Source organism: Rhineura floridana, chromosome 6, assembly GCF_030035675.1.
Source record: "Rhineura floridana isolate rRhiFlo1 chromosome 6, rRhiFlo1.hap2, whole genome shotgun sequence".
In the NCBI taxonomy this organism is placed as follows: domain Eukaryota; kingdom Metazoa; phylum Chordata; class Lepidosauria; order Squamata; family Rhineuridae; genus Rhineura; species Rhineura floridana.
In genome coordinates, this window is record NC_084485.1 from 60,010,156 (window position 1) to 60,231,242 (window position 221,087).

A 221,087-nucleotide genomic window follows, 5' to 3' on the forward strand; every position below is an offset into this window, starting at 1 on the left:
ATTGGAAGGGGAGGGTGGAGAGGAAAAGAAGGGGGAGGGGCAGGGGGATAGGGGGAGGAGCAGGAGAGGGTAGATTTGATTATTTCCATGCTTACTGAGTTCAATAGGATTTAATCAAGCTTAGAATAGGTGAAACTGACCTGGAGGAGGGGCAGGGATGGGGGAGAGCGATGGGGGGATGGGGGAGAGGGATGGGTAGGGTAGGGTAGGGAGAGGGGGAGGAGAAGATTGGGTGGGCAGGCTCTGGGCAGAGGAAAAGCCCATTTCTATTCCAAATGGAAAACATTGTTAACAATATCATCATTTTTCAGAGTTTTCCCCACCTTTTTATTCTTTAGCAGACACGTGTAGTCTCCCACTAACATTTAAACCAAAGCTGTCCCTAGCCACATTCACACCAGACATTTACTCCATTTTAAACAGTCATGGCTTCCCCCCCACAGTAAAATAATATTAAGTAGACTGCTTCTGTCCAGTCTAGTTCATAGGCATAAATATTCTGCAAATAAGGTCTAATGGGTAGAATTGTTTATCCCTGTGAACAATCATGAGAATAGGGCTGTGACCTTCTTTCTTGATAAACTCTGTGCATGGTCTAATATCCCTACCACTGCATCATTCTTGCTTGCCTGCTAAAGGCACAGTATGGGGGGGGATATAGCAATCTTACTTGGAAATCTTATGATCCTGACCATATTTACCTTTTGAGGATGCAGCACTGAAATATTGTTAGTGTGTATTCCAGCTGTATTCTTCAAGGTTTAGCTCCCTTTGTAGGATCTCTAGGAGACAAATCTGACTGGGGAGTGGATGCATCTTGTCCCTAGTGCACATGAAAACAAAGGTGCTGTGCAGTATATAGCCTGCTATTTGACACACTGTAAGGGACAATAAGACTGTTAGAAGCATGTCTGTTTTTTCTGTGGAATGTTTGAGGGTGTGTACTTGAAACATCCTTTTATGGGGGAAAAGCATTTGGGATTGATGAAGTAAGATATAAATGTGCAGCAGTGACCTCTTCAAGCCACTTCCTCATAGGCTCAGCAAAGTGTTGGGAAGGTTTGTTCAACCCAGTTAGGAGCCTAAGGATAAGAACTGCGTAAAAGGAATCTGGGCAACTTGCTTTCAAGTTACCAACTTGGGAGATACAAATGGGCCTACGCTAGTATCCGGAGAGCCTGCTTGGATACCTGTAATCTGTCTGCAGGACAGTAATTTTGTTTTGAAATTAATTTATGGGAAATAGTAGAATAGCATGGGAGGTATTTTCAACTTAACATGGCAGAAAGAGAAAAATCCATGCTGGCTATAATATACAGCCACACCTTGCTGTGTAGTTTTATAGGAACTGCACTTAGGATATTGATAATATTGCATTTAACTTTCCAAGAAAGTAAAATGTTTTAAAGCGATTCAAGTATGGTAGCAGCAACAGGACCTATTTGACTCAAGTCAGGTTTTAAACCCTCAAGGCTGACAAGCGTGAGTCAACTTATTGGAAGGGGGGCGTACTGGTTTGACTAGTTGAACGACACCAACTCTTTCCCATGGAAAACGAATGGAAATTTGTTTTTGGGGGGCGGGAGTTAGCTTTAAATATTCTACACCTTTTTACCTCAGATGTGGGAAAGGGGAGAAAAAGGCGAGATGGACGGCTGATGATTATGTAATAGTCGAAGAAAAGCACTCTGTACACGCACGAGACCACTTCCTTTATTAATACCGTTCACAATCCCAGAGTAGCTAAACCACATGGAATCTCTGCAAATAGCCCGCCTCTTTATCCTGCCCGTCTCACCCCAATCATTCCCCTCACCCTGCCTTTTGCCTCCTACTCTCCTGCTCCTTCCCGTCCGCACCTCTTTGGGGCTGGGGCCGCTTTCTTCCCTATGCAGCTCGGGGGGGCGGGGCTAACAACGACTCCGCCTGGCAGCACCTGGCGCAGGTGAGCAAGCGCCGGAGCAAAGCGGGGCCGCAGCCCAGGTGAACGAGCGCCAGAGCGGTGAGTGCTGTGGAAGCGGGCGAAAAGGCGGCGAAGGGCTGCTTCCCTCCCTCTCTCTGTCTCTCTCTCACACCCCCATCCCTTGGTAGCCGCAGCTTTCTCCGGTCCAACGTCTGATAGGGATTCCTGTCTCTTCTCCAAAACTGCCGGGGCCTTTGGCGGCTCCAGTTTCTTCCCACAGTCGTGCGCTTTGCTTATCCCCCTTCCTTCCGTCCATGTGTTCCCTCCTTGCTCTGTCCTCAGCCTCTCTGGGGTAATACCTTTTGCCCTTTTCACCCCACCCGTGCCCTCTTCAAAAGCGTTTCGTTTGTTTGTTTAGTCGCATTTTTGTTTGTTTTGTTGACTGTTTCTCTTTCCCAGAGTTCCCGTGGGTTTTACCGAGTTTCTCTCCCAAGTTCTTGCCGCAGAGCTTCAACTGCCCCGCCCCCTATCCAATCAAGGCTTTCCTGCAAGTGCGTTGTTGGGGGACGCGGTTCACCTTGTCCTTAGGGGTAACAATCCTGAGGGAAGGGGTCCTTTAACCAAAGCTAGGCCTTTGCCTTGAATCGGAGGAACACTGGCTGCGCTGAATTAACAAAAACGTGTCATACTATTGTATGACATGATCTCAGCATCTTTACTTGGCATTAAATTGGAAGGCAAACACCCTACATTAGATAATATTGAACTCAATAGGAGTTCCTCTTCCGTGTAGGTAGTTCCTGCTGTGGGATTGAATCTCATTCTTAAAATTCAACAGTGTTTATTTCTAAAAACAACACTGGAAGCTGCCTTCCATCCAGTCAGACTGTTGGCTCAGTATTGTCAACTACCAGTGGCTCCCCAACGTTTCAGACAGTGGGCTTTCTCACTCCTATCTGGAGATGCCAGGGATTGAACCTGGGGACTTCTACATACAAATCATACACTCTTATTACTGAGCTACAGTCCTCCCCAACTTGCAGATTTTCTGCATGTTGTAAAATACAATTGGAGTGGAATTGGCTGGGAATTTAACTTCTTGGTTACTCTGTGAATTGGTTTAGTTAAATGGAACTGAGAAGTAGTGAGCTCTTAGAAGACATGCTACCCTCAGCCTGTTTTTCCTATGGATGATTCAGTTAAATCAGGCCTTTTATAATGCTAACTGAAGTGTTTGATGCAGGTTGATTAATTTAGTTTGGCTTTGTTACTCAAACTAAACCAGTTTTAGATCTGAGATTAAGTCCCTATTCAACTGCACCAAAGAGGAGTTGTAAACATTTATGTTGTCTCATCAGGTGCATTTCTAGAATGACAACTTTCCTTGTGCTTCATCAAAGGTCTAGGCTTAGTATGATTTAATGTAAAGGCTTACCTTTGTGGTTTTTCGGCTAAATGGCCAGAAAGCCTAGTTAAAATGAAATGGGGAGTTTTACTTCTGTGAATTATATCTGGTGATGTTCAATTTTTATATGTGGAATAATACAGGTAAAATCAGAGAGTTCTATTGTTCATCCTACTACAAGTAGATCCATTGCAGTTAATAGACATTACTAATTTAAGTCGATTAATTTCAGTGGGTCTACTTTCAATAGAACCTAGTTGGATACAACCCTATGTGTTAAAGTATATGTGGAAGCCCTTCCCTTTTTTAATCATTCACATTCTAAAAAATAGTAATAGAGGTGTTACCATGTATGGCAAGGATCAGGAACCTCAGGCCTGGGGGCCAATTGTGGCTGTCTATGCCTTTCTATCTGGCCCTTGGGATTCTCCCCAGATCATACCCTTCCTCAGCCACACTTAGGCTCGCCAGGCTACACCCTTCACTGTCTCTTCTTCATAACCTCCTTGAGTGTTTCTGTCTGGCTGAAGCATTTCCTTGAACTCTGAAAATGCCTCTTGGTTGCTTGGATGGAGGATAGATAGAGGGGTGGGTGAGTGTGTGTAGAAACTAGCCTACTGTGCGAAGATAAAAGTTCTATTTGTTATCGCCCACTTTTGCCTCTGGCCCTGCCCGCCACTGTTATATGGCCTGGAAGGTTGCCCAGACAGAAATGTGTTCCTTGGTTTGAAAAATATTACCTGCTCCTGATGTTTAGAAAGATTTTAATTAATTTAGTAAATCTCTATCTCATCCTTCCTCCCAAAAGAGCTTATGGGGGGGGGCTCAGAGAGACACACTGAAAGCAGTACTATTAAAAAAAAATAAAACACTATTAAAAAACAATTAAAAACATCAAAAAAATTAAGATCCCCTCATAGCTAATAATTTCAAGGTTGCTAGGAACAGTTTATTTTAGCCATCATTTGCCTGGGTGAATAGGAATGTCTTTAAATGATAAAATAATAATATTAAGTAGACTGCTTCAGTCCAATCTAGTTCATAGGCATAAATATTCTGCAAATAAGGTCTAATGGGTAGAATTGTTTATCCCTGTGAACAATCATGAGAATAGGGCTGTGACCTTTTTCTTGATAAAGTCTGTGCATGGTCTAATATCCCTACCACTCCATCTTTGTGCTTGGAAATGCTGTACCTAATGAATTTCTGCCTGCCTGCTAAAGGCACAATATTGGAGGGGGTGGGAAATATAGCAGGCTTACTTGGAAATCTTATGATCCTGACCATATTTACCTTTTGAGGATGCAGCACTGAAATATTGTTAGTGTGTATTCCAGTTGTATTCTTCAAGGTTTAGCTCCCTTTGTAGGATCTCTAGGAGACAAATCTGACTGGGGAGTGGATGCATCTTGTCCCTAGTGCACATGAAAACAAAGGTGCTATGCACCTTGCCTGCTATTTGACACACTGTAGCGGAGAATAAGACTGTTAGAAGCATGTCTATTTTTTCTGTGGAATGTTTGAGGGTGTGTAGTTGAAGCATCCTTTTATGTGGGGAAAAGCATTTGGGATTGATGAAGTAAGATATACTTAATGTGCAGCAGTAACCTCTTCAAGCCACTTCCTCATAGGCTCAGCAAAGTGTTGGGAAGGTTTGTTCAACCCAGTTAGGAGCCTAATTGTTTTTAAAAGATGTATTTTAAATTGTATTTGTTTCTAGTTATTGTAAACTGCCCAGAGAGCTTCGGCTATGGGGCGGTATACAAGTTTAATAAATAAATAAAATAAATAAATAAGGATAAGAACTGTGTAAAAGGAATCTGAGCAGCTTGCTTTCAAGCTACCAACTGGGGAGATACAAATGGGCCTACGCTAGTATCCGGAGAGCCTGCTTGGATACCTGTAATCTGTCTGCAGGGTAGTAATGCAGGCACAGTACTGTACTGCGTTGCTTGGTTTTACAGGCTGGAGGTCTGTGATGAATGAGATGGATTTGTACCTATTTTTCCTAATTTGGTTGTGCCAGAGTCCTGCCTGATGTTGAGTAGCTGCAATACTTTGCATACTGTTCTACCGTACTTTCTTAGCTCTCATGAGGAAGTTTTTTTTAAAAAATTCTTTTAAGGTAGGGCTTGTGACCAGCTGTTGTTTTTCAGATAAATATGCTTCAGCATATATTTGGTTTCAATGTAATAACGGAAATCGCAATGTACAAATACTGGGGCAAATTTGTATTGTATTTTGTCAAGGTTGTGAAGTACAGTCTAGTATTAGAATACAATGTTATGCGTTATAACAGAAGTGCAGTCTAGAATAAAATTATTATGCATAGTAACAACAATTCTAACTGGTGGGGGGAAATGGATGCATAAATTTACTGCAGCACTGACAGCCCTGTTGGCCAGGATATTTTGCTTTGCCGGCTCCAAACTGGCATTACACAGGGTGTGAAATTGTGCTCTTCTCCAGGAACTGGACTTGCTTTGGATCCAGAGAGTTTATTACTGGCCTTGTTCTGCCCCTGAATGAACACTGCCTGTGGTAGTGTGTGCTCCACTTTTGGCAGGTGCCGCGGAGCCACCTCTGCACTATCAGAGCCTGGCACAGGGACCCTTCCACTGTATCCGCTGCAGGCTAAATGCTTTTTGAGAGAAAACTATTAATACTGTGTTCTGTGTTTATCTCAATTGATTTCAGATTGTTAGCATTACTGTAGCTGACTTGGTAGAATGTATTGTCCAGGCCTGACTGCTTCTAGAGCGTAGATGCTACATTTAGAGCTGTGAATAATGTCCATTTGTGAGGAATGTTAGAGATGGTATGGAACTTCAAAAACAGCAAACAAAACAAACCCCCTCAAGCATAAAGTTGTAACTCTCCTAATTGTAGACTAAGAAAATATTTGGGACAGGTGGGTAGTAAGGCTTGAGGCTTCATCTCCTTCATCCATTTTCCTCCTCCCCACCTTTCACAAATCCAACTTGTTTAATGCCTTTATCTCTGCCCTGTCCCCCCTCTTAGGCATTGTTTATTTGCTTGTTTATAAAAGTATTAATATACCACCCTCTTGCAAAATAACAGGATGGTGAACAGCAACATAAAATAATATAAAAACAATACAAAAAAACATTAAAATGTCTGGCTACTTTAAAAAAGGACATTTTAAACAGCTGCAAAGGCCTTTCAGCATAAAAAAAAGTCTTCCAGAGATGCCAGAAAGTCAAAAGCGGGGATGCCTGCAGAATCTTTGCTAGAAGAGTGCTCCACAACATGGGGCTAGTGACGCTAAATGCTTGACTTCTGTTTGAGGCCATTTGGACATGGGGGACAATTAACATCACTCCTCCAGATGATCTCAGTGATCGGGCTGGGATACAAGGTCTCTGGTATACCTTTAGGTGTCCTGGACCCAAGTTATTGAGGGCTTTGTATAACAACACAAACTTCTGTGCCTTCGCTAGACACTGCCCATATCTTTGAAACTACATTTTAGAAAGAAGAAACGTTTTAGAAAGAGAAAAGAAAAAATCTATGGCTGTTTAGGATTGCATGCTTATTCTGTTCGCATGGAATCTTGGGAAATTTGCAAACCACTTTTGTTGTTATGCGCCTTCAAGTTGATTACAACTTATGGCGACCCTATGAATCGGTGACCTCCAAGAGCATCTGTCATGAACCACCCTGTTCAGATCTTGTAAGTTCAGGTCTGTGGCTTCCTTTATGAAATCAATCCATCCCTTGTTTGGCCTTCCTCTTTTTCTGCTCCCTTCTGTTTTTCCCAGCATTATTGTCTTTTCTAGTGAATCAGGTCACCTCATGTTGTGTCCAAAGTATGATAACCTCAGTTTCATCATTTTAGCTTCTAGTGAGAGTTCTGGTTTAATTTGTTCTAACACCCAATTATTTGTCTTTTTCGCAGTCCATGGTATGCGCAAGGCTGTCCTCCAACACCACATTTCAAATGAGTTTATTTTTCTCTTATCCGCCTTTTTCACTGTCCAGCTTTCACATCCATACATAGAGATCGGGAATACCATGGTCTAAATGATCCTGATTTTGGTGTTCAGAGATCCACTTTAAGTATGCATTAATGTAGAAATGCAGCATAGAAATAAAAGAAGAAAAGAATACCAGTTTTTATATCTTTTGCATATATCAATCAATATATCACTATTTGAGTCAATTGACTGAGTCTGTTGATGAAGACAGTATACACAATAGCAGAATAATTGGAGCATTCTAAATTTGGGGTCATGAATTAGGGACTGGGTGAATAGAGCTATTCTGTAACAGACCTGCAATTACAGTGCATTAGTAGTTATATTTTTAAACTGTCCCCCAAGACATCCTAAGAAATGCCATTTTTACACTTTTTCTTGCATCTAATGAGCAGGCCAATGTATAGGTCTTTGGCTATATTATCCAGTTTGAGAAGAGCAGTTCTGTGGGGTCACCTTGAATACTGATAGGTTGCAGTGGTGAGAGACATTTGCTTGAAAAACTGGAGAGCTATTGCCAACCAGATAAGTTGGTAGTAGGATAGATAGTTCATGACATGGACATGGACTGCCTTCAAGTCAATCCCGACTTATGGCGACCCTGTGAATAGGGATTTCATGGTAAGCAGTGTTCAGAGGGGGTTTACCATTGCTTCCCTCTGAGGCTAGTCCTCCCCAGCTGGCTAGAGCCTGCTCAGCTTGCCACAGCTGCACAAGCCGGCCCCTTCTTTGTCTGCAACTGCCAGCTGGGGGGCAACTGGGCTCCTTGGGACTATGCAGCTTGCCCACGGCTACCCAGATGTTGAACTCCCAGCTCCTATCAGCCCCAGCCAGCTTGACCAATGGTCAAGAATGATGAGTGTTAAGAGTCCAGCAAATGTCGGAAGGGCACCATGTTGGCAACCTCTTGACTGTCTTTCACTTTGCCCTGCCCATTTCCTCTTGAGTCCCAGGTATCTGCCTCTCTGCAATGCAACAACTCTCTCTCGCAACACATAGCCCACATACCACACGACTACCAGGTTCTAACTTTGTGCAACACCATCTCGTGATGGACATGGTTAGTAACATCAGCTGGTAGAACAATTAGGGTGGGGAGGACTGTGGTTGTTGGAGGCTGCTTATTCTGCTTAATTCTGTTTTATTTATTCATTCATAAAAATGCTTATATACCACAATTTTTAAAATAAATTTTATTTGCTTTTGTGAAACATACAAATACAAAAACAAAACAACATATAACAGCTGCATATAAATAACATATGGTTAAGAGCTTTGGTTATATGTTGTATAGCATTTGTTCTTCATGTTATTGTTTGCTGTGTCATCTTACAGTTGCTCCAAAAATATCAGAGGTTTATAACAATTTCATATATAAAATAAAAAACACATAAAAACAAAAAAAACAGATCATTGGCTAACTATTACAGAAATATTTTTGTCTTAAAAAATTACTGTGCAGATGGTGCATTTGAGCAGGAGGGGATGCTTTTTATCTTCAGATGCTGTTATGCATAATATAAATGACATCCTTCATTACACTGTACTGACAAAACCTTTAAAAGGGAAATTCCAGCACACAGCTGTAGGAATTCATTTGCAAAATTGACACTATCAGATCTGGGTTCAAACGGGGACTGGGAGTGGCTAACTCCCTACAGAAAATTATTGACCCTATTTAAGTGACTATGCATGTGATTCATCTTTGCCAATTTATCAGCAGCTGAGAGTAAGACACACCTACTCTGATTTGGTCTCTTATTGCTTTAGCTGGATCACCTTTTCATTTGTGCTTTACATAGTAATCTTCTGCATTGTTTGGCTTCACATTCCTCTCTGCCCCCTTCTTTTTTTCCCTATGGTAAAGTGACACTGAAGTTACCATTTAACGCATCTTATGAAGTGGCTCATGAAAACTTTTGCTGAAGTGAATCTGCTAGCCTGTTTATAGCAAAAATGATAGAGTTGTGTGGTAATCTTCAAGACTAATAAGGTAATCCCTCTCTATTATGTCCTCTTGCTGTGTTCCTACAAGATGTTTGGCCCAGCATTGCCTGTAGATGTAGTATTTTGTGACTTGATCTGTAGTTAACTTGTGCACTCCATTTCATCTATATGTATATTTATTAACCTATTTATAAGCTGCACTTCCCATAGTGTTCATGAAGGTGGCTCATATAAACAAAGGCATAATAAAATTAAAAACAATGAAAACATAATTAAAAACAATAATAAAAGCATCAGTAATACTGTATTGCTTTGGGGGGTGGCAGGGAATTCACATTAAAAAGCCTGTCTAAAAAGGTCATTTTTCAAGAGATGCATGAAAGAAAGAACAGATGGTTCCTGCCAAATCTCTATTGATAGGGAGTTCACAGGGCAGGGCCTGCCACACTAAAGGCTCAGTCTCTGGTAGAGGCCATCCAAACCTCAGGGGCATAGGGACCACCAAAGGTAGGAGAAATGTAGTAGGGTAAACGATCTAGGATTGTATTTGTTGTCTGTGTAGGTCCATTGTAAAGGTTTGCAGTCACTTTCTTTAATACTTTTGTTTGTTTTTTGTAGTATTGGTCATTTTTGCTACCGTGACTTACAGAATAATAATGGCAGTCTGTCTGCTTATTTAAAATGTGTAAATTCTACCTTTTTGCAGACAGCAGGCCCAAAAGCTGGTGACATTAAGTGAAAATTAAAATAAACACAAGGTTCACTGTAAAGGCAGTGGTGGTTAATGAAGACTTGGAGTGGGAGAGATAATGGGAAAAAATCCACACACACACTCCTCCTTACTTACTGCTACTTGGTGTGACTCACCTGCTGCTTGTGACAATCCCACCTTTGGCTCCACCTGTCAGGTTCCCACCTGCTTGTGGCTACTGCCTTTCACTAAGCACCACCTCAGGACACCACCAGTCAGGGTCGTCATTTTTATTTTTTCTCACTCCGCTCTAGCACAGATCTCACAAGATCCCACTGCTAGGCAGCACCACCAGTCACTCCCTGTAAACAATACTGCTAGAGACTTTGCCTCAGTCTCTCTATAGCTTGTTACTTTGTGTCTGGGTGCCCTTGCTGTCCACAACCCCCCTGTATCTTTGTCTATAAAGCATACAGTCCTGGGTTGCTCTGGATACTTGAAGATGTTACAATATCTCCACCTCTGCCACCATTAGATACAGTCTCCCTTCAGCCTTGGTAATTACGCTGCCCTCCCTTCTGGTCTGTATATCCCCAGCCAAGGATCAAGCTTTTGGTAAACCAATAAAAGTATTTATTTGATAACACTAGGAAATAACAAGATTACTTTAGGAATGTTTAACAAGCGTATGGTTTCATATAGTGTCACTCTTATGTTTCCAGTTATATATATTCTGTCCAAATATCCCCCTAATAGAATCCAAACCTCCCTCAGAACTCTGTCAACTCAATCCCAACTGCCTCCCACTTCAACTCCTTTCCAATCACTCTCCTCTCAACTCCCCCCTACTCAACTGTCATCCTCTCATTTATACCTTCAGCCATTCAAAACACTCAGCCAATCATCATCCAACATTCTCCCGCATTCTAGCCCATGTACTCCCCCCTCTTAGTCAATTCACTTACCATATATCCCTATATAAACCCGCACTTACCATATTTACAGTTTTTAACGTACAAGGACATCACACTACTCTTCAAACATTCCATGTAGTTAGGACTATATTATGTGGGGTACTAGTCTTTACAGTGGTGAGGTTCTCACCAGTATTGTGTGCTTTGTCTTTGCACCATGGTTCGTAGCAGCAGAGCTGAAGTTTGCAGGGAGCATTTGTGGCCAGAGGCTTCAAGTGGGATACCCATGGGGAATCTGAGTGATGCAGCTGCCATTGTTTCTCTTCTGTACAGCTATTGCTCTTGGATGTTTCTACAAGGGCTTCCTTCTCTGCATTGTTGTACTTTATACCTTTTTGCCATTGCTCTTCATCACATGCTCTCATATATTTGCTGCTTGTTTGCTGTTGGCAGTGCTCTGTATCAGTTCTCATTCACTTTGTTTTGTTAGTGAGCAATGAGAGCATTGTCTTCCTTGTTGCTTTTTATGTGTGCTTTGCCTATGTCGCTTGTTGGTGCACAGTTGCAGCTGAAGGTTTCTGCACAGCACCACACTTGAGCAGTCGCAAGTGTTCCTTACAATGTGGCTGGGTGTCTGTGCACTGATTTCTTATGTCTTTCCGCTGGTGGATGATGTCTTTGCCTTGGAACCCAATTGCCATGTGATGGTGCATGGAGTCTGAATGCCCAATCACATTTTGATCGTAATATGCCCAATCATATTATGAGTGTAAGGCCCCATGTTTGTACTTGTGTATAAGGCATTGCTATTGGGGAGCTCTGTTTTCTATGTGGCACCTCTTCCTTGAAGATGTAATTGTTGACTTGTTGTGGATTATGGTTTCTTCCCCTGCAATGTGGTGTCATATTCTGGTGATTGATGCTTTAGTGGGCTGCATTGATGATTATTTAATATTATAACCAGCAATTCTGAAGAAAAAGGAAGTGGTTAAAAAAACTCCACAAACACCTTGGTTCATATTTGAAAAATCTTTTTTATCTGTGAGGAGCACTTCCAATTAATTGTTTAATGCCAATGTTTCAGCCTTGTGCACCAAATAATATTTATTTTAATGCATGAGAAGATGCAGTTGTGTGATGAAGTCTTTGACAGGAATTCCTGGCTATGCCTAAAGAGCAGATAGAACAATCCAAAGGGTTTTGGAAAGGAGGAGCAGAAAAGGCACAGGGGCATCTTAGAAAAGGAAGATTGAATGAGGATGTGTTCCAAAAAAGTGAAGGAAAGAGACTGAAGTCCAGGAAATGGGAGAGTGAGGAGGTTTCGCAGCAGCTTGAAATAACCAGCCTCATCTGTGGGTGCAGATCTCTAATACTGTGATATCACTCTGGTGATATTCTGTTGATTGTTTCTTTCATAGCTGAAAGTTAACTTAGTGCAAGTAAGCATGTTATCACAGTGGCCTGTGCTGCAGTTCCCTTTCTGAGTAATTTATTTTATTTCTAAACCACTTAATATATTTTAAAAAATCTTTAAGCACATACAAAAATCTAACATAAAACAATAAGAGTATCATAAAACTAGACACAAATATTAAAAACAGTATTATAAAAAACAAATTCAGTAAGAAGAAGATCACATCTTATGGGTCAAGGAAGCCTGGGCAAAAAGATATGCCTTGACAAGACTTCTGAAGCAACTGATGGATGATGTTTCGTGCATGGTAGAGAGAAGAGCATTTCAGAGTGCAGGGGCAATGGCAGAAAATGCCTTTCTATATGCAGCTTTTTAGGAATTCTCATTTATAATAGGTTAAATGTGTTGATTCATCTAGTTAGGTATATTTAATTATTTAAGTGTATGTCTTGAATAAATCCATAATGTTATTTGTTGCTGTTCTCTAACTAATTTGTGGAATGTTTTTGTCTGCAACAGGTTACATTTTTGTCTTGAAAGCTGTCATTTGTAGCAGGGATTGGAACGGATGATGATCATGTAATCTGTGTATACTAGAGATTAGTTCAGTGGGTCAAGCTTCTTGCAATCATAAGGTAATATAATGGCTCTTCTGCAGTGTGCTTGCAGGACTATTCTTCTGCACATATCATTTTCCTGACACTTGCCTTGCGTCTAGTCTTTTCACTTAATTCATTCTTTTTGTTCATTAAGCTTTAATACTTTCCTTTTCCCTTTAAAGATTCTGATTATTAACCATTTATGCTTATTTAATCTGTGACATATTTGCAAGGAATGTACAGATATATTAGGCTGTGTCCTTCCAGAAGTTGTTGGACTTCAATTCCTATCAGCCCTACCCAGCATGGTGAACGGTTGGGTTATGAAGCTGGCTTGTTTAACTAACAAAGTTTGTAAAGTGAGGGATTCCTAGTTCATACAACATGATAAGCTGACATTCTTTGAAACTGAAACTAATCTACACGAGAGGAGGGAAGTCCATGTGTGTTTGATGTTTTGTTCAGGCTTGTCCTTATAGCAGTAAATTATGGCTCAGCATGAATATATGGGCATGGGTAGTATAAAGCAGGTTTCTGTCTGTTGCTGCTATCTCCAAATGGCCTGGTTCTTCCATCCCCTCTAATGTTTAATACATGTCTCCACCAATGGCACCCAATGATGTGGACCAGAGACATGGCCTGTGCTGTGATGCTAGGATAAAAGTAAATTGTCCTAGATGTTACAGATATGGAATAAGAAGCAGACAACAAACTTTTTTTTTTGCAGGGGGGGTAGACACCTCAGAATGCTGCAATTTCTCATTCTGGTCTTAAAATTAAAAGCTGTATCATATCATCTAGTTTGTGCTATCCCATGTTAGAATTAGCATCCTCAGTTTATTAAAAATGGATAAAAGCTACTCTTGAGATTTTAAAATTGAACCCTCATTTATGTTTTTTGGACTGTGTTCACCTTAGCTCAGCTAGTCTTTCTAAGCTGATCTGGATGTTTAAGTGGGCTGGATTTGTTTTCCTCAAGATTTTCAACCAAACTGAGGGAGTTGGCATCAGAGTGTTGAAAACAGCTACAATTGGTTTCTATTGCTTCGTTATCTAGAAAATGAAAGTTCCTGCAAACTCTTGATGGTTTGTTTGCTATTTGCTTTTCTTCCCTCCAGATAATGGCTTTACATCCGCGCAGAGTTCGATTGAAACCCTGGCTAGTTGCTCAGGTAGACAGTGGTATGTATCCAGGTCTTCTTTGGCTTAACAGGGATGCAAAGCGATTTCAGATCCCTTGGAAGCATGCAACTCGGCACAGTCCTCAGCATGAAGAGGAGAACACCATATTTAAGGTAAGAAATAATGCCATTCCACTTTGGAGAGCCAGTGTGGTGTAGCAGATAGACGAGTAGACTTGGACTAGTGAGATCCAGATTCATTCTCAGCCATTAATTAATCTTGGCCAATCATTAAGAATTATTATGAGGATGAAATAGAAAAAAAGAAAAAACCTCACCCATATTTGTTTCTTATTTTATTTATATCCCACCTTTTCTCCCCATTTTTATCCTCACAACAACCCTGTGAGGTAGGTTGGGCTGAGAGACTGTGACTGAGACCAGTGAACTTAATGGCTGAATAGAAATTTGAACCCTAGTCTCCCAGATCCTAGTCCAGCACTCTAACCACGATGCCGCACTAGCCATCCTGAACTCCTTGGAAGAAGGGTAGGGTGCCAATGTAACAAATAGTATTAGAGGTGGCTTGCAAAAGCTGAGAGTGTTGTTTGCCAGCATTTTCTGCTTTTGTTGCCATGGGGATCACTGCTATGCTTCCCACTACTAGAAGAAATGAATTCGCATTTGCTTCCAGTTCTTCAGTTCTAGAAGGGTAATTCATTTATCAGTGGTTTTTGTTTACGCAATACAAATTGATTTAAACTTCGTTACTGAAAAGTTTTCTAGTACCATGGATTCAAATCAGTCAGTTGTGTTTTTAAAGCAGCTATGAATCTGGAGCTGGGAGGAAGAGATATGCAGTACTATAAATGTGTGACCAAATTCTCATGTGATTTGTACTGGGAAATACAGTGCATAAATACTGTGCCATTCACTCTACAATACTTCCAGAAGGTAGCACTAACCAAGTTTTGTTTCTGTTGAAACTGGTACCTCATTAAGCCACTTTTTCACAATATCCCTCATTTATGTTCAGAAAACGTCCTGCTATTTCCCTCATCCAGGCCCCACTATGCTCCTTTATTGTGTAGAGGGGTGCAACTCACTGCATATTTCTACCAAATCCTAAACCCCAAATCCCAAGGCAGAGAAGCATGCATATTTTGTTAATGTGTGTGAAGTTCAATACTGGAACAACCTGGGGGCAGAGCAATATGAAAGCCCTAATATAGTTCGAATAGTTCTCTCCTCCCAGTCAGATACTCTCTGCCTTATCTCTACTCTATTACTCTGTGCTCCTGCAGAACTAATTTTCCTGCCCTTTTATCTGGTTGTTGACTGTTCCTCTTTGAAGCTAGCTCTCTAGCAGCTTCCCTTCTGAGAATCTTCAGATTCAAGGTTCTAGTTACCTGCTTAACTCTTCACCTCTTCTCAAGTTTGGGTCCTATAGCATGTCACCATAGTTAGTCATCTTAAGCTGCAATCCATTACACATTTACTTATAGGAGTAATCCTCACTGAACTCTCTGGGGCTTGCTTTCAATAACCTCCATGGGATTGTGCTGCACAAGGCTCATCTGGCTTGTGCCTGTTGTATTTACTTGATTTTTTACCGTTGTTATTATTACTACTTATGACATTTATATCCTGCCCTTCCTCCCAGAAGGATCCCAGGGCGACAAATAGGAAATAAAACCCCAAAACCTATAAAACACCTTAAACAAAACATCTTAAAAAAAATAACGCAGATGCAGACTGGGATAAGGCCTCTACTTAAAAGGCTTGTTGAAAGAGGAAGGTCTTCAGTAGGCGTTGAATAGACAACAGACAGTGCCTGTCTAATATTTAAGGGAACGATTTTTAGTGGTTCTCAGACTGAACTAAAAAGACTAGTTTGCCATCGGGTTGACTTCCTTTGGACACAGCCAGGTTGTCCATATTGAAACAGTCTACCATACTGATACAGAAAAACAATGGTTTGCAAAATCCTAAAATGATTTATTTTGGTTTTGTCTCTTTGTATGGGGGAGGGGACAGGCAGTGGCAGCTAAGGCTGGCAGGCTAGCAAGAAGTATTTATTGCCTAGAATTATGTGATAAATGAGAGTGTTTAGTACACGATTCAACTGAAGCTGGCATGGTGACAGCACTTAACTGAGCATAATGTACTTTGCTCCCAGGCCTGGGCAGTGGAAACGGGAAAATATCAGGAAGGAGTTGATGATCCTGACCCTGCCAAATGGAAAGCTCAGCTCCGCTGTGCTCTCAACAAAAGCCGGGAATTCAACCTAATGTATGATGGCACCAAAGAGGTGCCGATGAATCCTATTAAAATTTATGAAGTGTGTGACATCCCACAATCCCAGGGAACAATAATTAATCCAGGTGAGTCACACAATGACTGTTGTTTTTAAGGAAGTCTATAACAGGAAGTGTCCTGTATTCAGCTGTCTTTTCCTCTGCTGGGTCACTCATTTTTAATTGAGTAAGCATTTCATGTTATCATTTGTGTAACTTAACTAAGACAAAGTGAAATTTAGGTCACTGTTCTGTCTGGTCGAGAATACATTCTATGCACTCACAAATTCATGGATGTTTAATCCTGAATTACTCAGCTTTTTATTTTGTTGTAAACCAAGCCTAAAAAAAGATTTCAGGGAAAGCTTTGAAGATGAGGCGCATCCTAGTAAAGGTCTGAAGCAAAAGGGAAAGGGGTGGGGGTTCTGGGTTCAGGGGGTTTCAGTTCTTCACATTCTTTCCCTTGCCTCCCTTTCTCCCAGCACCTCAGTCCTAGGCAAGCATTCTAATAAGTCTTTAAATTGTCATTATTCCTGAAATGAGTGTTTCATTGAATGAAAATCACTGGGGATTTCTCCTGCATTTTTGCCATTGACAGAAATGGGGCTTGCTGGGCGCGCATCTGTGTGTCTGGAAGAAACATTCTTGAGGTTAGCTGTTTGACCAGCAAATCCTGGGATCAGGTGAACAGTTTTCTTGCCCCCTGTGCACCTTCCTGCAAACTAGGCAGGTTGTGGTATTCTGGTTGGATTGTACAAAGTCAGGGAGAAATCTGCTTCATGCTAGTGGAAGTCTTCAAACAAAAGCTGAAAAGCGCAAAAAGCAAACCAGTATTTAGAATAAAAATTCCCAGGAAAACAATGATATGCTACACAGTGCTACTGGAAGAGTTATTCAGTGCTACTCCCCTATGGGTCACATACATGTCAATTTCACTTCTTTTTTCTGTTTTGTTGTTAGGCTTCCATATTGCTTGCTAATTCTCCAGCTCCTACCTTTCCTGCAGGTTCTACTGGTTCAGGTCCGTGGGATGAGAAAGACAATGATGTTGATGATGAAGATGAGGATGAACTAAACCAGTCTCACAATGTACCTATTCAGGATACTTTTCCATTTCTTAATATCAATGGTTAGTAGATAGAGCATGCACAGAGTTCATATTGAACTTAACACTACATTTTAAATAACATTTTTCTTTTTGTTAATATTTTATGAAGCAAAAGTTTGAAAATGCTTTCAGAAAGCTTTCTTTTTGATCATTTGATGCAGCTAAACTAGCAGTTACTTGACCAGTAAGCTATAGAAAATGACAAAAGGAGATGAGCAAAGTCTACACCACATGAGAAGTACAAGCTTTGATATTATTAGTCTGAAGTCTTCCCGTTGCTCTGTCTCAAGAGGTCCATAAACATGCTTGGTGTGGTCCAGCTGTCCTAAAGCAAGACTGATGGGAAGGGAAAGGCCGTTCCCTGTCAACTGTGCTGTTGGCATGGGTTGAACTGGGTCCTTGAGGGTCGTGTTGCTGACTGGGATGTGTGTGGGGAGAAATTTGTGCCTTTCCTGTTGGCTACAATTATACCATTCTAGTTTGCTGTGACCTCACAAGTCACTGTGATAATTACTCAACTGATGTTCTAACAGGGTAAATTCCCACAGTATAGCAAGAACAAACACACCTTTTTGCCCAACATGTAGCCTGGAATGATAGTACAGCTTTATTAGTCTGTTTCTTAGAGTTCCCCGGAGTTAGGTTCAGGTTTAACAGGTTTTAACATTGTCTCAGCAAACACATTTGCATTAATTTCCCATGCACCAGGCCTTGTTTAAAGTTATATTTTGTTGGCATTGCATTTTGAAAGTATCTTACCAACCTACAAATGGCCTTTATTGTGGTGTATTTCATAAACTTTTCAAATGTACCTTTTTAAAGGCTTATTTGCACTTGCAAGCTAGCTAATGGTCAGTCTGGCTCATCTCTACCAATATTAATTCTTTGACTTTACAATGGGGATCAAAATTTATTATCTAGCATAAATTGTTCACTTGTGATAAAGATGAAAGCACTTCTGTGCACCCTTGTCAGGCCTTTTAGGGGTTCCCATTGCAGCCTGTTGCACCCCTTCCATGCTCCACACATTATTAAATCATCTTCAAAACTGGGAATCTGATGTCTTTCTTAGGCAAAGGGTCTTACTCACTTGGAAATGCTGTAGGATGCCACATCAATCAGTGGAATCCAGCATTTGCATGAGTAGCTTTCTTAACTGGGGAGAAAGGAATGAAAGCAGGTGGTTCTCTCCAATTTAATTTATAACCTGAATTCCTGTACATCCTCACTACAATGTATAGATATCTGCACTACACTACAATGTACAGAAGTATGCATGCCCATCGGCATAAGCCATGGATCCCAGCCCTACCCCTTCTTGCCATAGCAGCTTACACAAACCTAAATGGACTGTCTCTAGACCATTGGTCTCCAACTTGTCAGTTGGGACCCACTATTGCAGCAGCACAGCCACCATTCAAATGTAAGGTTAAAAAAAAAGTGGGTCTCCAATCGCATGTGTGGGCTAAAGGTGGATCCTCGGTTGGAAAAGGTTGAAGTTTACTGGTCTAGATCATACCTTTTGAGCTGATATCCCTCTTATTACTGTGTTTGGATCTAGATAATGCAAGGTGAATAAAAAGGCTTGTCTTTTTAAGCCCCTGCTTACTGGGGGAAAAAAAGGTTGTATCCACTGGTGTTCTTATGCTGACCAAACACACTTTGATGCAGTGGAAACTTCTGGCAGCAGAGCTGAGAGGGAGGCAATTCCCAATTATTCTCTCCTCCCCCTTCATGCCCCCCCTCCACTTTAGAGGGTTGGGGGATCTTTTGCAACAGGGCAAGATGTGGTGCAGAGGGACGGTGGAATCGGCAAAAATCGTCTTCTCCCCCATTCAGCTGATGAAAGTGTCTGCTGGATCACAGAGCCTACAGTCACCAAGAGGGATTCCATTGGACACAACCTAGAGTATCAAAGGTTTCAGATTGCTCTTTGTCACACCAAATGAAAAGGAAGATAAATTACCAACTGTAGAAGGCTAAATACTTAATCACATAAGGTACCCTAGCTGCATTTGTCCCTCCAATATAAAGTGTCAGATTGACCTCTTGAGTAACATTAAAAAATGCTAGCAGTCACCAGGGATGAAATGCTTAAAGGCTTCTAAAATGTACTATTTCTGCTTAGATTCCCCAATGGCACCCGCTAGCGTGGAGACCTGCAGCCCTGAAGCTGTATGGCCAAAGAATGAACCTCAAGATATAGAGATGCCTATGCCTCCACCAATTCTGCAGCATGATATGTTCAGCTCTCCTGAGCTTTGGATTAGCTCTCTTCCAAGTAAGTCTTTTTGTTGCCTATGTTACTAGAATAAATGAGTTTTGAATACTGTGTACATCTTAAGTTCTGTGTGTCTATACATAGTGAGTAAACTCCATACTACATAAACAAGCTGAATGTGCATCATAGTTATTTTCATTCACTCATTTCTGCTTATATTGGTGTGGGCCAGGGAACCAAGGGTGTTTGAAAGTGTAATGTGGTCATTAGCGCTAACATCTGAGTAAAAGAAACCCAGCTGGAAACTGCTGTTGAACTTGAGGTAGTGTCAATGAGCCAGCTTGTGTATAACTGGAGGTGGCTGATAAGTTTGTGTTCACTGGTAAATGCTGCATTCACATGAAGAGCAAGTCTCTATGATAGCTTGAAAAAGAGATCTTGTTATTGCTGTTTGGTGTTACTGTATGATCAGCTGAATCTTATGAATTGGCCCTTGGTTTCCTTTGAAATTGTATTCCCCAGTTGTAAGAAGGACTGGTAGTTCTGTCTTATTCTATGCATATTTCATTTAGTAGGAGATATGGGGTATAGTGACAGTAAATGCAAGATATTGCATTTATGGCTCCTGTTACATTGCCTGATATTCTAATAATATATCTTTCTAATCAAGTGACAGATCTTGAAATCAAGTTTGAGTATCGAGGCAAAGAGTTTGGGCAGACAGCGACCGTGAGCAACCCTCAGGGCTGCAGACTTTTCTATGGAGAACTGGGTCCAATGCCAGATCAAGAAGAACTCTTTGGTCCTATTAATTTGGAGCAAGTAAAGTTTCCAGGACCAGAACAAATCACAAATGAAAAGCAAAAGCTCTTCACAACCCGTCTGCTTGATGTCATGGACAGAGGGCTGATCCTGGAAGTCAGTGGTCATGCTATTTATGCTATCAGGCTTTGCCAGTGCAAAGTGTATTGGTCTGGACCATGTGCACCTTCCTCCACCACACCAAACTTGATTGAAAGACAAAAGAAAGTCAAGCTCTTCTGTTTAGAAACATTCCTAAGTGGTGAGTAACTATAGTGCTCTTGGATCCCCATCACAGAGTAGCTAATATCTTTCTTTTTTAAAAAAACTGTAATATTTCTACACCCTGTTTTAGGTCTGTAGCCCTTTTGGATTTAGTCCCAACCTATAGTCCCAACTTTTAAATCACCTGGGGTTGTGTCTGGTGTTAGCAATAGCAATTTGTATAGAACTTGCTGGGTCCACAATGTTTGCATGCAAGCATTAGTGAATGGGGGTGTATTTGGAACATTATTATGCTCTGTTTTTGCTGGTTAAAGAAAAGCAATTCCCCCCTCCTCCCCACAATTCCCCCAGTCGCCATTTTCATCAGAAGGTGTGCGATTGCTCTTCTTGCATTGTGAGGAAAGAAAAGAAAAAACCCATAGTCAGTGAAATGGTTTTGGTAGTATTTGTTACAGTGCTGATCTGGAACAAGGTAGAAGAAAAAACAGCCTTGATAGCTAGTGCCATTTTGACAGCTATAGACAGAAAGAATACAGTAGGGCCCCGCTTTACAGCGCTTTGCTAATGTGGCGGCTTTCAATTAGGGAAAGTCCCCTCATTAAGGCGCTTGTTCCGCTTTTACTGTGTTTTTTTAATGTTGCGTGCCATTTTGACGTCATTTTCACACGATGCGCCCCATTATCATCAATGGGTTCCGCTTTACGGCGGCAGTCCAGAACGGAACCTGCCATATAAGCGGGGCCCGCCTGTATGGGAAAGAAGATAGAAAAGAGATTAGGAGAATTCTGAAACAAGCAAAGCATGGGTTTCATCTAGAAGGGGAATAAGTGGGAAATTGTTGCATCTAGAGGCATGTGTATCTCGCTGTATGTCAGCAAGCTTTGCTTTTCCTCCCACTCAGAACTGATTGCCCATCAGAAAGGACAGATGGGTAAACAACCACCATTTGAGATCTACTTTTGTTTTGGGGAAGAATGGCCGGATGGAAAATCTAAAGAGAGAAAACTTATTGTTGTTCAGGTAAGAGAACAATGAAACACAAAGACATGTTAACATTGCTTATTGTGATTGGTGTGATCAATGAATTTTCCAAAGAGTTACAATACTGGACCTCTTATTTTGTCTACTGAGCTATGTCAAACATTGTTTTCCATTGGTATGTTAGAAGCAGGGATTACATATGGTATGGACAGAATGATGTTTACCAAATGTTTGAAAGAAAAACGCAAAACTGTTAAATTTCAGTTGGTTAGGAAATTGTGGGAACAGCTAAGAATTATGAAGTTAACAGTGATGTTAATAAACAAGGAAACTATAGGGAAATTCAAAATAGTTGGAACACAGTTACATGTTTCATCAAGAGTTAGGAAATGATGGGCCAGGGATTGATTCAGCTATGTAGGTTTTCCATTCATTATTGAGTAGTTGAAAGAATGGTGGTGATGTTTATTAGATGTTAATATACTCTTATGAATGGATCTTTTATATGCAGTTTTATATGCAATTTTGTATTGTGCTATTTTCAGAATAGAAATAAATAAAAAATTATACAGATGCGTATCTCAATGCTCCGTGTAGGGACTGTGCCAATAGTTAGAAGCTGATATACTGAATGCTGAGATGCTAAAGTAATAAGGGCCTATTAAAAGGTAGTAGTCAAATTGTGGGTTCCCTGAGACATCCCCATGAGTTATTTGTAATGGTAGGCAATATTGGAACATCTGTTCTATCAGGACTTCTGTGATTCAGGGGAAATCTTACAATGCTCATGGAGCTTTTATATATATATGTGTGTGCCTATAGTAATATAAATGTAAGAAAATAAAATAATGCATATGTAGGCTAAGTGATCTGATTTAAATCATAAATCTGATGTACATAGAACAGCACACTGTGCTGTTCTTTACACCAGTGCTTGGAATGAATTAGTTCAATTGAAGAAAAAATATCTTAAATCTTTTTTTTGTTTGCTGTTTATGTTTACTGTTGGTAGGTTGATTTTATTGTGATATTCTGTATTTTAATCTTTTTGTACACCGCCCAGAGAGCCACTCGCTATGGGCGGTTTAAAAATGAAACAAATAAATAAAATAAATAAACATTTAGTTGAGTCCCAGCTAGAATAGAACCCTGGTTCTCACAATATAGAATTCTGTGCCGATTTATTATTGAAGATAATCCAGATTCAGCAATCTGTATAAATGAGCACATTTGTATGCGTTCTGCTACCAGCCATGGAAGATGCATAAAACAATGCATGGCACTAGAGCCCTAGCCACTTGAAATTCATTGTCTACAAGCATTATAAACTTAGAGGGGCTGGATATTTGAAAGCTGTGATTCTTATCATGCTGAATTCTCTGTCCAGTATCTATTTCAGCACGTGCATATTCAATCACAATATAGACACAGTTGAAATATTTGCAATATTTGTAAACCACCTTTCAAAATAAAACTGTGCACAAGGTTTTACAGCATGAAGTATAAATAAAACAATTCATACAAAAGTAAGGAAAATATAACTAAACTAATAACATTTTAAAACTACATAAAAGAGTGAGAATTTCCACTAATGTCCAGACACCCAATAAAATAAAAGGTGATCAGGGAAGAACCCACAGACTATCCTTGGGAGACTCACTCAGCAACTTGGGAGCCACTGTTTAAATAGCCTACTTCTCGTAGATGACTGGGGCAGGAGCTCACAGATCATAAGGTCCTATGGTGCATGTTTTCATGCATATGGGAGAAGGCACAGCTTGAGATGGTTCGGACCAGACTTACTTTAAAAGATCAAAGCTGGCACCTTTGAATTACACCCTGACAAAAGCAGTTGTTGCAGAATGGGTGCGATGTGTTCTTGTCAAACTATCCATGTCAACAGATGGGCACTGATATTCTGTATCAGCTGTAGTTTCTGAACAGTGGCCCACATGAGTGCACATTAGAATTCTCTAATTTGGAAGTCACCAAATGGATGATGATACCAGGTGCCGTATTAGAATAGTTGTGAACCAATGAAGGTATTCCTGACCATAGCTGCCACCTGAGAATCCAGGAGCAATGGCAGGTCCAGGAGCACCCCCAAGGTAGAACATGCCTATTAAGGGAGAGTGTGATTCTATCAGTGACAAGTTTTTATTTAACAGATCAGCTGTGTTCCCAACCACCATCAGAATGATTGACTAAGAGTGATGAGTTTGTACCATTTTTAAGCACCTAAAACTGACACAGTGGAGCATTCATACTACTGGATCCACTGTGCAAACCATACATTAGCATCATATCTGTCTGCACCAGGCATGTGTTAAACCAGAACCACAGTGTAGACCATATTATTCGAGGCCTAGATTTGATGATGTACCCTTGGAGATAACATCCTGAATTGGTAGGCATTTTAAAATAGTTATCAGTACATCTACTCCCACTCACGTTGTGAGAACATACTTTATTTTTATTTATTTTTCTTACATTTCTATCCTGCCTTTCTTCTATCATGATTAATAATGACTCAAAATGAAAATGCAAGCAAGAAAAGGTTTTTTTGGGGATGACTGATATACTTGAGCTTTTGGCTTACTCTAACTCTTCAGATAAGTTTGCTGCAATTGATAATCGCATCTGGACTAATGCTATGGAATTCCTTTTCAAACAGGTAATTCCAGTTGTAGCTCGGATGATCTATGAGATGTTCTCTGGTGACTTCACCCGCTCCTTTGACAGTGGCAGTGTAAGGCTTCAGATTTCTACCCCTGACATCAAGGACAACATTGTTGCTCAGCTGAAGCAACTCTACCGTCTGTTGCAGAATCATCAAGAAGGCTGGCCAATCCAGCCACCAAGCATTCAGATGACCCCACCTCTCACAGCACAGTGATGACCAAGTCTTGCCTAAATGACGAATTAGTAAAAGTAAATGGATTTATAAATCGTGTGTTTTTTTCAATTAATTTTTAAAGTATTTTGAGTAAGTGCAACTTAAACAAGAATCAGTTATGTATAATGTAATCTGTTTTAAATGTATACTTTGCAAAAATTGCTCTGGAATACTGCATGTAGACAAGAACATTTGTCCTTTCCCCCTTCAATTAATGTAAATATATCAAAAGATTTTTAATTTGTGCCTTGCTTACATGTAATACACAGTATTCTCCTTGAATGTGATCAGAGTTCAGGTGTTCTTTCTCCTTTAACTTTATCCCTAGTTTTTTTCTTACCCACTGGTTTGATAATACAGTCAAATTTATTACATATATTGCATGTTTCTATATACTTAGATTTTTTTAAAAAAAATCTAGTGCTTTTGGCACATATGTGAAATATTTAACTAATGCAAAGTATTTTTTAGTGGCCATAACTGTGTCAGTATTCTAACCCGACAATAAAAATTGCTTGGCCAAGTACTGATCTGAGACTGAGTAGTACTCTGGATTTTCCTTGAGTAAACCACTGCTATTTGATAGCATCTCCTGTCTTTGTACGGATGAATAGTGTGACGTTATGTTTAAGTCTGAAACTGCATAGTTTTTATTAAAGTGACAATTAGTTGAGCTGTTCAGATGATACTAAATTAAGTGGAAATCAAACAATTCCCTTTATTGCCCCATGTTGAATGCCATAGCTCAATACATCAACTGGTTATTGTATAATGTGGAAAATGATCAGCTACAATCAATGGTTTCCAGCCTGATAAGTTATGATGAGAGAGAAAGAACATAAGTGACATTTTCTGTTGGTCTAGTCCCTGGTCTTCAGACAGATTCAAACATCAGCTACACTCTGGTGTGTGTTACTATGCCAGGTTGCCAGAAGATAGGAAAGGGAACCAAAGCCCCCTCTGCTTGCTCTGTGCAGGAACTGTTTTATACAGATATAAGCAGATTGTGAACCCAGGAAATTTGAATATTGTTAGAGATGTAATCCAGCTAGCTGTAAGTATGACTGTGCTTTGAATGCTAAGCCACAGCTTTGTTCTGTACTGGTTAAGGGAAGCATTCTTGCATGTTTGCATCTTATGCTGGAAAATACATTTGAATGTATCACCATAAACTTTCTGTTAATCTATAATCATGTGTTCATCACTGTTTTACTAATGGTGGTTAAGCATATTGAACTTGCATATCCAAGATAGCTAACATTCAACTCTCTTCTAAGCAGTGTTTTATTTAGAACATCTCAATATGAAAGAGAAAATGGCTTATGGACTACAAATATTTTCATAGTTAATATTTGCCCTATTCAGGCATTATTCCCTCATGTATGGAGAAGGGATTAAGGCAGCTCATGCTGTCCCTATCCCAATGTTCCCATCCTTTCTGGCACCACTCCTGACCTTTTCATGTTGACAGCAAAGATCTTAAAGGAGAATTCTTTGTGTATTTGACTGAACACACTTATTTTTCTTCTTGTGATTGGGGTTTCCTGCATGGAATTCCTGGTCACCTACAATCACCAGGTGAGCTGCTAAATACGAAGCTGTATTGATAGTTTTGAAAGTATGATGAGTAATTTGCAGTGTCAAAAAATGCAAATAGATATGGTACTGTAGGAGTGTACAAACTTTCTTGAGTATGGAACACTAACTTTAAAGTTTCTGAACTTTGACATTAACAGTAGTTCCTTGAGATAGTATCTTATTTTTCATTATTTTTAAGACCTGCACCTATGTACCACAGTTGTTGTGTTGTTGTTGTTTTTTCCTCATTAAGGTTTTTAAGTTGACAAGTCATGCTACTTCTAAATCCAGAGTTAAGAGGGTTTCATTCTCTTTTCTTTAAAATGGGACCAGAAGTGGAACATTTTGTCTTCTGGGTCAAAGGAAGGAAGCCACGTGATGGAAGACTTTTCTCCCACACCTTCTATTGTTGATGAGGGTTCTCAAATTATTATTGTCAATCAAAAACAGTCTTGGTATGGGCTTCAGACTGGATGAGGAATAGCTAATCCTGTAGTCTCTGAGCCCTAGAGAAATATAAAGCCTCTTTAAAAAGAGCCTCCAGCACTATTAATCAATATTTATATAGTGCACACACTCTGCAGGAGGGGTGGGGAACCTGATGCCCTCCGTATGTTGCTGGATTACAGCTCCCATAGAATCATAGAACAGTAGAGTTGGAATGGGTCTGTAAGGCCATCAAGTCCAACCCCCTGCAATGGGTCTGTAAGGCCATCAAGTCCAACCCCCTGCTCAATGCAGGAATCTAAGTTAAAGCATACCTGACAGGTGGCTGTCCAGTTGCCTCATGAATGCCTTCAGTGTTGGAGAGCCCACTCACCACCTCCCTAGGTAATTGGTTCCTTTGTTGGACCACCCTAACAGTTAGGAAGCTTTTCCTGATGTTCAGCGAAATCTGGCTTCCTGTAACTTGAGCCCATTATTCTGTATCATGGACTCTGAGACAATGGAGAAGAGATCCCAGCCCTCTTCTGTGAGATAACCTTTCAAGTACTTGAAGAATGCTATCATATCTCCCCTCAGTCTTCTTTTCTCAAGGCTACACATGCCCAGTTCTTTCAGTCTCTCCTCATAAGGCTTTAAATCCGGGCAAATAAGAAAATGTTGTCTGAATGCTCAGACCATTTTTAACACTATTTTTTAACAATTTTAATGTGTGCAGTTTTGGATAAAATGTAATTTGTGGTGAATATAAGAGAATACAGAACTAAGAATATGCTATGCTAATTACTTTAGGAGAGAAAAAATTAAGGCATGTATTACCTATTTAAAAATAGTTTTGCTAGTATGATGTTAAAGCAACATGCTTAAGGCTATGCTTAAATGTTTGGTTTCAGCCCAGCAACCAGGTGGATGAATGGGGCAATGTCTGTAAATGACTTCAGAAACACTTGTTAACATTATAGTAGTGTTTCACTCTCCCACATACTTTAATAGCTACTGAATGACTTTATATTTGCTCTAGGTCAATTAAATGTATATTTTTAAATATGAGGGTCAAAGTATTTCTCTTATGTGATGGCAGTTTGAGGAAGTTGACTACGTTAAACGATGAAATGCCTTCAGATGCAATGTATCAAAAGAGTTACCTAAAACCCTGAAGAATTACTTACTATGCCATTTGTCCATGCTTCACTCCTGGCCCTAAGAGCCTGCTGGCATCTCCTTACCCTGGCATCGGATGCCTGAGACATGTATTCTTAGCACCTACCCTATTTGGGGATTTTAGGTTATTTTTTAATGTCATATTTTTAAATTGTTATAACCCACCCTGGGACCTTTGGGGGAAGGACAGGTAATAAATGATGATGATAATAAGAGCACCTTTGGTTGTGCATGTATTTCAAACACAATCTTTAAAATGACCTGGTCTGAAGGCACATAAAGCCAGCTCCCTGCTGAAGCTAAGCAAGGTCAGGTCTGGTCAGTGCTTGGATGGGAGACCGCCTCAGAACCATGTGTAAGCTGCCTTCAGTTTCCATGATGAAAATAAAGGCGGGGTATAAATTAAATAAATGAATGAATAAATTGCTGCATTGGTAATAATTATCTTTCTTACATTTATATCCTGACCATCATGGAACCCAAGGCAGTGTACATGTGGTTCCCAGGCAGTCACCAAGTACTGACCAAATCCAAACTGCTTAGCTTCAGCTAAGGGATGGCCTCATGTGCCTTCAGATCATACCTTAAACCAAAATGGTGAAAGTAACAGTCTGGCTCATTCCATGTGAACTGAAAAAATAAGCTTCAATGCATTTAGTGGGATTTGCTCCCAAGTAAGAATGCACAGGATTACAGCCTTAAGAGTGGTAAGGCAGATGGCCTTAGTTAAGCCACTATTATCTCCTGAGAGAGAATACTGGCCTACTTTATGGGCCTGTTGTAAGCAAGCTAATGTGAGTGAAAGGCTTTCAACAATCTCACATACTTTATGAATAGTACAGAATGGATGTAAAACCTAGGGAAAGCAGTATGTACATCTGATTTAAAAATCCTCTTCTGCATTTTATTCTGCAGTACTGACATTAAAGTCACATTAAACACAATCTGCAGGACTGTACTGTAAGTGTACATAAATGTGTATGATAGCAAAGTCCCACTGCGTCAGGCAGTATGTAATTTAATAAACAAAAGCTACTTTTCACTGTAGAAAAGATAATTCCACCCTGTGGGCTGAGAAGCAACCTTGCCACACTCAAGGAGGTCTGGATGTTTGTCTTCTATCTGCCAAGACAGGGGTGGAGAACCTGCAGCTCTCCGGGTGTTGCAGGACAACAGCTCCCATCAGCTCTGTCCATTGGTCATGGTAGCAGGGGCTGATGGCAGTTGTGAAACACCTGGAGGGCCACAACTTCCCCATCCATGCTCTACACCAGTGGTTCCCAACCTTTATAATAATAATAATAATAAATTTAATTTCTGTGTCGCCTATCTGGCCAAAGGCCACTCTAGGCGACGTACAAAACAGTTAAAACACAATGAGATATAATACAATAAAAAACAGTATGAGAATAATACAGCAGCAACAATATTAAAACAGGGTAGGAGGCATTTCAGTCACAGTAATTAACCCTCCCCGGAGATCCCAAAGGCCTGTTGAAAGAGCCAGGTCTTTAAGGCTTTACAGAATACATTTAGGGAAGAGGCGTGCCGGAGATCTTGTGGGAGGGAGTTCCAGAGAGTGGGGGCCGCCACTGAGAATGCCCTCTCTTGTACCCGCCAATCTAGCTGTTTTTGTCGGCGGGATTGAGAGAAGGCCTTGAGTGGCTGATCTTGTCGGGCGGCATAATTGGTGGTGTTGAAGGCACTACGTAAGATAAACTGGGCCGAGACCGTATAGGGATTTAAAGGTTAATACCAACACCTTGAATTGGGCCTGGAAAACAACTGGAAGTCAGTGTAGATCGAACAACACTGGTGTGATGTGATCCCGGCGGCGACTATTCGTAAGTAATCGAGCCGCCGCATTTTGTATAAGTTGTAATTTCCAGACCGTTTTCAAGGGTAACCCCACGTAGAGCGCATTACAGTAGTCTAAACGAGAGGTGACCAGGGCGTGAGCACGGGACCCCCTTTATAGGTTGAATTTTTTTGGTGACCCCCTCCCCCCAGGGAGGCAGGCTGGCTGCCAGGAAGGAAGAGGGAAAGCAGCCTTTCTTTGCAGGCTTGCTTCTTTTGCTTCACAAAAAGCCCTCTCCTCTTATTCTAAGTTTTTATTCAAGTCTGGAAGACGCTCTGACTTATTGTAACAGCGTCAGTAGGAACCGCTGCTAGTCAACTCCCACCCCAGGAGTGGAGCTTCCAACAAGACTGAGCAGAAACGCCTCCTGATTTTACCCAACTCCACATAGTCCAGTTAGGTTATTTTTGTTTGCTTTGCCGTCTTCTGACAGCAGCCCATCGACCTTGGCAGGTGCAAACCAGCCGCGCAGGGCAGCGCAAGCAGAACGGCGCTCTTCCCACGTGTCGCATCACACCCGTCGCCCTCAGAGATCCTGCCTCTTTAAAAGCTAGCGTAGTGGGACAGCCCATTTTTTCAAGCTCTAAACACGCCTCTTCTGCTTAGACGAGGGAAGCGGAAATGTAGCCCTGTCGCAAGTGGCAGTCAGTGCGCATGCTTCTGCGGGAACTGAAAGTGAGGTCAGTGGTTCGTGCAGAGGGGCTGGAGTCGGGGTGTTGGGTGGGCGCTAGGACTCTGGCAGTCGGTCTGTCGGTGACGCTTCATGTTTTGCTAGGTGCCTGCGCATCTGAACTCCGATCTCATTGTTTTGGGTTCCACAGGAGATGCAGCCATCCCGCTGCAAACACATAGTTTGTTACTTAATACACTACCCGCCCTCCCAGAAGGGGAGGGAGATGGTGGGTGCAGGAAAAAAACAGGGATGACCAGTTCTCAAATGACCCTGGTGTTTCAGAATTAAGAAGTCCCCTCATCTGGGTCACCATTTCTTACCAGCAACCTACAAATATAAATTTGTGTACCCTTTCCCCTTTGTCGCAGAACTTTATCTTTGAAGACCTGGTAGGAAGAGGCATGGCTGATGAAGGGATTTCTTAAGTGTGAAAGGCGTTTGGCATAATAAAACATTGTGGCTCTTTGAAACCTATCTGGCTTTCCCTGCTTAATATGCAGCAAGACTGAAAATGGACAGCCTTCAAGTCTATCCTGACTTATGGTGACCCTATGAATAGGGTTTTCATGGTAAGCGGTATTTAGAGGGGGGTTACCATTGCCTCCTTCTGAGGCTGGGAGGCAGTGACTGGCCCAACATCACCCAGTGAACTTCATGGTTGCGTGGGGATTTGAACGCTGGTCTCCCAGGTCATAATCCAGCACCTTAATGGCTTAACCACTACACCACACTGGCTCTCAGCAAGACTGAAGTGGTGCATTAAATGATTTGGTGGCTGCTAGTGCTAGGTCACTTATCTCTTATTGTTTGGCTTTTACCCTCCTCCCTGTTTTGATGCTGTTTTTCTTCAGCATCTTGGAGCTGCAAGCATGAAGAAAGACAATTAACTTTCAAACGGATTGAATGGAGCAGTACAGATGGAAACAGAATATATTTAAAAGAGTAAAAGATTGACTCAAAATGGATGTCACTGGTCCTGTTCTATGTGTACTAACCAACTTGCTTTGCCAAATTACTGAATAGGTGTAATTTCTATTTGTGTTTTCTGTAGCAATGTGGTATACAGTATCTCTTGCACAGCTGAGACTTCTTGCCTCACATATGTTAACAGTGCCTCTACCCTCATCTCATTTATCTCTGTCATGTGTGTATAATATATGCAGATTGAGGTTGACATTCAATGAAAGCTTAACTACCAAATTAAATTTGTTGCTCTTTAAGATTCCGCTAAATTTTTTGTAGGGGGAAAGTGAACCTAGAAAATTTCCTACTTGTGAAATGTCACGTTTTTAATGTTGAAATGTCTGTCCCAGTGGTTAATCTAACAATGTTACGATGATTTCTCCATCTCTTGTTTAAAGCTAAGCAAGCTGTTTTGCAAAGGTCCTGCAACTCCTTGATGCTCAAGTGGTGTTGAGAATCTGCTTAGGAACTGTGGTTAGAGTGACCAGAAACAGCTGTCACTTGTTCTTTTACTTCATATCTGAGAAGGGAGAAACTGACTGTGTGGAGTTTCTCCTTTTTCTATTCTAATTGTTGATTCATACATACACAAAGCATTACTTCGTTACTGTATGCTTGATGACTGACAATTGACTGGATGAACTCCATAAAAACACACATACATTGTTTGGAGTAGTGATATACAGAAGTTGTGTTGTGAATCTGTATCTACAATGTGCTATTTGCACATGGGAGGCATCACTTCATGTTGGAGTTCTCATGTAATGAACGTGCATGTGTGAGTTGGCACTTAGAGTACAGTCAGATCTAACAATTACTGTCACACTATACTTTCTGTATGAGAGGGCCTTGCCTCACTTTGTTCCATTCCATTATTTTTTGTCATTGTTGGCTCTTCCTCTTGCATTGCCTGATACGTTCGTGTGTGTGTGTACAAAAGCTTGCACCTCATCATTTAAAAGGTACATGTTTTTGCATAAGTGGTCTGGATAGAAATCTTGCCCAGCTCTCTTCCTGGCTGTTGGTCTGCTTGTCCTCTTATCAGATCACCTTTTTATGGTGATTTTACCTCATTATACCTATTCATCTAAATACCTTTTTAAATTTAATCTTCTACTTTATTTTAGTACAAGTTAATATGGATATTTCATAATCCTGTCTCAAGGTCCCATCCCTTTTCATCGAAATATATCAAATTAACAGAGAGGGGGGTGGCACATGGCTGTGATGTTTCTAAAGGTCACCACTTCTTAAGAACCCACATTTTGCAATTCTTGGTAGAGGAATTGTGTATAAAGGAAGTGGATGAAAAATAATATTGAGAAATTTTAAATGTACTAATTTACTAATAGCTGACTTGTAGCCATTTGTTTTTGTGCTTACATTTGCTTTAATCTATGTAACCTATGTAGATTGGAGCTGTCATTGTTTATGGGCCCTTATGACTTGATGACTGATAATTGGTATATTGTGTTATTTTCATTTGGTGTGGGCATCCCCCCTTTTTCTTACTGTCTCAATCAAAAGAGAAATAGCATAATCAGGCCATTTCATAACTCCAGATGAAATCCAGATTTAAGTTCTCCATCACTCTGTTTTACACCCGTTACACCAAGACTAGTTATTGATTTCTGTGTGTGTGTATGTGTAAAAAACACTACCTGTGCATACACATGAAACGTGACTCCTCTGGGTAGACATTGCATGTGTACAGAGACTGAGCTTTATCAGGGCTCCTACTTGGAATATTCTGGAGTTGGTCTGAGTGTTCTACACTCCATCTAGAATTCCAGATATAGGCCAAGCATTTACTCTGATTTCTGAAGTTGGTATGTGTAGAGTGTTTGAAGCTTGCAAGCTTTCCATTTTCCTCACACCATGAAAATCCTATACAACCTCCTTTTTCCCTTCATGACTGAGTTTTATTCATCAGATTTTTGTCCCTTACAGATAAAGAAATGCACTAGGTGTTGGTGTTTTAGCAATATTAGTTACTGTGATTTTATTGTTTCCTAGAACCTTGTCGAAGCAGCAGATGGCTAAGGGCCAGAGGGCAATGAGTTGATTCAGGAGTTTGCTGGGCCAACCCAGTCTAGGATTTCTAACCAGTGGATAAGAATGGCTGAGCCATTCCCTCGGCTGCTCATTGCTGCAGCCCGCCATCACCTTCGAATTGGCAAGAAGAAAGTCTTATCCCGCTCTGCCTCCTTGAACCTGGCTGGGGAGATACTGGCTGTAGCTGCTGGCTTGAAACCAGCTTTTCTGTACGATTACAATTCAGCTGGGACTTCTCAGATCTTGAGCTACGTTCAGCAGCTTCAGGCTATCAATCTGCTTGGATGCCGGCTACACATTCTGAGCATAGCTGAAAGTGTTCTGATTGTCAATTTAGGAAAGATGCTACTGTGGTTGGAGACAATCCTGCTTAAGGATAACGTCCCCTTCATTGACGTTTCTGCTTCCAGAACATGCCCTAGCCTTTGTGACTCAGAAGATGTGGGTCTCATAAAAGACCATCTATCAGAAATACTGAATCATATTAAAGCACAGACATCAGACACATCTCGGACGCTTTCCTCCAGTGTTGTCTTTTCTGTCAAATGGAATTTATGCACTCTCTTTGGTGTCTTGTTGGGTTATCCAGCAGCTTATAGTTTCCCTGCTCAGAAGAGTTTTGACAATTGTCTTTCTCTAACCCCACTGAGGGTATTCACTGTTCAAGCCACATTCTGTAAGATAAGCAGTGATTTCAAAGTCCAGTTTTATTCTTTCAGTATCCCAGAGCTCTTGTATCCTATCATGAAAATAGGTCTCGATGCATGGTGTGAAAATCTCAAGGATGCTTTTAAAGCGCAGAAAGATTTTGCAGATCTCTATATTACAAATGAGGTTGTTGCTCTAGCAGCAGTGGCCTTGTAAACATGAACTGTGATCCTGAGGCATGTCTCAGTTTTTCTTCATTGCATCCCACTAAACTTTTTGTTTTTTTGGAACTTGTTCAAATTCAAGGAGCATTTTGGGGAGTGTGACTCATAGCTAACCAAAAGAAGTGGGGGGTTGTGTAGTTTGCTTTTTTAGCATCTCTTAGACTACTGGAGCCAGGGGTAACCAATGTTGGATTTCAGCTCCTATCGTGACAGTGGACTCTCACCCCCAAATGTCTGGGGAGTCTATACCCAGGCTAGGCATATATGTAGGTGATACATATATATGGCTGCATTTTCAAAGCATCCAGTCTTTTCTGCTTATCCCAGCTGCAAATAATTCAGATTTTTTTTTTAATCGATCCTAGGTCAGGGATGGGGAAGTTGTGCTCTTCTGGTTATCGTTGAACTCCACTTCCCAACAGTCCTATAGTGAAGGATGATGGAAGATAAAGTTTAATAACATCTAGAGGCATTCAGGTTCCCCATCCCTGTCCTACATGATCAAACAGCACTTAACGGGAATATGGGATTTAAGGTTTCCAAAGCTGTAAATCAATTGTATGACATTCCCATGCAGAACCTTCTGGTATGTTGATGCATCAGGCAGCCACACTACTTTTTGTATCCTTGTCTTTAATTAAAAATAAAATGCAACAACCAAAGTAAGCAACACACAAAGTTAACCAGTCCAACAAACTCCTTTCGCTGTAAGAAAATTTTAAAATTCTGTAATTTAAAAGCATGTTTGATACAAAAATAGTTACTCTCTGTAGATAACTTAGATTGCCCAAGTACAATATCCGTAACAAGCAAAACTAGACAGAAGGCATATTCATGGTATAAAATTGATTAAATAAGATACCATAGCTGTTGCCATCACTACCATTAGGAGAGGGATCCAAGGATCATGCCGTCTCTGAAAGAAAGATGAAGCCTAATGAGATAAACAAACTATTATAGCATATCTTCATCATTACTTCCCTTGATTCAAATAGTGTTACACTAAGCCTCTCTTACTATTCCAACAAAGCCTATGTTTCTGTTTGATTACTGAAGAAATACTTGCATAGAAAGTGATTTTTGAGAGTGGAATATTTTCCCCACTTTGCAAAACCAACAAATGAGACTCGCGTAGATGCTGAATATAGATAAATGTGCTTGTCAGTATAATTTCTGTACATGGCGAGTGGCTTGGTAAAGTGAATTGTAATGTGGGATGTTTCATGGGCTGTACTACGATGAGTCTCTTTTGCAAGAGGTCTAAAGTACGCCCCCTTCTTTTCTACATCACTGAGGTGGGAGGGATGATGTTTAGAATCTCCCATACACCCCAACCTTTGGGTCCCTAAATGTTGCTGGACTACAGTTCCCATAATTCCTAATCATTGGCCATGCTGGGATGGGAGTTGTAGTCCAGCAACATCTGGGGATCCAAAGGTTGGGAAAGGCTGCATTACACTGTGAGCCAGTGTGTTGTAGGAGAATTTTGGACTAGGATCTGTCAGACCAGAGTTCAAAACCCTGCTCAGCCATGAAACTTGCTGGGTGACCTTGGGCCAGTTGCTGTCTCTCAGCCTAACCTATCTCACAGGGTTGTGAGGATAAAATGGAGAGGGGAAGAACCATGTATACCCCTTCAAGCTCATTGGAGGAAAGGCGGGATATAAATGTATTGACAAATAAATGAAATACTGGAGCTGTCCTAATACACCAATATAATGAACCTGAAAGAGCTGCACTTCCCTATAGCTCTCTTTGAACCAAGATGGTTGCCCTAACATTACTGTTTGAGTTTGTGCTGAAATCTTATAAGACCACTGATCAACTCATAATTTGACCTAATATGACATGGGCTCAGACATGCATGTTTGGAGCAGTTATATATTCAGCTGTGTGATGAACAGCAGTTGCCACTTGCTGAGTACTTGCGCAAGTAAAGCCTCACAAGAGGGCTGTAAGATCTGTACAACCATCCTTCCCTGTTCTCAGTTCAGTGCCATAATGCTGAGAACACACTCACTGCCTATTGTTGTTAATCATCATCATTATTATTTAGTTGTATTTCTTACCCACCCTTCATCAGAAGGTCCCAGGGTAGGTTTACGGCATATTTTTATATATTTAACAAACTTTATATACCACTTGTTTTTTTAAAACCTTTAAGCAGATTACAGTAAACATTAATATCATTAAAAACAAAAACAAGCACTTAAACACATAAAACATTTAAAACACTATTTAAAAGCAATAAACTAAAAAGAGATTAAAACACATCCACCTCTATGTGTCTGGATAGGCTTGCCTAAATAGAAAAAGAATACAGTAAAGGTGTCAATAGGCAGGGAATTCTAAAGTGTAGCTGCTACCACGCTAAAAGAACAATTTTTTACAAGTGCGGAACGAAGATTAAGTGGACCCTATAACAGTGCCAGTTCGCAGATCAAAGTGGTTGAGTGGCACACATAGGGTAAGGCAAACTGGTCCCAAGCTCTTAAGGGTTTTATATACCAATAGTAACACCCTGAACTTGAACAAAATCAGCAGTCTGTGCAGATCACTGAGCAGAGGTGTTACATGCTGACAGGGTCTCACTCCTGTAAGCAACAGTGCTGCAGCATTCTGCACCAACTGCAGTTTCCAAGTCAAACACAAGGGAAGTCCCACATAGAGTGCATTGCAGAAATCCAGTCTTAAAGTCATCTGTGCCTGAACTACTGTGGTCGTAGGTGCCGTACCCGAAGCACAGTTGCTAAAAGGCGCTTCTACTGAACTTAACAAGATCTGAACAGGGTGGTTCATGACAGATGCTGTTGGAGGTCACTGATTCATAGGGTCGCCATAAATCATAATCGATTTGAAGGCACATAACAACAAACCCACTGAGGCTACCTGGGCCTCCAGCAACAGCTGGGACTAGAAGCAGACACACACTCTTCCAGACTGCGTAACTGCTCCTTCAGAGGGAATACAACTCCATCCAGGGTAGGCAATTTCTCAGGCACAGGAACCACTCACCCATAGTGTCCTATCTTGCCAGGATTCAAGCTCAAGTTATAAAAACAATTTAAATAGCAAAGAACACAACTGCCCATAATGACTTTGGAACCCAATTGTTTAACTTAACAGCAGTTAAATATACTGCTGTTGTATATTTGGTCTCCGTTTTTACCATTTCATTGGGTTGGATCCAGATTTAGGCTGCAATCCAATACACACTTACCCAATGGGGCTTACTTCTGAGTAGACATGTATTGAATTGCAGCCTTAGAGTAGACCCACTAAAATCAATGGCACTTAAGGTAGTTATGCTTTCAATAGGGCTACTCTAAGCATGACTAAATCTGGATCTAATACATTACTGATTGTTCTAAATAACTGTCTAGTTGGTCCCATTAGGAATGGAAGGGCAGGATATAAATATTTTAATAAATAAATTAAAAGCTCAGTTGTGATCTCTAAGATCTTGGGCTCTGGAATTCTTAGGAAGCGATTCTCACGCTATTACCCAATGCACCAGTTGAGATCTTGGAGGTGACCCTGCTTTAGTTGCTTTCTATTATTGTTACTTAATTTATTCATTGCTTTCCACTAAAAAAAAGTCTTAAAGTGGCCTACAAAAATAAAATTCAGTACAAAATTTAAAAATGTGTATCACCATGTTAAACGTGATCCTATGCTAATTATAATAGGCAAATACTCTTTCCCCTCTGCAACATAAGCATGCTCACCCAAAAAAATTACTGAACTAAAACACCCACACATATAGCAGAGATGTTTACATTCAAATGACTGGGAGAAATGTGTTCACCTGTAGCTGAAAAGATGTCAAAGTCAGTGCTAGGCGAGCCTCCCTTGGAAGAGCATTCCAGAAATGGGAGGGCACCACTGAAAAGGCCTGTTCTCTTGTCACTACCCTCAGGACATCTGCTGGAGGGGGCACACACAGAAGATGATCTTAGGGTTCAGGTAAGTTTACATAGGAAAAAGCATTTCATAATGCATTGGGGTTCATAATGCAAGGCTTTATAAGTTAAAACCAGCACTCTGAATTGAGCTCACAAAAGAATTGGCAGCAAGTGCCCTGGGTCAGAACTGGTGCTAAAAGTTCAGACTATATGGTCCCTGGCAGCTGCATTTTGCAGCTGCAGTTTCTGAACCATCTTTACAGGCATCCCCATATAACACACTGTAGTAATTTAGCTGAGAAGCTACCAGAGTATAGACTATTGAAACCAGGTTGTTCCTGTCCAGCTAGGGGTGCAGCTGGGCCAACAGCTGAAGCTCATAGAAGGCACTCTGAACCACAGAGGCCGCTTGTGCCTCCAGTAACAATGATGGATCCAGGCACACCACTTACCTGGACCAATGAACCATCTACTATTGAAAGCTGCTAAGAGCATTAAGATTTTAAGATTCAGTTCAACGGTCCAGCAAAAAATATTTAAACTTCTGGATAATCAGGGACATAACATCCTTTGTTTGTTTGAGCCCTAACTATAATGATATTTGCAAGCCTTTATATCTCTGATTTATTGCCTTAATATCCCATGCAAGTAAAGTAATGCTCAAGATTCTACAACAAAGGCTCTTACCATATATGGAATGAGAAATGCCAGACGTCCAAGCTGGATTTAGAAAGGGAAGAGGAACCAGAGATCATATTGCAAACATGTTGGATAGTGGAACGGACCAAGGAATTTCAGAGGAAAATCACCCTGTGCTTTATAGATTACAGCAAAGCCTTTGACTGTGTAGATCATGAAAAACTATGGAATGCTTTAAAAGAAATGGGGGTGCCATAGCATCTGATTGTCCTGATGCGCAACCTATGCTCTGGACAAGAGGCTACTGTAAGGACAGAATATGGAGAAACCGATTGGTTCCCAATTGGAAAGGGTGTGAGACGGGTGTATTTTATCACTCTATTTAATTAATCTATATGCAGAACATATCTGGAGGATTTGACCAAGATGAAGGAGGTGTGAAAATTGGAGGGAGAAATATCAATAATTTAAGATATGCAGACAATACCATACTACTAGCAGAAACCAGTAATGATTTGAAACGAATGCTGATGAAAGTGAAAGAGGAAAGCACAAAAGCAGGACTACAGCTGAACGTCAAAAAGACTAAAGTAATGACAACAGAAGATTTATGTAACTTTAAAGATGATAATCAGGACATTGCACTTGTCAAGGATTATCAATACCTTTGCACAGTCATTAACCAAATGGAGACAATAGTTAAGAAATCAGAAGAAGGCTAGGACTGGGGAAGGCAACTATGAGAGAACTAGAAAAGGTCCTCAAATGCAAAGATGTATCACTGAACACTAAAGTCAGGATCATTCAGACCATGGTATTCCCAATCTCTATGTATGGATGTGACAGTTGGACAGTGAAAAAAGCTGGTAAGAGAAAAATCAACTCGTTTGAAATGTGGTGTTGGAGGAGAGCTTTGCGCATACCATGGACTGCGAAAAAGACAAATAATTGGGTGTTAGAACAAATTAAACCAGAACTCTCACTAGAAGCTAAAATGATGAAACTGAGGTTATCATACTTTGGACACAACATGAGAAGACATGATTCACTAGAAAAGACAATAATGCTGGGAAAACCAGAAGGGAGTAGAAAAAGAGGAAGGCCAAACAAGAGATGGATTGATTCCAGCCACAGACCTGAATTTACAAGATCTGAACAGGGTGGTTCATGACAGATGCTCTTGGAGGTCACTGATTCATAGGGTTGTCATAAGTCATAGTCAACTTGAAGGCACATAACAACATATCTTTGATTTACAAATGTCCAGGTTATGTTCCTCAAGTTAAGTAAAAAGTCCTTCTCTGCATTCAGACTAAGTAGTATTTTTAAAAATGCAGCCTGACATTCTTGTTCATGCCGTGGGGCTGTGTGCTTTTCATTTTGGGGCTCCCTCATTCAATGCACAGGTCTGAAAGGACTGGGGGGTTGAACTATGATGTCTTCGCAGACTATATCAATGGTACAGGGTAGCACAAAATGGGCATTCAAAGAGAACTCCTACTTGGGCCTGTTTGCTCTGAGGATGACTGATCTCATCTCGGCACTGCTGTAACTTGGCAAGGCAGCTGCGATACTCATCGCTCAGGACCTCTAGCTCACCACGGAGATCTGTGCACTGGGCAAGAAAGCAAATAGGTTAATAAAAAGGCTGTTCACTAGTTTTTTTCCAAGTAAGTTTTAGGGCAGCAATTGCCAATGGATTTAGTGTGGTGGCACCTGGAGCATCTCTATTCCCTTAATCCTGAAACAGGTTGGAGAATTCCTTACTTCATAGCTCCTGCCCTCAAAACATATCTAGGGCTTCCTTCCTCAATGACACTTAAAGATCTTTATTATTTCAAGCTATGAATAAAGTTAACATAGCATGCAATGTCAGAAAATGACATATCTAATTTCTAGTTCCTATAAATGTTGCTGTGAATAAAGTGTATTGGTACATGTCTTCCTCATCCTGTGAATAGACATGGAGCGGAATACAACCAAGTTATTGTACAAGTGGAACAACCTCTGCAAGTGGAACAGAACTTCCTCGTCTCCCTCTGCACACTCCCACACCCCGCCAGTCTGTTATGGGGGTTCTCCCAACCCTCCAGTGCGGATTTGGGGTGTGTATGTGCACAGGGGGAGGCTAGGGATGGGAAGTTCCATTGCACCGGTAGAACCTAATCTGCTCACACAATGATTTTGTTGAATTCAGAAGTGTTTGTTATCAGTTATGAATCATACAATTTCTTCCCAGAAAGAAATAGCATCCAGTTTCTCCTTCTGAGACTAAGGCCTACCAAACATTAATATTTGGACATGTATTCAGTGTGATGTCCAGTTTCTCATGTGAAGATGGTCCATACGCCAATGAGTGCATGGAGAGCTGGTTCAGAATACCATCCACACACACCTATTTCCTGAAACATTGGTTTGATATGTATCCAACCTCAAAATTGTATAGGCTGGAAAATCTTTCTACAGATATTGCAAAGTCTTTTTTTATTTTAATAGCCTGAGTCCCTCCATTGTTTGGTTTTTTTTCCTCTCAAGGCCAATTTATACAAGTGTTTAAGTAGTTACCAGAGAGCCACTCGAATGTCCTGCATGTGTCGTCTCCGTCCACAACCCAGCCACTCATGTGCAGCTGCCATCCTGGGCAATATTAACCGTTTTGCATACTGCTACAAATCCCGTTTTCCAGTCATATGCTCAACAGTTTAATTCTATACATGGTGATGCTGCAAAGGCCAGCTGGTGTGATGTGCAGGATTTTGAAATGGTTGCTAATGGTCATGTGAATCAGCATCAATGATTTGTTTTCTGCAGGCTGACATCATGTGTCCATACCAGGGCATGCTATTATCCAATCACAATTTGTAGGAGGTACATGTTTGTCCACTCATTTGTTTTGTTATTATTCTGTACGTGCCCAGGAGGACTCTGCTTCCAAAACTCAAAGAGGTCTTAAGCTGGTAAAATGCAGGTAATCTGAATGAGCTCTGACTGAAAGGAATTTTGCGATGAATATTCATTCCCAGAAAGCACAGAAGCAGCAAAAATCTACTAAAACATCCAAATCACCTTTCAAATGTCCCTTCTACTCTTCTCCTCATTAGCTGCTTGGGTGGCCTATAAAATTCTTTTGCATATCAGAAACCACTGTGTTCCAGGAGGAAACAATGATCTCATGAAGAAAATGTTCTGAAAATGTAAGGACTCTTGAGAATGACTCCTGGCAGGTTATGCCAACAACCATACAATCCAACAAAGGTTAGAATGTCCATTGATTCATATGCCTACAGCCTCCCAGCTTTTGCATGCCAGAGATTTACACTGGTGATAAAATATTTTATGATTGTGAACAGATCCATCTAAGGATGTTTTAATACAATTGTAAACTTGCATATTTTTGCTTCCTGGAATTATGATATGCAAAACTCAGGGTATGTACATTTACCAGAGGTGTGGGGAGCCTTTGGCTCTCCAGAAGTTGTTGAACTACAACTCCAATCATTCCAGGCCATTGGCCATGCTTGCTGGCGCTGATGTGAGTTGTAGTTCAGCATCTGGAGGGCGAAAGGTTCTGGAGGGCCAAAGATTCCCCACAGGTGCTTTACAAACTTACCTTGTGTTTAACTCTCTGCACAGTGCTTAGACCTAAACTGGACATGAGTGCAGTAGATCCATGTGCTTAAACCTGGGGTATGCAATCATAATGGCAAAAGGGGGATGGAGGCAAAAGGTGCTAAATCCTCCTGTACCTGCAGCTTAATCAGCCCTTCCCCTCCAAAAAATGCTTTTCTTTTCAACTAAGGTGAATTTGGCAAGCAGAGGGAGGGTTCTTACTCATAGCTTGGGTGCTTCTTTTGCTGCTAAACCCAGAACACCACTGCCTTCTTTCAACATGAAGGGGCAGGTTTCAGCACAGAGATCTGATACTGCCATATCCAGCTGTTAAGGATAAATTGAAACCCCCAGTGCTTGTAAAACTATAGTTCACTTGTCCTAACTAAACCAGCTTGAGCTTTATGGGAAATAGAACCAAAGTGGCCTTTATTTGACTTTTGATATAAAATGTCGGTTTATTTCCTTGTGACCTGACCCTTACCTACATTCCAGTGGCTCGCATAATAAAAGCCGGTTTAAGCTGGAACCTTCCCTACTATGCATTTCTGTATCTCATGTATGCTTGTGGCCTTGCTTATTGCTGCTAATGTGCCTTACATAGAAATGTCAAATGCTGTTCCATTGCCCCTCATATCCTTGAGTTGTATCACTCCCTTTTGATATGTAAGAAAGAATGATACCATGTCTGTGTTTGGTTTAGGGGGCGCCCGGTTGCAACTGGACCTCCTCTTCTCATCTGCCTTTGTCTGTTTCTGCATAGTGCTTATCTCAAGGACATGCGAAATATGCGGACAAAGAGTCTAAGAGATAGTCTTGATGTTTCCACTTTGTCCTTCCCCCTGTACCCCTTTACCTCCTTTTGGATATGCCCTAAAGCTATGGCAGTTAGCAATTGTTTCTTTATATTTTATGACGCGAACCCGATATTGTAAACTTCGGGGTAAGCCTATATAAACCCTTGACCACCAATAAACGAGGTTCCCATGCTGGCCTGCTTCGGCGAGTAAGTATTGGGTCCCCTTTGCAAAGGTTTTGTGTCGTGTTACTTGATCTCTGATAGTGGGTTCATTTGTACTCAGCTCCGCACTCTTCCCGGGTGTAATAAGCGAGTTGGGGTAGACAGGACAGCTTGCGTGTTGGGTTTGGACCTAACACAGCTCAAAAAGACTGGGAGAAACCTGAGGCCTGGGGGCCAAATTCGGCCCTCCAGGCCTCTTTATCTGGCCCTTTAAACTCTTCCCAAGCCACACCCCTCACTCATCCTATACATCCCCCAAGTGTTTTTGCCTAGTTGGAATGCCTCCTTGAACTCTGATGATGCCTCTGCTTCTTTGGATGGAGAAAAGAGAGAGGTGTGTGTATAGACACTAACCTTCTGTATAAAGGCAAAATTTACATTTATTGCTCTGTCTGTTTTTGCCTCTGGCCCTGCCCAGCACTGCCCCTTGGAAAGATACCCAGAAGGCAATGCAGCCTTCTGGCTGAAAAAAATCCCCCTCCCCTGAGTTCAATCCTTGGGGTGCTGCTTCCACATGGGACACTTACTTTGGAACAGCCATAATTTGTTCATTCATTTGTATGAGGCATCTGCATTATACCCTTCTCGTGTTTTCCCTGTTCAGTTTCCATTTCTTTCCACAGCTTAGAAAATTCTACTTTTAAAATTGAGTCCTTCCACACTGGTGGGTTTTTGTGGGTACATTCTGCAATACGTCAGAGACTCAATAATAGTGCATTATGATGCATCATTCTGCTTTATTACCTGTTCTGCGATGCTTCCCCAATATTACCACTTGGTGGGGTACTCTTTCACCATTGTGCAACAAAAACAGGACAGCCCCCTCCCCAGAACATTTGTGGTATGAAAAGGTACAGAATTTCAACACAGAGCTGCAGGACATGCACTGATTTGAAACAAAATGGTATGTCCGCTACTAACTTTTTGCAGGCACAAACAATATTGAAACTGGATCGTGTATAACCTCCCTGATACAGTAGGGCCCCGCTCAAATGGCAGGTTCCATTCCGGACCACCACCGTAAAGCGAAATCCACCGTAAAGCGGAACGCATTGACTAACATTGTCTAAAATGGTGCCTGACGCCCGAAAAACACCGTAAAAGTGGAACAAGCGCCGTAGGAGCAGGGCCTTCCTGCAATTGACAACCGCTGTGTCAGTGGAACGCTGCAAAGCAGAGCGCCGCAAAGCGGGCCCCTACTGTACCATCAAAAGTACAAATTGTCATGAATGCACAATGGAAAGGATGTCTGGAGGGGCCCTCAGAGCAGCTGCATAATTTCCTCAGGTGTAGATAGCCTATTGTGCTGCTGCCAGTTATGGATGGTGATTGCACTAACAATTTCCTAGATTATTCAAGCCATTTCCTTCTTTATGGTCTGTCTCTCCTCTCTAGGAGCCTCCTCTATCACTCTAACCCTTTCCTTTCAAAATTTCTGGGGAGAAGGCGGGTTGCTGGGGAGGGGCTGTAGCCTGGGGAGAGTCCTGAGGGTCAGACAGAGTGGCATGGAAGGGTGAATTTGGCCCCCAGGCCTGAAAGTCCCCCCTCCCTGTGCTAAACCATAGTTCACTGTAACCTCTGAATGCAGATGCAACCAATGAGCGTAGGTGTGAACAATTGGGAAAAAGTGTCTGGAAGTCACTTCAAAATTAAACACATTCAAATCAATGTGTTTAGAGTGTTTTGACAGTCTGACATCTGTTAAGCAAACTGAACAAATGTATATAGGAGATCGGACACTTAATGCCATCCAGAGTTTGCATATCTGCATTGGAAGGCTTTTGAAAATAGCAATTAATCTCCTAATGAGATCCTTTAATCTCCTGCCTGAGTCACCTCCTCACCTCTTTTTCCTTAGCTGCGAGCTGGGATGTCCACTTTTGTAGCTGGTCCTCCAGGCTGCTCTCTCTTCCACTTTCATGGTCTTTTGACTGGGCATTCTGTTTGGTTCTTCTGGCTGAGCTGACACCCTGCTCTAAAAAAGCAGGCAGACTTTTTATTAGAATAATGCCCTTTCATTTTAGCATCCTTGTCACCATGCAGGAAGGCTGTCATGCAGCTATTGCATTAATTAAAATCTGGTTTTCCTAGGACCAAAGCAACCCATTCGCCCTGAAAGTAAAGCTGACTGTGCTTTTAAAAGGTGTGATGGGATTATACAGGGAAGAGACTAACTGTGTAAAGAAACCAGATAGGTTGAACTGCATCCCACCATTTGAAAAGCTCCAGTTAGTATGATTTGTTAAGACAATTTGTCAAAACAGTCTGAAATTGAGCATGAAATATCTTATGCTTATAGTACCATAGTTTTGACTAAATTTCAGACAGATCCATTGAGGAATTACTGGAATACACCAGTTTTCTCCTAGAACAAACGTTTATGCTCTTGGAGATTCACATGGTCGCCATAAGTAGTAGTCAACTTGAAGGCACATAACAACAGCAACAAACATAGGAGCATAGGAAGCTGCCTTATACTGAGTCAAACATTGGTCCATCTAGCTCAGTATTGTCTACACTGACTGGCAGCGGCTCTCAAGGATTTCAGGCAGGAGTCTCTCCCAACCCTACCTGGAGATGCCGGAGATTGAACCTGGGACTGTCTGCATGCAAGGCAGATGCTCTTTCACTGAACTATGCCCCTTTCCCATGTTTCTTTCATTGTCCCTTTACATGCATCTAAAATTCAAGGAAATTGCTGAGGTCTTTCCCTGTTTCTTTTTGTGAAAATCTGTAGAATTTTTAGGAATATTTGAGCTTTTCAGTCCCCCATTTAAGTCAATGAGTTACTTAGGGGCAAATCACATTACAGTGCAGTCAGTTAGTGCTTCACTTGCACAATCACCACTAGATGAGAATACTACTAGGTGGCAAATAGATTGCATAGACTTAATGGTAAGACCAGAGGTGGACCACCTGTGGCCCTCTATATATTGTTGAGCTCCAACTCCAACTCCTAATGGCCAACGTTTAGGAATGATGGGAGTTGTAGTCTTGCAACAGCTGAAGAGCCACAGGTTTCCCGCCTCTGGGCTAGACTAAGGCAAAATAGGGGTTTTCAGAGCTGCCCATAGAAATCAATTGCGATATTTTGCATTTAAGGAAATTATTATTTATTATTATTTTATTAATTTATGAAGAGTGTGTGTGTGTGTGTGTGAGAGAGAGAGAGAGAGAGAGAGACTTGTGGATTTGTGAGGGACTTATGTGTGTGTGAAGTGTGTGAAACAGGTTAGCCCCTAGAGCAACCGGGTCTAGACCATTGTGGGGATCTTGATGGCTTAGTAAGGAACTGAACTTGGGCTACATCACTTCACATACTGATATACAGGAAATTATCACTGTGACAGTAAGTACTGTTTACTGTACTTAGTATATTCTGTTTTCCTCAATTTACACCCCTTCTGGTTGCTTCTCTCCCCCTTTCCCCCTGGTCACTCTCCACCTCCAAGACATAAAGAAGACGCGCACACGTGCACACACACACATACACACAGCTTTTTCCAAGAGTAAAAATCAGATCCAGCAGAATTAAAACTGGTCCCCTTGAAATTGCACGATATTACAAAAGGTCCCCAAACAAACCACCACGAAAGCAAAGCTTAAAGTAATAGACTGTTCAATAAAAGTGAGATTTGGTGCTTGCCAGAACCAGAAACACTTTGATCCAAGTCACATATCCTCATGGAACTTCAAGATTTTTATGTAGGATGACAAAACCACCAACCACAAAACACATCTGTAGCTAGACACATTGGTGACTTATGATTTGATGGTGTTTCGAGGGGATCCCCTGAAAAATAATGAGATCCATAAGGATCTCTGCCTTGGGTCCAATGTTTTGTGCCATGACAGTGCTGGAAAGAACTGAATCTGTGATTTTTGCAATTCTGTCAATGGAAACAGATGTGATCTGTGACTTGATAGTGGTTGTAGGGGGCACCACGAAAAAATTATAAAATTTCAAGACCATTGGTCATGCTGGCTGGGGCTGATGAGAGTTGTATTCCAAAACAACTGGAGGGCAACAGGCTGGGGAAAGACTCGTTTGACCAGCAGAGAGTTCCTCATTCCAAGGCACAGGATTCCAAATCAGAGGCTGGAAAGGTGACCCTCAGGAATCATCCATCCCAACCCCCATGTTCATAACAGTATTATACCCAGGGCCGGCGCCAAAGGGTGGCCAGGTTGGGCCCTGGCCAAGGCCCCTGTGACCTACAGGGGCCCCTGAAGGGCCCCTTGTTAGCGTGGGGGAGTAGCGCTCCCCTTCCGTGATCCTGCTGCGGATTGCAGGGAGGGAGCTTCCAGGCCGCCCACCGCTCGCACCATCTATCTTTCTCTCCTGTCTTCTGCTGCTGCGCGAGGTGAGCATGCAGGGCTGCCATCAACCAAGATGGTGGTGGAGGCTTCTTTAAGGGGCCGATGCACCTACCTCCATCTTGGTTGATGGCAGGAATGTGTGCGTGTGTGCGCATAGCATACCGCACATAGGTGTCATCAACCAAGATGGCAGCAGGGTATCAGCCCCTGGAGAAGCTTCCACCATCATATTGGTTGATGGCAGCCCTGCATGTGCAGCAGCAGGATGCAGGAGAGAGGTAGGTGGAACATGCAGGAGCTGCGTGCCCGGGGCAGACTGGTGCCCAAGGGCCCAATCATGCCTGGCTGTATGAGTGTGTGCAGGTACTGGGGCCCGGGTCAGGTTGGTACCCAAGGCCCCTGGCATGCCTGGTGCCGGCCCTGATTATACCACAAAGCACAATGTGTGAACACTGCATTTGTGGGCCTGAATGTTCATTGTCAAACTCTTTGAATCGCAAAGGTTTACTTACTGTGCAAATGCTTAATTGTTGCCTCCAGCAGTAGCTTCTGTCTTTCTTCACTTCGCAGCTTGCCTGAAATTAAAAAACAACTATTCAGGAACAACACAGTCAACTGTATGCATGGGACATTCCTTCTCCCTGAACAACAGCATTTGGCATCACAAGTGGGAGTTGTATTTAGGGAGGAAATCCCCTACTTTGAAATCAAGAGGTCAACACTATATTGTGGTTTTGAGCACTGCAATTTGCAAATGTTTTCCTTTTTCTGAGTCAAGATTGTGTTATCGCCACTGCCCAGATGGGGAAAACAGGCTGACACATTTGTTCAGTATTCCTTAAGCAGCTCACAGCACAAGCAGAAATAGGCCCACTCTTCTTGAGTTAATTTTTTTCTGAAGAAGTCAGTTCACCTTGACTTAAAATCACTTGCCCTTGACTTGTTGCCTGGATATGATTTATATGACAGGCGGTATATACATATTTTTAATAAAAACATTTTTTAAAAAAAATAAAGATCCAAATGTTTGGGGGGGCATGTGGTACAATCTTCCATGTGGGGGACAGCCACAGAACGTGCACAGGGAATTGGTGGCCCACAAGCACCTCCATCTCTGCATGCAGAAAACTAGCATATTTGGAAGAAGTCTTCTCAGTCTAGCTTGTGAGCTAGACACTGCAGTAATCTTTCAAACAAGCAATCCATTATGTTCATTCAGAGGAGGTGTAGTTGCAAATGAAGCCTGTGTCACTTGCTTTCCCACCAACATCTCCTTATCTCTACAGAAGAATTGATCAAAACCTAATAGATACCACATTGGAAACAGTAGATTAGGTGTCAGATTCATTTTTTTTAAAAAACCCTCAAACTTTTTCACATCCCTCCTTGCCCAAGACCCTGATCTGTCATTATCCAGTGTATAAATGTCTTACCTTCCACTACACCGAGACACTCAATTGTGAGCTTGTTGTCTTCTTGCAGGTTGTCAATTCTGGAATAGAGATGAGCACGTTCGGTTTCCAAGTTCTGCAGAGCTTCGTGGAGCTGAGAGTTCTGGGTGTCTGACCACTGCAGGTAGGAAACAGCCATGATAACAAAGAACTGGTTAGCAAAGAAGTAATGAAAAAGAGGTGCATGAAAACTCTTATGAAGTGTCTTTGGCCCTCACACACACTATAAGAACGAGGAAGGAGACCAGTCCCTGTACTAAAAAGACAGCTTATTCAATTTTTTTAGCAGATGGGAAGGGGGTGGAACAATAACGTAAAAATTGAGTGTGAAAGGAGAATAGGAAAAGAAATTACAGGAGCAGTTTATAAAAAACATATAGTGGGGAGGTTGTCACGATACCTCCAAAGCAAATGTCTGTGCTTAGCTTTAGGAAAGTCGAACTATGGAACTCCTTGCTGCAAGGAATATGCAGTCAAAAAGAATTTAGGTATTTCCAAAGATGGAAAAGACAGCAGTAGAAAATTACGTCAGTAACTGGCAGTCGATTGTGCTGAACTCTGCCTCCATAATTTTCAGCTGTCTTGTAGAATTACCAGATCTCTGGTTTTCGGCCGGAGGCTCCGACTTTGGGGGTGCTTTCTGGCTCCCCGGCCAGACCACACACCCTGTCCCTGGATCTCCGGTTTTTGGCATGGTGTGGCATGGCCACCCAGTAGGGCTGGCTGCAGGGCAGGAGATCCCAAGCCCCCCGCCATTCCCCCGCTTTACTTACCTTTCTCTTTGCTGTTTTTTGAAGAACGCACAGGTTTGCCATCAAACAAGATGGCAGCCGAGATTTCCCTAAGGGGCTGAAGCCTCTGCCACCATATTGGTTGATGGCATGCATGTGTGCTACACGCTCGTATTGCTGCCATCAACCAAGATGGCGGCAGAGGCTTCAGCCCCTTAGGGAAACCTCGGCCGCCATCTTAATTGATGGCAAACCTGCATGCGCTGCAAAAAACAGCAGAGAGAAAGGTATGTGAAACGGGAGAATCGTGGGCGGCTCTGAAGCTTCTGCTCTGCTATCCTGCCATAGATTGCGGAAGGGGAGTGCAGGGCCCCCGCAGCTGGTCAGTCACTGTGAGAAGAGGATGTGCTGGACTGGATGAGCCCACGGCCTGATCCAGCACTGCAGGGCTCTTCTTAGGTTCTTAACCCACCATCCTCCATGAGGACTAGAGAGCCACCCTTGATCCCTGGTGCTGCTCCCTCCCCAGCACTGATAGGGCGCTGCCTGGATTAACCACCCTCTAATAGTCTCCCGCCTGCTCCCGTCCCAAAAAACAAAACTGAACCAAACCCTCCTCACACACTTGGGTCAATGCAGGTGGGCACCCCCTCATGCCACACCTTGTTGCAGGTTGACTTCAGTTTGGGCTCCTGCCAAAAGAGCCCCCCTTCCCCCAGTTTCCCTTCTCCCTCAAACATGCCTTGAGCCACCCCAGCATCCTCTCCCCCCTCCGGAACTCCCCACACTCCCTGCAGAAGGACTGTGGCTGAGTGGGCAGAGCACCTGCTTTGCATGTAGAAGGTCCCAGGTTCATCTCCAGGTGGCGCTTGGGAAGACTCCCTGCCTGAAATGCAGGAGAGCTGCTGCCAGTCAGTGTTGGCAGTACAGAGATAGATGTACCCAATGGTTTGACTTGGTGGCAGGCAGCTCCCTATGCCCCCCCTTCATTGACTGCACCTCATACACTGAGGCTCAGGTACATGGCCCGTCCTTTTGCCTTAAGATGCCGCTGGTGATGTGCACGCACCATGCACTAATTAATGCATGGCATATCTATAATTTTTACAGGTTTGTAGATTCTGTGGAACAACTGCCCTGGTGTGCTTTCCGGTGCTAGACTAGAAGAGATGTGTTCCATACTTGGGTTTAGGCCTCTAGTGATTGGAGCACTCCAGGACAACACATTTTAAAATAAGAAGTATGTGTGGCAGAGTTAATAAACCTAGAAAATGTAAAAAATGGAGGGTTTTTTAAATGAGACTAACTAGTGCTTCCAGCATAAGGAAAATATATTTCAGAAGTTCTGTAATTAATCTATAATATATCATTTATAAAATGTAAAATTTTATAGGAGAGCTTTAGATTTTAACATCACAGGATTTAGAAAAATGTTATTGTCTTAAGCAGAGGGTAATGGGAATGTACAACGTGGTGTGTATAGTGGAAGAACTATTTCTCCTAAGGATTAATACCTAAAATAATTCCTGCAGTACTTTGATCTTCATCAAATATGACCTTCTAGGTATTTGTGCAAGAGATTGGATTTATTATCTGGATAGACCATATTTCATGCTCCTGCATTCCTCTAAGATGCAATGAGTGATTTAAATAATTCATTAATTTATATTATTTGGTGGAGCTAGTGTTAATGTTCATTTATTATTATTATTATTATTATTATATCCCACCCTTCCTCCCAGCAGGAGCCCAGGGCGGCAAGTAAACAGGATAGATCTGTCCTTGAGAGAACTTCTTTCTCTCTCTCTCTCCACACACCCCTCCCAATATCCCTAGGTGTCCATCTCTTGAAGTTTGCAAAGAATTTACTGGGTTCTTGCACAGAAGTCGACAGAAGGTGTTTTGGACAGGAAAGGCATTTTTTTTGTTTGAATGGTATGCTCCAAGCAACTGTGGTTGATAATGTATCATGCTTTATGACATCACTGGGGCCCACCCCATGACATCACTAGGGCCTGCCCCATGACATCTCAGGTTTTGGGATACTACTGACCTGGCAACCCTACTTAAGTGGGCCCTATGAGTAGAAGTCTGAGAACCAGTAGGGTGGGTATGTATGTAGGTGTATGTGTATATATATCATAAAATTTCCTTTTCAGCGAAAAGGAGTAGTGTTTGGGAATTTTTTAGCTAAAACCTTCTCTAGCTTAATTTAAGTACTTATGTTTTTTGGAAACAAATTAGTTCTTTATTTTGAAACTGATTTCAAAACCAGAAACTGGCTGTAACATATTTGTAGGAAAGACATTTTCCAACTACCTCTAAAAGTAAAACATTAATACAGAATTTCTAGATAGTGCACCTATAGCTGGCTTACCACAAAGGTAAGTAGTTTAATTTGGGCAGATCTCACACTCTGTATCCTAAAGTATCAATGAAAATTAAGGGAACTTAAACTTTTTGAGAGGGAATTTTCCTCACCTCTTTATTCCCTTCTAGGTTGACACAATGACCTTTGTGAGGCATAGCCTTGCTGTCCAACTAAAGCATTGGTGTTCCTGGGATTAGCATAAATCAGAGGTAGCCAACACAGTACCCTCCAGATGTTGCTGGACTACAATTACCATCATTCCTGACCATTCGCAATTCTGGCTGGGGCTGAAAGGAGGTGTAGTCCAGCAACATCTGGCATGCACCACAATGGCTATTTATCCCCTTGTATTGGCATGATGAGTCACTCTCATAGAAACATAGGAAGCTGCCTTATACGGAGTCAGACCACTGGTCCATCTATCTCAGTATTGTCTACACTGAATGGCAGCAGCTCACCAGGATTTTCAGGCAGGGACACTCCCAACGCTACCTGGAGATGCTGATGAATGAACCGTGGACCTTCTGCATGCAAAGCAGGTGCTCTACCACTGAGCTGTGGCCCTTCTCCTCAGCACAGCAGCTATCAACTGGACCATGAGGCTCAGGGTGAGGAACCATCTTGCCTGCTCCCTAAGATCAGAAGGAGAGGCCATTTTCTGTGTCCTACCTACGTGGAGGTATGGTTGATAACAACTAGAGATAAGGCTTTCCCATGACTGCTGCACTTACACTGTGGAATACCTTGCCCCATGGAGTGCAGATTATCTCTTCTCTGGCTATCTTATTAGGGTGGTCAAGACATTTTTATTCTGTCAAGCTTTTGCCTGCTAAGTATTGTTATGAGCATGGGGGGTTGGAATGGATGATTTCTGTGAGTCACTTTTCCAGCCTCTGATTTGGAATCCTATGCCCTGGGGGCTGGCTCCGCTAGCCAGATGAATCTCCTTTGTTTGTGGCTCCTGTAGGCACTTATTGGCTAGTGCTCTGTAGCATTACTGGATGCAAGAGTATGCAACACACATATCTGAGCATTCCTGGAGCAGCAAATGGAGTGGCCAGGTAAGATGATGGGCCGATCAGTTGCCTAGCAATGGTGAATGGCCTAGGAAGACCCCTTTTGTGATTGAAACTCTTCTGGAGGAGAGTCTCTCCCCCGACTCCTGGGAGCTGGCAGAAGTATGTTTAGAGTTTTTAGTGTGTGCTAGAGAATGGCTGGGGCTGCAGGCATGCAGAGAGGCTATTCCTCTGCATCATGGCTATAGGATGCCCCTGCACCCAGATGGAAAAGCTGGATAATGGACTGCTGATGCATTGAACCCCTCCATTCTGAAGCTCAGGTTGGAATGCGTGTAAATAAATAAATCATATTTCATAAAGACACCACAGTCTCCGCTGACCTTCTTCCCAAAGGAAACCAAACCCTGGAGAGGCGCAGGGACCCCTGAAATCTCACCGCTCGGAGATTGGGGGAGGCGCGCAACAGTATTATCTGTGAAGGTCATTTTTATCTGGGATCTCTGCCACTGTTGCCTAAGTTTGTTTTTATGTAATTTCATGTATTTTATGTAATTTTATTGTTGCTGTTTTTGGACTGTAATCTATTTTTATTGTATTGTGATTTTAATTGTGATTAAATTGTATTGTGATTTGATTGTGATTGTTTTAAGCTGCGCACCACCCCATTCTCTGAGTGGTGAGAGATCTCCAGGGGTCCCTGCGCTTGCCCAGGGTTTGGGTTTCCTTCGAAAGAAGGTCAGCGGAGACTGTGGTGTATTTTAGGTAATATGATTTTTATTTACACGCATTCCAACCTGAGCTTAAGATGGAGGGGTTCAAAGCATTAGCAGTCCAATAGATCTTGCTGTTCCATCAGGCTTATAGGAGGCAACTTAAAGCCATGTTGCAGGGACATAGCCTCTCTGCATGTCTCCAGTTCTCACCCGTTCCTCAAACTCAACTAAAAACACAAGCCTCTCTTTTGCACCAGGAGGGGGGGGGGCTCATCTGAAGAGTTTCAATAACAATAGGATCTCCTTGGCCCATTCGCCAGTTAATGGGCACTTGACAGACCCATTAGCCCACCTGGCCACTCTATTAGATTAACTAAGGAGACTCATCTGACCAGCAGAGCAGGTTTCTCAGCTTCAAAATCCAGGTGCAGGATTCCAGATCAGAGGCTGGAAGAGGACTCATAGAAATCATCTATCTCAACCCCCAAACCCATTAACAGTATGTATATGTATAAATGTGTGGGCATGAGTGTGTGGGTGTGAGCGCACATGTGTATATAACTGTGATTAACAAAACAGAAGGAGATTTTTCTAGCAAAACATTTTGGCTTCCACCTTCACCAGCTGAAACATTTTGCTAGAAAAATAAAAATGCTCTGTTTTGTAAGTCACATGTATATTTTTAAGTCATTAATGGATTCCTTATAGGAATCCATAGCAAGCTTGGGTTAAGTTCTGTTTGTTGCTTTTAATTGTCCACATTTCCCAGTCAATATACATAATCTTGAAAGGCCTTGGAGAATGTGCATTTATTGGCTGATTTTTGTACATTTTCCAGCCAATATGCACAATCCCCAATAGGTTTGGGGAATGTGCATCTCTCAGCTGCATTTTGTACCTTCTCTGGCCACTGTTCATCCTCTCAACAGTTCTGTGATGTTAGTCACTATTATTTCTATTCTAAATTCTAACTTTGGGAACTGAATACCTGACTCGCTGGTGTGAAAGGAAAGGTAGCTGCAGAGAGAGACAAAGACATTACCTGAAATTTGTTCTCCAGGACATGAAGTTTGTTTTCTAGTTCAATGTGCTTGTCAGTCAGCTGGCTCCAGTCTTTTTTTAATGTGTTGTAGTGTTCTTTCCAGAGGGTACCGTCTTCTTCTGCAACAGTTAGGGCTCTCTAGGAAGAACAAGATTACATGTAAGTGTGACAGTTAAGAAACATACCTTCTTTACAGAGACAAGCAACAGAGGGGGTGAACAATTAATTGTAGACAGAACTATTTAATTATTTCTCCTTCTACGACCAGGACAGGAACTCAGGAGACAGTTGCTCCAGAGGGCAGGACTAGAACCAATGAGTGGAAATTGCAGGGGAATGAAACATTAGGAGAAACTTCCCAAGAGTAGGAGTTGCTTAACAGTGGAACAGAATGCCTTGGGAGGTGGTGGGCTGCCTCTTGTTGGGAACATCTAAGCAGAGGCTGGGAAGCTCTCAGCGCTAGCTAAACTTTTATTTTTGGCCCAAGGACCGCATTGTTTCATTGCAGCCCTTCCAGAGGCCACAGTCCAGTGGTGAATGTGGCCACAAGAGGCCAACTCACAGTCTTGTACATACATGCAGACATCAGAGCACATAGGCACCACACAGAGACAGACACAAAATATCCCCCACCCCTTTGGCTGAACCATACAGATCGACAGAGGAGCAGGGGCATATTTTCCTTCCCTCTCTGTTGAAACCTCTCTGCCCTGCCCAGCACTGCACCCGCTGCAGATTCTGACGCTGCAGACAAAATTGTCAGATGTACTGGGGGGAGGAGCAGATCAGGATCATGGGCCTCCTGTTAAGCATCCCTACTATAGAGGTGTGGCAAGCAGGGATTTGACCTCAATGATTCTACGGTTCAACCTGTACAGATTAAAAATACTGCATTCATGATAATATACCTAAATGGCATAACTTTCTTTCCTGTACCTAATACTAGGGAGTTGTATCCAAGTAAATAACTGAGTGAGCAAAACAGCTTCCACTTGCACAGCAGAACTTCCCTTCCTTCTCTTTTCCTTTTGTGCCCCCTACAGCCCCTCCGTCAAAATCTGCTCTCGGAGTTTCCCAAGAGGAAGGTGAAGTTCTGATTCAATCCAAATGTCATGGGCCCCAAGGGGAATCTCTGGCAAGGTTGGGAGAATGGAAAGGGATTACTGATATTGGGGAGGACACTGCCAGCACTGATGAAGGAAAAGAGGGGGTTACAGAGGATGTGTCTCCAGAAGCCTCGAAGCTGGCTGCTGGAGTTACTGAGCAAGGCTCAGACAGCCTTTCTTTGTCTCAGCTGGCTGGTGGTGAGGACTCTCCTGAGGCACCAAGGCAAAGTGTAACGGCAAAAGAGATAAGTACTAACAAAAACATTGGAACTTTTCAGGCAGAGGAAAATGAAAGCGACTCAGCAGATTCAGATACTGGCCTGTCTCCAAGGTCATGGAGGACAGAGAAGAGAAGGTTACAATTTCATCCACCACCCACACTGTAGCCCCCGTCTTGCAACTTGTGCTGATAGGGTATAGACACACTGTTCTATCGATTCCAGTTTGTCTCCACCTCTCTTTTCTGAAAACGGGGGGACATGACACTAGTCAAATCCCACCCCTTTTTACTGTAAAATGTGGTGGGAGCTGCATGAGTGCATTTTTTTTAAAAAAAATCGCTTTAAAGAGATTTTGCAATTGATCGTTCCCCCTCCAGGTGCGGCCAATGGAAATGCTTTGCTGTAGGTGACTAGTGTGCTCACAACCATAGTGCTAAGAGTGTCCTCCCCTTTTTTGTATAGACGAAGTAGCACCGCCTCTATTTGCTGTTGTAGCAATTTGTCTGCTGTTGCTTCCAACATCTAGTATGCCTGTTCCTGTTTGAATCCCAGTTTAGGCCTAGCATGAGATGCTACATCCCTGTTCTCATTTCTGGAATAAAGCTTTATGCAGAAAAAAACTCTCCGAGTCCTGAGTCTGCTCCTATGGTTGGGAGCAAGGACACCATATTTTTTCTCTTCTAGCATTTGCCTGGTTGTGCCAAAATATCCGGTCGGTCTCTGAGATTCATCAATATACTGTCTTAGACTGACCTGAATCCTTCCCTTCCCTCTCCTTCAAGAAGCATGCTGCTAAAAAGAGCTTCCGGCATTTGCTATTTTCAAATTTACTTCCAGAAGTACTCTCTGATAGCCTCTGAAGGAGCAAAGGGACTCATCATATTCTCCCATTATTCTGTGACAAAGTAACAGTTGATATTTCTGCCTGAAGAAGAGTTGGATGGAACAAAAATTCAAAACATTCTCTCAAGCAGAACTTGCTTCACTCGAAATCTTTGATTTTATGCTATATAGCTGTCCATCTGGTGCCATCTGGTGGAGAAATGAAGGAACAGGCTGTTGTAGGGCCAAAATATGACTGCATTTATGTATCTCTCATTTTTTAAAAAAATAGAACCAGCAGGGGCTCCAATTTAGATCAGGACAGTACAGGGGGAGGAAGTTAACTCTTCCCCAATACCAGGGTGCCAATGTGGTGCCCTCCAGATGGTTGAACTACAACTCCCATCAGTCCCAGCCAGCATGGGCAACAGTAGAGGAAGATGGGAGATGTAGTGCAAAACATCTGGAGGGCACCACGCTGGCTACCACTGCCCTATACAATGTTTTTCCAATGAAAAATTGCCCTCTGAACCTGCTATAGCAAATGGCTGCTTTGCAGGGAAGGAGGAATGTGGTTGTTATCCTTGGTAAGATAGCACAAGAGGAATAGGTTAACCCCTCTTCCCCTTGTGGCTGCTGGATTGTTCAAAAGATGGTGCAAGCACTTTTCAAAGTCATAAAATAAATGCAAATGGTTTGCAAGATGGCTAGTTACTCTGCAGATGTGAGTGCATTATTTACTCTGTGGGATTCTATTTGGGAGCTGTAGAATGCTGAAGAGTTTGCTGAAAATTAATTCAAATGATCAAAATACATTATCCATTAATTGGGCTTTTCTCTCTGCTGTATACTGCTGACAGCATAATTACAAACAAGATGCCTTGCTGGGGTTTGAGGCTGAGGAAAAATGGCAGAGGTAAGATCTGGACCAGAAACTGCCATCTTTTAGCCACTGAACTGCATCAGCTTAATACTTTCTGTAAGTACATTTCCCTCCACCATAGATACCTCTGGGGCTGCTTTTTAGTGTTGTGGCACTTCTCTGTGTGCTACTTTAAACAACTCCTTTGTACACAGGGTGGGGTAATAATATGTTTAGGGAAACACCTGTGAATGTTGGTATGCTACTGGCAGGCGTAATCCCCATCCCACCCTTTCAATGAGCAACATGGTTAAGATTATGCTTCAAGCAGGAGTAGCCACCATGATGCATCCAAGTGGTATTCATTATCAGTCTGAAAATGCACCTCTTGCACTGCTTTGGAGATTCCACCTTGCAGGTCACTTAATGTGCAACAAAATTCCTGTTTGCAAGATACTAGCTACTGGAGTATGCTGTGTTAATCCTGCCCAATCATATCCTTGTCCCAGGTGGAAATGCCATGCCTACCTGGGCATTCTGGAGTTGGCTTTCCACTTGCAGTTTCTCCTCAAGCAGCTTCTGAAGTGACTCTTTCACTTTCTGCTCATAGTTCTGCTTTTGATCTTCCATTTCCAGGAGAATCCTCTTTAAGCTCTGCTTTGAGTAACTCTAAAACAAATCAACTGAGAGCTGAAGAATGATTCCTCATTTAAAAATATTATAACCAATAGGATCCATAGTTCACCAAGGTAAACAAAATGTCCTGGAGAATTTTCACAGTGGGCAATGAACTAAACCAACGTTACTCCACAATTCCCATTAACTGAATGATCTTCATTCAATTCATTCAGACAACTCCAAGATATGAAGGACAATAATTTTTTTTAAAAAAATACCTGGCTCAAAATTGCATTTATTCCGATACAGGCTGGGGTTGGACAGTCTTTTTTTAAAAAATCAACAATACAATAGATCCAGCCTAAAATAATAATTAAAAAAATGAAATTTGCTCATATTATTTGTAAGGAACACAAGTAATGAGCCTTCATATTGATTTGATTTAAATGTTAATGTATTGCTATCTCCTACCTATCTGGAAAGGCAAAGAACTATTGATGGCCTCACGATGCAATTTTTCAACAATGACCCTATCATCTGAACTCACGAGATCTATTTGTGCAAAGTAGTGGAGGAAAGAAGGGACACCACCAAATGCAAGAACGGAAAGGGGGGGGAGATTCCAAATGTGCTCAGGAGATAATGTATTGCTCAGTTCTTATTAATTTATGCATCACCTTTTACATTAGCCCCAAGGCGATTTACAAGCATACCATAAAAACAACTAAAATAGATTTAAAAACAGTACAATAAACAACTAAAGATGGTTTTAAAAACTAGTCAAAATGAACACCTATGGCACAGACCTTTTTATCCAGCTGAAAAAGCTTGTCAAAACAGAAAATGTCTTCAATTGTTTTGAAAAAAGTACAGATTGTGGGTGCCTGTTGTATCTCAACAGGGATGCTACTCTACAAAACAGGGACAGCCATTTTAAACCTTTAATCAGAGTTACAGCAGAGTGGGCTTCTGATATTTTTTGGACTTTAAGGGGAATCTCTCCTGCAGAATGCAGTGACCTACCAGAAAAGTAAGAGATAAGGTGGTCTCTCAAGTAACCTGATCCTAAGCTGTATAGAGCCTGGTAGCCATTTGGCAGCCAACACAAATCCTGTAACAAGGTATACTGGCATCATTCTGCACTGGTTTCAGCCTCCGACCAACCTCATAAGCCTCGGAAAACAAGTTATAATACTCAAAATCTGATGTTCAATTCACCATTTTCTGAGCATCTTTGTAATCTCCTCCCCTTTAGCCCATACCTGTGAAGTGATTCCTGTGAATCTAGACCATGCTAACATTATAACACAATTCGAATCTCCATGAGGGAGCCAAGAAGGTCATAGCCAAGTATTAGACTCTGAAGAAGAACAGGGCACTCAAAGAATACAGAGGATGGCTATTTCCAATATAGTTTTCAAAAGTGTTGAAGCTGTAAGAAACAGGCCTTCTGTTTCTGAGCCCAAGACGTTACCTGGGTGCAGGTTTGCAGTTGATTCTCCAGTGCACCCAGTCTGCACTTGAGTTTGTCTTCATTTAACTGACCCTAACAGAAAGAGAGGGAAGAAAAGATTGGGGATTTTAAATAATCAGCTTGTGAAGATTTGTCAAAAAACAAAGCAAAAGACTCCCCCACCCCAAATAAACTGCTTCTGGGCCCTGGTGCACTCAAATTTGGAGTTTCTTTTCAGAATACAATTCAGGTGAAATCAGCCCCACCTTTGGTATCATACTGTAGCAGACTTGATGCCATTCAGTGATACTTTACAATTCTAAGCCTACAAGGACATCACATTCTCAGAGTCATTTCACCCTGTGGCACTTTAGTGGTTCTAGCTCCTGATTAGCTTTGATTGCTAGATAACCAGGCAGGCAGACATAATGTTCAAGGTGAATAGCATTTGTGCTGGGTGGGGAGGGGCCTGTGTGCTCATTTTATCAAGATTTTAAATTTTAGGTGTTGGGAATTCTAGGGTTGGAGATGGGAATTCATTCTGTTCAGTAAAAAAATGTTTCCAAAAATAGGGAACTGACCTTTACCTAGCAGGCAATTGCTGTATAGAGGAATGGCTAACTTAGCACTGTTTTTTTCCCTTTGTTAAACGATAGAATTCATTCCCACAAGATGACAGATTAATGGAGGATAACGCTATCAATGGCTACTAGCCACAATGGCTATGTTCTACCTCCACTTTCAGAGGCAGGATGCCTCCGAATACCAGTTACTGGGAACTGCAGGGGGGAGTATATATATATATATTTGCCTTACTTAAGAAAAACTAAAAATATATTTTACAATATTTGCTGCTCCAGGAATGCTCAGATATGTGTGTTGCATACTCTTGCATCCAGTAATGCTACAGAGCACTAGCCAATAAGTGCCTACAGGAGCCACACACATATCTTTCTACCCAGCCTCATTTCCATTCTGAAAGGAGGGAATCGGGTTTTCATGACTTCAATGAAAATCTGCTTTCCTCCCATTGCCAGTATCAGGTATGTGGGGTTGTGTGAGTATAATCAGGGATATTCGACATAGTGCCCTCCAGATATTGTTGGGCTCCAAATCCCATTTTGCCAGTCTGGTTGGGGATGATAGGGAGCTGGAGTCCAACAACATCTCGAGGGCGCCCTATTGGCTACCCTGGTGTATATGATTCCAGTTGTGGGTTCACAGTAGGGATGGGTGAGAATTTTGATCCAGTTCGCATTTCAAGCCGAATCTATCAAATCTGCACTTTCAAAAACAGTATGAGAACCAAAACACAGCCATCCGTCGACATTCACACTTGTTCAAATATTGCGAAGCAGTTTGCTAACCAATGTGTATAAAAATGGATATGTTAGGAGAAAGTGTGCATAAAAATGAATGTATGAGTGAAACTAACATGCACAAATGCATTATATGACAAGAAATGGCTTATCAAATGTGTACATTGGTCAAAACTGCCTTCAAAAATGTATTTATCAGAAGAAATTTGCACTAAAATCCTGGAGAATTTTCATGAGGATATTTAAAAAAATCACAGATTGCTGCAGAAATGTGGAAAACTGAATTTACGATGGGAAAAATGAGAACCTGAGAGAACCAAAATGGACAGATCTTTCCATCTCTAGTCTGCCGTAGGAGCAAAGGGTTTAAAGCTTAATTTCACCCACAAGTCATGATTCTGACCCGATGCTAGCTGCTTATTTCTTTAAAAATCAAGCACTACATGATAGATGTTACATCTGGTTTGCTCCACTTTGAGACACTGAAAATATTAGATGTTATCTGTGGTTTTAAAGAGGTTCTTTTTAAAAAAATAATTCCTCTCTCTTCCCACTTATGCAGTGCCAAATCTCAAAACTTTCAATCTGTATTTTGTTTTGAAATACCAGCAGAAGATTATTTGTTCCTCTGTAGAGGTAAGCTAAAAGCAAAGACTGCAGTGGATTTTTTTTTCTAGAACAGCAACGTTCAGAGATGAAGTGCACACCCACCTGTTGCTAAGCTGAGGTTTCACCGAGACTTCCTGCCAGCGAGGGTGTCAAGCTATTTCCCGCAGCCCCCACCCCCACTCCTCTTGCAGTTTGACAGAGGAAGTCTCAAACCACAAAGCATCAAACAGTGCATGTTCTGTAGCGTTTCTCTTCTGACAGAGCTCTTGCTGATCTTATTTTTCAGCTTTTTGGCAAACTATTTTGCATTGCCTTTTTTCTACCTGAAGCATTTTCTTAAGGGCTAACTTTCAACACTGCCTACCTGTCTGATTTTGAAAAGCTACTTAAGCTAAAGAGAAATGCTTTGAGCTGGTTGCATCATTAGTCACAGCACTATTTGTGCTTGTCTGTTGTTCTTCCTCAGTAATTTAAAATCTTGATAAAATGAGCACAAAGGTTCTCATGCCCTCCACCCCACATGAAGCCTTTCCACCTTGGGAGCAAGGCTCCCATTCCATTTCATTATGTCTGTCTGGTTATCTAGTGATCAAAGCTAAATTGGAGCTGGAGCCACCAAAGTACTGCTGGGCAAAATCCCTCTGAGAAGGTCAAGTCTCACCAAAAGGCCCAAAGTCTACTACAACCTCCTTTTTTGTAAGTGTTGTTTCCTCATTTTGGACAAACGCAGCGGCACAGGAGCACTTGTGCAGACGTACTTTAAATAGTTCAAGTACCTAAAATCCAATTTCTCTCTTTTTTTTCAGGATGCTACTCCAACACCATCTCCATTCATTGTGAGCTTTGGGTTTTTTTAAAATTAAGTTTTTTCAAACAAAATAAAAGCATACAATCAACAAAAAAGAAGGGAGGAAGGGCAGGAGAAAGGAAGGAGGAGGAAAAGGTGGGAGATAGGAGGGAATAAACAAGGAATCCAATATTCTGTCAGTTTGAACCAAGCATATAGTTTCTAAGTCTGTAGCTTTTATCCAAAATGCCTAATGATTTCAACCTTTGTTCTATGGAAAGCAGGTATGCTGTTTTTGCACATAGGATCAAGCTGAGCATTGGCACAGGACACTGCCTGATCAGCCTAGGGAATCTGAGCACAGTGTACATGTCTATTTCTCTAAGAGTGCAGTCTTAAGCATAATTACTAGGAAATGTTCCACTCCGGCTTGGAGTGCAGTACTTTCCTAGTACCTGTTGTAGATGCCTAGAAGAGGAGATTCTGGCAGGTACACCTAGTCAGAATGGAGCACTGCATTGGTGAGGAAAGCTCCACCTATTGAAATGTTCTCTACTACACAAGAGAAGCCTTCTGCCAAACTACGAAAGGTCCAGGAGCCATGTTCTCCTATGCATCTGGTCACTCCCAATAAGACAGTGATAAAAGGTGTTGGTGCCTCACCCCTCTACCTCCTGGTAAGCAGCAGCAATGTGTCCCTCCACACCATCTGCCACTGGTAATCTCAGCATGACCATACAATACCTTCCAAGACTTTTCAGCTGCTTGCAGCAATGTGGAGAGAAGCTCCTGTAAAATCATCATCTTCTGCTTTAGCCCGAGCTCCCGGTGGAGTGCCTCCTGAAAAATGAAAAGGAGAAATCACACTCAGTGGAGTGTACAAAAGGTACAAAAGCATAAGAAAATTGGTGCCAGGTTGGTTCAGAACAACTTGACTGCTTCACACAGAGAAGCTCCCTGCATCTGCCAATCCCTTTATGGGGTTTGGAGACTGCAAATATTCTCGGACCCACTTCCCCTGAAGTGCTATCAATCTGCATTTGCTGATCCTGTTTCTCACAAAGGAATATCTTTCAGCTGCAATTCTTCCTCTAAACATTCTTCAAATCTATGCCTGAGATGCCATTTCCTTAGCTCCAGTGTTATCGATAGTATTAGGGTGACATCAGTTTTCTGAAGGAAATCCCAGTGTTGCATAAGGTCAGACCACTGGTACGTCTACCAGGGACCTTCTGCCAGCACAGTGCCCTCATTAGATGCAGCCCAACAGTTCCAAAGAAAAAAAAAGTATAGTTCCTTTGTCCTTATTAAAAAGATGCCCATCTTAGAGAATTCTAAGTTCACAGGTATAAAATCACAGAGATGAACTCGATGATATTTGAGTTCCCTTTGAACTGATGATTCGGCAGTTGGGGGGATACCTGTTAATTGCATTTAAAGTAATTTAAACATTTTTTTAAAAAAAATCTGCCTGATTAATTGGGGGCATTTTAAAATCAATTAAAAGATTTTTAATCCATGAATCTAACAGGCTGATTTATTAAGTATTGCATGCGATCTTACACTTAACACTGCTGGTAATCCAAACGGACGGGGAAATGGCAACATCAGTGGGTGGCAGACTTTACCATGTGGAAATATACTCAAAGCCCCAAGCCACATGCAATCCTTTTTTCCTCTGCTACTACTTCCAAGCAGTCTGCTAAGGCCCCAAATGAGAATACACTGTTGACCCTAAATGATGCTTTCACAAGGACAAAAGCAAAACCTGTCCACGGAAAAACTGAGGTAATTTCCCTCATGCTTCAGCACTGATGCTTTCTATTTAATGTCTCATTTTCAGTTATGGTCTTATCCAAAGGACAAAGTCCTTTCTGAAGAAACAAGCACGTCATGGGACAACCCTTCTCATAAAATGTATTGAGTTAGTGTTAATTTCTCACCGTGAGGTAGGTAGAAAGTTGAACAATTTCCTGAAACAGAATTAAATGTATTTAAAATTCTAATTCAGTTTAACATGGAAATGTTAGGATTTGTCAAGATATACAATAGTTGTAATCATTCTGTTAAGCCTCTAAATCAGGGGTGAAGAACCTTTGGCCCTCTAGATGTTGCAGAACTACAACTCCCATCGTCCCTACCCATTGGCCATGCTGGATGGAGCTGATGCAAGCTGTAGTTCAGCAACATCTGGAGGGCCAAGTGTTTCCCATTTTTTGGTGAAGTAACAGAGACAACATTTTGTGCACTTACAACTGCTGAACATTCCAAAGTTAAGGGTACCTGCTAATAATGATTCAAGATAAACCCTTCACTACACAAAGACTATCCACTTAGGACAGCCTTCCCTCACCTGGTGTCCTCCAGATGTTTTGGATTAAGAGTTAAGAGTCGAAAACATCTGGAAGACACCATGTGACAGAAGGCTGATTTAGTGTATGATCCACAATTGACTGCAGCACACGAATGAGTTTTTCCAGGCTTATTCAAGAGGCAAGATAGTGCATGGTTCAGTGGCTCTTAAGAACTGTCTATACTGCTAAGACTGTTCTGCAGTCACAGACAAGCAGCAGAAAGAGAAAGTCTTGTTATAAACTAAGAAAGCCAAGAAAATACCGGTTAAGAGGTGCACTCAGCTAACAGAGACCGTAATAAAAGTTGTTGCATATTGTTATGCATGCCCCGCTTCTCCAAGCAGTGAAAACTCCAGAGGCTACTGCTTTCTTGGAATGAGGTCACTGGAGGCTTATTGGCATTTTGCAATAGAAGCCTTATTTACAGGTATACAGTTTGAACATAGGGGAAGATACAGCTTAGTCTCCTCCAAATGTCTCAAAGTTTACTGCTTCCCATCAAATTTCTAGGAAGATGCAGCCAGACCCCCAAATGCCATTAGGTTTCAGAATCTAAAACTGAGCCTCTCCTGATTCTGTGTGACAACAAACTGCCACTCTATTGTTCCCTGTTGTACACACAATCACCTCAATGACTTCACCTGCAGCTTGGGGTGGTAGTGGAAGAAAAACATGCTCAGTTTGCCATACTGGATCTCACCTTCTAGCAGTGTTTCCAGTCAGGGCGGGCACCAGAGGGCGGCCAGGTTGGGCCCTGGCCGAGGGCCCGTGAAGGGCCTCTCCTTAGGGTGGGTGGGTAGCAGTAGCTTCCGCAATCCGCAGTGCAGATTGCAGTTCCATGGTCCCCCCCCCCACTGCCACACAGACCCAGGCATGTGCCAGGGCCCAGGGCAGGCTGGTGCCCAAGGTTCCCACATGCCTGGCCCCAGCCCTGTCTCCAGCTGTTTACTTTCTGTGGAAACATACTGACCCAACTAACATAAGTAAACAGACCTGGCCAGATTTGTTAACAGATCTGGCCAGGTATATTTACTTAACAAAACAAAACTAGTTTGGTCATTTTAGCAGTCCTTCGATTGTCCAAACCTTAGCCTTATAACCACTGAATCACTGAGCTGGAAAGGATCTTGGACATCATCTGGCTCCACCCCAATCCTATTATAATATGATACAGACTGTGTGGGTTGAGAAGCTTCCCAGAACTTAGAATGCATGGGTGGAGGGAAGACGTATTTTTAAAGGATTCCCAAAACCCAATTCCAAACTGAGCTAAGAGATGTCTACCACTGAAGGTTTATTGAACGTCTAATAAGCCCTCATCCATGATCAAATTCAGAAGTAGAAGAATGTGGAGGTTATGATTTGTAAAAAAAAAAAAAGACAATATAATAATTCTCACTTAAAGGTGAGTATCAAATCCTTTAACATTAGTGGCCCATTTCTGCTTCTAGTGATCAAATTATTAAGCAAGTTGTTCAGCAAATGCACAGGTCAACAATCACCCATACTGCTGAGATCGTTTTGCAATCCTAGACAGGCAACAGAAAAGGAAAGTTCTTACTATAAGCTAAAGAGGAGTCGTTTGGGGGAACAGTCATATAGAGGTGATTGTGCAATTCATTTAGGGCTGCTTGTAGTTTTTACCATCAAAGGTATGTTATCTCTAGGGACTAGTTTGTGCTGATTCACTGCATATGTTGGCAATTAATATTGTAAAGAAACAGGATTCCCATTTCTTGTTTTCCTTACCTTATCTAAAACCGCTGTTCCACAACTGAAAAATGAAGAGAACAGGACTTTATCAAAGAGGACATGCCAATATTGCAATGAATGATACCAATCCAGTGCTACCACCAGTGCGCCCGCACAGCCCCTACCTCGCCATCTCCCTGTCCTGTCCCTGTCATGTCAAGGGAAGCACGAGCTACAGCAATGTGGGGAGGGAGGCTTCACAGCACTGGCCCATCACACCAGCCTTCTCTGCCCAGTACTCATTACATATATGCTGGACACATCTGTCTGAAAGTTACCAGTTCCAAGAAAGAATGGGATGTACAGCAATGTGGCTCCTTACTCTGTCTGCTGGCCTGAGTTTTTCTTTACTGTAATAGACTCATTTATGGTTTGGGTACCTGTACAAACAAAAATTGAAGAAATTCCATATAAGTCCTTTGAACAATGAGGAATTGAATATGATTGGACACTTCTGATACAATGATTCTTTCTTTTGGAAGTAGCTAGAGATGTCTGGCCCAGACTTTCAAAAGAAAAGACACAACTAGTCAAAAATTCCTGCCATCTTTTTTTAAAATTATATACTCTCTACTAATGGAAGCAACAGCAAAGGAAAAAAAATACATTATTCCCATTTCAGAGTCTTCAAAGTGAAAGTGTTTGCATCTTGATAGTGCAATTCTAAACATGTTTACTGGAAGAATAAGTCCCACTCTCAATCTTGCTGACTCCAAGGTAAGTGGACATAGCATTACAACCTAAATGTTTTGCCATCAGTTGAAAGAATGTTCAACCATCTCAAATGGAATCATGTAAAACACAGAGGCAAGTTGTTTGTTTTTGCAGCTTCTTACCTTTACAGCTTTTGTAAACTTTCACAGTGAACATGTTTTCAGGAAAGGAGTTCACATTGCCATGTGCAAAAGTGTTACTGATGCTACGCTGCACAGATTTGAAATGAAGCTGGGAGGTACAGTTATCCCTAGACTCCTGAAACAAAATAATTACATGTTTCTCTTCAACATAGTGGTCTCAAACACAAGAAAGTAAGTCATTATTTAGCCCTGCTGAAATTGACTTAGATGGAATTAGTGACACATCGCCTCCGATTCTCTAAATTGCCCTAGTTTCAGATTCTCTTCCTGTGGGAGGGGGAGATTAAATTATCAATTTCCTCTCATATTTTTTTCAAAATGGCAAAACAGTACTATTTTGCTGTTAAATAAATGAAACCATCATCATCATTATCAGTAATTAAAGCTTTCTCACTACAAGGAGAGAAACTGACAATGGGGCAATTTATGAAAACTATTCAAGGGGCAAATTTATTTATTTGAAACATGTTTGTTTCAATTTTTTATTTCTAAAATACAAAAGTAAACAACAACAACAAATAAAAACGACAAGAGTTACATAGTGTAATACTAACAGAAGGTAAAGCGTTAAATGTATATCCATGAAGTATATCCATTGGCAACTTTTAGATTTTCTGTTTGCGTCATCATAGTATTATAGTTTGTACTGAGGCTGTTTCCCATAATCTGAGGAATGGCTTTGATAAATATTTGATTTGTATATGAGATAAAATCATACCACATTTTATAAAAATCAAATATAATAGCTTTGCCTTTAGCTAATTTAAGTTGGTATGTCAATTTTTCAGCCATGGTTATTTGAAACATTTGTATGCCGCCATCTATCCAAAGATTTCTAGATGGTTTATAAAAATTATTATCAGTGGCTATTCACAACTAATCTTCCAGCCTTGATTAACAGCAAGCAATAAAGCATAGGAACATAGGAAGCTGCCTCAGTCAGACCATTGGTCCAGCTAGCTCAACACTGTCTACACTGACAGGCAGTGGCTCTCCAGCAGGGTTTAGAGAATGGACATTCCCAGCACTATCTGGAGAGGCGTTAATTGAACCTGGGGCCATCTGCATACAAAGCACATGCTTTACCATTGTGATACAGCCCTTTCTCAAGGAAAGTGGGCAACTGAAGTCACTGAGACTGACTTCCAAGTTAACATATGTAGGACTGAGGTGTAAGTCCCGTTGCCCCTATCCTCAGATATTACCTGGTTAGTAGGCCGTGACTTCAGATATGCTGGTATCTCCTCCAAACCTCCAGTTTTGTTCTCAGAAAACAGTGGCACATCTGTGCCAGGATTAAACTGAGCTCCTTTCCTTCCTGGCCTTTCAGTTATTAAATTCCTTCTTTTGAGGAATTCTTTTTCTCGGGGACTTTGAAGCAGCTCCTTGGCTTCTTTGCTATGGTTTTTATTCATGAGACGGCAAATGGTCCTGTTGTTCCTTCTGCGCAGGTTTTCATGCTTTTCTTGCCGGCGTTCATATTTTTCTTCATAACTCTCATGCTTGGGGCCCCGCTGGCCGTGGGATTTGCAAAGGTCTGTTATCATACTGATTGCATAAGCCACGGCAGCACACAACACTTTCCAAATACACTGGAGACAAGTCACCTTCCTGGTGAAACCAAGAGAACAGAAGTTGGCCAGATGTAGGCTGAGGAAGGGTTTTGTATAGAACGATACAGACAATACCACTTCAGAACAGAATGAAGTTGGCTCCACTATGAAGATATTATACCCTAAAATTAAATATACTGTTGGGGGAGGTGGAGACTCCAAGCTTCTGGAAAATGAACCTGTCTTCTATAGGAGGATGTACCATTCAGTTTCAATCATATTTCAAATTATTGAAGTTCCACTGCTTCACTTTAGCAGAGTTATTTCAAAAGCTACAGACCTTACTGTTCCAGTTTCTCCTGTTATTCAGCTTTTTGTAATTTCAGTTCCTAGAATAATATTATTTTAGAGGCTCATTCCTCTAATCAACCTCCCCCTTCCTTTCCCCCCAAAAAGATTTATTTATGCTTGACCAAAATGTAAAACCCATGGGAATTAAAAAAAATAATAATTCTTTTTTAAAATATCAGTGCAACTAAAATTAATCTACTACTAAAATACAAAAGAAATCAAATGTAATGCCAAACATTTTGAATATTTTCTCTCTCTCTCTCCCTGAAGCTTTGGAAGGTTTTTGAGCTGGGAAAATCATTATTTAATATACACAAATATCAATAATAACTCCAGTTTTTGAAAGTGGGGTGAAAGTAGGATTCCTTCAAATCCCGTTTAAGGGCTGTGGAGCTGAAGGGCTGTGGACAGTGTGCTTTGCATATTGCTTGGGAGTCATCAAAGGAACATCTAAAGAAAATCCATTGTTGTCTCTTGAAGCATCAGCTTCAGGAGTGGTAATTTCTGAAGACAAAGTTCATTGTAACAAGGAATAGGCACACTGCTGGATTATTTAAAAATCTGCCACCATTTACCTCCTGCAGTAGCTTTATTTTCTATGTTCTCCACACTTTCCAAAGTCCATTGGATTAGAGATGTCATGTAGTAATGCTTAAAGTTATACAGTGAAATATATTAATGTTCACTTTGAGAAAGGCTTAAAAACTAAGCTCTGAAAACAACAGTGAAAGAATAGTGTTTTGCTTTGACTCTCTGCTGTTTTTTGGTGTATCTGACTATAATCCAAGTGACATAGGCAGGTTGCCCCAGAATTCCATCAGAAGAATGAATGCCTTTGTTTCAGCATTACCTTGCTACCCTGTGCCTATATGAAGACTGAGTTATTAATGTTCTCCTTCCCTGAATAAAATCTTGACGGTTCATATGTTATAAGTGTATTATTTGTCCTAGGGAGTCAACTGCACCAAAAGATTTTGGATCTTTGCATTTCTATCAGAAATAAAAAAGGAAAAGAGAGAGAGGAGAATTCAACAACCTTCAAAAACCCCTCATCCATCTTTATGGTGGTTGGTTGTAAGACTCCCTATGCCTCCCTGAGCCAGAGGGATAATCCTTGTGCATATTATAAGAATGGTGGCTGAAAAGGGAATCATGTGAGCATGCCAGGCGTTCAGGAAAGATCTGAATGGAATTCGCTTTACACTACAATTTAGCAGCTAGCAGTGCTTTATTTCAGTCCATACCGTCCCTAGCTTAACAATTATCTAGTAGCAACGGTATGCTAGACAGTGCAGACAAGGAAGCTGGGACGGGTTCAAAATGCAGCAGCCAGGATTCCAAGTGAGATGGCTTGCTGAGAATAATTAGTAATTAGCTTTGAGAGATCTGTGCTGACTGCCAGTTTGTTTCCAAGCCAATTCTAGGTGCTGGTTTTGATGTTTAAAGCCCTTCATGCCTTAGGACCCAGGTACTTTAAGGACTGCCTACTCCCATATCAATCTGCTGAAGCATGAAGATTTTCTATTGAAGTCTTTTTTAGGTTGCCTCCAGACTGTCTATAGAAAGAGGGACAGTCATGGAGAAATGCACTAAAGTGTGGGATAATGGTTGATTGATGGGAAGATGCATAGCCTCCCTACAAACAAATCTGAATACACTCAATACATGGCAGGTATTGAATAACCTTTATGTAAACTTTGTGCAAGCAAATCTGGATGAATGTTCAATAAGGAGGTCTATAGGAGCCCTTAGACTACCCTCACCATCAGTCATACAGCTGGTAGCAACAGTGGACAGGGGTTTTTCATCTATTGAATACATCTGTGGAAGCTTATCTAGCACTCATTCCATTAATTTGTAGAACGCCAAGCTAAAATGTTTTTATTCTCTGAAGCATTTTGATATTTCATATTTAATAGTTCATATTTTTAAGTGCCGGTACTTTAAAAAATCCAATTGTTGTTTCGTTGCTTTTTAATGTTTCATTGTATATCTTTATTGGGCCTGCTTTATAATTTAAATTCTATTGTAAACCACACTGTGATAAATGTTTATGAAGGGCAATATATAAATGCTTAAAAAAAACAGAATAGAGAGAAATAAATGATAAACAGTGGTGCCAAAAGGCCATGAAATGCAAGGTGCCAGTAGATTTGCATCATTTCCATGAAGATTCCAAATGTATACTACACAAGTTAAGAACAGAGTAAACTCCTCAAAACAGCTGTCGCTGTGATAATGCTATCTCTCTTGTTATGCTGTTCAAATTTCACACCAATAATGTAAAAGAAACCCAGTGTTCCAATAAAGTCTGAATTGAATAGAACAGAGGGTTGTATTCCACTAACTTTTACTCAGAGTAGACCCATACCAATTAATAGCTATGACTAACATAGGCCCATTAATTTCAACGGGTCTGCTTTAAAAATTAGTTGCATACAACCCAGAATTTGCTTATAGAGTTTGCTTATAGAGTTCAGCAATTTCAATGCAGAGCTCCCTTTGAGGTCTTTGTTGTAATATGGTGATTTTGACAGTAGTAGGAGAGAGGGACTGAATGGGGCATTCCAGTTTCCCAAGCCACTCCACTGAACCTAGACAGCAGCATGGTGGAAGGCAACAACACAGGTATGGGAGAAGAAGATGGAGATTAAACGCAGACAACAGACACATCTAAGATGAGGAAGGAAATGTAATTGGGAAACAGGAGCAAAGGGCTCTAAAAGTTTGGTGCAGAGATATCTGCAGATTGCAAGTATCATTTCTCACAGATTCAGTGTGGGATTAGTATGATGTGGTCCAATTTTGCCTGCAACCTACCTTTCTTTATAAGCCTTGACTTCTCGGTTTGACCACAAGTGCAGGAAGGTTTCTTTGATTTACAGAGGCCTCACCTATTGGGAGATAAGCACATGGCAAGGTGGCTGTTATTTTATTTTGATAATTAGAACCTTTATACTACTTAGGACAGGAGGACACAGTGTGATCCAAATCCCTTGGTCATACACAGGCAGCTTGCCAGAGGCAAGCAGGCACTTCTGACAATCTCTCTGAGGAAGAGGGAACAGTTTTCCCTGCTGCTGCTTTCCTTTTCGAAATCGCAATGCAAGAGAGGGATAGCTCCCATCTTCCAAGCCTTGTCTCTCACTTGCATGGAGATGGATAAAGAGCTGGAGAAGCTCTTCCCTCCTCTAAACCTCCATGCAAGTGAGAGGAAGACTCCATCTCTCCCCACCCATGAGGCATCTGACAAGTGTAGAGGACCTGGAAGAGAGACGGAGAGGAATTTCTCTCACTTGCTCAGACAGGTGAGAATAAAAATAAAATAATAACAAGAGAGCTTCCTGCTGTTTTCTTACCCTGTCTGTGGTCAGTTCCAAATGTCCTGTTTAATAAGTGTTCATCTTGATTTGTTTGTACTAGGGATGGGTGAGAATTTCGAGTCAGTTTGCATTTCAAGCCTAATCTATCGAATTCACACTTTCCAAAACAATGTGAGAACCAAACTATGTCCATCCTTTGAAATTCAAACTTATTCAAATTTTGCAATGCAATTGGCCACCCAAACAATATTTACAAAAATGCATATATTAGGGGAAAGTGTGCATCAAAATGAATATATCAGTGAAAATAACATGGAAAAATGCATTATATGATAAGAAATGGCTTGCAAGAATGCACACATTACTCAAAACTGCATGCAAGAAATATGTTTATTAGGAAAATACACACTACAATGTTGAAGAATGTTGTAAGGTTTTTTTTTTAAAAAAACACAAATTGTTGTAAAAATGTGGAGAACTGAAGATTGGAAAAATGAGAAACAGAAAATTGACAGTTCTTTCCATCCCTAATTTGCACAAAGTGTGCGGGGAGATTGTACTACTCTGGGTGTTTATCAAGCATTAACTCCGATTTGTTTGTGGGGAGGTCATACGACATTGTGTCAAGTTATTGTTTTTTCACACTTTCCCATCAGTTTCCTTACTGCAAAAGTCTGAATTGTTTTGAAAGTGGATTTGTTGCTCAAAAGCACCACATCCACTTTAATTGTGCAACCTAAATTTGAAGGTATGTGAATGAAACCCAATTGCAAAACAGCAGCAGTCTGGAAGTGCCAGAGCTTGGAAAATTTACTTTTTTGAACTACAACTCCCATCAGCCCTAGGCAACATGGCCACTGGATTAGGCTGATGGGAGCTGTAGTTCAAAAAAGTAACTTTTCCAAGCTCTGGGAAGTGCCCTTTATTTCAGAGCAAGTGAGATAGGACTCTGCCTCTTGTCTGAGTCCTCAACATGTCCTGAAAGAGGCTGAGTCTCCTCTCACTTGGCCAGCAGAGAAGGGAACAAATAGTGGGAAAGGCTATTGTACTACAGCACAAATGAGATGACTTCCTGCCTATCCACATACCAGATGACTTGGGACAAACAGAGGTTTGGCTAGTAAGGTCAGTGGATGGAACATCTGGTCCCGCATCATCGTGCCTGCATATTTGGGTTATCTACCACTGCCCTTCTCAGAATGCCACTGGTCAGACAAGAAGAAACCAGGAAGATGGCATGTATGCCTGTGGCGCTCTCTGGAAGGCTCAATTGATGCCAACACTATTGTCCTTTTGGTACCAGGTGAAGATCTTTTTATTCTTCCAGGCTCTTAGAAGATCTTTTGGCTCTGGATTTTATGCTGTTTTAAACTGCGATTCTTGTTGGTTTTGGGTGTAATTTATTTTGTACTGCTGTACTATTTGCCCTGAAAACTGATACAGCAATTCACAAGTAAATATAATAGTAAGCCACTGGAACTGGTCTGGTAGAGTGGCCCAAAGAAGGTGCAGCCAGAGGAAATGACAGGTAGAGCCAACTAATTCTACTTTTGTCCCCAGCCTCCTCCCTGCTGAGTTCTACAAGGGCAAAACTGAAACTAAGGAGGAGAGACCTGACAGGCAGGACCATCTCTTGGACTGATTGTAAGTAGGAAGGTAGGCAGGTAGGGGGGGCTAGCTGAAGGCAGACTGAGGTTGGTGGGGCAATGCCCCATTCACCCTATTGGACCAGCCTCCACTGAGCTGATCGCTGATAGTGTAGTCCCTGCAGCCTACATACCTAAAGAGGACAATTTTTATAATGGATTCCTCTTTAACTTTCTCTGTACACATGCAAGGGCAGAATAAAGAAGCCCATTTAATGACTAAGGCAAGGATCCAAAGAATCATTTAATCCCAAAGGTCACCGACTCAAGCAGCAGCCTCTGACTGCACATGGAAGCCTGCTTTCAAAACTGAAGGGAGTTTCAAAAACAGTTTTTGAGGTGTCGTAAGGAACAGCATCCTCAGTTCAATGAAAAGTAAAAAGCCCAAAATCCATTAGGGTAGAGGAATGGCCCCTGTGTGAACTTAAGAAATTATTTGGACTTTCCTGAAGCAATGGGCAGTACTTCCTGGATGCAGCTTTTCTTCTTCACACAATGGAAAGGAGATATTCATGTTCTTTGATCGATAAGAGATACACATCTACATGATGTACCATGAAAATACAACACATTACCTATTGACATACTGGAGCCAATAGAAGGTGTCCACCCATTGCAAACAGAAGGTGGTGTGTGTAAGTGATTCAGATTGGAAAGGGAAAGGGTTAAACCCTCCGTCTCGCCATGTCATGATCCTGATTCACCTCAGCTCCCCCACACCCCAAGGAAGCTATGGGAGGGGGAGAGATCAGCCAAACCATTTGACTCAAATAGATAAGGCCAGCGTTTGATATTCTTATCCAGGGCCAGGGACTCAGTTTTAAGAGATTATAAGTACAGAGTAAAAGTTTGCATTAAAATCAGATTTCATTTTAAATCAGGTTATTATTATTGTTTTTAAAAGATACTTAAAAATCTGACTCAAATTTTTAAAAAACCTAATTTCAGTAAAAGCTAATCACATTTCCTTCAGTCTAAGTCCAGGCCACTCATCTGTATACACACTGAGACAATAAGTATTGTGCCTCTTAGATACACAGCTGGAAGATATATGATAGAACGTAATGGATGCCCATTACAAGCAGCTTCTTAAAACCTGAGTCACCCCTCCTTTGCCTTTTCTCTTGCTGTTGGTTTTGATCTGGCTACTCTGCAGTGCCCCCCTTGAGTCTCCATTCAAGTCTGTGCTTGGCCTCTGGCTTAATTTAAGAGCCTTTTCCACCAGGTTCGTTTCTCCTCCTCTTTAGATCAAAACACACATCACACATTGGTGTAATTCATCCTCTTGGCAGATTAAGTGATTCTCATCTCATTTCCGAAGAAGAGGCAAAAACCTCATATAAGCACGCAGCAGAAAGAAGGGAGAATGAGGTGGTAGTTCCCATTGGTTTTAGAATGGGCTGTACCATTCCAGATTGCAGGTGAATGGTCTCCAAACTTTCTGTTAGAAGCAAGCAGCAGAGCATGCAATGGACTGGGACAGTGATGAGCTAATTTGTTTACAGAATTTATATGCTGATTTTTCTTTAAAAAAAACATTTTTGAGGGTTGCTTGTGGATTTTTATGAACTGTGTGTTTTTATTATAAGCATTTTTGCTTATGCTCTTAAATATGTTGTAAGTCATCTGGAGAGGCTTTTCATGTTATAAGCAACTATTATTATTATTAGTATATAATAATAATAATGTGGAGATGCAATAAAAATGTGACCGTCCCCCACAGTCTGAAGTAGTACAGGCTACTATACCAACTCAGGACTCTACCATCTCATTCTCCTGGATGGTCCGGTTTGTACATCATGCTAAGTGCAAACACGTGAGCATCCTGGAGAGATCATGGCAACTTTGCTCCTCCTTGGTCATTTGGCGGCTAGGGTGCTTTAATCTAAGCCATGATTTGGCTTAGTGTATCATCAGAACCAGGGCTAGTGATTTAGCTCTCCCAGAAAAACCATGAGACATAGAACAAGCCTTGGTTACAGCTTGTGATTAGTCTGGAGAGAGCTAAGTCATGAGCTCAATTCCAGACAACGTGCGAAACCAAACCATGGCTTAGCGTGGCACAGCAGATGACTAGGGAGGAGTAATTTGGCTTAGTATGATGTGGCTTAGCATAATATGTAAGACAGGTGCACATGTAGATCAAGTCAAGGTGAAATGTCACCCAGTGGAGATAAGTTCCACTCCATGAGAAGCTTCCTGCCAATCCTGCAGAACACTACGACAAGAAAATCATTTAGCTCACTTCTCCCCTTTGCTTGTTTCATATCCCATGTCTGCCCTCCTTCAGGACATGGATATCTGGACTCTAATAAGCTATTTGTATTTATTTGGAACTCACACAGACTGTGCTAGAGCATCTCTCTGACCCTGAATGTGCGGAACTCTAAATAATGTAGGGAGTCTTTGTGTGTATATAGCAGGCTCCTCACTTCAGACGTTCCCCACTTGAATGAGGAACAGTGGAGTGGGCAAGTGGACATGCAGCAGAAGGGGTAGCAGGCCCAGTGCCAGCAGGCGGCCAGGCTGGGCACTGGCCAAAGGTCCCTGTGGTTGAGAGGGACCCCTGCTGCTGGCACTGGGTGGGTGTAGCTCCTGCTCTGTGACCTGTGCTAGCATTGGGTTGTGGGGGATGTACCCTGCGAACTGATGCTGTGTGGATTGCAGAGCAGAAGCCACCCTCCCAGGAAACCCACCAACATCACCACCAGCATGGGCTGGCCTCACCACTTTCTGCTGCACACATGTGCTTGCCATCACTCCAGCTGGCGGCAGGGACATCAACATGCTTCCCCTTCATCTTGGGTGATGCCAGGTATGAGTGCACAGTATGTTAATGCGCTGACATGACCTGGCTTATGTAAGCCCATGGCAGCACCACCATCTTTGAGGGCCCACTGCAATCTGGTGCCAGCGCTGAGGGGTAGGACCAGTGAGCAAGGCCAATGAGTTATCAAGTGATAAAACTCCACACACATATAGACACACATTAACCACTTGGTAAACTGGTCTATATTAGTAATTTGTAGCCAATAAGTGAAGTCAAGGTTGTGATTGACAAGGGATTTCTGGGCCTCCAGGTAGTACCTAGGCTAGTATTTGATTTCACACTATGGTTGTTAAGTTATTACTTCCTCTACATTTTAAGTGTGCCCTTCTTTTTTGGGGTGGTCATGGTTCCCCTCTGCTGTTTTCATCTTGAGGGGCAGATTAGGCTGAGAGATGGTGAGTAGCCCATGGTCACCCAGTAAACTTTATAGTTCATTTCCATTTTAAAAATTTAATTAAAACGATTTACATGCAGGCAAAGCTTATTAAGTAGATCCACACAATATATTTAAAGCACATTGCATTTAAAGTGAATGACTTCCCCTAAAGAATCCTGGGAAGTATAGTTTCCCCCTCACAGTTATTGTTTCCACTACCCTTAACAATCTACAGTTGCCATGATTCTGTACAGTAGTGGGATTCATGTGCTTTAAATGTGTTTAATGTGCTTTAAATGAATGATGTGGATCTGCTTTTGGTATGCCATGCAGCATTCATTAGTGAATTGAAAAGAACAATTTTAAAAGACACTTTTCTAAACAGGGAAAGGGCTGTAGCTCAGTGGTAGGGCATATGCGTTGTATAATTTCTGGAAAAGACTATTGCCTTGAATCCTGGAGAGCCAATGGTAGTCCATGTCATCAGTACTGAGCTAGATGGCACCAAATGGCCTGAGTTGGTATAAGGCAGATTCCTTTGTTCCTAAAAGTGGAAAGAGACCCAAAGGCCACAGTGTCTCCAAGATTTATTTATGTATTTTATTTACAAGATTTATTGTAAAAAATCTCTAAGTGGTTTACAGAAGGAATTAAAACCATAAAATTATTGGCAAAAACAGTTAAAGACAGGTATTTAAAAACATTCAAAATAATAAAACCAACAATGAGTTAAAACAGATAAAAAACACAATAGCTTTTACCTGGCCTGGTAGGCTTGCCTAAACAAATTTTTTTTAGCAGGTGCTGAAAAGAGTACAATGAAGGAGTCCGCCTAAGGTCAATAGACAGGGAGTTCCAAGTATAAAATGAAAATGGACTGCCTTGAAGTTGATCCAGACTTATGGCAACCCTATGAATAGGGTTTTCATGGTAAGCAGTATTCAGAGGAGGTTTACCATTGCCTCCCTCTGAGGCTAGTCCTCCCCAGCTGGCCAGGGCCTGCTCAGCTTGCCACAGCTGCACAAGCCAGCCCCTTCCATGTTTGCAACTGCCAGCTGGGGAGCAACTGGGCTCCTTGGGACTCTGCAGCTTGCCCATGGCTGCACAGGTGGCAGGGCACGTAATCCCTGAGCCACTCACTGTGGGGGTGATTTTTAGCTGGCCCTTTACACCCAGGAGACATGAGCGGGGATTTGAACTCACAGACTCTGGACTCCCATCCAGGTTCTCCTCCCCACTGTAGTATAGCTGGTACACTAAAAGACTGATTTCTTACAAGAGCAGAACAAGTACTATGTGGCACCCATAACATGGAAAGCACATCTTGAACTTGGCCTGGTAGCAAATCGGCAACCAGTGCAGAGATATTATGTGCTGATAGGCTATCACTCTTGTCAGCAATCGTGCCACAGCATTCTGCACTAACTGCCACTCCTGGATCAGGTTGTGCTGCATAGGGATTTCTGTGACCTTGGCTGACTGGCTGCCAAGATTTTTTCAGTTTTGGCTTTTGGTTAGGAATCCTGACTGGTTGTGGGATGCTGAGTTTTCTGCCTTACTCATAGGAATCTTGTTGTGGTTGGCAATCATCACTGTCTTTTTTGTTTTTCTATTTGCATTTTCATTTACCTTTAACCTCACTCCCTTACAGCCATAGAAACAACAGTGGTTCCATGCACTCAGCTCAACCCCGTTAAACCCACTGATGATGCACTTTGTTGGTTGCATGATGGTTTGTTTCTTGCTCAATAGCAGTAAAAGAGAATTCACATATTGGGAAGTGTGGTTGGACTTGTTCCCAAGCTGCTGTCTGTGAAGGTAGAGATGAAACCATGTGCGTTTTCTCTGTGTCAGTTATTACTCACTGGAATTGTGTTGGCTGTCAAAGTGAGTTTATAGCAGCCCACAAGGTAGACAGAAAAAGGTAGAGAATCTTCTTACTCTTATTCATTTCTCAGACCTCTTTCTGAAGTAAAGACGTTTGGAGCAGCCATGTAAAAAGGTAGGGGTAGGGCATTCCAACCCTGCTTGGATATGAACATCTCTGCAGAGGAACCCTAGTCAAGCTTTACCAACAGCACAATTGAAACCATATCTACTCAGAAGTGAGTCCTATTGAGTTCTATGGGGCTTCGTAAGTGTATTTAGAATTGCAGCCTTCAAGGGCATCCATCTTTACTCCTGAGTGCTCCTATCTAACATCTCCACAACACTAGGCTCCTTTCTTCCTACAATGGCCTTCTGGTGACTGGGCTGGCCTGAGGACACTTAAACCCTTTTTGTGAGAAGCAAGTAGGCTAGATTAAATGTTCCCTACCCAGGCTCCATCTTTTAGCTAAGATTTCTATCCTAATTTCCAATCAGAGAAATGTTTTTCTTTGAATTGTATGCTCCAAGCAACTGTAGTTGATGTTTAAGGTATCATGCTTAATAAAATCACTAGGGCCCACCCGTGACATCACTAAGACCCGCCCGTGACACCACTTGGGCCCACCCCATGACATCACTACATCCCACCCCCATGACATCAGTATGACCTGCCCCATGACATCACTAGGGCCCACAACCCTACACCCAATGGTCATGGATGTTGGGAGTTGTAACCTAGCAACGTCTGGAGGGCCACAGGTCCCCATCACTGCTATAGAGCTTCATAGTTTGGGGCATTACACATAGAAAGGCAGATAGCTACATTTTATTTATTTAAAAGATTTCTCTGCTGCCTTTCAGTTAAAAAATTCTAGGACAGTTTGCAATAGCTAACAAACACAAAGCAGCAAAGGCAGCACTAAAAATAACCTTGATTTCAATATTCAATATTATTTTAGGGTTTCCCATCTTAAATTGTTTTTTGGTTGTGATTTTGTCTGCACATATGGTTGTGATTTTGTCTGCACATATAGCCATTACAGACACCCAGGGATAATCAAAAACACTCATTCATAATATACAATATCACACAATGGGTGGGGCTTTATAGGCTAACAAACAAACAAACCCTAAATCAGCAGAAAACTTTGCAAGCTTATGAACACCACAATCTTTTTCAAAAGGCAGATTTTTTCCTAAGAGAAAGACAACTCCAAAAAAGTTTTATCCATCTCTTTGAAGCAACACCATTGACAATATGTACACACTATCTACAGGGCTGGGGCCAGAGGGCGGCCAGGTTGGGCCTGGCTGAGGGCCCCTGAAGGGCCCCTCCTTAGGGTGGATGGGTAGAGCTCCCTTCCATGATTCATGGCAGCATCAGCTCCCAACCCTGCCGCACATCACAGAGAGGGAGCTCTCAGGCGCCCCCTACTACTGCACAGGCCCGCAATGCTCACCTGCATGCCCCACCTACCTCCCTTGAGGTAAATGCTGGGTGCACTGCAGGCGCAAGCCTGCTATCAACGAAGATAGCAGTCGAGGTTTCCCTAAGGGGCTGATGCCCTGCTGCCATCTTGGTTGATGGCAGGCATGCACGCACATAGCACGCATGTGTGCAGCGGACACATCAACCCCTTAGGGAAGCCTCGGCCTCCATCTTGGTTGATGGCAGACATGTGCGCACAGCGCATGCAGCATTCACTTCAAGGGAAAGATAAGTAGGTGTGGCGTGCATGTACGTGCCAGGCCCTGGGGAAGGCTGGTGCTCAAGGGCCCTAGCATGCCTGGCACCAGCCCTGACAGTCTAGTCTAAGATATGAATCATCTGCTTCCCCAAACATGGAACCAGGAAGCAGTGATAGCACTGCAGCAATGCATGGAGGAATAGGCTGACACTCCAGAGCAACAGAGTTAGTTAGCAACTATGGTTGAAGCAAGAACAGTCACAGAATATGACAGAGCCAGCCACAGTCCTCTGTATTGCAGAAATATATAATTAACCACTCAGCAAGCTGGCCATCTGTGTTTTTCCTTTGCTGCCTGCCAGTCCGGAGATCTGCCAATGCACCCCATATTGGTTGACTAGTTGGCTCAGTTGTGTAACTTTTGGAGACTACACGTTATGTTAGAGATCTGTGAATGGATATCCTGAGGAAGTGGTGACTGGTGCCTATTGGGATTGGTGGAGCAGAAAGCAGGGCTGACAGTAGGTGGAGTGACAGCCAATGATAGACAGAGCCACCTCCTGGACTTATTGAAAGTAAGAGGGCAGGCAGGTGGGGGCTGGATGAGGGCAGATGGAGGCGGGTGGGGCAGTGCTCCATTTGCCCTGATGTAACAGCCTTCGCTGTCCTGAGGTATAACTTTTCTCTAAAAAGCAGCCCCATCCTCAAATAGGATTGGAGCAGCAATGCTGGGAAGTGGTTTGTAGGTTTTTAGCACACTCCTCTACACTGTTTCCAAACCTCAGTTGCTCCCTCCCCTAGCTACTGTTTCCTCTACTGGGGGAGGGGGCAATACAGGCACTCACAGTGCATTCTGGGATGTGTACTGGGATGTGCGGGTGGCAGCAGCAGCAGCAGCAACAACAAATTAAGTTGTCACCCTTTCATGGCATCATCTGCCTGAGGTGGCCACTTTACCCTTCCTAATGGTAGGGCTGGCCCTCGGCAGCTCCCAGACAGAGAAATGCATCTCGCTGTACTTAAACTATGACTGGACCTCTTTTTAAAATTTCATTTAGAAGGGTTCATTAAGATTCATTTTATTTGTATTCTCTACAGCTTTGGAGTCATAAACCAGTCACAAACTTGTTCTTCCTTTTCAACTTTCGCTCACACCCTATGCACCCCTCTCCTCCCCATTTTGGACAATATCCTTGGTCTAGCGGATAGCTTTACAAAGGCAAATTGATTTATGTATGCCAACACTGTTAAGTGCAAAATAAAGGTATTGGAGGATATGGCTGTCAATGACTACTAACCCTGATGGACATGTTCTACTCCCACAGACGGATAATAATAATAATAAATTTAATTTTTGTGTCGCCTATCTGGCCGAAGCCACTCTAGGCGACGTACATATTAAAATTCAATAAAATACACTATAATTACAAAATAAAATACAATGCAGTCAACAATAATGCAGGCATAAAATTATGTAGGGCAAACAATCAATAAACAATTTTCACAAAAAACAGTAAACAATCACAGAAAAATTAGCCCACCCCGGAGATCCCAAAGGCCTGTCCAAAGAGCCAAGTTTTTAAGGCTCTGCGAAATGTATCCAGGGAAGGGGCATGACGAAGATCAGACGGGAGGGAGTTCCAGAGAGTGGGGGCCGCCACTGAAAATGCCCTCTCTCTAGTCCCCACCAACCTAGCTGTTTTCGTTGGTGGGACTGAGAGAAGGCCCTGTGTGGCTGATCTAGTTGGGCGGCTTAGTTTGTCAATACCAGTGGTTGGAAACCACAGGAGAGGAGAGTGCTCATGCACTCAGATCCTAATTGTTTGCTTCCCATAGGCATCTGGTTTGCCACTGTGAGAGCAGGATGCTGGACTAGATGGGCCACTGGCCTGATCCAGCAGGCTCTTCTTATAAGATTGGAATAAAGGTGCCTTCATAGGATTTATATCCTGAAAGGTGGCATAGAAATAATTATAGTAAATAATAAGTAAAATATAAAATTAAAATAACAAAAAGGAGCTAAATCTGAACAACTTCTTCCCTTGTTGGCCAGCTTGTTATCCATAACTGTGTTATGACACAAGGCAGCTAGTTGGTAGGGACTGCAATTAAAGTTCACAAATGATCAAATAAATTCATTATATTTTATAATAAAAGAAATCAGATTTTTATTTTTAAAATGAATCCTTTTCAAAGACTAACAAGACAATATTTAAACATGGATTTTGAAGTCCCTGTGCTGTCCTGCTACCCATCCAACCTGGCATCTGAATTTCTTCTGTACCCTTTCACAAAACTTACTCAACAAGCATTTCCCCCCCAACCACCTACCTTGCCCTGATGCCATAGTTTTATTCCGCAACTGTCCAACAAAGCCTTAGCTTCAACCGAAACTGGTTTTGAAGCTCAGATGTGCTTTCTCTGTTTATTTAGCCCACAAAACTGGGCACATTGCAGAGGCCTCATTGCCCAATTATGGGTTTCCTTCTATTCTGAGCTGAAGTGTTTGCCTCTAATGGACACAAATGCCCTTATATCTTTCCTTCACAGGCACAGTCATATACACCAGATTAACCAGGGGAAATAATGCCCGTTCATGTTATGACTTCATGTTGTCAATCGTGCTGGGAGAGACTCAAAGAAAAAAGTTGCTATTTCTAGATTGTGTTGGCTTCCTATACATTACAGAAATGGAAGGTTGTTACAGACAAGGGAGGTCCTTACCTTTGCTTTTCCATCGTGGGCCTGAAGTGAGCTCATCAAGAGGCCCAGCTTGCCTGTTGCGAAGGCACAAACAAGAAGATGTCCGTCTAGCTATCAAGTACTAACATGCTGTAACTGTCATCTTCATTTGGACGACTTCACTTTGCTGCTGCTTTTTTTTTTTAAAAAAAGAAAGCCAGGAAATCTACTCGAAGCTGCAGTACTTCACCCTAGTCCCCTCCCCTCTCAATCCGTCCTACTCTGATATGACAAGGGAGGAGACAGGAAACCCAGAGTTCTGTAAGCAGGTTCGTGGTATAGCAGTTTGACCTCACTGTGGTTGGAGTCTATATTTCTGTCACTATCATTGGGACACCAGAAACAGCTCTTGGTTGAAAGTTTTGTTATCGGTCTCTTGGCACCTTGAGCCAAGACTGTGGTTAGCACCCTCAGACAGAGTCAGCTAAGATAACATGGCATCGACCATGATACCTTTGGGAATAAGAACTCCTTGACTTGAGAAGAAAGTAATCTTTATCTGTTCTCACGCATGTGACATGCTTTTTTAGGCTGTAGGAGAGCGGCTGGGTTTCTGAGCTTTGTTAGGAAGCCCTTGCTCATTCTCCCTCCTACTATCAATTAATATTTTATTTAATATGTGCCCTTAGAAGAGTCACTGTACCTCAGTGTCTCCACCCCACACCTGCAATATGGGGATTATTTTGGCCTCTACCTTATAACACAGTGTTATGCACAGTGTTACTGTGAGAATGTATGTGTGCTATGAACACTTTCAAGTGCTATGTAAATATGAAGTCATATTCAGTGTCAGACTGACAGAGAAGCAGAAATGAAACAGACAGCAGTATTCAGCAACACTACTGAAGGGTTTAGACACATCCGGTCTAAAAGCGTCACAGAGTACATCTGGGATTGTTCATGTGTTACAACAGAGGAGGTCCGGGCATGATTTGTGGACTGCATGATATGTTTATGGTTTAGTGTTTGCTTTATCTTTTATTTGTTATTTTTGTAAACCACTTAAATACATGCAAAAACATACATACATACATACTGCTTAATACCAAAAACCTTATTCATAGGGTCGCCATAAGTCGGGATCAACTTGAAAGCAGTCCATTTCCATTTCATGTAAGTAAGTAAATAAATAAATAAAAACTTCCTTTGGATTGGATTCCCCTTACAAAGCTACAATCCCTAGAATTATCTGGGAAGAGAGGCTGACTGTTAAACCACTCTGGCCACTGGAGCTCTGTCAGGGGAAAAGGAGTCTCCTAACAGCTCTCAGCACCCTTCACAAACTACACTTCCCAGGATTCTTTGGGGAAAGCCATGACTGTCTAAAGCATCCTTTCCCAACCAGTGTGCCTCCAGATGTTGTTGGACCCCAACTCCCATCAGCCTTAGCCAGCATTGCCAATGGCTGAGGGTGATGGGAGTTGTGGTCCAACAACTTCTGGAGGCACATTGGTTGGGAAAGGCTGGTCTTAAGTGAAATAAAGGTCTGGCATGGGTGTGGCCACCTGATTAGCCAAGCCTAACAGCTGTGAGTCTGGCTTTTAGAACACTGACAGCTCTTACTCAGCATGTCTGACACTATCGTAGACTTCAATGTTACATTTCTTAAATTAATTAAAAATCAGCCATGCATTTTTTTTAACTTTTAAACTGCAGAAGATGAGTCAGAGTATGGTAAGTAATAGGATTACAGGTACTCTGTGAATATGGCTGATTTTTAATTAATTTCTATACATTATGAGACCACTGACAGAAAATAGTCCAACAGGGGTCTGGATTTTTTTTTCTTGTTTTACACTTTGAACTCTCGATTCTCTCTGACTGTTTTGTGTATCGCCATAAAAACAGAGGGTTGTTAAGCAAGTGTTTTTGAGTTCAGGACTATAAGTTTTGGAAGGTTTTGTTCTGAAATGAGATTATGGGAAGTAGCAGAATGACATGGGGTGGTATTTTCAATTTAACATTGCAGAATGTGAAAAATCCATGCTGGCTATAATATACAGCCACTCTTGTGGCTGTATAACACAGGACCAGGACAACATGGAGCAACTTTGCTGGTTCCAGGTACTCCATCCTCCTGTTTGGATTTGGGCCTGAACAACCAAGGAAAAACACGGGTGCATTGAGAGTAAGTTGTAAGCAACCACAGCTTGTGACATTGCACAGCATAATTGCTGATCACTGGGCATGAGTGTTATGGCATCAAACTTAGCTTCCAGTTTACCGGCTTTGTGGAGTTTGAGCCAACATGAGATTGCCTTAACTCTGATCTTACCATCACTGAATAAATTTTGAACTATTGCATAAACTATTAAAGTAATAATAGGGATAATTTGGGAATCATCATTATCATGAGAAGATACCTTACAGCAGGGATGGGAAACCAGTAGCTTTCCAGGCGTTGCTGAACTCCAACTCCTATCAACCTCAGCCAGTGTGGCAAGTGGTTAGGAATGACAGGAGTTGCAGTGGATTTGGACAAATCCTGAACCAAAGCAGGGTACTGTGGAAGGATTCTAGGCTTGTATAAGGTGAAACAGGATCTGTTTGAGGTGCCCCAAGTCAAAGCAGGGACTCCTCAAAGTGCCATGTGGTGGCTCACATACCCAAACAATGCTACAGACAAGTGTCTGCTAAAAGCAAAAAATAATGTCTCTAACCTTTCCTTATAAAATAAATGCCAGGTTGGGAGGTGAGGGAAAAGGTAGAGCAAATTCCAAGGTGGAAAAGGAGAGACATGAGAGCTGAATTGTGACTGACAGGTCAAGTTTGCAATCAGAGGGACTCTCCAATCCCAGTACTTTTGAGAAGGTGCTTTTTGCTCAACGTAAGTAAATACATCACTTTGGTCTCATGTGCTAGTTGCCCTTTTCAAGTTCTGTCTCTATGGAGTGGAAACTTATTAAAAGAGTTATTTGGGGTCAAGCACCTGGAATGAGGCCTTTTTTGTTCTCCAGCTCAGTCCCTCCCTTCTTTTACCTACCCTTTCTTTTCCAGTCCTATAGTTCTGTTTCATTTGTTCCAATTGATTTAATCTTGCTGTTTGCACTTGTGTCTTATCTCACTGGTTAATTCTTATCAGAGACAGTGGACCTCCCACCACCACCTTGATTGCTGCAAGGGTGAGACTGTGCTGGGACCATCAAGGGGCAAGCTTTTCCACCTGCCTTGCCCCACCCCTCTGCGCCTGGCCCTTATCAGGAGGAGCTGCAGACTGAGATGTATTGCTGCTTTGCTCCCTGCTCTTAGTGACATTTTCTGGGGATTGTCCTTTACCAAGATGATGACTGCTTTTTGTTTTTAGTTGTTGTTGCTTTTTAGAAACGTTATAATTTTGTTGGTTTGAATTCTTGTACATTGTGTTGTTTTGATTTGCATTTATGCTTTTCTATTTGTGTGTGAGCCGCCTTGGGGGCCTTTTCGGCCAAAAGGCAGCCTAGAAATAAATGCTAACGTAACATAACATAACACCTTCTCCTGGACAAGTTTGCTTTAAGTTCAGCCATGTATTTTATTGAGTCTTTTGTGATTTTATTCAGCCATCATATTCTAAACATATGTGTGGCTTTTTCACACACACACACACACACACACACACACACACACACACACACACACACACCTGGATCTGTCCCAAGTTACTGTTATTAATTGCATCCCTAAATTGTAGTCTGCCTCATCATCATCAGCTCAGTGCGTGCATGTGCATGTTTTTCACACACACACCTTTGTTTGTCCCAAGTAATTATTGCCTAGTAACAGCTTGCCTTATAAAGATGATTACTACTAAACATTAATATTTTCTTAGTGTCTTTGTGTGTGGGTGCCTTTTTCACACACACTACAGCCTGTTACTGGCCTGTAGTGCTATTGTGTGCACAAGCACTGTCTTGTTGCAAGCAGCAAAGCTTCACAGAATACATTTTTATTGTCCTCATCATTACAGTCACACAGCTATCACTAACAATCCATTATTGTGTCCAATAATAAGGCATGTATGTAGGGTTGGCAGCAAACTACATAGTACCTCCAGGGGCAGAGGTACTGGAAATGGCAGAGGTGTAGCAGCACTGGCTTTTTGAGTTCTTCTCCCACCAAGCTCAAACACACCTTCACTGTTGCAGGTGGGAGTAATTAGGATACACAGGTTCTCTCCCCCCCCACCTCCTGAGGCTGGCAGTACTAGTAGTGCGGGAAAGCCCATTACTACCATTAAGAGGGCTCTTTCTGTAGAGCATGAGACAGCAGGTAGTACTTTGCCACGGGCAGCTCAATCTGACTGAAGCTGCAGGGGAGGTCAGTGCATTAGACGTAAGGATCAAGGAGGATGTTCCAGAGGTGCTGGTGGTCAGTTTAGCTGAGAAGGTGGATCTCTTGAACACCAGCAGCTCTCAAAACTCCACTGAAGAATCAGCAGCATTCTGGTGGTGAAAGAACAGGCATAGCCGCCAGTGGAGCCGAGGGATTCCCCCTCCAACAATCTGACCTGCTCGTCCTGTGGGGGTCACTCAGAATGAAAGCAGAGATTCTGGGTCCCCACAGAAGCAGCACTGGAGAGCATGTGCTGGGATCACTTTGAGTTTGGAGCAAATGCCAGCTACTCCATCTGCTTGCATTACAGGAAACAGCTGAGCATGAGGAAAGTTCCAGGGTACTATAGCAGCAGCATCCTGAGAATGAAGCATGGGTCCATGAGATGCAAATTTTCACTGCCAATCCTGATCACCAATTGTATTGGTGAGACACTCTCTTAATGTCATCGAGCCCCCACCTGTACTGGCCTATTTGTCAAATCAAAACCTTTGGTTGTTCTGTGTTCAGTACCACACCAAGGGGCATTACGAATGAATTGCTGCCTGCAAAACTACATGAAGGAAAACAAATCCCTTTTAGTTCTCCCCCCTCCCAATCAACTTTAAAGGCACCTAGCACAAAAGTCCTCAGTCTATTTGTTGGTTACGTATTTGTTACCCAGGGGCATCTGCCTCATGTCTGTTACTTTCATAACAATTGCCCACAAAACATTAGAGCAGAATAAGAGACTCATTTTAACCACCTCAAATAGTAAAGGTTACCCTTGCAAGAAAACCACAGTGGCTGTCCTTCTGAAATTTAGCAGGATTCATCCTTTCAAAGGGATCTACCATTCTAAAGGTGCCCATTACCCACACCCTGGACCTATTTGTCTGTAATTTGACAGACTTCATTCGCTCTGAAGGGGCTACTATGTTTGCAAATTTCATCCACTTCTGTCAAAAAAGAAAAAAAATGTTTGATTTTCCCAATGTTCCCATAATAGTGAACATGTGTTGTGGGGGAGGGGGGAAAGGAATAAACCTTTTTTTTTTCCCCTGAAGCAGATTTGAGCTTGGACCCAAAGCCAAAGTAGGCACCCTTTGAAGCAATTTAGACTGAGGTAGGCTGCTTTCCAAAGTGATGTATTAGAACCCAAACAAAGTACTGTGGTCAGTGCACACTCCTAGACGCTGTAGTCCAATATCTAGAGGACCACAACCTTCCCATTTCTGCCTTACAGGGATGATGATATAAAGATTGTTTAAATAATATATGGAAAGTGCTTTCATACCTTAAAGCACAGTATATATGCTAAGGTGAAGTTTAATTTTGCAATTACTCCTTCCCTGGAAAGGAGTAATGTAGTTCAGGAAATTCTCTTTAAAAAATGAAACAAATCAAGTATAGTATTAAAAAACCTTTTGTTGAGGAGAAGAGTTCAAGCATGTACAAATTAATTCAGGAATCAAGAAGTAAGGAAATCACAACTTTTTTGCCATGTAAACAGTAAAAACATTGTACCATCTTCAGTACTGTATCAACCTACAACTTAGATTGCAGTCCTGTGCACACTTTCCTGGAAATAAGTGCCATTGATACAGTGGGATTTATTTCTGAATCAACAAATTCATCTAGAATTGCTATGTTAGACTCCATGGATTCACAATTTGCCTTGGACTGTCAGCCCCAAACCTCTTTCTATGCAGATTTTGTTTGTGTCTCAAATTATGTTATGTTAAACTTTAGTGAGATCTATCATCTCACTTGTTCATTTTAAAAAAAAACTAAATATATCTTTATATATAACACTCATATAAACACTCTCAGGATGATTGATGGTAAAAACAAGTACAGTAGTAAAACCACGACAAAAAAATTAAAATTAAAATACCAGATGTGTGGGGAGGTGCTGTAGCTCAGTGGTAGAGCATCTGCTTTGTATGCAGAAGGTCCCAGATACAATCCTTGGTATCTCCAGGTAGGGCTGGAAAAGACCCTTGTCTGAAACCCTGGAGAGCCACTGCCAGTCAGTGTAGACAATGCTGAGCGAGATGGACCAATGGTCTGACTCAGTATAAGGCAGCTTCCTATGTTTCTATAAGTACAACCATCAATGTGGAAATTAAAACCCTTGCAGCAGATCAAAACCAATTTCAGTTAATATTTGTTAAAGGCTGGGTAAAGGTCTTTGGTGCTGAAAGGAAATAAGAGTAGGTGCTATGTGAGCCTTCCTAAGGGAAGCTAGCTGTCAATAAATGTGCAGCTCCCCATTTATGAAAATATATATATAGCACAGACCATTTGTTTTAGTAGATATTGTTTTAATGCATGCCCACATTTACACAGTACTTTCACATCCTTGGCCTACAATCCTACAGGAGAGAAACTGTGGAACAAGTATCTCACTGTCATAGAAGAGCCCAGTTCCCTTTGCATAATCACATCAGTTTAACTGAAAAATTATTTAGGGACTGATTTGCAAGTTCATACCAACCAGCTCATTATTCAAAGCAATATTCACCCAGCAGGTCCCACTGAGCTATGAGTGGCTCTTCTTTCTAGAAAAACACAACATGGCAGGTGAAAGAAAGGCTGAGGTCCATTCACACATGTTGAACTGCTTTGAAAAGTGGACTGTAGAGGTGGAGCTTAGAAATGTCTTGCAAGAGCATCTAGCAAACAAAGAAAGGGAGAAGTGCTAGCATTGTAAAACTTTGGGGTGTTCTCATTCTAAGTGTGAAGTGAGCTTCCATTTGGCAGCATAAATAGATGCTACGAGGGACAGGAGCAGCCCTGTATCCAGGGTTAGACAAATGGGTACACTGCCCCCCCCGAGCTGTGCTTCTCTCCTCCCCCAGGTTTTTTTTAGTAAATTGTCTTTTTAATTTGTGACACGACAGAGAATGACAACCCTCCATTTAAAGAATGACAGCTTGTTTTAAGAACAGGAGCATACTAAGAATAGGACCCTCTGAAATATTCAGTGAATAAGGCAGGGCAGGTGCACAACAAAAGCTGCTTCTGGAAGAGCCCCCAAAACTCTGCTTACTGAAGACGTTCTCTGACTGAGGGTGGATTTTTGCATAATCACAGTCACCCTGTAATTACTTAAGTGATCTAGTGTGTATAGTAACATGACTCCTGAAGAGTTAAATATTAAAACTTTGGATTATGGGTTAGAGTTAGACGCTGCTCCTTGGACTTTTCTTTGCTCTGCTTTTCAGTTTCAGTTCTATTCTCTACTTAGCTAGCAATAAAGAAGCATGTTTGTTTGCCTGCTATAAGAAGAGTTTCTTTATTCTGCTATTATTATTGTGAGTACAGCAGGACTGGATGCTTATTGCTAAAGGATGAAATAAAGAGGTAACTTAAAGTGATATGGGGGAACTACCCTAAGTTACCATTTACTCTTTCAAAGCACTCACTATAGTCACAACCATAGTGGCTGTTTTTCTTCTTTTTCTTGAGTTCTTGATAGCAAAGGATGGAAACAGCCCTAGAGGAATAGAAACACTGCTGTGCACATTGCAGTTAGCTGGCTGGCTAGGCTGCAACTCAGGGCTAATTTCTGTTTTTCCCCAATGTGAGCAGCTCACCATGAGATCTTTTCAGAGTTTCTGGACAGACAAATCGACCCAGCAATCAGTAAAAAATTCCAGTTGCTTTCCACAATTAGTTTCTAATCAGTTAGTCCTTTATATTTCAACCATATAAAAGGTTTTCCCTTGATTGCCCAACAGAAAGGAAAATCTAAATGTCAGGAACTAGACTATAAGGTGAGACCTTATAGGAGGAGTACCTTTCGGTATCCTCATGCTCACTGTATCATTAACATCATTTTTTCTTATGAAACAAAAAAAGTGCCAGCCATTTAATTCCTGGTCTTAATACTACGTTTTCTGTTAGCTTGACCTTTACATAGCACATTATGTAAGTTAGCACACTCTTTGCATAGAGGAGTGAGGGGAATGCCTGGCCTTGACATTCTCTCTACCAGTGAGTTGGGGGGGGGAATTGGCTGGTGCTATGTGCCTCCCCCAAAAACTGTCCCACCTAGAAACATTGCTGCTCCACCTAACAAGTAAGGCTGACTACAGGGCTGGACAGGGGATCTTCCCAAATTGCCACCAAACTGAGTTTTTGTTTGTTTTGATTCTAGCAAAAGGCAAAGTAGGGATCTGACCTCACCAACAGGACAAATCACAGTTGTGTGTCTTCATACTTGTATTGATTTATTATGCTAGGGGAGAACTGAATGGTCCCTTTCATTTTCTAGATCTTTTCTTCTTTCTTCTTCTTCTGCAAAGTCCCTCACATTATGCTATGAGCCCATCTGGCATTTCTCAGTCCCTTTTGCATTGATCTATCTGGCTCTACATCTGGGAACAAAGAACAGCTTTTGCCCAACAATTTGTCTTCTTTTTTCTCTAGTCACAGTTGTAAAAGCTTAAATAATTTGTTTCCTGGAGAGAAACAGGGCCAAAGTTTGACAACCTGCCTACCTATTTATTTATTTATTGCATTTGTATACCGCCCACAGCCGAAGCTCTCTGGGCAGTTTACAACAATTAAAAACATTAAAAACAAAGATACAAATTTAAAAACACATTTTTAAAAAGCAATTTAAAAACACATGCTAAAATGTCTGGGAGAAGAGGAAAGTCTTGACCTGGCATCGAAAAAATAACAGTGTTTGCGCCAGGCACACCTCATCAACAAGATCATACCATAATTTGGGGGCCACCATTGAGAAGGCCCTCTCCCTTGTTGCCAGACTCCCAGCTTCCCTCGGAGTAGGCACCCGGAGGAGGGCCTTGGATGTTGAGCCGAGTGTGTGTCGGGAGAGGCGTTCCATCAGGTATTGTGGTCCTAAGCCATGTAAGGCTTTATAGGTTAAAACCAGCACCTTGAATCGAGCTCGGAAACATACAGGCAGCCAATGCAAGTGGGCCAGAATCAGTTTTATATGTTTGAACCGTCTTGTCCCTGTTACCAATCTGGCTGCTGCATTTTGCACAAGCTGCAGTTTCCAAACTGTCTTCAAAGGCAGCCCCACGTAGAGCACATTGCAGTAATCTAACTTGGACGTTACCAGATCATAGACAACTGAAGCCAGGTTATCCCTGTCCAGATAGGGGCGTAGCTGGGCCACCAACCAAAGTTGGTAAAAGCCACTTTGTGCCACCGAGGCTACCTGAGCCTCAAGTGACAGAGATGGTTCTAGGAGAACCCCCAAGCTATGACCCGCTCCTTCAGGGGGAGCGCAACCCCATCCAGGACAGGTTGGACATCCACCATCTGGTCAGAAGAACCACCCACTAGCAGCATCTCAGTCTTGTCTGCATTGAGCCTCAGTTTATTAGCCCTCATCCAGTCCATTGTCGCAGCCAGGCACTGGTTCAGCACATTGACAGCCTCACCTGAAGAAGATGAACAGGAGAAACAGAGCTGCATGTCATCAGCATACTGATAGCAATGTACTCCAAAGCTCTGGGTGACCGCACCCAAGGGTTTCATGTAGATGTTGAACAGCATGGGGGACAGAATTGACCTCTGTGGAACCCCATACTGGAGAATCCAGGGTGCCGAGCAATATTCCCCAAGGACCACCTTCTGGAACTGACCCGCCAAGTAGGAGCGGAACCACCACCATGCAGTCCCTCCCACTCCCAACTCAGCCAGTCTTCCCAGAAGGATATCATGGTCGATGGTATCGAAAGCCGCTGAGAGATCAAGGAGAATCAACAGAGTCACACTCCCCCTGTCTCTCTCCCAACAGAGGTCATCATACAGGGCGATCAAGGCTGTTTCCGTGCCAAAACCAGGCCTGAAACCCGACTGAAATGGATCCAGATAATCGATCTCATCCAAGAGCGTCTGGAGCTGGCCTGCCACCACTCATTCAAGCACCTTGCCCAGGAATGGAACATTTGCTACCGGCCTATAGTTATTAAGATTTTCTGGGTCCAGGGAGGATCTCTTCAGGAGTGGTCACACTACTGCCTCTTTCAGGTAGCCAGAGACCACCCCCTCTCCCAGAGAGGCATTAATCACTTCCCTGGCCCAGCCGGCTGTTCCATCCCTGCTAGCTTTTATTAGCCAAGAAGGGCAAAGATCCAGCACAGAAGTGGTTGCACGAACCAGTCCAAGCACCTTGTCAACGTCCTCAAGCTGCACCAACTGAAACTCATCCAAGAAATTGGGACAAGGCTGTGCTCTGGATACCCCGCTTGATTCACCTGCTATAACACTGGAGTCTAAGTCCTAGCGGATGCTAAAGATTTTATCCTGGAACTGCCTAGCAAATTCATTACAGCCGGCCTCAGATGGTTCTACCATGTCCTTGGGGCCAGCGTGTAATAGCCCCTGGACAATCTGAAGAGCGCTGATGGGCGGCAGATTGAAGATTTGATAGTGGCAGCAAAATATTTTTTTTTGCTGCCCTCACTGCCCCTAAATACAGCTTACCATAGGCACTTACCAGTGTGTAATTGCATCCACCAGGAGTTCGTCTCCAGCTGCACTCAAGCCATCTCCTATATTGTTTCATCACTCTCAGCTCTGGGTTATACCATGGAGCCATACGAGCTCTACAGAGGAGAGGGTGCTCAGTAGCAATCATGTCAACCGCCCGGGTCATTTCTGTATTCCACAGTTCAACCAGGTTTCGACAGGAGCGCAAAGCCCTATCAGCTGGAAAACTCCCCAGAGACCTTTGGAAACCATCCAGATCCATTAATCTCTGGGGGCGGACCAACTTAATAGGTCCCCCACCCTTGCAAAGGGGAGAGGCCGCTGTAAGCCTAAATTTCAGCAAGCAGTGATCTGTCCATGACAGAGGGACTGATGTAAGGTCCCCCACATTCAGATCACCATCTCCATGTCCAGTTGCGAAAACCAAGTCTAGAGTATGCCCTGCTACATGTGTTGGGCCAATAGCATATTGGGACAGTCCCATGGTTGTCATGGAAACCATGAAATCCTGAGCCACCCTAGATAAGGTGATCTTGGCATGGATGTTCACATCCCCCAGAACCAACAGTCTGGGGGATCTCAACAGTACACCTGAGACCACTTCCATCAGCTCAGCTAGGGAGTCTGTTGGGCAGAGGGGTGGAAGGTAGACAAACAGAATCCCCAGTCTGTCCCGCTGACCCAACACAAGGTGCAAACACTCCAGACCAGTAGTCACATGGACAGGGTGCATGTAGAGGAAGATGGAGCTCCTATAGACCACAGCAACCCCCCTCCCCAACCCTCAGGTCTACCCTGATGCTGAACCAGGTACCCTGGCAGACATAGCTGGGAGAGACTGACTCCTCCCTGCTCACCCATCCAGGTCTCAGTTATGCATGCCAGATCAGCTGCCTCATCCACAATTAAATCATGAATGAGGGAGATCTTAGTATGCATCAATCTGGCATTTAGGAGCAGCATCTGGAGGTCTGAGAGCTGGCTGATAGGGCAACCAACAAAGCTGCAGGTGTGGGGAGCACCGGAACAAGGCACAGTCGTTAACTGCCTGGGCCACGTTCCCCTTACCTGGCAAGTCCTCCTCAAAACACCACATATATCTCTACCCGTCACTACACTAATTGGGGGCCCTTCAAGTCTCCCCACTTGGCTCTGAGTCCTCTCTCCCAGGCACATGACTCAAGACCCACAAAAAGCCAGGCAATCTGCAAAGCAGGAGCCACCTTAGCCAGCCAGCTTATATATGCCCTCCAGGGAAGGGACAGATGGATGATATCAGCAACAGCTGGCTGAGTAACTGGGGGCCTGGTCCTGCAGAGCAGAAGTCCAACAGGGAGAGGGCAGTGGTGGTAGCTGAGCAGCAGCAAGCAAGCAAGCAAGCAGGCAGGCAGGCAGGCAGGCAGGCAGGCAGCAGCAGCAGCAAAAGGCCCTCCTTCTTCCCTGGGTCATGGTGGTCCCCTTCCTCCTGCAGGCACTGGGTCTCCACTGGGTCTACCTATGCTGTCTTTAATACAATAAAATGAGAAGAGCTGTGTTTTCAGTATAGCTCATTTCCCATGCTGAACTTTTGGGAAAAATCAACATGCAAAGGACAGAACAAGAGCTGCTGAATGCCTAATATGTCTGAAAATCAGAAAACTATGTTGTTCATAATGAGAGATAATCAAGGCAAAACACCTTAAAATTAAGGTAAAATAAGTGACATTCAAATAAATGCATTTTCTATTCAAATAAAACCAAGTAGTACTTTAAGGAGCACTGTAGGTCTTTGACTGGGAGGAAACTGGAAGTTCACAGGAGTTACTGCATTGGGATCTATGAACAGGAAGCCTACTTGGTGAGAGAAGTATGCTCTGAATTAGGGTGCATTTCATAACGATTCACTCCCTGGGGAAGATAGGATAGTTTGAGATCAAGATGGCATGAAGGCTATTTGATAACGGTTAGAGACAAATCTGGAGCACTGCAAAACTTAATGGGCAGCTAAGTAACTAGGCTCACTAGACTAGAGGGATTTCTACTGGTATGGAATGTCTGAGTGTATGGGCTGTGGGACAAAGACAATATTTTCTCATATATACAGTTGGTTTTCAGGAATAATGATAAACTATAGTGTAACTTGCACTCTCTCATTTAAATACTGTAAATCACCAGCAGGTATATAAGAATATTTTTAAAAATAGGCAGTTCTTATGCAGAAGCAATTTATTAAAACACGTAGTAGTTTGAAGAGTGCCATGCTCTGGTTTCAGCTCATTGGCATGTGTTCAGATCAAAGTGCCACCTGTAAATTTAATTCACCAGATGGGGGAGCCATTGGATGCACAACTTTTTAAAGAGTTGTCATCACAAAAAACATTGCTTAATATGGTCAACAGCATAATATGTATCTTATAACTTTAAAGATAAGATTTTTAAATGAAATAATTTCTTTTTTCTGGAGGGGGGAGACTGTGAGTCTTTAAATTTGAGGGTATTAGGAGAAGCAATATAAAAGTACATTTACATAGACCTTTAATTCTGGATCTAATGTACCTATGCTGTGCTGCTAAAACTAAAAAGAATTTTGAAGAAAAAAAATTCCAAGCAGTTTTCTTAACACAAATGACTTGCAAGAGTTCAATTTTATATTCCCCTGATACATTTCTTTATAACTTTTTCAAATATGGATTTAGATAGTTTAGTGGGTTTTTTTTGTTGGTTTGCTTTTTTTTAAGTGCAAAACACTGTGATATTTAACATAATAGCTTGCATCCAGCAGTGCTGCTCAGCTGACAACAAGGCTTCCATCAGTGAAATGGTGAGGGAACAGTTTCCTTCCTGCAGCCCTCACCTGCCCCTCCAACTCCAAATTTGCTCTGGCGGGTGCCCCCTAGAGCAGATTGGAGGACTGGAGGAGAAAAGAGGGAGAATCGCCAAACATTTATTCCTTCCCTACTCTGCTGATGAAAGCCTTACAGTCAGCTAATTGACACTATGGCTTTACAATGTTTATCAGCAACACATAAACATTAGCTATTTCAAAAACGAATTCTGAAAACTTCAAAATTTCCCATTTGATTTTTTTTTTGCCAAATATGAAATTTGGGAAAAGCTTATTTCTAAGTGTCCTAAGTTCTAAGTGCTTTAAATTCTAAGTGCTGTTTCTCTGTGTAAGCCAATTACATCATGCAGCTTGCACTGGTTGTCCACCTGTCTACAGGACAGATGTGAGAAATGATGGGTTCGGCATAGGCTGCATATGCTGCAAAATTCACATAAGGGAGAGGTGACGCCCTTGTATAAAACTCAGTGCATAACTTTTTCGTATGGACTTCACACCTTATTTTGCCCTAAAACCACCTTCCCCAACCTGGTGTCCTCTAGATGTTGCTGGACTACAATTCCCATCATCAATAATTCCTGATTATTGGCTATGCTGGCTGGGGCTGATGGGAGTTCAAAACATATAGCAGGCACCAGCTTGGGGAAGGCTGCTCTAAAGCATCACCTATAGAAGCTGCCACATGGATTAAGCTCAAGAGCATCCTATACACAACTCATTTTTTCCAAGCCATCTAACTAGTCAGTATTAATGCTAATTGCCCTGATCCAGAGCATAAGCACACACATGACTGCAGCCTGGAATACTAAAATGCAGTCATGGGTTTCAGAATTGTATGTAACAGCATGCTAGATCCCTGTTGTATTAGCTAAAGGAGAAACAGCCCGAGCTAAAAGAGGGTGTGGCTGCAGCGCCACAGACCTATGTAAGATAACATGAGAGATGTAGAAACAAGCAAAAGCATCATAAGACCACAGTTAATTGTTTAGGTTTTCCACATTATATTCTCTCCTAATGATATAATCCAGGAGATTTGGAGCCCAGTCTCGGATCAATAGAGGGATTTTTGTAGAGAAATATTCATAATAAACCTCCCTTTGGCGCAGGGCTCCTCCTTTAATGATTTCTAACGCACATTCCTCCTTTGGTGCTGCCGAAGACTTTAACACTCCAGAAACTGCTTTCATGGCATTTTCTAAGGGAAGAAAAGGAACTCAAGTTAGTAGGTAGGTACTCACTCTTCAAGAACTCAGTCAATAAGTGCCTTCTTGTACTGAGTTCCTTAACTGAGAAGAGTTCCTTGTACAACAAGGCAATCATGTACATGTCTGCTCAGAGGTAAACCCCATTGGGTTTAATGGGACTCAGATAAATGAGTTTAGTATAGGATTGCAGCCTTAGTGAAATTCAAAACTATGCCTGGTTTGTTTCTACTAAATAGTGCATCACTGAATTCCCCCTCCCTCTCTCCCTCTCCCCCTCTCCCTTCCCCCTCTCCCTTCCCCCTCTCCCCCCTCCCCGTCCCCCCTCCCCGTCCCCCCTCCCCCTCTCTCTCCTTGTATGAAACAAAGAAGTGATGAAATAACTGTAGAAATCTATTTGAGAATCAGATGACTAATTCCAGTGGCAGTTTGCACATTAAGTGTGTATTGTGTAAAGACTTGCCCTAATATTTGGTACTGCCTTCACAGGGTGAAACATCTCTAGTTGTGGTAGTTGCCATCTGATAATGATTTCACCCAAGTAGTTTGCTGCAATTTGTGCATTAAATAAGTGATTTTGCAGAAATCACTCTTTCAGAGTTCTCAGGAGTTTGAAGTAAAGTGCATTTAGCCCATTTCAAATTATCTTACAACTTGTGTATTTGTGTCTCTGTATATATGTGTGTGTGTGTATATATATAAATGGGTAGTTACAGAAGCACACATGGTTGGGAGGGAAGGAAAGCCTACAGTTGAATCTCTAGATCTGGAAATGTACCCTTAAAAATTGCCCTTTCTAAAGAATGTATGCTATATAGACAGTAAAGGCTGGTGCATTAGGGCTAATGGGGCACTGTCCTACCAACCTCCATGTGCCATCGGACAATCTCTATTTGCCTTCAATTTTCCTTACAACCAGCCCAGGGGGCAGCACTGCCTATCAGCCCTCTCCTCCATAGTCTCAGCGTTGTACCTGTAGAACTCAGCAGGGAGGAGGATGAGGACAAAACTAGAATTAGCTGAATTTGTTGGCTCTGGTATCATTGGCTCTGGCTCTGCCTACTGTTAGCTTCCCTGCTTTCTGCCCTACCAGTCCCCATGAGCATCAGCCACCACTGTGAGTAGAAAAGAACTGGGAATTCTCTGAAGATGATATTTTACATTCTATGTATGGATATGTATGTTTTTGAGTTAGAAAGAACTCTTTATAATTATAGCAAAGGCTTGCATATTCTTTTCAGAAGCAATTTGCATGTTTTACTATTGGCTTCAACAGTTAACTGTCCAAATGTAATATATGGGCCAACCTTACTTGAGAAAAGTGTTAAGTTAAGCATTGCTTTTTGGCTACAGTTTCATGGCAATATAGTGAACACTGGTTTAGGGTAGAAAAAATTATTAGCAAAGTTGTTGAAGTTGAGGTCTGAAGGATTTTGAGCATAACATGCGCCTGTCAAGAAAGACCAGGTCCTTACAGTCAGGTTTCAAAATTTCAGATTGTACCTGTGTCGATGAGTCCAAGGATGCAGAGTGTGATGGAAATGTTGGTGTTCTGCATGACAAATTCCTGCCTCAAAGAGCTAAAAAATCCATCTAGGGCAAATTTTGTTGCAGAATAGGGAACAACGAACGGGAACCCAACTTTGCCTAGAAATATAACAATAATACAGACATAGGTAAATTCTGTTACAATCCTGGAGGTGGCAAAGCAAAACTATCATTGCCTGAATCTCTATGAGAGATTTTTTTCCCTTTCCTGCTTCCATTTATTTATGTGTTAATTAGTTTATAAAATGTTTTCAAGTTATATGAGCACTCAAAACATGAACTTATGGTGTAAATGGAGCTGTAAGAATGTGTCATGTATCTTTCAAAGTGCTCAAGATGAGCTGATTTCTCTCTATCTGTATATAGGGTAGTTTGGTATATTAGCAATTACAGGGAACTCTGTACACAGCAAAATTTTAAAACAGAACAAAAACATACTGATAGAAACACTATAAATAATTATATACAACCACACTTTTAAAAAGCTGCTGGACTGTAACCAAGAGATCCTGCCAGCCCCTTAGAGCTAGGTGGGGAACCTGTAGCTCTCCAGAGGTTGCTGGCCTACAGCTCCCATCATGATCCCTGTCCAGTGGCCATATTGTCTGGGGGCTGAAGGGAATTGTAGCTCAGTAACATGTAGAGGTCCACAGATTTCCCATCCCTGGGCTAGGGTAAAACTCCTACAAGGGTTATTATGAATGTGAGTCCACTAACATTCCATATTCAATTGAGGGACCAACAGCAAAACTTCCTGTGCTGTGGCAGGACACACTCTTCATTAGTCCATAGCCTTCTGCATACCAGCATGTCACAAGCAGATAGACAGGAGAAGGGACTGCAGTACATCATTTCAGAACTGCCAAAGGACAAGGAATTATTAGGTAGATCCATCCAAATAACTCACTCAAAATATGTATTCCATAGTACAAAGGAAAATCATGACCAGAGTGGAAAACGTTGTACTCTTGTTGTTCCTAAACAGGGTGAGCACATCAGATATGGTTTCTATTAATGAGAAACATCTAAGATAAGAAAATATATTAAAGCTGTGAGTTGATCACCGCATGTGATGATTCTGTACAGTTTTTGGAGATGGCCCAGCATACATACAACTGAAAGCTGATTGAGTGTGCAATCATACATAATTATGATCATCATCTCATGTGGCTATCACAGTTTCTGTGTCATAAAATCAGAAATGTTTGAAGTAGCCCTAATACTCTGAGGGCCACTGAGAGCTACTTCACACACTTGCTATTCATGCTCACCTGCCAAGGATGAAACCACTATGATGCTTCCTCCGCTATTCTTGAGCATGGGAAGAGCTGTAACTGTCATAGTCACATAGCTTAGAAAATTGATGTCCAGGAGCTTTTGCACATGCCCGACATCTCGGTTGAAATAGTTGAAGTAGGAAACGCCAACATGATTCAAAATAAGCATATCTAAGCTTCCTAAGAACAGAAGAGAAAAAAAGATGGGTAGAGGATAGCATGGATTATCGGCTTATGAATTTTCCTTGCAATGCTGTTTAATTTCTAAAGTAAGAGATACCTGAACTACAGCATGCCTGGCTGTACTACCTGCATAACGTGAGCAGGCCCTGACTTTGCGAGACCTTGGCAGACTTCTAGGCTGCATTCAGACAGCAGTTTTATTCTGTTTTCCCAACATTTCCTACCCAGATAATTTCCACATTTTATTTGATCTTTCACACAATGTAAAAGCCACTTCTGGAAATCTAGCAGAATATAGTGAAAGTTTAGTGCTCATTTCCATGTTAATTGCTTCCAGAAAAAAAGATTATTTTGCAACCCCATTAATCCAGAAAATTTCAGGAGTAAAGTGACCAATTTTGGGCAGTATTTGTGGCATACAATTCTTTCCCACCATTTTAGTTGGTGAATTACAGAGGAACAGAAGTGTGAATGTGTGGAAAAGGTGGGGTAGGTAGCAACATGTCCAATGACATTCATTGTTATGTCACACAGTGCCCAGTGGTATGAATGAAATTTAGTGCGGTATGACAGAAGCACTGCCATTATAATCAGTAAAACAAACCCAGTAAACCACATGTGTGAATGCAGTCCTAGTTTGGTGTCTTGAGAGAATGCCCTGGTTAATCCCTTATAGCATGCCACAAAGTCTGTACCCAAACACATGGCCTGTCAATCAGTGCCTCTCCATCTGGTGATCCTATACCCTTGAGGATAATAATTATTTACAACATACTTCCTGAAGCCCCATCACTGGGGAAAATGGAACATAACCTGGATCTGCTGCCTTGAGCCAGAAGGGGGCATACACCTTCCATTCAGCCCAAGCAAGGTGATCTATGTAGTTGTCCCGTCCTCTGCTTGGAAAGGGCACAAGAAATAGCCACCACCGCTGCCCTAGTTTGTGCTCAGGAAAACAATGACACCTGCTGGGTTCCTTTGCCCACCTACCTCCATAGAAGTGGCTCACTGAGGACCCAGCAGTGGCGCTGCCATTTTTTTTTTTTTGCATTTCTTCCTAGAGTTTTTTGACTCAGATTGCATTTGCAGCAGGTTTGTTATCTCAAAAAAACAGTGTTAGAATGGCAACCTCGAAACAATAATCTCTAGCTCTGATATGCAGGAGTGGTAAGAGGGAGAGGATTATCTATGAGGCCATCTATATCCCAATGAATTATGAAGCTCCTTACAGGTCTGTGCCTGATCCAGGACATGTAAGCCTGCTAAAACTGCACACTGAAGCAAAACTCAACAGGTAGATTTGGAGCACTTCCAAGTGTGTGCTTCTAGTTCTAGCTAGGGAGGTCCATGGTTCAGTTCCCAGTGTGTCAGCCAAGACAGGAGCCATTACGTCACAAAAGCTTTTGCAGAATTGTTGGTGACTGTAAGCGACTGGGTTCGTATGGTGCCACAAGGCCCCAAATTCCCTGATTTAGGCAAAACTGTGGTCCATGACTGGAAATCAAAAGCAGAGCTTGGTGAAGCTTTAGAAGTGCTTAATAGCACAGCAGAACTCCAACTAGCCTTATTTACCATATTAATGAGTGATGTTTCCACTACTATGATGGTGGGCATTTTGGAATTAAACAACTCATTACATTTCTTAGTTCGGACTTCCCAAAAGCTTTTCATAAAGTCCTTCACCAAAGCTGCAAAGTAATAGGAAATGTCCTCTTATGGATTGTTAATTGGCTAAACAATAGGCCTAAAAATGGTCAGTTTTCACAATGAGTAAGCAGTGTGAGATTTCGCAGAGGAACTGTGTTGGAACATACTATTTAATGTGTTCATAAATGATTTGACTCAGGGTGAGCAGTGAGATGGGTGGCCAAGTTTGTGGATGACACCAAATTATTGAGGATAGTGAAAACCCAAGAAGACTCATCTAGAAGGATCTCTTCAAACTGGGTGAATGAGCACCAAACTGGCCAACAAGATCCAGGTTGCTTCCAAACTAGCCTTTTTCCTGGAATTGCCATCATTTATTCACCCACTTATTACAGAGAATACAGATGAACACTGCATTCCAGTGTTTTCTCAGTTATCCTCTTGTGCTTTTACAGCAAATGTTTCTTTTGACATATAACACATGGTGCTTCCAGACAGGGGCTTAATTGTCTAAATGGGCCATTTAGATGTCATTGGTAACAGGTTTTTCTCTCTGCAAGGATACATCTGGATTAAATGGGGGGAAGATATGGGCTGGCACTGATGCCACTGTGGATGCTGTGAAAAATGTGCATACATGAGGAATACCCATCCCACAATAAACACCCATCTAGTTATAGTGCCAGCCTGTTCAGTGTGGACAGGCAAAATGTGATTGATTTGCACGGCAGCAGAAGTGATCTACGATACAAGGCACAAGGTGACATGGTTGAGTTTCCTTCATTGCTTCCACTCCCACGATTAAATAATAGAATAACTAGAATAATAGAATAGCAGAGCTGGAAGGGGCCTATAAGGCCATTGAGTCCAACCCCCTGCTCAATGCAGGAATCCAAATTAAAGCATACCTGACAAGTGGCTGTTCAGCTGCCTCTTAAATGCCTCCAGTGTTGGAGAGCCCAGGGTGGCAAACAAAAACACTAAAAACACTCTAAAACATCTTAAAAACAAAAGACTTTAACACATGTTAAAACAAAACATCTTTTTAAAAAAAGCTTTAAAAACATCTAAAAAAGTAATTCCAACACAAATACAGACTGGGATAGGGTCTCTACGTAAAAGGCTTGTTGAAAGAGGAAGGTCTTCAGTAGGCACCAAAAAGATAACAGAGATGGTGCCTGTCTAATACTTAAGGAGAGGGAATTCCAAAGGGTAGGAGCCGCAACACTAAAGGTTCATTTCCTATGTTATACGGAACAGACCTCCTGATAAGATGGTATCTGCAGGAGGCCCTCACCTGCAGAGTGTAGTGATCGACTGACTATATAATATATAAGACAATATTTGAGGTATCCTGGTCCCTAGCTGCAGAGGGGTTTGTACACCAAAACCAGAACCTTGATCCCTGGTAGCTAATGGGCAGCCACTGAAATCCTTTCAGCAGTGGGGTAACATTATGGCAATACCTTGCCCCAGTGATCAGTCGCACCTCTGTATTTTGCACCAGTTACAGCTTCCGGACCAACCTCAAAGGCACCCCCACATAGCACACATTGCAGTAATCCAACCTGGTGGTTACCAGTGCATGGACAACAGTGGTCAGGCTATTCTGGTCCACAAATGGCCACGGCTGTCTTATGAGCCAAAGATGGTAAAAGACATTCCTAGCCATTGAGGTCACCTGGGTCTCTAGTGACAAAAATGGCCCCCAGACTATCAACCTGCTCTTTCAGAAGGAGTATGACCCCATCCAAAGCAGGCAACTGACCAATTATCCAAACTCAGGAACCACCAACCCACAGACTCAGTTTATTGGCCCTCATCTTGGGGTCATGGCGGATAAGTCAATAAAAATATAAACTCAGTGGGTGGCATCTAACTAAATTATACTTAGAGAAGAGCCACTGAAATCATTGGACTTAAGTTAGTCATCACTAACATAAGTAGATTTCAGTGGGTCTTCTTTGAGAATAACTTAGTCATACACTGCCCAGTGTGTGGCAGCTGTGAAAACCTGCCAGTATCATAACACCTTCCCATAAATTTATACTGTGATCTCATTTAGCATTGAGCAACCAGTTCTGGTACAGTAGGGCCCCGCTTTTTGGCGGCCCACTTTTTGGCAGCCCACTAATATGGCGGCTTTCAATTAGAGTAAGACTCCACTCATACAGCACTTGTTCTGCTTTTACAGCTTTATTTGGGTGTTGGGCACCATTCTATTGAATGAGTTCCGCTTTTCGGTCGGTTTCGCTTTCAGGTGGGGGTCTGGAACGTAACCCGCCATATGAGTGGGGCCCTACTGTATTATCCCCTTTCAAAACAGGATATTGTAGTGCTGTAAAAGTTACAGAAAAGGGCAACCAGAATGATCAATGGGGGTTGGCGCCGCTTCTAAATAAGACAAAGGTTTAAAGTGATTAGGACTTTTTTAATTTATGAAAAACCTGACTAAGGAAAGACATGATTGAAGTTTACCAAATGATGAACAGTGTGCAGAAAAGTGAAGAGAGAGAACTTTCTCTGCTTCATCCATAATACTAGAACTCGGGGCCATCCAATGGAAATACTTCATACAAACTATGATAAATTTTTGAAAGGCATTGGACAAATTTATGGGGGATTAGGCTATCAACCATCATGGCTAGATGGACCCTCCACGTTCAGAAGAAGTATATCCGTAAACACCAACTGCCAGAGATTATGAGGGGGACAGGGATGTTTTCATGTCCTGCTTACGGGCTTCCCATAGACATCTGGTTGGCCACTGTGGAAAAAAGGACATGACCTGATGAGCTTTTGGTCTGATCCAGCACATCTCTTCTAATGTCCTTACAAAATCAGCATACCCCATAAGTCCTCTGCTTTCTTCACCACAGACTGAGCGAATGTCATGTCTTCCATGTTACCATTTATGTAACTGGCAGATGCAGCACCCAGCTCCAAGCACCGAGCGACCACCTGAAACAAATAGAAAAGGAAATTCCTGGAGGTTCATTGCCCTTTCAGCCCCTTTTGCCTCCCAGCAAATTAAATTCCTACTCAGCGCTGCAAAGGAATAGCTGGGTAGTTCCATTTATAAAGGTAGTCTGAGCACCACCCTTTCAGAGTGGTTGCTTTATGGATCAGCATGATTAGTGGGGAATTTCCACTGGTAAAAGCAGCTTTGTCTAAATTTCCAGCTGGAAGAACATTGAGTTTCTCCATTTGTTAAAAAAGTCAAAATGAAACAATGTTTGTTTGGCTGAGGCATTAGAACTTTATCCCTTCCTGGTTTCTAGGTACTTTTACAAAACTATTGGTCACCATGGAAAACGTTACTGTAATGATGGCCATATTTTGCATTGAACAAGAGGTGCATTTTTAAAAACAACAAAACAAAACATAGGAGTCAACTGAATTTTCTACAGTCCAAGTAGAAAGAAAACCCTCTGCAGTATCCCAGTAAGACAAACCTAATTAAGTGTCACTGGCTATCTAGTACCTAGATGTTTTCATCTTTCTGTACAATATAAGAAATAATTAAAATATAAAGGCTACTAAAATCTAAGTACAGCTGATGCCTAAATATATTTGGGGCATAGTTTGTTTTTGTTTTTTGTTACAGTAGCTAAATCTTTAATATTATTTTATCCATTTTTTCCTGTAAACTAATTCAGTGAGAATCCTAAAATCAGACCCACTCCTACCAAAAATGACCACATCTTGCTATATTGAAACCCTATTGGATGCTTCTAGTTCATTGATCTTCATTATGAGCAATCTGGTTATCCAAGAGAAACTCTGGGGTCAGTATTTGATCATACTGGCCGATTAGAAAGATTTCAGTTTGTAATATTTCCATTCACTGTTGATAGGGGCTCTTTGGCAAGAAGTGAAACAACATCTAACATCTCTGCTCTGCTTGCCAGTCTGTTGCTTCCCTTTCCCTCAAGCCCTGGGGGAAGAGCTATGACTCAGTGGTAGCAGAGAACATGTGTTGCATGCAAAAGGTCCCAGTTTCTCCAAGTAGAGCTGAGAAAGATTCCTGTCTGAAACCCTAGAGCCCTGGACAGCTAGCTTAGACAATACTGAGCTAGGCGGACCTGTGGTCTGACTCAGTATAAGGCAGCTTCTTGTGTTCCCATGAGCAACTGCGGGGAAGCTTTGCACCCGTGCTGGAAAGAGATAAACCTGACACCAGGCACGCAGACGCATGCACACAAGCAAGCATGCTGGCTTCATGGGTGAAGCCAAACAGAGAAAGGGAACACACTGTCCCTGGCCAGCCCTTCTTCTCTGACTTCAAGGTGACAGAGAATGTCACATGAAGCACAATGGGCGTTTCAACCTTTGTTGTACCAAACAGTGACGGTCAATGAGACTGTGAGAGTAAGAGTGAGAGCAGCGCAGAGCAGGAGCCACCAGGAGTGACTGAGACAGCCAGAGCCCTAGCTCCAGGGGCTTCACAGGCAATGAGAGTTGGTTGGGGCCAATTGCGGTACTGCACAGTCAGGATGAGCACCCACAGAGTGCCTGTGCTGTGGTTTACAGTGATAGTGCAATGGCTGCTTAGCCATGCAGGGGCCACAGCTTACACCAGTGGAAGACCAGTAGGGGACAGCTGATGGAGGTGGCCATGCCACATGGCTCGCTCAGGCTGTGGGAACCCCTAGGGGCGTGGGCTGGGAATGGGATTCAATCTGTCTATTCCCCCGCCCTCCTCCAGGCTGGGCATCAGGTGGTGCTGCTGGCAAAGTTTTTTTTTCTGTGCAGCAACTCTTTGCCTGCCCCCATACCCTGTTATCCCAGTGTTAGAGCACAGGCTTTGCTGGCAAAAGTCCCCAGGGTTCATCCCCCACATCCTCAGAAGTTAACTTCCTCAGTAAATGGTAGTTCTAGTCCAATGAGGGGGGAGAAGGACTGCTACTTGTGCAGCATAAGGGTTCAGGTATTAATATTGATGGATGCTGTTAAACATAGTAGATCCCCAAGAAGATTAATGGCAAAGGCAAGCAGCCAACCAAGCAGGACAATAGGTATTCCCCTCCTCCTGCAGCATGCAACTTCACATTTTTCAGATTCTTCCCCATAGTGGTAGTGGTCTGGGTATGGGCCAAGGAGCTGGCCAACTACATGGCCATTTCTGGCATGACAATCGTGCAGCAGTCCATGTCATCAATCACCTCACTCAATAGCGTGATTTTCTGGGCCAGGAGGAAGGCATATGTTTCTTCGGTGGGGCCATGGTGGAATGGGAAGACAGAAGAGGAATGGTGGTGTGTCACAAGTTCACCAGGAGAGGTTCATCATCAACATCGGTACTGCTAATTCATCTGGGAGTTAACAACCTCAGGCTCCTGAAAAGCAAGACTTTGATCTTGCAAGCTATAGTGGATATGCTTTGTTGATGGTACCCAGAGGTTCAGCTGATATGAGATGGGCTTGGTGGAGCAAAGCTCATCCCAAATATTTGGATAAGGCCAAGAGAAAGGTGAACCGGGAGTTTTGCAATGCTGTGGCTCACGGTTTGGGATATTAAATTACCCACCTGGAGATCTGCTACAAGAGAGTGGATCTATACAGATCTTTCAGAGGAGGACAATGAGAACTTTCTGTGTGATCTTAAGCAAGGTCTGGAAGAGGGAATGGGGGATAAATTTGGTTTGGTTCACAATTTAATGTAAACCTATCTAATTCACACTTCGTAAAACATCATGCCAATTGAAGTATAGCTATCCTCATTGCCTCTCAGCCTCAGAGGGAGGCAATGATAAACCCCTTCTGAATACTGCTTATCATGAAAACCCTATTCATAGGGTCGCCATAAGTCGAGATCGACTTGAAGGCAATCCATGTGTATCCTTTAAAACATGCACTTCTCTGAATTTGGCAACACAGTTTGCCAATGAAAAAATGGGTACAAAAATGTCCACATTAGGGGAAAGCATGCAAAACAAATTGCATAAATAAGTGAAAATAATGCACAAAATGACTTTGTATTTTCAAGGTGAAATTTGTTACAAAAATGTATATATTAGGCCAAACTGCATACAAAAATGTGTATGTTAGGAGAAATGGGCATTAAAATGCTGAAATTTTTTTAATGAGGATTTACTTTAAAACTTTGCAAACTGATACAGAATTGTGGAGAATGGACCTTAATATTGGAAAAATGAGAAACAGAAAGAAATCAAACGTGACAGATTTGGGGTCCCTATCTGGAGAGATGCTTTGTTAGTTCAATGGAGGAAAGGGGTAAGCAGGGGCTTGCCCCATGGTGGGTCTGTGTGGGAAGTAAACCAGAATTGGAACCATTGGTGAATGCCCCGAGACACCTTCATTGTGACAGTGGGGCAGGGAAGATCCTGGGGCAGGGAAAGTCTCCCTTTTGAGGTCCATCTGAATCTCATGCTCAAAGTCTTGAAGCCTTAGGGGGAATAGTAGGTAAGACAGCCTATCTCATCCAAAAGGCAACTGGCCAGCACAAGCAGACATGGCTGCTACATGCACTCCAGGCAGGATTTGCTTGCTCACACAGTTCAGGATTCAAAGGCACTGGGTAGGCCATCCCTCCATCAGCCTTAGGGCCGCACAGCTTCTGGTCCCACTGCAGATTTGTTATACAAAATGTTTAAAATGTTGTAGTCCTTACGTAACCCAACACTTGTGCCATGCTTCTTCTTGCCTGGCTGAGTAGCAAGTAGGAATAAATGGAGTTGAGCTTCAGCAGCTCAAGCCGCTGCTTGAATTGCTACAAGAATCTGCCAACAGCAGTGCTTCTCACACTGTTGTTGCAAGTCCTAGTTGGGTTTTTTCTTCCATTGCAAAAGAGATTTCAATTTTCCTGTCTTTTCCCCAGGGCACATTCGGCTTATCTTGCTCTTGCGAGATGGCTGTGGGTGGTGTCTTGTGTTTTTCTTTCTGTTAAACATTTCTCCAGTGTTCTACCATCTTCCCTGCACTTCCTGAGCTTGAATTGAAACATGGGAAGCTAGGAAGGCTGGTGGCTGCCAAGCCACAGAGATTGGCGTGGTCACCGGTTTTGTTTTTTTAAAGGAAGTTCTTTTAAACTCATTTTGCACTGATTTCTTTAAAAGTAGAAAAAACACCAATCCTTTACTTTTGAAAGAATGCTGAAAGGTTGTCAGGTGCACAGTTGGCAGCCTCTCCACCTTTCCATGCTTACAGGTAAGTCTAGCAAAGGACGTCATGGGGTCTTCAGGAAGCACAGACACTCAGGAACAATGCAGAATAGTACCTACTACTGGAGAGGTGGTTTGTAGAAGGAAAGAAAGGATACTTTACAAGCATCCCTTAGCCACCTTAAAAGTAAAGTAAGCACAGCAAAATGCCTGCACTCCACCCATGTGAACGTCTCCAAAATTTTCACTCCCCTGTCTGAATTTTCAAATGCAATTATTTTTTCTTCTCATAAATTGGTGGAGAATGGTAAAAAAAAAATGCAGGAGAAATTTTCTGCATAGCATCAGCTTTCCCACTTACGGTCCTTCTGCTCCTCCCTAAGTCAATGGAAAGAACTGCTCAGCTTGTAAGGAAGAATGAGAAGAATTTGCAATCATAGAAACCAAAGAATGGGAGGTTAAACTTGCCCCTATCCCAGTTCCTCTTGTTCCAGGATCTATATTGGGCAAGGACAAATAAGCTCCCATCAATGGGTCTCCTACTTCTCCTTTTCCAGCTGCTGGTATCCTCTGAAACCTCTGCTTCTTCTCTACTAATTTATATTTTTGCCTGTTTCTTTCTGGATGCCCTCGCTTCCACCCCTCTGCCTTAAGGGGGCATATTTAAGAAAGCTGTCTAGATAGATATGGGATGAGAATAAACACGTTTGCCAAATGCTGGCAAGCTTAGTATAAAACTGATTTGAGATCACATTCAAAAATATTTGATGCACGTACAGTTTGGCACAAATATGCATAAAGGTAAAGGTGTCCCTGCACTTGTAGTGCAAGTCGTTTCCGACTCTTAGGGTGACGTCTTGCAACGTTTACTAGGCAGACCGTTTATATGGGGTGGGATTGCCAGTTCCTTCCCCGGCCTTTCTTTACCCCCCAGCATATGCCGGGTACTCATTTTACCGACCACGGATGGATGGAAGGCTGAGTGGACCTCGACCCCTTTTACCGGAGATTCGACTTCCTCCTTTCGTTGGAATCGAACTCCGGCCATGAGCAGAGCTTCGGCTGCATTACCGCCGCTTACCACATACACACAGAAGGACATCGGATGTACTGATTAAACAGGTGGTAACCATTTTCGAGGTATCCAGTGGGGGCTTGTATTTCTGAGTTTCTTTCATCTGAATCTGCTACTATGTTTTTATGAATTCTTTTGTATATCGCCTTCAGCACTTTTTTAGATGGATGGTTGAACTTTAAACAATTAATAAGAGTCAGTTTTCTATAAGATGGCCACTATGTTGGTGTCATCTTTGTGGTGTCAGCCTATCCCTTTCCTGCCAGGCACACTCCTGAGGCACCTACAGCCCCCCCTCATTTATATGAATGTTTAATTCATATTCCTGAAAAATGAGACAATATTCACATCCTGCTGGTGGTTTATTGTAAAATCTGACATTTCAAAAGAAAGAAATTTGGCTAAATTTGAGTATTTACCAATATATAACTCTTCTCCCCCCCTCGTTCATTCGTTCCTTCCTTCATTCCATATTTGGCAATATCATCATTAGCATGTGAATGCTTATCACAATGTACATAAATATGCATCCTGCATTCAAGGGGTTCACATATCACCTGTATGTACAGGTGCCTCTATAGGAGAGTGCCTGGTAAAGGGCATGCATAGACAAGTATTTGACATTTACTTTCTGGAGCTTGCCTTCTGTCCGCGCAGTGATCAATATGTGGGAACCCATGCGTGCCAGGTGGTATGCCATCTGCTCACCGATTCCAGCGCTTGCCCCAGTAACAATCACATGCTTCCCTTTCAGCATTCCTGGAGAGCAAGATACAGGGATAGCTGTTTGTAAAGATCCCAATAAATACATTGCCCATTCCTGAACCAGTCCCTACAGGGCAAGCAGCTCAAGAACAGAACCAGCCATTCCTGCCTGCATATCAACTGCCCAGTCCCAACAGTCCTCCAATCTAATCTGCATTTTCCTCTCAAGAAATCAGCAGTAATAAGGCTTGCTAGCGTTCCAACAGGACATAGAATGCCAAAAGAGACTTTTTTTTTACTCTAATTAAACATGAACATGCATTTCTTTTTAGCCACTTTGTACATTCAACTTTTTCAAAGCTTTTAAAGCAGCCATACAATTAAGCAACTTTCCCACCGGCTTTTAACAAAGCCAAATCCTTTTTTGAAATAGAAGAACATAAAAGCCTCTTGGAGAATCCAAATGGCAAGCCTCTTACCTCACCTGTTTTGGGGGGGGGGGGGAGATAGCTCTGCCTGCTGCATGATGGATTTCAAAGCCTTACCAAGCAAAGCCTTCTATTATCGGCAATGTAAGAAACACCCAGACATGTTTCATCTTAGGCTTGCACCAGTTCCTGTATAAAAACCATTCCAGAATTACTCCCTCCTCTCCCCCTCTCCCCCTTCTTTTATTTTATAGTGGTTTTCCTTTAAACGACTTACCCGGTTTAAAGTCTTCCTTTCCTGAATAAAAACAGAAGGCCAAGATCAATCCTGCGAAAGGAACCAGAATCTTTTGCAACAGACCCATCCCACTGTAGAGTCAGGAAATAATCAAGCATGAGAAGGGAAAAAGGAGGAGGGAAAAAAAGCCCTGCAGAGCTGTTCCAGACAGAAGAAGCAATGTCTATGTTGTAAAAACCTTCTAGCATAAAGGCAGCAACTTGCCCAAATGTCCAACCTTCAGATAATTTAGGGCACTTGGGGCAACAACTCCATCCCAAGCCTTTAATTAACCGTTTGTCAAGTTCTGATAAACTTCGGCCTATGTGACAAGCGTCACTTTGGATCCTGGCTGTCCCATTTCATATTTCCTTCCCCTACGTTTAAAATAGAGAAATTTGCACAACACCCTGAAAGAGGTGTGTCTTTGCTGAAAAGCGTCAAGTTTCACTTCAGAGAAGATCTCAGGCTGCCTACTCCAGGTGGGCTAATGTGTGGTTTTTTAAAAATAATTGTTTAGCATCTGCCAGCCACAGACTCCACACAGCACAATACTTGTGTACGAGAAGATTATGTCTGCTACCCCAAGGAACATCCAGTTAGACTGGAGTGCAGAGGCAGACGATGCTGTTATTATATCAGGAATTCAGGGCAAATAGATGGACATGGCTAATTAGCACATGTTGAAAGGCTGAGCCAACAAATGCGTGTTGCTGTGGGTTTTCAGATCCCTTTTGGAACTCTCAACACTCTTGTGGAGTTGTTATCCGTCTCTAAAGTGCTTTTATGCCCATAATTAGTATATTTCAAAACTTCATATGCCCTACTCAAGGCAGGATTATCCATGGTGCAATTGGAACAATTGCACCAGGGCCCTGCCTGCAAGAGGGCCTAGACTTTGACCATTCATTTTTTTTAAAAAGTAAGTAAATTAGCTTTACATTAAGGAAGTTAGGATACAAAGCATGCAGGCAAATGAGCCAGCCATGCTTTTCCTGCCTTTTCACTGTTTTTAGTCAATGAGTGATGTCAGAGGTACAATTGACAAGTCAGTTGTTTCATCACCAGGATACAGAAATCCCTGGGTCCTAAAGAGCAGCTCTTTACCCCCTTCCCTTTAGCTTCCGTTTCTGTTTTCTAGTCTCTCTCTGTAGATTGCCCAGGCCCAGCAGCAGCAGTCAGTCAGGTCAGAGAACACTATGTACATTTGTAAGTAATATAGTAAAGCCTGATCTATCCTAAATGTTTTGGTTCTCTCCTCTCCCCCCATCTAATAAATGAGGACAACATTTATCATTGTGTGAATGAAGTTCAAATGTTTGGTTAAATTTAACCTGAACAAGGTTAGACTTTGCATATTGAAATTTGTGCTTGACTTCTGCACAAAGTAACAGATAGAAGTGTGTGGAAAAGAGATGGCTGATTTTTAAAACATTTAAGGTTTTATTACTGATTATGATTTGTCTTGTTACGGATCTTCATAAGCCACGCTGGAAGACTTTTTTGGCCAAACAGTGGGGTAAAAATGCTTTGGTTTTTTTCTTTCAGTAGTATAGTATGCAAAATAAAAATATTGCTGCTTCAGACTATTTGAGTTTCCTTAGATCTTGAAGCAATGATGTGTCTTCACAGGTTAGTAAAAAAACCCTCAACAAATGAATAATTTAAAAAAAATGGTGGCAGTGAGGCAGGAGTCCTTCTGAATATAAGAGCAACTAGAGTGGATTAAGCCAAAGATCCACCTAGTCTAGCATCCTGCTTCCCACAATGGCAACCGGATGCAACAGGAAGCCTACTTCCTGCTTATTTATTTATATTTATTTATTATTTCAATTTATATACCGCCCTTAGCAGAATAGCTCTCAGGGCGGTGAACAAACAAGATAAAATACAATATATCATAGTAAAAAATCACAAAAACATGTACAAACAAACAACATAAAGCACAACAAAAACGAAATACAACACAAATTAAGAAGGATACATGTTAAAAGTAGAAAGATTAAGAAAATTAAAAGATTAAAATGCCTGGGAGCATAAAAAGGTCTTTACCTGGCACCGGAAAGATAGAAGTGTAGGCGCCAGGCGTACCTCTTCGGGGAGGCTGTTCCACAATTCAGGGGCCACCACAGAAAAGGCCCTAGATCTAGTAACCACCCTCCGGGCTTCCCGATGAGCTGGTACCCGGAGGAGGGCCTTAGATTCTGAACGAAGTGAACGGGTAGGTTCATAGCGAGAGAGGTGTTCCACAAGGTATTGAGGTCCCACGCCATGTAAGGCTTTATAGGTCAAAACCAGCACCTTGAATCTCGCCCGGAAGCAAATAGGGAGCCAGTGCAGACGCGCCAGAATAGGTGTTATATGTGAAGACCGACTGGTCCTCGTCAATAGTCTGGCAGCCGCGTTCTGCACCAGCTGAAGCTTCCGAACTGTCTTCAAGGGCAGCCCTACGTAGAGCGCATTACAGTAATCCAATCTTGAAGTTACCAGAGCATGAACAATGGAGGCGAGGTCGTTCCTGTCCAGATAGGGGCGTAGTTGGGCTACCAGACGAAGATGGTAAAATGCATTCCGTGCCACCGAGGCCACTTGGGCCTCGAGAGACAAGGAAGAATCGAAAAGAACCCCCAAACTACGTACCTGTTCTTTCAGGGGGAGTGTAACCCCATCCAGAACAGGGTGAACATCCACCATCTGAGCAGGGAAGGCGTTCACCAGCAGTGTCTCGGTCTTGTCTGGATTGAGTCTCAGTTTATTAGCTCTCATCCAGTCCATTATCGCGGTCAGGCAACGGTTCAGCACATCAACAGACTCACCTGAAGAAGATGAAAAGGAGAAATAGAGCTGCGTGTCATCAGCATATTGATGGCAACGCACTCCAAAACTCCTGATGACCGCACCCAGCGGCTGCATGTAGATGTTGAAAAGCATGGGGGACAAGACCGACCCCTGAGGGACTCCACAATGGAGAGTCCATGGTGTCGAGTGATGTTCCCCAAGCACTACCTTCTGGTGACGGTCCGCGAAGTAGGAGCGGAGCCACTGCCAAGCAGTGCCCCCGACACCCAACTCCACGAGTCTCCCCAGAAGGATACCATGGTCGATGGTATCAAACGCCGCTGAGAGATCAAGGAGAATCAACAGAGTCACACTCCCCCTGTCCCTCTCCCGACAAAGGTCATCATACAGGGTGACCAAGGCTGTTTCGGTGCCAAAACCGGGCCTAAAACTGGATTGAAACGGATCTAGATAATCGGTTTCATCCAAGAGTGCCTGGAGCTGGCCGGCAACCACCCGTTCCAAAACCTTGCCCAAAAAACGGACATTCGCCACCGGTCTATAGTTGTTCAAGTTATCTGGGTCCAAGGAGGGTTTCTTTAAAAGAGGTCTCACTACTGCCTCCTTGAGGCTACCAGGGACTACTCCCTCCCTCAAGGAGGCATTAACCACTTCCTTGGCCCAACCGGTGGTCCCAGCCCTGCTAGCTTTCACTAGCCAAGATGGGCAAGGATCCAGAACAGACGTGGTTGCCCGAACCATTCCAAGCACCTTGTCCACTTCCTCGAGCTGCACCAACTGAAACTCATCCAATAATGAAGGACAAGGCCGTGCTCCAGACACTTCAATGGATTCATCTGTCGCAACATCGGAGTCAAGATCCCTGCGGATACATGCGATCTTATCTTGAAAGTGTCCAGCAATTTCGTTGCAGCGGGCTTCCGATGTTTCCGTAGTATCGTGGGGGCCAGAGTGCATGCAGGGCCGGTTCTAAAGGGCGGCCAGGTTGGGCACTGGCCTGAGGGTCCTGGAGCTACAGGAGCCCCTGAGGGGCCCTCCGCTCCCCTTCCACGATCCGCACCCCCCACACACCCCACTTACCTGTTAGCCGGCTTCTTAGCATTGCCTTTAATGAAGATGGCGGCTGCAGCTTCCCTAAGGTACAGAAGCCGCTGCCGCCATCTTAGTTGAGAGAAACCATGGCCGCCATCTTCATTAAGGGCGGTAAAGACTAGACAGGTAGGGGGGCCGTGGTAGGTAGGTAGGTAGTAGTTGTCAGAATTTACTTGTGCCTGCCCATCACCAAATACTGAGAGATTGTTTTCAAAAAATGGCACATAAAAAATTGAACTAAGTCCAAGCATGCCAAATACAAATCTGAATGCTTTGGTGCTGATGAATGTAGAAACAAGTCTTCTGCACAGTGTCGATTTTGAGGACATAATCCATGACTTTGCAGCTGCAAAGGCAAGAAAAGGTCATGGTAAAGAAAGACTCCTGCTTTGTAGAGCTCATTGTCATTTCATCTGATATTAGACACATACCCACAGTTTTAACTTTTAGGTCCCTGCTTATAACATTTCTTTTTCTGGCCTTTTCTAGTGTATACCTGCTACTGTTTTATTATTGCTATTTAATCAGTTGGTTTTTCAGAATTGTGCATCATTCAGATAAGAGTATGCATGTGTCATAGTGTACAAATACATCTAATAAAGTTAACATGTCAATAAGTTTTAAAAAAAAAAAAAAAAAAACCCTATGCATTCCTTTTGGGGGGGGGCTTTTGGGGAACTGAACCAGGGACCCAACCACCCAATTCAGCCTAGGTCCTACTATATTTATCCTTGCCGTTACATGGTGCTATTTATGCTTTCTGATATTACAGAAAAAACCTTTCTAAGATATGTTCACTCCCACTTTACATATGCAGGCCTCAGACTCTGAATATGTCGGAGTGCAAATTTGTGAGCCAGATCCACACTATTTTATTTATTTATTATTTGACTGATATCCCGCCCTTCCTCCCAGCAGGAACCCAGGGCGGCTATGATACTAATTATATTACAGTATTCAAGTGAACCTTAATGCCTGTACAGAGATAAACTAAGTGTCTATCAGATACAGTGAAAGCTTGTTATGATACATGGGTCGGGAGACAAAGGATGCATTTGCATTATGGAACTTCCATGTTATAATGAGAACTGCACCAAAAGGATTAAAGCAGTGAGTACAGTACCACTGGTTCCTAGAGAGGCAAAAAAACCCACTACTGATGCGGTTGAGGAACAAAGCGGGAAAGAAGAAGCAGGAAGGGTAACAGAGAGGGGAAAACAAGTTAAATAAAGCTCCACAGACAGTAATGAAAGAACTCAAGAACTTGGAGAAGAAATAAGTGCCCCTTAGGAAAAAACCGCCAGAAAGGAAAAGGGCGGGCAATGACAGGAACAAGATTTTTTTAACAGTTGAGATGAAAGAAGACTCAGAAACACCCAGGGGGAGCAAACAGAGGGCTCACCAGGGACAAGGAGCACAGAGGACAAAAAATGAGATATAACAAACAGAAAAATACGTTATTCAGTTTTACTTGGGGCACATACCGCCGTGGTATATCCAATTGTGTAGTACAGTGAGATACATTATATATCAAGCTTCCACTGTATGTAATTGACCAGCTAGGCCCTGCAGTCAAAAGCAATCGCCAGCACAGTTGTGGTGTCAATGACTGAACCATATGAGGTGCAGTAGCAGCATCGGATTGTTCCACACCATTTTGTTCCTCCTGCAGTAGGTGCATTCTGCTACAGTGTGGCTTCCCCATGATGAAACTGAAACAACTGATACAGGATGCATCTGCCAATGGCTGTTTCCCTTGCACTTTCAGTGCTTTCATGTGGCTTTCAGTGCTAAATGAAATATTTAGAAAGTCTCTTCTTCTTATGGAAAGTAGCAATGTCCTCTTCTTAGAAGCTGGAAGCATCAATGCTGCCACGGAGATCACAGGGTCCACTCCATAGCTGTCCCATCTGTAGTGTCAGTAGAAGATGATACGCAAGAGACCAGTGACAGCTGAAACTGCTTATGCATATAGATTACAAAGACCAAACTGTCTAGGGCATCCATCTTCCCCCTTTCATATCCAGATGATCCTTGCTTATCTCACAGCACTGCAATTCCCAGAGTTCCCTGGGAAGAGGGATGGATTGTTAACCTATTCCAGCAATTGTAGCTCTATGAGGGGATAGGGGGTCTTCTAACAATTCTCAGCACACATTTCAAGCTACAGTTCCCAGGATTCTTTGGGGAAGCCATGACTGCTTAAAATGGTATAATAGTACTCTAAATGTATGGTGCAAGTATGCTAGTATGACCAACGAGGGAGTTATTGTTCGGTATTATAAAAATACACACAGAAATAGGAACTAATTTGGTTGGTCCTATTTCTTAGCAAATACAAGCAGCACAATGAGAATAAACCAGCCCCACATTTCTCTATATAAATAACAGACACAATCCTTTAGGTAAAAGAAAAAGAATGTTTACTTACGACCTCATATGTTAGGAACATAGGCTCTATAGCTTAGATGAAAGAAAAATAGTCTCAGTCCATCTTGGTCTTTAGTAATGGATGCTCTCAGCAGAGAGCATCTTGTCATGCGGCCTCTCTCAAAGATAGGAAGATCAGCAATGGAGATTATTCAAAAATCTCCCAGGACAAAGGAGGAAGAAGTCAGGTAACTAAACCCCACCCATTGGGAAGTTACATCATGGTAAACAGGTACATGGGATATTTCCCAAATATCCCTTAAAGTGAACATGCAATATTTGCCTATTCCAACAGTTATAGTTGAAGTTATGCAGGTGGGAGAGTAGGCTTGCTTCTCAACAGTTGAGGTCGCTATGGTCACTAAAGGCAAATAGCCAGTTCATCCCCTCCCCTGGGATGCTGCTTATATGCCACTCATGTGAGTGAACTACTGTCATTCGTGCCTATGTGAAAAAGGAAAGTTGACACTGTTGCAGCAAAGGAAGAAAAAAAGACACACACACCCGTCTCTGACATTGGGTAGCTTCATCCCTCGCTGCTGGGGATCCTGTAAGGCAGGCTGGGAAAGCAAACCTGGGTGGAGCAAAGGGTGTAAATTTTACCTTTGTCCAGAAGTTTCTACACACACTCACACATCCCTCTCTGTCCTCCATCTGGGCGAGCAAAAGTCATTAGAATTAAAGGATACCTTCTTGCCAGGCAAAAACACTTGAGGAGGATGTGGGAAACGATTGGCTAGGGAAGGAGTGTGGATTGGCAAGAGTCCCAAGGACCAAATAGAAAGATGTGGAGGGTCACAGTTGGCCTCTGGTCTGAGGTTTCCCACTCCTGCTCTAAGGGGGTTGCAATGTATTCCTATTGGCACAGCTCAAGAGGCATATTGGACCCCCAGTGGTCTTTGTAGTACACAAACACCACTTATCCTAAGGAGGGACACTGAGGTAATTTTTGAATGAGAGAGATAAATTAAAAGCAAACCAAATAGCATCTAAGGTTTCTGTACACTAGGAATTAGTAAAAATGATTCAGCTCTTATGTAACAGGTGTTGTCTTAAATTACCTACTGCTTAGATCTATTTCAGAGAATCATCCTAGATAGTACAGAACAGTAGAGGACATCTCATTATGTGTCATTCTGGGCACAATGCCATAGTACTTATAGGATAGGCTTGACCCCAGTTGGACTTAGAATCACCTAACAGGATCCTGAACATCTGTGTTTGGAGAAATAACACAAGATTAAAACCAATGTTCCACAGGAAACATTGTTGGCTGCAGTTTGATGATTTGGATGTGTTCTTGTATAATGGGTGTCTCTCCCACGGTCTACACATATTCTGGAATCCAGTTTGCTAGAATCAACTTAAAAAACAATTAAGAAAGGAGAAACTTAGCAGTGTATCCTCCCACTCAAAACATAAGCCGCAGAAAAGTTAACTCCTGAGTATCTGCTGTCTGCAGAGATCCCCAAGGGCATAGCAGTCCAATAGTAATACAATCTCAGAGAGTGATGCAAGTCACTGATAACACTACCTAAAACAAAGCAAAACATGCAAGTTTGCTTTCAAAAATTAATTGCAATTAATTCTTAGGTGAAGTGCTACCAATCTTGAACTAAAAGGTTAACAAGATCAGACTTACCGCTGCAGAAGATGTGTTGATTCAGCAAGACTTGCTTTTCTATATGCTTAATGAGTTTATATTGAATTTACTAATAAGCAAAAAACCTTGCAGTTTAAGAATGTACCTATAGCCAACAAATATTTCTATCAAACTTTAAAAGCAGGGAAATTGGGCACCTGTAGTGAATGCACCAGGGGAGCAGGAGACCTGACCTCCTGTCTGAGATATTGCACTGCCCTACAAATGTGTAAAAATGCAAACAAAATTTGGGTTGTTCTTTCACAGTCCAATCCACTTCCTGTGTAGCTTGGAAGAATTTGGTAACATGTGTTTGCATTTTTACAAATTTGTAGGGCAGTACAATATCTCAGGCAGGAGGTCAGAAATATTTGTTGGCTATAGGTGTGTTCTTAAACCGCAAGGTTTTTTGCCTATTAGTGAATTTCTCTGCTTTTTAATCTGGGAAGTAAGAAATGGCTTCTGTCAAAGAATCCTGGTAAGTGCAGTTATTGAAGGGTGCTGAGAGTTGCTAGTAGATCTCTATTACCCTCACAGAGCTACAATCAGAGCGGCTGGCTGTTAAACTGCTCTGGCTGCTGGAGCTCTGTCAAGGGAATAAGAGTCTCCTCTCAGCACCTTTCACAAAGTACACTTCTGAGGATTCTTTGGGGGAAGCCATGACTGTCTAAAGTGAAATAAATGTCTGGTGTGGGTGTGGCCCCCTGATTAGGCAAGCCCAGCAACTGTGAGTCTGTGACAGTTGGTTCTTACTGAGCATGCCCAATGTTATAATAGACTTCAATGCTAAATTCTTAAATTAATTAAAAATCAGCCAGGCATTTTTTTAACTTTTAAACTGCAGAAGATGAAGGTCAAAGTATGGGGCAAGGTCAGTAATAGGATTACAGGTACTCTGTGAACATGGCTGATTTTTAATTAATTTCAACAAATTTTGTGAACAGAAAAAAATCCAAAAGGGCTGTTTTTTTCCTCTCTTTTTACACTTTGAACTCTTGATTCTCTGACTGTGTTGTGTATCGCCATGAAAATTTAGAGGGTTGTTAAGCAAGCGTTTCTGAGTTCAGGACTATACGTTTTGTAAGGTTTTGTTTTAACATGAGCTTATGAGAAGCATTAGAATGGCATGGGGGGTATTTTCAGTTTAACATTGCAGAATGTGACAAATCCATGCTGACTATACTGTACAGCCACTCTCATGGTTGTATAATACTGCTTTCCATTATTCAGGTTTGGGCTCACCATATGGTCAGAAGCTACTTAGTGACTGGACTTCCACATGATTAGAACTATCATGGAGTAGCTTTTGAACATCCACCACATGTTCAGTTTCCACTTTGACTCTCCCAGGAATGAGAAAAAATGGAAGGAGGTTTCTCCATTCTGCCCCTGCATAGGAGGCTGTGCTGCAACTTTTGTCACATGGATTTTGCTTGCTGCTTATTTCTGTTTCCTATTGTTGGTGAGGACAAAGTCATTTTTTTTTAAAGCACCCCTCTTCCCCCAGCTTCCTCATAAACTTTAAATAGAGCCGGATATTTAAAAATTCTTATTGTCAGCACATCCCATCTTGCTACTCTGAACTCTACATTCTGCGGACGTGGGAGGCAATTGCTCTTGCAAACAAAGCCAGCCCTTTGTGTGGGTTCTAGTTATATAATGAGTCCTTGTTTTTCAGGGAAATCCTCAGCTTTCCTGTGAGCCTCTTTTAGTTTTATTTTTTTATCTAACCTTGAGGTCATAGACTCAGACATTTGACCTACATGAGTGAATAAAAGAGGAATTAACAGTTGTCAAATCTAACACCTATATACTACACTAGTGGTGGGAAGGGGGGGCTCTCCCTTCAGAAACTAGGCCTTCTGCAGCTTGGTTACATTTTAAAGATGTAAACTAAATTAAAGAGGAATTTAATGAGCTGTTTCACATTTATGCCTTCAAAATACTGTAGTCTAATGTATAAATGTCCAATTTTAACTCTGACTCTAGCAAAATTCACTTGTAGCTCAGTTTTGGATTTCAAGTGTGTTTTACAGTCAATAGCTTGACTTCCAAATCAAATGAATACCAAATAACTCAGGGCTCCTTCAAGATGACCTGTTTAATACCACCAACACACACACACACACACACTACATTACAGTCATCTAACTTGAAGGTAGCTGGAGCATGAATGACTGCGGCAACATCAGGACATATGGAAGCTGAGAAAAGAAATGCTTCCACTAGCACAAGGTGAGGCACCCCACTGTCATCAATCCCCCCTACTGATTGTAGCCCTCTATACCACATCCCATAAATTCTTGTGGGTCCCTTCAGATAAGCTAATTGTGGGCACAGGGGGTTGCATTGGGTTGAAGGGATCATCAAAGATCTGGTGATCTGCCTTGCACAAATGGCAGCACTTCTGCTAGCACAGGGATGGAGAAGCTTTTTCATTTGTTTTCTGTTGCACCAGAGACCAGGACTTGAACCAATGGGTTCATATTACCAAATACAAATAAATACATAAATAAATAAAAAGATTTTGAGGCGATGTTAGGAAGAACTTATTCTGCTGGAGCAAGAGGAAACAATTGTGACTGATATTTTGCCGAGTCGTTGGAACAAATTATTCCTTGAAAATAGAAGCTCATATAGAGAAGTCACTGAAAGGCCTCATTCTGAAGTGGAACTCAGAGGTTTTTATTGATTCATTAATTTATACAGCTCTTAGTGTTGTGCTATGTCATCCTGTGCAATTTTTAAAAATTGCCATGCCCTGGGCCCTGCTTATGGCTTAGTATAGTTCATGCCGTATAAGACAACATATCTCTTTAGCTGGACTCTGGTATGTACATGTTAAGTGAAAAGAGGCTTTAAATTATCTTCCATATTATATTATTTCTTGCCCTTAGGTACTATTGTGTCACTTTATCCTTGCTGATGTATGTCACACACATGACAGGTTAGCTTTACCTTCCTTTACAGAGATTCCTCCTGGGTTTCCACCTGGAGGACACACTTCTGTTTTTCAACAGCCCTTAAGAAATGCTGCTTTCCAGTATTATTCTGTTACTAATTTATTGGATTAGTGTGGACCATTACAGTATCCCACAGCATAGATATGCAGCCGTCAAAAACATGACCCTCTGTACCCATAATGCACGCATAATATGGTTTTAGTTTTGCTCATGCTTCTAATACATTTGCATACTTTGAAAGTTCAGGTTTGTGCAACCACAACAAATAAAAAATATATGTCATGATACAACTTACCTTATGATTATTTCCCAAATTGATTGTGCAGTGTAGAAAAAAGCAAATCAGCAGAACACTCTCTCCCATGGGAGAGTTCCCATCTCTTGAAGCTGATGGTGACCTCATGGTAGTACTTCAGAGTCATGAGTCCCCACACTACAATGGGCACTCTTTTCTCCACTGAGATGGCTTCTTGTGTGATGGCCTTCTACCTCTGGAGTTGGCAGTTAGAGTTGCTCAGCTATTTCAAAAAGGGTAACTTCCATTATCTGAAGTTCCACTTCCACATGTCTTTCATCCTGAAGAACCGAACTTGGTTCTCTGACTGAAAATGAGTTGGCTGTAACACCCACAGTCTGCAAGGGTCAGGACTAGTTCCAAGGATGTTCATTCCTGGATCGCTAGCCCATGCCCTTGCCAGTGCTGTGGCTATTCTTCACCTCCATCACTTCCTTTGAAGGATGGCATGCCTTTTCTTAAATATGTGGTTCTTGGTGGCCAGCAGAATTTCTCTCCTGAGCTGCTGCCTTCTGATGTTCCGCAGGAAATTACTGCATCACTTCATCATGCAACTGAGAACAGTAAAAAGCAACCTAAAGGAGCAGAAATCAGTGTGTCTCCATTGCCATGGTAAAATGGCCACCTGCTCCTTTCTGTGAGGATTTGTGGTTTTGTAAAATTCCAGGGCAAAAAAAAATTATTAAAGATGTGCAATGCGCATACAGTTAAATTGATACCTCAGTACTTGCCCAGTTTGAGGAGGAATGGAAGGCAGGGAATTAGGAATTGATAGGCAGGGGGCAAAAACACACTCCACCAGGGACCAGTTACTAGCATGGATAGGAAAGATCAGACAATTAATTTGGACAGAAAATGTAAAGATGTAGTTCTCCAACCAAACAATGTGTACAAAAATGCATAGCACAAAATGTGCATAACAATTAATATATTAGTGAAAATAACGTGCAAAATGCATTATATTAGGAGAAATTGCTTGCATTGCATTAGTCAAAACTGCATACCAAAAAGGTGCTTATTAGGGAGAATTTCACACTAAAATATTGAAGAATTTTCATGAGGACTTTTTTTAAAAAGGAATGCAAACCACTGAAGAAATATGGAGAACTGAATTTGAGATTGGAAAAAAGGAGAAACTGAGAGAACCAAAACTGACAGATCCATCCTATTGCAGAATGAACAGTTAATGTTATACCAATCTAGGAAACATTTCCTTCAAGCCAGGTTTTCAAAGGATGGTATGAACCGCCCTGATGTTTGTAGAAGAGGGAGTTTTCGTACCCTTAAAAAAAAAAAACAGTATCAGCACAATCCCTGCATGCCAAAGTAAATCTAATTCAATAGGACTTACTCCCAAGTATCTATTTAGATAATGAGATGCAGAGATTGCTTGTCAGAAAGATTGGCAAACAGACTGTGGACTCCATTAGCTTGGTACTTGATTTATCTCTGGTGTCAAGATCCTTTCAGCAGCAGCTGCAACAGGGTTCAGTCTTAGCAGGTCTCATTACCCTTCCACCAGAGAACGAGACTCTGCTGCACGTGTACCAAGACCACACAAAGGTATTTTTCTCTCCAAAGGTGGAATGTTGTTTATGAACACTATTTGGGGGGCTGTGACTGCTAAACACCTCCCCCTGCCCCAGTCATTGGCTGATCATCAAATGAAAAGAGGCAAGTTACACTATGCAATCCCTCCTCTAATATCTACTCACATGTATGCTGCACACCGCATCTGCTGCTGTCTTTATCCATCACAATCAGTTTCTAAATTAAGGTGGGAAGCCTGGCCAAAAATGCAACAAACAGCTGGTGCAGACAGGTCGGACAAAAGATACATCAAGGATGCCCTTGAATAGAAAGACATGAAGAAGTCATTACTGTGTTTGAGTTAATGGTTGCTAGATTCTCATAATTATGGGAAACAGTTAAATTCTGTTATCTACTGCAAGAGATGCAATCTCCATATCAATTGCATTCATCTCAGTCTTGCAGCGCCCAATAACCAGTTACTCCAGAGTAGCAGTGTTAGTAATACTAATAAATGGCAATAGTAATTAACATTCACAGTAGGTCCTGGTGTGTGTAGGAGAAAATGCATTTCTATCTGGTATTATCTCCTTACTTAGCAGGGGAAGGGCCTTAGCTCAGTGGTAGAACATCTGCTTTGCATGCAAAAGGTCCCAGCTTCAAGCCCTGGAATTCCCAGGGAGGACTCCTGCCTGAAACCTGGAGAGCTGCTGCCAGTCAACGTTGACAATACTGAACTAGATGGACCAATAGTCTGACTCAGTGCAAGGCAGCTTCCAACATACCAGCTCCTCCACCATCTCCAGGGGTGCTTTTTGCTTCCACAGCATGAGGGGGGTGCCTCAGTTCCTCTCTGGCTCAGCCACAGCTTCTGCACTGCATTGTCACCACATTGGAAGCAGTGGGAGTGAGGGGGACATAAGAAGTGCCCTGCTGAATCAGGCCAAAGGCCCATCAAGTCCAGCATCCTATTTTCACAATGGCCAACTATGGGAAGTCTCCAAGCAAGACCCTGAGCACAAAAGTACTCCCCACACTTGTAATTCCCAGCAACTGGTATTCAGCGGCATAGAAGAATGGAAAGACAACAGTGCTTGAGGTGGTGCATGAGGGAAGGAAGAATGTTGGCTGTGTGTGGTGGTTGCTGCGCTTTTATACCTTTCCCTATACATCAGGGAAGGGGATCCTGGCCCTCCAGATGATGTTGGACTCCAGCTCCCATCATACCTGACCATTGGCCATGGAGCTGGAATCCAGCAACATTAGGAGGACCACAGCATTCTCCATCCCTTTTCAGGACCTTTCTTTCCCCCTTTTGAAATATGGGACACACAGATCCGATGAAACATAATGCTGGGGTTTCTCACAATGCAGAATGCAGTTGTAACTTACATGTCCTCAAGTACCAGGGATTTTTTTTGGGGGGGAGGGTATTTTGTCTCCCTTGGGAGGACTTGTTTTCAAAGTCTTGCACTTCTACATATCTTGGGGTTTCTCTGGTTATGCTGAGATTTTTGTTTTGTTTGTTGGTGACCCCGTTTGGCCTCCCAAATAATTGGCAGATGGTTGGGACTGATGGGAGTTGTAGACTAAAACAGCTGGAGGGCATCAGGATGACAAAGGCTGCACTACACTATTCCATCTCCACTTGAATATTCAAAGTGGTTTCAGTCAAACTATTCTACAGTAAGTGAATTAAGGACTGTAGCTCTAGATCTTATCGACAAGATTTCGGCAGTGCCTGGTCCCAGATTTCATGCAGACTGAGTCACAGATCCACAAGGTTTTTAGCATACCACACAGTTTTACATGCATATTTTCAACCTCTTTTGACAAGCAGAAAACAGCCCATCAGATTGCTCTTTTCTCATTTTGCCTCAGCTGTGGAAAAAGGGTGCAGCTGAAATTGGCTTTAACATGCTATGCACAAACACAGGGAATTGTTCATTCACATCCATACAGAACAAGTTTATTTTGCTTCCATGTCATGGTAAAGGAAGCTGGATAGCACCTTCTGGTTTAGCTCTGAAGGAATTAGGATCCTTCAACTTTCACCAAGTCAGACACCAAGTCCCTAAGGACCCGAGAGACAGAGAACTGCTGCCACTGCATAGCTCTTCTTTATTTTCCTTGCAGCATCTAACACAAAATCTGCTACATGCCACCCTACTGTGCAGTTTGTTCAGATGTCATAATGCCATTACATACCTCTTAGCCTTGGACTCGGATACTCTCCCCCCACACACACCTTGTACATGGCAATTCTATCCTTTTCTGGGTTTGGGGAAAATCCCAGTCTCCTCACCCTTTTTATCCTGGTTTCCATTCTTGGTTTGCAGGACAAGCACAAACCACAGTTTGCTTGTTTTTATGAAATGGGAAACTACAGTTTGCCTCAAAGTGGGAAAGGAGAGAGGGAATTGCTACACATAAAGGAAAGGAAGGAGTTCATGAGCCCAAGGCTCCTTGAATATTTGTTCTTATAGGGCCAAACCACAGTTTAGCATTACATCTGAATCCAGACTGCAGCTCCCAACCCTGGGAACGGCAAATATGTGGTGGGGCAAGGAGATACAATTATGTTATTTTGTGTATTATTTGTGTTAGATGTTGCAATGGGGGCAGGGAAGAGAGAGAGAGAGAGACAGAAGAGATACGACAGCAGTCTTAGGTATTTTATAATATCTAGTTTAGGCTAAAAACACCATGAACTTTGTGTTAGCCAATAATTATGTTTACTGGTGCTAAATAGCAGTTTTTTTATGGTAAAAGCTGCTATAATGCCATAATCATTTTGAAGAGAGACAATGACACATTTAGTACATAACTGTCATGGAAGCTGTGGAGGACACACCAGTCAGAAAGTTAGACAAGAATGTTATTGTCTCTTAAACAAGAAAAGGAGAAGACACAGTTTTATTTGGTTGGAGTCAAAAAAATTTCTAAGTCCACTGCCACCTAGTGATTAAACTCTATGATGACACTATCCACACAATAACCATGCCCTGGGTTGCACATTTTTCTTTTAATTAGTACTACTATATTCTACTTTTTGTCCCTCATGGGGCTCAGGATGGCATAGATTAAATTCCCAGGAGATCTCCCATCCTGGTACTGGCTAGCTCAAAGCCTGCTTAGCTTCATCAAGCTGGCTGCATTGTGTGCATTCAGACCATGCTCATATATGTTTCCACAATTCTACCATGAGCCTACTAGGAACTCTTCAAAGTTGCTTTCAAACTTAGGAAGCCAATTTTGCTTTTCCTGAAACCACAGGCAACAAACCAATCCTTTCCCTCAAGCTGCCAAATATCACTGGGAACTTTGATGTCAACTGAACATTTCATATAAACAGTAATTTAGGGATTTAGAAAAACAAACTGCCCTGCAATGCTCTTTGGAGAGTGCAAGATTCCATTATAGGGAATGGAATGCAGTTCCATCTTCTTATGAAAATTCATCATTGGGCAAATGTCCCACACCAAGGAACACCGGATGCATTTGCATGCATTTTGCTCTCCAGGTCTGTGAAGTGAAGAAAGGATTTTTTCAGAAAACGTTTACTTTGCCTCCTATGCCCCCAATCAAACCATAATTTTATATTAAAATTCATGTTTTGAAAATCGGTATCCCATGAATCAGATGAGAAAGTCTTTTGTGCAGCCACTTGCAATAAATGAAACACACACAAAAGCCAAGCAGAAAAATCAGTTTCTAGTTGTGGGCAATAATGAACATTCCCAGATAGAAATACATACCTCTAACTGGGTAAAAAGACACATTTAGCTAGTTCAGTGGAGACTAGAGGTGAGCATCTAGATGTGAAATGGTATCTGCAATTGTTGCATGCATGACAGCATGTTTTGGGATGTCTGCCTTGCTGGATCAGCATACGGCAGAGCTGATCAGAGCTGACAGCAATAGTACTGATTTTTAAAGCATAGGATTTTAAAGTAACCCCTGATACTCTTTATAGTTCTAAATCTTTAACGATGGTCTCCCGAGTCATTTTTCAATCTTTTTTTATGCAACCAAGAAAGCTAGAAACATTTTAGTTAAAAGAAATGCTTTAGGCTAGTCATATGATAGGATTTTCAGAGGTGAGACGACTTCTTGTTTTCATGGACTGACATACATGGGAAGTGGAAGCAACATAAGAGATTGGCACATTTACATGATTTACTTCCTAATCTGCCTCCACTCATGTTTTCCTGGCAGCAGCTGTTTCATCAGGCGGCCTCACTGGGAGAGATGAGAAGCAGGGCTCATCCCATTAGCTTTGTTGGAAGACCAGCTCTGTCAGGCACCTCCTACCCCTAAACTGTTTCTATGCCAGCTGGTCACAATCAGAAGTACTGTTTAAGAATTGGTGCTTGAACTTGCTTGTTCCCCTCTTCCCTCCCTGTCCCTTTGCCCTTATGTGTTGTGGGTTTTAGACTGTAAATCTGTGGGCACTCTGTAAATCTTTGTGTCTTTAATTGACTGTATGCAAGCCACTCTGGGAGCCTTTTTGGCTGAAGAGCAGGGTACAAATGCTCTAAACAAATACATTTCTGCTTTCAGTTTAAATAATTCATGTGTAAATATTCACACATATTTACCCGTTATAAGATTGCACGTTTTATTTATTTTCTATTGCTGCTGCTTTTATTTATTTTATTTTGTAATGAGAATGAAGTTGGACTAAGGGTGTTTTTTTTAATACAAAAACACACACTTCCCAATCCTATGACCCTGGTTGTGAAAAGGTGAATAAAGACCTGCTAAAGAAGGTGAATCAGGTGGTGGACAAGCTAGGCTGTGGGCACACTAGTCACTTCAAAAGCTGTGAGAATGGTTTTCTACTGTATTTTGAAGCAACTCTGCCCTCTGCTGGTCATACCTCCTTTCCCCACTGCTGACTTCAGACCTTTCAGGTCTTCCCACAACAAAGTGTTGGGCCAATCACTGTCTCTGCCCGAGTCTACAGCAAAGCAGTTTCACTGGCCACACCTGGAAGACAATGGGTTGATCTGCCAATCAGTTGCAAAATCTGCCTGAAGCTGAATTTTTTAAAAATGCACTCAAGCTGATCCAACTAGGGGCAGAGTTTGACTAGAATCCAGCGGCGTCACTAGCAGGAGTGCGGGGGGGGTGCGGACCTCCGGCGCACGCACTCCCAGGGCATGGACGGGGGTGGCTGTTGTTGCGCGTGCATGCGCAGTCACACACTCACTACTCGCTCCAGGCTGGTGGTGGAAGGCCTGTCCCGGCTTCACTGCCAGTGAGCGGGCGCCTGCTATCGGTCTCACCCGCCTGCCTCCGAGGAGGAGTTGGCTGCACCAACCCGGAGCGCTTCTTGGCTCCTTTGCCGGCCAGCGGTGTGGGGCAGGGTGGCTCTGGGTGTCACCCCCCTCAGGGTGTCACCTGGGTGTGGTCTGCACCCTCCGCACCCTGGTTGTGATGCCCCTGGTAGAATCGTGGGGGCCCGTTTTCAGAAAAGACAGGTAGAGAGACACTGGAACCAGCACAACAGTAAGTGTGTCTTTACCCTTGGTCTGGCAGATTATCTTTTTGTTGGGAGAATTGGCCTTTGCATAACTAAATAAACTGCTGAGTAGAGTTCTTAATTTTAGAAGAATATTTTGTAGTAAGGGTAGTGCATAGGCATGTAGATAGTTAGAGATGCTCATTTATTTATTTTTAATATATTGTTATGGGATTGAGGGTTGGGATGGAGGATTTCTATGAATCCCCTTTCCAGCCTCTGGTAAATGGAAATGGACTGCCTTCAAGTCGATCCTGACTTATGGCTACCTTTGGGTGTTCATGGTCAGCAGGTATTCAGAGGAGGACTAGCCTCAGAGGGAGGCAATGGTAAGTCCTCCCCAGCTGGCTAGGGCCTGCTCAGCTTGCCACAGCTGCACAAGCCAGCCCCTTCCTTGTCCGCAACTGCTACCTGAGGGGCAACTGGGCTCCTTGGGACTATGCAACTTGCCCACGGCTGCACAAGTGGCAGGGCACGTAACCCCTGAGCCACTAACTATGGGGGTGATCTTTAGCTGGCCCTTGACACCCAGGAGACACAAGCGGGGATTTGAACTCACAGACTCTAGACTCCCAGCCAGGCTCTCCTCCCCACTGTGCTATACCAGCTGTGCCAGCCTCTGCTATGGGATCTGCAAAAGAAAAAACCGCTCCACTGGTCACACTAGTTTCCTTTGTTAATCTAATAGTTTATCCAAGTCAGCCTGTGAGTTAATGGACTTTCTGAATGGTCAATCTGCATATCCAAAGGGATGTGGCCAAGAGGTATCCTGTTGCCATTGGAACTCTTTTCAAGGGAAAGGCCCTCCTCCCCGATCTTGGAGCCAAGGAGAGGCTTTTGTCTTTGAGTCTCATCTTGGAGGAAAGCTGAAAAGACACACAGAGAAGCCTGTTCTGTGTCTGGACTCCCAAAACTATGGGCAATGGGGAGCAAGATCTTATGGACTATTAATGCTGTGAACCCCTCTGTCTTATGCTCAGGTTGTGAATATGTGTAAATAAAAGCCATATATCCCAAAAGACACCACACTCTCCACTGACTGTCTTTCCAAGGAAACCAAACCCTAGGTAAGTATGGAACCCCTGGAAGTTTTGCACCGCTTGGAGACTGGGGTGTCGCACAACAATATATTGTCCTTTCGACAACAAAGTGGTGTTTATTCCCTGGTAAATGGATGAGGGCAGCAGAAGCCAGTGCTATTTTATTCCAGTAGTCATGATGGTGTAACAGTTTAAGCAGAAGAGGCTTGCCTGGTGGGGTGCAGCCACAACCCTAACTTCCAAGTAGGTATGCTGCCGCTGCTGCTGCCGCCTGTGAGGAAAAGGGGCAAGGCAGCAGGGACTATGGACTGCAACCAGTGGCAGCTGGTAGCTCCATACCAGTGAGGCAGTGGAATCCACTCTGGGTTTTAGTCCAAACTTTCAAGGAGCTGCCCAAAGTGCAGAAGCACCTTAGACAGCTCCTTGAAAATTCAGACTGAAACCCAGAGTGGATTCCACTGCCCCACTGACATAGAGCCACCAGCTGCCACTGACTGCCGCTCTTCATAATCCAAGCTCTCTTGCTGCCCATCCACTCTCAGGTTATCCTCAGCAGGGCCGGCTCCAAAGGGTGGCCAGGTTGGGCTCTGGCTGAGGGCCCCGCAGCCCACAGGGCCCCCTGAAGGGCCCCTCGTTATGGTGGGAGAGTAGAGCTCCCCTTCTGTGACAAGCTCTCTGCTGCAGATCACAGGGAGGGAGCTGCCCACCTGCTTGCCGGCCCGCCCATGCCTGCTCTCTCCTGCTCCCTCACTCGCCCTCCCCATCTGCTCGCCATTCCCCCGCCTGCTCGCTCACCCTCTCTCCCTACCATCCTGCCCCCCGCCTGCTCTCTCTCTTGCCATCCTGAGGCCCTCGTGTTCTGGTGGGGGAGTAGCGCTCCCCTTCCGCAGCAGGCTCCCTGCTGGATCGCAGGGAGGAAACTACCTGCCTGTTCACCAGCCCACGTGTGCCCACTAGCTTGCTCTCCCCCCCGCGCCTGCTCGCTTTCTCACTCGCCCTCCACCACTGCTGGCTCCCTTGCTCTCCCTCCCCCCACCGGCTCCCTCGCTTGCCCTCTTCCCCCTGCTCGCTCGCTTGACCTTCCACCCGACCTCCGGCTCCTCCGCCCGCCTGGTAGGTAGGTGGGCCGTGCGTGCATGTGCCAGGGCCCAGGGCAGACTGGTGCCCAAGGACCCCGGCATGCCTGGGGCTGGCCCTGATTCTCAGTCACCCCAGTTTGGGTGCTCTCCAGCTGGCTTATAGTGGCTAGTAAGGCAAGGTGCTTACGTCCTCCATTGGAGACTCTAGAGCCTTTGACATGTGGGAGACCTTCACAGTGACAATCACAGTTGTTCTAAGGCCTTCACAGATCTGCTGGCCTTGCTGATACAAGAACTCTCTCCAAAGCTGGTTCTGCAGCCTCAAGGCCTCCATATTTACAACCAGACCTTCTTTTGGCTGGGGTAGCATCAGCTTCATCTGTTCCAGGAGTGTTGCTATTTCATCCACCTTTTTATGCAGACATACCTCTTCCAGGAAATACAATCCCACTTCAAACACCAGTCTTCCGCACACTCCAATCTGCAAGTGATGAAGGGTACTAGTGGTGGTGCTTCTGTCCACCAGCATCTTTTCTGGAAAGAAGTGCTAACATGCTACACTAACCCCCTATATGGTGGTGGTGGTGTTAGAATTGTGATCTTAATTTGTCACAGAAGAAGTTCATGTTATGGTCATTGACCTAGTCTTCTTGCACCACTCTTTTGAAAGTTTACTTAAGGGCATGCAATTGCAGCTACCTCACAGACACTTCTCTGCCTGCCACACACGCTTCCAACAGCCCAAGTGTTGAGAATGCAGCTGGCAGGCAGCCTTGGCTGCTATTCTTGATACTTTCTTCTTATAAACCCCTCCCCAATTTAGTCTTGGTGGCATTTAGAACCTCCTGATTCAAGTCTGTAAATAGCAATATACCTTTCTATAAACAGTTTCCCTGCCCTTCAGACTGATCTAAAAAGATGTCTGGATTTTGGAAATGATACAAAACACTCTCATATATCTCCCTTTGCTATCATTTTGGGATCCTATATATTAACAACAAATTCATTCGCCAGTTGTGGATCCTTATGTAGCCAAAACTGCATCATCCACACACAACAGGGAGGAATCAACATGCTCAGGGAAATATGTACTGAATAAACACAAAAATCTTCAGAAAAAACCCCAAGAGAGGAAAGAGCGCAAAAACAGCCTAATGAAGAAGACTGAACATGCCGAGTGGCCATGGAATGCTGAGTATCTAGTGGTGGGGGGAAAACCTGGTGGTGGTGGTGGAATGGAGTATGCTGAAAAAAAGCATGACATGTTGACTAGAACCCTGAACAGTAGCACAGCACATTGCAACATGGGAGGAGGGAGTGCTGACATCCTTTTCATTATGCATTTAGGTGCTCATAACAGTATTGGGGCAGTTATACATGATCTTGCTTTCAATCCTGTTTGTGTCTGCAAAACCTTTTTGGGGTGGACACACTGCTTCATTTCTAATCAGTGCATGCCCCGTAGCTTCCTGCTGAAATCCTGTAATTTCTCATACCACAAATGGTTTCTTTGGGGTGGGTGGGGGAGTTGCACTACAATGCAATAAAAGCAGGATAAGTGTCCCCCCAGATGGCAATAATGTGGCAACACTGGGGAAGTGTCACAGAACTACTAACAAACAGTTATACTGTCTCTGAACATGAAGATATGATTTACCTGTCATGGTTGGTAAGATAGTGGAGGATTACCTGCTACTGACTCATACACACAGCTCACACAAAGAGGCAGACAGAAAAAATGGGGCTTTTGGATAGGAAGTCAGTTGACCAAACTTTAAAGTTCAGTTAATTTCCTCCAGTCTCCCCCCCCCACCTCTCACTTGGGCAAACTGGTTTAGATAACAAGCTGCCTCATAGGTCAGTTGATCCACTGTTGTCTACACTGACTGGCAGTGGCTCTGTAGCATCTCAGACAGGGGCCATTTCCAGTCCTACCTGGAGATGCCAAGGATTGAACCTGGGTCCTTTTGCATGGCAAGCAGATGCTCTGCCACTGAGCTACAGCCATTCCCTTAAACCTCCATTTTGCAATAGGTAAGATAAATGATCCTTACACACAGGAGGAACAGGTAAGTATGCACAGCACAGACATGGAAACAGACATGGCACATGTTGACCATGAAACCCCAAATGCAAATAATCTTCCAATGAATCTTTGCTGGCTACCCTGGCCTGTGTTGCTTTCTCAACTCACACCTATACTGATGCCTTTCAATAAAAGCAGTAACTATTTCAGCTGTTACCTTTTTAGGTTAGCAGAGAGGAACCCTCCATTAATAATAATAATAAATTTAATTTTTGTGTCGCCTATCTGGCCGAAACCACTCTAGGCGACGTACAACATTAAAGTTCAAATACAATATAAATACATAATAAAATACAGTGCAGTCAACAATAATCATTTTAAAAGCAGCAGTACAGAACAGTTTAGGGCCATCAATAGACAGTTTTAAAACAATATAAAGAAATTAGCCCACCCCGGGGATCCCAAAGGCCTGTCCAAAGAGCCATGTTTTCAAGGCTCGGCAAAATGTATCTAGGGAAGGGGCATGGCAAAGATCGAACGGAGGGAGTTCCAGAGAGTGGGGGCTGCCACTGAGAATGCCCTCTCTCTAGTCCCCACCAACCTAGCTGTTTTCGTTGGTGGGACGGAGAGAAGGCCCTGTGTGGCTGATCTGGTCGGGCGGCTTAGTTGGTGGTACTGGAGGTGCTCCTTCAGGTAAACTGGGCCGAGACCGTATAGGGATTTAAAGGTTAAGACCAACACCTTGAATTGGGCCCGGAAAACAACTGGAAGCCAATGTAGATGAATGAACACCGGCGTGATGTGATCACGGCGGCGGCTGTTTGTAAGCAGGCGTGCCGCCACATTCTGCACCAGTTGTAGTTTCCGGACCGTTTTCAAGGGTAACCCCACGTAGAGCGCATTGCAGTAGTCTAATCGAGAGGTGACCAGGGCATGTACCACCAGTGGGAGCTGATGAATAGGGAGGTAGGGTTGCAACCTCCGTATGAGGTGTAGTTGATACCAAGCTGCCTGGCTCACTGCCGAAATCTGAGCCTCCATGGACAGCTTGGAATCAAGAACAACCCCGAGGCTGCGGACCTGATCCCTCAGGGGTAATCTTACCCCATTAAGATTCAGGTCAGCAACACCCAACTTTCCCCTGTCACCCACAAGTAGCACCTCGGTCTTATCAGGATTGAGCTTCAGCCTGTTTCTTCCCATCCACCCACTCACGGATTCCAGGCACTTGGACAAGGTCTCTGCAGCCAACTCCGGTGAAGATTTAAAGGAGAGATTTAAAGGATTACCTTATAATAAATAATAATAATAAATTTAATTTCTGTGTTGCCTATCTGGCCAGAGGCCACTCTAGGCGACGTACAAAACAGTTAAAACACAATAAGATAAAATACAATAATACAATATAAAAACAATATAAGAACAATACAGCAGCAATATTAAAACAGGGTAGGAGGCATTTCAGTCTTAGCAATTAACCCTCCACGGAGATCCCAAAGGCCTGTTGAAAGAGCCAGGTCTTTAAGGCTTTACGGAATGCATTTAGGGAAGAGGCGTGCCGAAGATCTTGTGGGAGGGAGTTCCAGAGGGTGGGGGCCACCACTGAGAATGCCCTCTCTCTTGTACCCGCCAATCTAGCTGGTTTGTCGACGGGATTGAGAGAAGGCCTTGTATGGCTGATCTTGTCGGGCGGCATAATTGGTGGCCTTGAAGGCGCTCCGTAAGATAAACTTGCTTGTAGAGGTCTTTTCCAAACTGATTGGAAGATATATTTTTTAAATAAGTAGGCCTGAAACACATATTGTGCTGTTGAACAGCAGCCTCCGGCACCAGAAACCATAACTGCATGTTTTGCTTAGTAAGAAAAATATAAGATTTTAGAGGAAGGAGTCTGAAATGTTTAAAAACTTGGAACATATTAGGGAATTTATCATCACAATTTATTCCCCAACACTTGCCCCATTAGTCTGGTTGTTAAATGCCACTGACAAAAGATTGACAGGTTGACCTCTTTACGCAATATTATGAAAGTAGCAAGTTCTGGGATTACAGCAGGTCAGAAGGTAGAAACAGTGCTGGATGGAAGGACTAGCATAATCCTGTCTGTTCTAGCTGCCTGATCCACATGGCTGCTTAAGACTTGGCTATTCCAACAGTTACACACATCACTTTGCTGTAAGCTTATGAAGTATGACATTGTGCAACCATTTCTACAAGAGTGTAGGCAACAATTGAATAGTTCTGCTCCATTCATCTAGGAGAGAATTAGACCGTCATTTTTAAGAGTCTGAAGTTAAAAAAACCCCAATTAGATTAAACTCTTTTGTCTAGCATTATTCAAAAGCAGTAATAGTTGTGGCTAAAGAGATGGGAGACTGGGTTTTCTACCTTTCGTATATATAGCCTTGCCCAATGGAAACAAAGTTTAATGCCAAAAGTGTCTTCTAGGAGGTGAAGATGATGCATTGCACTTGAGCATATTAACTGGAGTAGAACCAAATATGAGATACTAATTGTGTTGATGGATCATTAATTGCCATAATTTCCCAACAGGATATTACTGCTGCAGCCAATTTGATCTGTGCAAAAGTTGCCACTTTAGGGAAACTGGTGAAAAAATCCATGGAAACATTGCTTTGTTCCACTCTTTCACAGATTTTTTTCTTAACTGTTGATCGCTATTGTTGTTTTTCCTTTTTTAAAAAATTGGAAGAGTTTCTTTCACTGTGTAATTTCAGTTAGTCAAGGGCCATTTCTCTCTCTCTCACTCACACACACACACACGCACGCACACATGCACACACACACGTATGTACAGGTTCATGTAGTCAATCAAGTTTCCCTATGTGATATCACTGTACTCCAACAACTGAGGTTGTAATTTGTTTTTTTTTAAGTTCGCACTTAGACTCAACTGAGAAATACAAACGTTTGATACTTCTAAGTTTGAAATGTTGCTATTACCTCCAAATGTACACTTTGAAGTTTAGTTCCAAAATACTATACTAATTTCGGACATTAAGACTGAATAATTGGAAGACTACTGCTGCTAGTGCTAATATGGAAAGGAGAGACCAAATAGTGTTGGCAAAGTATCCCTTACCATGCTCACTGAAGATCAAATTCTCTGTGACCAGAAGCATGAAAGGAAGTTGACAGTCTGTCTGCATACTTGATGGAAGGGTACTTTTCCTACCACTTTAATCAAGAATGGAATTTGGCCAGCCACTTGTCATCCCAGAGTGCTGGAAGAGAGGTCAGACTTATTTTCCCTTTTTTTTTTTAAGTCATCATGACCTCATAACTCTTTTTCATAGCTTTCTTACTGGAAGCTCTCTGTGCAGCATGTTTCATTTAATCCCCAATGGGGTGACCAGATACAAAAGAGGACAAGGCTCCAGTACCTTTGAAGGTCCATGACAAGCTATTGTTGTTATATGCCTTCAAGTCGATTACGATTTATGGCAACCCTATCAATCAGTGGCCTCCAGTAGCATCTGTTATAAACCACCCTGTTCAGTTCTTGTAAGTTCAGATCTGTGGCTTCCTTTATGGAATCAATCCATCTCTTGTTTGGTCTTCCTCTTTTTCTACTCCCTTCTGTTTTCCCATCATTATGGTCTTTTCTAGTGAATCATGTCTTCTCATGATGTGTCCAAAGTATGATAACCTCAGTTTCATCATTTTGGCTTCTAGTGATAGTTCTGGTTTAATTTGTTCTAACACCCAATTATTGGTCTTTTTCACACTCCATGGTATGCACAAAGCTCTCCTCCAACACCACATTTCAAATGAGTTGATTTTTCTCTTATCTGCTTTTTCCACTGTCCAACTTTCACATCGATACATAGGGATCAGGAATACCATGGACTGAATGATCCTGACTTTAGTGTTGAGTGATACATCTATGCATCTGAGGACCTTTGCTAGTTCTATCATAGCTGCCCTCCCCAGTCCTAGCCTTCTGATTTCTTGACTATTGTCTCCATTTTGGTTAATGATTGTGCCAAGCTATTGATAATCCTTGACAAGTTCAATGTCCTCGTTGTCAACTTTAAAGTTACATAGCTTCTGTTGTCATTACTTTAGTCTTCTTGATGTTCAGGTGTAATCCTGCTTTTGTGCTTTCCTCTTTAACTTTCATCAGCATTCGTTTCAAATCATTACTGGTTTCTGCTAGTAGTATGGTATCATCTACATAACTTAAATTATTGATATTTCTCCCTCCAGTTTTCACATCTCCTTCATCTTGGTCCAATCCCGCTTTCCGTATGATATGTTCTGCACATAGATTAAACTAATAGGGTGATAAAATACACCCATGTCTCACACCCTTTCCAATTGGGAACCAATTGGTTTCTCCATATTCTGTCCTTACAGTAGCCTTTTGTCCAGAGTATAGACTGCGCATCAGAACAACCAGAGCTGTGGTACCCCCCCTTTCTTTTATAGCATTCCATAGTTTTTCATGATCTACACAGTCAAAGGCTTTGCTGTAATCTATAAAGCACAGGGTGATTTCCCTCTGAAATTCCTTGGTCTGTTCCATTATCTAATGTATGTTTGCGATATGATCTCTAGCGCCTCTTCCTTTTCTAAATCCAGCTTGGACACCTGGCATTTCTTGCTCCATATACAGTAAGAGCCTTTGTTGTAGAATCTTGAGCATTACTTTACTTGCATGGGATATTAAGGATAATTACTGCATTCCCTGGGATCCCCTTTCTTTGGAATTGGGATGTATATTGAACTCTTCCAGTCTGTGGGCCATTATTTTCTTTTCCATATTTCTTGACAAATTTTTGTCAAAATTTGGACAGATTCAGTCTCAGTAGCTTGTAGCAACTCTAATGGTATGTGATCTGTTCCTGGTGGTTTGTTTCTTCCAAGTATTTTAAGAGTGGCTTTCACCTCACATTTTAAAATTTCTGGTTCTTCATCATACAATTCCTCCATGAATTTATTTATTTATATATTACATTTATACCCCACCTTTCTTTTCATCATAGAAACCCAAAGTGGCTTACATATGGTTCCCAAGCAGTCTCCCATCCTGGCACTGACCAGACCTAACCCTGCTTAGCTTCAGCAGGGTGCTGGCCACATCTGCCTTCAGACCATAGCCTGGGACCGTGAATGAATCTGTCATCCTCACATCTCTTTTAAAGAGTTCTTCAAAGTACTGCTTCCATCTTCCTTTTATTATACAGCCACAAGAGTGGCTGTATATTATAGCCAGTGTGGATTTTTTGCATTCTGCAATGTTAAATTGAAAATACCCCCATGCCATTCTGATGCTTCCCATAGGCTCTGCCCAGTGCCTACTCACACAATCCCCTCCCCAGGTCAGTTTCACCTATCCAAACATGACTGCACAGAAATAAATCCCATTGAACTCAAAAAGTATGTAAATTATCAAACCCACCCCCTTTCTCCTCTCTCCTTCCCCTCCCTCTCCTTCTCCCCCCCCAGTCAGTTTTACCTATCTTAAGCATGATTGCATGGCAGTAAATCCCATTGAACCCAATAAGCGTGCAAATTATCAAACCTGCCCTCCCCTCCTCCTTCCTCCCATCACCTCCCTTTTGCCCTTTCCCTCCCCTTCTTTTGCCCCTCCTCTTCCAATCCCATCCTCCCCCTCTCCCTCCTTCTGCTCCCCTCTCCCCTTCCTATCTTCTTCCCTCTCCTGTCCCCTCCGCCTTCTCCTCCTCCATCGTCAGTTTATTAACCATGACTGCATGGGAGTTAATCCCATTGAACTCAGTAAGCATGCAAATAATCAGACCTGCCTTTCCCCTCCTTTCCCCTCTCCCTTCTTCCTCCCCTCCCCTCTTCCTTCTTCCTCCACCCCTGCCCACTCCAGCTTTTCCTCCCTCCCCTCTGGTCAGTTTTACCTATCCTAAGCATGATTGCATGGGAGTAAATCCCACTGAACTCAACAAACATGCAAATGATCAAACCTACCATTCTCCTCCCCTCTCCCTCCTGCCTGCCTGCTCCCATCTCCCACCTCCTCCACTCCCCCTCCCCATCCCCTGTGGTCAGTTTCACCTATCCTAAGATGATTGTAGGGGAGTAAACCCCACTGAACTCAATAAGCATGCAAATGATCAATCCATTCTCAGCAAACTTGCACAGGATCCCATTTCTTATCTCCTGGATTAAAAAGCAGAGAAATTCACTAATAGGCAAAAAGCCTTGTGGTTTAAGAATGCACCAAATTCTTCCAAGCTACACAGGAAGTCGATTGGACTGTGAAAGACCAACCCAAATTTTGTTTGCATTTTGACAAATTTGTAGGGCAGTACAATATCTCAGAGAGGAGGTCAGGTCTCCTGCTCCCCTGGTGTATTCACTCTAGCTGCCCAATTTCCCTGCTTTTTAAAGTTTGATAGAAAAATCTGTGGGCTAACTGTGGGCTAATTGACTACACTTCCCAGGATTCTTTGGGACAAGCCATTCCTTACTTCCTAGATTAAAAAGCAGAGAAATTCATTAATAGGCAAAAAAAACAACTTGTGATTTAAGAACATACCTATACCCAACACATATTTCTAACCTCCTCTCTGAGATATTGTACTGCCCTACAAATTTGTCAAAATGCAAACACATGTTACCAAATTCTTCCAAGCTACACAGGAAGTGGATTGGACTGTGAAAGACCAACCCAAATTGTGTTTGCATATTGACAAATTTGTAGGGCAGTACAATATCTCAGACAGAAAGTCAGGTCTCCTGCTCCCCTGGTACATTCACTATAGGTGCCTAATTTCCCTGCTTTTTAAAGTTTGATAGAAAGATCTGTGGACTAGGTACATTCTTATACTGCAATTTTATTTGGCCTATTAGTGAATTTTATCTTGGTCCGTTAACGAGTTCCTCTGTTGATTATTCAACAACCCAACTCTTGGTTAAACTTTCCCTTTAATTTCTCCAATCCTTTGCAATAGGGCTCTTGTTCTACCATTTTTGTTGTCCTCTTCTATTTCTATACAGTAACTATTGTAATAGTTCTCTTTGTCCTTATGTACTAGTCACTGTATTGTTGCATTTAGGGTTCTAACCCTGTTTCTATCTCCCTTTGCTTTGCTTTCCTTCTCTCTTTAACCATTTTAAGTGTTTCTTCAGTCATCCATTGAAGTCTTTCTCTCTTTTTAATTAGAGGTATTGTCTTCTTGCATTCTTCCCTGATAATGTCTCTGACCAGTCCATAGTTCTTCTGGTTCTCTATCAACTAAGTTTAAAGCCTCAAATCTGTTCCTTATTTGATCTTTATATTCTTCTGGGATGTTATTTAAATTGTATTTTGGCATTATTTGCTTTGTTGTTGTTCTTTGGCTTTACTCCGATTTTTGATATTACCAGGTCATGATCTGTACCACAGTCTGCTCCTGGTTTTTGCAGAGAGTATGGAACTTCTCCGTCTTCTACTACCAATAATATAATCAGTTTGATTCCTACATTGACCATTTGATGATGTTCATGTGTACAGTCATCTGACAAGCTATACCTGCTGAAAGTCCCTCTGCTTAATTATTAAGATGCAGGAATCCTATCTTCTTTTGTATCTGGCCATCCCAAATTCCCAGGAGAGTTTTGTTATTGCAACTCTGGATGCATTATTGTGCTTTACTCACGAGCTGGGAAACTCTATTTTTTATGGCAAATCTACATGTAAAGGAATTCTGCTTTTTGAAACTCTTACACCAGTAACGACACAAACTTTTACTTTCAGCCACCTACATGCCATTAGACACATTTTTATCTTCACTGAAAGAGCCATGTCAGAATCACAAAATCCAGTTTAAGAAACTGCTGCCACCAAGCCTATCGCAAGCTTTACAGTGCAATTCTATCCATCTTTACTCAGAAGTATGTCTCATCATATTTTATGGGCCTTATTCCCTAGTTCGTGTATTTAGGATTGCAGTCTAGAAGTACAAAATAGATTGGGGGGGGGTTCTATTTGAAATCCAATTTCCCTCATCAATCTTTTCATGCAAGTGTGCAGGGTATCAGCATGGGCTCATATAAGGGGATTTGCAGGGAAGTGAACTGCAGAATTAGTACTACATCCCATAAAGGCAAACACATCCTTAAACAAAATCAGTGTGGTGTGGTGGGCATGTTTGTGTCTCTGAATCAACTTCCAACATGTGGACTATGCAGCCAGAACAAATGGGATCAGTAACTTAATTAACTTTTTTTGAAACATTTCTCCTAAACTGTTACTATTATATGCTGATACTTAACAATGATGCTATTGCAACAACCCTTTTAGGGCATGGGGCTGTTCAAATGCTGCAAAGCTAACTGAACTCAGACCTTGCTCCTATCTTTCTTTGAAGAAGGCAGTTACACTTTTATCCTTGGTAAAGTTTGTTCTCATTTGTATGCTAGCTGCTGGGGAATGTGATAACTTTGGATTACTAAGGAAATAAGCACTGAAAGGCTTGGTGGGAACAGAATGTTTTCTCAAATGGAGCTGCTGGCTGGTATCCTAGATTTCCCAGGACAGGGAAACTTGTGTGGGCTGTGTCATTACAGGAGCAGGACATTCAACATAGCATTTTTTTATGATAGTGAACTCTTTTTTTGCTTTTGGGGGAAGTCAGTGATGTCATGAGGAGGGTTAATATTCTCTTCTTGGTATGACCTCCCAGGATGGTTTTCTACATTATGAGATGAAAGACTATTTCATTGCTCCTCTTTAGAAAATGGAATGCAATGCACTGTCCTTTTCAGTTCCTGAATTAATGTGGTGACTGGCTCTTTTTAGGAATCCTGCCTATAACCAATGTTAGCGCTCTCTTAGCAGGAGACCATTGGGGCCACCACCTTGAGACTACAAAGTCATTAAAAATGTATCAACATTTGGGGCATTATGGATCCCAGGAGAAAAAGACTAGCATGATACAATGGAGACAGAAACAGATTTGCCTTGGCACTTAGGCTTTGGGTAAAGTTATTCTTGAGAAAGAATATGAATGGGATGTGCCGAGATGAACCTTATTTTGGGACCCGATATTACAGTTGCAATTTCATCTGATCCACACAGTCTAGATGTATAAGGTTTGGTAACCCATACTGATCTCTTTTTTTCCTGTGTATGCTATTTTTGACAGCTTTTCCTTCCTCTCTCCTCTTTAGGTGAAAAGAATTATATAGAGACGGTATCTGGCCAGAGAAACTTTGCTGACAGATGCTTTCTGAGATGTCAGAAAGTGCTGCACATTGTAGCCTACTGCTGAGTACATTAAGGGTATGAGGCCATTCTCAACACTTGGAATCATATGCTCACTCACAGGTTATTCCCATTTCTGGCAATGGTATAATGTTATGCTGGCAAAAGGGGTAGTATAAAGTCAATGGAAAGCCCAAAAGATCTGATCCCCTGACTTCCCACTCTGCTCACTTAGGCCTCCTCCAGCTGACCTATTTAATGAACATTCATACTTACTTGCTTGCACAAGGCTGATGTGAAAGTTAGATTATATCTAGTCATTATTAAGCATTTATCACTTATATGACAATGAACATTCATCCTGATTTGCTGGTGGGATGTTTTTAATCATTTGTTCATCACACACTTTTCAGTGACTTTCCTTGTCACTTTCCAAATCACAAGAATTCTAATTCTTTTTTTAAAGTGGATTTGTTGTGCTAGACAGTGGCAGCTGTAGTATTTTGACCTGATAGGGCTGCAATTTTTAACCTTGCCGTTTTCATCACAATAGGACTTGTACAGTACTTATTTTGGAAATTGTGCCATTATACATGTGCCACTGTCTCCTCACTAAAAATATTATTAATTGTATTGATTAGTTGCTTCCCCACCCCTAAATTGAAACTCTAAGTGACTTACAACATTAAAAACAGATAAAATACTTTAGGATCTTTTATGTAGTCTAGAACAGACTACATAAAAACAAAACCCAACTCCTCCCCACCTGACTAAAAACAAACAAAATTAACCTCCAAAGGTGTGGGTGAATAAAAATGTTTTTTACCGGCACCTAAAAACAGACAATGATGGTGCCAGGCGTTCCACCCTGGGGAGAGCATTCAACAAATGGGGAACTACAACTGAGAAGGCCTGTTCTTGTGTTGCCACCCTCCACACCTCCCTCAGAGGGGGCACACGGAGAAGGGCCTGAGATGATGAACACAGGGTCCAAGTTTGTTCACATGGGGAGAGACAGTCCTTGAGGTCCTAAGCTGCAAAAGGCTTTATAGATCAAAACCAGCACTTTGAATTTGGCCCAGAAGCCAACTGGTAGCCAGTGCAGCCATTTATTTATTATTATTTATTTATTGCATTTGTATACCGCCCCATAGCCGAAGCTCTCTGAGCGGTGTACAACAACATGTCAAAACTGATGTTGTATGTTCCAACTGTCTTACCTCAGTCTGGCCATTGTTCTGCACCAGCTGCAGTTTCTGAACTATCTTCAATAGCATCCCCATGTATAACTCATTGCAGTAATCTAACCTAGAGGTTACCAGAGTGTAGACAACAGAAGTTAAGCTATTCCTGTCCAGACAGGGACATAGCTGGACCACCAGCTGAAGCTGATGGAAGACACTTTGCACAACTGAAGCCACCTGGGTCTGGAGTGACAGTAGGGAATCCAGAAACACCCACCAAGCTATGTACCTGTTATTTCAGGAGTGTAACCCCATCTACAGCAGGCCATGCCCCACCCATCCGGTCTAGGGAACCACTCACTAACAGTGCCTCAGTCTTATCTGGATTAATTTTGTTTGTTGGCTCTCATCCAGTCCATTACCAAGGCCAGACATCAGTCTAGCACATCCACTGCCACACCTACAAATGTAAAGGAGAGATAGAGCTGCATATCATCAGCAGATTGCTGACAGCTCACTCCAAATCTCCATATGATCCCCCCCCCACTGTGGCTGCGAGCACACTAGTTGCCTACAGCAAAACATTCCATTGGCCACACCTGGAGGGGAAATAGTTTGATTTGCCAATCAGTTACAAAATCTCTTTGATTTGAAAAACAATAACACTCAAGCTGATCCCACCAGGTTTTACAGTAAAGAGGGGTGGGGACTGACTAGCATCATGTGTCCCCGTTTTCAGAAAAGAGGGGTGGAGACACACAGGAACTGGCAGAACAGTAAGCGTATCTCTAACATCTACATGAAACAACTGAACAAGGGATAGAACTGACCCCTGTGAGACCCCACACTGAAGGCTCCACGAACCCAAATAATACTCCTCAAGCACCACCGTCTGGAGACAGCCATCCAGGATGTGATGCTTTGCACATCTATGGATAATAGATCTTCCACGTAGGGCCAGACATAATTGACTCCATAGATCTTATTTAGAAATTAAGTCATACATGGCTTACATTTTTGTATTCATGTATTAATTACACCTGCACATTCATTGTCAAAAACTAAACACACATACAGAAAAACTTTTTAAATTGGAGGAACACTTCTTCCAGTTGCATGCAGTTTTCCTGCCCCCCAAAAATCAATTTAACTTTTCATTATCCAAAACATTTTTTTCTTTAAAATTAAAAAGACAAAGTATTCTAACCAATGGACAGAAATTGTTTCATTTGAGCCAGGGACATCAGGGTTTGTTTGCAAAGCATTGGTCAGTCATGAAAATCTTAAAGTAATAATCTCTGCTCATGTGCAGAGTACTTCACACCAGACTAATCATAATCAGTCTCTGTTATGTCTAAGATTAGGGAAAATATCATCCAAGTTTTGGGAAGGATGTGGGGCCACATCCAGGCAGGCATACTGCCCAAATGTTTCATTTTAGAAATCACTGACGAAACTCATAAAACTAGAAATAATAGCGCCAACATTTCTCTCCATTCCTCCAAATTGAAAATATTCTAACCTTAAGCCAGGGGAGGGGCTTGTTGAGAACAGATCCACACAACTTTTCTGGAATACTCTTAAAAATACTCTGGAATTACAAGTGGTTCAGATCAACCCGCCTTGCTCCATCCAGGTTTAATGAGTGAATGCAGGGAAATGATTAATACAGAGTTTGTGGCAAAACATATACAAGCCACCCACTATTTCTCTTTGCAATTCATAAAAATAAATGCAAAATAATTAAGATTTTTTTACAGAAATCTCTCTTGTGAGTTCACACACATACATACTAAACAAAAAAGCTCCTCAAAGTAGAAAAATGCTCCCCATTGCTTCTCTAGTCATCTATGAAGAGATCTGCCCAGCAGGAAACAGCACTGAGCATGTTCAGAACCAGGCCAGGGCTACTTCATAAGGCTGTTCTTGAAGCAGGTCTGATTCAAGCCTGCCTCCTTCCTAATCAGCTATGCTGGCTGAGCTAGGTAAGCATCATAACAGACAGAGAAGAAGCCTTCCTAGTAGGGATGACAACCAGATAGTCCAGGGAGGGACCTCTTTGCCATAGCTACACTTTTGGATTAGGATTAGCCGAGAGGTGCAGAAAGCTGATTGGCCAGAGAACAGGAGATTGCTAGAAATGCCTTCACAAACCTCTGTAAGTTCAAGAAATGATACAATTGTGTGTGGGGACAGAAAATATTTGTTCAGCTTTGAGATTTTTTGAGGGAGCAGGGGAAGTGTTTTAAAAAATTGTGTGACATTGTCATTGGGAGTGCTGTGCCCCACTAGCCCTGCTGAACCAGTCTCCACTGATGCTAGGGCAACAGAACCCTTCAGTCCACTTTAATTGTACAAACCTAAGTTCACAGTGTGAATCTCTCCCACAAGACAGTGACAGACTGGAAGTGCCCACAGCTTCAGTGGCAAATAGGATAGTAACTAATTCAGCTGCTAGTCACAGCATGACACCATTAGTATGGTCTATGAACCTCAAACAGCACAACATATCATCATGGGTGGTGTAGGATTATGTCATTCTGTTCTCATGCCTAGAGAAACTAAAACACCACATATCTTCTCAGAACCAGAGCTTGGAAAAGTTACTTTTTTAAACTACAACTCCCATCAGCCCCAGCCAGCATGGCCACTGGATTGGGCTGATGGAAGTTGTAGTTCAAAAAAGTAACTTTTCCAAACTCTGCTCAGAACTCTCATATACATCCAGTCCCAGCATTCAAATGGAACATCAAGCTCATTGCCACAATTGAAGATGCAAAGACAAAGGACCTCACGCAGATTAAACAAGGAAGACCCAACTGGGTTGGAGAAAACATACCTCAAAGTATGGACTCTGTACATATCTCATATTTCTTGGATGGCTGGATGCAAAAGGGAGCAGGACTCTTGCAGCTCTAATAGTTGTGTAGTAAATGGCTGAGTGCATTATAAGCTACACCTGCTGAAATGTTCTCTTCTTCACAGCTATTAAAGATACAGGAGCCCTGTCGTCTTTAGTTCTAACCTCCCACCCATCTACCTACCTACCTCTGCTCTTATTCCCTACAATATATGAAAACTGTGTACTGTAGATGTACAGTTGGCATCTTGGGTCCACCAGATGTTGCTGAACTTCAACCCCCCATTAGCCCCAGCAAGCATGGCCAATGCCCAGGGCTGATGGTAGTTAAAGTTCAGCAACATCTGGAGGGCCAAAGGTTCTCCATACCTGGTGTACTGGCTAAACCAGCCTTATCCAACCTGGTGCCCCCCAGATGTTTTGGATTACAATTCCCATCAGCACAGACAGGACAGCCATGCTGGCTGGGGGTGATGTGAATTGTAGTCTAAAACATCTGGAGGGTCCCAGGTTGGATAAGGCTGGGCTAAAAAAATCCTTCCTCACTCAGTAGGGTAGTATCAGTGTCTCCACACATGAGGGCACAGGGTAAATATGCACTGAACAGGCAGGAGGCCATTGGCTATGAGCCCACAAATGCAGGTAAGCTCCTAATGTACAACAATGAAGTCAATAAGAAGGATAGCCACCCTTGTGAATAAATAACTGCCTCTCCACTGCTCTTCCTATTGCTGCAAAAACTCTTTTTTCCTTGTCGGATGAGAACCAGCACAAGGAACAGACCATAAGTCACCTTGAGGCAGAGAGGAAGTACAACTCCCTAAGGATGTGTTAATGTTATCTCAGTGATGATATGATCAGGATGGAACATGAGGCCTGGAAAAGCACCTGGGTGGCAGCATTCCCTCTCATGCATTCAGATCTTGTGCTAGATCAACCTGCGAAGGTCTTCTTCAGTGGGTACTTTGGATTTTTGTTGGCTGGATGTTACTGAGCTCCTTTGGCATTTTTAGATTTTGTAGATAATAAATCTGACCTATAAAGTTGAAAAAACATATGGCCATCTGCAATTACTTAACTCTGTGTATAAAAGATATTCATAAATCCACTGTTCCTACAGAAACAAACACTCACCTATACCATATATCTTGCTCAGTCTTTTAATTTGGACTGGTGAATGAATGGTAAAAATCTAAAGTAAACTATAAAATAATCCAGTTAGAATGTGTTATAATAATAGCTCAGTTTTCTCCTGTAGATACATAGTCTTATATCACTCACCCTTGATAATGTGAGAGGCCTACAGCTTGGTAACATCTAGCCAACAAAAATCCAAGGTGCCAAATGAAGAAGACTCTCACAGTTTGAAACATGTTTGGGAAAGATCTAGTAAAGATCTAAATGCATGGAATGGATTAAGGATATTTTATTGCCATATATGATTGTTTTAAAAATGTTTTATGATTGTTAGTTATTATATTTTTATGTATTATATATATTAAAAATTACATTTATTACTTTAGGTGTTTTAATAGATACATTACCTAACCCAATTGAGTTTTTTAGAGATTCTCCAGGTTGGGTTTCTATCCTTTTTAGTTGTAATCAGCATTCCCTCTCAGTCATTTGAGGTGCTCCCAGATGAACAGCTCCTAGCCCTATTCTTGTATGGCTCTTTGCAAAAAACTATAAATGGACTAAGGATGGAAAGATCTGGTTCTCTCAGTTTCTTATTCTTCCAGTGTTAAACTCAGCTCTCTACATTTCTGCAGCAATCTGCAATTTTAAAAAAACAAATCCTAATGAAAATTCTCCACCATTATAGTGCAAATTTCTTTAAACACATTTTTGCAAGCCATTTCTCATACTTTTATGCCTTTTTGCATGTTATTTTCACTCGTGTATTCATTTTTTATGCACACTTTCCCCTAATATATGAATTTTTGTAAACGTTGATTAGTTGGCAAACTGCATCCCAAAATTCTAATCAATGCAAATTTTGAAGGATGGCTGTGTTTCAGTTCTCATATTGTTTTAGAAATTGTGAATTTAATAAATACTGCTTGAAATGCTAACTGAATCGAAATTGTTACCCATCCCTAAAGCGGACTTGCAATTGACTTGCCACGCCTCAGGAAGAATAGCACTGTCGGTGGGTGTTTATGCATGCACACATGGTTCTTGCTATGTTTTGTCCACATAGTCCTGTAGCAGGCAGCTTTAATTGATTCATCTTCCACCTTCCCTGACATTTGAAACAGCTGCTTCAATTTACCCTTTCATAGAGTTGTAGGGTTGGAAGGGGCCTATAAGGCCATCAAGTCCAACCTTTGCTCAGTGCAGGAATCCAAATTAACACATACCTGACAGGTGGCTTTCCAGGTGTCTCTTGAAGGCCTCCAGTGTTGGAGAGCCCACCACCTCCCTAGATAATTAGTTCCATTGTTGTACAGCTCTAACAGTTAGGGAGTTTTTCCTGATGTTCAGTTGAAATCTGGCTTCCTGTAACTTGAGCCCATTATTCTGTGTCCTGTACTCTGGGACGATGGAGAAGAGATCCTGGCCGTCCTCTGTGTGACAACCTTTCAAGTACTTGAAGACTGCTATCGTATCTCCTCCCAGTCTTCTCTTCTCAAGGCTAAACATGCCCAGTTCTTTCAGTCTTTCCTCATAGGACTTTGTTTCCAGTCCCCTAATCATCCTTGCTGCTATATTGTGAACCTGTTCCAGTTTGTCTGCATCTTTCTTAAAGTGTGGTGTCCAGAACCGGATGAAGTACTCAAGATGAGGCCTAACCAGTGCTGAAAAGAGGGGAACTAATTCTTCATGTGATTTGGAAACTATACTTCTGTAAATGCAGCCTAAAATAGCATTTGACTTTTTTGCAGCCACATCACACTGTTGGCTCATATTCAGGTTGTGATCAACAACAATTCCAAGATCCTTCTCACATGTAGTATTACTAAGCCAAGCATCTCCCATCTTATAACTGTGTATTTGGTTTCTTTTTCCTAGGTGTAGAACTTTTCACTTATCCCGGTTACATTTAATTCTGTTGTTTTCAACCCAATGCTCCAGTCTATCAAGATCACTTTGAATTTTGTTTCTGTCTTCCAGTGTGTTAGCTATCCCTCCCAATTTTGTATCATCTGCAAATTTGATAAGCATCCCCTGCACCTCCTCATCCAAGTCATTAATAAAATGCTCATTTTATTTATTTGTTTATTTATTTATTAAATTAATATCCCACCCTTCCTCCAGAAGGAGCCCAGGGCAGCAAACAAAAACACTAAAAGTACTTCAAAACATCATAAAGACAAAATACTACAACATATTCAAACAAAACGTTTTTCAAACATACTAAAACAAAACATCTTTAAAACATATTAAAACAAAACATCTTAAAAACATATTTAAAAACAACTTTAAAACTATCTCAAAAAGCAATTCCAACACAGACGCAGACTGGGATAAGGCTTCTACTTAAAAGGCTTGTTGAAAGAGGAAGGTCTTCAGTAGGTGCTGAAAAGATAACAGAGATGGTGCCTGTCTAATATTTAAGGGGAGGGAATTCCAAAGGATAGGTGTCATAACACTAAAGGTCCATTTCCTTTGTTGTGCAGAACGGACCTCCTGATAATATGGTATCTGCAGGAGGCCCTCACCTGCAGAGCATAGCGATCGACTGGGTATATAAGGGGTAAGATGGTCTTTCAGGTATCCTGGTCCCAAGCTGAATATGGCTTTGTAAACCAAAACTTGAACTTAGCCTGGTAGCTAAAAGGTAGCCAGTGCAATTCTTTCAGCAGCAGGGCAACATGTTGGTGATACCCTGCTCCAATGGGCAGTCTCGCCGTCACATTTTGCACTAGCTGCAACTTTTGTACCAACCTCAAGGCAGCCACACATAGAGTGCATTACAGTAATCCAGCCTGGAGATTACCAGAGCATGGATAACAGTGGTCATACTATCCTGGTCCAGAAATGGCTGCAGTTATCTTACAGGCTGAAGTTGGTAAAAGGCACTCCTATCCACTGAGGTCACCTAGGCCTCTAGCAACAAAGATGGATGCAGGAGTACCCTCAAAAACTACTAACCTACTCTTTGAAAGGGAGTACAACCCCATCCAAAGCAGGCAACTGACCAATTATCCAAACTTGAGAACCACCAAACCACAGTGCCTCTGTCTTGCTAGGATTCAGACTCAGTTTATTGACCCTCATCAAGCCCACCACTGAGTCCAGGGCTTGCACGGCCTCTCCTGATTAAGATGTTACAGAGAAATAGAGCTGGGTATCGTCAGCGTACTGCTGACACTTTGCTGCATATCTCCTGATGGCCGCTCCCAAGGGCTTCAAATAGATGTTAAACAGCATGGGAGACGAAATGGTACCCTGTGGCACCCCACAGCACAACTGCTATGGGGCTGAAAGACAATCACCCAATGCTATTCTCTGAAAATGATCCTGGAAATAGGATCAGAACTACTATAAAACAGTGCCTCAGATACCCATTTCACCAAGTCAGCCCAGAAGGATACTATGGTCAATGGTATCAAAAGCCTCTGAGAGATCTAGTAAGAATAACAGGGTTGCACTCCCCTTTCCTCCTGATAAAGATCATCCATCAGGGTGACCAAGGCCGATTCAGTCCCATAACCAGGCCTGAACCCAGACTGGAACGGGTCAAGATAATCTGTTTCATCCAAGAGTACTTGTAATTGCTGCACCACAACCCTCTCAATTACTTTCTCTAAAAAGGGGGTATTTACAACCGGGTGGTAGTTGTCACAAACCAATGGGTCCAGGGCGGACTTTTTCAGGAGTGGTTGGATCACCGCATCTTTCAGCAAGGCTGGAACCACTCCCTCCCACAATGATGCATTGACCACAGCCTGGATACACTCAGTCAAATCCCCTCGGCAAGCTTTAATAAGCCAAGAAGGGGAAGGGTTGAGAGGACATGTTGCGAGCAGTATTGTCGCATGCACCTTGTCCACATCATCAGGCCACATCAACTGAAACTGTTCCCAAGACATTGCAGCAGATGTTGCACTGGACACTTCACTGGGAACTACAGAAGATGTGGATGGGGCATCAAGATTGCTATGGAGGTGAGCAATTTTACCCTCAAAGTGTCCAGCAAGCAATTCACAGTGAACCTCCGAAGGGTCTAAAACTCCATTTCCTGGAGTTGATGTCAAAAGACCCCTGACAATATGGAAAAGCTCCAGTAGATGGCTACTTGAGGATGTGATGGTGGCAGAGAAGTGAGCCTTCTTCGTTACCCTCACTGCTTTTGAGAAGGAACCATTGATAAGCACTCTTTGAGTACAATTCTGTAGCCAGCTGTGGATCCATTTGATAGTTGTTCCATCCAGCCCACATTTAGCTAGCTTGCTAATCAGAATATCATGGAGCACTTTGTTAAACGCTTTGCTGAATTCCAGATATTTTATGTCAACAGCATTCCCACAATCTACCATAGAGGTTACCCAATCAAAAAAGGAGATAAGATTAATCTGGCAGAATTTTCCTGGGAATTGATGTCAGGGCCCATCTATACGACTGTATAATCTGCAGTGTAATTGCTTTGTGTCCTCATTAATTCACCGTCAACCATATGATGTTACAAGCTAGTACGGAGTTTTGCGTTAACAAATCCACATTAGAAATAACCCCCCAAACCTGATAAACTTTCCTAAATTGATAATCAATCTCATTTATGTCCGTGAGCTCGGATGCAATGTGACGGACTTTCCTGCAATAGGCAGTCCATGGGCCTTCCTCCATCATATGCCAAGCCCCGTCTCCTTCCCCCCACCCTCTGTCCATGCCTCCTCCTTTCTTACAGTTAATTGCTGCTTCTGGTAGTGAACCGGGTACTTCCTCCCTCTGGCTTCTGTAATTGTATCTCATTGGTGTTTTTTTTTTTTTTTAACATTTTGCGATCAAATGTAAAAGTAAATGTGTAATTAACATTTCCTCTTAAAAGCTATTTTGTGATATTATACAAACAATTCATTGAAAACACAGAGTTTAAAGGAAGAGGTTTTTAACTGAGCTTCCTTGGGCTGATAGGGGGAAGGGGGGGGAGAGGAGCAACCTCTTGCACTTTAATGTGGCATTGATTTTGTAGTTGATCCAGCAACAGGCAAAGTGTCTCTTTTCCTGCCCAAAAGCTGATGGGGTTGGGAGAGGAGCCAAACATATCAAAGAGCCCCAAATCAGGGAACGACTCCAGGCAGCGAGATCTCTCTCTCTCTCTCTCTCTCTCTCTCTCTCTCTCTGTGTGTGTGTGTGTGTGAGTGCACTCCCCAGAGCCTGAAACTGACTAATCTGGGTCCTCCCTTTGCTAACTTGAAACTGAATGAGTGATAATCTCTTGCTTTCTCCCAAGATGGGCTGTGGAGGATCTAATACAATTTGGGAGGAGGAGGCATGAAGAGATTTGGTGGGTGCACTGGACAGAAGGTAAGCCCTTTCAAAATGGTAACAGCAGGAGATAGTGGGAAACAATTGAATACGGAAAGGGATTTGCCTCTCAGTTCGACAAATTCAATGGAATCGGGAGTAACCAGAGGTTCCCATCCTTAGTGTGCACTATGTTACATGTAACAATACAGATGTTTATTTTGCTTGCACTTGGGAGGGGCATTAACGTTGCCCTTTTGCACATCCACAAACCTGCGCATGCGTGGGAATTAAAAAAAAGTTTCTGTGCTCTTCTGAAAAAGTGTGTGAAATGCTAATGACCATTATGGACCAATCACTGAAGTTGGGTGGATTTAGGGGAGCAGTCAATGCTAAAGCAAAAAGAAAAGAAAAGCCCACACATATGGATGCTTTATAAGTGGGTTTTCACAATAATCCGACCACAAAGAGGACATGTATGGATCTTGAGGCCACCAACCGAATATGGAAAACGTGGATTTTGGGGTTAGGTATGGATGGGCCCTAAGACTGACTGGTCTGTAGGTCCTAGGTTCTTCCTTCTTGCTCTTTTTTGAAGATATCCGGCATTTCAGCCACTCTGGAGGGAATTTCCCGTCCCCCCCCCGCATGTTTCAGAGGTTGAAAAAGACAAGAAAATACCTGTTGTTGAACTGTCTAGAGTGCGGTGGAGAGAGTAAGGACTTGATCTCATCACAGCACTAGATTGCAGAGAAGCCTGTAAGGTAGTGAAAAGACTTCCTACCTCCTAAGCTTTTGTATGGGTGGCTCTAGATGGGAGCCTTATGTTGCCAATGGGCCATTCAGATCTGATTTTCCTATGTGTGCAACTGGCAAATTGGCTTACACTTTTCTCAATTATATTTGTTGCTATTCCACCGATTCCACAATAAACTCTCGGCTGACAACACCCCATCGCAAAATGCAAGATAGATTCCTCTGTCACTTTCTCCTGTTTCAGGCTGTGTACGCATTCCCGTTTACTCAGCTTCCACTGTGTTACCAGTGCTGGAGTTTGAATCTGGGTACACATGATGTTATCAACAATGCATATGCATCCTGTTCTTTCTTGTAAAATACCATGGTTTGACACATTGTTAATCAAATTCAAATTCAAATACTTTATTGCAAGGCCATAGGCCAGCGCAGGTATACACAAATATACAAATTCAATACATTAAATATACAAATATGAATGTAGAAAAAAGAAATAGGAGAGTTGGGATAAAAAATAATTTTAAAATTATTCACAAACAACCAGAGCAATCAATAGATTAAAATAGATTATCTTTATTTATAATTAGCCTTAGTTTATTATTTGGAAGATAGTTCTGTAATAAATTTGGCTCTCAGTTTCTGGGCTGTTAGAGCAAATAGAGCTATCTTACACATAACTTGAAGATTTTGATCTGACATTAAAAAAACTATTTTTTCGTCATCCGTAATCAACCTATCTGCAACCAACCATTCCTGCAGAAGGTGAAGCCTTAGATCTTGATATATTGGGCAGTAGAGCAAAATGTGCAAGAGGTCCTCCTCATTATTATCACAAACACATTTTCTCAGGTTCTTGGGGATATTTGTTATTCTGCCCAATCTGCCAGCATTTGGAAGCGTAAAAAAACGAATTGCAGTAAATGCGTGTCTTAGGTTAATGCGAAGTGGCTGTAAAAGATATTGGGAACAGATAGAATCAGTTTTGAATCTCCAATACCATGGAGCTATACGGGAGTTGAGTAGGGTAAGTCTATCTAAGTATTTAGAGTGATTAAAAATCACCTCACGAAGCCTCTTATTTGTATCTATAGTATAGAATTGACGAGTAGTTAAATGATATCTGTGCAGCAGTTCTTCTATTTTACAACCCCAGATTTTGTGTGAAAAAGGGTGACAGATACATTTTAGTAGATCTTTACCTTGCATAGAGGTAAAAGTTCTCACAAATCTTAGAAGAGCTAAATGTATGTGGGCGCTAATTGGAGGGATACCAGTCTCCGCCCAGAGCATAGCTGCCGACGTTCCAGGTGGCAGGAAAAGTAGGCGCCTTAGAAAATTGGTCTGAATAGTCTCTAGGGTTAGAATTGTTGCAGCTTCCCAACCCCTGACCGGTGCACCGTATATTACATGAGAAATTACTTTGGCCTCGAATATCTTTAGGGCTGGCATGATCAAATTGCCCCCTACGGATCGATAGAATTTTAGGATTGCCCCAACATTTTTTGTTGCTAATTGCTTTATAAGGTGGATATGAGATTTCCAAGAAAGGGTATCTGAAAAGGTCACACCCAAATATTTGAATGTTCGGCATTGTTCTAATTTATGATTTTCCAATGACCATTGATGGTTCGCTGGTCTTTTACCAAAGGTCATGATTTTTGTTTTCTCATAGTTTATATTCAGCCTGTCTGTTTTGCAGAGTATGTATAGTCTTTTCATCATCTTTCTTAGGCCAATAGGGGCTAAAGAGAGTAAGACCATATCGTCAGGATAAAATAATGCTGATACCTTCCTTAGTCCGATAGAAGGGGGAAAGTATTGCTTATCTGAGAGATCTAGAATTATTTTATTTACAAACAGGTTAAATAGAAGGGGAGCTAGTGGACAGCCCTGCTTTACTCCTCTCTCTATCGGCATTGTTAATCAAATCAGCTTCACCAGAACTGGAGTCTTTAAGCCAGTTTCAAGTCAGTTGTAACCCTGGTGTGTACAAATTCCCAGATGGTGGAGGGAGGTCCTACAAGTGTGATGTCACACTTGTGCAGAGGTGTTGTGCGAGGGAGCCACCCACTTCCCATCCACCTCAAACTCCCTACCTGCAGATTTGGATTACTTAACTTCCGTTTCTTCTCTGTGACCTTCCCCTCCTCCTGCACTTGAAAATTTAAATGTAATGTGGCCCACCAGCCTCTTCACATCCCATGCCCAGCATATCAGACCAAGTTTTTTTTTTAAAAAAGGGGGGTTGTGTTTTCATTGCTTTGGGGGGGGCAGTTGTAGTGTTGCTGGAAGCAGCACAGCAAGTGCAGGGGAATCAATTTATGTATTTTTTTTTAACAAAAGGTAACACTTTTTGAGGGTGGCCAGCACCAAAACCTGTGTGGCTACCAACCTACAATTAGCCAGTCTTAAGTCTCTTTATGGTGGTAACCATAACCCCAAATTTGATACCCTATGTGCACAGTTTCGTGCTGATGCTGCCTGCCCATGTCCAGCATGTCATACAAATTTCCTCCAAAAATTAGGGTGGCTTTTTGTGTGTGTGTAAAGAGTTTCTGGAAGCAGCAGGCAAGTACAGGAGCAGGATAAGGAGCACCCACAGTGGTTTATGCATTTTTTTTAAAATAAAATTTTTCTCACTTACTACTACTGTGGTGACAGCAGCGGTGGCTGCAGCTTATCCCAGCGATGACAGCTGTGGCAGTGGAAGATGGGGGAAGGAAGCAGAAAAGCGCAGAAGTATTTTTACTCTCCTCACCGCCATCGTTGCTGGGGTAAGTGCTTTCATGGGAATGACAAACTCATCACTTTTGGAATTGCACATGTTACTATTAGATTTTTTTAAAAAAACATGGCAGATTTGCACAGGGTCATTAATGAAGATGCGCATGCACAGGGCAGGGTTGGGCGTAGCCTGGGAAGAGTCCCAAGGGCCTTATACAGAGGCCTACACAATGGAATGGTACCTGCTCCTTTGAAAGAGATGGTGGTATGACCACTCATGAAAATTCACTCCCTGGATCCAGTGGTTTATTCCAGTTACTGCCAAATTGTTAATCCTCAGGGTGTTTTTTGGAGGGGGGCAAGGTGATCAAGTGGGTGGTAGTGGTTGTTCAGCTGCAGATGCTCTTTCTCTTAGAGAAAACTGATTTTCTGGACCCATTTCAATCTGGGTTCAGGCCTGGGTTTTGGGGACAGAATCAGCCTTGGTTGCTCTTATGGATGAACTTCTCTGGGAGAGAGAAAAAGAGAGGGAGTGTGATTGTATTAATCTTGCTAGATCTTTCAGTGGCATTTGAGAGATGGGAGAAGCCTACACATCTGCCCCCATTTCCCTCCACAGTAGCCTTACCGACCTTGAAGCCTGTGAGTTTTGTCACTACTGGGGATAGAAAAGTCAGCTGTGGCTTTGCTTTCCCTCTGTTGCTACTATGGACAATGGGTGGAAGGTTTATGCTGTGGATTCTTGTGGGCAACACAATTCGTACTGCTCAGGGTGAGAGCCTGGATAGGGTGAAGAGTGAGAGTGAAAAGTGCTAAGTTGCTCAAAAGCCACAGAGTGAGAGTCTGTTGTCACAGAGTAAGGCCCTATTTGTATGAGAGACAGAGGGCACTGAGTGGGCTGGCAAAGGTGAAAAACGGGGTGGAAACTTTTGCTAAGGCCATGGGTTGTTTCATTTGTTTGAATGTCCTGTTTTTTCCCTCTAGGCATTTGGTTAAATTGGAATTTTAAATTTTGTCCTCGTAGTTTTGCTTGTCTACCTCATGACAGAATTGTTAATTTGTTGTTTATTGGACTTGTTTATATTATTTTGTGATTTTTGTATATTCTTTTCTTTGTTTATCTTTATTATGTTGTTGCTTGGTCTGGGATTGAAAATATTCAGTAAAGAGTGGGCTAAAAATACTGTAAATAAGTAAATATTTTCACTATGGAATTCTGGATTGTCTTGGTGGGTGGGCCAGAGGCACTGTATCAAGGTGGTCCAGCTTTTAGCTGTGGAGACAATTCCAGAGAGTAGCATTGAGGGACTGTGGGACTGTGCTTTGGGCTCCTGGCAGTTGAACTGTGGGCTATCACAAAGCACTATCTTGTCCCCAGTGTTATTTAACTTCTGTATGTAGCTCTTGGGTGCAAGCATTAGGATATGTGGTATAAGGTAGTTTCCCATGTTTCCATACCACTAGGAAGACTGCATAGATATGTAGGTTCTCTCCTTCCATTTTAACCATTTTTAAACCATTATATCAAAATGGTTAAAAAGAAATGGAAGATGGCTTTTTAGCTTCAGACTGCATTCAAAACAAGCAGATTTTTTTCGTTAGGGCTCTTCTTCTAGGTATAAGAGCCACAAGAAACTGAAACCAATGCCATATGTCCTTTGACCATTGGTCTTCCACAATACTGATGAGATTTGAACATGTTTTGGAATCCATTTTGGCTCCATCATGCTACTGAAAAAGGAAATACATCCTAAATTAACAAATGCATGATATAGAAACTAGTAAAGAAGTTCTTTCCTTTTCACAACAAGTGATAGAAACAATGCCCTTCATAGAGTACTCTCCAGAAAGCACTTTTACTGAGGTCTTGGTAATGCCATCAGTCAGTCCAATATCTACTTTAAGGTAATGAGTTAAGCAACTAACAGTGCAATCCAATGCATGTCTACTCAAAAGTAAGCTTCATTGGGTTCAAGGTAAGTGCATACTGCAATGCAGCCCAAATCCTGATGCACACAGTACAGGTTCGTAAGTGCAGTTATGGATATGCAGCAATTCCTAGCAAATAATGAGTAAGGACTTCACAATTTTGTGAAGTGTGTGCATCTGTTTTGGAATTGCTTTTTAATTTTTTTTAAAAAACCTTTTTTTCTAAACAGTATGTTTTTAAACCCTTTTTATTTAAGATGTTTTTAAAGCTTTTTAAAAAAATGTTTTTAAAGTTGTTTTGTTTTAAGTGTGGTGTAGTGGTTAAGGTGTTGGACTACGACATGGGAGACCAGGGTTCAAATCCCCACATAGCCATGAAGCTCACTGGGTGACCTTGGGCCACTCGCTGCCTCTCAGCCTCATGAAAACCCTATTCAGAGGGTCGTCATTAGTCGAAATCGACTTGAAGGCAGTACATTTTTCTTCTTCCATGGTGCTGAAACCCCAACCCCCCATAAGTCACAGATGGTCCCCCAAGTGTGACCAGCAGGGAGGGGTGCAGCTAAAGCCCCCCTCTTTTTGTTTGCGTTTGGGTTTTTTTTAATCCCCTTTTTCTACTTGATGAGCTTTTTCCCTGACAGCATGTTTCTTCTTCCATGGCGCTGAAACCCCCAACCCCCATAAGTCACAGAGGGTCCCCGAAGCATGCCCAGGTGACCAGCAGGGAGGGGTGCAACTAAATGCCCCCTCTTTTTGTTTGCGTTTGGGTTTTTTTTAATCCCCTTTTTCTACTTGATGAGCTCTTTCCCTGACAGCATGTTTCTTCTTCCTTGGCGCTGAAACCCCCAACCCCCAAAAGTCACAGAGGGACCCCCAAGCATGCCCAGGCAACCAGCAGGGAGGGGTGCTGCTAAACGCCTCCTCTTTTTGTTTGCGGTTGGGTTTTTTTAATCCCCTCTTTCTACTTGATGAGCTTTTTCCCTGACAGCATGTTTCTTCTTCCATGGCGCTGCAAACCCCAACCCCCCATAAGTCGCAGAGGGTCCCCCAAGCATGCCCAGGCGACCAGTTGTTTTGTTTTAAGTGTGGTGTAGTGGTTAAGGTGTTAGACTATGACATGGGAGACCAGGGTTCAAATCCCCACACAGCCATGAAGCTCACTAGGTGACCTTGGGCCACTCACTGCCTCTCAGCCTCATGAAAACCCTATTCAGAGGGTCGCCATTAGTTGGAATCAACTTGAAGTCTGTACATTTACATTTTTAAGGTCTGTTTTTATGATGTTTTAAAGTGTTTTTATTTGCCTCCCTGGGCTCCTGCTGGGAGGAAGGGCTGGATATAAATCAAATAATAAATAAATAAATTTTAAAGAAACAATACACAAAATTGCATCTATTTACCAGAGAGAGGCATGGATTTTTCCAGAATTTTCAGTTTGGCACTAAAGCAGGAAAGCTCCTGGCTCCATGCACACCAGTTATTATTGATTTAATTTATATCTGCCCTTCTTCCCGAGGGAGTTCTTCCCCAAACAAAGACTCAGAAGATTCTGTTTTATCTCCTTCCTTCCAGTACTCTGCAAGCAGAGTCACAGCCTAATTTAAAAATGCAACCCTCTTCCATATTTTGGCACTAGTGTGGATTGCCAAAATAACCCATTTTTCTGCCAAGTAAGACTGGGGTGAGCTGTCCTATTGGGATCTGACAGGACTGGCTCTCTGATCCACTCTCCTTTCTGTTTTCTCAAGCCAGAGTGTAAAGTGGAGTAGAAATGTGCTTCAAGTCATGTTGTATTGTTTCCCAGAAACCCTGCACGAGACCCCCCTCCCGGCAACCAGACCCAGGGCAAAAAGTGCACCTTCCTAGCTATGGGCCTGCCAGAAAGAATGGAGTGGAGCCATAGGTCACTGGTAAGGCACGTGCAGTGTCCCAGATTCAAGCCATAGCATGACAATGTAGGACTGGGAAAGAGCCTCCTGGGGAGCTGCTGCCAGTCAGTATAAATTGGGGGGGGGAGATCTGTGGTTGTTGGATTTTAATTTCCATCAGCATGTCCAGGTTTCATGGATGATAAAGAATAGTTCAGCAAGATCTGGAGGGCCAAAAGTTCCACACCCCTGATGTAGATGGCACAGAGCCAGACGGATCAACTGTCTCAAACGGTATAGAGCATTGTATGGTCTTAATATTAAATCTTAAGCCACGGTGGGTCTGGACTCTGGATATAATGTTTCAAAGCAGTTAAATCGATCATGTTCTCTGAATGGTAGAGGAGTGCGAAGCAGCCTATTAGTAGAATGCTCACATTAATCCCAACTAAGTCAGTGTTTCTTACAACTGTAGGTGTGCACAGGGCTGGGAGGACTGTTTGGACTGGGCCTCAAGCTCAAAGGGGGCCTCAACTTGAGACTTGTTTTGGCATTTGGTAAGTTTCACAACTTGCTTTTGTGTGCATCATACCAAATGTGAACCACTCACCTGAGAGCTGCAAATTTAAGCAAGTAAGAGATGTGATTTGGTAAAAACATATTTGTAAACTGATGCAGATTTTGTCATCTTAGAGTTTAAAATGTTAATATAAAATGATATTGATTCTGTTGTCACGAGTTTAGATGGTGATGAGCATGTCCTCTCAGAGCAGTTGTTCATATAAACTCCTAGTAGTTTTGTTATAGCTAGGGGCCTCAAAAGCAGGAAGTGGCCCAGTCTTCTCTAGACCTCTGAGAGAGCTGGGTGTGCAATATCAACAGAGGAAGGAATATAAATTATACATCCCACTGGTAATAGATCTATACACTCTCAAGGTGTGAGGGTCATAGACACTGGGATCTTTGAAAGGTAAGAATGGATTTGCAGTTCCTGACAGCTACAGGCTAGTTATCTGAGGTTGGGGTGTGTGCACTTGTGCAAGTAGAAGCCACATGAATCAATGACCAAAGAGGAACTACTTACTAATTTTTATTTTGATTGAGAAAGGCACAGATGAGCTAGTGAATTTTGAAACACTAAACTGACAAATGTTTTATGATTTTTGAACAATGTATTAATACTATGAAACCTTCCTCCCTCCCAAATACCTAACAATAGTGTGCACGATATAAGCTACAAAGGAGCTGTATAAATCATGTTGGGGATTGGTGGAGACTTCCAAGGAGTATACTTACAAATTTTGTCATGGAAGTCAGCAGGATTTGGACTGCTATCTAACCTACTGGAGAACCTGTGCCCCTCCTGATGGTGATGGCCTCCAGCTCCCCTAAGCTGCAGCCAGCATGGTCACAGGCCAGGGCTGATGGGAGTGGTAGCCCAGCAATACCTGGATGGCCATAGTTCCCCACCTCTCCTTTATGCTCATCTTAGGCACAAGATCCTAAGCAGTATCCTGATCAAGATTTTTTTTGGTAAAAGTAATTAATGATGAGGTTAAGAGCATGTTTCATGTGTGTATAGTGGTCCGATTATAGTAATTTAAGAGAATCCTGAAATCAGATCAATTCTAGACTGATTCTGGAACTCCTTCCCACGGAAGTGTGCACACTCAACAGTTCAGCATAACTCCTCTTTAGAAGTTTAGGCTTCCTTTCTAAAAATCAGATGGCTTTTGAACCTGCAAGTAATCCTTGCACACTTCCACTTAGTAATCTCATGCTACAGGAAAGGAAGGATGCTGGGACACCTTCCAATCCACTTCCCAGTATACTCAATTTGGAAAACAGGGATGGAGAGCCTGTGGCTCTCCAGATGTTGCTAGGCTGGCTGGGGCTTATGGAAGTTGTGGCCTTCCATAGGTTTTTGGACTTCAAGTTCCCCATCCCTGCCTAGCATTTTGAACTTGAACACCAACAGCCAAGTATTCCTATATGAGTGTTAATTATGAAACCTTACATGGGAGCCTAACTAAGACACTTGTATTCCAACCCTATACATATATTTTTTCTTTGGCAATGTCCTATTGCTTCAGTAGGAGTGGAAATCTCCCCCCCCCTCAAATCAAGAGTGATCAGGAGTGCAGACCCAAGCCAACTTTCATGAAATAAGCTCCACTGAAACTGTTAGAATGCTCTGGGAAGCAATTCCTGTCTCCCCCCATGCAAGATGACCACACCAGTATCTATTAGTATCAGGTATAAAAGAGTTTATTTAAAGTGAAAATGTCTGTAAAATGCATGTATAGCCATAATAATAAAAAACAACCCCACGCATAGGTAGGTATAAGATGCTACAAAGCTTCACATATTCATACCAACAGAACAGGTACATAGATGTAAGTGGCTGTATAGTTCAACTGCTGCATAGCAGCAAAATAAAACTGTCTTGGTTTTATATATAGAGTCCTTTCGCGTTTGCAGTCTCACACACAGGTAACAGTCCTCAAGTCTTCTGGAATCTGAAACGGGGCAACAAATGTCCTGGGCATTTCAGGTCATGGCGTTCTTGCACACACAAGACAGTGTTCTTACGATGCATGCTGCCTGTTCACTGAATTCCTCACAGCCAGTGCCTGTTTGCTCTTTTCCAACATTACATCCTCCCGTTTCTGAGGAACGACTGCCTCTTTTGTCAGGGGAACGGCAGGCCTCCCCTCTTCCTCTTCCTCCTCTAGCCTCCCCTCAGAAGTGAAAGGGCTGCAGACCGTCTCCACCAGGCCAATGACCACTCCAAAGAATGCCAGCATGCTCCCCAGCAAGTACACCTTGACCATCTTCCCATTGGGTTTCTGGCTCAGCATCTCTTTGGCAAAGGGGATCAGCTCCTGCATTGTCTCCATGGTAAGCTATTGAGTAGACACAGCAAGTCACAGAGACCTAGATGACAAAGAAGAAAAGAAAAAGTACATCAGGTTACAGCTCAGGCGAATGAAGCCTCTCCCACCTCACAAACTAATTTTACTTTGAAGAAACTGACAGTGTTTGCTCACAGAAGTGCAGCTGACAATGACCCATTGTCCAAGGCCATTGGCTATGACCACAATGTGCACCACAGTATACATCGTGTGTGCATTTATAATGCAATTCAGTCCAGATTATCCATATCTATCTCACCAAAGGGCACACATACGTGGCACTTGTGTTACAGAACAAATGCAAAAAAGCACAGGAGCTTAAAAAACTCTCCCCAAATACAGTCGTACAGTTGCAAACCTTTTGTTGATGAATTCAAATCAATCTCTGAACAGTCCCATTCAAAACTGGAGACGGGGGCTTTTCCTACGGTGAAGCTGAACTGCCTGGCATCAGCCTATCTCACCGGCGGTCATTTTTACCATCTTGGTCTTGTTTTAATAAAATGAAATGAAACAAAAACCCGGTCCCGCCATGCTTACCAGTTCCACAGAGCGGGGTCGTCTGCCTCGATCAGGATTTTCCGCAATTGCTTTGCTTGTTCGCTGCTCTTTTCCCCCGAGAACAAACTCAAAAAGTTCTCAACTGTTGACTTCGCAAGCGCAGGCACTTGGCTTTATATTCTCCACGGCGGGTCGAAGCTCCGCCCCTGCCCCGCCTGCCCCGCACCAGCTCGCTTGAGATTGTCTATGCAGGCTGCAGGCCAATAGGGCTGCCCATGCGCCGAGCACGCCGCCAGCACGCCGCCATTGGCTAGGGGTTGGACCCTCCTGCCCCTCCAGAGGTGGCCCACAGCCGGGCCTGGGATCGGCGCCAGCTCCCAGTGGAGAAGCGGGAGGAGGAGGCATGGCCAAAGCATGCAGCCGTCAAATGAATCAATCTCATTTATCAGTGGAGTCACGTACCAAACGTCAGGCAGCCTCCGGTTGGGGGCAGCCCGGCGAGGTTTTTGCAAAGGTTGGAGGAGGGGTGTGTGTCAGACTCTTGTGCGGCCGGGACTGGGAGTAAGCAGACTGAGACGTATGGTACTGCCAGTGTTAGGATGACCTTCAGTCCACCCCCCCGCAGCCTTGCGTTAAAGGGCATTAAAGCTTTACAAGCAGGCTTAATCGGTGACTCGGTTTGGGTCTCCTTGTTTGCATTGTTTTACTCTGTTGATCGATTCATTTTGATTTTAACTTGCCCCAAGCAGAAGGATTTAAGAGCAGGTCACACAATGCACACAGCAGTAACAAACAAACGGTATCAGAGTTGCTCATGGTTTGCACTGGCACGCTAAGCCAGCCTTGGCAAGTTGGTGCTCTCTGGACTTTGTTGGACTACAGTGTGCTGGCTTGGGCTGCTGGGGGTTGTGGTCCAACAATGTCTGGAGGGCACCAGGTTGACCAAGGCTGCACTAAGATAAACCTTGTAACCAGTTGTCTACAGAAGCACAGCGGCAAATTGAGAAATGCAGGGTCCCTTCATGTCAGTCACAGCCATGCCCCCTCCCCCTTTTTTGCTGCAGGGTTGAGAATGAGTCCTTGTTGATGCCTTCTCCCACAACAACCGATGGCCCTAGGTGCCAATAAGCATGAAAGAGGAGAGTTAGCTGCTGAGAAGAGTCTTCTCAGTGGCTGACTCACCTTTAACTCTGATTGGCTCCAATCAGCAGGAAAGGATAAGGAAGCATGTTAGAAGACTCTTCTCAGTGGTTAACACACTATTTCATGCTGATTGGCTCACAGGATACTGGAGACATAGGGACCCTGCTCCCAAAAATGTAAGGAGTCAAAGACCACCTGAGACCCTGGACAACTGCACCCCTGGTAGTTTACAGATTGTGGTTAGTGAGGAGAGACCTTAGCCACCAGTCCCCATTCAGACAACATGCTAAGCCAAAGCTTGGCTTAGCTTAACCTGATGCAGGAGTAAAAAGGCCTTGGGAGGAGCAAAGCAGCTGTGAGCTCATCTCTAGGAGCCTGCACGATTGTAGTCTTGCTAAGTCAGCTCACTGAATCAGACCTTTGGTACATTTAGCTCAGTGTTGCCTTCCCTGAATGGCAGCGGCTCTCCATGGTTTCAGGCAGGGGCCTCTCCCAGCCCCAACTGGAGATGCTGAGGATTCAGCTTGGGGTCCTCTTGCATGCTGTGGGCCTTCCCCTAAAAAAAAAGTGTGTGTGGGGGGGAGGCTGCTCAAGGTAGTCTGAGGAAACTTTTTGTTGCACTTCCAAATGTTTTAAACATGTTATCGTGAAGATTGACCTTACTGTGAAGATCTTGTGATGATGCCTGTGTGGGTGTCATCAAGACTGCCTATTTCCTATTTCCATTATTTTTAAAGATTTGCCCTTATAAAAGCATCAACCCTCCAGAGATAGTTGCATATTTCTCTTAATATCTCAAGGAAGTATACTTAGGGGTTTTGATTCACTTGCAAATACAAGGAATAATTGTTCTGAAGATCTAAAGTATAGCAATGAAAAATGAACAAAAAACTGAATGAATTTTTGTGTGTGTGTTTTCTTCTTGCTACCTTGCCTGGTCCTTTATAAACTCTTTCTGCCCTGCTGTCAAACTTTCTGTTGATTTTTGGTTTGGGAATACAGCATTTGATTTCACAGAGCTCAGGGTGGCACACAAGACCATTCTCATTTTATCTTCACAACACTATTGTGAAGTAGGGTAGGCTGAATGATAGTCACTACTCTACGGTCCCCCCCCCCGGTAGCTTTATGGAGAGGCAAAGCTTCGAACCCTGATTCTCCTCAGCCAAGTTCCATACTATAGCCACAATACCACATTTCTTTTATATGACTTAGTAATCAATCTGCAATTGCAGACTCTGCCATGTATTTAGATTCTGAGAAATTTATATCCCACCTTTCCTGCAAGGAGATCCATTGTCTGGTTCCCCCTCCATTTTTATCCTCACATCAGCCTTGTGAGGTAGTTTAGTCTGAGAGAGAGTGACCAATCCGAGTTCACCCAGTGAGCTTTATGGCTGAGTAGAGATTTGAACCCAGTCCTTCCTTGTCATTTTCTGGCTCTGTAACCACTACACTACACTGGCTCTATGTAGCTTCTTTATGTGAAGGCCCACGTTATTTTGATAAAACTACGTTCAGAATCCAGGAATAGAGACCAGCCACATCCAGCCCCTTCCTCCAGTGCGTGACTCACTCTTTCAGGGGAAAGGCAAGCAACCCATGTCCATATAGTTAGGGTTCTTGCCAGCTTTCAGAATGGTTAGGGGAGACAATGCTTTTCTAGTACACAGGACATGGTTTAGGTCTTTACTCTAGGGATCTGTATTCTATTTCTGTTTATAAAGCCACTGTGCAATCTTGCGTAAGCCTATATGCCTCCCTCTTACCTCTCACCCACTTGCTGTGTTGTCTGTTTGGACAATAAGGGGTTGTGACTCTGTATGCTCTCTGTTGCAAAAGTGGCTCTCATTGCAATGGAGACTTGTTGCTTTATTCAGATAAGGAAGGGTTGATAGATTTTTTTTAATCAGTGAAGGATAGAACTCTGTTGAGGCTTTTGAGATGAATGGCTCGATGATGGCCGAGATCAGGGTGGTGGTTGCAGCCCCTAACTTCCATGCATTCTCCATGCCATTCACAGAGGAGCATGAGTCCACCTCTGCATGCAATCTATACCCTCCAAGTAGAGAAGCATCAATGACACAACGAACGCACAGAGAATGCATAGAATTATGCAGAAGTAAGCCCCAATGTGTTTGAAAAAGAAGCTGTTTCGGGAGGGAGGAGTAGAAAAAATGAACTGAGGAAAGGGGTGTGTGCGCGTGTGTGGCCTACTGATAACAGTTTTGGCTTAGTTTAGGAAAGCCCCTATTCTCCATCCTTACAGGCTGTTGCTGTATCAACTCTGTCTACAAGTAAGTTCTTAAAACAAACTCCAGCCTGTTCTGAAGTGTGTGGCTGCTTAAAGTGAGTTTAGGAGTACTGTGTGCAGTGCACGAGCAGCAGCCAAATGAGAAGGGTGCTTCTAACACAATAGACCAAGCTTTCAGTAAGGTCTCTCCAACAATTAACTGCCTACTTGGGACTTTATCCACGTTCAGGGACAGTCTTCTTTTGCTTATTGCAACTTGTGAATTGCCGCTTGTAAATTACTCGCAGCTGTCTGTTCTGAACTGTGGTTTAGTGTCATCTCCAGAGAAATGAAATGAAAGAACTCAAGGGGGCATACATGTGGTTCCCAGGCAGCACTGACCAGACCCAGACTTGCTTTGCTTCAGCAAGGTGGTGGCCTCCTGTGCCTGCAGACCATCGCCTGGGACCTAGGCTTAAGCTGCAATCCAAAAGGCAAACCCCAGGGAGCCTCGCCCAAGAAGAGAAGCTTCGATAGAGCCCAGGACTGCGAGTAGCGCCTGCCCAGCTACCACTTCACCACCCAGGAGCTCCACGCCTACCTTTGCGGGTCCGTGCCAGGCATGAGGCAGCAGCATGCCACCTAGGGAGTCGGACATCCTCCCTGCAGCCCGGGCAGGTGGACCAGCTCGCCACCAACAAAGGCCACGTGGAGGTGGAGAGGGACAACTTGGCCAATGACGTTATTTATTTATTTATTTATTTATTGCATTTGTATACCGCCCCATAGCTGAAGCTCTCTGGGCGGTTTACAACAATTAAAAACATTAAAAACAAATACACAAATTTAAAAACAATTTTTTTTAAAAGGCAATTTAAAAAAGCTTCCAAGAAAAGAAGGAATGTCTCTCCAAAGACCACTTCTGCTGTGGTAACTGTGTGCATCATTTGAAAACAAAGAAAACATTGTTTTTGTTGCAATTTTTTTTACTTTGTTCTTGTTGCATTGTATTTTTTATTGTATATTTTTTACTGGTTATTTCTTATGTAATTTCTTTTTTTAAAATATATTTTAATATGTTGTTCATCACTTTGGGGGCCTTTTGGCCAAAAAGTGGTATATAAATAAACTATAAACTAAACTAGAGATCATGTGAGGCCACCAGGTTTAACTCTGATCTCCTTCTGTATGCAGTCATTTTAAATGCCTGAACAGGACATAGAGATGAAGAGGGTGATCTGTAGCAGGTGTGTGCAGGTATATCTCCACCCACCCTGTGTGGCAAAGTTAGATTGCTCAAGAACCTTTGCATTACTCTGGAACAGATGTTGTCAATGCAGTGCCCTCGAGATGTTGTTGGACTAAACTCCCATCATTCCTGGCTATTGGCCATGCTGGCTGCAGCTGATGGGTGTTGGAGTCCAACATTCATCTGGAGGGCACTACATTGACTACCCCTACTCTAGAGGGCTCATCACGATCATTTCTTACCACCTCTTCTTACATCATTCTGTGCAGCCATTAGAGCCACTGAGGGGCCACTGTGAATACACATCATCCATTTTATAATAGGGAAGAGAAAGAGATTTAGTGTAGTAGCACAGAACTAGCTGTCTTACTTGCTTAACTAGCTGTTAAGCAAGTAGCAACATGCCAAACATTGTTCCATTGTATTGGCTTTTGCACCTTAGAGTGATAGGAGCCATAGTGTTCCAAACCGGATTACTTATTTTGATGTCCTCTCTATGTTGCATACATCTGACTGAAGTCAAGTGGTTTTTAATTATCCTTTTGGTTTTAGTTTTAGTTATCCACACTTTCCATCAGAACAATCTAAAACTTCTAGATCCCAAGCTCATTGAATTTGATCAGTTGAAGATATAGGGGAAAGCCTGTTTTAAAACTGAATACAAACACACACACACATTTATAAAATATCACACACACACACAGGGCACAGCTATTACATCTGAAAAAGAACTTAATGCTAAAACTGTTAATAGGGATTTAAACCAACTAAAATAATGCTGCATTCTAATCTTTCCTTTCCCCCTTTTACAACCTTTCCTTATGCAATGGGTTTCTCTTCTCTGATCATGAAATCACTGAGAACCCAACTGCATGTTAATTGTCCCCTAGCAGTGAGTCACAGCTAGAAAGTACAGCACATTCTGTGAAGGAGATAATGGGTCTTTCCCTGCTACTTTCACACTTCTTCTCTGTCTCTATGACCACTGCATCAGCAGCATAAAGCGCAACGTCAGTAACACCTCCTTTAACCTCAAGCTGCTATTAACCCTCTTCACATAAATAGTAAAAATGTTAATGTACTGCCTTCAAGTCGATTCCGACTTATGGCGACCCTATAAATAGGGTTTTCATGAAGCTGAGAGGCAGTGACTGGCCCAAGGTCACCCAGTGAGCTTCATGGCTGTGTGGGGCTTCGAACCCTCGTCTCCCAGGTTGTAGTCCAACACCTTAACCACTATACCACACTGGCTAAATATGTTCTATTCTTCAAAAGGTTGTAACTCTGAAGGATGGGAGCAATGCATGATCACCTCCAATGCTGACTTCTCTTCTCTGATGTGACCAACAGCACTAGTCTTAAGGGTCAGACAACGACTTTTCAAAACTGAATAACAAGTGATTAAATTCCCCTTGTTATGGGGAATGGGGGGGCTAACCCATTGCCCATTTCTCTGGTCCCATTCTAGATTGGGCCCCCATAACCTGCTAGATAATTTACTTTTTCACCATAAGTTTTTCACACTTTTTCACTGTGATAAACTCGTCTAGATTTCTCTTTCCACTACAGTTACATTCAGAAGAATGCATCACAAAAATATGTAATTGACAGCAGTATCATTGAAAGTATCACCCTCGCAGAATAACTAAATCAGGGTTGGACACAAAGGGCTGTATTCAACTAATGTGTCCCATCAGTCTGAGGATTATCACTAGCACAACAGGACACATCATTTTTAACATCTACATGAAACCGCTGAATGAAGTCACTTGGGGATTTAGTGATATCATACCCAACTCTTTTTCTATTTCGCTAATACCCAACACTATTTCTCCTGTTCTATAATGGGCCACCTCTGTTTTGGTGCCCCAGTTATGGAAAACTACTGAGTTGGGTATCTTTTCAGCCCCAGGTGAAGACCTTTCAACTGCCTGGGCCTTTTAGATTTCATGATTTAAGACCTTGACCTTTTAATTCTTTTAATTCATCCTAGTAAGATGGAAGCGCTGTGGGGTGCTGGTTCCTAAGTTCAGATAATTGGTCAGTTGCCTGCTTTTGATAGGGTTATACTCCCTCTGAAAGAGCAGGTCCGTAGTCTGGGAGTGCTCCTGAATCCATCTTTGTCACTAGAGGCCCAGGTGACCTCAATGGCTAGGAGTGCCTGGGTAAGACAGCTTTGGCCATTTCTGGACCGGGATAGCCTGACCACTGTTGTCCATCTAGATTACTGTAATGCTCTCTGTCCAACTCCGACTCCTTCATAAATGGCAAATGTATATTAACTAGTAATAACAAATTTACTGTAGTAAAATGATAGCACAAGGCATTTCATCACCACCATGTGAATCCAGAGCTTGGAAAAGTTACTATTTGAACTACAACTCCCACAAGCCCAATCCCTGGGGCTGATGGGAGTAGTAGTTTTAAAAAGTAACTTTTCCAAGCTCTGGATTCACGTGGTGGTGATGAAATGCCTTGTGCTACCATTTTACTACAGTAAATTTGTTATTACTAGTTAATATACATTTGCCATTTATGAAGGAGTCGGAGTCGAAGTTGGAGTCGGAGTCGGAGTCGGAGTCAGTACATTTCTACCGACTCTGACTCCACCCAAAATTGCTCCCAACTCCGACTCTGACTGCACGACTCTGACTCTACAGCCCTGCTTGAGGTTGGTCTGGAAGCTGCAGCTGGTGCAAAATGCGGCGGCAGACTGCTCACTGGGGCAGGGTATCGCCAACATGTCACCCCGCTGCTGAAAGAATTGCACTGGCTGCCCATTTGCTATGGGGCCAAGTTCAAGGTTCTAGTCTTGGTGTACAAAGCCCTATACAGCATGGGACCAGGATACCTGAAAGACCGTCTTATCCCTTATATACCCAGTTGATCACTGTGCTCTGCAGGTGAGGGCCTCCTGTAGATACCATCTTATCAGGAGGTCTGTTACGCACAACATAGGAAACAGACCTTTAGTGTAGCAGCACCTACCTTGTGGAATTCACTTCCCATATATATTAGACAGGCGCCATCTCTGTTATCTCTTTGGTGCCTATTGAAGACCTTCCTCTTTCAACAAGCCTTTTAAGTTGAGACCTTATCTCAGTCTGCGTCTGTGTTGGAATTGCTTTTTAATATGTTTTTAAAACTTTTTAAAAACAATGTTTTTAACCTTTTTTAAAAAGATGTCTTGAAAGCTTTTAAAAATGTTTTTAAAGATGTTTTGTTTTAATGTATTTTAAAGTCTGTTTTTATGATGTTTTAAAGTGTTTTTAGTGCTTTTGTTTGCTGCCCTGGGCTCCTGCTGGGAGGAAGGGTGGGATATAAATCAAATAATAATAATAATAATAATAATAATAATAAATTTTATTTCTAAGTCGCCTATCTGGCCGTATGAAACGGCCACTCTAGGCGACATACAAAAGAATAAAATAACATATAAATACAAATGAACAGCAACTCTACATAATCAAAACCCACCCACATCTTTACAGAATAAAACGAGATTACCCAAAAGTCCCATAGGCCTGCCGAAACAGCCAGGTTTTCAATTCTCGGCAGAAACCTGCCAGGGAGGAGGCATGGCGGATGTCATAGGGCAGAGAATTCCAGACGGTGGGGGCCACAATCGAAAATGCCCTCTCTCTGGTCCGCACCAGCCTAGCTGTTTTAACTGGCGGGACCGAGAGAAGGTCTTGTGAGGCTGATCTCGTCAGGCGGCATATTTGATGATGCTTGAGGCGCTCCTTTAGATAAACTGGACCGAAACCATGTAGGGCTTTAAAGGTTAATACCAACACCTTGAATTGGGCCCGGTAAACAACTGGTAACCAGTGCAGATCTTCTAGCACTTCTAGATAAATAAATAATAAATAAAATTATTTTTAAATTGACATAAGCCACTTTGAAAGTCTTGACCCCTATGAAATGGGATACAAGCTTATGTAATAAATAGTAAAAAAAGGCATAGTCTGTTTGGAAAGCAAACTGCAAAACAACACATAGCAGATAGGGGAATGGAGACAACTGAGTGGAAGGCAAAGTTCTCCATCATGCCTACAGGTAATGTATTCCCCTCTCCTTTTTCTTCCATACTCTCTAAACATTGCTTTATGCAATTCACCCACGTTGTCTGCCAGCAATAGCAGATAAAATGGCTCAATGGCAGGCGTACACAGCTTTTACCCCAACTGCAGTGTGCTGTGGCTAGAGATGCGGTACACTCTCTGATTCCATCTCATTTTTTAATTCGTGAAATGGTCTGCCAGTTCCTATTTGCTATAAATTGTGTTGAGCTAGTTATCACAATTCCCGGTTCTGCCTTTTTGTTGTTTTTTTTTCTGAAAAATTACGTAATTTTCTCCATTATTCCTTATGCTGATGTATATTTATATAATGTATGCAGCAGCAGCAGCAGATTACAAAAATAATTATGTAAATAGTTACATAATTCTCACCACAGATTTTTTTTAAAAAATTGTGGTGTTGCTAACAACCGCAAACGCACAGAAAGGCTGGGAGCATGTTCAATGATGACACGATCTTGTGGATTATATCAGAATTTGATACCAAATGTGATTTTGTGAATATTCTACACCATCCCTAGCTGTGGCTAAGTAAAAGTGAGCAAAGCTTCCTAGCATTCACTGTGTCCTGGTCTTCTGCTTGCCCTTTGCCCTCAACAGCTGTTGCTCCTTCCAAGCAAGCTTATATACACCCAGACATTTTTCCTTTGGTCAGGACAGAGATCTAATTTCAAAACACAAGATTTCTTGCAAATCTCACAGGACTTAAAACTGGGTACTCTGCTTCTACCAATTTGAGTGCCCAGCCAATCTGAAGTTGGGATGCCTATCTTACTAACATGGAAAGTGTTTCTGCTCTGCTGTTCTTAGAGACTGGAGCATTAGGGGCCCTAAGAAATAGCCAAACACCAAACAAATCTTTCTCCTTGAACAGACCTTCTTAAAGAATTAGTGTGAGCTTTGCTGCATCAGTTATGGGTTACATCTCTTAACCACCTGACTGACACTAATTACACTATCCTTGAAGTTTCCCTACCTAGTTTCCATGCCTTGGAAATAATCTGTACAAATGCTCACTTTTCAATGCACAAACGGGGAAATTTGCTTTAAATATGTTAATTGGCAGTAACCTTTGGTGCCAAATTGTAGGCTAAGATAAGAGGTGCTTAAAAATAATAATAAATGAAGCAGTCAGACCAGAGAGCTCTTTACATGCTACAAAATGTTCCTTGCAGCAGTCTGGGAATCAATGTTAACAACCTAGATTTTAAAGGATTGATGGCAACCTGTCCTACCTACAGAGGGACTCTCTGTTTCACACACTATCTGGCATTGGGTAGGAAGCCAAAGCCAGTGCTGGTTACCTGATGTGTGTATCTGTGATTCATGTATTTACAAAATACATGGTTACTGCATCCACAGTTCAAGTTTTAAAATCTTCAAAACATGAATGTGTAAAATAGCCTTTGGCTTCACACCGTTTCCATCCAAAGGTCCCAGGTTTTTAAAACCAAAACTGTGATCCTACAGGAGTGGGAAACCGATCTGAACGGTCTGCCCATGGAGACCAGCAGAATGTGATATAGTCCTAAATTCTCCAGTGGATAGAATTGCTGATCCTGTGGAGGCCCTGATCTCACTGTGGGATGACCCCCAAGGGTTATAAGATGATGACCCATAAACAGACATTTTCTGCTGTTGCCCCTGTATTGTAGAATGCCCTTCCCTTTGCCATACATGAAGCAACAACCATAAACTGTTTCAGATGTCTTGTGAAGACTTATCATTTTGCCTAGGCTTTCCCTTGTCTGTAAGATTAGACCTTATTTTACATGTCTGAATCATCTGAATTTCTGTGTTATTCACTTATATATAATTTTATGCTGCTGCTTTATTGGATTTAAGTTTTAATGAGATATTGTTTGTTTTTTAAACTGAACGCTGCTTGGGGATTTTTGAAATATTGGTATATAAATGCTTTGAAATAGTTAATTAGGGTTCATCCCTGGTGCTGCAGAGCTTCCATTTATCCTTGGTTGACCAAGGAGCTGCAGTCAACAAAGCAGGCTAGGAGAAAGTTGACTGAACACTAATTTTGCCTACCAAGTTTCAGTGAAGGCAGCAAACGCAAACTACTTTGTTGCCTCCATTGTGTCCTTGAAGACCCTGCCAGCAGAGTTGTTTTTGGTGGTCTGGAGGCCGGCCATACCAAATTGAGGAGCAAAAGGACTAAATAGGTTGCAGCCATCAAGAAAATGCCCAAAGAGAAAAGAAAGTTTTAACCTGCCATCTAAAAGACAGCAAAGGTGGTACTAACTGAAACTGGGCAGGGTATTCCCGAGGTGGAATACACTTGCCTGAAAAAGCCCCATGTCCCATCACTAGCAGCTTTTCCTCTGAGAGGAGGAGTTACTAGAACCAGAACCTCTGTTGATCTGATTAATTGATAAAATATTACTGTCCTATGTTTTTATATAAAGTGCCCATGGGGACCTTACCACACCTGAATTGATGCAACACTAATGGAAGGTTGGCTTATTATCTTTTTAAAAAGATATACCACCTGGTAACACCAGCCCTGCTTTCCACATTAACGTGCTTGCCATGGAACCTCTGGGCATAGCCAAAGACTTTGGGGTTTGTTGCAGGATGCACATGAAACCGTGGCCAGATCTTTTGGGCCTCATCATTGCCTTGCATGAACATTGGAGCAAACTCTAATGTGCACCAAACACTCTTAAACAAGTGCATAGTGCAGAGGAAGTGGTGATCAAGTTGTCCTGTCTGCCATTAACAATATTTTTACTGAGAAACTTTTAGGCTTCTTTGAAACACAGTTTGAAAACTGTGAACATAAGATACTGAAGAATTAATAGGAGATCATACAGAATTTGCAGAGTCAGTTATTGGAAATGATTTCTCTACACTCATCCTGGTGAGTAATGCCCAGTCCTGGAAGTTACTTGTCGCAGAGCACACATGCTTGTGACGAAGTAGGAACTCCTTTTGCTACGTGCTGTTTGGGCACATAGGGTGTGAATGACTCACTCAGGATTTAGCAAGAAACTGGAAGTGCTACTTTAAGTCTAGGGGAAGATAAGACTCCGATCTTACAGAGTTTCCTATGTGACATCCTTAAAACTGTCCTGTGTATGCACAATGGAATCGGAGTGAAAATCCTTCACTGCTAAAATATATTTACATAAAGTTCTTGCAGAGAAATAGGCGCATGAGCATGTAGCGCACATAGTGACCTAAATGCGTGCACCATACTTTTTCCTTATGGAAATGCTTTCTGTTTAGAAAATCTACAATAATTAAAGAACCTCTGAGCAAAGTAATGAAACCTAATAGCAATTTGTTTTGTTCTGCTTCATTTCTGCTAGTAATCAAAATCAAGTGTGTATTCTAAACTTGATCAGGCATGCTGATATAGTCTTAGAGCATATGTGGGCAACCTGTGTCCTTCTGAGGCCTTAGGTATGACCTGCAGTGGGTGCCCAAGCCACCCAATACCCCCTCCCAATTGTGTTGGGGACAAAGGTGCACAGGGAGGGATATCCCTGTGTGCCTTTCTCCCCATCAAAACTGTGCTCCTTCACCATCCCACCAAACAGCTCTGTGTGGATTTGGTCTTGGCTCTCCATGCCTACCGCTGGCTATGGCCCAGCCGTTAGTATGTGGCCCCAGACTGCCTACCCACTGCCTCATGTGACCCTTGGGTGATCTGGCACAGAGCCTGCTTTCAACATCATTGCTTTTAAATTCAACAAAAGTTAGAAATGAATATAATATGAAGGATTATTGTTCAGCGTTTGGGGGACTGAAACTCAAACGCTCATGCAGCGTACTAGTGTAAGAGAAGCATAATAGATTCTGAAGATACAAAACCCAGGCAGGGCACGGCAGGAGAGGGGCCCTACCAATGGCAGACACCTCTCACCAATGGTAGAAAAATATGGGAGGTAACAAACTGATCTCCTGTCTCCCACAATCATCAAGACTCAACTTTCCTTGTGCTTCTGAAAATATCCCTGGCAGGAGAAAACAATGTGATCATGCTGGCTCTTTGCTCTTCCAAGCAAACAAGTGGGCCACAGCTTTTTTTTTTTTTGCTCAGCCTAACACAAGCTGTCAGGTAACTGGTCCCCTGAGCAAGCATCAGTCCTTGAACCTGTCACTAGGCCAAGATTCAGCAAAATGCCCCTCTTGGATTAGTTCGGAGGGGAATGGGTTTGACTGAGCCTGTCCAGCTACACCTTTGACCTCAAAGTGTTTGTGGAGCATGCATTGCCTTGGGTCTTGAGGGAAGGATGAAGTGGGGAAAAATGTGCAGGGGAAGGGAAGAATGGGATCAGAGGTAAAGGAGAGGGTAGATCAGGATGAAGGGGGAGCCATGTGGGGATCAAGGGAGAAGGAGAGTGGGGTGTGTGGAAGCTGAGGGACAGGAGCAGGTGGAGAAGGTCAGTGAAAAGGGAAGGTTACCTGGAAAGGGGCAAACAGAAGAGCAGGGGAAGGAAGGAGCAGGTGAAGGAGGGATTTTTTCTTTGTCTCCCCCTTCTCCCAATAATATCCTATGGCCCCCAATTTATCACTGTAAGTGGGGAACAGATTTGTTACAGAGGATATTTGGCACATCTTTCATCTCCTGTATGTAATGTCTGTGTTTAACCCTATGCATAGTTTTCGTGAGTGAAACGTTTGAAATGCCCTCCAAGCCCTGTGTTTGGGTGTATTCTGTTGACTTGCAATAGTAATGCATCTCCTCCCCCCCCCCCGCATACACACACAACAGATGTTGGCAGTTATACCTGATTCACTGAAGGAAGAACTGAGGGACAAGATGTACCAAGATAGCAACATTTTTAAAATGTTTATCTGAAACTTCAGCTGAAGTCAAAGGGATTTCTGACCATGTAGTTTGGGACTGAAGTGTTAGCCATTTATTCAAGAACATTCAGGGAGACATTGCCCAGTTTTTCTCAGTTATCAAGGGTCAGGGACTACACCAATGTGGCTTTTTTCCGGTGAATTGCCCCCAGCCCCTAGATACTGGCTGACCCTTCAGCATTTGCAAATATTATGAAGAGACATTAGAATGAATGAAAAGACTTTAAGAATAAAAGAGCCCCTTGGGCTTTGTTAACAGCTTGTTGTACATGGATTTAGCTAGAAACCTTGCATGATTTCTGTTAGGTTCTTTCCTTTCCTTTTCTTGCACAGCTAAAAATAGTTAGAAGGCAGGGGAGCTATAGCCAGGGGGCATCAATATGGCACTAGCAGGTGCACATGTACCCACATGTGTTTTTTACTGAAATATGTGCAACTGTCTCTGTGTACATGCCTGAGTGCAGAAAGAAAAAAGAGTATAAGTCAGATAAGTGCAGGATCCCGTGATAATATTGTCCAGAAGAACATTGTGTTCTTCAACACAGTGAACACTGAGGTGCAAAAATAATCACTTGCACAGCAATCCTGAACATGTTTACTCAGACATAAATCGCAATGTAATCCATAAGACTAAGGTTACAGTTCTCCACACACTTATTTTAGAGGGACCTGTATGTGAATAAAAAGACATAAGATCAGGCAGCTACTCTTAAGTGGATTTAGGATTACAGCCTTGGGGAGCTGGTTTTAATGTTCATTCCTGTGCTGACATCTAAATGATATATGATGGCAAGAGTTGCATGAATTTGAGTCATTCGAAATTCACAGTCTTGTACTGATCTTCTGGATCAGAAGCCAGATGGCAGGGATGTCTGTGGCCCACCAGATGTTGTTGGACTCCACCTCCCATCACCCCTGACTATTGGCCATGCTGGCTGGGGCTGATGAGCAGGGCCAAGTCTAGGCATGCAGGGCCCCTTGGGCATCAGGTTGTCCTGGCCCACCGGTAGGCGGGTGTGTGTGTGCATGCGTGTGCGCACGTACAGACACGCGTGTGCCCCCCCGCTTGCCCCCCACGGCCCCCTACCTGTCTAGTCTTTACCATTGCCATTAATGAAGATGGCGGCTGCGGTTTCCCTAAGGGGAATGAAGCCTCTGCCGCCATCTTTGTTGATGGCGCACGTGCGTGCTACGCGCGCACATCTCTGCCATCAACTAAGATGGCCGCAGCGGCTTCAGTACCTTAGGAAAGCTGCGGCCGCCATCTTCATTAAGGGCAATGCTAAAAAGCCGGCTGACAGGTAAGTGGGGGGTGGCGGATCGTGGAAGGGGAGCGGAGGGCCCCTCAGGGGCTCCTGTAGCTCTGGGGCCCTCGGGCCAGTGCCCAACCTGGCCACCCTTTAGAACTGGCCCTGCTGATGAGAGGTGGAGTCCAACAATATCTGGAGAGTCACAGGTTTCTCATCCCTGTCGTTAGGCCTTTACTTTCCAACATGATGACATGCTTATATCTTCATCTCTTTTGAACATCATTCTTAATTCAATATCTTTCATTTCAAAATCTTTATTTAAAAATGTGTTGTTTATAAACAGCACTGTTGTATCAAGGTCTGGTTCTCTGCTTTGTTGAGCTGGTGCGGTGGGTTGTGTTGTTACTAACTAATGCCAGTAAGTCCCTCTGAGTTTGATAGGCTTTATTCTAAGTAAAAGTGTACATAGGACTGATGCTTTAATTTGGTAGGAGCACTGTGCAGTAGCTGTAATAACAGATAAGAAAATTTGGCCCATCAAGGGTGCGATGTATTTCATCAGCTTAAGAGCAGAGACTATGAATGAATGAATGAATGAAAAATTTATTACGGCCACTTCTTTAGCTACAGACCTGGTGCCAGTGGGTGGCCAGGTTGGGCACTGTTTGAGGGCCCCTGAGGCTGCCAGGGGCCCTGTGGCTGGGACTGGGTGGGTGTAGCTCCTGCTGTGCCATCTGCTCTAGCATTGGGTCATGGAGCATGTACCCTGCAACCTGATGCTGGCACGAATCATGGAGTAGGAGCCACATTCCCAGACAACACCCTACCACCACAGCCAGTGTGGGCTGGCTGTGCCGCTTCCCACGTCACCCTGTCAGCGAACCACGCACGCATACTTGCCATCACCCAAGATGGTGGTGGGAGCATCAACATGCCCCTTTGCCATCTTGGGTGATTGTGGATGTGTGTGTCCACTAATGTGTTGATGCAGCCAAGCCTATTTAAGTCAGCAGCTGCAGTAGTGCTGCTGTGTCACCACCATCGCCTTCCAGAGCCTGCTGCTGTTTAGTGCCCAAGGGCCTGCTGCTGTCTGGCACTGGCCCTTTTTAGCTGGGACCATAAATGTGGTCAGTGGGCACAGAACATGAATGAGAGATGCAGATGCAGCCACAGCACAGTGAAAATATACAGGTCAGCAAAATAAAGTGGTGGTTCAGTGTCTACTTTTAAAATATTTTATGGTCATGATGGTTCTCTCCCATCCCTGTCTGGATATACCAGGTATTGAACTGGGGACCTTCTGCTTTCCTTCCTAAAGAAGCTAGATCAAGGGTCACCAACATCGTGCCCTCCAGCTGTTGTTCCCATGGTGCTCTCACCTCACCCCTGACCAATGGCCATGGTGGAAACAATGTTTCCTTAGTGTAGTGGCAAAAAACTGGATCCAGCCAGTGGGCCAGATCCAGAACTGGCTCACTCTGTGGACCACTTTTGACATGCAGGCGATTTCAAGCCACAACTGCTAACGTGACCTATATGAGAGTGAGGAGAGTTTCTCAGGTAGCAACATGGCAAGCCAGTATTTTGTCCACTGAAAATCCTCATCCTACTTATTCTTCATATTGCCAGATGGTTCTCATGTCCTGCCAAAGCTGGTAAATATGTACCAATCAAAGTCAAGATTTTTTTGTTTTGGTGGCTAAATAAGATTAGTCGGTTTAGTGGTGGATCAGCCATAAAATACAGGTGACTCCTGAATTTAGGATGCTGCTCAGTAGAAGGTCCTGCTTCTCCAGCTTCTGCTCCTTATGTGCCCATGACTCTTTGGAACTGGCCTGGCTCATTGCTTAGCACAGGTTCCCAGGATCTCTTGCCTTCTCCTTCTTTATGAACTGGGATAAATGGCACAGGCTCCTTATCAGCCACCTTTGTGAACAAAGGCCTGTGGTGAGGAAAGTGTTCCTGTGTAATCTTTATAGCTGCAATAGGGCCTAGAGCTGCTCATGTCTGCAGATACATAAGTGGAGAGCGAGCACATAGCTGGCTGCTGATTTGTTGTTTCATTAAGGATTTCATGTTGTAAAGTTATATGGCCCAGCTCAGCTTCTTATTGATCTTTAGTGTTTGTAAACATTCCATGGTCTATAGCGTAGGGCTGGTGACGTGGGGCATCCTGGTTAAGCTGTCAGCAACCGTAAAGGAACATCAACAAGCATACAAGGTATGCCATATCTTTGCTTACTCTTGTATCTGTCCTACCAGCTCTCACCAGTAAGGCATTTTTCAAGGCAGGCACAAGATGGAAACACTATCAAGCAAGTGCAAGGTCACTGTTCAATGACTGGTATGAGGCCCCTCTGTTCTAGAGCAATCCTTACCCAGTGTGTGTCAAAGTCTATAGCCAGATATCAAAGGAGTAGCTGATGCCCATTCAAGGCAGGAGGGAAACTGGACGAAATATTCAAATGGCAGAAGGATGGAGTGGAGCAACCTAGGATTCTAGGATCATGGAAAGAATTGCAGTGAGCAGAAGATGTAAGAATCTGCTATTTCTCTGGGCCATTAAGATAGGAATTTTACTGGGGAAAGTTCCTTAGTATTGAAGCCAACTGTTACCTATGAAACTTGAAACATTTCTCTCATGCTTTTGAGCCAGTATCCTAATTACTGGTCTATCATTTTTACTTTTTTAAGCAAGCCTTTATAGATTCATAGAGTTGCAAGGGATCATGCAAGTTATCAAACTCCAAACCCACTCAGTGTAGGATTTGCAATGGAGGATGCAATTATAGCATCACTGGCTAATGGCCGCCTAGTTTTTCCTTAAATACCTCCCTTGAAGCGAAGCCCACCAGCTCCTGAGGAAATCTGGCCATTACTGAACAGTTTATTGATAGCAGAGGTGGCTATGGCTCCATGTCAGTGGGGCAGTGGAATCTGCTCCAGGTTTTAGTCCAAACTTTAAAGGAGCTGTCCAAGTTGCAGAAGCACCTTGCACAGTTCCTTGAAAGTTCAGACTAAAACCCCGAGTGGATTCCACTGCGGATTGTGGATTCCACAATCCGAGTGGATTCCATGGAGCCACCACTGATTGATAGGAAGTTTCTGCTAAAGGTTCGCTGAAATCTGCTTCCTTGTAATTTCCACCAGTTGGTTCTAGATCTTCCTCTTGAGCAATAAGTCTGCTCCATCTTTTTATGTCTGAAGACTGCTCATGGCTTAATTACAGTAATTCCTGTCCCCACCCCCCGGTGCAGATTACAATGTGCTGTATGTATGGGCATCCACAGCATGCATACCACTGTTTGGAAGGTTCGAAAACTCACTTGTAGGGTGCTTGTTTTGTATGCAGAAAGTCCCACGTTCAGTCATTGGCATCTCCAGTTGAAAGGATGAGAGACAGTGGAGCTGAGAAAGACTCCTGTCTGCTAGACACAGTGAAGAGATGCTGCTGGACAATAGACAATACTAATCTAGATGGACAAATAGTTCACCCTGGTATAAGACAGCTCCCTGTTTGGGGTAGGCCACAGATTCAATTCCTGGCATTGCCAGTTGGAAGGATCCAGAGCTTGGAAGATTACTTTTAAAATTACAGTTACAATTACATGGCCCAAAAAGTAGTAATTACTATTACAATTACAATTGCTCTGAAAGTAACTGATTTCTTTACTTTTTCTTAAAAGTAATCACTACAATTACATTTCAGTTACTTTAAAACATGCCTGCAAGGTGCTGGCCTTGGCTGCTGCACATGTAAGTAGCCTAAAACAACATTAAAAATAAGCACACACATACAGAGGTAGTAGAATAATTCTTTTTATCCATAAGATAGCAATGGTGGTCTCTCTGCTGGTAAGGGAGATGGGGAGGGAGGCAGAGGCCACTACTCAGATCTTTGCACATCAAACCAAGTGCAACCACCCCCCCTCAGCCAGCAAGCATAATCTCTCTCACTTCACCACCACCTGGACCCTGCCCTGCCACCAGCTAAGGAACACTCACCCAAGCAAACATTTTCCCCTGAGATGCAAAAAAGTTAAAATACTGCAAATGCAGCACAGTAGCCAGAGAGGGTGGTGGAGGCCACTTTGTGTGCCAAGTACAAACACAGCATTCACACACTCACACACACACGTTGTCATCTTTCACCTCCACAGTTCTTTATCTCTTGCTGCTGCCTCCTCCTCCTCCTTTATTCATGTTCTTTCCCTCTGGCTCCTTTTTCCCTCCACTCCAATCTTCACCACCACCATCCATTTTTTAAAACAATTGTTTTCTCCACTCCACCCCGTCTCACTCTCCACCTCCTCCCTTGTCGCCTCCTACCCACCCACAGAGCATGAGGGAAGAGGGACGCTGCACAGAAGCCCAGTTTGAGGCACATGATGTTCATCCACAATTTAATCAGAGGAGCAGAAGACTTCCCCTGCTCCCTTCCCCCCCCCAAGTAATGCCCAAAAGTAATGCTGGGAACATTACAGTTACTCCAGAAAAGTAATAAAATTACTCCTAGTTCTATTACAATCAAAATGTAAAGGAATTATCCACTCACTCCTCAAAAAAGTAATGAATTACAACTAATTCGTTACTTGTAACTAAATACTTCCAAGCTCTGGAAGGAACACGTAACAGGGAATGGGAAAGACCTCTCTCTGCCTGAGACCTGGAGAGTCAGAGTAGATAATACTGAGTTGAATGGACATTTAGTCTGACTTGGTATGAGGCAGCTTCAAATGTTCCTTTGTTCACAAAGATGTAGCAATGGTGCCCAGTTCCCTGATGAACAGCATATTCTCCAAGCAAATAGATAAAATAGGGAGAAAACAATGTAATATTGTTTGTCAATGTGATCTGGTGTGTGTGTGTGTGTGTGTGTGTGTGTGTGTGAGAGAGAGAGAGAGAGAGAGAGAGAGAGAGAAAGACCAATTGCTTCCAATACTAGGGAGCATGAGACGCTCCAGATTTTGATACTTTCAAAAATGTATTTTGAATGTGCTTTAAGAGTAGGCTGTGTACACACCATCTCTTTAAAGCACATTAAAGCACATTTCCCACTGCCCCAAAGAATCCTGGAAACTATACTTCGTTTAAAGGGTGCTTGGAATTGTAGCTCTGTGGGGGTATACTACAGTTCCCATGATTCTTGGAGAGGATGCGCTTTGAATGTGCTTTAAAGCTATGGTGTGTACACAATCTCAGAAAAAGAGTTTAAAGAACATTTTTAGCATAAAAACCATTAGGTGGGACTCAGCAGGACTTTGCTGCTGATCTTAATGGGTTCATGGGCTTGTGGATCATTTTAGACCCAGGTACAATACTGTCTTTGTTCTTTGAAGTCAGATTTTAAATAAAACTAGTTTTAACCTGGATACAACTCCAGGAGATTTTTCTAGTCATAGATGGAGAGCAAACGCTTGCTCTAACTATGGTTATGGGCATACTGGTTGCTTGAATGGTTTTTCTGGCTGTGTATTGAAGTGACACTGCTCTCGGCTGGCCACACCTCCCTTCCCCACTGCTGCCTTCAGACCTTTCAGGACCACTCACAGTGATGCATTGGGCCAGTCACTGTCTTTGCCTGAACCTGCAGCAAAACATTTCCATTGGCCACACCTGGAACAGAAAGGGGTCGATCTACCAATCAGTTGCAAAACCTCCCTGAAGCTGAATTAAAAACACACACAGTGTAATGTTTATTTATTTATTATAATGTTTTATTTCTAGGCCGCCTTTCGGCCAAATAGGCCCCCAAGGCGGCTTACACACAAATAAAAATACAAATACAAAATACAAATAAAAACAATACAATTTACAAAAAAAATCAAACTAACAAAGTCCTAACATCTCTAAAAAACAGGAGCAGCAAACCAAAAGCATTCATCTTCCTGGTAAAGGGCAGTCCCCAGAAAAATGTCACTAAGAGCAGGGGTGGGGGCAAGGCAGGTGGAAATGCTTGCCCCTTGATGGTCCCAGCACAGTCTCGTCCTTGCAGCAGCACGTCTCAGTCTGCAGCTCCTCCTGATAAGGCCCAGGCAGAGGGGTGGGAGAAGGCACTGATCCAATGAGGTTTTAAGAGTAAAAAGGGGCAGTTTGATTAGCGTGTGCCCCCATTGTGAAAAAAGAGAGGTAGAGACACTCTGGAACTGGTACAACAGTAAGTGTGTCTCTACCCTCTATTGTTATAGCCATACAAAATGAGGAAATGACCATTCATCTAGGCCAGGGGTGGGCAAATGGTGGCCTTCCAGATGTTATCAGACTCCAGATCCCATCATCCCTGACCACTGGCCATACTGGTTGACATTAATGGAAGACAGAGTCCATCAGTGTATGGAGGGTCACAGGTTTGCCACCCCTCCTCTAGGCTTTTATACACAGCAAATGCAGATCCTTAATGGGCATTGAAGGCTCTTGAGGGCCGTGGCTGCTAGCTGCTGAGCCCAGCCAGCCTGAAGGTTGAAATTTGTCAAGGGTTTCTTTTGGCTAGAAAGAAGGAGGCTTGGACAGAAGTTCCAAAGGCATGCTGTTGCTTTTGAGGGAAATAGGCTGTTTCTAGACTAGCATTGTTGAGGTGCTTTGTGTATTTGTATGGGTTCATAAATAAAAAAAAATAAATGAAATGAAAATGAAAAAATAAATAAATGAATTAATTAATTAGCCCTGGGACTTTCCACTGCTTGAAAAAGTGGGGAGGTCAAACACTGACCAAACAGCAGACAAGAAAGCAGACAAATTATCAGCTAGAAGAAGAGGAACTCTCATTTAGTACCATCACTTCTTATGTAGGAACATCGGAAGCTGCCTTATACTGAGTCAGATCATTGGTCCATCTAGCTCAGTGTTGTCTACACTGACCGACAGCAACTCTAGTTTCAGACAGGAAGTCTTACCCAGCCCTAGCTGGAGATGTCAGGGGTTGAACCCGGGACCTTTTGCGTGCAAAGCAAAAGCTGTACTACTGAGCTATGGCCCTTGCCTAAGAGTAGGAACCAGCTGGATATCGCCACTTGCAAAGCATGTTGGAGCTGTGACCACTGCTAGTTCGTATGGACTAAAATCAAAATCCTTCACATAAATGTCTCCCAAGTGGTGTGTGTTTGTGTGTGGTCAGACTCTGAACAGGGCTTCCCCTGCTGATCATAATGGATCCATGGGCTCAAGCAGAGAACAGTGTTCCCTCCTGTATGTTAGACCCAGGTACAGTAGAGTCTATTCTGTTGAAGACAGAGTATAAGTAACAATTATGTTCTTACTGGAAGATTGGAAGATTCAGGACAAAAGACAGTACTTCTTCACACAGTGCCTAGTTAAACTATGGAATTTGCTCCCACAAGAGGCAGTGATGGGCACCAACTTGGATGGGTTTAAAAGAGGATTGGACAAATTCATGTTGGTTAAGGCTATCAGTTGCTACTAACCATGATGGCTATGCTTTGCCTCCATTGTCACAGCCAGTATGCTTCTGAATATCAGTTGCTGGAAACTTCAGGATGGGAGAATGGTCTTTCACTCACGTCCTGCTTTCGGGCTTCCCTTGGGCATCTGGTTGGCAACTGTGAGGACAGGATGCTGGACTAGATGGGCCACTGGCCTGTTCCAGCAGGCTCTTCTTATGTTCTTAATTAGTTTTTAAACTAGACAAATGGCATGCATTTAACATTTTAGGAAATCAAGAATGCATTACTTTTTATTACTGAGCCTTAGGATATTTCTTTTCAAATGGAAGAGTCATGGCTTAGTGGCTTAGCACGTGGTTTATATGCGAAAAGTCCCCGGTTCAATCACTGGCATCTCCAGGTAGGGCTGGGAGAGAAGACTGCCTGATATCTTGGAGACCTGCTGCCAGACGGATCAATGGTCTGACTCAGACCATAGGGCAGCTTCCTATGTTCAAATATGGTTGCTGTCATTCCTATGCATCTCATAAGATCTCATTGTTGAGGATTTCTTAAGAAACAGGGGCATTTGTTGTATCAAACAGCCGGTCAGACAGCAACATTTCCCAAATATTGCACAGTGTTATTTTTACCCTTGTATACTGACAAGGCACAAAAGACCATTGCCACATCTCCCAGTTCCACATGGTTTCTGTGTGGGCAAAGGTCAGCAGCACGTGGACTTTGGTTCCTGAAGGGTAATTGACTTGCTGGTTAACAGCATGGAATAGAGATTACATAACACAGGCAGCAGATGCTGCAGACAGAAAATAACTGCATTCAGAGCAGATGGAAAAAGAAAAGGACTCTAGTGGTTATTCTGAAGCCATTGGGAGGATGGAGGTTTAATTCAGGGATCCCTTTTTACCCCCTGTTAATTAGTTTATGTAGGAAAGGTGCTTCTGTGAAGGTGGTGGTAGGAAGAATTTTAATCAATGATGTAGTGGAGCAGGATGGACAGAGCATTGCTTTGGGACTTTTTCCAGAGCAGGAGTGATGATGTCATCTGCCAGAGCACTAGGGTACCTGATGACTTTTCTTTGCTCTGGCAAGTGAATGAGGTGATAATAAGGATTCAAGTTCTACTGTTGTTTGTGACAAGTAGCATTGAGGGAGACCACATTCATACCATACATTTATTTCACATTAAACAATCATGACGCCCCCGAAAGAAGCCTTGGAAGGGTAGTTTGTGAAGAGTGTTGAGAGTTGTTCCCCTTATAGAGCTACAATTCTCAGAGTTCCCTGGGAAGAGGGACTGACTCAGCTTCTTTCACAAACTACACTTCCCAGGATTCCTTGGGGGAAACCAAGATGGTTAAAATGGAATAATAGTGGAATGAATGTATGGAGTGAATGTGGCCGAAGTCAAGAGGAGGGAAATAATTAAGCAGAGGCTGAATACCTCTTTCCTTGGATGAGGTCCCTACTTCATGCTAGCAATTTAAATGGTAACACTTATTTGCAAGATGGTTTTCATTTTCTAATCAAAAGCTAAGGGTTGCATTTCAGCTGGCTGGACATCTTTTATTAAAGCTCAATGCATTTTACAAGTTGAGCCTATGCAGTCAGAAATAAGCACCACAGAATTCAATGGCGCTTATACCCAGCAGGTAACTATGCACAGGATTGTAGTTATGCCATGTGATTAGTCAGGGATGTAAACCCAGGTCTCCCCAGCCAAACTGCAGCATGTGACCCATTGCCCCACCTTTTGCCAAAACTCACTATCCTCGCACTCCTAGCTGATTCCAACAAGTTGGTTGCTATTCTATTTGCTCCTGTTTGGGGTGTGTGTATATAAAATGGATCCACACAGCTGCCTGCATTCTAAATTTTTGGACCCTTCTTGGGGGTGTGGCTATGGAGGCTGCCATGATGAGCCCCTGCACTTAAATTTACCACTACTACCCCACTCATTTTAAGGAGTATAGTTCTGAGAGCCCAATAAGAAAATTGGTGGGGAGGAAACCTTCCCCCCAGAGAGGTGTTAGGGACCATGAGCTACAGGCTAGGAGTAGATTTTGGCTTCTGGAAGGAGGCTCTCTTGCCTGAAAAGCAAGGTAGTAGGAATGTTTAAGAATGAGGGGCCTTCCTTTGCTGTGTAAGGGAGGAATTTATGGAGAAGATCTGCAACCCAGAGTGGAATGGAAGTCTTTCCAAGCTCCTTTGAGACTAGGAATAAAAATGATCTGTCAGTTTTGGTTCTTAGGTTCTTATTTCCCCCAAATTCAGTTCTCCACATTCCTGCAGCAATTTGCAATTTTTTAAAAATCCTCATGTAAATTCTCCAGCATTTTGGTGACAATTTTATTTATTTATTTATTCATTTTATTTATATCCTGCCCTTCCTTCCAGTAGGAGCCCAGGGCGGCAAACAAAAGCACTAAAAACACTTTAAAACATCATAAAAACAGACTTCAAAATATATTAAAACACAACAACCATTAAAAACATATTAAAACAAAACAACCTTAAAAACATTTTTGAAAAAGCTTTAAAAGCATGAAAAAAGAAAGTTTAAAAATATATTAAAAGCATTTCTATATTAAAAAGAATTTCTCCCAATAAGCACAGCTTTGACTAATGCATTTTTACATGTTATTTTCATTCATATATTCATTTTTATGCACACTTTCCCCTAGCATATGTATTTTTGTAAACATTGCTTGGTTGGCGAACTGCATTGCAAAATTTGAATAAGTGTGAATTTCGAAGGATGTCTGTGTTTCAGTTCTCACATTGTTTGGGAAAGTACAAATTTGATAGATTTCTCTTGAAATGCAAACTGAATCAAAATTCTCGCCCATCCCTGTTTGAGACTAACACGAAGCCTTGGGAGATGCCACATTTCAGTCAGGAGCTCTATGCACAGAGGGCCTTATTTCAGGCCTTATTATGGGCTGGTTGGTCATCCCTCTCCCTACCCCCACCCCCACCACATGAGTTCATACGGCATTTGGAGCAGGCTAGAGATGATGGCTGGGGGCATGCGCAAATGAAAACAAAATGAATGGTAATGGAGTTGCATGAGTGCACCTGCATACCCTTAGTGGAGAAAGAAAGTAAAGCCAGGACTGCAAATCCACTGTGTTTAATAAAGCACTACAAACTCCTGTTTTTGTAGAATTCAGTACAAAACCCAGAGTTTTCCTTCCTTTGTTTTCTGCTGGAGCACCAGTGGGCCCCTCCCCCTCCTTCCCCCTGCCAACATCCCACAGGGAGGATTTGACAGCACAGGAAACCCAGGATAGGACAAACCTGGGGGTAGGTCCTTCCCACCCACATGGGGCTTGCTCGCAAACACATCCCTCTTCTGTCAGCATTTCTAGTCTGTGACAGCTTACTTTATGCCATAATAAAATTGGTAGTTTTTACCCATCTGTTTTGTTGTCACTTCTGTCAGGGATCCCTGGTTCATCCTTCCCTTTCTTCCCTCTCAGGAACTGTGGGAGCCGCTAAGGGAGACAGCACTGTTCTCTTGGGGATGGAAGGGATGTCAAAGCAGGATCAGGGTTGTTTTTTTGGGGGGGTGGGGGTGTCTGTGAGGAGGTGTGCAATGCATCAAGGGAACAAAACCATATCAGCCCCCCCTTCGCCTTGCACAACAGTTGCAAAGCTATGGGACGGGAGTAGGAGGCAAGGGTGGCTCTGAGTGAGGCAAGCCAGGCAGGACGGATATGAGTGTCCAACAAGCCTGGCTGGATGGTGCCACTGCTTATCTGGTGTAGAGATTTCCTGTCCCTGGCTGTGTCTCGGGGGGATGGAACCCAGCTTAATCCTCCCAGTCAGCCACCAGCCAGCACCTGCCTGCCTGTAGTCCACACAGGGCAAGGTGTATGAGAAAGGAAAAAATCTGGAGGAGAGGTTATCCTGAAATCTGGAGAAGGATCTCTCTCTCTCTGTCTCTCCTCCCCCCCCACCCTTCTTTGCTGTTTCTGGAATTGCGTCTGCCCTTCCCAGACAGCACACGCTGATGCAATCCATCTGCAATTCTGAGGGGCTTTGGTTAGCTGTGTTCCCCCTGCTAGTTGGATATCTGATCATGCCGACTGCTGGGTACTGTGCTTGTGATCAGTTGCTGCATGTCTTCCAATCTTTCTTTTGGATGAGGATCTTGAATACATAGTTGCATTGCAGCTGTCGAACTTCTTTGCTCTAGAGATCTGAAAGAAGCTGAAAGCTAGTGAATGGATGGAGGGATTTTTACACACATTGTCATCTCATCCAGTCTTTCCCTTCTGTTCCCCAGCCTTTACAGAGGACTCCACATTTTGACATCTTGTGTCCATTCAAGGGAATGTAGTCATTGCAGAAGATGCCTGAATTCAGCAATGTCAGCTTTGGATGTCAAACCGACTGCAATGTTGGTCAATAAACCCAAACAGGAAACATTCCAGTCCTGTTTGCTTAGTTTTTTTTTATGTATAGACAAGCCCAGAATGGTCCACCCTTCAAGTCAGAAGGAGCTTAATCTGTGCAGCAATACATTTCCGTACAGAGACCCATACTGATAGACCTTAGTCAGCTGACCTCCAATAGGCGAGACTGAGGTCAGCTGTCTGGTAAAGAGGATTACATTTTTCAACACAGATAAGATACAACAGCAAGAGGCATATTAAAAAGTTTGGAACACATGGCAACTCACAAAATATTGTTGCATGTCCATTGTAAGATTTTTTTTTAAATTGCCAAACCCTCTTAATTGCTATTTTATTGAACTATTTTCAATTATTTATTTATTTAAATACTTCTTGTGAGCTGGCCAGAATGTTTTTGCTGAAGGGCAGAATGTACAGGCCTGTATCCACTCACTTAGTGCTAAGTAACTATGTCTGTTAGCACAAGGATTTATGCTTTTGCAATAGAACTTCCCCTATCCCCTCCACCCTATAATTCTCTTCTGGGTTTTCCCCCAACCCTCTGGAGCAGATTTGGGGAAGGTATGGGGTGCATGCAGGGGGAGGACAGGAGGGAAAATTCTTTTGTAAAAGTGCAAATCCTTGCACTAACGGAATGAGTTCACTGGATACTGCCCACATTTTCCACATTAATAAATAAATAGTTACATAAAACACAAATGAGCACATCTTTATTTCTCAGTTCAGGATTTTTCTTAATATTGTTGTTTTATATATATGTGATGCCACCAATAATTGATCAATCCAGGGGCAATCAGGCAAAAAGAAAAGTAGAGCTCAAGACTGAGAGTGCAGTCCTATGCATTACTCACTCCCATTGACTCCAGTGAAATTTACTCCCTCCCAGGTGTTTATAGGACTGCAACCTTAGCAACCCTAAACCCAAGATCTGATGGGTAGAAAGCATTAGGATGGTATGGAGGTGCCTTCCAATTGGTCGGTGAGGAGGTCACATCCACTGCAGAAGCCTGCACTATGCCCATAGTTGCTATATTCCAGTCCTACAAATCTGGCCAGGCTAATTTGCACATAATGCAAATTATTTGCTAATTATGCAAATTAAGCATATTAAAGGCTGCATTGTCCAGTTGTTTTGTATTTGTGCCTAGATTACCACCAAAAACTAAAATGGCTGAATGTGAAAAATCCATTCTGCCACGAGAGTGGCTGTATACTATAGCCAGCATGAATTTTTCGCATTCGGCAATGTTAAATTGAAAATATCCCCCATGCCATTCTGATGCTTCCCATAAGCTCATTTCAAAACAAAACCTTACAAAATGTATAGTCCTGAACTCAGAAATGCTTACTTAAGTTTTCATGGCGATACACAAGACAGTCCGAGAGAATCAAGAGTTCAAAGTGTAAAAAGAAGGGAAAACCCCCAGACCACATTGGACTTGTTTCTGTCAGTGTTCCCATAATTTGTTGAAATTCATTAAAAATCAGCCATGTTCACAGAGTACCTGTAATCGTATAGCTGACCTTGCCCCATACTCAAGACCTTCATCTTCTGCAGTTCAAAAGTTGAAAAACTGCCTGGCTGATTTTTAATAAATTTACAAAATTTAGCATTAAAAAATGACAAGCCCAGGCATGCTCAGTAAGAACTGTCACTGGTGCCAGGCTATTTTGCGCTCTAGGCAAGGCTAACTACTTGCACCCCTCAAAAAAAAAATTGCTAACTTCAATTTTCAAAAACAGATGTCTTGTAGAAAAAATGAAAAGCACAAAACTTGAAACTGCTAAATTTATTTTAAATTGCAAGAATAAGTAATACAACAATCTTTGATTATCTTTCTCAAATACAAAAGAAAATGTTTTAGCACACAAATCATTTTGAATAATCTTGTGAATTGTGATGTTAAAATTTAAGTCTCTTAAAAGTTTCAATTTCAGGCACATCAAAATCTCACTTTGCATGCCTTTTCCTTTGCAAATTTTGTCACCAATTCCTTCAGGTCAAGTGCAGATGCTTGGGCATGTTCAGTTGGTATAGCTGCCAAGCCAACTAGTCTCTTTTGCAACATTGTTGAGCGTATGTAAGTTTTTATAAGTTTGAGCTTTGAGAAACTGCGTTTACCACTTGCCACTGACACTGGAAACGTGAGAAGGATCCTTAGAGCAACAGAAACATTAGGCACATTATCCAGGAGTTTTTGTTGTAGTATGAAGAGAAGTACTCCTTGTGGCGGCATAGACTTTGGAAGTCTTCAAGCTATTGCTATAAGTTCACAGCACAGATCTTCAGCATCAATATCTTTGTTTCCATTGTACATCAATGATTTTTCTAAATTCTTGCAGGCCTTAAGTACATCTTCAGTAGATTTTTTGTTGATACTGTATATATCATACAGGAAGCCAAATAGGGAATTATATTGTTTTAGCTGTTGGAATCTCTCTTCAACAGATTGTATGGCCATGTCTAAGACAGCATAGTAGAAACCTACTTTGAATTTCTGCTTTGGATCTTGCAGTGCCTCTTCTTGGGCCTCATACTCAAACTGCCGTTTCTTTTTCCTTTTTCTAACCTGTTCCGTCTCAAAGTTTGGTAGTATTTCTAGCTCCTTTGCAATCTCAGTAGCATCTATCAAAACTTGTTGAAAACCCTCATCACACCTGCAGCCCACAAGGTAATTCTTGGTCACTTGCAATTGGCTTGTAGCTGAATTTAAATCAGCTTCCTTATTTTGTAGTAGCTTGCTTGTAAGATTGACTTCAAAAAGGATGTTGTACCATGTAACAAAGGATACCACAAACTTGAACTTACAAATTGCATCAGCAAGGGCCTTAGCTTCAATTCAGGAAGTATTTCCAGATAAAACTTTTAGACTTGTGTCATAAAAGATCTCCATTAAAGCATCATATATTCTACCAAGATGATATCTCAGTGGTTTCAAAGCATCGATCCGACTCTCCCATCTTGTTTCGCTCAATGGCTTAACAGTTCAGCCTAAGTCTGATACATTGCTAGTTAGAATTTGCCAACACTAAGTCGATGCAGAGAAATTATAGATCTGTTGAACCAAACTGAAGAAACCAGTTGCTTTAAGACAACACTTAGTGGCATCATTGACTACCAAGTTTAAAGAGTGTGCATTGCAGGGCACAAAAAAGGCACATGGGTTTATGTCCAGGACTCTCGTTTGTACTCCATTTTCTTTGCCTTTCATGTTACTCCCATTATCATAACCCTGACCACACAGATTCTCAATTGGTAATCCCATTTGCTCAAGCTGTCCAAGAAGAGTTTCTGTCATAAAGGCACCTGTAGTCTCCTTTAGTGGAACAAATCCCAAGAAATGTTATGATAACCTCAGGCCCAGACATCTCATTATCTGATCGTTTGATTACATCAACATAACGTACAATCATTGTCATTTGTTCAATATGACTAACATCAGGTGTGCAGTCCAGAATAATTGAGTAGTATTTGGCTGAGTTTGCATGTGCTAAAATTTTCTGCTTTGTAGCACCTGCTAGAAGCTGTATAAACTCATTTTGGATATCTTTTCCTAGGTAGTGAACCATTGTTTCATGAATGTTCATTCATGATAGGATCAAAAAGGGCTAGATATTCTACAAACTTCAAAAAAATTCCATTGCTAGCACTGTACAACTTTTCAGTTGTACCATGGAATGCCAAGTTTTGCATGCCAAGAACTCTGACCAAAGCAATCAAGAGTTCCCAGATTTGTTGCTAATATTGTTCCTCTTGCCTAATTTTCTGCTGGTTAATATCATCAATTGTTTTTCCTTTAGATAAGCGCAATTCAAGTTCTCTCCAGGTCTGATAGTTTTCTAAACAGTCAGTATTCCTCTCATGTGAAGAGAGAATTGCTCCAATGTTCTTCCAGTCTTTTGAACCTGTTTCTTGTAGGGTTGATGCACCATTTAAAAAAACCTAATCTGTATAAAACTGTGCCCCTCAAAGGTCAGTATTGCACTCCTCTGAGGTCTGCGCCCTAGGCGGCTGCCTAGTTGGCCTAACGATAGCACTAGCCCTGACTGTCACTGTTCTAAAAGCCAGATTCACAGCTGCTGGGCTTGCCTAATCAGAGGGCCACACCCATGCCAAACCTTTATTTCACTTTAGACAGTCATGGCTTCCTCCAAAGAATCCTGGGAAGTGTAGTTTGTGAAGGATGCTGAGAGGAGACTCCTATTCCACTGTAAGAACGATCTGTCAGATTTCTAAAAGCCAGACTCACAGCTGCTGGGCTAGCCTAATCAGAAGGCCACACCCACACCAGACTTTGATTTCAGGTGAGACAGTCATGGCTTACCTCAGAGAATCCTGGGAAGTGTAGTTTGTGAAGTGAGCTGAATGGAGATTGCTATTCTCTTGACAGAGGTCCAGTAACCAGAGTGGTTTAACAGTCAGCTGCTCTGACTGAAGCTCTGTGAGGGGAACAGGGCATCTCCTAACAACTCTCAGCACCTTTCCCTAACTACACTTCCCAGCATTCTTTGGTAGAAGCCATGACTGTCTAAAGTGAAATAAAGGTCTGGTGCGGATGTGGCCAGTGACAGCTTTGGCTTAAATTTGGGTTGGAGACTACATGTGCCTGCTGTAGAATAAAAAGGTGGGGGAAACGTTGAAAAACAATGATACTGTTCACAATGTTTTCCTTTTGGAAAGGAAAGGGGCTTCCACTCTGCCCAGTGCCCACCCACTGAATCTCCTCCCCTCCCTCCCTCTTTCCCCCTCCCTGCTCCTTGCCCAGGTCAGTTTCACCTGTCCTAAGCATGATTGCACAGGAGTAAAACCTACTGAACTAAAAAAGCATGCAAATGATCAAACCTCCCCTCCCCTCCTCCTCCCTCCTATCCCCTCCCTCTTGCCCCTTCCCTCCCCCTTCCTTTGCCCCTCCCCATCCCCCATCCCCTTCCAATCCCCTCCTTCCCCCTCTTCCTCCTTCTCTTCCCATCTCCCCTTTCCCTCCTCCTCCTCCTCCCCCCATGGTCAGTTTTACCTATCTTAAGCATGGTTGTACAGGAGTAAATCCCATTGAACTCAATAAGCATGCACTGGGAGTGAGTATCTGAGCATCTGGGTGCTTGCTTGCTTGCTCACTCCTCTGGGTTGCTGTCTCTTGAGATAGCTGAAGTCCCTGGTAAGTACTGCAAGGACTGGGACTCACTGCCTGGCCCTTACTCCAGAGAGAGGCTGCAATCAATCTTGCAGTCTCTTTCATTAGCTCCTGGCTGGGTCAGGGGGCATAAAAGCCTGGCTGCCCTTGGGCGGCGTGTCTGCCCTTGGTGGGGTTGCCACTGAAGGAGTGACAGCAAGAGGAATCACCCCTTGCAATTGCCCCTTGGGGAACCCTTTAAGGAGCCCTGAGGGTGAGGGCGCTACCCCTTCTATTTTTGTTTAAAACAATCTAGAGGAGATTGATAGCGGGGAGGGTGTAGTTCCTGTGCAGGTTGAGAGCCTGTGCAGTGAACTGAACGATAGGAGAAAGTTGCCAGATGCCTTCAGAGTGAGAGTCTGTAACCGGCAGAAGGCTGGCCCTCACTGAGTATGAGATGGGGGGGGAGTAGATGTGCCCTGTGTAAAAGATATTGAGTGGGTCTGACTGTTCCCAATTCTTGTAGAGGACTATTCGGATAATTGGCTCAGGTAGGTTTTGTTGGTGGGCTCTTGTTGGGTCCATATCAGGTGTTTAGGAGGACACCTAGTAAGGAGGAACATGGGTGATGCCACCTCAATTCCAGTGATCATGGGTAGAGGGAGGCATGGCCATGAGGAGGTGGTGAACAACCATAGAAGATGAGAGCAAGGCTATCTACACCTTGTTCCTCTCTCCCACTCCTCTCATGGACAATTTCCTCATTGCTCATCTGCTGTGCCCATTGACTTGTGTGTGCTATTGTTTAACGCCAGATCGGTACACAATAAGACCACACTCATCCATGATTTGATCATGGATGAAGGTGCCAATTTGGTGTGTATTACTGAGACCTGGGTGGGTGAGCTGGGAGGACTTGATCTGACCCAGCTTTGTCTACCTGGATACTCAGTGCAACACCAGCGCAGGCTGCAGGGACAAAGGGAAGAGTTGCTGTGGCCTAGAGAACTTCCATCTCTGTCACCAGGAAACCATTCTATCTTGGACCTGGCTGTGAAGGTCTGCACCTGGTGTCGGGCCAAGGAGACAGGAAACTAGGGTTGTTGCTGGTGTACCATCCACTCTGCTGCGCGGCAGCTTCTCTGACAGAGGTGGTGGAGGCTGTCTCAGCTGTGGCATTGGAGGAGCCCAGAATGATAGTGCTGGGTGATTTCAATGTCTATGCTGAGGCTGCCTCTAGTGTTCTGGCTTGGGACTTCATGGCCTCCATGACTACCATGGGGCTGTCTCAAGTTGTCACCACCCCAATACATAGGACAGGGCAAACCCTCAACTTGGTTTTTGTTCCAGATGGAGGAAGGGGTGGTCTGGAGATAGGGGGGTGGATGTCACTCCATTGTCATGGTCAGACCACTTCCTGGTGAAGTTTAGACTGATGGCTCCAATCCTCCCCTGCAGGAGTGATGGACAGATTAAGATGGTCCGACCCAGAGACTAATGGAATCCACTGGATTCCTGAATGCCCTGTGCGAGTTCCCAGTAGATAGAGCAGGTAACCCTACTGAAGCCCTTGTCACGCTGCAGAACAATGAGGTGCTTTGGGCTCTTGACATGGTTGTCCCCAAGCGACCTCACTGGCATTGTGGAGCCCGGTTTGCACCTTGGTACACCAGTGAACTAAGGGCAATGAAACAGGCTAGACGATGGCTAGAGCTCAAGTGGTGAAAGATGTGCTCTGAGGCTGATTGGGCACAAGTAAAGAATCATAACCATGCCTACTGTGTGGTGGTGAGGGCTGCGAAGAAGGCCCACTTCTCTGCCACCATCACATCCTCAAGTAGCCATCTAGTGGAGCTTTTCCGTATTGTCAGGGGTCTTTTGACATCCACTCCAGGAAATGGAGTTTTAGACCCTTTGGAGGCCCACTGTGAATTGTTTGCAAGGCACTTTGAGGGTAAAGTTGCTCACCTCCATAGCAATCTTGATGCCTCATCCACTTCTAAGGTAGTCCCCCAGTGAGGCATCCAGTGCAACGTCTGCTGCAACTTCTTGGAATCAGTTTCAGTTGATGTGGCCTGATGATGTGGACAAGATGGTTGCGATGATGTGGCCAGCAATGTGTCCTCTTGACCCTTGCCCTTCTTGGCTTATTAAAGCTTGCAGAGGGAGGTTAACTGAGTGGATCCAGGGTGTGGTCAACACATCGTTGTGGCAGGTAGTGGTTCCAACTGTCCTGAAAGAGGTGGTGATACAACCGCTCCTGAAAAAGCCCATGCTGGACCTGGTCAGTGACAATTACTGACCGGTCGCAAATATTCCCTTCTTAGGGAAGGTGGCTGAGAGGGTTGTGGTGCAGCAATTGCAAGTACTCTTTGATGAAACAGATTATCTTGAACAGTTCCAGTCTGGGTTCAGGTCTGGCTATGGGGCTGAATTGGCTTTGGTTGCCCTGATGGATGACCTTTATTGGGAGAAGGATAGGGGAAGTGCGACACTGTTATTCTTACTTGATCTCTCAGTGGCTTTTGATACCATTAACCATGGTATCCTTCTGGGCTGACTTGGTGAGATGGATATCAGAGGCAGTGTTTTACAGTGGCTCTGATCTTATCTCCAGGGTTGTTTACAGATAATAGCATTGGGTGATTGTCTTTCGGCCCCCTGGCAGTTGTGCTGTGGGGTGCCACAGAGTACCATTTTTTCTCCCATGCTGTTTAACATCTATTTGAAGCCCTTGGGAGCAGTCATCAGGAGATTTGCAGTGAGGTGTCAGCAGTATGCTGATGATACCCAGATCTATTTTCCTGTAACATCTGAATCGAAAGAGGCCTTGCAAGCCCTGGACCGGTGGACTCAGTGATCGGATGGATAAGGGCCAATAAACTGACTCTGAATCCTAGCAAGATGGACACACTGTGGGTTGGTGCTTTCCGAGTTCAGCTAGAGTCATTGCTGAAGTAGCAACATGTTGTAATCAGTTTGATTTTACATCAAACTGCAGTTTCACATTCAACTGTTAATGCACTCAAGATAGAAATAGAGCATAACCTTCAGTTTGAAACACAAAATAACCATCATATCACACTGACCAATAAAAAGGCTTTGAAATTAATAAAAATAAATTTGACACAGGTTTCTAGGATGAATCATGAGGGTAATAATTAGATTAGATTCTCTGTAGAAACAGTAGTAACACAGAAAAGAAGCAAAGTAAGAACACCAACAAACATACAAAAATGTAATTCTCTATCTTTGGAAATGGCAGGTGTTGCCACCACTCACCATATGCTCAGATGCCCATGTTACCAAATTCTTCCAAGCTACACAGGAACTGGAAAGACCAACCCAAATTGTGTTTAAATTTTAACAAATTTGTAGGGCAGTACGATATCTCAGAGAGGAGGTCAGGTCTCCTGCTTCCCTGGTGCATTCCCTCCAATTTCCCTGCTTTTTGAAACTTGATAGAAGTATCTGCTGTCTACAGGTACATTCTTAAACTGCAAGGTTTTTTACCTGTTAGTGAATAAAGAACCTGAACATACTGAATTTGCTTTTTTAAAAATAAAAACTTTCCACGATAACAATTCTACCCTTTTCTGTCTTGTAGTGAAGAAGCTATATAATAATAACGTTACAAATCCTTTTACGTATTTTATGTACATTAAGGGTTGGATTTTCTTTATGTTTTATTAAATAAATGAAAGGTGTTTCACCATTTTAAGCTGTGGAAGAAAATTTGGTAATTAAAATAAGAAGAAATCACCATCAGTTCTCTCTGTCCACTCACCCAGTTTGGAGAAATCCCATTGGAAGTCTTCACAATATCCCTTTGTTTTAACCACCCTGAGCAATTTGGTATCAGCAAGAAAGCTGGCTGCCTCACTATTCACCCCTACCTCCAGATAACATATGAACAAACTCAAAAGCACAGTTCCCAATACCAATCCTTGGGGTCTACATCTCTGCTTCCTGTTTCTTAACCAGTTACTGGTTCACATGAGGACCTGTCCTCTTGTTCCATGATTGCTAGGTTTACTCAGGACTTTTTGCCATTAGTATGGTAGTTTATTTAAAACTTTTTGAAAGTCAAAGTACACAATATTGACCGGATCACCTCTATCTATATGCTTGCTAACACTCTCCAATACAGTGTTTCCAAACCTTTGGGTCCCCAAATGTTGCTGGACTACATTTCCCTTATTTCCTAATCATTGGCCACGCAGGCTGGGGCTGATGGGAGCTGTTGTCTTATAACATCTTGGGAAAGGCTAATCTAATAGGTTAGTAAGATGGAAGCCATGCTAGTTCTTCTTCAGCAAGTCTTGTTCTTTTGTAAGCTAGCTGGTGTGTAATTTCCCATATCCCCCCTGGATCCCTTCTTTTTAAAATGGTGTTACATTAGCCTCAGGTATGGAGGCTCAAGTTATTTTAGCAGATTGGCAATTTTACGTTTGAGCTCTTTAAGAATTCTAGGATGGGTTGCAACCCGGGCTCAGTGATTTTTCAATTTTCAATTTGTTAATTATTTGTCAATAGTGTAGGTTGAACCCACCCTCTTGCTGAAGTGGCCCACATGGGTCAGGATGCTGAAGATCCGACCTACCGGCTCGAACCTGTTCCATACCTCTGGTCTGGACCCTCAATTACAAGAAACACTGTGCATAGTTTTTCCAAAGCATTGGAATGCCCTGCTCACGATATTTAGGGAATACATGATGGTGTTGTTGGACTGCAAGAGCTAGTCTTGCCCTATATGAGAAATAGGGTTACGAAATCTCCAGCTTTTGACTGGAGACTCCGGTTTTGGGGGGTCCTCTCCAGGTCTCCAGGTGATTCACCTTAATTTCCGGACGTTCAGCTTTAATTTTAAAAAAATTAAGTTTCTAAGTGGTCTGGTTCCCGAGATATACACCAAAACGTCAGCTGCTCTCCCCACAACTTCTGTTAGTTGCTCTAAGTTCTGCTCTAATCCCTGTCATTTCAGGTTTTTAGCCAATAAGAAGTCAGGTTTTGTAATTACCCCATTTTTATTCATGAGACAAAACCACTGTGGAGTCTTAAAGAGCTTTTATTCTCCTTCTTCCTTCACTTCTCTTTTTCCCTCCGCCCCCTTCTCTCTCTGCCCCTTTTCTACAGGGCCCTGTTCAGACCAATTTTATGACTCAAAGTTATTATTCACAGAATATAACACATCTTCCCTTTTTATATTAACCAACATTATGTAAGCTGCCTGCTGAAAACTGGGTAACAAAGTCCTGAAATCTTTTTGGTGGTCTTCTACCTCTGCAACTTCTCCTGACACCTGTATCGGGATCAAGACCAGACAATTGATCTGCTTGACCTGACAGATTCTCAGATCTTCTCTCTGTTTCATCGGATAGGTCCACATCAGAGTAAAAATCAAACTCCTCATCTACTTTTTTTTACATGTATACTTTGGACAATCTTGACATATTCCATTTCTTGCCATCGTTCAATATTACAGAATGTCCTATAATCTCTTTAATTTGTTTGGGTTCCAAATATTTGGATTGTCCTTTCCTAACCCTATAGGGCAGTTGCACTCGAACTAAATCTCCTCTTTGAAAGGTAGGAGGTTTGGCACCCTCCTTTTTATCTACATACACTTTGTATTTATGTTGCTTTTCCCTCACTCGATTGCGAATCTCCTCATCCGTAGATTTGGATTGGAGAAAGGAACCCAAGATGTCTTTCCATTTTGTAAGTTTAGTGTTAGCTCTGCGTCCTCTCAGCAATTCAAAAGGTGATGCTCCTGTAGTAGAATGAGGAGTAGTTCTGTAAGCAAACAGAGTTTCCCGAATTGCTTCCTTCCATGGTCATTGTTGGAAACTGGCTAATTGCAAACTCTCCTTCACTAGTTTATTCATTTTTTCCACTAACCCATTTCCCCGTGGATGATACAAGGAAACAGTTTTATGATTTATGCCATTATTGCAGAAATATTGTTCCATGTCATCAGAGGTCAACTGCTGCCCATTATCAGTCACTATTTCTTTAGGAAAACCTTCCCTAGCAAAAATAGATGCCATGAATTGAATCACTTTGTCTGTGGTCACTTTATCAGAAAATGAAAGTTCCGGCCACTTAGAATAATAGTCAACCATTACTATGACAAATCATTGATAGACAGGTTGATCGTCATAAGGACCCATTATATCCAATGCCAATTTCTCCCATGGACTGGTGGGATATTCTAGTGGAGTTAACGGAGTACAAAAGACCTTCTGGGATTTATCACTTGCAGCACAAACCATGCAATGCCAAATGCTTTCCTCAACTTGTTTGTCCATTCCTGGCCACCAAAAATTTTGTCTGAGTTGTCTTTTAGTCAAACTCATACCCAGGTGACCTTCATGGGCTAAGTTAATCAATTTTGTTTGTAATGATGTTGGGACAACCAGCCGGTCTGTTCTCATAATCCAATCATCAATGAGATATAATTCACTGGCTACTTGCCTATACGAAAGAAGATGTTCAGGTGTCCTTTGCACACATGGCCATCCATTCAGTATATAAGCTTTGAGATCAGTAAGTGTCGGGTCATCACTTATGGATGTCCTCCATTCAGAAGGAGTGATTGCACCTTGGGTAGATGAGGTTATTTGTGCAATAACTATTTCTCCATTGTCATCATCAACAATCACATTGTCCTTTCGGTTTGGGATTGGGAGACATGATAAGCAATCAGCAGTGGTATTCCAAGCACCTGGCAAATATTCCATTTGGAAATCAAAATCCATCAGTTTAGCAATCCACTTAGCAATTCTTGGTGTTGCTCGGCCAGAACCTCAAGTGGTGAACAAAGCAGATAATGGTTTATGATCCAAACGCAATATAAACTTCCTACCCCACAAATATGTCCGGAAGTGCCGTACAGCCCAAAAACATGCCAGAGCTTCTTTTTCTATGACCGAAAACTTTTTTTCTGATTCAGTAAGTGCCCTGGAAGCAAATGCAATTGTAACTTCTCTTCCATTTTTTAACTGGCTTAAGACTGAACCTAAACTATACTCAGAAGCATCAGTGGTGAGAATTGTTTTTCTGCCAGTATCAAAGGAAGTAAGTGCAGGACACTCTGATATAGCCATTTTGATTTCCTGAAAACTGCCCCTGCAAATTTCATCCCATTGAAAGGCTATATCCTTTTTTAAGAGAAGACGTAAAGGAGCAACTTTCATGGCAAATTGTTTCACAAACTTGGAGTAATACTCACAAAGGCCTAGGAAGGACTGAAGCATGTCTTTATTCTTGGGTTCTGGTGCTTCTTTTATAGCTTCCACTAAGTCCAACTTAGGTTGTATACCCTTCTGAGATATTGTGTGTCCTAAATATGTCACTGAGTTAGTACAGAATTGGCACTTTTGTGCATTGACCGTAAGACCATGTTGTCGAAGTTTTCCCAAAACAACTCTCAAAATAGCATCATGTTCTGCAACTGTTTTTCCATATATTAACATATCATCTTGAAAATATGTGACACCTGACATATTGCCAAATATTGCATGCATCATTCTTTGAAAAACCGAGGCTGCTGAGACTAATCCAAATGGCATTCTTTTGAATTGAAACAGTCCTTCTGGAGTTATGAATGCTGTGTATTTATGAGAACTTGTAACCAAAGGAATCTGATGATATGCTGAAGACATATCCAAAGTTGTAAACACTGAAGCCTCCTTCAAGGTAAGCAACATCTTGTTGATATTGGGTAAGGGATGACAATCTGCTACAATGTTGGAGTTTACATCTCTCAGATCTATGCACATGCAAAGAGATCCATTCTGTTTCCGTATCAAGACAATGGGAGAAACCCATTCAGATGAGTCAACAGACTCTATGATGTCAGTTTTACATAACCAATATCTCTTCTTTTAGTGTTTGCTGCAATGCTATGGGGACTTTCCTCACTTTATGTTGTACAGGGACTGCATTAGCTTTCAGTTGAATTTTATGTTTGAAATGCTTGGCAACACCTGGAGAGTCAGAGAAAACATCTGAAAATTGAGTGATCATGTCTGTATATGGCTCATTGTTAATTTGTAATACAGGATCATTGCTATTGGGATCCAAAATCATGTGAAGTTCTCGTTGATGATTCCATCCTATTATAGAGACTCCTTTCTTTGCAACATACACTTTACCTTCTGCAGTGCGACCCTTGTAGTTCAAAGTAGCTAGGAAATATCCATTGATGACAATAGGAGATCCTCCATAACCCCCTGGGTTTATATCTGGAGCTTCCAAGGTAAACCCTGGCTTGGAAAATAATATCTGGTATAGCTGAGCAGGAATTATAGTATAAGGTGATCCGGAGTCAGCTAACATTCTTAGTTCATGTCCATTTATTTTCAACTGACAGTATGGAGGCATGTGATGGGGCATTGTCACACTTAAAATACTGTCCTGAGGCTGTGCATCACCTTCACCCTCAGAGTACACTTCTGCCACAACTGGTATAGCAGACTTGCATACTTTGGCAAAATGTCCTTTCTTGTGGCATTTATTGCAAGTCACCTTTTGGGCAGGGCACCTTTGAAAATCAGCTTTATGGTTTGGATCCCCACATCTGTAGCAAACATAACTTTGTTTGCCCTGTACATGGGCCTTGCGAGACAGAACGGAAGTGAAAGTCTTGTTCTTGGAAATATTGTCTTGAACAGCTGCACCTCCATGGTTTGAGGAGCCTGAGAAGTATTTGGAGTTGAAGAGAGTGATTTAGCATAGTGAATGGCATTCTCAACCCTTCTAGCTATTTCAACTGCAGTAGTCAAAGTAAGCTTCCTTTCCATTAAGAGTTTTTCTTGAAGTTTGGAAGAAGAGGTTTTCATGACAATTTGGTCTCTAATCATTTCTTCAGCCATGTTGCCAAACTCACAAGTAGCACTCAGTGCATGTAATGCAGTGACATATTGATCTATTGGCTCTCCTGGCAATTGAATAAAATTTATACCTTTCAGCAATTACATTTAAAGGAGGATTAAAGTGATCATCCAAGGTTTGGAGAGCTACTTCATAAGGATTTACATCCTGAGCTACTTGAGCAGGGGAGGGTAGATGAGTGTAGATTCTCTGGCCCTCTGGACCTAAACAATGAAGCAGTAAGGCCTTCTGTTTTGCAGGGGTTATATCTGTAGTCTGGATGGTAAGAAGATAATTGCAAAAGTAGGCCTTCCACTGTTTCCAGGGAAGAGGAGGGTCCCCTGGGGTAGGCAGGAAGAAAGGTGGTGGAGGTACAGGATACATAGTGAGGAGAAGCTGCAGCAAAGGAAAATGCTCTGGCACAAGAACTGAAGTACCTGGAAGCAGTAGTTGCCCAAATTTCAGAGATCCCACTGGAGGCCTACCACTGTGGTGAGTAGGAAGCAGCAGCAGAAACCGAGACTGAGTGGATTGAAGTAGAAGCAGCAGATGTTACTGTGGGTTGTTTGTAAAGCTCGTCGCCATTTCTTTTGTAATTACCCCATTTTTATTCATGAGACAAAACTACTGTGGAGTCTTAAAGAGCTTTTATTCTCCTTCTTCCTTCACTTCTCCTTCTCCCTTCTCCCCCTTCTCTCTCCGCCCCTTTTCTACAGGGCCCTGTTCAGACCAATTTTATGACACAAAATACAACATCACAGAATACAACATCAGGGTTGTGATTGACAATAGTAACAGCTAAACCTCACAGTTTCCTTTTCCTGTTTCCATCAGGAATTCAGTAAATATATAGCTTTCAGTAGGGTTGCCAGGTTCAGGGCCTGAGACTGATCCTATATCTTTAGGAGATGAGAAAGTCAGCCAAGTGCAGGTGTTCTTGCAACCTTGTAATAGGAAAAACCACAAGGTGGAATTCTCCCTTCCCCCTGCACAACTTCTAAAGATACAGAAGACCTCTTGGAGGCCGGGCCTGGCAACCAAGAGGTCTTCTGTATCTTTAAAAGTTGCTTTACTCAGCGCATAGTTAAACTATGGAATTTGCTCCCACAAGATGCAGTAATGGCCACCAGCTTGGATGGCTTTAAAAGAAGATTAGACAAATTCATGGAGGACAGGGCTATCAATGGCTACTAGCTGTGATGGCTGTGCTGTGCCACCCTAGTCAGAGGCAGCATGCTTCTGAAAACCAGTTGCTGGAAGCCTCAGGAGGGGAGAGTGTTCTTGCACTCGGGTCCTGCTTGCGGGCTTCCCCCAGGCACCTGGTTGGCCACTGTGAGAACAGGATGCTGGACTAGATGGGCCACTGGCCTGATCCAGCAGGCTCTTCTTATGTTCTTATGTTCTTAAGAACACCTGCACTTTGGTGACTTTCTCTTCTCCTAAAGATACAGGATCAGTCTCAGGCCCTGAACCTGGCAATCCTAGCTTTCAGCAGCATAAAGAGTACTTTTTCTGTACAGGATTGGGCTTGCTTCTGAGTAAACATGCATAGCATTGCACTACAACAGGAGTCCACAGAAAGATGTTGGTGGGCATAAAAGTGTATATGTAAGGTTTTTTTGATTACTTGCAAAAATGGTATATTATACTTTTTATTTTTCAAATAAATTTTGAACAGAAGTTTTTTAAAGTATACATGCTTCAGTGTTATACTTTTCTAATTAAGGAGTCAAACAATGTTTAAATTTTACAGGACTGTGGATGAGGGCAGCTTATTTGTCTTATTCATAACCTGTTTTGAAAACTTTCTCAATATGAAATTTTTCTGGGAGTAAAACTTCAATGCTAATTCCACATACTTGGGATCTAACCCCATTGAATTCAGCAGGATCTTTGAGTAGACATGGTTAGGATTGTGCCAAAAATCAATGGGACTTTTGAGTGACCATAAAAAAGGATTGTGTTGTAAATCTTTCCCCTTCAGATCCTTTTTTCCCTTTAAAGCAGTAAGGCAGGGCTTACTTAGGCATCACTGCTTTTATCTGGTGGGAAACTAATAGTGTTTTTTTTAAAAAAATGTTCTACAATGGCCAACTGGTTTTGACAATAAACTATTATATGCGGTGCATGTATTTTTACATCTTCAGTGTGTGCGTATATGGAATTTTTCCAACAACCCTGTGAAGTAGAGTTGGAAACCAAGGCAGCTAACAACAACATATAAAGCCATTTAAAATCCAATAACTGTAAAACAAATATAAAACAGTTGCAAAACAGCTCAAGGTAGCATGATTCTGATTTTTTGATTGAGTGAGTGAAGTTCCTTATCACTGAATTGCAGTCCTGTGCATGCTTCTCTGTCTGAGTAAGCCCCATTGAATACATTGGGACTTGCTTCTGAGTAAACATGCATAGGATTGCACTATAAATATGTTTACAGATTGTGTAAATAATAAACATCTTTGACATTCATTGTTTATATAAATATTTTTAAATAATATGTCTTGATATGTATCAGATTTCACACTATGGTTATAAATTATAATTTACAAATGATTACTTCCTCTACATTTTAAGTGTGCCCTTTTTCCTTGGGGTGGTCATTTATTTATTTATTAGATTTGTTAGTTGCCCATCTGGCTGGTTGCCAGTCACTCTGAGCGACATACAGAAAAAGCATACAGATACATTAAAACAGTAAAATCTCAATCAAGAATAATAAAAACCTAACCCTCGCCAAAGGTCCCCTTCTGTTCTTTTCACCCTGAGGGGCAGGTTAGGCTGAGAGATGCTGCATAGCCCATGGTCACCAAGTAAACGTTATATCTTATTTCTATTTTAACATTTAATTAAAATGATGTATACCCTAGGCAAAGTTTATGAAGTAATGGAGATCCACATAATACTTTTAAAGCACATCCAACTTGCATTTAAAGCACATTACTTACCCTAAAGAATCCTGGAAAGTGAAGTTTCCCCCTCACAGTTATAGTTCCCACCACCCTTAACAAACTACAGTTCCCAGGATTCTGTAGTGGGATTCATTTGCTTCAAATGTATGTTGAATGTGCTTTAAATGCATGGTGTGGATCTGCCCTAGTATGCTGTGCATTCATTAGTGAATTGAAAAGAACAATTTAAAAATATACATTTTGAAAAAGGGCTGTAGGGCACATGCTTTGCATGCAAAGGCCCAAAATTCAATCTCTGGAAGAGACTATTGCCTGGAATCCTGGAGAGCCAAAGCTAGTCTGTGTCATCAGTACTGAGCTAGATGGTACCAAATGGCCTGACTCCGTACAAAAGAGGAAAGAGACCCAAGGGCCACAGTGACTCTGAAATGTATTTATTTTATTTATTTACATTTATATACTGCTTTATAGTTAAAAAAATCTCAAAGTGGCTTATAGTAGGAATTAAAATAATAAAATTATTGTCAAAAACAGTTAAAGACAGGTATTCAAACTAATAAAACCAACAATGAGTTACAAATAGATAAAAAATAATAGCTTCTACATGCCTGGGTAGGCTTGCCTAAACAAAAATATTTTCAGAAGGTGCCAAAAAGAGTACAATGAAGGCACTTGCTAATGTCAATAGGCAGGGAGTTCCAAAGTGTAGGTGCTGCCACACTAAAGGATCGGTTTCTTACAAGAGCAGAACAAGTACTGTGTGGCACCCGTAACATGGAAAGCACACCTTGAATTTGGCCTGGTAGCAAATCGACAACCAGTACAGATTTCAGAGCAGAGGTATTATGTGCTGATAGATTGCTCATGTCAGCAATCATGCCATAGCATTCTGCACTAACTGCAGCCCCTGGGACAGGTTGTGCTGCATGGGGATTTCTGTGACCTTTGCTGACTGGCTGCCAGGATTTTTAAGTTTTAGTTTTTGGTTAGGAATCCTGACTGGTTGTGGGGTGCTGAGTTTTCTGCCTTACTCATAGGAATCTTGTGGTATTGCATTTAAGAAATCATCACTGTCTTTTCTTTTTCTATTTGCATTTCATTTACCTTTATCCTCACTCCCTTTCATCCATAGAAGCAACAACAGTGGTTCCATGCGCTCTGCTCAACCATCTTAAATCCACTGATGATATACCTTGTTGTTTGTTTCTTGCCCAATAGTGGTAAAAGAGAATTCACATACTGGGCAGCGTGGCTGCAATTCTTGTTCCCAAGCTGCTGCCTATGAAGGTAGACCAAAACATGTGTGCTTTCTCTCTGTCAATTATATTCACTGTTATTGGGTGGGCTGACAAAGTGAGTTTATAGTGTTGCAGGCGCCAAAATATGGCATATACCTGTTAGGTCCGATCCTGGGAGGCCCTAATCAATACTCTCAAGACCAAGGATTGGCACTTTAATTAGATTCTTTATTCACAGATTTCGTTAACAATAGCAACCCACAGGGGAGACAGAAAAGGGTAGAGAATCTTCTTACTCATTTCTCAGACCTCTTTCTGAAGTGAAGGGTCATATCTGTAAAGAAATGTGGATGTTAAAAGGTAAGGGCATGGCATTCCAGACAGGGGGTTGCCAACCCTACTTGGATATGGATATCTTTTCAGAGGATCCCTTGTCAAGCTTTACCAACAACACAATCCATATCTTCTGAGAAGTAAGTCCTATTGAGTTCTATGGGGCTTAGTCCCTTAGTAAGTGTGTTTAGAATTGCAGCCTTCGGGGGCATCCATCTTTATTCCTGAGCGCTTCCATCTAACATCTCCACAACACTAGAGCTCCTTTCTTTCTACAATGGTCTTCTGGTGACTGGTCTAGCCTGAGGGCACTTAAACCCTTCTTGCCAGAATCGAGTTGGCTAGATTAAATGTTCCCTACCCAGGCTCCATCTTTTCACTAAGATTTCTATCTTAATTTCCAATTCACTTATAGGCAAAAAACCTTGTGATTTAAGAACATACCTATAGCCCACAGGTATTTCTATCAAACTTTAAAAAGCAGGGAAATTGGGCAGCTATAGTGAATGCACCAGTGGAGCAGGAGATCTGACCTCCTCTCTGGGATATTGTACTGCCCTACAAATGTATAAAAATGGAAACACAATTTGGGTTGGTCTTCCACAGTCCAATCGACTTCCTGTGTAGCTTGGAAGAATTTGGTAACATCTGCCTCTGAGCATATGGTTAGTGATGGCAATATCACTCATCTCCAAAGATGGAGAATTACATTTTTGTATGTTTGTTGGAGTTCTTACTTTGCTTCTTTCCTGTGTTACTCTTGTTTCTACAGAGAATCTAATCTAGAAAATTTTATTTCTCTCATTCATCCTAGAAACCTGTGTCAAATTTATTTTATTAATTTCAAAGCCTTTTTATTGGTCAGTGTCATATGATGGTAAAGATAGCCTTTTGTGTTTCAAATTGGAGGTTACGTTCTATTTCTATGACTCTAGCTGTTGGAAAAAACAAACTTAGCCTGCCCAAGATGCATGTTTTCAGCCTGTTATGTTTAAACCACTTCATTTAAGGCAAGTTGGGCACAGTCAATTAAAAACATAGAGCACACCTAGAATTTTGCTAGAATATATTTCACCTCCAACTGTTTTATTTTGTGCAAATTGAGACACTCCTGGTGTCCACTGGAGACTATTCTGCAGAATAGTCAGTGCCATTATTCCACAATTATTTTGATCTCTCAGTGGCTTTTTTAGTGTAAATTTTGCAAAGTGTTGCTGTACTTCACATATTCACAGAAATAGAAACAAACAAAAATGATTTCCTATAGGAAACTTCACTAAAATTTCAAAGGAAATCAGTCCTATTTAAAGTGACTATCTGAACTATGTTAACTGTCTTAATAATGTTGCTTCCTTCCTGCTAAAACAAGATCAACACAGCACATGTCTTGTTTCTATTATTTGGGCTGATTGCAGGTGTTGCCACCACTCACCGTGCAATCATGCTTAGGATAGGTAAAACTGACTGGGGGGAGGAGGGAGGAATGACTGGAGTAGGCAGGGAAGGAGGAAAAAGGAAGATGGGGGAGGAGGAAGGGAGAGGAGAAGGGAAGGAGGGGAAAGCCAGGTCTGATCAATTGCATGCTTATTGATTTCAATGGGATTTATTCCTATGTTATCATGGTTAGGATAGGTAAAACTGACCATGGGGGAGGAGTAGGGGGAGGGGAGAGGAGAGGGAAGGAGAAAGGGAGGGGAGAGGGAAGCAAAACGAGGGGGAAGGGGAAGAAGGGGATTGGAGGGGGAGGGGATTGGAGGGAGAGGGAAGGGGCAAGAGAGAGGGAAGGGGCAAGAGAGAGGGAAGGGGCAAGAGAGAGGGAAGGGGCAAGAGAGAGGGAAGGGGCAAGAGAGAGGGGATAGGAGGGAGGAGAAGAGAGGGTGGGTTTGATCAGTTGCATACTTTTTGAGTTGAATGTGATTTATTTCTGTGCAATCATGTTTGAAAATGGAAATGGACTGCCTTCAAGTCAATCCCGAATTATGGCGACCCTATGAATAGGGTTTTCATGGTAAATAGTATTCAGAGGTGGTTTTACCATTACCTTCCTCTGAGCTGAAAGGCAGTGACTGGCCCAAGGTCACCCAGTGAGCTTCATGGCTGTGTGGAGATTCGAACCTTGGTCTACCAGGTCGTAGTCCAACACTGACCTGGGGGAGGGGCAGGGAGGGTAGGAGAAGGGGGAGGGGAGGGGATTGGATGGGTGGGCACTGGGCAGAGGAGAAGCCCTTTTCCTTTCCAAACGGAAAACATTGTGAACAGTATCATTGCTTTTCAGCATTTCCCGCACCTTTTTATTCTACAGCAAGCACATGTAGTCTCCCACCCAAATTTAAACCAAAGCTGTCCCTGGCCACATCCACATCAGACCTTTAATTCACGTTAGACAGTCATGGCTTCTCCCAAAGAATGCTGGGAAGTGTAGTTAGTGAAAGGTGCTGAGAGTTGCTAGGAGACACTCTGTTCCCTTCACAGAGCTTCAATTAGAGCAGCTGACTGTTAAACCACTCTGGTTACTGGACCTCTGTCAAGAGAATAGCAATCTCCATTCAGCTCACTTCACAAACTACACTTCCCAGGATTCTCTGAGGTAAGCCATGACTGTCTCACCTGAAATCAAAGTCTGGTGTGGGTGTGGCCTTCTGATTAGGCTAGCCCAGCAGCTGTGAGTCTGGCTTTTAGAAATCTGACAGATCGTTCTTACTGAGCATGCCCAACATTATAATTGAGTCCCAGCCAAAAGTTCTTAAATTAATTAAAAATCAGCCAGGCATGTTTTAAACTTTTAAACTGCAGAAGATGAAGGTCAGAGTATGGGGCAAGGTCAGTAACAGGATTACAGGTCCTCTGTGAAGGGGCTGATTTTTAATGAATTTCAACAGATTATGAGCACTCTGACAAAAAAGTCCAAAAGAGGTCTGGTTTCTCTCTCTCTCTCTCTTTACACTTTGAACTCTCGATTCTCTCTGGCTGTTTTGTGTATCACCATGAAAATTGAGAGAGTTGTTAAGCAAGAGTTCAGGAGTATAAGTTTTGTAAGGTTTTGATTTGAAATGAGCTTATGGGAAGCATCAGAATGGCATGGGGGTATTTTCAATTTAACATTGCAAAATGTGAATAACCCACACTGGCTATAGTATACAGCCACTCTTGTGGCTGTATAATCAGAGAAATGGGTTTTGTATGAATTGTATGCACCAAGCAACTGTTGTTGATGCTTAATGTATCATGCTTAATGACGTCACTTGGGCCCACCCCGTGATGTCACTTGGGCCTGCCCTATGATGTCACTCGGGCCCACCCTGTTACATCACTCGGGCCCACCCCCAAAATCTCAGGGTTTGGGATGCTTCTGACCAGGCAATCCTAGTGAGAAAGGACCGTATTGGACTGGATCGTCCCTTACATGTGCAGATGTCTCATGCCTGCCAATGCACAGATAATGGGAGCATGACTACAAGATGTGTTGGCAGGATGGATAGCCTGTCTGACCCCCCTCACACATTTCTTGAACAGTTAGGGTAAGGATTACAAAACCCTCCTAATTACACTGAATTTGTATTGGCATTTATAAAACTGAAAGGTAGAGATGCTGTTCAGTACAGATAGATCTATTCTTTTTTCCAAGTCAGTATTTCAAAATGCCCTGGGTTAATCATAGGCTAATTTATCCCAGGATTTATGCAAGATTTGAATGAAAAAGGGTTTGCTGGAAGGATAAATTAGAGTTTGCTCATGACTGTATGCAGAGTAGGGATGGGGGAGAAATTTGATTAAGTTCACATTTAAAGCTGAATTTATCAAATGGACACTTTCAGAAAACAATATGGGAACCAAAATACAGCCATCCTTCAAAATCTGCACGTATCTGAATTTTGCAGTGCAGTTTTCCAAGAAAATGGTGTTTTTACAAAAATGCATATATTAGGGAAAAGTGTGCATAAAAATGAATATATTAGTGAAAGTGGCATTCAAAATGCATTGTTAGGGGAAATGTCTTGCAAGAATGTGCACGTTAGTCAAAACCACATATAGAAATGTGTTTATTAGGAGAATTCATACTAAAATGATGATTAATTTTCACAAGATTTTTTTTTTAAAAAAAATGCTAATTACTGCAGAAATGTGGAGAACTGAATGTAAGACTGGAAAAATGAGAAACGGAGACGACCAAAACTGTTTCTTCCATCTTTAATGCAGAGAAAGAACCTGAACTTTAAACTAAACTTCTGCTAAGCTTATTTTGCATCCAGATTCTTATTACTAAGAGTTCCACCACCTCTGACTAGTACAATAGCATCCTGTTTTTCCTTCATTCTCCAGCCATTGGGACTTTTATATTTTTACTTCAGGCCTTCATTATAGTGGAGGGTAGGAAGTAAAAGTAGAGGATAAACTTTTGACCTGTCTATTTAACACCAGTGAAATGCAACAGGTGATCATTTATGGCATGTTGGCATTTTAATGTCATCTTATCAGCTTGTGAATCACTTTAGTGTTTGAGGGCTAATGCAGGAAACAGGAAGCAACATTTAAAGCTACCATTCATACCTAGAGGGGTCAATCACTTGCTTTCTGTCAGGACCTTTGTCCACATGCTTTGGTAATACTGGGGAAAAGTGGGTTGCCCTAGGGATGAATGGGTGTGGTTTGTTTTTCTTAGCTCCTCCATCGCAGCTGGGTTTTTTTTTTAAAAAAAAAAGCTGGTAAAACTTACACAGTTGCAAACACCTGGGTTACAATCAAACCTGCAGCTAATTTTTTTTTTTGAAACTTAGGCATTAAAACATACTTCTCATCTCAGGGATCATTTATTTCCATTTACCCATTTTTATTTATTACTGTATGGTGCATAGCAATGGATGAATCTGTCAATTTCAATTTCTCCCAGCTTCTCAGTTTTCCAGTCATAAGTTCAGTTCCAAATTTATTTGGAATTCCCTCCCCTTAAATATTAGACAGGCACAATCTCTGTTACTTTTTCATTTTAAGTCTGTTTTGTTTAAAGTCTGTTTATATGATGGTTTAAAGTATTTTTAGTGCTTTTTGATTGCTGCCCTGGACTCCTACTGGGAGGAAGGGCAGGATATAAATTTAATAAATAAATAAATAAAATACATCACATTTCTGCATCTCTTTGTGATATTTTTAAAAAAGGTCTCATGAAAATTCATCAGCATTTTAGTGTGCATTTCTCATATATACATTTTTAATGCAGTTTTGCCTTATGTATACTTTTTTGCAAGCAAGGTTATTTTCACAAATGCATATGCATTTTAACACACATTTTCTCCTAATATAAACATTTTTTGGTTGGAAAATTGCAAAATTCAGAGAACTGTGAATTTTGATGGATAGATGCCTTTTGTTTTCCATATTGTTTCAGAAAGAGCAAATTAGCTAGGTTTGCATGCAAGGTAAATAAAATTTCTTCCCCAACCCTAATGGTTCATAGAAAGGGTGATGGTGGTGATATCTGAATCTCTCACCTTTTGAAATAGGGAAGGTAGGCACAAAATGTTCAATAGGAGATAAGAAGACAGATGATAGGCTTGTCTCCAAAGATGACAGTCACAACGTTCACTTTGTAGGATTTCTGCCACATATCTCTTTGTGGCATGGCAGGATATTATTTAGCCTCACCAAAGCAGTAAAACTGTTATGACAGTTAAGATATTTTCCATGCACCCTGCTATAAGTAGCAAAATGTCCCTCCTGTCCTGAGCCCTTCCCAAATCTGTCTACCTAGATCCAAAGTGTACCTGGTTTCTTCCATTTCGAAGCCCAATGTATGGTTTTTCTCCTATCAAACAGTCCTGTTACTGCCTCCCAGCAGCTGGATTGATTTTCAAAAGCATTTAAAATATGCCTGAGCATTCTCTTGAATTGTAGCAGCTTAGCCTATGTGAACTCAGTGAAGCAGTATCCAGTTTCTTATGCTTATTTTATGCTTATGCATGAGATGATGATATGGTTGATAGCTGACTGTCACAGATACACTATTTATATTTAAGTCTGCTATCTAATTACTTCTTCCTCCCTTCAGTTCCTTGTATGACTAAAGATATTGTGGGCAGGAAAAAAGTACTAGCTTATTTTGCACCGAGTTTTTGCAACTGTCATTTGAATTTGGTCCCATATTAGAACTATTTAAAACAATTCCCTTTCTACATGTATAGCTGATACTCATACACTATAATTTAAAGAAAATACCACCACCCCCTCTCTCATTCTCTAACTCTGCTAATCTTTCCTGACATGTTGGGAGCTGTTGACTGCAAGGTGGTTTGTTGAATCAAGATTCCACAGTGAAAAATTTGGCATTCTGGCATTAGTAATTGGAGTCTGAGCAAGCTGTACAAAAGCAGGCACACCCAGCTTCTCTACCCACTTACCAAGCATTCTTGCCACACCCAAGAGCAGAAGAAAACTCCCAGTCGTGCCTTCAAATCTTGTAGCCTTAGGAGAATGATCGTGCTCTTTTTTCCCCAAACCCCTGGGCCATAGATCTTTATTTCCATTTTAAGAATTGTGATAGAAAATGGAGTTAGGTCAGGGTGACATATCTACAAGACCTTATCAAAATGCTTGAAACAATATTCTGGGCCTATACTTTTAAAGAGTTGGAAAGGATTATTGAGAATGGTTCTTCTTGCGTAGTAAAATATATGGGTTAGAGCTCGTCTAAGTTTACAGTGCCATAGATAAAATAATGCACAACATTTGAGTAAAGCACTGCTGTATTTTGTTCCTGTTTATGTAATGCTCTGATTAGAAAGTTGCCTTATACCAGGTCAGACTCCTTGTCCATCAAGCTCAGCATGCTCATATTGCCTGGTTAGCTGGGCTTTACCCGGATTATAGGCCTGCTACCTGGCGTCTGGTTAGCCTATTAGGTGGCCTGGATTTTCCAGGTGGGCGCTGAGCCACAGAGAGGGAGCTACTGTGCCTTTAAATCTGTAACATGAAAAGCACATCAGAGTTCTGTTTCTGTTTGCATCTAATCAGCTTCCTGTCAATTACACCCTGTAGGCTCCTTCTTCAGGGGGGAGAGGTATGCAATTAACAAGAAAAAATGAAACTGACAAAAAACCATCCTCTTCTCCCTTAGCTGTGGCAATACTCCGGAGGGACTAAACATCCTTCCCAGTGTGTATGTGTGCATGCACGTGTGGATGTGTGCACTGAGCTCCGTGCCTTGGCAGACCACAGCCCCCACTTTCACAGTGGGGAACCAACCATCACTGCCTGTCACCTTGTACTAAATGTACTGAATTATCAAAAATTAAGGCCATTGTCTCATAAACAAACATTTCAGTTTATGAAACACAACTCTTGCTTTTACTGAGAAGTAAAGCAACTAGTGAGGTGTATGTTCTTTTTTAAAATACACCTAATCAGTGAGGTATTTACAAAAATGTTTCCAGATTCCAACCATTCCCAAGCCTTACTTGAATGGACAACCATTTTTTCTTATTCACATATTATACTGAACACAGGTACAAGTTGTCTCTACACAGGTACAAGTATTTATTTTTTAATATATTTTTTCAAAATGTACAAACATTTATGTGAAAGAGTGTACTTGATTTGTGCAGCCCGACTATTGTGTATACAGATGCAGACTGTATATTTTGTTGAACATTATATGTGAATAACTATGAGAGTACAGCTCACCTGTTGTGTACAGATTTTACACTGGTTGAATCTAATGTGGGAACACCCCTAACAGGTGTTGACTGTGCAGCGTGAGGGGGCTGCATGGCATTATGGGAATAGTGGCAGCAGAGGTGAACTCTTACACATTCCCTTGTATCACATGACATCACTGACTATGATCCTGTGAATGATGAGGGCCTATGCCTTGACTGAATATGATCCTGTTCATGGAGAGGATTGCATTCTGTACCCAGAACACAAGAACAAGACTGAGAAGGCAGTCTTGAGGGGCAGAAGGAAAAAGAGCCATTAGGCAGAGTGAGGCAGTCGCCCCAGACAGGCCCAGCGCTAGCGGTCATCCAGGTTGTGCACTGAAGGCCTGGAACTTCCCAGGAGCTTCTCACTAGCCTGAGCCCAACCCTGCCACACCAGCTGCATGAAGGTGCCAACCATCTGCTGCCTTCCTTGGAGCCTCTTCCTCTAGGAGCCACCTGCAGAACTCTGCTTTCCCAACCTTGCGCCTTGGAACAATCCAGTTGGGGGGGTGCCTCTGACTCCTTCTCCTTCTTCTGCTGCTGCTGCCCCAGCCCGGAGCCTCACTCACCTAAGAAGCCAAGCAACTTTGTGTGCCTCCCTATCCTGATGGATGAGTGTGGGGAAAGTGGTGTGGCAGCAACCTGAGGGCTGGTAGTGGCGGGGGCGGGTGGAGGAAGGGGTACCATCACTCACACATTCCTTCGCACGTGGAAGTGAGGAGCCAGCTCAGAAAAAGCGACACAGTTACTGATGACACACTTGTAGGAGGATGAGGCAGCACCAGCACCAGTGGACGTCTCATTATCAAGCAATGATTGTTTCAACGCGAGCTAAATGGCCCCCTCGGCTGATGTCTCTGGACTTGCAGCTTTGGTGACTCCGGCAATCCACCAAAGAGAAAAACAGGAGCACAGGAAGCCAACCAAGTGCTTCTCTGTGGCCCCAAAACTTGGTTGAACACAAGTCACTGCCGTCCTCGCCTCCCTCTTGCACTCTGTGTTTATTTTATTTATTTACAACACATCATTGCGTGTTGAAGTTTTCTTTTAATAGATTCCACCATCCCCCCAACACTGTCCAAACAAACTCAGGAACTAATTTTTTATTTATTTATTATTTATTTTATTACATTTTTAGACCGCCCTATAGCAATAAGCTCCCAGGGCGGTGTACAGCATAATAAAACAGGTTAAAATACAAGTGGATGTAAATACAATACACAATAAAACATAATTAAAAAATTTCAATTTTAAATTCAAATTTTAAATTTTTTTAAATGCCTGGGCGAAGAGGTAGGTCTTTACCTGGCGCCGAAAAGATAACAAAGAAGGCGCCAGGCGTATCTCATCAGGGAGGGCGTTCCATAGTTCGGGGGCCACCACTGAGAAGGCCCTAGCTCTAGTTATCGTTCTCCATGCCTCCCTATGCGTTGGGACACGGAGAAGGGCCTTCGACGTCGAGCGCAGCGACCGGGTAGGTACATAGCGGGAGAGGCGTTCCGCCAGGTATTGCAGTCCGATGCCGTTAAGGGCTTTATAGGTAAGAACCAACACTTTGAATCTGGCCCGGAAACATATTGGTAGCCAGTGCAGCTGGGCCAGGACAGGTGTTATATGATCAATTTTTTTTGTCCCAGTAAGAACTCTGGCCGCAGCATTCTGCACCAGCTGAAGTTTCCGAACCGTCTTCAGAGGTAACCCTACGTACAGTGCATTACAGTAGTCCAATCTAGAGGTTACCAGAGCATGGATAACTGTGGCAAGGTTCTCCTTATCCAGATAGGGTCGTAGTTGGGCTACCAGCCGAAGCTGGTAGAACGCATTCCGTGCCACCGAGGCTACTTGAGGCTCCAGTGACAGGAGCGGATCTAATAAGACCCCCAAACTATGGACCTGCTCCTTTAGGGGGAGTGTAACCCCATCTAGGGCAGGTCGGACATCAACCATCTGGGCAGAGAGCCCCCCCACCAACAGCATCTCAGTCTTGTCAGGATTGAGTCTCAGTTTATTAGCTCTCATCCAGTCCATTATCGCGGCCAGGCAGTGGTTTAGTACATTAACAGCCTCACCTGAAGAAGATGAAAAGGAGAAGTAGAGCTGCGTATCATCAGCATATTGCTGGAAACGCACTCCAAATCTCCTAATGACCTCGCCCAGCGGCTTCATATAGATATTAAAGAGCATGGGGGACAGAACTGGACCCTGTGGGACCCCATATTGGAGTACCCAGGGACTCGAGTAATGCTCCCCAAGCACCACCTTCTGGAGACGATTCTCGAGGTAGGAGCACAGCCACTGCCAAGCAGTGCCTCCAACTCCCAAGTCCGCAAGTCGCCCCAGAAGGATACCATGGTCGATGGTATCAAAAGCCGCTGAGAGATCAAGGAGAACCAATTTACACTCCCTCTGTCTTTC

The 221,087-nt window shown here is 42.6% G+C and overlaps 5 protein-coding genes and 1 long non-coding RNA gene across 17 annotated transcripts; 2 read left to right on the forward strand and 4 right to left on the reverse strand.

Moving 5' to 3' along the window:
* The first annotated feature begins 1,820 nt into the window (after nucleotides 1-1,820).
* On the forward strand, nucleotides 1,821-25,711 carry IRF6 (interferon regulatory factor 6). Of its 2 annotated transcripts, none has more exons than XM_061632033.1 (9): nucleotides 1,821-2,002; nucleotides 12,792-12,907; nucleotides 13,990-14,166; nucleotides 16,172-16,376; nucleotides 17,296-17,418; nucleotides 19,526-19,678; nucleotides 20,289-20,681; nucleotides 21,546-21,664; nucleotides 24,300-25,711. In XM_061632033.1, the coding sequence occupies exons 3-9, from the start codon at nucleotides 13,993-13,995 to the stop codon at nucleotides 24,519-24,521; spliced, it is 1,389 nt and encodes a 462-aa protein (XP_061488017.1). In that variant the 5' UTR covers nucleotides 1,821-2,002; nucleotides 12,792-12,907; nucleotides 13,990-13,992; the 3' UTR covers nucleotides 24,522-25,711. The 2 variants fall into 2 exon arrangements, with proteins under 2 accessions (XP_061488017.1, XP_061488018.1); XM_061632034.1 differs by lacking the exon at nucleotides 1,821-2,002 and adding an exon at nucleotides 9,195-9,299.
* A 4,426-nt stretch (nucleotides 25,712-30,137) lies between these two features.
* On the forward strand, nucleotides 30,138-36,391 carry C6H1orf74 (chromosome 6 C1orf74 homolog). 2 transcript variants are annotated; one of them, XM_061632046.1, is made up of 3 exons: nucleotides 30,138-30,242; nucleotides 30,604-30,804; nucleotides 33,215-36,391. In XM_061632046.1, exon 3 carries the CDS (start codon nucleotides 33,317-33,319, stop codon nucleotides 34,115-34,117), a length of 801 nt encoding a protein of 266 aa, XP_061488030.1. In that variant the 5' UTR covers nucleotides 30,138-30,242; nucleotides 30,604-30,804; nucleotides 33,215-33,316; the 3' UTR covers nucleotides 34,118-36,391. The 2 variants fall into 2 exon arrangements, with proteins under 2 accessions (XP_061488030.1, XP_061488029.1); XM_061632045.1 differs by lacking the exon at nucleotides 30,604-30,804.
* On the reverse strand, nucleotides 34,756-84,443 carry TRAF3IP3 (TRAF3 interacting protein 3). Of its 10 annotated transcripts, none has more exons than XM_061632040.1 (16): nucleotides 84,067-84,440; nucleotides 72,431-72,504; nucleotides 68,912-69,317; nucleotides 67,686-67,821; nucleotides 67,172-67,229; nucleotides 66,847-66,871; nucleotides 64,687-64,716; nucleotides 63,488-63,583; nucleotides 60,050-60,121; nucleotides 58,486-58,626; nucleotides 54,947-55,084; nucleotides 49,053-49,188; nucleotides 48,132-48,194; nucleotides 45,144-45,274; nucleotides 40,171-40,284; nucleotides 34,756-35,041 (listed from the first exon to the last, which is right to left on the reverse strand). In XM_061632040.1, exons 3-16 carry the CDS (start codon nucleotides 69,251-69,253, stop codon nucleotides 34,958-34,960), a joined length of 1,566 nt encoding a protein of 521 aa, XP_061488024.1. In that variant the 5' UTR covers nucleotides 69,254-69,317; nucleotides 72,431-72,504; nucleotides 84,067-84,440; the 3' UTR covers nucleotides 34,756-34,957. The 10 variants fall into 10 exon arrangements, 9 of the variants coding, with proteins under 9 accessions (XP_061488024.1, XP_061488025.1, XP_061488026.1 ...); XM_061632041.1 differs by lacking the exon at nucleotides 84,067-84,440 and adding an exon at nucleotides 83,674-83,823; XM_061632042.1 differs by lacking the exon at nucleotides 84,067-84,440 and adding an exon at nucleotides 72,970-73,016.
* A 12,598-nt stretch (nucleotides 84,444-97,041) lies between these two features.
* HSD11B1 (hydroxysteroid 11-beta dehydrogenase 1) lies at nucleotides 97,042-113,843 on the reverse strand. The gene is made up of 6 exons (XM_061632047.1): nucleotides 113,145-113,843; nucleotides 112,363-112,493; nucleotides 106,385-106,496; nucleotides 101,700-101,885; nucleotides 100,384-100,527; nucleotides 97,042-98,873 (listed from the first exon to the last, which is right to left on the reverse strand). The coding sequence occupies exons 1-6, from the start codon at nucleotides 113,230-113,232 to the stop codon at nucleotides 98,656-98,658; spliced, it is 879 nt and encodes a 292-aa protein (XP_061488031.1). The 5' UTR covers nucleotides 113,233-113,843; the 3' UTR covers nucleotides 97,042-98,655.
* A 2,764-nt stretch (nucleotides 113,844-116,607) lies between these two features.
* Nucleotides 116,608-148,858, reverse strand: LOC133386651 (uncharacterized). Its single transcript, XR_009763233.1, has 3 exons — nucleotides 148,775-148,858; nucleotides 126,081-126,215; nucleotides 116,608-117,381 (listed from the first exon to the last, which is right to left on the reverse strand). It is a non-coding gene; the product is annotated as an uncharacterized LOC133386651 (long non-coding RNA).
* Nucleotides 148,859-164,738: 15,880 nt separating this feature from the next.
* Nucleotides 164,739-166,059, reverse strand: G0S2 (G0/G1 switch 2). The gene is made up of 2 exons (XM_061630352.1): nucleotides 165,942-166,059; nucleotides 164,739-165,423 (listed from the first exon to the last, which is right to left on the reverse strand). The coding sequence occupies exon 2, from the start codon at nucleotides 165,384-165,386 to the stop codon at nucleotides 165,075-165,077; it is 312 nt and encodes a 103-aa protein (XP_061486336.1). The 5' UTR covers nucleotides 165,387-165,423; nucleotides 165,942-166,059; the 3' UTR covers nucleotides 164,739-165,074.
* Nucleotides 166,060-221,087: the final 55,028 nt, after the last annotated feature.

Excerpts from the sequence above, each read along its gene's own strand:
- G0S2 (XM_061630352.1), bottom strand. The coding sequence starts at position 165,386 with ATGGAGACAATGCAGGAGCTGATCCCCTTTGCCAAAGAGATGCTGAGC.
- HSD11B1 (XM_061632047.1), bottom strand. The coding sequence starts at position 113,232 with ATGGGTCTGTTGCAAAAGATTCTGGTTCCTTTCGCAGGATTGATCTTG. Across the intron at positions 112,494-113,144 it reads AAAGGAAGACTTTAAACCGG|GAATGCTGAAAGGGAAGCAT; the intron begins GTAAGTCGTTTA and ends CTTGCTCTCCAG. Across the intron at positions 100,528-101,699 it reads AGTGGTTTCATCCTTGGCAG|GCAAAGTTGGGTTCCCGTTC; the intron begins GTGAGCATGAAT and ends TTATATTTCTAG.
- TRAF3IP3 (XM_061632035.1), bottom strand. Across the intron at positions 67,230-67,685 it reads AGTTTACAAAAGCTGTAAAG|GTACCCAAACCATAAATGAG; the intron begins GTAAGAAGCTGC and ends TTGTTTGTACAG. Across the intron at positions 63,584-64,686 it reads AACTTTCTACCTACCTCACG|GAGGCACTCCACCGGGAGCT; the intron begins GTGAGAAATTAA and ends TTCATTTTTCAG.
- C6H1orf74 (XM_061632046.1), top strand. The coding sequence starts at position 33,317 with ATGGCTGAGCCATTCCCTCGGCTGCTCATTGCTGCAGCCCGCCATCAC.
- IRF6 (XM_061632033.1), top strand. The coding sequence starts at position 13,993 with ATGGCTTTACATCCGCGCAGAGTTCGATTGAAACCCTGGCTAGTTGCT. Across the intron at positions 17,419-19,525 it reads TCCATTTCTTAATATCAATG|ATTCCCCAATGGCACCCGCT; the intron begins GTTAGTAGATAG and ends ATTTCTGCTTAG. Across the intron at positions 19,679-20,288 it reads TTGGATTAGCTCTCTTCCAA|TGACAGATCTTGAAATCAAG; the intron begins GTAAGTCTTTTT and ends TTTCTAATCAAG.